Source organism: Capricornis sumatraensis, chromosome 7 (genome assembly GCF_032405125.1).
Source record: "Capricornis sumatraensis isolate serow.1 chromosome 7, serow.2, whole genome shotgun sequence".
In the NCBI taxonomy this organism is placed as follows: Eukaryota; Metazoa; Chordata; class Mammalia; order Artiodactyla; family Bovidae; genus Capricornis; species Capricornis sumatraensis.
Window position 1 is genome coordinate 7,893,171 of NC_091075.1, and position 288,358 is coordinate 8,181,528.

Genomic DNA, 288,358 nt, shown 5'->3' on the forward strand with positions numbered 1-288,358 from the left:
TTCCAATCATGGCAAACAAGTACTTCACTTCACTTGAGTTCAGTCGCTCAGTCATGTTGGACTCTTTCCAACCCCATGGACTGCAGTAAGCCAGGCCTCCCTGTCCATCAACAACTCCCACAGTTTACCCAAACTCATGTCCATTGAGTCAGTGATGCCATCCAATCATCTCATCCTCTGTCGTCCCCTTCTCCTCCCGCCTTCCATCTTTCCCAGCATCAGGGTCTTTTCAAATGAGTCAGCTCTTCGCATCAGGTGGCCAAAGTATTGGAGTATAAGCTTCAACATCAGTCCTTTCAATGAATATTCAGGACTGATTTCCTTTAGGATATACTGGTTGGATCTCCTTGCAGTCCAATGGACTCTCAAGAGTCTTCTCCAGTACCACATTTCAAAAACATCAATTACTGACTACAATGCAAAAATAGTAGAGTAATGGAATAGAGCTGACTGGTACAGGGGTGCTATGAGATGTTCCTGTATATTGTCTAAGCCATAGGTTATGAAAAGCAGTGAACAAAGCAAAAATGTAAGGAAGGAGAGCATTCCATGCAAAGGAGAATCCTAAAAGATGAACTATGAAAATTACAGGATAGAAGTTTGTTATTCTATTTATTGTGGCACAGTGATGTCTGACAAATTCATTAAGAGAAATAGAAGAACAAAGGTAACCTCAGAGGTCTGTGCTTTGAAGGGACCAGCACCTCACACTGTCATTTCATTCCCTGACTTTTCCCTAAAATCAGATTTCTTAAAGCTATTCTCATAGATACAGGGAAGCCTGGCATGCTGCAGTCCAAGGGTCTCAAAGAGTCAGACACAACTTAGCAACTAAACAACAACTAAACATAAATACTTAGGTAAAGTTTTAAGCCTAAAAAATATTCTGGATTATTCTGGGTTAAGTCTCATATGTTGTGATACAATTACATTGCATTACATGACAAAAAGAGTAGATAAGTTAAGGAGTTTTGGCCTGTAGACAATCAGGCAAGCACAGTAGTAGACTGTGGAGGAGGTAGATAAATGATGGAGAGCAGAAGCAGTCAAATCGCTTTCACTCCTCTTCATGTTTTTGTTTTAAACATACTTGACCATTCTATCTCACATGAAAAATATCTTTGGCAACAACAAAAAATACTAACATCATATTCTTCTATTTTATTTATTTATTTTTTTCATATTCTTCTATTTTAGAGGCCATCTATTAATGTAGCTAAAAATATGTATAAAACTATAATTTTATATTTATTTATGCCTATTTTTTTTTTTGCTGAGGCTTACTGTTGATGAGAGATAAGAGATACATTTCCCCTGAATATCGTATCATTTCAGAAAAAATGGAAGTAAGTTCAAAGACATTCCTACATGTAGGTATGTTGTGTACATACGTTGTATACATATATCTATATGAATGAGTCATATAATGTATGACTTCAGGAAATTGTAGCAAATGAGAAATATGACTCAGAGGTGCAGAATCATTGAAAATAATATTAGAAACAAATTCGCATAGCTAGTAGTCAACAGAAACAATGATTTTCCAAAGTCCATCCAACATACAAACGTATTTATTGCCTAACTTGTATAGTATTTTGGGGATATTGTTTGAAGAACCAGTGATCATATACTGAGGCAATGACATGGCTGTGAGTTGAGAAATGTAATACACATACAAATATATATTCCTCTTTTCTTCATAAACAAATAGGCTAAATGTTAAATACATCATATTTTTATTTAGCATAATTCTATACTTCCAGCACAACCTGACACTGCATCTCTCTTTTGTCTGAGATTTAATAATTTCAGTTATTGAATCAACTACAGAAAAAGCAAATATGCCTCTGTCTTCACTATGAAAACTGGCACAAGAAAATACAGAATACAAGTTAGCTTCTATAGACGTTCACATATTGAAACTGAGCAGGGCCCTGTGGGCACCAGGGCACAGAAGTCCTTCTGTGTCCCCCATTTCTTGTTTGTAGGTAATAAATTCCAGCCTCCCTGAGCTCCCTTGAGTCCCCAAAGGCAAGTTCAAACAGTTGCTAATCAGGGAAGGGAGGGGATGCAGAGACAAGGGAGGGGCAGTAAAGAAACAATAGTACAGTCTTGGGTTAGGTACTGGTCCCGCCTCAAGGGATACAGAAAGCAATTTCTTTGAACACTTTACAGAACTAAAATCCCCAACAAATGGAGTTAGCATTCTTCATTCCAGGGAAGACCACCTAAGGCCAGGTTAAAGGAACCAAGAAACTCATCAAGAGCTAACCTGAGACCAGATTACAGGAGTGCTACTGCTCCAAAATCACTGCAGATGGTGACTGCAGCCATGAAATTAAAAGACACTTACTCTTCGGAAGAAAAGTTATGACCAACCTAGATAGCATATTCAAAAGCAGAGACATTACTTTGCCGACTAAGGTCCATCTAGTCAAGGCTATGGCTTTTCCAGTAGTCATGTATGGATGTGAGAGTTGGACTGTGAAGAAGGCTGGCCGCCGAAGAATTGATGCTTTTGAACTGCGGTGCTGGAGAAGACTCTTGAGAGTCCCTTGGACTGCAAGGAGATCCAACCAGTCCATTCTGAAGGAGATCAGTCCTGGGTGTTCTTTGGAAGGAATGATGCTAAAGCTGAAGCTCCAGTACTTTGGCCACCTCATGTGAAGAGGTGACTCATTGGAAAAGACTCTGATGCTGGGAGGGATTGGGGGCAGGAGAAGAAGGGGATGACAGAGGATGAGATGGCTGGATGGCATCACTGACTCGATGGACACGAGTCTGGGTGAAGTCCAGGAGTTGGTGATGGACAGGGAGGCCTGGCATGCTGCAATTCATGGGGTCGCAAACAGTCAGACACGACTGAGCGGCTGAACTGAACTGAACTGAGCCCCACATATGGGCTTCTCGTAGGGTGGCTTAGCGGTAAAGAGTCGGCTTGCTGACACAGGAGATGCACATTTGACCCATGTGTTGGGAAGATTGCCTAAAGAAGGAAATGGCAACCTACTCCAGGATTCTTGCCTGGAAAGTTCCATGGACCGAGGAGCCTGGTTGGCATGCCTGGCCCTGCACATACCTTAATTGTATCAACAACCACTTCCCTTGAAACACTGCTGTGAAACTTACCAAATCCTCTCAGGTGGGGAGACACAGTTTTTCAGGGGCACGAGCCTACAGTGTTCCGCTCTGCCTGGAAAAGCAATGTATGTGTGTGTCTGTGTGTGTGTGTCTGTGTGTGTGTGTACCCTCAGACATGTCTGACTCTTTGCAACCCTATGGACTGTAGCCCACCATGCTCCTCTGTCCTTGGAATTTTCCAGGCAAGAATATTGGACTAGGTTGCCATTTCCTCCTCCAGGGGATCTTCCTCACCCAGGGACCAAAGCTGCGTCTCTTGCATCTCTGACATTGGTGAAGAGCCTAAGCTATTCCATCTTGTAAAAGAACTCCATTTTGTAAAGGTTCTGGGAATACACATTTAGACTTTGGATATTACCCAACCTTGCCCCACTGCCCACGAGCCAATCGGCCCTTAGGTTAACCCTCCTGACTTGACATTCAGGAACTTGTGATTTACCTTGAAAGTAAAAACCAATCAAGAATCCACACACAAACCCTATAGAAGAAAGTAACCAATCAGTTATCCTTCAGCCTGAACACCCCCTAAAGTAACCAATCAGTTGTCCTTCAGCTTGAACACCCCCTTTTTACCCTTTTACCTGAATATTCCCTATAAAAGCAGTGTAACCCAAAACTCGGGGCTCCTCTCCTTAGCCACTGCATCAGTATTGGTGGGAGTCCCAGCTCGAGCTTGGTAATAAAAACTCTCTTGCTTTTGCATCGGATACCGGCTCCCTGGTGGTCATTGGGAGATTTCGCCACTTGGGCGTAACATTGGCAGGTGAATTCTTCTACTTTATCCACAACTGCCTCTGAGGTTCAGCTCTACTGGTGTACAGGGGCTGAATTTGTGACATAAATATCTGGAAAGTCCTGGGGTAAGGCGGCTTTCAACTTTGGTTAATCTAGTGACTCAACAGTAAAATATGGTGCTTTTCATTGGCATCAATTAGAGAATTTGAAATGAACAGTAAGCCATAGTTCAGGTTCAATAGCCATTTCCTCATAATAATTTTTTAATCTACTTAGGCTTCTGACTTGGGAGTTTTCCAGGTAAGAATACTGGAGTGGGTTACCATTTACTTCTCCAGGGGATCTTCCCGACCCAGGGATGGAACCCGCATCTGTGTCTCCTGCACTGGCAGGTGGATTCTTTACCACTAAGCCACCTGAAAAGCCCAAGTGGAATTTAGTAAATATTTATTCCTACTCCTCCTCTTTTTTCCCACATGTAGTTCCTCTTCCTCCTTCATTCCTCTATTTTTTATAAAAAAATTCCTGCAATAGATATGACCTTGCAGCAATGCCCTACACTTAATTCCCTTCAGCAGCAATTTTCAACATGGCATTCACACAAGAATCACTAACAAAAGCCTTTAAAACATTTCAGCCCTGATTTTTCACTGCTATGGAATGAGGGTTACTAACTAATGGTTCTTAAAAATTCCCAGGAGATCCTAATGGTTTCAGAACTAGGAGACAGAAGGAAATCTTTATGGCACAGTGACAGGAGACCTAGAAGAAAGACTGCACAGGTGCCAGGGGGAACACATCCACCCCAGCCTCAGGAAGGAAGTGAGGAGCAAGGATGTCTTTCCAGGAGAAATCTTAACATTCTTGAGAGGGACAGCAGGAAAGGACATACTAACAGCTGAAAGAAGCAAGGAAAAGGAGGAAAAAGAAGAGTTTTTATATAAAGTGGCAAGGATGTATGGAAACATGCCAGGTTTGGAATTGCCTAGTTAGGTAAATATATCAGGAAATACTGGGATAGAGCTAAAAAAAAAATTAAAAAAATCAGAATCTGAACTCGGTGTACCAACCTTAGTAGCTGGATCTTATCCTGAGTGATTCAATAGGAGGTTAATAAGATCACACATTGCACAGGAGACAGGGATCAAGACCATCCCCATGGAAAAGAAATGCAAGAAAGCAAAATGGCTGTCTGAGGAGGCCTTACAAAAAGCTGTGAAAAGAAGAGAAGCAAAAAGCAAAGGAGAAAAGGAAAGATATAAGCATCTGAATGCAGAGTTCCAAAGAATAGCAAGAAGAGATAAGAAAGCCTTCCTCAGCGATCAATGCAAAGAAATGGAGGAAAACAACAGAATGGGAGAAACCAGAGATCTCTTCAAGAAAATTAGAAATACCAAGGGAACATTTCATGCAAAGATGGGCTTGATAAAGGACAGAAATGGTATGGACCTAACAGAAGCAGATGATATTAAGAAGAGGTGGCAAGAATACACAGAAGAACTGTACAAAAAAGATCTTCACAACCCAGATAATCACAATGTGATCACTCATCTAGAGCCAGACATCCTGGAATGTGAAGTCAAGTGGCCCTTAGAAAGCATTACTATGAACAAAGCTAATGGAGGTGATGGAATTCTAGTTGAGCTATTTCAAATCCTGAAAGATGATGCTGTGAAAGTGCTGCACTCAATATGCCAGCAAATTTGGAAAACTCAGCAGTGGCCACAGGACAGGAAAAGGTCAGTTTTCATTTCAATCCTAAAGAAAGGCAATGCCAAAGAATGCACAAACTACTGCACAATTGCACTCATCTCACATGCTAGTAAACAAATGCTCAAAATTCTCCAAGCCGGCTTCAGCAATACGTGAACCATGAACTTCCAGATGTTCAACCTGGTGTTTGAAATGGCAGAGGAACCAGAGACCAAATTGCCAACATCTGCTGGATCATGGAAAAAGCAAGAGAGTTCCAGAAAAACACCTATTTCTGCTTTATTGACTATGCCAAAGCCTTTGACTGTGTGGATCACAATAAACTGTGGAAAATTCGGAAAGAGATGGGAATACCAGACCATCTGACCTACCTCTTGAGAAACCTATATGCAGGTCAGGAAGCAACAGTTAGAACTGGACATGGAACAACAGACTGGTTCCAAACAGGAAAAGGAGTACATCAAGGCTGTATATTGTCACCCTGCTTATTTACATCATGAGAAATGCTGGGCTGGAAGAAGCACAAGCTAGAATCAAGATTACCGGGAGAAATATTAATAACCTCAGATATGCAGATGACACCACCCTTATGGCAGAAAGTGAAGAGGAACTAAAAAGCCTCTGGATGAAAGTGAAAGTGAAAGTGGAGAGTGAAAAAGTTGGCTTAAAGCTCAAGATTCGGAAAATGAAGATCATGGCATCTCGTCCCATCACTTCATGGGAAATAGATGGGGAAACGGTGGAAACAGTGTCAGACTTTATTTTCTGAGGCTCCAAAATCACTGCAGATGGTGATTGCACCCATGAAATTAAAAGATGCTTACTCCTTAGAAGAAAAGTTATGACCAACCTACATAGCATATTGAAAAGCAGAGACATTACTTTGCCAACAAAGGTCTGTCTAGTCAAGGCTATGGTTTCTCCAGTGGCCATGTATGCATGTGAGAGTTGGACTGTGAAGAAAGCTGAGTGCTCAAGAATTGATGCTTTTGAACTGTGGTGTTGGAGAAGACTGTTGAGAGTCCCTTGGACTGCAAGGAGATCCAACCAGTCCATCCTAAATGAGATCAGTCCTGGCTGTTCATTGGAAGAACTGATGCTAAAGCTGAAACTCCAATACTTTGGCCACCTCATGTGAAGAGCTGATGCATTGGAAAAGACTGATTCTGGGAGGGATTCGGGGCAGGAGGAGCAGGAGACAACAGAGGATGTGATGGCTGGATGGCATCACCGACTCGATGGAAGTGAGTTTGAGTGAACTCCAGGAGTTAGTGATGGACAGGGAGGCCTGGCATGCTGCGATTCATGAGGTCACAAAGAGTTGGACAAGACTGAGCGATTGAACTGAACTAAAATGAAAGATAAAACATAGGAGTCATTTAGGAGGGTCAGGAATCTCTGCGGAAGAAATTCCTCAGGGAAGAGCTTTCAGATTGAAATGAAAAGAGAAGCAAAGTCAGAGGCCAACAAATCACCAACATTTAGCTCCTTTTACCTACAGATATGTGCTTCCCCTTCTATGTCACTGGAAAGTGGGTGTCCACTCAGAGATTCCCTTTCCCATGCACTTTGGAGTAGCTGAGTGTCTGGTTCTCTTCCACAGAATATGAGCAGAAATTGTGTGTGTTAAGAACAATCAAGGAGTTCAAGAAGAATATATGCTTTTTTATATATTTTTTGAAGTAAAGTTGACGTACTATATTATATCCTTCAATAATAGCATATAGTTATTCACAATTTTTAAAGTTTATACTCTATTCCACATGGCTGGAGCAGGGGGAGTGGGGGGTGGGAAGGGAGTTAAACCCAGGCACCAGGACTTCTGAGTCCGCACCCTAGGGCCTACAAGCCACAGATTCTGAGGCCTGTGTGTACTCACAACAAGAGAAGCCACCACAACGAGAGGCCCACATCCAGCTCACTGAAACTAGAGAAATTCTGCACGTAGCTATAAAGACCTAGGGCAGCCAAATATAATTAATTAAAAAAAAATACTGGCTATACCCTAGATTTGACCCTGTTGCTGGGAAAGGTTGAGGGCAGGAGGAGATGGGGATGACAGAGAATGAGATGGTTGGATGGCACCACCGACTTGATGGACATGGGTTTGGGTGGACTCCAGGAGTTGGTGATGGACAGGGAGGCCCAGAGTGCTACAGATCATGGGGTCACAAACAGTCAGACATGACTGAGCAACTGAACTGATACCCTATATTGTACAACATATGCTTGTAGCTTATTTTATCCATCATTTGTACCTCTTAATTCCCTATCCCTATATTGACCCTCCCACCTTCCCTCGCCCCACTTGTAATCACTAGTTTAACTCTATGAATCTGTTTCTTTTTTGTTATATTTACAAGTTTGTTGTATTTTTCTATATCCTGCATATAAGTGATATCATACAGAATTTGTTTTCCTCTGACTTACTTCACTTGGCACAATTTTCTTTCGTCTACTTTGTCTCAAATAATGACAGGATCCTAAAAGATGTCACAGCTGGACGATGGAAAGTCCTTTGGTGTCTGAATAACCACAGAATGGAAAGACACCAGCTTTGCACTGTTACATGAGCAAGAAGTAAACATCTGTTGTTTACTAATAGAATGATTCTTTGTACCTTATTGCTGGTCAGATCTAGTCTCTCCTTTTTACTCTGTTTATACAAATCCAGTTCCTTCTTCGAAGCTCAGTTCAATTTCTCCCCTCGTCAGTTCTTTTAACCATGGTAACCATTAGTGATGACTTTCTCTTGTGAAATCCTAGCATGATTTTTTTTTATCATTCATTTGGCAAATAATCATGTTTATTGACATGCACTGTAATTTTAATTGTCTGTCATGTATTTTTGTTTTATCTTTCTCTCTGGGATAGACAATCAGGCTTGCATTTAATATATTTTTCTTTTTGGGGGGAAAAATGAAAGAAATTTCTCTTTCTCCATTAAAGAAAAAAAGACAAATACTAATCTAAACTCCAAAATAAAGAAAATGGGGGAATTTTTGAATTTTAATGTTGACTAAACAATTATATAAAAGTTTAGGAAAGAAGTAAGCCTGTCTGTGTTTGTGCTTTGAATAATAAGGAATATACTCTAGGAGAATAAACTATGGAAATCAACTATATCGCCATGTTCTTTAGCCAGGTGTATTAGTCACTCAGTCGTGTCTGACTCTCTGCAGCCCCATGGACTCTAGCCCAACAGGCTCCTCTGTCCACGGAATTCTCCAAGCAAGAATACTGGAGTGGGTTGCCATTTACTTCTCCATGAAATAAGCATAGAACCTATTGATACGTTACAAACTGTGACACTGTTTTTGATTTTGTAACCGTGAATTGAAATTAGTAGTAAATAATTTACTTTGCTTTGTGTTATGTATATTTTTCCTAGGCTTACTGCCATTATACTTTCAGGCAAGCAATTTCATTCTCTCATAAGAATATGATGAAATTTGATATTATATGCAACATTAGCTTTATCTTTCAAAACCCATCAAAAATATGCTTTGTGGTATAATGCAAAGTGTTAGATTTCTCCAGTTCCAGGTTAATGTTTGGAATTAGGGGTGAAAGACAGAGCATTCTGTCCCCTTTGGACATAGGAGTGGACTTTCTATGCCAAGTCTCACCACAACCTAGAAGCTATCATCTCTGAAAGGCCGCTGGCCTGTAGCCCAACAAGTGTTTTATTCGCAAGTATGCAGCTAAAAATAAATGACTCTACATCTTTATTCCCCATCTATCAACTGCGTGGCAGACTATAGGGCTAATTTGTTACTCTACCCTTTCGGAAAAAGAAAAGGTGATAAATGGATTAATCAGACTTCTTTTTTTTTAGAAGAAATCTTTTCTGCAAATGAGAAACTGTGGAAATCATGCCTAAGGGACAGAATTAGGAAAGGAAAATATTTTTCTAGAAAAACCATCAAAGTGTTATGACCATAGCCCAAGAATGATGAGACAGAAAGAGTATGGGTTGTTTATGACCACCCTGCTGCAAAGGCTCTTATTCCATGACAACCACTTCCGTGAACAAGAATAACGGGTCAGAAGATACTTTTAGAGTCTTTCGCTGGTTTTACTGCAATGTTAAATCTTTATTTGACTTGTTATTTGTCACGTAAAAGTCTGTACTTCAAAAGAAAAATGGCGTAACTTTCCAGTGGGTTTGCCTGCACATATATTCTCCCCAGCAGGGTGTCAGTGTGTTTGTAATCAGGGTGCAGCACTGCTCCTCACCCTGCTTGTGTTGTTACCCCAGTGGGGGAAGGGAGAGCAGGACAAGAAGCAGAGTCACCACAGCATTTACAGAATTTCCATCCACAGCACCTGAAACCTAGTGATCAGGAACAATGACTGGGGCTAAGGATTTTAAAATTGAACAAAAGAAGAAGAAGAAAGCACTGACCAACATATGCTCTTGTTCAGAGTTCCTGAATATATGATCTGAACATGCAAATACCACTGAGCACACAATACTGTTACTATATAAATGTTCATGAATTCTGAACCATAATTGTCCCATTTGGCTTACTAAAAATTAGTTGTTAATCTTCTAAGTGTAACAGATAACAAGGTTTCTATGATCCAAAGCATACAGATTTTTCTTTTTAAGATGAGATCCATGCTTAGGTTTCTATAAAATTCATAAGCGTATAGTAATAAAAACAGAAATTCTAATGTTCACTTTTTTCTAATAGAAGTGAAGAAGTATTGGAAACCACTTATTAAAATGAATTCCAAGAAACCACACATCTGGTAATTGAATATTGCCTACAACCACACTGTGTCGGTTCCATGATTCCAGATCATTTCATTCTAGCCACTGGGAAAAATTAATATTCTTCAATCATCCAGTAGGAAAATATATTCTTAACTTCTATCAGTGCTTTTGAAACTTTAAAAACCTGTAGATAACTCAATGGATGATGATGTACATGAAGACCAAAAACACCTTTATCATAACTTTTTATGTAAAAATTAAATATCTTTCAAAAGTAAAATTAACAATAGCTTTTTAAAATCATGAGGATGACATTGTTTGGAATTTTCCACCAAGATGTCTATTTCAGGTTCAGTAACAGGTATTTTGGACCAAGAATCAAGTTCTACATATTAAGTCAGAGACGAACAAAATGTCTTTGCTACCTTTCTAAAAATTAGAAATATTAGAAAATTCAAAGTCAAGATGATAGGGTAGGAATAGGGATAAGTAATGAAGGAGAGGGTGCTACTCATAACATGTAAGAAACTGGAACCTGATTCTGTCACTTAATGATATGTGTGTTCTTGAGCCAGTTTCTTGACCTCTCTGCTTATTTCTTCAGTTATGTAATGAGGACAATAATAGTGCCTATGTCCTAGGATTTTGGTAGAAATTAAAGCAAATGTTACAGATAAGGGCATCAGAAAAGTACCTAATAACTAACAGGAAATATTAGCTTTTATTATCTGTTGGTCTTGTTAGATTAGAATCAAGGTTGAACCTTTGTACAACAGGGTGGCCATACAAGTGATTTGTAAGCCATGTTTTTCCACTTGCTCAGGCCCAGGGCCATATGGGCATAATATCCGCATTGACAAATGCCTATATTCACACAGGGCATGGATAATAAACATTATGGAAAGATTCCTCATTGAGCATGGCTTGTCAGCACTCCAGTGACACTAAATAAATATATATTCAAAAGTCAGGGGTTTGTAAGCTTCAAACTAGAGAAGTAGACAAACTGATTCCTGATCTATTTGTCTAATAAGTTGTTCTTTATAAAGAATTATTCTTGTTCACTTGATGAATTTGAATGTAGTTTAAAAATATATATCCAAATAACTTTTTTCTCTAAAAAGTGAATAGAGAAAATTTTACTTCAGCCAGTTACTTCATAGTTTATCTTTTAAAGAATGATAGTATATTATTCTGAACACTAAAAGTGAAATTATTTTGTTCCTGAGTGTTGGGTTCCTGTTTTTTTATGATACTATAAGTTTATTTAGCCACATCACTTGAGTAAGCCATCTGAATTAAAGAAAAGAGCTTCCTGAAATTATCAGACACAAAGGAACATTTTAAAATTCATTTATTGGTTGGAAAAATCATGTCTGTAAAGGAAGTATATTTCTGTTAGGAGATCTTTTAAGTAATTCAGCATATTATTAACTTATTAACAAAGGCATTATTATTAGCTCTAGTTTACATGAAGAAGTAGACATGAAGAGAAAAAGCAACTTGTTTACAGCTATTAGCAGAGTCAGTATTAAAATACAAGCAAGTCTGATTTCAGTGACGATGTTTTAAATACCACAATTAAAAAACCTCTTGAAACAGAAAAGAAATAATTGTCTCTAACATCTATTCTCAAAGAAAGCTCTTAACAAAATATGAATGGATAGATACATTTGCATCATTATATTACTATGTGTGTTTGAGTGTATAAATTGTGGTACATAAAGGAGAAATACTTATGGTATTCCCATTAAAGTCAGGGAAAAGATAATAATTTGTTCTGCATGAAGCTAAAAAGTAGTTAATCATCATATCAATGTAAATGCTATCTTTGTTTGCCTAAAAAGAAGACAGACCAACTAAAACACTATTTAAAGGACAATGCAGGCAGACAGGCAGGGATCTATGAGGGTTCCCATCATTATCTGGTGCACACACTCTGTATAAGCCTCTTCCTTTGAATTCAGGAAATGTATGAATAAAATGGGAAAACATTCATGAAATACATCCCTAACCAGTTGACTTTCAGTTCATGAAAGAAAAAAGATTATTCTGGAGAGGTCAGACTTAATCAGAGGTACATTTCAGAGGAGACATAACAGGAAGGACCACTTTTGCTGGCCTGGATAAGACAAACAGCTCCGCTGTGAACTGCTTACAGGGCCGCGGAGCAAGGATGGCACGCGTGTGCTGGCCCTCTCTCCCTGCCGTCCCACACCGCGCCTACGGGGAGGATGCGGAAAGGTCCCATGGCAGAAAAGACTGGCCTCATGCCTGCAAAGAATGATCACGTCTTGTCTGAGACAGTTTGATAGAAACAGAGAGCATACATTATCGTACTGATTGGAGGCAACAGAGACCATGGCTGAAAGGCCCCAGGGGTGTTGCAGAGCAACAGGTAGAAACCCGTGGGATGAGACAGGTCCAGCCTCCTGAAGTACCTGCAGGGGTGACTCAGTGATGGAGACACACTGGGAAAAGAACACCGCGGCCACCCCTACCTCAGCAGGTCCTATAAATCAGCGGTGGTCAGAGCACTTTGGTTAGAACACATTTGGATGAGAGTCAGTGCAAGGGCTACTGCACTCTGCCACAGTGCATCTTGTTAATGAACTACTGCTATTCCAGAGGCCGAACTGAACCTTTCTCTGACCGAACCACTCTGGTGGCCCAATCTCATACAACCCTGTGGCAGAGATATCATGCAGGCCAGCAAAGTTCTCCCGGAATGGGACAGATTGTGAAAGATCATGCCCAATATTTGTTTCTAAAACTGAATAAATAATGGACTTAATAATGATCTCATCGTCTACTAATTTAGGGGACTCTATTATACTGCAATACAGTACTGAACTTTGAACACCTTACCATGGTCATTTCTTGAATGCATAAATAGTTATATTGATAGCTTTTTTTAGATTATTATTATAAGAACAAAATGAGATAAAATATTTAAAATGGACGAGATTAATCAAAACCATCTTTTCAACGATTTTGGAATATTGCCTTGCTTTCTGAGATGGCCAGGAAATTACTAACAAATAGCAAAGATAAGACCGTGGCTGTGGTCAATCATCAAGTTCTTGACCTTTTGAAATCCGAACCCCTAGCTAAAGAAACTGAAAGTATTCATCTTTAGGTAACTGCCTATAGCTTTCAAGGTAATACAAGAGTAATTTTAATAATTAGGCAGGAAAAGGCATACTACATATACACATTGTGTTTCTCTGATTGGCTCAAACAGGGATGGAATGGAGATTGCAAACCCAGCCTCCCAATTTAGAGTAAGTTAACAAAAAGATTCACTCAATTTTCAGTCAAGCAAATCGTTGTTTGAAACTAATTGGTAACAGATGCTATTAGCTGCAAAAAAAAAAAAAAAAAATATATATATATATATATATATATATATATATATATATATATATATAAAACCAGATTCAGTGAGAATCTAACCATGCAAATAACAGTCCAATTAGAATCAGACCCTAATAGATGCATGTGGAAAACATTTTTGTGTATTTGATGCACCTCCACCCAGAGCCTTTTTCTACTTTCTTCTGTTAATACCCCAATCTTGGTGTTCTCAGGCAAAATATTCTCTGGGAAAAGAGAATATTCAGGTCTCAGAGTGATTACTGGGAACACAGTTATCAAATTTCTTTCATTTATCATAAGTTTTATGGAACTTACTCTACTTCAAAAAGGCATTTAGTAAAAGACTGCTCACTTATTGTACCCAATTTGGATGCATGGAAAATTTCAAGAGTTTCCAGGTAGATCAGAGACACATAGATGTCATCTTTCAAATTCCTAACACATATTTGGGTGAGATAAAGTCTTCTTAACTAAGGATTTTATTCCATTAATAAAATTAGGGAAAATAGAAAACCAGTACTCTCAACCTGGGAGGAATAAGCATGTAGTATCACGTTCTAGTTTAAATAAGCAGTAAATGAGTAAATGGAGAAGGAAATGATAACCCACTCCAGTCTTCTTGCCTAGAGAATCCCATAGACAGAGGAGCCTGGTGGGCCGCTGTCCATGGGGTCAAACAGAGTCAGACACGACTGAAGCATCTTAGCACGCATGCATGCATGCATTGGAGAAGAAAATGTCAACCCACTCCAGTATTCTCGCCTGGAGAATCCCAGGGATGGTGGAGCCTGGTGGGTTGCCATCTATGGGGTCTCACTGAGTCGGACATGACTGAAGTGACTTAGCAGCAGCAGCAGCAGCAAATGAGTAAAACCTATTCTCTTAGCTCCCAGTGCCACCTAAAAGGGATATATATACTCCCACCAATTACATAGGAAAATCTTAACTGTTCTATATTCTTGTTAATAGTGGATGGTGTCAGTTTCAAAAATATTAGCCTTTCTGGTAGGTGTGGAGTGGTATCTTATTGAGCTTATAATTTGTTATGTCCTTGATGTGTAATGATATTGATTATTCTTTGCAGGTGATTTTTTTTTTTTTTTGGTGACACATTTATCTTCCCCTCTACTGCATTATGAGCTGTTAGACAGTAGAAACTTAATCATTGTTGATTTATTTTGAGAAAAAATGTTTTCTCTTCATACGTAACCTTCTATCTCATTCTCCTCAAACACTGTATCTTTCTTAGTTTTTCTTCTCTTTCCATGTCACAGTCTTACCCTTCCAGCATTCCTTGGTAGGAGGTGAGAGAACTGTCTAGCTTGGTGTGAAATTACCATCTGTAACCAACTATCTTCTCTCATCCACTTGTACTTCCAGATTTTACCTAGCAAATAAAACAACAGCTAGTTACCAACTAGAGCATTAAAATGCATTTGTCAGCCTTATGATGTATGGGTTATTTATTTAAATAATGTAAAAATATTCAATTTCATGACTGATTTTTATAAACTGTCAAAAATATTTTATCTAAAACTCAGAATTCTTTACACTGTCCTTCTATTTTTTCATGTTCCACTGTTATAGATATTAGCACTGTAATTTATTTCAATACGTTTGGGACAAAGGTACTTCTTTAAAAGCCTCACTATCTTTATGACATAACAGGTAAGACATAGGTGTATTGTAATCTTATTTGCCTAAAAGAAAAGTATTTTCAAATGTTGCTTCTGCATTAGGACATTCAAATGAAAATATTGGGAACACATGTAAGAATTAAAGATTTTAAAATTAAAAAAAAATAAATATAAAAAAAGATTAAAATGATATAATCGTGAATATACTTTGAAAAATCAGTTTTACAAATGTAAAGGATCATGTATACTAATCATTTTAATAAAAACTAATTAAATTGTCATTGGATTGGTCAAAAAAAAAAAAGAAAATATTTTCTAAGTAATCTTATAAAATAATTGGTATTTCTATCCTAAAAATTATCAGAGTCTGTTTCACATCAGGCTTCTGTATACACAAATGAGTTACTGTACTTTTAAAGAGGTGACATTTGTCCTAAGTGTTGCAAGGATTAGAGCGGGTAAAGAGCTTTGATCTCCAAAAACAAACAAAGATCTGCTGAACAGTGCTGGTAAATCAACTCAACCAGAGGAAGCAGAAAAAATCACACCCCAGATGTCCTCTGGAATGCTACTAATGCCACCTCACATTTCACCTACTGCCCTTGAACTCCTTTGTTTTTACTTAAAAATTCAGCATCATTGAAATGTTTCCAAACACAAACCACACTCTAGTATGTTAATAGTCTTATTCTTCAGTCATGCACTTGTTAATTCTTTCTTTTATTTCACAATGTTGTAAAAAAAAAAAGTCTATCAAGTTTTATAGTAGGTAAGATTCAGTGAATGGGTGATAATTTACCAGTACTGGTGAATTGGCTAGTGAGGGGAAAAAAAAAAAAAAGCTAACCAAACAGAGAGGAAAGCACCAATCGTTGCCTACGGCTCAGAATTACTATGTTAAGGATTTTACTTTTTACCACATTAATCCTCACAGAAAGCTGGAGGGCATGATTATCCCAATTTTTGCTAAGAAATCACCAAAGTTCAGAAGATTAAGAAGCTTTCTTGAGACCAGAGACCTAAGTAAGTGTTGGAGGAAGGCTTCAAACTCAAGGTATCCCATCCAAGACCACAGGGCTTTCCACTGTCTACAGTTACCTGCTAAAGAGGATTCATTTTTTCCCCTAAGTTACCTCAATAGATTAATTATTATTCAATAATCACTAATTAGTGATACTGAATTCTTTTCTCCCTACAATCCTACCAAAGGGAAGTTAAATTCCAAAATAGTTTACAGTTATTTTTTATGCTATAACACATGCCAAGACGATAGGTTTACCAAGGAATATATTCCATCATAATTAAAAAAGCAATCCCTCCTGTGTCTTTAGTCATGTGGATCAGGTCACAAGTGAATGAATTAGATGAAAAGTTGAGGATGTTCTCTAATCCTGGCAAAATTTATTTTATTTGTTTACTCTTCTTCCCTCTCACAGAAAGTAAGGTTTTTAAACAAGTAGTAGTCATTAAAAAAAACAACTTTGCTTATACACTTTCCTTTCCTCCCACCCTACAAATAACTGCAGATACTCCAAGGTACTGTCGACAAACCATGCTTTGAAAATACATCCTCATCTCAATGTGTGCATGTGTGCCATCTCAATAGACATTTTCAAATGTTTATTTTTTGCAATCTGTGTGCAGGAGATCCGGGTCCTATCCCTGGGTTGCAAAGATCCCCTGGAGGAAGAAATGGCAGCCCACTCCAGTATTTTTGCATGGACCATCCAAGGATAGATGAGCCTCTTGGACTACAGTCCATGGGGGTCACAGTGAGTCCAACACCACTGGATGACTGAGCACACAAAATATTAATATTAATCATAAAAAATCTGATAAAACTTACATTAAAATATATGAGATGATTAAAATATAAGAACAAAAGCAATCTTATATAGATTCTTCAAGGAATCACAGATACATGTGCACAAGTTACAAAGCAATCAGAGATGGTTTAGTTGAACTCCTTTTCATCAATGAAGCGAAAAAAGGACCAGCCAACTTTAACCAATTTTAGAATAACAATTCTGACTTTTTAATAAACTGTTATGGACTGAATGCCTATGCCCTCCCCAAATCCATCAAATCCTAACCCCTAATGTGAAAATATTTGGAGATAAGGCCTTTATGGAAATAATTAAGGTTAAATGAAGTCATAAGGATGGAGCCCTGATTTGATAGGATTGGTCTCCTTTCAAGAAAAGATACCAGAGAGTCTGCTCTCTCGCCGCCTCTGGGTGCATGCACCAAGGGAAGGGCATGTGAGGTCACAGAGAGAAAGTGTCTGGTCTGCTACCCAAAGGAAGGTGTCTCACTAGACACCCTGCTGGCACCTGGAACTTTGACTTCCAGTCTCCAGAACTGTGGTGGTAGTTTAGTCACTAAGTCCTGTCTGACTCTTGCAACCCCATGGACTGTAGCCCGCCAGGCTCCTCTCTCCATGGGATTCTCCAGGCAAAAATACTGGAGTGGGTGGAATCAAACTCAGGTCTCCTGCATTGCAGGGAGATTCTTTATTGACTGAGTTACAAACTATGAGAAAATAAATTTCTGTTTAAGCCACCCAGTCTACACTAGGAGTCTATAATAGGAGTTTGTACAGCAGACTAACACAAACTCCTTATAAAAGGTTTTTACAAGCATTTTTCAGTCGTAATTATTTTAAAATATACACAATTTGCAGACAGCTGGTAGAAACGTCATTGCTGAAGTTCATGAAGATTAATAATACAGCCTAAAGGCAGACAGCAAAAAGTTTCCCTCTGTACTGACTTCCCCTTCCTCTTTTATAACAGAACTCAGGTTTTTAGTGACTTCAAGCCTATCCTGAAAAGAAGTCTGTATCTTTAAATTTTCCTTGCAGCTAAGTGAAACCATTCTAAGGAAAGAATGGTATGGACCTAACAGAAGCAGAAGATATTAAGAAGTGGTGGCAAGAATACACAGAAGAACTGTACAAAAAAGATCTTCATGACCCAGATAATCCCGATTGTGTGATCACTCACCTAGAGCCAGACATCCAGGAATGAGAGGTCAAGTGGGCCTTAGGAAGCATCACAACAAACAAAAATAGTGGAGGTGGTGGAATTTCAGTTGAGCTATTTCAAATCCTGAAAAATGATGCTGTGAAAGTGCTGCACTCAATATGCCAGCAAATCTGGAAAACTCAGCAGTGGCCATAGAATGGAAAAGGTCTGTTTTCATTCCAATCCCAAAGAAAGGCAATGCCAAACAATGCTCAGATTACCGCACAATTGCACTCATCTCACATGCTAGTAAGGTAATGCTCAAAATTCTCCAAGCCAGGCTTCAGCAATAGGTGAACTGTGAACTTCCAGATGTTCAAACTGGACTGAGAAAAGGCAGAGGAACCAGAGATAAAATTGCCAATATCCGGTGGAACATTGAAAAAGCAATTGAGTTCCAGAGAAACATCTCTTTCTGCTTTATTGACCATACCAAAGCCTTGTTGTATGAGTCACAACAAATTGTGGAAAATTCTTAAGGAGATGGGAATACCAGACCACCTAACCTGCCTCCTGAGGTATCTGTATGCAGGTCAAGAAGCAACAGTTAGTACTGGACATGGAACAACAGACTGGTTACAAATCAGGAAAGGAGTACTTCAAGGCTGTATATTGTCACCCTGCTTATTTAACTTATATACAGAGTACATCATGAGAAACACTGGGCTGGATGAAGCACAAGCTGGAATCAAGATTTCCAGGAGAAATATCAATAGCCTCACATATGCAGATGACACCACACTTACAGCAGAAAGTGAAGAAGAACTAATGAGCCTCTTGATGAAAGTGAAAGAGGAGAGTGAAAAAGTTGGCTTATAGCTCAAGATTCAGAAAACTGAGATCATAGCATCTGGTCCCATGACTTTATGGCACTAGATGGGGAAACAGTGACAGACTTTATTTTTTGGGTCTCCAAAATCACTGCAGATGGTGATTGCAACCATGAAATTAAAAGAGGCTTGCTCCTTGGAAGAAAAGTTATGACCAACCTAGACAGCATATTAAAAAGCAGAGACATTACTTTGCCAACAAAGGTCCCCCAGTCAAAGCTTTTGTTTTTCTGGTGGTCATGTATGGATGTGAGAGTTGGACTATAAAGAAAGTTGAGTGCCGAAGAATTGATTCTTTTGAACTGTGGTGTTGGAGAAGACTTTTGACAGTCCCTTGGACAGCAAGGAAATCCTACCAGTCCATCCTAAAGGAAACAGGTCCTGAATATTCATTGGAAGGACTGATGCTGAAGCTGACGCTCCATTACTGTGGCCACCTGATGCAGAGAGCTGACTCATTTGAAAAGACCCTGATACTCAGAATGATTGAAGGCAGGAGGAGAAGGGGACGACAGATGATAAGATGGTTGGATGGCATCACCGACTCAATGCAGATAAGTCTGAATTAGCTCCGGCAGTGTGTGATGGACAGGGAGGCCTGGCGTGCTGCAGTCCATGGGGTCGCAAGGAGTTGGACACAAGTGAGCGACTGAACTGAACTGAAGTGAAGCCCTAAAGTTCTAACAATGGCTTCATGTACAGGTGAAATGTCCAATTTCTGGATCCTGTCTGTAAAGGAAGGAGACACAGCTTTTACTGCTCCCTCTCCTTATGTGCTGAAGGGATGCAGAACTGATGGAAGGATACCTAGAAGCCACATTGTACGTGAAACAAAGAGTGTATTGAGGAAGGTGAAAGGACCAGCAAGGTAGAGGTCCTGGGAGATGACTGCGGGGAGGGGTATCACACCTGCCGTGGACCATGCGTCCAGACCTTTGGAAGAGAGAGACGTGTGTGCACACCTCGTTGAAGTCGCTATTTTGCTTATGTCTCTATCTTGACTACTAAAACACACACAATCCTTTTCTTTTGCAGCAGTTTTTTCTTCACACACCATAATGACACCCATAAACACTTACTAAAAACTGGTCATTGGTCTGAAAAAGATTGACAAACTGTAGCCCCCCAAATAACTAGCAGATTATTTAATTTTGCTGACATTTAAGAACAAATATTCATAAACATATGTTAGAGCTTAGGGAAAACAACCACCACCAACAATCAATCAGGTCTTTTAGTCTCATCATTTTTGGTCCCATTGAGCTTTCAGTTTGAAAAAATAAAAGGATGATTATTAAAATATTTCAGTATATTTCTAATGATAATTTTTTTACTTAATCAAACTGTAAGCTAATGAAATATATTTTTATTCACAATTCTGAAATCTAAGCAATATAACCAAATGTAAAAAAGAAAAGAAAGGGCAGGTTTTCTTTGTTCTTTATTAAAAGAACTGGCGTGCATTTCATTTTTTATAAAACTGCAGGCCTTTCAGAATCAGTGCCTATTGGGAATATATTTTAAACTCATGCCAGATTTGCCCTTTTGCTTACAAGAAAGACTACAGCAGTAGTGACATCACTTTTCTAATGCTGAAAACTCCGTCAAATTCAGTAGTAAACGCTACACCCTCATTTGCTATACTTGGTTCACAGAAGCAGAAGTGACAGAACTACCCTTGCAAATTGCTTTGATAAATGTTATTCCTTTGGGATGAAACATTCCTGAACTCTTTTCTGCTTTACTGATCTCTTTCATGCAATCCCTTGACAAAGACTAGATTCACAATTGTGCACTAGGTTTGTTTCCATTCTTAGGAGATTCTGGTTAAACTTTTCTGGTTTCTTTCCAAATATGCTCCACTGCTTAGGGAGCAGTCTCTCATTCTCTAAAGAATAATAGCCATTAATGTAGATGAAGAACACAGCATTACTGTAACACGATGTGGAGAGTATACAATGAATGTGTCTGAGCAGTTTTTAGTTTTGTAATTCCATCACTCATATAAACGATCTTTAATTTTTCAGATGGATTTCCTTAAAAAAAAAAAGAAAAAAAATTCTTCATTGGTATATTTTAAAAGGAGCTTAAGAGTTTTAATGTTTATAACCCTGGGTTTTGGTTGAATTATTAATACATAATAAATCTTTCTTCTAGTTTCTAGTGAGGAGGGTAAGACATGAGCCAGTATATTGAGATGATTCTGCATATAATTCTGCAATGCCCAGCATAATGTTTTGAATGTATACTCCTCTATCTCTTAGTCTTGCCTTTACTCAACTAAGTCATAACTTACTTTTTAAAATAAAGTTTTTTTTTTTGCTTCACTTTACTCTATTAGATAAAACACTCAAATATATTTAAATTTGAATTTAAAAATCCTCCATTTGGATTTCTGAGGTTCCTTGGAGATACTTCACTGTTCATAATAATCTTTAGTATTTTAATAATTTCAACTTACTGAAACTTTATTGATCAGGAATAATATATATTTCATTGTATAGCCAAACAAATTGGATGATTTCAGCAAAGCTTCCAATGAATAAATATATCCAGAGTCCACTGGTTTAGCAGGCAAGCCACAGTGAGATGATGTTCTTTCAATTAAGTCTATTGTCCCTAGTTCTCTGATTTAGGAAACAAAATTTGCAGAGAAATACACCAGAACCAAAAGGGAGAGGGGATAAACACTATTGTTAAAAACTGTGTTATGCTTAAAGATCAATAGAACTGGATCTCACTTGGACAAGGATTAAAATAGTCCAAGAATATTTCAGAATAAAGAGAAACACTTTGATTAGATATCCAGGCTCAAGAGGAAAGCTTAAAGCAAATTAAAGACACAGATACGACAACCCAGGAAGAATGCAACAAACACTTATTTTCCTGAATGCTCATAATTCAGGGTTTTTCAGCCTATTATGTTCTCACAACTTGAACTGTGTAAAGTCAATGTTTATAGTGTACATTCGCTTCTAATACTCATGCTCAAATCTCCCAATTTCATCTATAATAAAAAAACCACACCTAATTATGCTTAACTATTTTCTGAGGGCATTTGTAAACGTGTTTTGATATGGCAGCAACTGCGTCACATGAGTGATGATGGGAAAGATTCATTGCTATCTTTTTTAATGTTATAAAGTCTGGATGAATTTACTCTTTGTCTCCATGTATTATCCTTTGAAGGTCATCTTAAGGACTTTTACTGGCATCTTAAAAATGTAATTGCTTGCGTGCAGTATGTTTTTATTTATTGGACTCTTGGAGGATAGGTAGAAGAGTGTATAAACTCAGACTTTCCCAAATAACAGATAAATGTATTAGAAGAGGGAAAAGTATGTATTTTTTATTCAATTTAGTTCTTTATTCAAGTTTTAAAATATGAAAAAATAAAACTCATAATTGTGTGTCTATATCACTAATAAAGTCAAATATTGGAGAAGAATTTCTATTTTTGCTGCGTGCATGTACTAAAATACTATTAATTGATTGTATAACCTCTCTCTCTCTCTCCCTCCCTCTCTTCTTTCCTTCCTTCCTTGTGATTTATTATTCTTGAATATCCACTATATGCAAGGCATTGCTCTAGTTTCTAGATTAAATAACATGCTTAACTAAAATATATGATTTATTAAAGAAATGTTTAAATCTAGAATTCTTTCATCTTCTAATTGCCACAGCAGAATTTTCTCAGAGCTTCTCACATCAAACATCTTGGCCCCAGGGCCATGTGGTTTCATGTGGAACATGGAGCTTTTGTGTTGTGAAAATGGTATATTAGAAAAATTGTTTATTAATGTCAGGGAAATGACTAGTTAACAGTGTAATTTTCTTTCCCTCAACCCATCCCTATTAGCGCTTTCCTTCCTTCCAGTTAAGTATGGTTTCTGTTCTCTCACTTCTTCCCAAAGACTATGATGAGTTTTCATCCTTGCAGTGGGAAACAAAGATATATTTAGTCTGCTCTTAACTTAGCCTCGCCTTTTCTACATTTGCAAATGTCTTTAATTCCTCTAAACCATGTCACCTTCCCTATCATTCTCCACACCACTAACCTTAAAATTATGTGTGACAATTCTGAAGCAGAGACTGGACTTATCCTAACTGGTAGAGCCCTTCAATTTTAATGTGTCAAATTGGAAAAGACTCTTACATGGGGAGAGGTTGAAGGCAAGAGGAGAAGGGAATGCCAGAGGATGAGATGATTGGTGGCATCACCCACTCAATGGACGTGAGTTTGAGCCAGCTCCGGGAGACAGTGAAGGACAGGGAAGCCTGCTGCGCTGCAGTCCATGGGGCTGCAAAGAGTTGGACGTGACTTAGTGAGTGAACAACAAATACACTATAAGGAAACTTTTCCCTTTTCTAAATGTTGGTCAGTGCTGTCATCATCGCTCTAGTATCCAAGGCGCAATCTCTTGGCATTTTCCTTGATTCCCTTTAAGCTTATGTCTCCACCTCTCCAAATATTCAGCTTTGATCAGTGATTATTTGGTTTCAGGTCTTCGGCATTCAGATTAGATTCCTACTTTTGTAACTTGTGTTTAGAGCTATATTGTCAGTAATGTTACCTAACCATGTGTGGTTACTGATCTCTTGAAATGAGGTCAGATAAGCAATAAAATCTGGTCCCATCACTTCATGGGAAATAGATGGGGAAATAGTGGAAACAGTGTCAGACTTTATTATTTTGGGCTCCAAAATCACTGCAGATGGTGCCTGCAGCCATGAAATTAAAAGACGCTTACTGCTTGGAAGGAAAGTCATGACCAGCCTAGATAGCATATTAAAAAGCAGAAACATTACTTTGCCGACTAAGGTCTGTCTAGTCAAGGCTATGGTTTTTCCAGTGGTCATGTATGGATGTGAGAGTTGGACTGTGAAGAAAGCTGAGTGCTGAAGAATTGATGCTTTTGAACTGTGGTGTTGGAGAAGAATCTTGAGAGTCCCTTGGACTGCAAGGAGATCCAACCAGTCCATTCGAAAGGAAATAGGTCCTAGGTGTTCTTTGGAAGGACTGATGCTAAAGCTGAAACTCCAGTACTTTGGCCACCTCATGCGAAGAGTTGACTCATTGGAAAAGACTCTGATGCTGGGAGGGATTGGGGGCGGGAGGAGAAGGAGACGACAGAGGATGAGATGGCTGGATGGCATCATTGACTCGATGGATGTGAGTCTGAGTGAACTCTGGGAGTTGGTGATGGACAGGGAGGCCTGGAGTGCTGCGATTCATAGGGTCGCAAAGAGTTGGACACAACTGAGCGACTGAACTGAACTGAAGCAATAAAATAATCAACAATTATTATTATTATTATAAGATGACTATAATTATTATAAAATAGTTAATAATTTAGTTTAAATAGCCATTGTAGTGAGTAGCTATTTTATTGGTCAGTGCACACTTTTAGAGAAAAAAATCCTAGGTTTAAAAAATAAGATTACTAAAATAACAGGACTATTTTCTAAAGACAAGCAACCCTTTTAAAACATGGGATGATAAAGACTTGAAAATCATGGAGAGTTTGTCCTGGAATACGTTCAGGAAGAAACTTAACAACTCTCAGTCTTGAACGAATAGAGTTGAACTGTACAACAAAGTAGCCGCTGACCATGTGGTATTTAATGAAAGCTGGGGAGGAGATAAAAGGTTGGGGTAGGACACGGAGCTCGTCTCTCCGCATAAATGCATCAAGAATACGTCTACAAATAAAACAGTTCTCACTGAGCACTGCTGAACTCTAGCAGAGGACATCAGACTCCTGGAAGGACAGGAAGGATCCCTGCCTAACTGGGTAGGATGAAAGAAGGGGAAAGGAAGAGGAGAAGCAGCAGGATGGGACATGTGCCCGCGGGCGAGAGCTGAAGGTAAGGGGATGTTCCCGTGCCTGGGAAGTACCGTCAACAGTCAGGAGGGTCAGTGGAGACGGAAGGGGCCCTTCAGGCGCGATAGGACAAGAGCGCAGCAACCGTCCACGCAGGAGGACAAAGGGAGACGTGCGCAGGCGGTCCGCGAGCCGCAGTCCGTGTGACCCAGCCTGGGGTGTGTTCCCCCATGCAGACTGGGGCTGGGCCTGGGATACGGGGTTTGGAGAGCAGACCTGGGGACCGGGCTACTGCTGGCAGCGCGGAGACCGCCCGCGGGGGTGGGAGTGAGGAAGCCTGAAACTGGGAGTGCTTGCGAGGAGACCCAGACCATCTCAGAAGGGAGGCACCAAAGCTGTGACGCTCAAGGGGCGCAGCCCCCATCGCAGCCTCTCTGCCCATGTGCGGAACCTATTTACAGAACAGAAACTGAGTCACAGATCAGAAAACAAACGCAGGCATCAGGGAGGAAAAGCGGGAGAGGGATAAACTGGGAGGTTGGGATTGACGTATATACACTGCTATATATAAAACTGGTAACTAGCAAGGACCTACTGTATAGCACAGGGATCTATACTCAGTACCCTGTAATGGCCTATAAGGGAAAAGAACCAAAAATTTTAAGAGTGGATATATGTATAGATACAACTGATTCACTTTGCTGTACAGCAGAAACTAACGAACACAGTAAATCAACTGTACACCAAAAAATTTATTTTAAAAAGTAAAGTTGCTTATGCCTTAAATCATCTCATAAAAATGAATTTATAATTTTCTGCTGTTGCTTGGCTCAACTCCACCTACATTTGCTTTAACTCTGTGAGGAAGAATGGGCCCTTGTTCACCAGCAGCAGCTAGAAGAGGAAAATGTTATTTTTCTTTGTTTCTTGATGGTTTAAAATTGTATTTGCAGGCATATTCTACTGTAAAAACATTTGTAGTTTGGCTTTTGATTATTTTGATGCATATACCTGGTATATGCAAAAGCCCAAGGAAACCACTACCCAATTTCCTGTATTATTCTTATTGAATATTAAAGCGAAATAATTGAGTAAAATAAAAAATAAGCCCGGAAAGTCCTATGGACAGAGAAACCTGCTGGGCTACAATCCATGTAGTTACAAAGAATCAGACATGACTGAGCAATCTAACAACAACAATAAAATTAAGGTTAAAGTTATAAATGCTATACCTCAAGCACACTAGCTACACTTGAAGCTCAAAAGCTACAAGTGGCTAGTGGCAAGATACTGGAACATACAGAATTTTCCATCGTTGTGGAAAGTTTCTTGGGTCATCACTTGTCTAGTGTCTATCAGACTATATTTGTGTCAGATATAGATTATCACCACAGCCTTCTTATTTATTGTCTTGCTTGCAGGATCTCTCCTTTAAATAAATTATAAAGTCAGACTAATTTTACCTATGTATTGCTTTGTATATACACTAATTAATTTTTAGAAATTCTACTGTCTAGTAATAAATGTCATAACTATAAATATCCAGTTATTAAAGCTCTTTTCAATAGACCACTGTACGCATCTCTAAATTTACCACTTTTTGTCTCCAAAGTGTTGTAATCAACAAAACACTGATGCATGCATGTGTGGTTCTCTTGAAACACCAGATTCATTCTGAACTCCAATTTTTTCTTATAGAAAGAATTTCCTCTTCGCCTTCCTCACATGTTTACCTAAATCCTGGGCACCTTTTTACCCCCACCTTTCCATGAATTCTCTGCAAGTCTCCTGGCCTTCCGTGAACTCTATCTATCTCCTGTTGCATGTCTGAGACTGAAGGAGGCTTCCCAGTACTAGTGTTTGCCGTGTCCAGTGGTTGGTGGTGTGTACATGAAGCTCAGTGCTGAGCGTTTGAGAGGGCTGGGGGAGGGTGATCAGGTCAAATGGCAATCAACACCAGGAGTCAGGGGAGTATGGCAAACAAGTCACAGGTCTGTCAAGGCTTCTCTGAGTGGAGTGTGAATCCCTAAGGATTCATTTTGTGTACTTCTCTTATCATGCTCTCCCTTCTCATCCTTGCCTATTTGAATGTGACTTTTTTTCCCCAAGGTTCAGTTCATACTCAGTTCATCTTGGCGAAACCCCAGAAAGGTCTTGAGCATCCTGTTTTTTATGAGTTCCCTTTAAAAAGATCATACATTGTCCAAAAGCAATGATTTCATCTTTTCACTGAGCCTAGACCCTTGCAATATTAAGATAAAATTCTCATCAAACATTTTGTTAAAGGAAAAAACACAGTTGTTACAGTTGCCATGATGTATTATTTTCTTTGAAATGGTATCAGTGAAAGTGAAAGTCACTCAGTCATGTCCATTTTTTGTGACCACATTGATTATACAGTCCATGGAATTTTCCAGGCCAGAAATTGGAGGGGGTAGCTTTTCCCTTCTCCAGGGGATCTTCCCAACCCAGGGATCAAACCCAGGTCTCCTGCATTGCAGGCGAATTCTTTACCAGCTGAGCCACCAGGGAAGGCAATACAGGATATCACTGTAAGCAGATAAAAATTTTGATTTGAAGTAACTTGAATTTTCCTTATCTTGAACTTTTATTCAAAATTAACCCTATCATTTTATTTCATGAATATATGCTTTGAAAAATTTCCAGATCTGGCTGGAAATTTTCCTTTGATAACTTAAATGAGAAATTTTAGACTTAGCGCTTGATATCAAAATATTTTATCATGAAAATCCAGATATCATTTTGACAAACATTTGGATTTCTGAAGATTTTAAAGTAAAAGAACTTATATTCAACATCAAGCTCAGTTTATCCACTAATAACTTGATAGAAATTACATTTGGCTGCACTAAAAACAAACCAGTTGCTTCTATTTGTGATTAATTCCTAGATTTTAAGTGAAAACTAAAAGATTCCCAGTTGCTCACATCCAAATGTAAGAACAGCTCAGCATCAGTGTGAACATTCATTATGCGACTGTATTGGTCGCTCATCTTATCCACCTTTTAGTTTTCTGGAAATGCCCAGCCCAGTTTTCCCAAAAGTGCTCAATAACTGTTGAAGGAATTAGCTGCAGATCTGCTGCTTTATTTTCCTCACCTCCAAAAATGACAAATAGTAGCTCCAAACACGAGGATGCCCATTGCTCACAAAATGCTGCTTGGCTACTTTATCCAGAATGCATCTCTATTCGTTACGGAGAGTGGCAGTGTGTAGAGAGCAAACACAAAACACAACACACATTTAATAAATAGCACTGACATAGATGCTGTGTATATTGAATTTTATAAGGGTGGGTCCTCTGTAGTGTACCTAAATAAACAAATATATAGACAGATATATAGGTGTATGAGGCTTTCCTGGTGGCGCAGTTGGTGAAGAATCTGCCTGCAATGCAAGAATCTGCCTGTAATGCAGGAGACACGAGTTCAATCCCTGGGTCAAGAAGGTCCCCCGAAGAAGGAAATGGCAACCCACTCCAGTATTCTTGCCAGGAAAATCACATGGACAGAGGAGCCTGACAGGCTACCCTCAATGGGGTTGCAAATTAGTGACTAAACCACCACATAGATACACAGAGTATATAGTGGGAGAGTATAATTGTAAAATAGTGGTTTTTTGTGAAAGTAGTTTAAAATTTGTTTTCAGTTCAGTTCAGTCACTCAGTTGTGTCCGGCTCTTTGTGATCCCATGAATTGTAGCACGCCAGGCCTCCCTGTCCATCACCAACTCCCAGAGTTCACTCAGACTCACGTCCATCGAGTCGGTGATGCCATCCAGCCATCTCATCCTGGGTCGTCCCCTTCTCCTCCTGCCCCCAATCCCTCCCAGCATCAGAGTCTTTTCCAATGAGTCAACTCTTCACATGAGGTGGCCAAAGTACTGGAGTTTCAGCTTTAGCATCACTCCTTCCAAAGAACACCCAGGGCTGATCTCCTTTCGAATGGACTGGTTGGATCTCCCTGCAGTCCAAGGGACTTTCAAGAGTCTTCTCTAGGGACATGTTATTACACAACATGCTTCTATAGGCAACACTGAGGCTTTCAAAATTAATTATTCTCTTTTCTTCTCAAGCAACTGAAATAACTGAAGTCTTGTTTCTTGTTGTTTAGTTGCTAAGTCATGTCTTACTCTTTTGCAACCCTATGGACTGTAGCCCTCCAGGCTCCTCTGACCATGGGATTTCACAAGGAAGAATACTGGAGTGGGTTGCCATTTCCTTTTCCAGGGGATCTTCCTGAATATTCTGTTCTTGTCTATTCTTCTAACTGTGGAAGAACCAGCAAATAAATGATATAATTTTAGGTGGTAATGAGAGCCACAGTGGACAACAAAGAACAAAGGAACAAAGGTTATTTGTCTTTGGACAGTTTGGAGAAAGTATTTATTTCAGACAGGCTGTGTTGAAGGAGACGACATCTCAGCAGAAACCTGGTTGGGGTAGGTAAGTAGGACAGGAGAGGGTTTGGAAAGAAGAGCATCCAAGCAGAGACATGGGAAAACCAAAACTTTGCATTGAGAAGTCCTTTGTGTTTGTTAACCAGTGAGGGGACCAGTGTGAGCAAAGGAGAGAAGGAAAGAACACAAGGTATGGATGGAAACAGAGTCAGATTGTACAAAACATTGTGGGAGGGGTATGTGAGTCTGTATTTTATTCTAAATCTGAGGACAATTATTTGTGGGTTCTGAAACCTAATTTACAATTTTAAAAGTTCACTGTGGCTGATATTATGCACTGTAGGGGAACAAACAATAAGGAAGACTAGGAAACTAGTTATGACTCTTTCAAAATAGTCCAGAAGAGAGAGGATGTCTCAGAAGGCAAGGGTGGGTGACATGGAGGTAATAAGAAGTACTTGGATTTAAATCATATTTAAAAGTCAAAAGGAGCAGATCTTAAGGGGTAAATTATGGGGCTTGCAGCTGAGGAGGCAAAAACAACTTTACATGCAAAATCCTGTATCCAAATAAATCTTCCTAGATTGGAGGTTGTAAAAATTATTCAGGCCTGAGAGGTAATGATCAAAGAGAGATCTCAGATATGTTTTAAGCAGCAGCTGCAGATGAGTTCTTTGAAAGTCTTCCAGCATTCACTTGAATGTACAGGTTCAGTAACTTGACAAAAATAAACACACACACAATTTTAAGTTCAGAAATATTATGTCACCTTCAAAGATAAATATTGCCAAATGGATTCACATAAGCCTATGTGACCCATGGGCTCCTCCCAAACCAGATAATGAATGAGTAAATATAGCAGTTTTGCTGCTAATCCTTGAATCCAGGTCTCCAGAAACAATTAGTATTTTATCCACAGACCACATAAAGAACAGACAGATATTTTTATGTTTAGAGCAGAAGTAGACTGTAAATCCTTGGGGTAACATTTTTTTAAAGGGAACTATTAATCTATATATGCACCAAGTTTTATATGTAGAGTGAACAAATTAATAGCTACTGTACAAATGTATCCTATTTAAACATATCTGGAAATCAATCAGTTAAATATATTTTAAAATATTATTTAATAATTTGTGTCATATATTACTTGAAGATGAAACACACAAATTATAGGAATTCTGTGGTGTTGGTCAAAAAAGAATATTGACTCTACTATTCAACCTGGAAAAAAAAAAAGGCACTGGTAGAGAGGAGCCTGAGATGTGTAAATTCTCAGCAGAAGGGAAATATAGTGGGGACAGGCAGGGAGATGAAAGAAAATACGGTCAGCTAGCTGGAGTGGCAGCTGATAGTCCCCACAGTCCATGTGGCCCACCAAGTGGGCCTTCTCGGTGGAGCGAATCAGTCTTAGAAACCCGTTTGATACCAGTTCTGTGCCAACACTGGGCTCCTCACTTCCTATTTTGTACCAAGCTCCAGAATCCTACACAGGACCGGAGGCCTAAAGGCTTATGCGTTCTATGATTTAAGACAGAAACAACTGTCTAATTCTAGCAACATTTTCCAAACAGCAGTTAAACTAATTTAATAGTAACTTATGCGTCCTTAGAGTTCCATAGCACCTTAGGTTTCATCTCAATCACAGAGTTATGTCTTGAATTCATAATCTTGCCTAATAGTTCCTTAAATGTCATCAGGGCACATTCTCTTGTGAACTACGGTGCAGTTCATGGCTGTATCCTTAAGGCTAAACACAGTACTGAGAATTATGTAATGCTGTAATGTACGCACAGGAAAGGTTTCACTCATGGAGCACATATTTTAAAGTGCCGACTTAAATACGGGGATAAAGAGACAAACATACCATCCTTACAGAGTTCATATTGCAGTGACTATTTGATGAATGATGAATGGAAAACTTTTGCATGATTCTTACTCTCATACCTACTTCCCAGATGTGGTTTAGGATATTTAAGAGTCCCTCGGTTGTTTATTGAGATTACACCTGAATAACCACACTAGAAGACTCCTCCCTCTCTGTTTTCAATAGGCCGCATAAGCTACTGACCCACCCAATGGCCATTTTCCCCTTGTCGCGTAGTAACCAAACCCTGGACAATGTGTCCTGAGAAATTTCGCGTGCTTCACACTAACAGCTGGGCATGGTCATGTAACTAAGTTCTGGCCAATGAAGTTAAACTAGAAGTTGTTAGTGGGACATCTGGAAAAAGTCTTCAGAAGGGTGTGGTCTTTTGCAAGTTCCCCTTGCTCTACATTCTTCTGCTTAATGTTTATCATGTTATGACAAATAGGAAAAAAGCTTTCAAAAATATAGAAATGGATATGATAGCATGATAGAAAAAGCATTTCATATATTCAAGTTAAAAGGCAAGCTTTTAAAATTTGGGAAAACTAACAAATTTAAGCCAAAAATAAAGGAATAAGGAGGTAAATCACAAACATAAAATTAACTAAGAGGAAGCATATACATTGTCACTCATGGACATAACAATCACAGGTTTTAAATGTAGTCAGACCCATGAATGAATAGCAATCACTAATTGTGTGAACCCTGGCAAATTCCTTAAGCTCTCTGTGCCTTCATTTCTTTATCTTAAAATAGTGATAATACTAGATTTATTGTAACAATTCAAAGACTAAGTTATGTGATAAGTACATGAAGTTGTTAAAATGGAGATCAAAGATGATAAAGTGGAATTTTAAATGAAAAGGATAGTGATGAAAGGCAATATATTAATAATAAGACAAAACTAGATGTTCAGAAATAATAAAAATTAAAGGATAGAGTGAGAAATCATACTATATATATATACATGTGTGTACATTGGTAATACAAACGTAGCCTACAGCCCTACCATAGAGCCTCCAGGTGACCCAGCAACTGGAGAATAATCTTACAAAGAAGTTCTCACACTGCTGCAAAGGTTCTAGGCCCCACATTAGACTTCCCAACCTAGGGATCTGGCAAAGGGACTGGAATCCCTAAGGAATCTGACTTTGAATGTCAGTGGGATTTGGTGACAGAACTTCCACAGTACCAGGGAAAAGAGGCACTTGGGGAGCCAAACAAAACCTCAGGTGTGCCAGGACCCAGGGGAAAGGGGCACTGACCTCACAGCAGACTGAGCTGGACCTGCCTGTGTGTGGAGGCGCGGGTCAACAGTGGCCCACCATGCGGTCAAGGGCACTGGCAGCCACAGTCGTGGGAGGCAGGGGCGTGTTGCCATAGATCCTCTTGGAGGAGGTCGCCGCTAGCCCCACCAGAGAGGCTGTAGCTCTACCACAGAGACTGCGGGCTCCAGGATTGGGCTGCCTCAGGCCAGACAGCTAACAGGGAGGGAGTGCAATCTGACCCCGTGAGCAGAAAGTTGGGTTAAGATTTATTGAGCATTGTCCCCCCAACCACAGCAAGTCCCAGTTTTTTCCACAGCCAGGGCCTCCCATCAGGAAGCTTGCACAAGCTTCTTATCCTCCTCCATCAGAGGGAAGACAGAAGAAGTCAGAGCTACAATCCCATGGCCTCCAGAATGGATACCACAGTCACAGAAAACTAACCAAAATGATCACATGGATCACAGCCTTGTGCAAATTCAATGAAGCTATAAGTCATGCTGTTCAGGACCACCCAAGATGGATGGGTCATAGTGGAGAGTTCTGACAAAACATGGCTCACTGGAGAAGGAATGCAAACCACTTCAATATTTTTGCCTTGAGAACCCCATGAACAGTGTGAAAAGGCAAAAAGATGGAAGATGAGCCCCCAGACCAGAAGGTGTCCAATATGCTACTGGGGGAGAGCAGAGAAACACCTCCAGAAAGAATGAGGAGGCTGAGCCAAAGCAGAAAGAACACACACTTGTGAATGTGTCTGGTGGTGAAAGTAAAGTCTGATGCTATAAAGAACAACATTGCATAGGAACCTGGAATGCGATGTCCATGAATCAAGGTAAATTGCAAGTGGTCAAACAGGAGATGGCAAGAGTGAACACTGACATCTTAGGAATCAGTGAACTAAAATGGACTGGAATGGATGAATTTAATTCAGATGACCATTATATCTACTACTGTGGGCAAGACTCCCTTAGAAGAAATGGAATAACCCTCATAGTCAACAAAAGAGTTAGAAATGCAGTACTTGGGTGCAATCTCAAAAATGACAGAATGATCTTGATTCATTTCCAGAGCAAACCATTCAGCATCACAGTAATCCAAGTATATGCCCCAATCACTAATGCTAAAGAAGCTGAAGTTGAATGCTTCAATGAAGACCTACAAGACCTCCTAGAACTAACACCAAAAAAGAGATGTTATTTTCATCATAGGGGACTGGAATGCAAAAGAAGGCAATCAAGAGATACCTCAGGCAACTTTGGCCTTGGAATACAAAATGAAGCAGGGCAAAGGCTGACAGTTTTGCCAAGAGAACACACTGGTCATAGCAAATACCCTCTTCCAACAATACAAGGCATGAATCCACACATGAACATCATCAGATGGTCAATACTATAATCAGATTGATTATATTCTTTGTAGCTGAAGATGGAAAAGCTCCATACAGTTAGCAAAAACAGGACCTGGAGCTGACTGTGGCTCAAATCATGAGCTTCTTATTGCAAAATTCAGGCATAAACTGAAGAAAGTAGGGGAAACCACCAGGACATTCTGTTATGACCTAAACCAAATCACTTATACAGTGGAAGTGACATACAGACTCAAGGGATTAGATCTGATACAGTGCTTGAAGAACTATGGACTGAGGTTCGTGATACCTTACAGGAGGTGGTGACCAAAACCATACCAAAAAAAGAAATGCAAGAAGGTAAAATGGTTGTCTGAGGAGGCCTTACAAATAGCTGAGAATAGAAGTGAAAGGCAAAGGAGAAAAGGAAAGATACACCTGACTGGATGAAGAATTCCAAGAAAAGCAAGGAAAGACAAGAAAGCCTTCTCAAGCAAACAATGCAAAGAAATAGAGGAAAACAATAGAATGAGAAAGACTAGAAATATCATCAAGAAAATTGGAGACAAAAGGGAACATTTCACACAAAGGTGGATACAATAAAGGACAGAAAAGGCAAGGACCCAAGAGAAGCAGAAGATATTAAGAATAAGTGGCAAGAATACACAGAAGAACTGTACTAAAAGAGTCTTAATGATCCAGATCACCATGATGGTGTGGAGCCTCATCTACAGCCAGACATCCTGGAGTGTGAAGTCAGGTGGCCTTAGGAAGCATTACAACAAACAAAGCTAGTAGAGGTGATGGAATTCCAGCTGAGCTATTTCAAATCACAAAAGATGATGCTGTTAAAGTGCTGCACTCAGTATTCCAGCAGGAAAATTCAGCAGTGGCCACAGGACTGGAAAAGATCAATTTTGATTCCAATTCCAAAGAAGGGCAATGCCAAAGAATGTTCAAACTACCACACAGTTGCGCTCATTTCACATGCTAGCAAGGTAATACTCAAAATCCTGCAAGCTAGTCTTCAGCAGTAAGTGAACCAAGAGCTTCCAGATGTACCAGCTAGATTTAGAAAAGGCAGAGGAACCGGAAATAAAATTGCTAACACAGAGAAAGCAAGAGAAACCAGAAAAACATCTACTTCTGCTTCACTGACTACACAGATTTTGACTGTGTGGATCATAACAAACTGTGGCAAATTCTTAAGGAGATGGGAGTATTAGACTACCTTAACTGCCTCCTGAGAATCTATGCAGGTCAAGAAGCAACAGTTAAAATCAGACATGAAACAATGAGCTTGTTCTACATTGGAAAGGGAGGACATCAAGGCTGTATATTGTCAGCCTGTTATTTATTTTCTATGCAGAGTACATCTTGCCAAATGCTGGGCTGGATGAAGCTCAAGCTGGGATCAAGATTGCCGAGAGAAATATCAACAATCACAGATATGCAGATAATACCACCCTTATGCTTCCTCTTCAGACAGTGGTTACACATAAACACACAGTCAATAAGCTTCCTCCTTAGCTGCCTGAGAATAAGTGGAGAATAATACAGTATTACTGAAAATCATAAAATTTCAGAAAATTATAGAGATACCGAGGGAATATTTTATGCAAAGATGAGAACATTTCAAGCAAAGCTGGGAACAGTAAAGGACAGAAATGGTATGGACCTAACAGAAGCAGAATATATTAAGAGAAGGCAAGAATACACAGGAGTATACAAAAAAGATCTTCATGACCCAGATAACCACAATGATATGATCACTCACTTAGAGCCAGACATCCTGGAATATGAATTTAAGTGGGCCTAGGCAATGGCACCCCACTCCAGTACTCTTGCCTGGAAAATCCCATGGATGGAGGAGCCTGGTAGGCTGCAGTCCATGGGGTCGCTGAGAGTTGGACACGACTCACTGACTTCACTTTCACTTTACATTTTCATGCATTGGAAAAGGAAATGGCAACCCACTCCAGTGTTCTTGCCTGGAGAATCCCAGGGAAGGCGGAGCCTCGTGGGCTGCCATCTGTGGTGTCACACAGAGTCAGACACGACTGAAGCGACTTAGCAGCAGCTTAGCAGTAGGAAGCATCCCTATGAACAAAACTCATGGAGGTGATGGAATTCCAGTTGAGCTGTTTCAAATCCTAAAAGATGATGCTGTGAAAGTGCTGTACTCAATATGCCAGCAAATTTGGAAAACTCAGCAGTGGCCATGGGACTGGCAAAGGTCAGTTTTCATTCCAATCCCTAAGAAAGACAATGCCAAAGAATGCTCTAACTACCACACAATTGCACTCATCTCACACACTGACAGAGTAATGCTCAAAACTCTCCAAGCCAGGCTTCAACAGTAAATGAACCACAAACTTCCAGACATTCAAGCTGGATTAGAAAAGACAGAGGAACCAGAGATCAAATTGCCAACATCCAGTGGAACACTGAAAAAGCAAGAGAGTTCCAGAAAGATATCTACTTCTGCTTTATTGACCATGCCAAAATGTTTGACTGTGTGGATCACAACACACTGTGGAAAATTCTTAAAGAGACGGGAATACCAGACCACCTGACCTGCCTCCTGAGAAATCTGTATGCAGAACAAGAAGCAACAGTTAGAACTGGACATGGAACACACAGACAGGTTCCAAATAGGAAACAGAGTATGTCAAGGCTGTATATTGTCATCTTGCTTATTTAACTTATATGCAGAGTACATCATGTGAAATGTCAGGCTGGATGAAGCACACACTGGAGTCAAGAATGCCTGGGGAAATATCAATAACCTCAGATGACATCACCCTTATGGCTGAAAGTGAAGGGGAACTAAAGAACATCTTGATGAAAGTGAAAAAGGAGAGTGAAAAAGTTGGATTAAAAGTCAACATTCAGAAAACTAAGATCATGGCATCTGGTCCCACCACTTCATGGGAAATAGATGGGGAAACAGTGGAAACAGTGAGAAACTATATTTTTGGGCTCCAAAATCACTGCAGATGGTGACTGCAGCCATGAAATTAAAAGACACTTGCTCCTTGGAAGAAAAGTTAATACCAACATAGACAGCATGTTAAAAAGCAGAGACATTACTTTGCCAACAAAGGTCTGTCTAGTCAAAGCTATGGATTTTCCAGTAGTCATGTATGGATGTGAGAGTTGGACTATAAAGAAAGCTGAGTGCCAAATAATTGATGCTTTTGAACTGTGGTATTGGAGAGGACTCTTGAGAGTCCCTTGGACTGCAAGGAAATACTACCAGTCAATCCTAAAGGAAATCAGTCCTGAATATTCATCAAAAGGACTGATGATGAAGCTGAAACTCCAATACTTTGGCCACCTGATGTGAAGATCTGACTCTCTGGGAAAGACCTTGATGCTGGGAAAGACTGAAGGTGGGAGGAGAAGGGGGCAACAGAAGATGAGATAGTTGGATGGCATCACCAATTCAATGGAATGAGTTTCAGTAAGCTCTGAGAGTTGGTGATGGACAGGGATGCCTGGAGTACTACAGTCCATGAGGTTGCAAAGAGTTGGACAGGACTGAGTGACCGCACTGAACTGAACTGAACCATCCTTATGGCAGAAAGCAAAGAAGAACTAAAGAGCCTCTTGATGAAAGTGAAAAAGGAGAGTGAAATAGTTGGCTTAAAACTCAACATTCCAAAAAGTAATATCATGGCATCTAGTCCTGTCACTTCGTGTGAAATCGATGGCGGAAAAATGGGAACGGTGGCAGATTTTATTTTCTTGGGCTACAAAATCACTGTAGATGGCGACTGCACCATAATTAAGAAATGCTTGCTCCTTTGAAGGAAATCTATGACAAACCTAAACTGTGTATTAAAAAGCAGAGACATCATTTTGCCAACAAAGGTCCATCTAGTCAAAGTTATGGTTTTTCCAGTAGTGATATATGGATTTGAGAGTTGGACCATAAAGAAGGCTGAGCAGTGAAGAATTGATGCTTTCCAATTGTGGTGCTGGAAAAGACTCTTGAAGAGTCACTTGGACAGCAAGGAGATCAAACCAGGCAATCTTAAAGGAAATGAACCCTGAATATTCATTGGAAGTATTGATTTTGAAGCTGAAGCTCCAATACTTTGGCCACCTGATACAAAGAGCTGACTCACTGGGAAAAATACTGATGCTGAGAAACATTAAGGGCAGAAGGAGATGGGGCAACAGAGGATGAGATGGTTTGATGGCATCACAGACTCAATGTACATGAGTGTGAGCAATCTCTGGGAGATAGTGAAGGATGGGTAGCTTGGCATGCTGAAGACCATAGGGTTGTTAGAGAGTTGTACATGACTTAGCAACTGAACAACAATGGCAAGAACAAAATAGATAATAATTTAAAAATCAAAAGATCAAAAGAAAGAAAACTAAGAAGGTGTATACATTTCAAGACTTCATCAAATTTTCCTAAGAACAAACATGATCATTTGAGCAGCATTTATCGAAAAAGTTCCTTGGTGTGTAGGGAAACTGAGATGTCAGTCAATGGATAGAATCTTCCAGTTATAAGATGAATAAGTTCTGGGGATATGATTTATGCATGGTGAGTATTGTTAATACTCAATTATAGTCTTGAAAGTAATTAAGAGGATAAATCATAAATGTTCTCATCACACATAGAAAAAAATTGCAGATATGTGGCAATAGCTTTGTTAATCTTATGGTGGTTAGTTTTTTAAAATATATAGGTGTGTATCAAATCACCAAGTTGTACACATTAAATTTATAGAATGTTATATGTCAACTTTATCTCAAGAATGGCTGGAGAAAAAAACCTATAGATCTCCCATTCAGTAGGCTTCCCAGTACTCCAGGATCTCTGGCCAGATGTCTCCCAGAAGAGCTAAGGGTAGAGAGCAAACCCCTAGGCCTCTTGCTTTATGTCTCACACTCTTGGTTTCTTTTCAGTTTAAATAATTCAGGGCAAGGCTTAAGTCCAACATCCGTCATGTGGTGTTTATTTTCCACCAGAGCAATGCCACACCCTCTACCGACTAACAACCTGCAATCCCTTTATAAAGGCACCTTTCTTGTCATGTCAGACACAACAGTGTGCTTGCTGCCGAGTCTCATTATTTTTCTGGTTTGATCTTCCTTGCCTTTTTTCCTATGTCTATATGCAAATCATTTTGCCAGAGTTAGAGCATTTAGTACTCCATAGGTTGGATTCTACCATTTCTAAAACCTTGGAAACACATTTAAGAGAAACTTCATATCCAACTTCAACATTTAAAATGTTGAGTATTTATAAACTTCAGAATTTTTTTAACTCCAGAGACTACTAACCCTTGCACTTGTATCCTCTTATATTTTAATCTAAGTATGGGGGATAATAATGGATTAGACACTACCCAAACTTTGGTCTGAATTTAACAAGGATGCGAGGTTGGACATAAGGTAAGTCATAGTTTAAATACACACACACACACACACACACACACACACACACACAGAGGTACACAAAAACACATCGTACTGAATTTCCCAGCACCAAGGATAATCTTTTTTTTTAAATTTTGATTTCAGTTTGTCTTCTAATATCCCAGATCTGCAGATACTTGAAACTCTACTATGAAAGGGGTCAAGCTTTCAATGAAGCAGAGATTAGCGTGTGTGTGTGTGTGTGTGTGTGTGTGTGTTTCCAAAATGAAAGTGTCCCTAGATCTTCAAGAAAAATACCATGTGTTGACTGTGGAAAGATAGAATGTCAAGTCTCTTGTCGAGAACAGATTGATGTGATATGAACCAGAAGAGAGAGAAACATTAGCTAAACTGTAAACCTCCTGAGACAAAAGAATAAAACTCAAGTAGGCTTTGAAGTTTATACATTATTTAAGGGTTTGGGGTTTTTTGCACAAACTTGTCTCCCTTTATATGTTATCCCAAATACCAATATATTTTCCCAAAGAGATAAGAAAAATGCATACATGATGACTTTTTGAAAGTATTGGTTTCTAAGTCTCACTGATATAGACAAGGCACCTCTATGAAATTTTGTGTTTTACAAACTCCTGGTCACAGGCTGGGACTGGAAGCAGTGGGAATTGACAGAGGCCCCTAAAATTACTTTCAAATGTGAATCACCCTCAGAAGTTAAAAGAATCTAACTCCAGAAACTTTCTCCAAAGGAGCATTTCCCACATATGTTACTTAAATGCCTATTGTCATTGGATGTTTGTGGGAAAATTGGTCACATTCAAACAGGTTTCTTGCAAAAATTTTTCCCCAGAAAATTCATTAAGCTAATGCGCATGTGATACAGAGAAAGGCATATAATATGTAAAATGATGATTTTCTGAGGCTGATTTCCCATAAAAGATGTTTCCTGAGCCAACTGTCTCTCAGAACACTGACAACAACAAGCATCACACTTCAGTTGGGTCAGGGAAGTGTCAATCTGTGTGAAGAAAAGGCATGATTACAGAGAAGGAGAGGATAAGAACTTCCTGAAAGGAAGGTAGGCTGGAAGAGAAAAAACTTTTTACAAGGAGCCCTAGGAAATCAGGCCCATTTCTGTATTAGAATTATTAAGCTTACAGTGTGAAGCAAACGTCCCTTTACTCAGAGAATATTCTTGTCACAGTTGGCCATACCCTCCAGTCATCATTTGTAGCAGGACGCTATTTTGATGTGCTCACTGATCACACTTTTCGTGCCTGCCATGTCCTTTTTTGACTCTGTGGACCTTCCTCATTCAAATTGGAGTAAAAAATCTCCATCAGCTGAGGATTGTTATGCCATAATTAGTAGCAAAAAAGATGAACAAACTTGATTTTCTAGCTTTAAGAAAATATTTGGAAGGATTCTGACCAATCTGAGAGACAGTGTTTCTGACACTGGACCATTGAGTGAATCAGAGATAGAGATTTAAAAGCTTGAGAGGCTTTCAAAAGGACTCAGGATTCCAAGAACATCTCAGAAGTTTAAGTATGGGAGAGCACAAAAGATCTGGGTGCCTTCCCTTTCCTGGAATGGATTTAGAAAACCCGCAAGTTCCCTAAAGTCTCCCCAGTCTCGGAGGCTACAAGGGCAGTTGTGTGAAATAGCTGCAGAAGCCTTTAGGATGAAGTCCCTGAGGCAGTCTCACCACATTTTCTGGAGCCAAGAGTGATGGATGGAGACACAGCTGAGTCAGAGAAAGTCTGAAGTGACGGGGAGAAGGAAGCACTTGCTTTCCTCAAAATGGAGGGGGAGTAGACGTGGCTGGATAACCATGGCTGGAGTCCCCCAGGGAGGGTCCTCGCCCCTCCCACACTCTTGGGATTAGTGTTAGTTTGCCTATTTGCAGGAGACAGAACCAAGCAATACAGAGATTATGTGTTCTGGGAAGTTCACAAAGCTAATCAGTGGCCCAACTGGAACTTGAACCTGAGTCTTCTAAACTCAGCTATGAGGATCCTTTCACTACACAGTTGCCTGAGGGGGGAAAAATGATGCACTGAATTTAAAAGCTGATTTGTTTGCAATCTCATTGAGAAATTTAGCAACTGGAAATTGAAGACTGGATTATCATCGAAGATGAAGGTTTGGAGAGAGAAGTCGCAGTGTCGTCCATGGGAGCAGGAGAAGGTGGTGAAGAAGATGTGATGATGAGGAGAGAACTTGTGGGAAAGGCCGCAGGGAGGCAGCTACAGGGAAAGAGCCAAGCTAGGTAAGGAGGCAAGAGGACAGACATAGATAATCACCTTGACTCGACAGGAAAGGAATTTTCTGAATGACTGTCTACTCCTCTCAGCTATAAAGCTAATTAAAAGTGAATCACAACAGTTCTGAGACCTGGTGTCAGCTGAGCATTACATTTTAAACAGTTAACCCGCAAGAAAACAAATCACGTTCTCACAAAGTTTGTTTACTTTTTATATTCAATTCCTGCAAGCCTGGATATTAGACTTCCCTAATAATCCACAGATGATTTAAAGTAGTAAATCAGGAAGAGAGTAAATGTTCTAGAATTAAAATAAAACATAGGAATAAGTAATGTATGAAACCATGTTTACAGTGAAGAATGCAGAAAACTATCTGGAGGAGATAAACACCAGAAAAAAAATTTTTAAACAAGAAGCAGTGTTTAGTAAGGGTACATAAACAGCCTCAGATATTCCCATAGTTCTGAACCCATTACCTAGAGAACAAACTTTAAAAATCTAAGATATTTCTAGTGTTGTTTCAGAATCTGCATTTTAAAAAGTCTGATTAACTCTGGCAAAGAAGTCAGGAAAGCATGCAGTTCTTTTTAGAATAAATATTCATCAAAAGTATTGGCTACTTAAAGGAATATGTGAAAGTAATGAGAAATTTTATTTATTTGGAGCAGTTTGATGCCAAAGTAACTCTTAATTTGCCCAGCACTTCAGGCAATTAGGATTCTTCTTAAGGTGATAGTAATGCAGAATATACATGTCTGCTAATATATCAGCACGGATTAGTGTCTCAGAGCTTGGCCTCTGGAGTCAGATTGTTGGCCTGGAACCTCGTATCTGATGCTCACTGATATGACTTTGTATAAGTTTACTAACACCTCTCTGCCTTGGTTTCCTCATCCAAAAAGAGAATAATAAATATAATATTTTGTGGAGATTCATTTGAAGTACTTAAGGCCCCAGATACAGTAAATCAACATCCTATACATACCTGTGGTATTATTTAACATACCACGTGGTTTTATTAATTATAGTTTTCTTGAGGTTATCAGGAAATGTAAAGAGGAGAATTGTCTTGATTACATTTAATGAAAATATCCAGAAACCGTTTCCATTTATTGTGGTTTGTCTCATAGATTATTTTGCCTTATGTTTTTTTCTTTATTATTATTATTATTATTATTTTTACTTTACAATATTGTATTGGTTTTGCCACACATCAACATGAATCCGCCACGGGTGTACACATGTTCCCAATCCCGAACCCCCCTCCCCCCACCCCCCCCCACACCATCCCTCCGGGTCATCCCAGTGCACCAGCCCCAAGCATCCTTACGTTTTAAGTAAAACAACCTTAAGAAAAATAATCCTCAATATTACAACTATTAAAGCAAAAATGAAAGACTATTCTAAATAGCATATATAGTGATTTCTGATAAATCTCTCTTAAACTTCCCTTTTTAATCTGAATCGGTCCCCTAAGAAAACCAAATGAACATAGACGTTTAAACATTTTTACACATTTCCCTTGTTACCATGTGAGCTCCTGGACACAGGTACAACACATCACGGCATAAATTTGAGCTGTACTACACTAGGCTAGAATAACCCTGTCGGACTGAAGTGGAGACAGATGGAAGCACAGCTAACGCAGGGACGTATGAATGAGTACACTCCCATCTGGACGGACTGCCAGGCTTTCAGAAAATGAACCCAATAGTCATTTTTAACATCATCCATCTTTCCTTCTGGAAGCAATACACCAATCTGCAGATAATCTTATATTCTTTTCAGGTTTTGGAATTTAAATGGCTTTAGTTTTCTGACTCAGACAAGGACTGCTTTCCTATGGAGCTGGTAACTGGAAGTTTTTTACTTGGTTTCCTGCTGGTGCTGCTTCCTGAAAATTCACGCCTGTTTTATAGAGAGATAGAGATAGCTATCAACATAAACAAGTTGATTCTTTCAGATTTTTGCTAGTGTTACCTTTTAGTTTCATTCTAGCTTAAATACTATTCTTAAAAATATCCCCTTCATAGTTTCAAAATGCAAATGGTCCTATAGATAACCAGATGAAACAGTACCAATTAATAGTTTAGTCCCGAAGATACCTTCTGAAATTTAGTGTACAGTTCTTCTTTTAACATTTCTAAAAGAAAGCATCATAGTTTTTCCCCCTGAGTTTCAATTATATTTGCTTTTATGATGTAAAAACTTTTAATTGAAATGATAACTAATGATCTTCTACTCTTATCTTTTTTATTGCGCTTCTGAGCCAATACAACTTCCAAGTAATCAGATATCCACTATTTTTCAGGGGCATCTTATCAGATAGCCAGTATTTTTTTTTCTTTTTTTAAAATTTTTTAATTTTTATTGAAGGATAATTGCTTTACAGAATTTTACTGTTTTCCGTCAAACCTCAACATGCAGCCATTGGTATACATATGTCCCCTTCCTTTAGAAGCTCCCTCTCATCTTCCTCCCCATCCCCTCTAGATTGATACAGAGCCCCTGTTTGAATTTCCTGAGCCATACAGCAAATTCCTGTTGGCTCTCTATTTTACATATGGTAGGCAATGGCAACCCACTCCAGTACTCTTGCCTGGAAAATCCCATGGACGGAGGAACCTGGTGGGCTGTAGTCCATGGGGTCGCTAAGAGTGGGGCACGACTGAGCGACTCCACTTTCACTTTTCACTTTCATGCACTGGAGAAGGAAATGGCAACCCACTCCAGTGTTCTTGCCTGGAGAATCCCAGGGACGGGGGAGCCTGGTGGGCTGCCGTCTCTGGGGTCGCACAGAGTCGGACACGACTGAAGCGACTTAGCAGCAGCGGCAGCAGCAGTGTAAGTTTCCACGTTACCCTTTCCCCAAGAAAGGGTGCATCTCACAGTCTTCCTCCCCTCTCCCCATGTCTGTAAGTCTATTCTCTATGTCTGTTGCTCCATTGCTGCCCTGTAAATAAATTCTTCAGTACCATTTTTCTAGATTCCTCCTAGATATCCACTATTTTTTAAGGGCATTCCTGAAGCAGACACCTTAGTTACACAGTCTAGTGATTCTTGGAACTGTCACTTCTCTCCAGGCAGTGTAGCTTCTGAATAAGAGCATGGGTTTCAGAGTGACGCTAACCTGTGTCTGAATTCCAGTTTTGCTGCATATTAACTCAGCAGTCATTGGAAAGATATGTCACCTTTGCAAATTTCAATTAGATTAAAATTTTTAATAAAATTAAGGATAACCATGCCTTTTAAAAATATATGTTATATAAGTTAAATGAGATTTACCAGTCAAATATCTGTTGAGTACATATTTATGTGTTGTTAAGCCCTTTTTCAGGGAATAAGGCTTATATCTCTGGTGAAGGGGATGGGAAGAGATAACCATATTTACAAATAAAAGTAAGAAAATATCCATTAGTGACAAATGTTATGAAGAAATAAAACTGCTTAATGTGATAATAACTGGGCTACTTTAATGGGCTGGTTAGGAAAACCTCCTGAGGAGAGGCTCTCTGCATTGAGATCAAGAAGCAACAGGAGCAAGTCATATGAAGAAATTTCTAGAGAGAAATCTTCTGGACAGGAAGAACAGTAAATGAAAAGATATTGAAGTGGGAACAAGTTCTGTATTGCCAAGCTGGATCTCTAATTCCATCTCAACCACTTGCCAGGCCTGAGATTACAAGCAAAGTATTTAAACTATATGACCCTTGATTTCCTCACCTATAATCTTATGCATTATTGAGCCATTATTACAATTTTTCTTAAAGTAGAGTTACAAATTCCCAATAAAAGGCAGCATCCATTATCATCATTATCATTATTATTTTATTACCTTAAGGTGATCCAGTGAATTTCACCCAAAAGCATACATGCATAATCCAAGTACATTTCTATGTGAAGAAACTATTCCAGTATGTAGTTGGGTAGTACTATTGTTCAAATCCATTTAGGATGAAAGGTTTTCTTAAAAATCCTTTTTCCACTCTTTTCAAGTTCTAAGAGCTTTGTGCATTATGTTTTACCACACAAGCATAGCAAGGTTAGATGCTGATTGGTGAAGGGCAAAGTGATTTATAAAGTAACTTTCATTTTTCAATGTTCTTTTCCCCCAATAAGTGAGGAAATGTCATTGGGAATGTCAGCTGGGAATAAACTAAAATATTTCAGTTGCTTGTGGGTTCCCTTACTTATTGTCTATATCCTGTATTTTGACATTTGATCAAAAGTCACATAAATCTTGGTTTGCTTCCTCTAAGCCAAGTTTATTTCTTCTCTATCCTGAATTTGATCCTTCTCTCCCATACTGTATTTCTTTATCACTTCTGTCACTGCTGGCTCTTCTAGTGGTCTACATTCCTCCACAGCTGTATTTCAACTGTAATCATTCTCACTTTCAAACATCTTCTGCACCCCCTGGGTAGTCTCTCAACATTTGGTCTCCCGATATATATACACAGAGAAGAAATTTTATTGAAAGCTGATGGTGGCTATGTTTTTGAAAGGTTATAAGTTATCATTACTATTATAATGAACCATCAAAAATGTATGAGATGAAGCAACAGAGCTGATATTCAAATCACAGCTGTTTTAAAAAGTCAAATATATGGATATTTCTAAATATATGGAACAATATCAGTTAGATAAAGCATATGATACTACATTTAACTTCCTATTTTTTATTCTGACATTTTATAATATACATTGTTTAATTACACTTTATGATTTGTTAAACAAATGCACTATGCATAACATAAGAGCTAAATTTAAACTTTTCAAATTTATGGGTTACTTTTTGTTTGTTTTAAAGATACCTTTTAAAAGAATATAATTGAAATATATCTGAATTATAGAAACATGTGTCCACAATGAAGAAAACAGAAAGAATAAAATGCAATGCAAATTATTCCTGACCTCAGGTATATTCCCAAGCATATATTATGTTGCCACCAACAACACACACACACACACACACACACACACACACACACACACACACACGAACTGAAGGGCTTAAGCAACAGGAGTCTTTTCATAATTCTGGAGGCTAGACATCCAGGGTCAAGGTGGCGCAGGTTGAGTCCTCCCTGAGGCCTCTCTCCTTGCCTTGCAGACAGCCGCCTCCTTCCTGTCCTCACAAGGCCCTTCCCTATGTAAGCACAGCCCTGGCATCTCCATGTGTCCAAATGCCTCTCCTTATAAGGCTGCCAGATTAGATCAGGGTCACTCTTCATTACAACTTATCCACCTATTTAAAGGCCCTGACTAAATACAGTCACGTTCTGAGGCAGTGGGGGCTGAAACTTTGACACAGGAGTTCAGGAGGGAGGGGACATAATTCAGCCCATAAAGTGGTTCACTGCTAAGCCCCAGACAGTCTTTTTTTCTCTGTGCCTAGGCCAATCAGGGCCTTGAGGACAGGCTACTAGAAAAAAAAAAAGTGAAAGTGAATCTCACTCAGTCGTGTCTCTTTGTGACCCCATAGACTGTACAGTCCCTGGAATTTTCCAGGCCAGAATACTGGAATGGTTAGCCTTTCCCTTCTCCAGGGGTTCTTCCCAACCCAGGGATTGAACCCAGGTCTCCCACATTGCAGGCAGATTCTTTACCAGCTGAGCCACAGAGAAGCCCACTAGAAAAACAAGAAAACAAACACGAAACTCTGAGGATGACATCACGTTGCCCACTGTTCATTGATGATAACAACCAGAAATGTCATTCAGACCAGAAATTCCACTATCAGCCTGACAGCTGTGGTCCCTGTGCTCCATCCAACCTGAGATTTAGAAGGCTGCTTGGTCTGCTACGTGTTTGCCAACACCACCAAGCAATTAACTCAGTTCTGACACTATCTACACAGAGACTGCATCAGATCTCACAGGGAAGGGCTCAGTCTCATGACACCAGCACTCACTTCAGATGTCAATCAGAAGTCTAGGTTGTTACCTGAGCTTCTGACCTATGGCTATATACTGAAGGTTCCCACATCTCTCTCCTCAGGTCCAGTTAGTTTGCTAGACTGGCTCACAGGACTCAGAGAAATATTTACTTAAATGTTCACCAGTTTACTATGAAGGATATTGTAAACAATACGGATGAGCAGCCAGATGAAAAAGTAGAAAGGGAGAGGTCAAGGTCCTCAAGGGCAGGGGCTTCTGTCCCCGTGGAGCTGGGGTGTGCTACCCTGCAGGCACGTGGGTGTGCTCACCATGTAGGGAACAACGCAAATCTGTCCTTTGAAGTTCTTATGGAAGCTCCATTACATACACACAGTCGATTAAAGCATTTGCCATTGGTGACTGAACTAAAATTTTTCCGATGGAGGTGACACTGAAATTCTGACCATTTAGTCAAGTGGTAGGTCCCTTGACAACCCCATCCTCTGGCTTTCTGAAAGTCTCATTAGCATAAACTCATGTGTGGGCTAATAAAGCTACTAGATATGGATAGCAAATGCCAATTTTATCCCTCTTATCATTTTGGAAACGCCCAGGCTTTCAGGAGCTTTGTACCAGAAATAGGATGAAGATCAAACATAAATCCCAATTCCATCTGGTTACTTTCGATTCAGAAACATGCTTAGCTGAACTAGCCAATCCCACCTTTTGGTTAATACGTTTTCCTTTATATTTGCTAATAGTAATGTGTGTATGTATGTATGTAGGTATGTATGCATGCATGTATGTGTGTGTATATATAAATCCTAAGTCACTTTAGTCATCTTCGACTCTTTGCGACCCTATGGACTGTGGCCCGCTCGTCTTTTCTGTCCATGAGATTCTCCAGGCAAGAATACTGGAGTGGGTTGCCATGCCCTCCTCCAGGGGATCTTCCTGATCCAGGAATTGAACCCATGCCTCTTACGTCTCCTGCGTTGGCAGGCAGCTTCTTTACCACTAGCGCCACCTGGGAAGCCCGTGTATGTATATAAAAATATACAAAATTATGAAGTCTTATCGCCATATACTCAGCTTGTCTCCTAGGCTGACCTTACAAGCTGACTCTCCAATGCAATAGATTGTGCTCTTTATTGTTTTTGTTGGTTACTGAGAGTTACCACAGTGGCCCAAAGAAGAGGGTTTGTTACATGAAGACCACTAGTGGAGAGTTTGGAATCTTCATTCATGGAAATAAATGACAAACATTTCCTAACACATTAAAAGTGCTTATATATCCCATGGTCATAGAAAAGTTATTTTCATGTTTACAAATGTCCTTTAGTTGAACGTCCATATTGTTTGCATCTTTAACACAATATAGAAAAATTAATGGATGACCAATATTCCATTATTTGTTTAGAGGTAGATGTTGAATTTAGTCAATTTTTCTTCATGGTAAATAACACTGTGAAGAGCATTCTTTTCATATAAGTTTATGTAATCTTTAATCATTGATTAAATTATTAATAAAACTCACTCTTCAGAATTGACTCTATTAAAGGGAGTGATATATTTTTAAGGCTGTTGATACTCACTATAAAAACCACCCTATATAAGGTGGTACTGATTTACACTTGCCTTAACGTGTTGGAAAGTGTTAGAAAGCTGCATCTCCAGAATTACTATTAAAGAGTAATCTGGTGAAATGCATTATTTAAAAAAATATTTTCCATTTAGGTATGTAAAAGACCACCATCTCATTATTTTAATATACATTTCTAGTAATTAATTAGGTAACTTGGTTTTACATATGTTTAATGTACTTCTTCTTGAATTGCCTATTCATGCCTTCTGGTCATTTTACTATTGAATTATTTACCTTTTCACTGATTTACATGAACTCTTTGTATATTCAGTTCAGTCGCTCAGTCGTGTCCGATTCTTTGTGACCCCATGAATTGCAGCATGCCAGGACTCCCTGTCCATCACCAACTCCCAGAGTTCACTCAAACTCATGCCCATCGAGTCACTGATGCCATCCAGCCATCTCATCCTGTTATCCCCTTCTCCTCCTGCCCCCAATCCCTCCAAGTATCAGGGTCTTTACCAATGAGTTAACTCTTTGCATGAGGTGGCCAAAGTATTGGAGTTTCAGCTTCAGCATCAATCCTTCCAATGAACACCCAGGACTGATCTCCTTTAGGATGGACTGGTTGGATCTCCTTGCAGTCCAAGGGACTCTCAAGAGTCTTCTCCAACACCACAGTTCAAAAGAATCAATTATTCAGCACTCAGCTTTCTTCACAGTCCAACTCTCACATCCGTACATGACCACAGAAATAATCATAGCCTTTGACAGACCTTTGTTGGCAAAGTAATGTCTCTGCTTTTGAATATGCTATCTAGGTTGGTTGTAACTTTCCTTCCAAGGAAGAAGCGTCTTTTAATTTCATGGCTGAAGTCAGCAGCTGCAGTGATTTTGGGGCTCCCCAAAATAAAGTCTGACACTGTTTCCACTGTTTCCCCATCTATTTCCCATGAAGTGATGGGACCAGATGCCATGATCTTCGTTTTCTGAATGTTGAGCTTTAAACCAACTTTTTCACTCTCCTCTTTCACTTTCATCAAGAGGCTTTTTAGCTCCTCTTCACTTTCTGCCATAAGGGTGGTATCCTCTGCATATCTGAGGTTATTGATATTTCCCCCACCAATCTTGATTCCAGCTTGTGTTTCTTCCAGCCCAGCGTTTCTCATGATGTACTCTGCATAGAAGTTAAATAAGTAGGGTGGTAATATAAAACCTTGATGTACTCCTTTTCCTATTTGGAACCAGTCTGTTGTTCCATGTCCAGTTCTATCTGTTGCTTCCTGACCTGCATATAGGTTTCTCAAGAGGCAAGTCAGGTGGCCTGGTATTCCCATCTCTTTCAGAATTTATCAATTTTTTTGCACCTGATATTTTGATCACTTGAAATTTTTATTTTTGTTTCTTCTGAAATTAATGTTTTTCCTTTAAAAAAAATTCAGGTTTTTCTCTTCTTCCCTAAAAGTCAGATTAATCTTTACATATGATATACTGCCGGGAGCCAGCGTGAGGAATCCCACCTGTGACGAGGTCATGCGGCGGAGGCCTTGATAGGCAAGGCGAATCAGGCCTCAGGGTTTCCCCCTGGTATTTCCTGAGCATGTACACCCAAAAATAAGAATCTGCCTGCCTTACTGTACTTTTCTACTTTTCTGACACTCTCTGGAAAAAGTTAATTCAAGGCTTTGGTCTCCTGCAAAAGAATGTCTCGGCTTAAAACCCGCTCTGATAACTCTCTAGCTTGCCTAACAGGTTCCCCGGACTTTTTACAGCTTGTGAATTGTTTACAGTCTCCCAACCTCGAAAGGCACAGGAAGCTTAAAACATCCTAGAAATGCAGGGGCTTCCGAGGTGTCAAGATCATTAGAATAAAACTGATTAAGCGTTTCATTGTTGAGCCAATACTTGCTGCCAAATTTTCATATCTTTTATTTGTTGATATAGTTGGTATATAGAAAAAACAAGTAGCAACATTAGATCTTTGAGTTAAGTACCTTCTTTGTTATAACCCACTGTTCCTTTGTTCTATAGAGATGTAACTTTAGTGCTTTAAGGAGATGCAGATCAAAGAAAAACACTTCAGGGGAAACGAGATTAACATTCATTAAGAAAGAGAGCCAAAAAGTGTTAGCAAGCCTCTTGGTCAGAAGATAATATAAATCACCTGAGACCTTTTGTATGCAAAAAGATATACAGAAAGGGTCAGGACTGCTGCCCCTGCATGACTCTGTATCTTCCATTATGTAAAATTTAGGGTATATAAACACCTTTTGAATAATAAAGTTGGAGGGGTTTTTGGGCAAGCCTGGCCTCCCCCGTGTCGATTCTTTCTCTTGCTCCCTCTCCCTCCCTCTCCTTTTCAGGTTGATCCCTTGGAACTCGGAGGCTCACCGAGTCTACTTACTTGCCCGGGCTTCTGAGACCCACACGAGAGGGATCCCAAGGCGGGGCACCCTCCGCTATTCAAGTGGGCGCCTGTGGCCCAATGTAGACGGTACAAGCTCCTTGTCTGGAACTTTATTGGTTTTCCAAGTAAACCAAGTTATTCAGCATCTTTCCTCCACTCATTTTCCTACTACACTATTTTTTCCTAATCTAATCTTATATTTCTAATTAAATAAATAAGTTTTCCTCGCCTATCCGTCTCCCCTTCGAATCACCCTGGATCCACCAGGGCTGGACCCCGGCAATATACACTGTCTTTTCAAACACAATTACCTATATTTTTCCAAATAATTGTATATGTTCCACAATCTTTATCATTTCTCCAAATTAAATACCAGCAAATACAGCAATTTGATAGTCTTTTGTTATCAGAGGTTCTGTGGCATGATTTAAGAACCGCTAAACTATATGACCTTGGATAAATCACCTTTCCTTACAGAAACTTATTTCCTACAAAGTGAGGATATTAATATTTACTTCACAGGGCTAAATATTACATATGTGAAAACACTTCAGAGAAATTCATAAATGATAATGACTTCCAGTTTTACAGATGTGTATTTGCTGAATGTCAACATTGCTTTCCTTTCATTAGTGAATTTACTACTTAGCTTCCTTTTATCTTCAGCATAATGCAGCTCACTCTCTGAAGTATTTTGAAAATTTTACATACTACCATTCAGTTCAGTTCAGTTCAGTCACTCAGTCGTGTCCGACCCTTTGCAACCCCATGAATCGCAGCACGCCAGGCCTCCCTGTCCATCACCATCTCCTGGAGTTCAATCAGACTCACATCCATCGAGTCCATGATGCCATCCAGCCATCTCATCCTGGGTTGTCCCCTTCTCCTCCTGCCCCCAATCCCTCCCAGCATCAAAGACTTTTCCAATGAGTCAACTCTTCTCATGAGGTGGCCAAAGTATTGGAGTTTCAGCTCTAGCATCATTCCTTCCAAAGAAATCCCAGGGCTGATCTCCTTCAGAATGGACTGGTTGGATCTCCTTGCAGTCCAAGGGACTCTCAAGAGTCTTCTCCAACACCACAGTTCAAAAATACCAATTCTTCGGTGGCCAGCCTTCTTCACAGTCCAACTCTCACATCCATACATGACCACAGGAAAATCCACAGCCTTGACTAGATGGACCTTAGTCAGCAAAGTAATGTCTCTGCTTTTGAATATACTATCTAGGTTGGTCATAACTTTTCTTCCAAGGAGTAAGAGTCTTTTAATTTCATGGATGCAGTCACCAGCTGCAGTGATTTTGGAGCCCAAAAAAATGAAGTCTGACACTGTTTCCACTGTTTCCCCATCTATTTCCCATGAAGTGATGGGACCAGATGCCATGATCTTCGTTTTCTGAATGTTGAGCTTTAAGCCAACTTTTTCACTCTCCTCTTTCACTTTCATCAAGAGGCTTTTTAGCTCCTCTTCATTTCTGCCATAAGGGTGGTGTCATCTGCATATCTGAGGTTATTGATATTTCTCCTGGCAATCTTGATTCCAGCTTGTGTTTCTTCCAACCCTGCGTTTCTCGTGATGTACTCTGCATATAAGTTAAGTAAGCAGGGTGACAATATACAGCCTTGACGTACTCCTTTTCCTATTTGGAACCAGTCTGTTGTTCCATGTCCAGTTCTAACTGTTGCTTCCTAACCTGCATACAGATTTCTCAAGAGGCAAGTCAGGTGGTCTGGTATTCCCATCTCTTTCAGAATTTTCCACAGTTTATTGTGATCCACACAATCAAAGGCTTTGGCATAGTCAATAAAGCAGAAATAGATGTTTTTCTGGAACTCTCTTGCTTTTTCCATGATCCAGCGGATATTGGCAATTTGATCTCTGGTTCCTCTGCCTTTTCTAAAACCAGCTTGAACATCAGGGAGTTCACAGTTCACGTATTGCTGAAGCCTGGCTTGGAGAATTTTGAGCATTTGTTTACTAGCATGTGAAATGAGTGCAATTGTGTGGTAGTTTGAGCATTCTTTGGTATCGCCTTTCTTTGGAATTGGAATGAAAACTGACCTTTTCCAGTCCTGTGGTACTGCTGAGTTTCCCAAATGTGCTGGCATATTGAGTGCAGCACTTTCACAGCATCATCTTTCAGGATTTGAAACAGCTCAACTGGAACTCCATCACCTCCACTAGCTTTGTTTGTAATGATGCTTTCTAAGGCCCACTTGACTTCACTTTCCAAGATGTGACCATTATGATACATAATATTACCATAAGTAAACCTACACATTATAACATGGGAAATCTTATCAGCTACCAAAACAAATGTTCTATTTCTAGCAAATCATATTTTTATTAGAACAGACTGCTTTAATCAGTGACATTTTTCAGTTAATTGTAGTATTAATACAATTCAGAAGAGCTTAAATAATAAAAAGAATATATTGGTTTTTGCATTTAGGATGTCTAAGGATGTGGACCCCAGGGGCTCAATTATTTAGTCAGTTAAAAATTACCTTATTCTCCTCTCCACATTCCTCCCCAACCCCTCCCATCCTTACTTGTTTTCATCCATGTTACAGGGAATATGACTCCAGTAACTTTAGGCCACCTTTCTTCATTATTAATTCAGCTAGCAAGAACACTGTTTCACCAGCTCTAACTCAGAAATGTCCTGGGGAGGAACAGAACTGCTCTCAATCAGTGTGAGTCATACACTTAGTCTGGCTTCAATCACTTTGTCCACAGTGATTCAACAGCATGACTGGACCAGCCGGGGGGTGGGGTGAGGGACACATGATCAATCTCTTGACCAACAGGAAGGGGACTGTGATTGGGAGTTCTACCAGAATGACAAAAACAAGGGAGAAACAGTTTCCCAAAGAAAATATTAAAAGAGTAAGCTATCACAGAGAATGTGAAAGGAAAAATCTGCTTAGTAGGATCAAAACAACCATTACCCCTAAAGAGTGTGTATTTTATGAAACCACTTTTGTCAGAAGATAACAGAAGTTGTTACAAGGAAGATTTCTTCTGTCCAACAAAATTTATGTAAGTATGCAGAAAAGCTGACTTCATACTATCTTTCATTCATATAACAGGGGGCTGAATCTCTAGGATTATTATTCAAAGTGTTCTTATAAACATGTTTGATGATCATCCACAAAGGCATAAGAAAGGGCAATTATCTTATTTGAAATATGTTTGGCACAAAAATTAACGTCAGGAGCATACACCTTAACTCTCTCAAGTCAAGTTTACTTCAGCTCCTACAGGGTTTTGTTGTTGTTGTTGTTGTTTTAAATGTTTATAAGTTCCTTGCAAATTTTCTGAGCAAATTATCCTTTTGTATGCTATGTTAATGGCATAAATGACTGATAATTGCATTCATAATTATCTTTACTTTACCATGGCACTCTGTGTCTCATGAATTCAAAAACATTCAACCATGAAAAGAGACCTTTAGTGGCATATGATAGAATCTAATTTCTTCCTACCCAAAGGGCAGTTTAGCAATATTGACCATTTAAAGGGCCAAATCAAACAAGATAATGAGGGATAATTCACTTTTCTCTTTGTGGCTTACCAATCCAGATTTGGACAATATGGACAACAGAACAAAGAAACCATAATTATTATTTGGCTTTCAGAGCTATATAAATGCATAATCTTCTTCAATACTGCTTCTAAAAAAAGTTCTAACATTGTTATATAATTACATTTTTCCCCTTCTCTTGGCTATTTTGGTCTTGTTAAAATGTTGTTTTTTTATCAAATAGCCCATACACAATTAGCTGCAATATTATCAAATAAATGAATCACAGCTGCACTGACAAATACATAAGCAGGAATAGAGAATGATAAATGCAGAAACAATTCCACCTCTAGCTGGAAGAATCCTGACAGCAATATTTATAGAATGCAACAGAGCCAATTTACCCATCAATTAAGTTGACTACATTCAAAAATGCTGACAGAAATTTTAGGATTAACTTAAATATATCCTCAGTTATATTGATCTTATGTGTCTGCCTCTGGAAAACCGAAACACAAAGAAATGTCTAATAGAAACAGGATGTGATATTTGGCCATGGTTAAGGATGGTCAATCTCTAAAGTAAATTTTGTGTTGTATATGCTTTCTTGATCTTATATTATGCACCCCCCACATACATACTTATTTAAAGGCCATACTATTTTCAGACATTCAAAGAGAGATTCCTAGTTTTTTCTGGAAGTTATATACTTAATGGGATTACTTCATAGCTCAGTTGGTAAAGAATCTGCCTGCAATGCAGAAGAAACTGGTTTGATTTCTAGATTGGGAGGATCCCCTGGAGAAGGAAAGGCTACCCACTCCAGTGTTCTGGCTTAGAGAATTCCATGGATTGCATAGTCCATGGGGTCTCAGGGAGTCAGACACTACTGAGCGACTTTCACTTCACTATATACTTAAAATCCTCTGATATACCATGTATAGCTAAGTACAACTTGCTACACGCCAGGCTTCCCTGTCCATCACCAACTCCCAGAGCTTGCTCAAACTCATGTCCATCGAGTCGGTGATGCCATCCAACCATCTCATCCTCTGTCGTCCCCTTCTCCTCACACCTTCAATCTTTGCCAGCATCAGGGTCTTTTCCAAAGAGTCAACTCTTCGCATGAGGTGGACAAAGTATTGGAGTTTCAGCTTCAACATCAGTCCTTCCAATGAATACCCAGGACTGATTTCCTTTAGGATGGACTGGTTGGATCTCCTTGCAGTCCAAGGGACTCTCAAGAGTCTTCTCCATCACCACAGTTCAAAAATATCAATTCTTCAGTGCTCAGCTTTCTTCACAGTCCAACTCTCACATCCATACATGACCACTGGAAAAACCATAGCCTTGACAAGATGGACCTTTGTTGGCAAAGTAATGTCTCTGCTTTTGAATATGCTATCTAGGTTGGTCATAACTTTTCTTCCAAGGAGCAAATGTCTTTCAATTTCATGGCTGCAATCACCATGTGCAGTGATTTTGGAGCCCCCCAAAAATAAAGTCTGACACTGTTTCCACTGTTTCCCCATCTATTTCCCATGAAGTGATGGGACCAGATGCCATGATCTTCGTTTTCTGAATGTTGAGCTTTAAGCCACTTTTTCACTCTCCTCTTTCACTTTCATCAAGAGGCTCTTTATTTATTCTTCAATTTCTGCCATAAAGGTGGTGTCATCTGCATATCTGAGGTTATTGACATTTCTTCTGGCAGTCTTGATTCCAGCTTGTGCTTCATCCAGCCTGGCATTCACATGATGTAGTCTGCATATAAGTTAAATAAGCAGGGTGACAGTAAACTGCCTTGATGTACTCCTTTCCTGATTTTGAATTAGTCTGTTGTTGCATGTCCAGTTCTAACTCTTGCTTCTTGACCTGCATATAGATTTCTCAGAAGGCAGGTCAGGCAGTGTGGTATTTCCATCTCTTGAAGAATGTTCCACAGTTTGTTGTGATCCACACAGTCAAAGGCTTTGGCATAGTCAATAAGCAGAAATAGATGTTTTTCTGGAACTCTCTTGCTTTTCTGAAATGATCCAAAGGATGTGGGCAATATGATCTTTGTTTCCTCTGCCTTTTCTAAATCCAGCTTCAACATCTGGAAGTTCATGTTGCATGTACTATTGAAGCCTGGCTTGGAGAATTTTGAGCATTACTTTGCTAGTGTGTGAGATGAGTGCAATTATGTGGTCGTTTGAATATTTTTTGGCATTGCCTTTCTTAGGGATTCAATGAAAACTGACCTTTTTCCAGTCCTGTGGCCACTGCTGAGTTTTCCAAATTTGCTGGCATACTGAGTGCAGTGCTTTCATGCATTGTCTTTTAGGATTTGAAATAGCTCCACCTGAATTCCATCAAATCCACTATCTTTGTTCGTAGTGATACTGCCTAAAGCCCACTTGACTTCACATTCCAGGATGTCTGGCTCTAGGCGAATGATCACACCATCCTGGTTATCTGGGTCATGAAGATCTTTTTTGTATAGTTCTGTGTATTCTTGCCACCTCTTTTTACTATCTTCTGCTTCTGTTAGGTCCATACCATTTCTGTCCTTTATTTTTCCCTTCTTTGCAAGAAACGTTCCCTTGGTATCTCTAATTTTCTTGAAGAGATCTTTAGTCTTTCCCATTCTATTGTTTTCCTCTATTTCTTTGCATTGATCACTGAGGAAGGCTTTCTTATCTCTCATTGCTATTTTTTGGAACTCTGGCTTCAAACAAGTATATCTTTCCTTTTCTCCTTTGCCTTTTGCTTCTCTTCTTTTCTCAGCTATTTTGTAATGCCTCCTCAGAAAACCGTTTTGCCTCTTTGTATTTCTTTTTCTTGGGGATGGTTTTGATCACTGCCTCCTGTACAATGTCACGAACCTGCGTCCACAGTTCTTCAAGCCCTCTATCATATCTAATCCCTTGAATCTATTTGTCACTTCCACCATATAACCCAAAGGGGTTTGATTTAGGCCATACATGAATGGTCTAGTGGTTTTCCCTACTTTCTTCAATTTAAGTCTGAAAATTGCAACAAGGAGTTCATGATCTGAACCACAGTCAGCTCCCAGTCTTGTTTTTTAACTGTGTAGAGCTTCTCCATCTTTGGCTGCAAAGAATATAATCAGCCTGATTTTGGTATTGACTGTCTGGTGATGCCCATGTGTAGAGTTTTCTCTTGTTTGTTGGAAGAGGGTGTTTTGCTATAACCAGTGCATTCTCTTGGCAAAACTCTGTTAGCCTTCTGAAGGAGGTTCACCATTATATTTTGAAGGAAGTTCTGCTATAATTTAATGGAATCTAAATCTAAGATTAAAAGACAATAAAATGAAATTATATGTGAAAGAGGTAAGGCAAGGCAAATCTTTAGTAAGAACAAAAATAACAGATTTTAAATCTACTCTGGGCTTCCCAGGTGGCTCAGTGATAAAGAATCTGGCTGCCAATGCAGGAGATGTTGGTCCAATCCCTGGGAGGTGAAAATTCCCTGGAGAAGGAAATGACAACCCACCCCAGCATTCTTGCTTGGGAAATCCCATGGACAGAGGAGCCTGGTGCATTACAGTCCATGGGGTCACAAAGAGTCAGACATGACTCAGTGACTAAACAACAATTACAAATTTACTCTGGAGGCAATGACAAGCAGAACTGACAGTATGAAAAGCTGAATCAATAGTATGAATGATAAAAGGAAAACATGAATGCTAAATTAATCTATTCACTCTGAACTTGAAGAGAAAAGGATATCCTCCACTCTCTTCTTAAAAAAAAAGAAATAAAAAATGTGGAGGATAGAAAACAGAGGCCCCACAAATAGAATTCCTAAGAGAGATACAATACCACATGTGGTAGCTACAAGCAAGTGTTTGAGTAAATGCTTAATTGTGCTGTGTACTACATTCAAATCCTGGCTCTGCCTCCTCCAAGCAGGGGTACCTGGAGCAAGTTCCTGAACTACTGTGCCTCAACTTTCAGATCTGTAAAATGTGAATCCTTAAAATACCTGCTTCAAATGTTCCACTTGAGGACATAACAATTCTCATACAATAAGCTGGCAATGTAGAGAATCTTCAGTAAGTGGTAGCAATGATTACAGTTAAACTCTGAGCCAGATGTGTATTATTCATTTCCTACTGTCTCACTGCCCACCACACTCTGCAGAATAAATGACAAGACAAAGATAGAAGAAAACATTCCTAAGCTGCAAAAGACCTGCATCTGCAGAATGAAAAAGTGAGTTATTAACTAGGTAAAAATTAAGAAAAGTCACTCAAAAAAAAAAATATATATATATATACACACACACATACATATACACACACACACATATATATGAATCACTTTGCTACATACCTCTTACTAACATAATATTGCATATTTCAATAAAAAGAGATTCAAAATTAGATACAATTTTTTTTGCTTTATTTTAGATTAATTTAATTGGAGACTAATTACTTTACAATATTGAAATGGTTTTTGCGATACATTGACATGGATCAGCCATGGGTGTACATGTGTTTCTCATCCTGAACCTCCTTCATGCCTGCCTCCCCTTCCCATCCCTCAGCGTTGTCCCAGTGCACCGACTTTGAGTGCCCTATTTCATGCACCAAACTTGGACTGGTCATCTATTCCACATATGGTAATATACACATTTCAATGCTATTCTATCAAATCATCCCACCCTTGCCTTCTCCCACAGAGTCCAAAAGTCTGTTCTTTATATCTGTGTCTCTTTTGCTGTCTCACATATAGGGTCATTGTTACCATCTTTCTAAATTCCATATATATGCATTAATATATTGTACTGGTGTTTTTATTTCTGACTTACTTTACTCCATATGATAGGCTCCAGTTTCATTCACCTCATTAGAACTGATTCAAATGCATTCTTTTTAATAGCTGAGTAATATTCCATTGTGTATATGTACCACAGCTTTCTTATCCATTCATCTGCTGATGGACATCTAGATTGCTTCCATGTCCTGGCTATTGTAAACAGTGCTGTGACGAACATTGGGGTACACATGTCTCTTTCAATTCTGGTTTCCTCGGTATGTATGCCCAGCAGTGGGATTGTTGGGTCATATGGCAGTTCTATTTCCAGTTTTTAAGGAATCTCCACACTGTTCTCCATAGTGGCTGTACTAGTTTGCATTCCCACCAGCCATGTAAGAGGGTTCCTTTTTCTCCACACCCTCTCCAGCATTTATTGTTTGTAGACTTTCTGACAGCAGCCATTCTGACCTGTGCGAGATTGTACCTCATTGTGGTTTTGATTTGCATTTCTCTGATAATGAATGATGTTGAGCATCTTTTCATGTGTTTGTTAGCTATCTATATGTCTTCTTTGGAGAAATGTCTGTTTAGTTCTTTGGCCCATTTTTTTATTCTGTTGTTTATTTTTCTGGTATTGAGCTGCATGAACTGCTTGTATATCATTGAGATTAATTCTTTGTCAGTTGCTTTGTTTGCTATTATTTTCTTCCATTCTGAAGGCTGTCTTTTCACCTTGCTTATAGTTTCCTTCGTTGTGCAAAAGCTTTTAAGTTTAATTTGGTCCCATTTGTTTATTTTTGCTTTTATTTCCATTACTCTGGGAAGTGGGTCATAGAGGATCCTGCTGTGATTTACGTCAGAGAGTGTTTTTCTCTAGAAGTTTTAGCGTTTGTGATCTTACTTTTAGATCTTTAATACATTTTTTAGTTTATTTTTGTCTATGGTGTTAGAAAGTGTTTTAGTTTCATTCTTTTACAGGTGGTTGACCAGTTTTCCCAGCACCACTTGTTAAAGAGATTGTCTTTTCTCCACTGTATATTCTTGCCTTGTTTGTCAAAGATAAGCTGTCCATAGGTGTGTGGATTTATCTCTGGGCTTTCTGTTTTGTTCCATTGATCTATATTTCTGTCTTTGTGCCAGTACCATACTGTCTTGATGACTGTAGCTTTCAGGTAGGTTGATTCCTCCAGTTCCATTCTTCTTTATCAAGATTGCTTTGGCTATTCAAGGTGGTATTTTTTGTTTTGTTTTGTTTTTGTTTGTATTTCCATACAAATTGTGAAATTATTTGTTCTAGTTCTGTGAAAAATACCGTTGGTAGCTTGATAGGGATTGCATTGAATTTATAGATTGCTTTGTGTAGTATACTTATTTGCACTATATTGATTCTTCCAATCCATGAACATGGTACATTTCTCCAATTATTTGTGTCTTCTTTGATTTCTTTCATCAACGTTTTATAGTTTTCTATATGTAGGTCATTTGTTTCTTTAGGTAGTTTATTCCTAAGTATTTTATTCTTTTCATTGCAATGGTGAATGGAACTGTTTCCTTAATTTCTCTTTGTTTTCTCATTGTTAGTGTATAGGAATGCAAGGGATTTCTGTGTGTTTGTTTTATATCCTGTGACTTTACTATATTCATTGATTAGCTCTAGCAATTTTCTGGTGGTGACTTTTGGATTCTCTATGTAGAGGATCATGCCATCTGCAAAAAGTCAGAGTTCTACTACTTCTTTTCCAATCGGGATTCCTTTTATTTCTTTTCCTTCTATGATTGCTGTGGCTAAAACTTCAAAAATTATCTTGAATAGTAGTGGTGAGAGTGGGCACCCTGTCTTGTTCCTGACTTTAGGGGAAATGCTTTCAATTTTTCACCATTGAAGTGAATGTTTGCTGTGGGTTTATCATACATGGCTTTTATTATGTTGAGCTATGTTCCTTCTATGCCTGCTTTCTGGAGGATTTAAATGGATGTTGAATTTTGTCAAAGACTTTCTCTGCATCTATTGAGATAATCATATGGTTTTTATCTTTCAATTTGTCAATGTGGTGTTCACATTGTTTGATTTGCAAATATTGAAGAATCCTTGCATCCCTGGGATAAAGCCCACTCAAAATTAGATACATTTTGATGATTTCAGAACTGCACTGTAGCCTACCAGGCTGCTGTGTCCATGGGATTCTCCAGACAAGAATACTGGAGTGGGTTGCCATTTCCTTCAACAGGGGATCTTCCTGACCCAGCAATTGAATGGAAGTCTCCTGCATTGTAGGCAGATTCTTTACCATATGAGCTACAAGGGAAGCCCATGCAAAGAAATATATAAAGTTTAAAAAGCATAAAAGACAGAACATCTAAAACCCATACATTTTGACCTTCTTTTCACATTAGACAATTTATATAATTATTTTCTGATTTCTCTTTTTAACCTACTATATCCTGGAAAACTCCATGTCATTGTATGTTTAGTGATCTCATTTTTAAAAATATCTATAACAGAGTTTGCCATTGTGATTCAAATATTCCCATTCATTGCATCTATAAGGTGGGGGAAACATTTCATTATTTTTAATTAGGACTTGATTTAAATCTATGTTGTTAGGCCACAATATAAAATTGTACTTCTTACCTTCTTCCTTATTTTTAACTGTATGTATTTGCTATGGATCAGTTTTGGAGACATGGTATGGAATTTGAACATAGCATTCTTAGTCATTAAAAGAAGATTAGTTTAATTGCTCCAAGATGTAGGCCATTTTGTTGTGAATTGCATTGCACTTCTCAATGTCATCCAAAAACTGGAAGGCCATATGGCCCTCACTGAACTATTACAAAAACTTCTTAGGAAAAGGGCATCTCCTACACACACACACACATACACACACAAATGCATGGAAAGACTAAGGTTCTACCAAATTTTAGAGAAGGATCTGTCTCTTGAGTGAGCAAGAATGGGGACCAGAAATGTGCACACACGAAGACAAAAGGAGAACTTAGAAACAGAGTTCCATCTCAGAATCTGCTGTCAAGCTATTTTTTCAACATTTTCCTTCAGGTGCCTTTTTTCTGTTAAAATTGAGGATGCTAGAATTTGTTCCAAGAAAAACATTCATCTCTCCTAGGACCATCTACAAATTGTCAAAATTTATAATAAGAGACCATTTCATCATCCTGCCCTTTAAAAAAAATGTATCTGGCATATGCACAATGGTTTGAAATGCCAGAAAATTTAATTTTAATTAATTTAAAAATAACTAGATTAGCAATACCATATGTTTATTAAAGGCACATTTATGTGCCAGGAGCCATGCTAAGTCTTTCACTTGAGCTAATTTTTAAAATTCTTACTGCAAACAGATAAGGAAGGTATTGTTACATGTTCATTTTATAGATGAGGAAACAAACTCACTAAGCATAGATAACTTGCTCTAGGGCACACAGGCAGCAAGAACAATAGCCACGTGGGTTTGATTTGAAAGTGGAGCTCTCATTATTGTAAGTTACTTTTTGAAGTACTTTTAAAAATTAAAAAAAAAAAAAAACCTTATATGACATTTAAGAATTAAATGCTGTAGAATTATAATAAGTGAAATTTCTCCTCTTCTGCAATAATCTGCCACTCATACCCCATTCTCACATCCCATTCTCCAGGAGTAAGCAATGCAAAGAGTATGATGTGTTTCCAGCCAGATTTTTTTCAATGCTTGTATAAAATACTTGATACATATATATAATACTATGTCATTTTTCTCAGAAATAGAAATACACAGTATAAAATAAACTTTAAATTTCATACTTTACTTAGCCTTATATTCTTATCTTCTATGTTAGTAAATAATAATCTATGCTTTTTAATGGCTGCATATTATTCCACTGAATAGATGAATCAACGTTTTTATTATCAGACAACTATCAATGGTCATTTAGGTTATTTCCAGCTCTTCTACTTAAAATCACATTCCTGTCAAGAACTGTGAAGAGTCTCTAACAGCTGAGGCACTCCAAGCTTGCTGCTGCTGCTGCTAAGTCGCTCTAGTTGTGTCTGACTCTGTGCAACCCCATCGACAGCAGGTCACCAGGCTCCTCTGTCCCTGGGATTCTCCAGGCAAGAATACTGGAGTGGGTTGCCATTTCCTTCTCCAATGCATGAAACTGAAAAGTGAAAGTGAAGTCGCTCAGTCATGTTCGACTTTTAGTGACCCCATGGACTGGAGCCTACCAGGCTCCTCCATCCATGGGATTTTCCAGACAAGAGTACTGGAGTGGGGTGCCATTGCCTTCTCTGACTCCAAGCTTAGGAGGTTTCAATTTTTTATAGTTGCTGCACTATCAAAACTTTGCCCTAGAGGAATGCTATCTTTACTATGCTGTTCACAACCAGTAAACCAACCCTTTGCTACTGAAGGAAATACTGTATCTTTCCATGTAGTTCACACTTCAACAAATAGTCCAGAACAAAAAGCTGTGTTTAACAAATCAGTTCAGTTCAGTTCAATCGCTCAGTCATCTCTGACTCTTTGCGACCCCATGGACTGCAGCACCCCCAGCTTCCCTGTCCATCACCAACTCCCAGAGCTTACTCAAACTCATGTCCGTTGAGTTGGTGATGCCATCCAACCATCTCTCCTCTGTCATCCCCATCTCCTCCCGCCTTCAATCTTTCCCAACATCAGGGCCTTTTCAAATGAGTCAGTTCTTTACATCAGGTGGCCAAAGTATTGGTGTTTCAGCTTCAGTTTCAGGCCTTCCAATGAATATTTGTGTTTAACAAATAGTCCAGAACAAAAAGCTGTTAGTGCCTCTCCTCTGGAATGTGCCAAAACACAAGAAACTCATAGAATTGCTTCCCAATAGTACAAAGAACGTTATCCCAGTTCTTAATCACTACAGCCCAGTTCATAGTGATTTTTGCACTCCCCAAACATTACTACCTACACACGTCCACATACTTCTCTTTCAACCTTATGTTTTAAGGCATCGTGGTATATTGGAAGGAGCATGGGAAGTGTTGTAAGACATATGTAAATTCTAATCTCAATCTATTATTATATTTAGAGAGGTGTAAACTTATATTTATAGATCGTTAATAATGGCTATTTTCAATTGTGGAATTTGAGGTGAATTTTAATTTATCTTAATTTTATGTATCATTTTCATGTTTAAAAATTAAGCCAGAATTATACTAAAAAAGCAGTAAGTCATTATCTTATAACAAATGAGTACAATTTTTAGATGGTAATTTATCTACTCTTCTAAAAATCTCTTTCATTTATATAGGAATTTATCCAGCAGTTTGATAATCATTATTTTGGTCAGGTCATGAAATGTAACTCAGCATGGCTTCAAATGAACAAAATTTTTTCTGAATAATACCAAATAATTCCACTGAAAATATTGTGACAAAATTCTGTCACTGTTTCTTGTAAAAAACAAAAACAAAAACAAAAAACAAGTTATGTGATTGGTTACAAAATGCTTATTATTTTTTAAAATGAGAATCAACAGCTGTGTGAAACTACTTTCTTGTCCTAAATAATATTTGATTTCCTAATTTCAAAAGTTGACTTTTAAATAAAAATTTACTGTCTTCTCCATGCCTCTGTACTGCTTTGAGTTCTTTTTTGAAGTTATTTAAAATGGGTTTCCAGTTATATCCCCAACCATCATCATCATCATTTTCTTGAAATTCCAAAATGGATTGTACTTATATCATGCTGCATGTGAGTGAAATTGCTGAACACATAAATTTTAAAGACCTATAAAAACTCTGACCTCTTAGACATAAAATGGTACTAGAACATACTGGCTTTATAGTTGCACTATTGCACAAGAAGTCAACAGAATACTATAGCAAAAATGACAGTACACACTGACAAATGAGACCAAAATTGCCAGGATACTTTGCAGTCATGTTTTGATTTGATAGACGAAACTAGGTAAGTTCAGTGACCACAGCATTCCTCACAGAGCACTACATTCACCTCAAGAAAAATGTGCTCTACCACATAGAAGCCTGCTATTCACAATATCTTCTGGCAAATATGTTTAGTTTGGTACAGTACATGAGAATATAAATCAACGAGCACACACAATTTGCAGCAGAAGCAGAATGAATATGAAACACCAAGAATTTAAATTGTTTTATAAAATGTGGCCATCTATATAATTAATTAACTCAACAAACAATTCTCAAGGGCCAAAAATGGATCAGGAATTTGACAGACACTAGAAATTCAAGAAAATAATGGAAAATAATGAACAGAGTCTCAGCTATTATGCAGTGCATGATATGTATTTTATAGTTGGATAAACATATAAAAGCAAGATATGTAATTTCTGTTTTACTACAGCACTGAAAATGATTGTGCAATATTATTTGGTGCTTTATTGGAAAAGTAACTTCATTTGCAATGTGCTCCATTATTGAGGAAAAAACTAAGCAGAAGACAAGGGAATTCTTATTTTCAGTTTTACAACCTGCAAAGATTTCTCTATAATGCCTTCAAAATTAAAATTCAGATGACTATGATGAAAATGCCATAAAGAAATACAGTCTTCATCTTTCACAAAACTGAAAAGCCTAATTATATTATTTTATCCCTCCTTTCTAACATTATGACTTACTAATGTACACAATGCTTAAATAAAATAGAATCATCTTACTATGTTGCTTTGAAGATAGGAAGAAAGTACAGAGCTACATAACTTTCAAATCCTTCTAATGTTTTGAGAACAGAACATATTTAGTAATAAACATCAACATGGGTAAGTAAAATTTTGGCTTTTGGAAACTTCTAGACTGATATGAAATGCTGATCATCACTAACACTCTGAACTTCTTTTCTCCAAGGCTAAGGAGAATTTTCATGTAAACTAGACAAATTATATCATATTGTGCCTAATTTAAGAATGGTTCACTCAAAGTAAAATCATAAAATGACTATTACAATAATTCACGGTGCTCAGTTCTTTATAGTTTGGCTTCTCTGAAAACCTGGCCGTAAAAAAACATACTCCAGCCAAGTCTGTATGTTATGCTGAGGTTTTCATGAACTAAGATTCCTGTTTTCCTTCCATTTCCATGGCAGGATCCTTTTGAGGCAAAGAATGTTTATGGGGAAAGATTACCTCACTGAGTACACTTTCTCTCCACTCTCTCCACACATATCTTCTTTCCCAGAATACTTTTAAAAATTATATTTTTGGTTCAGATGAGGAACAGATATATTACTGAAGAATGTGGATTTTATACATCTAGATACTACTCCCAAGATTTCTTTATTTTCTGGATTCCATTATACTCTCATCTCTTAAAGGATTCTGAAATTTTCTAGGATCACTTTTTAAATTTCTTCCATGTTAAGGTATAATCTATGATGACAAGGACCTTATTTTCTTACATACTAGTGCATACACATACTAACTTTCCCTCTGTAAACCATTTAAGACATGAGCAGAGAGAGTATTAACTAAACCAAAATGAGAGCTGAGAGAATTCAGTAAGCGAGAGTATCTTTAAAGTGGAGATGGTTTTCAAGGCAAGTAGTCTAGGTTTCAGAAAGGCTGGGCTGGTTGCTGACACTGTGATCAATAGTACAGAACTGTAGCTATTACTTCACATATCACAATTATATCCAACTAGGGGAGTAATGATGTTGAATAAGGCATACTAAGGCTCTGCATCTGAGTTTCAATATCCACTAAATGTAGGAACATGAGCAAGTTTTTCAAATTTCTTTAAATGAGTTTCATCATCTGAAAAATGATATAATAATATTTCTGATTTACCAGTATTTATTGCATATTAGCTAATACATGTAAAAATGCTTGCCATAGTACCTGTGGCTATTCAGTAAATATTAATTATTATCAACAATTATATATTTACATTGCTCTCAATAACTACAGTTAATACAATCACTTTGTTTTATATATTTACTTCTTTGTATGTCCAAAAAGACTGGGAAAAGGGAGGAAAGCTAAAAATAGTCTTTATTCAGAGATGTTATTATTTTATAATTTGTTTGCTCTCCATTCTACAGACTTCTATCAGTGAAATTACACACTCCTATGCCTTCAACCATCACTCCAATTCTTGTGCAAAGGACTTTATCACCAGTGAAGACCTTGTTGATTAAGTTCATAATCCATAAATAACTACCCATTAGACATTTACTCTTGAATGTCTCACTGCAATCCCAGACGCAGATTTTCATAATGTTTTTCTGAAAATCTGTTCTTCCTCTTGAACTCATTCAGTTCAGTTCAGTCGCTCAGTCATGCCCGACTCTTTGTGACCCCTAAACTCTCATCGCCCTACTCTTCCTCTCTTGATCCTCACACACCATCAGACCTCAGTTCCTACCAAGTCCACCTCTTTAATCTTTGTCAACCATACTCCCCCCTGGTCTCCAGCACTTTGTCTTCAGTCCAGGTACTGACCATCTGCCATTCCTACGACTGCAAGAGCCTCCTAGAACATTTCCCTGCCTCCAATCTTACCTCTATCCATTATTACAAGAATTTTCTTGAAAATTCAAAATGATCATCAAATGTTCCCTATCACCTTCAGGATAAAGTCTAAAGTCCTTAGCATGACATACAACATCTGTCATCATTTAGGTTCCCTTATATCTGGAGCTTTTGCTTCTTCCCACACCATACGATACACTGAATTATTTGAATTACTTGAAGTTCATCACGTGTTCCATGATTCCTTCACACGTCCTTGAATTTTCCCAAGTTGCTTCCACTGCCTGGAATGCCGCCTACCTCCATTTCTTTATCTAGCTAATTTCTAACTAATAAAACTTGGCTTAGAAGCCTTCACCTCTAGACAACCTCCCCTGAAACTTCTCCCTACATGTGCATACAGCATTCAGGGTTTGCATTCACTTTTTCACTTACAATTGTGAACATGGTGACAAGTTTATTTATCTTCATTCCAATTTGAGCACAAGTTTCTTGATGGCATGCAAAGTAGCTTAAACATCTGCATCTGAATCACTAATTCCCACCACAGCAACATGTAGAAATGGGCATATAGTAGGTCCAGTAAGTTGATTTCAATAGATGATATCCTAACCTTATGGAATCACATACCATAATTTGCATCCTCCTTTATACCTGCCGACATGACCCCCATCTTCTCCTAAAACATAGCCTAGTTTTGTATGTGGTAAAGAGAAGATAAGACACCAAGCAGACCATGTTTCCTAAAACTCCACTGTCATTAACAGTTGCTAACTTGAACATGGCATGAAAGGAAACAACTTACTTTTCACTGTCCTAATATTGGTCCTATCCACTAGCAAACATAATCACTTGTACTCAGATTCAAGATATCAGATATTTACATTTATAGATATCTATATTTATAGATATTTTATGTCTGACTCTTTACAAGCCCATGAATTGCAGCACGCCAGGCCTCCCTGTCCATCACCAACTCCCAGAGTTTACTCAATTTCATGTCCATTGAGTCAGTGATGCCATCCAACCATCTCATCCTCTGTCATCCCCTTCTCCTCCTACCTTCAATCTTTCCCAGAATCAGGGTCTTTTCAAATGAGTCAGCTCTTCCTATGAGGTGGCTAAAGTATTGGAGTTGCAGCTTCAGCATCACTCCTTCCAATGAATATTCTGAATTGATTTCCTTTAGGATTGTGCCGGGGTCCAGCCCCGGTGGATCCAGGGAATTCGAAGGTGGGGACGGCCTCGGCGTCTTTGGAAATAACTTATTTAATTACAGATAGAGAGGGATTAGAAAATTAGCAGAGAAAAGAGGCTGAATAACTTGGTTCACATGGAATACCAATCACCACCTACATAGGCCACAGGCGTCTTCCTGCTCTCCCAAAGGAGAGGAGGCACTGAGCGCCCCCCCCCCCCAGTCCAATCTTAGAAGCCCAGGCAAAATTAATAGGCTTGGTGGGTACCCATGCACCGGATGGGAATTCGGCCAGAAAATAGTAGGAGAGAAAAAGGGGCTGAATAACTTGGTTTACGTGGGATACCAATAAAATTCCAAGACAAGGAATTTGCACCATCTACATTGGGCCACCGGTGCCACTTGAATATCGGAAGGTGCCCCTCCTTGGGCTCCTTCTCGCATGGGCTTGAAAACTGGGGCAAATAAGTAGACTTGGAGGGCATCCATACTTCAGATGGGAATTCAGCCAGAAAAACAGGGAGCAGAAAAGAACGACATGAGGGAATCAGTCTTTCCGGAAACTGATCCGATTTCTTTATTTTGGGGTTTGCTTATATACCTTTTGTTACATATAGGGATGAATACAGAGTCACGCAGGGGTCAGCACTCCTGACCTTTATCAAAATCAGGTGCTTCACATAAATGTATAAAAAAAGGTCTCAGGGATATTACATCATCTTCTGGCCATGAGACCCACTAACATTTTATGATCCTTTCTTTCTGATAACCAAAAAACTTATTTTTTCCAAGTGTGTTTTTTCTTAAACCAGGCACCACCCTCCAAATAAAGTTATATTCCTATAGGATGAGGGTGTAGTGAGTTACAATCAAGAAAGGAATTTATTTAACCCAAGGTTAACATGATTAACCTTATAGGTTAATACTTATTTCTCCTATATGCTTTAAAGGTTAATGCTTATTTCTCCTATATGCTAGTTATATTCATTATAAGGGCAGGGAATATGGAGATTTAGCAGCAAACATCAGCCCAACAAATGAAAATCCTTTTACCAATGTTCCCCTTAAGATCTATTTAGTCTTAAGACAGTGATAAAGTTACATTTTACATAGCAAGGACACAGTGATTTATAACAAAATACAGTGATCTATTACAAAAGAGAAAATCCATTAACTCAAAAAGTCTAGTATTGCTAACCTTAAAAACTACTATATTTCGTTTTCTATAGTCCAAATACATTGATTAATATATTATCAGGTGCCTAAGGATATGGAGGCCTGGTGGCAATCATTGACTCAACAAGAAGAAAAAGTCCTATGCTAATTAAAACTCTCAAAATACTCCAAAACTCTCTGTGCTGTTTATGGTTAAGAGGTAGCAAACAATCATGTGGCAGGAGTATGGATAATCCTGTCACATAAGCTAGTCTGTCAGCAGAGAGGTTTGACCTGAGACATCCTTGTCCCACCCATACAGGGAATTAGCAGCAATTATTGACACAACAAATGAAAAACCCTTCACCAATATAATTCCTAACCAACTCACTATACTAATAATTTCCAACTCCCCAAAAGAATTTGCCTAGAGTAAGTCTAAAACATCTCGTGCCTCTCAGATTGGGAGGCTGTAAACAATCACGTGACTGGATGAACCTATACAGGTGGGCTAGATAACCTTCAGAGGAGTCCCTAAGCTGAAACACTCTTGTCACGCCCAGGAGTTTTTATTGCCTTGGAGCTGCACGTTTACTCCTTCTCCGAGAGAAAGGGTTATGGGGGAGAGCCCCCCGTAAAGTCAGAGGTGTAGGTGAGAGCATAAAACAGACTCTGGTTTTGGGGTTAGATGCTCGGGAACAGGGGGTTTCCTGAGGCTTGATCACACCTTAGCGTATGCCAAGCCTCCTTCCTCATGACCTTTGCCATGGGTGGAGTTCCTCACGCTGGCCCCTGGCAGGAATGACTGGTTTGATCTCATTGATGTTCAAGGGACTCTCAAGAGTCTTCTCCAACACCACAGTTCAAAACCATCAATTCTTCCACACTCAGCTTTCTTTATAGTCCAACTCTTATATCCATACATGACTACTGGAAAAGCCATAGCCTTGACTAGATGGACCTTTGTTGGCAGAGTAATGTCTCTGCTTTTAATATGCTGTCTAGGTTTGTCAGAGCTTTTCTTCCAAGGTGCAAGTGTCTTTTAATTTCATGGCTCCAGTCACCATATGCAGTGACTTTGGAGCCCCCCGAAATAAAGTCTCACTGTTTCCATTGTTTCCCCATCTATTTGCCATGAAGTGATGGGACTGAATGCCATGATCTTCGTTTTTGGAATGTTGAGTTTAAGCCAGATTTTTCACTCTCCTTTTTCACTTTCATCAAGAGGCTTTGTAATTCTTCTTCACTTTCTACCATAAGGGAAGTGTCATCTGTTTATCTGAGGTTATTGATATTTCTCCCAGGAATCTTGATTCCAGCTTGTGCTTTATCCAGCCTAGCATTTCTCATGATGTACTCTGTATATAAGTTAAATAAGCAGGGTGACAATATACAGCCTTGACGTACTACTTTCCTGATTTGGAACCAGTCTGTTGTTCCATGTCCAGTTCTAACTCTTGCTTCTTGACCTGCATACAGATTTCTCAGGAGGCAGGTCAGGTGGTCTGGTATTCCCATCTTTTGAGGAACTTTCCAGTTTGTTGTGATCCACACAGTCAAAGGCTTTGGCACAGTCAATAAAGCAGATATTTTTCTGGAACTCTCTTGCTTCTTCTATGATCCAACAGATGTTGGCAATTTGATCTCTGGTTCCTCCGTCTTTTCTAAAACCAGCTTGAACATCTGGAAGTTCATGGTTCATGTACTGTTGAAGCCTGGCTTGGAGAATTTTGAGCATTATTTTGCTATTGTGTGAGATGAATGCAATTGTGCAGTAGTTTGAACATTCTTTGGCATTACCTTTCTTAGGGATTGGAATGAAAGCTGACCTTTTCCAGTCCTGTGGCCACTGCTGAGTTTTCCAAATTTGCTGGCATATTGAGTGCAGCACTTACAGCATCATCATTCAGGATTTGAAATAGCTCAACTGGAATTCCATCACCTCACTAGCTTTGTTCGTAGTGATGCTTTCTGGGGCCCACTTGACTTCACATTCCAGGATGTCTGGCTCTAGCTGAGTGATCACACCATCATGGTTATCTGGGTCATGAAGATATTTTTTGTATAGTTCTTCTGTGTATTCTTGCCACCCCTTCTTCATATCTTCTGCTTCTGTTAAGTCCATTTCTGTCCTTTATTGTGCCCATCTTTGCATGAAATTTGTCCTCAGTATCTCTAATTTTCTGAAGAGATCTTTATTCTTTCCCATTCTATTGTTTCCTTCTATTTGTTTGCATTGATCACTGAGGAAATCTTTAATATTTTATGTATATTAATTAGAAAAAAACTACAGGTTATTGGAATTAGATTCAGTTGCCTCAATTTATAAATTCAGTTGTCAAACTATTACTTTCCTTCTTAGGCTTATATACAGCTTCAGAGTGATACTGAAAGTGAAAGTGTTAGTCATTCAGTCGTGTCTGACTCTTTGTGACCCCATGGACTCTAGCCACCAGGCTCCTCAGTCCATGGGATTTCCCAGGCAAGAGTACTGGAGTGGGCTGTCATATACTAGCCAACGCTAGAGACAAAGTGACCTAAATCCTGAGAATCCCGTGAAATACTGTGGAAGTGGAACTGTTGTTACCTTGACTGACACATGGATGTCAGGCCCTGGATGCATCAGCAACTCATACTGAGGATCATGATTGTAGGAAACCAAGTTAGTTTCTTTCATTTTTTTTTTTTACCAAGTCATATGTTTATAAAATTTAGGATCACAATAAAATGGAAGTGGTTAGAAGGTACATTGGGAAACTATTTACTTCATTCCTAAGTACAAGGTGTGCATCAGTTTAGGTGTGCACCCTAAGCACAACTGTGTGCACAATGAGCTTAACTGGAACATGTGTTGGAAAGCAAAATATGTCTTACAAGTAAATGGAGGTAAATTTCCCGAGAGCCCAATCTCCCTAAATATGCACAATTCCTGAGCAGTGAGATGAAATCATATTCTTTGGTGGATCTGTAGTGTTTTTGTGAGTATTTGATACTGTTGATTTTATCAGTTTTATCAACATGGAATTATTTGTCAGTGAGCCATCATCCCAGCAGGCTCAGCTCTGAGGGCAACCATTAACTTTGCCAACGCTGTGAGGATTCTGAGCATTAGTATTCTAATGAGACACTCATGTGTCTCCTTCTATATTAAGAGTATCTTTATGCTAAACCTGCTGCTTCTATGTCTAAACTGAAGTAACAGATTAAAGGAAAAAATTGACCTGAAAACAGAAGCTAATTTTTTTTTGCAATGTTTTTTACAACTTGTCATTTATAATACCCAAAGTTACTTATAAAGTAGTTTATCCAATCCATCATCAATGAGGGACCACAAAATGGTCTGACTCTGTTTACAAACAGAAGTAATTTTTGATGAAATATGTTCCTATTTCCTTTGCTTGTTTGAAGAGCAAGAAAATATATAGCTCTATTTTATTCCAGGACTTTTCAACCAGGAGTGTTTCAATGGCAAAATGATGAAACATTCCTGACTTTTTCCCAGCTCAGTAAAAGGTAAGACAAGCTGTGCTGTGAATACCAAAGCCTTAGGCAGACTTCCACCAAGAGGGCAAATTTGTTTTTCTTTCTTTGAAGGAGTACATGTGGCTCACGAAGAACTATGAAACTAGGGGGAAATGAGGAGGAAACATTAAATCTATGGGGGAAAAGAAGACATGTGGTATAATATATACATTACAAATCACTTCAAAAATTTGCTCCTAGGATCTAACACAATTAAAGCCTTTGAAAAAATAGGCATAATTTTCTTGCCCCCAAATTACTTAACATGTTCTCTTTATTTCATGTACCACTTTTTCTCCCTTATAGATGTCATTTGTAGAAACTGATTTAGCACTTATAAGTAGAAATATTCATTGTATGTACCATGCACATATTTAAATTTTCAGTTCCCCTTATTATCACAAAACTTTTACAAAATCAACCTATAACTACCCACAAAACAATGCTAAACAATCTATGTAGTTTAAAATATAATATCTGTAGTAACCCTGAAATAACTATGATATTTTGAAATAAAATAATAAGAATCTTTGGGATGGCAAAAGAGTATCTCTTGTCAGCTTGGAGTTATAAACATCATAGTAGGGATTTCAGAATCCTTACATATAAGAAATAGAGCAAGAATCCATCTGCCATGGCTCTTTAGTTCTCATTCTGAACTTCCAGACTATACTTAAAAACTCTCGTTTTAACTAACATTTTGGGGTTCCCCGTAGAGATCTTCAGTTGATTAGGAATGTTATATGGATAAGCATCCTTTGACTGAAATGCAATGTTTCCTTCTAGTATCTTAATGGTTGACATACTGGGAAAGTTTTAACTGCAAAGTGTACACTGCTTTCTAAGGCTGCTGCTTCTCCATTTTTGAGTACTCTAGAATAAACTGTTACATAAATTTTAATAACTTCAAATTTGACAAAAGGACAAACATCCAATTAACATTCATGTTTAGGCATTTCAGAACAATCCACATTCAAAAAACAGAAGCCTTGTACACTGTTATTAGAAATGTAAACTGGTGCAGCCACTATAGAAAACACTATGGAGGTTCCTTAAAAAACTAAAAATAGAATTACCATATAATTTATTCATTCCTCTTCTAGGTATATATTCAAAAAAGAAACCCACTAATTTAAAAAGATACATACATGCAACACAATGCTTGCAGCAATACTATTTACAATAGCCAAGATGTGGAAGCAACCCAAATAAGGTGTGGCATATACACATGTGCACACTCAGAGTGGAATATTATGCAGCCATAAGAATGAAATTTGAAGCAACATGGATGAAACTGGAGATTATCATAGTTTCAAGTGAAGTAAGTTAGGCAGAGAAAAACAAGTATTATGTGACATGAAGTCACATACATGTGGAATCTAAAAATATCAATGAACCTATGTACAAAACAGAAACAGGCGCACAGGTATTGAATATAAACTTGTGACTCTCAAAGGAAAGAGGGAACCAGGAAGGGACAAATAAGGAGTATGGGATTGACAGATACTAATTACTATATATAAAATAGATAAGAAACATGAATTTACAGGGAATGACAGCTATTATTTTGTATTTGTATTTTGTATTGATCTATTAAAAGAATATGGGCTTCCATAGTGGCTCAGTGGTAAAGAACCCACCTGCCAATGCAGGAGACACAGGTTTGATTCCTGATTGGGACGATCTCCTGGAGAAGGAAATGGCAATCCGCTCCAGTACTCTTGCCTAGGAAATCTCACTGACAGAGGAGCCTGGCTGGCTACAATGCACGGGATCACAAGAGTCGGGCCTGCTAAAGTAATTGAACAATAACATAAAAGAATATGCAATAACACTGAATTACCATGCTCTACGCCCGAAACTAACACAGTATTGTAAATCAGCATCCATCAGAAAACTCACATCCATATACATACGTATGCATGCATTCATCACCCCGTGGTTGAGCTCCTGCCACATCCACGTGCAGTTCCTTTAGGAACTGGGAGTAAAAAGCACATTGCCTGGCCTTTAAATTATATAGTGTCATATCAGGAGATAGCCATGTACAAACAAACCCAAAAGTGTGGTACAGGAAGAATTCTGACACTGCTATGTGAACCTTAATGCCATCGAAGAATCCCACAAAGAAAAGTTCAGAAAATGAGTAATTTCTTTGACAAATTTACAAAATCAAAGTTCCCCATTTCAATTAAGTGTTGTATAGTAACTATGCCATACAAGTGATATCTGTGACTGTTCAATCTTATCCAACAATGCTCAACTTTTAAATTAAAAAGAAAAATTATTCAAAATGTGCATTATTTATTTTTCAGTCTTTCTTTCTAAACAAATAATCTTAAATGCCTCAATATTAAACTCAAAATGTAATAAGTCACAAGTATATTTTGAAAAAAGAATTTTAGTTCAATATGAAAATGGAGAAGAAAGAAGATAATAATATGGAATATATATAATGCAACAGACATAGCATACCATCATATTATTTCAGTAATATCTTAATATTTATGTATAATAGTGACAATTTTAAATTAAAAAGCTAGCAATATTTTAAAGTTGTTAATACATGGCTTTTAAAATGAAGTAGTAAAATGATTAAAATAGATTTCTCCTATCTCATGCAGCAACTGTGATTATATGTAAATTTCTCTCTAATTAGAGAAAACAAGGGAAAAGCTATAAAGATTGCTCTACTCTGGTTTATCAAATGAGTCCAGATTCTATCCAGTGCATACCATTTAATTATGTATGCAGACACTTATCTTTTCATGTTTGAATAATGCATAGGAATGGTGAGATGTTTATTTTGAGATATAAAAATGAACAGTGACTGTGCTCTGAAAACAAAGCATTCTGTTTGTTTATTTATTTATTTAAAATGTTTCTATCTCCTGAGCCCTCAGTGGGAGAGTTCTGGACCTCCAAAGAGTCTTCTGATCTATAGCTGCTATCATATTTCAACTCATTTGACTTTAAATGACCACTTCAAAGTAAGCTGCTTAACAAACAGTTCTTCATTTAGGTCAATAAAAGACTTTTAGATACATAAGACTTTAAAACTTTTAAAATTTAAAACTAAAGCAAAGAAAAAATAAGCAAAAGGCAAGCTGTATAAATAAAGTTATAAAAGTTGAAAAAGTTGAAAAACATGATAAAAATGTGACACATAATATATAAAGAGAACATGCTAACAAATATAATGTGCCATTCTTTTACTAACAGGTGTGTAGAGAATGTAGGAAATGGAGCACATTTAAGAAAAAGAATAATAAAGATGGCTATAAATGTACAGAAAATGTTTCAACTTCACTAGAAATAGAGAATTTTAAATATACTTACATATATGTGTATTGGTATATACAAATTCCTATACATTATACATACATAAATGACAAATACAGCCATATATGAAGAATATTTCTATATATGATGAGTGAGGGAATGAGTGAGAGTCTCTCAGTTGTGTCTGACTCTTTGCAACCCTGTGGACCTTAGCCCATTAGGTTCCTCTAGCCCATGGAATTCTCTAGGAAAGAATACTGAAGTGGGCTGCCATTCCCTACTCCAGGGGATCTTCTCAACCCAGGGATCAAACCTGGGTCTCCTGTGTTACAGGCAGAGTCTTGATGATCTGAGCCACTAGGGTACGCCATCAGCATCCATATACGTATACCCCCTTTACATATGTATACAAGAAATGTGAGCATACCAAGTTTACAGGTGAGTTTTCATATCTACTATATATATTAAGAACAATAGAAATTAGATGAACACTCATTCTGTCCTACGGTTCTCAGTACTTATCTCTTGGCATGACAAAACATTTGAACATAATTTTGGATGAGCTTAACAAAGTGTCATTTTTGATACCAAAAAAATAATCTTTCTACTATTTGCAGCACTAGGCAAATATTCACATTTAGTAATAGAGTCCTATGCTTTTCAAGATATCTAATACATTTTTGTATGAGACAGTTATTTGGGGGATCCAATACTCAGAGGATGGGGGAACAAAGAGTCTGTTAACAGACAAGACAGGCAGGAAAGGTCAAAGTCCTCACAGAAAGGCAAGATTAAATGTAGGTTTGAGCTCACCTCCCCTGACTGCTCCTGTGCACATGAGGCATGGGGAACAGGGAGACCTGGGTTGAGGGTTTGTTCCAAAATTTCTGAGCACATTTTCTTTATTTAAACTAATTTTCATGTGAAAATGCACTGAAATAACTATTTCTTCTGAAATATTTATCTTAAGCATCTTGGTGCCAAAGCTGGCAAGTAACAATCACTCAGAAATGGCAGTATTCATTTCCCATCTGAGATTATTTTAAATTGTTTCTTTTAATGAAAAAAAGGATAGATCTTAAAGAATCACTTATGTAGAGCAAAATCATAATGTGCATGCTTCAACATCCTTCATTGTTGAAATGTAAAAATAAAAGTTTCTTTCAAACATTTTAAAATAGTTCATTACAATTTTTTAAAATTAGATTTAGTCAAAGCTGTCATTGAGACATTGAAAACAAATGTTTTCAATTTGTCTTTTTATGGAGTTATCTTAAAGCTTCACTCTGGTACAGAACCAAAGTTTAATAAAGAAAACACTTCAGATATTTCATTTTGAAAGAATTTTCTGAAAATTGATGTTTTGTTTAACTCTTCAGGAATTCAAGCTGGGATTGCAAGTGACATTTTTTTCAGGAAAGAGTTGCCAAGGGAATCAAATGTGTTATATGAACAATTCACATACATTAAGTAGGTAGGTTTGTTGGGACTGACCCTGAGTAAACTTTGCTTCCAAGCTGTCTTTTCTAACTTTCTTGTTTGGAACCTCCTGCATATCAATTTCCCAGGGCTCTTCTGTGACTCCCGTGGGCATGGTCCTTGCAGTCATGCTTCCTGGTTCAGATCTATCCCTTCCCCAGATGCAAACTTTTGATTCCAATTTTGTTGGGCCCTGCTTCATAATTATTTAAACACATAGACACACACACACACCCACACACACACACACAGACACATGAACTAGTACAAGCCTTTCCTCTTTTGTCAATAGGATAATGTAATACTTATTTTAGTAACATTAGTATTTTAACCTCTGTGCTGTGCTTAGTCACTCAGTCCTATCTGATTCTCTGTGACCCCATGGACTGTAGCCCACCAAACTCCTCTGTCCATGGAAATTCTCCAGGCAAGAATACTGGAGTGCATAGCCTATCCCTTCTCCAGGGGATCTTTCCGAACCAGGAATTGAACCAGGGTCTCCTGCATTGCAGGTGTATTCTTTACCAGCTGAGCTACCAGAGAAGCTCATTTTAACCTCTACTCTCACTTAATACAAAAATGTTCTTCTGAAAATTAGAACTGAGGCCTTGGATGGAGTCACTGGTGAATATGGAAGGCCTTTGATGTGTGTAATTCTATGTAAATAAAGTTGAACCTGAAGTAATATAGAAAGTAAAAACTTATAGTCACCATAGTGTCCTGAAATAAGTTGATCAGTGTTTCCCTCCTCATTTCCACAGTTTCGCCACTTTCAGACACAGGATTTGTGTTTCTCCAACATCAGTGTACCTGGGGTCTTGGTACAATAAGATACTGATTCAGCAGGTCTGGTGTGCAGTCTAAGGCTCTGCATTTCTAAGTAACTCTCAGTAATTCAGCAGCTGCTAGCCCATGGACTGTATTTTGAGTGTTACTATGAGACATAGAATGTTTTGTGTCTAGAGAATAAGGCTTACCTAAATATAGCAGGCTGTAAAGAATGCTTTATCTCTCAAATATTATGAAAAAAATATGTCATACGAAGAAAGGAAATGGCAACCCATTCCAGTATTCTTACCTGGAGAATCCCATGGACAGAAGAGCCTGGCGGGCTACAGTCCATGGGGTCACAAAGATTCAGATACACTGAGCAACTGAGCACACATATATCATATGAAAGATTTAAATATCATCTACATTATGTTAATATATATAGTTTTCTCTATTTTACCCCCTTCTTCCTCAAAATATCACGACAAAGTAAAAATCTCATTTGAAATAGGTTCTTCGTGGCTTAGCCAAACAAGACTCTCCCAACATCATTCGAACCATGTAAACTGTGCCCATTTGCTCTACACTTAGTATTTTTTTTATACAGATCAGTACATTTGTAGGAGTCCCTCTGTCTGGGGTTTACTATCTTGACTTGTCTTTTCTGCTCCCTCTGGAAACTGCCTTCATGAATCAAATCATATTCAGCCACCTTATGCCTCATGATCTAGCACCATATAAATTAATAACTGAACATTAAAGGAAAAAAAATCAGCAGAAATTTTTAGAGAAAAAAAATATCACTGCAAAAAGTAAAACCTATAATTATCTTGCTCATTAACATGTTCAGAGCAGCTAGAATTCTGATTGTCAATCAGACTTGTTTTTGTACATTGAAAAATATCTCTTCAAGCTAATGTAGAAAATTGAAGATTCAGTAACTGACTCAGTAATGACTTCCCACATCCATTGTCAATTTCCCCTGAGATTCTTATGCAAAAACAGATATAAATCTGCAACAGTGATGGAAACTAGGACTATCGATAAAAGATAGGCCAGATCTTAGAGGGAATTCTCAGGGACGAAGACCAGATGAAGCCCTGAGTCACAGCAACAGGATGAGGGATCTTGGAAAATGACAGTCCGTCCTGAACACTGACCCACACATGCAGACACTGCCCCAAGCTGAGGGAGACGACCATGAAAGAAAGCAAATTTTTTCCATAGCCAGAGACATTTTTTCCCACTTGAGACCTAACTTCCAACAGCCTTCTGGGAATACAGCAGGCCTATTCCAACAGCAGTTCCTTTCCTTTCCCTTCCCTTTCTCTTCTTATGTAGTGCAGAATCTGCCTGCCTCCATGATAAATGTTAAAATTGTGAGCCATCCGCGTCATCACCATAGGCTCCCTTGCACTTGAGGGTGGTCATGTAAACCTGTTCTGAACAACGAGATAGAAGGGGGCTTCCAGGGAAATTTTTTTATCTGAGAAGAAATGAATTACTATCTCCCACCACTCTTTTCTTCTGGTTTTTAAACAGCTCATTTGTAAAACTGAAGATAACCTGCTAAGGATGCTGAGCAGAAGAGAAAGAAGGAAAAGCGGTTGAGTTGCTTATTAACCTTGTGCTTCTCTCCCTCCGAGGGCTTCCCTAAGGCACTGTGTTCATTACAGCTGGAAGAGCTGATATGGTACATAACACAGGCTGAAAAAAAGAAGGAGGTGTGTATTCTGTGATTTATGCATATCTGATCTTTTCTTGCTTAGAGACAAAAGGATTTCAGCAATACAGTTCATGGAAAATTATACCTCCCCCCCCTTTTTTTTTTAAATTTTCTGTCAGTCTAACCTGAGTCATAAGAGTCTTGGAGGCCTCTATGCATGAGATCCAACTGTGAAGCTGGACTATATGGAACTCCAGACAGCAGCAGAGAGAACTTTTTTTTTTTTCTCTTTCTAAAAGTGGAGCAACCTAAGGCTGGCATCTGAGGCCCCCAGTTAAAGACAGAAGGTGCCATATCTGAAAGGAGATGTACGGATACTCAGAGATGGCAGCTCTCAGTTCTGTATGAGTGTGCCTCTTGGATGCTGGCCTGACAGAGTCCAGTGGACCTATGTCTCAGTGAGCAATCAAGAGAATGCTTAAAGGGAGCCAAGGGCATCCAGCAACCAGAAAAATGAAGAAGGTAAGGAAATAAAAATGAGCAGCTAGTAAAACAGCCACTGAAGGAGAAAAACATTTTTATTACAAAAATAATAATAGACACTTAGCAATATTCTAATGAGACACTAAAGAGTAAACCTAGGAAAAATAATAATTTCCTAAGTAAATAATCCAGTAGGTAAAGCAAAGAAAAATCATCTGTGTAAGAGCTGAATTAGCTGATTTAGAGATCAACTGCCTTTATATCCTTTATATTTTAGAGCAGTTTTAGGCTCACAGCAAAATTGAGCAGAAGGTACAGAAATTTCACAAATAATTCCTGACCCTTCTCATTCATATCCTCCTCAGTTATCAAAATCCCCATCAGGGTGGTACATTTTGTTATAACTGATTAACCTACATTGACCCATATAATAGTGCAAAGCCCATAGTTTACATTAGGGTTCATTTTTGGTTGTACATTCTATGGATTTATACATTTATCTGCTATTATAATGATATACACAGTACAGTAGACCCTTGAGCAAGGCAGAAGGCAGTCAAAAATCCACATAAGGCTATCTCTGCCTCAAAACCAAAGGAACTGATAAATGGTTCACCCAAAGGCAGGAAGCTGAAACAGTGTGGATAGAATCAGGACTCAAAAACAATTCTTTTGATTCTAGAGAACAAATTGTGCTCTCCAATTGAACACAAACTTTTCCATTTTCCATAAAATGAAAATGCAGTTATATATTTATTGAAATAAATCCATGGTAAAGTGACTCAGGCAGTTCAAATCCATGTTCTTCAAGGATCAACTTATTTTCATTGCCCTAAAAATCTTCTGTGTTTCACCTAACTCCCCTTCTCCTTCAACTGGCAATCACTGATCTTCTTTTTAAATTAATTTATTGATTTTAATTGGAGGATAATTACTTTACAATATTGTGGTTTTTGCCATACACTGACATGAATCAGCCATGGGTGTACATATGTTCCCCATCATGAACCCCCCTCCCAACTCTCTCCCCATCCCATCCCTCTGGGTTGTCCCAGAACCACTGATCTTTTTCTTGTCTCCATAGTTTTGCCTTTTCTAGAGTCATATAATAGAATCATACAGCTTAAAGACTGGCTCCTCTCACCTAGCAATATGCAATTAAAGTTCCTTTCTTTTCATAGCCAGATAGTTAGCTTTTTTTTTTACTTGTATTTTCCTTTAGATGTTAGGTGTAGCTGTTCTGTAGATATGCTTTGCAAGTTGATGAAGATCCCTTCCCCATCAGACCTGGTGTTTTTGTTTTGAAACATATTTAATTATTGATTTAATATGTTTAACTGATCTGCCTGTTCAGATTGTCTGTTTTTTCTTGTGTGAGTTTTGGCAGATTATGTCTTTCAAGGAACTGGTAAAGATAAATTCTTGGTTATCAAATTTCTGGGCCTAGAGTTGTACTTGACATTTCTTTATTAGCCTTTTATTATCCATGGGACCTATTGTGATATCCTATTTTTCAAATTAGTAATTTCTGTCCTCTCTCATCTTCTTAGCCTAGATAGAGGCTTAGTGGTTTTACTGATCTTTTCCAAGAACCAATTCTTGGTTTCACTGAATTTACCTACTGGCTTCAATTTATTTGTGCTCTAATTTTTCTTATTTGTTGTATTTTGGTTACTTTGGATATAATTTTTCTTTTTATAATTTCCTAACATGAAAGCTTAGATTATTGATTATAGATCTTATTTTCCTAATACATGCATTAAATGCTATAAATTTCCCCTCTATGCAAAATGTTTTCATTGCATCCCCCAAATTTTGATGTTATCTTTGCATATATTCCAATTTTTTTTAAATTTCACTTAGGATTTCTTCATTGACCTATGTGTTATTGAGAAGTGTATTCCTTAAAGTCTAAGTATTTTGGTATTTTCCAGCTATCTTTCTGTTACTGATTTCTAGTTTAATTCCACTGTGGTCTGAGAGCTAGTAGAGTGTGATTTCTATTATTTCAAATTTGGTAAAATATGCTTAATGACTCAAATGTGGTCTCTCTTGGTTAGCATCAGAAGATTGTATATTCTCCTATTATTGGCTCAACTAGTGTAGATGTCCATTCTATACAGTTGACTGATTATGTTACTGAATTCAAATATGTCTTTATGGTTTTCCGCCTGCTGGATCTGTCCATTTCTGATAGAGGGATGTTGAAGTCTCCAGCTATGATATTGAATTCATCTGTTAGTATTTCTCCCTGCAGTCCTATAATTTTTGCCCCATGCATTTTGATACTCTTTTGTTAGATGCATATGTGTTAAAGATTATTATGGCTTTCTGGAGAATGACTCCCCATCATTATGAAGGGTCCTTCTTTATTCCTGATAACTTTCCTTGTTCTGAAATCTGCTCTGTCTGAAATTAGCAGTTACTCCTGCTTTCTTTTGATTGATGTTATTAGAGTGGTGTATTTTTCTCCATCCCTTTACTTTTAATCTACATGTGTCACTGTATTTAAAGTGGGTTTCTTATGGACAATATATAGTTAGGTGTAGTTTTTTGATCCACTCTGACAGCCTCTTCTTTCAACAGGTATATTTCGACCATTGATGTTTTAAAGTTTTTGTTAATACTGTTGGATTAACATCTACCATATTTGTTAATGTTCTCAGTTTGTTGCCCTTGTTTTTTTGTCCCTATTTTTGTCTTCCATTGGTTTTTCTTCCATGTGTGGTTTTAAGCGACTATTTGATTTTCTCTCCTTTTTTTTATATCAGTTATACTTCATTTCTTATTTTTTTTAGAGGCTTGCAATTTACATTTACAACTAATCCAAGTCCACTTCCAAATAACACTATTCTACTTCACATCACAGATAGTATGAATAACTTATAATAACAAAATAATCTTGATACATCTCTCCTTATAATATTGCTATCATTTACTTTACCACCATATAAGAATACATAAATATCTATAAATGTAAATAATATATACAAACACACTATCCTGTGACAAACACTGATGTGGAGAGAAAAGCAAACCAAAAATTTTAAATATCATAAAAGATTTACCATTGGAAAAAAAAAAATCCCGGGGCTACTGGGGTGTAAGGGAATGATGCTGGCAATATTCAAATTAGTACAGGCTGTAAAAAAAAAATGATCCCCATTTTATTTTAAAAAGTAAACAGTTTTGTTTCGGTGGGGATGTAAACTGGTACACCCATTATGAAGAACCTATGGAAGGTTCCTTAAAAACTAAAAATAAAGCTACTATATGACCCAGCAGTCCCACTCTTGGGCATAAGGGAGGGGACATATGTATCCCTATGGCTGATTCATGTTGATGTTTGACAGAAAACAACAAAATTCTATAAAGTAATTATCCTTCAATTAAAGATAAATTAATTTTTAAAAAAGTTATATGCAACCAAATAGTCATTGTAGCACTATTTACAACAGCCAGGACATGGAAGCAACATAAATGTTCATCAAGAGAGAAATGAATAAAGATGACATATGTATAGTGGAATATTACCCAGCCATAAAAAGGACAAAATAATGCTATTTGCAGCAACATGGATGGATCTAGAGACTGTCATAATGAGTGAAGTAAGTCAGATAGAGAAAGACAAATATCACATGATACTGCTTACATGTGGACTCTAAAAAATGGTATGTGAATTTATTTTAAAAATAGAAATTAAAAAATAAAACAAAGAAACAGAGTCACAAATGTAGAAAATAGTCTTATAGTTACCAGAGGGGAAGGGGACAAGCAATAAATTGAGAGATTATATTGGCGTATATACACTAGGGAACTCTACTAAATTCTTTATAATGACTTCTGCCATTAAATATAGGGAAAAGAATATAAAAAAGAGTCAATATATGTATATGTACAACTGATTCACTTTGCTGTACACCTGAAACTAACACAACATTGTGAATCAACTATATTAAAATAAATTTTTTAGAAAGAAAAATTGTTTTAAATATATATAATCTATACACCAACCTCATTTTTAAAAGGACCAGTATGAAATGTACAAAAGAAAAGTAAAGATGTTCTGATATTTAGAGAATTTAAGTTCACTTACAATATTAAACATTCTGAAATAATCACTCATAAAATTAAAAGGAGACTACATATTTCTACATTACAAAATAGAAAACAAGAAAATACAGCAATTTTCTCTGCTAGTGATTGAACTTTTGGTCTGGGGTTTGGTCTGTGAAGAAGTAAAGACTTAAGTCAACTTGTGACTTAGGAACAGGAGTGAATACTGCCAAACCTGAATGCTCCACCCCCGTTTTAAGAACATAGGAAAAGAAAGTTTTTAAAAATAGAATAAAAATCAGAAAATTTAAAACATGTAAAATAGAATTGACAATATAATAGCTAGCCTATGAAAGAAAAAGGGAATAATATATGCTTGGTAATTAAATAAACCATAAATATAACACTTGAAATGAGAAAAGAGACTCTTTAGAGTCAAAAATTATAAGATAATTCATATTTCTCTGTGAAAATACATTTAAAAATCTAGAAAAGTTATTTTATTAAAAAGTGTAATTTGCCAATATTGATTTTATTGATTTTATTAATAATACTATTTTTGAAAGTTTATGTAGCAGACACTTCACATATTTAATTTCAATTAGTACTTTTCACAGCTCCATGAGTTAGATATTATTATTATCCTCACTTTATAGATAAGAATGTTGAGACTTAGTGAGATAAGTCTTAGTGAGATAAGTCTTAAAGAGAAAATAGCAGAGAAAGTTGCTAAACTTGTCTAAGGTCATACAACCAACCGCTCAATATCAGAGCCTGGAATCAATGTTGGCGGGATGGTTACAGAGATGTATTTTAAGAAAACTTTGACAATTTTTCTCAGTGTTGTGGAGAAAAAAAATGTTTTATGAAATGCCATAAAAACTGGGAGGGGCTACCAGAATTAATTAATTTGAGGAATGTCACACTCTATTTGAGAGTTGGACTGTGAAGAAGGCAGAGCCCTGAAGAATTGATGCTTTTGAACTGCGGTGTTGGAGAAGACTCTTGAGAGTTCCTTGGACTGCAAGGAGATCCAACCAGTCCATTCCGAAGGAGATCAGCCCTGGGATTTCTTTGGAAGGAATGATGCCAAAGCTGAAACTCCAGTACTTTGGCCACCTCATGCGAAGAGTTGACTCAGTGGAAAAGACTCTGATGCTGGGAGAGATTGGGGGCAGGAGGAGAAGGGGACAACAGAGGATGAGATGGCTGGATGGCATCACGGACTCGATGGACGTGAGTCTGAGTGAACTCCGGGAGTTGGTGATGGACAGGGAGGCCTGGCGTGCTGCGATTCATGAAGGTGAAGGTGAAGGTGAAGTCGCTCAGTCGTGTCCGACTCTGTGTGACCCCATGGACTGTAGCCTACCAGGCTCCTCCGTCCATGGGATTCTCCAGGCAAGAATACTGGAGTTTCATGGGGTCGCAGAGGCAGACACGACTGATCGACTGAACTGAACTGACACTCTATTCTCCTTAATACTCAGTGTCCTGAAATCTAAAAAAAAAGAAGAAGAAAGAAAAAGAAAAAATCTGTGCAATTTTGCAGAACTCTATGTTAAGGGAATGGCAAAATGCTATACTATATAAGATTACCACCATAATAAAATGATTCCTAGGGAATAAAGGAAATATATTTTCAAATGTTCATCTATTTTAAAGATCTTTTGGACTCTGTGGGAGAGGGAGAGGGTGGGATGATTTGGGAGAATGACGCTGAAACATGTATAATATCATGTAAGAAACAAATCACCAGTCTAGGTTTGATGCAGGATACAGGATGCTTGGGGCTAGTGCACTGGGATGACCCAGAGAGATGGTATGGGGAAGGAAGTGGGAGGGGGGTTCAGGATTGGGAACTCATATACACCCATGGCTGATTCATGTTGATGTATGGCAAAACCAAAACCAATATAGTATTGTAAAGTAAAATAAAGTAAATTTTAAAAAAAAATTACCCTAAAAAAAAAACAAACTACAATGAGATACCAAAACAAATAAATAAATAAATAAAGATCTCAAGACTGTTATTGTTGATTTCTTTCAAAATTTCAGAAACATAATATTCTTGCAAATTAACCATTCAAGAGCATAGGAAGGATTTAGGTAAATCTTCTCAGTGAAATTAGCCAACTTCCCTTAATCAAAAACTGCCTGTGTTTGTTCTATAAAAGGAAATTAGAGACAGATTTTGTTTATAAACAAAACAAAATTCAAATCAAAATGCCAGCTAGGTTAATCCAAAAGTATATAAAAGATAACATCATGACTAAAATTAGTATCCTCTATAAGTTAAAAATTATTTGATATTGGGAAAATTTGATAATCATCATGTTAATAGAACAAATGACAAAGAATTTTTATAATATTTCACTTATCACTATTTTTTAAATGCTTTTTAAAAATAGTAAAATATAAATAGAAGTATATTTCTTCAAAACCATAAGAATATCTAACTGAAGCCAAAAGCTAACACTGAATTTAAATACAAAACTTCAGAGATATTCCATTTAATTCAGGATTAACATAAGCATTCCTATTGCAATCATTGTAGTTCAGTATTACCCTTGAAGTTCTGGTTTATCCAGTGAAAGTAGAGGAAAATAAACTATTAGGATATGAAAAAATATTTTTTCAAATATGTAAAAATTTAGAACTTTAGGGTTCTTCAATTGAAGATTGGTTAAAAGTAAACCAGTACAATTTCACTAGCATTAATAACATGATTTTACAAGATAATAAAACTAGAATATGTCTACAACATATTATAACAAAAATGTCAACTATCATTAACTCAGGCATTATTGTAGGCAATGGGAACTAAAGAGTTAAAAAAAGTAAAATAAAACACCACAAAACCCTGCTCCCATGGAGCTTACCTTCTAGTAGGGGAATGAAGAGAGACAAATAAACAAGAAAATGTATTTCTATTCATATTCATGTTTATAATGTTTAAAACATTATTGTCACTTTAATTCCTAATTTTTTCATACAGAAATACATATGTAAAAGATTGTAAGCTTAAATATCAAAATCTAACTTGTGGTTATTTCCAAACATTGTAACTGTGAATGATTTCATAGCTTGAATGGTTTTCTTGCTTTTCAAAAATTATTTCTACAATAAACACAAAGCTACAAAAATTTAGAAATGTAAAGTCCAACATAAAGCATCACAATTTTTCATTCCTTTTCAATTTATTTATAACCCAGAATGTTAATGATCAAATGTCCTATCACAGACCAAACTATAGCCATAAAGATCAATTGTAGTGTGATTTCTCTCCATTATGTTGTGTTGAAAGCCATAGCAGAGTTAAATTTGAAATCTATGCTTCTCTGCAATTAAAATAAATTATATATAATCAAAAACAGTAAAGATTAAGATCAACTGCCAGTTACATCGACATCCAAACCATACTCTGCCCTCAAATTCCAAGTTGTAATTTGCTAAGCTGAAAGAACAAACATACATTATTTGTAGAGCCAGACATATGATTATATGGATAAAAGTATGTGTGCCATCCCCATAAGGCATAATCCAATACATTACTACCTAGCTGAAAAGCCAAATTCGATTCATTCTTATCCTACTGATTCATGCTTATGAATAAATTTCAGTACCCAGTGCACCTATAACCTTGGAAAATATATATTATGCATTTATTACCCATTTACAAAATACAGGGTTTTACCCAAGTACAGCTGTTCTCTCATTTTGGTATGTATTCTAATATTATGGAACGTTACAGAGAATGACAAATATTGTTCCAGAAGAAAGATGGAAATATATATACCCTGCACCATAATAAAAACAGTGATTAAATGGCAAAATGAAGCAAGAAGATTGGGCTTGGTATCTATATGAGAGCAAATATTCAAGAAAGTTTTCCAGTGCTTACTTCTACCAGTAAAATAAAGTCCGTTACCTAAATAAATCATATGACTTGTTATATTCCCTGATAGAAGACACTACAGAAGCAGACCATCTCATTTCTGAACATTCATATTTAGTAGATTGTGCTTTAAATGGAATTCCTAGGGGTGAACATAAACTACTCCTCTAAATTGACTTTTTCTCACCCAACTCCTGACATTTCCCTCTCTCCAGGGTTGATTTATTGTGCATTTACTATGAAAAACAACCATTTTATAGAGCTTTGACAATGGTAGACAGGTTCTGGCATACAAAGATCAAAAGATAGGATCTTTGCTGTCAAAGAAGTCACATTTTAGCTGGGGAACTAGAATTGTAAAAAAAAAATTCAATAATTACATATTCCTAGCTGGTTTCTTGTACTTAATATCTATTGATAATCCCATAGTGTTATGGTCAGAAAAAATGCTGGTATGATTTCAATTTTCTTACATTAACCAAGGTTCACTTTGTGGCCCAGCATGTGGTCAATCCTGGAGAATATTCCATGTGCACTTGACAAGAATATGTACTCTGCTGTTTGGGGATGGAATGCTGTATAAATATTAAATCCAGCTGATCTAAAGTATCATTTAAGTCCTGTGTTTCCCTATTGACTTTCTGTCTGGATGATCTGTCTATTGATGAAAGCGTGGTGTTAAATCCCCCCATTGTTATTGGGTTACTGTTGATTTCTCCCCTTATGACTGTTATGATTTGCCTGATGTATTGTGCTCCTACGTTAGGTGCATATATATATTTACAGTTGTTATATCTTCTTCTTGGATTGATCCCTTAATCATTATGTAGTATCTTTCTTTGTCTTTTGTAATGATATCCTCATTAGTATATTTTGTCTGGTATGAGCATTGTTACTCTAACTTTCTTTCTATTTCCATTTGCATGGAATATCTTTTTCTATTCCCTTATTTTCAGTATGTATGTATCCCTAGATCTGAAGTGGGTCCTTTGCAGAGAGTGTGTATATACATATGGGTCTTGTTTTTATATCCAGTCAGTCATTCTATGTCTTTTGGTTGGAAAATTTAATCCATTTATGGTTAAAGTAATTATTGATATATATGTTCTTGCTGCTACTTTGTTAAGTGTTTTGAATTTGTTTCCAAATTACCAATGGCATTTCTCACAGAAATAGAATAAAGAAATCTTAAAATCTGTGTGGAGACACAAAAGACCCCAAATAGCCTAAACAATCTTGAGAAAGAAAAACAGAGCTGAAGGAATCAGGCTCCCTGACTATCAATGACACTACAAAGCTACAATCATCAAAGCAGCATGGTACTGGCACAAAAGCAGAAATATAGATCAATGGGACAGGACAGAAAACCCATAAATAAACCCATGCACCTATGATAAATTAATCCATGTCAAAAGAGAAAAGTCTACACAATGGAGAAAAGGCAGTCTCTTCAACAAAGGGTGCTGGGAAAACTGGACAGCTACAGGTAAAAGAATGAAATTAGAACATTCCTTAACATCATATACAAAATAAACTCAAAAGGGATTAAGGACCTAATTATAAGAACAGATACTGCTTAATTCTTGGAGGAAAACATAGGAGAACACTCTCTTACATAAATCACAGCAATATATTTCAATCCATCTCCCAGAGTAAAGGAAATAAGACCAAAAATAAACGAATGGGACCTAATTAAACTCAAAAACTTTTGCACAGCAAAGCAAACTATAAACAAAATGAAAACACAGTGCTCAGGATGGGAGAAAACATTTGCAAACAATGAGACCAATAAGAGATTAATCTCCAAAATTTGTAACAGCTCATGAAGACTCAATATTTAAAAAACCAACAACCCAAACCAAAAAAATAGGCAAAAAACCTACATAGAAATTTCTCTAAAGACACAGATGGCCAAAAGGCACATGAAAAAATGCTCAACACTGAATATTAGAGAAATGTAAATCAAAACTACAAGGAGATATTACCTCACACCAGTCAAATGGCCATTATCAAAAAATCTACAAACAATAAATGCTAGAGAAGGTGTAGAGAAAAGGGAATATTCCTACACTGTTGGTGGGAATGTAAACTGGTATAGCCACTATGGAGACCAGTATTGGAGGTTACTTATAAATTAAAAATAGGACTATCATATGATTCAGCAATCACATTCCTGGACATATATCCAGAGAAAAATATGGTTTGAAAGGATATATGCACCCCAATGTTCACTGCAACAGTATTCACAATAGCCAGGACATGAAAGCAACCTAAATGTCCATCAAATAGTAATAGAGAAAGAAGATGTCATACATATATACAGTGGAATAATTATTCAGCCATTAAAAAAGAATGAAATAATGCCATTTGCAGCAATGTGGATGGACCTGGGGATTATCAGACTAAGTAAGTCAGACAAAGAAAGACAAATATCATATGATATCACTTCCATGCAAAATCAAATGAGCTTATTTACAAAACAGAAATAAACAGAGAATAAACATGGTAACCAAGGGGGGATGGTAGGAGAAGGAATAGATTGCAAACCAAGGATTGACACGTACACACTGTTATATTTAAAATAGTTAGTCAAACAAGGATCTGCTGTATAGCACAGGGAACTCATATCAATACTCTGTAACAACCTAGGTGAGAAAGAAGACTATGAAAAACAATAGATAGATGTGTATGTATAACTGAATCACTTTGCTGTACACCTGAATTTAACACAACATTTTGTTAATCAACTATACTCCATTATAAAATAATAATTTTTACAAAAAAGAAAAAAAAATAGCTATTTGCCTTGTATGTACCAAGCAGAAAAATAGCAAAAAAATGAGGAAAAATGGAAAATATTTTCGGGGGTTGGGGGAAGGGTTGGGGAAAGTTTTATACAGAGGTTGTTTTAGAAGGTTGTTGATTTTTTATAGTTCTACCCTTTGAACAAACAGATCAAACAATACCCTTTTTAATAGGATGGGACAAACATTACATATTTGATTGTATCATGGTGTACCTTAGTCTTCTCTTTTCTGTATATCTTTAATTGATGACATGGTTCCTGGATATGTCATCATTTGAAAAGTCCACCTCAACTTCACTAAACCAACCTTTGGCCCCATTCAATATTTATAGCTTAGCATGGGCTTCCCAGATGGTTCAGAAGATAAAGAATCTGCCTGCAATTCTGGAGACACAGGAGACATGGGTTAGATCTATCCCTGGGTTGGGAAGATCCCCTGGAGGACGAATAGCAACCCGCTCCAGTGTTCTTGCCTAGAAAATCCCATGGACAGAGGAACATGACAGGATAGTTAGTGTCCAAAGGGTCACAGAGTCAGACAGGACTGAGCAGCTAAACAAGAAAGCAAGCAATGCAGGTCACTGTTGTGGGCCATTGAGCACAGAGGCAGCTTCCATTCTAATGAGAAGGATAATTTTAAAAATAAATTAAAATGATAGTGACTTTAGTGTGGGAGAAATGATATAGATGAAGGGATGGAATGGTCTCTTAAAGTGGGAGTGGGCAAACCATGGCCTGCCATCTGATTCTGTAAAGAGAATTTGCTTGGAACAACAGCCACAGTCATTCATTTACACATTGTCTTTGGCTAATTTCCTGCTCTAATGACAGATTTTGGTATCTGTGACAAAGACCATATGATTACAAAGGCTAAAAATTACTATCTGGATCTTTACAGAAAAAGTCCATTTCTCCCATCTTAGAGGAACAGATACTAGATCTGAGGCCCAAGTGAAAAGAACAAAAATATTAGTTGTCTATGGGCACATAAGAAATTACCTTAAGACTCTGTGACTTAAAACAATGGATATTTATTATCTCACAACTTGTGTGGGTAAGGAACTGAGGTGTGGCTCTACTGGGTCCACTGACTTGGGGCTTCTGCTAAGGATGCAATCAAGGAGCCAGCGTGGGCTGCAGTCACCTCAGGCTCAGCTGCAGGGGATCTACCTTCAGGTCCCCTCACAGGCTGTTGGCAAGCCTTCAGTCTTCATGCATTGTTTGGAGATATCAGTTCCTTGCCAAGTGGGCTCCTCACAACGTAATAGCTGGTTTTCCTTAGAACAAGGGATTAGAGGGCATGAATGAAAAGTACAGAGAGCCCAAAGAGAGGCCACTATCTAAATTCTACTCTCAAAAGTGACTTCTCATTAATGTTCCCACATTCTATTCACTAAAAGTGAGTCTGAAGGTTCAGTGTATGCACAAGGGGAGAGGATGACACAGGATATAGATATTGGAGATAGGGATTTTAGGGAATCATGTTATAAGCTGCTCACCACAAGAAGTCTTAGGAAGAGCATCGTAAACTAAGATTACAGATATTGTAAAGCCCCCAGGTTAAAAATGAGCTTGGTTGAAATGGCAGAAGTAAGTCTCTCAGGAACAACAAGCTTACATGTGGAAGGAAAATCAGATATCAAGGAAATAGGATCTGAGAGGTCAGATCTAGATTACAGAGATTTTATAAATATGCAAAAGTCATTAGATTTTATTTCAAGTATAATTGAAGTCCACTGGAAAACTTTAAGTTGGGGAGATGACATATTTAGATTTAAGATTTAAAAAGATTTATTCTAGAGACTGTAAACTTCACTAGCGAAGACCATATAGCTAATTTCAGTGGCCATGGAAATCTCTGGTAATGTGGATACTGAGATATCGACTTCTAGGAGAGTCTTTGAATTCAGTGACAATAGTGGATTGAGGATACGTAAGTAGCTAGACAACATCCGCTGGATCATGGAAAAAGCAAGAGAGTTCCAGAAAAACATCTATTGCTGCTTTATTGACTATGCCAAAGCCTTTGACTGTGTGGATCACAATAAACTGTGGAAAATTCTGAGAAAGATGGGACTACCAGACCACCTAACCTGCCTCTTGAGAAATCTGTATGCAGGTCAGGAAGCAACAGTTAGAACTGGACATGGAACAACAGACTGGTTCCAAATAGGAAAAGGAGTACGTCAAGGCTGTATATTCTCACCCTGCTTATTTAACTTCTATGCAGAGTACATCATGAGAAACGTTGGGTTGGAAGAAACACAAGCTGGAAACAAGATTGCTGGGAGAAATATCAATCACCCCAGATATACAGATGACACCACCCTTATGGCAGAAAGTGAAGAGGAGCTAAAAAGCCTCTTGATGAAAGTCAAAGAGGAGAGTGAAAAAGTTGGCTTAAAGCTCAACATTCAGAAAATGAAAATTATGGCATCTGGTCCCATCACTTCATGGGAAATAGATGGGGAAACAGTGGAAACAGTGTCAGACTTTACTTTTTTGGCTCCAAAATCACTGCAGATGGTGAGTGCAGCCATGAAATTAAAAGATGCTTACTCCTTGGAAGGAAAGTTATGACCAACCTAGATAGTATATTCAAAAGCAGAGACATTACTTTGCCGACTAAGGTCCGTCTAGTCAAGGCTATGGTTTTTCCTGTGGTCATGTATGGATGTGAGAGTTGGACTGTGAAGAAGGCTCAGCGCCGAAGAACTGATGCTTTTGAACTGTGGTGTTGGAGAAGACTCTTGAGAGTCCCTTGGACTGCAAGGAGATCCAAACAGTCCATTCTGAAGGAGATCAATCCTGGGATTTCTTTGGAAGGAATGATGCTAAAGCTGAAACTCCAGTACTTTGGCCACCTCATGCGAAGAGTTGACTCATTGGAAAAGACTCTGATGCTGGGAGGGATTGGGGGCAGGAGGAGAAGGGGACGACCAAGGATGAGATGGCTGGATGGCATCATGGACTCGATGGACGTGAGTCTGAGTGAACTCTGGGAGATGGTGATAGACAGGGAGGCCTGGAGTGCTGCGATTCATGGGGTCGCAAAGAGTCGGACACGACTGAGCGACTGAACTGACTGACTGAGTGACTGAAGTAGCTAGAAGATAGCTTGATAAATACAGATGTGACAATTCAAGTATATCAAATTAACCAAATTCTAGTAGGAATAACTAGTTTTTGAAAAGTTGTATCTTAACAATTATTTGAAATATATTTTACTAAAATTCCAGATGGCTATTATGGCAGACACTGTCCATTACTATAAATATATAATGATATGTAGTCATCCTCTTTCTGATAAATTGTTTCTTAACAAAATCATATCCTTTTTTGCATAAACAGTCATTTGCCCTGTCCAGACTCAGCACAAATCTAAAAGCAGTGGGAATACACAGTCAGTTTAATGTTCATTCAGATATGTCACTCACATCTATGACTTGAATATTAATACATGATTATTCCAAGGCCATCATCTCTTCCTTTTTCACCACAGACTCTTATAAACTGTTTTTAACTATTTTTAGATCCCTTGGTGGATTAAACTATGACTTTTCACTGTCATATTCCCCTTCCTGTCCTCAGCTTTCTTAAATTTTCCTTACATAAATTCCTCACCCCTTATTATGTTAACTCCCCACCTTTCTTGCCTTTCTCTTCAACCTCTTACAAACTCAGCTGGTTGAATCAACATTCAATCTTTTCACTGTCTACACTAAAAGAGATGGATATGGCTGCAGAAAAATACACAATCTTGATAGTTTATCTCTTTATCATGACCACAAATCTCATTGTAGCCCTAGAGCCCGACCACTTTTAATTGTCCTATTCTTCCTCCCACTCTCTGGAATTAGTTTACCCATTCCCTTCTCCCCTCAAACAGGCAAATGCCCTTTCTGATCATCACTTTCAGCAGATCACCTTGCATTTCTGTTTTAGTGACTATGACAACCCACTCCAGTGTTCTTGCCTGGAGAATCCCAGAGACAGTGGGTCCCCGTATATGGGGTCACACAGAGTCGGACATGACTGAAGCGACTTAGCAGCAGCAGCAGCAGCAGCAGCAGGTACAAATAAAAGAGAGCATCCATAATCTCCCACTCGTAAATGTGATTATAACGCACAAATAATCTCTGTTCTTCAGGTCAATTCTTCCATTGTGCACTGGACACCATACCCTCTTTCCTACTCATGGTCTTTGCTTTTGCAGTTACTGTACCACTCATTTACATCGGCAATGCCATTCACTTACCGGACCATTCCCAACAACAACCTCCCTTGACTTAGCATCCTCCTCCAGTGTCTTTCTCTTCTTTAGTGCAAAACTCTCATAAGAGTCACCTGCACTCGGTTTTACCCAACATTGTCCTCCTACTATCTTTCAACCTATTCTAACCCTCTACTAAAAATGCTCTTGTCAAGTGAGACTCATGAACTCTACATTTGCAAATCCAATAAGAACTTCTCAGTCCTTATCTCTTGCAGTCCCTCAGAAGCATTTTTATCTGTTGATCGATCCTTCCTTCTGAGTCTCTGTGTTCTCATAATTTGACTGCTGGTTCTCTTACTGACTTCATTTTCTGAATATCCCAATTTTTATATGTTCCAATAATACAGGGTTCAGTAGTCAAATTTCTTCTCTATCTCTACATGTCCTACCTGAATTTATTCACCTCAGTGGCTTTATATACCAAATATATGTTTATATTTCTAAAAATCGGTATCTTGTTCCTAACCTATTTTATCATAAATTCCAGAATTCAACAACATCCTATTCTTCTGTGATATTTTCACTGGACTGCTTAGTAGACATCTAAAATGCAAAACATTCAAATTGAAATCTCAATTTATTCCCCCCAAACTTAACCTTGCAATGCTCACTACCTCAGTGAATGCAACCTCATTTAACTGTTATAGTTAAAATATTCCAGTCCTTCTTGACCTCACATCCTTCTTTTCCATGAATCTGTCAGCAAATACTGACAGCTCTACCTTCAAAAGATTTCTACATTCAGCAATTTCTTAACAACTCTACCATTACAACACTTGTCTGAATTACCAACCCCACTTATATGGACTACTGCAAACTAATAGCCCTGAGTACATTCTGTCACCCCTATAACAGAGTTTCAGGCTAAAGCTCAGACTCTGAAACTTTATTGGAAGGACTTATATCCTGGATGAGCTAGTTACCTGTTATATGCCTTGGGCAAATTACTTAATGACTGTGTTCCTCTGTTTTCCTACTAGTAAAACTAGGAAGATAATAGTATCTAACTCATGGGATTGTTGTTGGGACTTAACAACATAATGTATGTAAAGCAATTTGAACTGTGTGGCAAGCAATAAGAAATACACAATTGTCAACCACTATTATTATCTATTTTCAGTAAGATACTTTCTACATAACTATAAGAAAGATTCCTTAAAAACAAATTAAATCATGCCAATCCCTTGTTCAAACTACACAAATGACTTCTTATATGTGGAATGAAATCCAAAATTCCTCCAGGCCTACAAGAGTATTCTGTCTGCCTACCTCTCTCAGATCTTAGCTGCTTCCAACCTTCCCCTCACCTATCCCCTATGCTCAAGCTTCTTGCCTTTACTTGAACATAACAAATATTCATCTCCCATGGGATCTAAAATATTCAACAAATATTCAAATGACTTCTTATCCCACTTTCTTCAGCACCTTGTCTATAGGGTCTTCCCTAGATAGATAGATAGATAGCCACCCTATCGCCAATGTCAATTCCCCTTCCCCACAAGTTCATGTTCCCCTCCCTAGCTTGTTTTCCTTGTAAGAACTTACTATTACCTAACATATTATATGTTTTAGTATTTACCTCACTGATTGGCTATCTCCCCTTCTGGAATGTGAATTCCAGGAACTCGGAATTATTTATTTGCTTTGGTCTCTGCTATTTTCCCAGTACCTAAAATAGTGCTTAGCCCTTAGGTGCTTAAAAATATTGTTTGAATGACTTAATATATGTGTGTGTACACACACACACACACACACACACACACAACAGATATTATTAAAATGGACAGAACAAATAACAGTTCCTGAATACTATAAAGGAGATACTAAGGTTAGAAGACACAGTTAATCATAAATCTTCTTAAACTGAGAGACTGAGTGAGAAGCTAAGAAACTTAGACAAAATATCTTAAACTAAATTTATGAGTGATAAGACTTTCTCAAAGAGAGAATAAAAAAAGTGCAGAGGAAATTCTTAAGAAAAAAATTAAGAAAGCAAACAATATATGTTTCCAGTTTTAAAGGGGCCACAAAAGGTTCGGGAAAAAAAAAAAAAACACTGGGAAAAGATCATAGCAAAGCCCATCAGTTTGAAATGATACAATACTTAAAAAGAGCATTCTAAAAGTTTCCAGGGCTCCAGTCTATGGGGTCCAAAGAATCAGACACAACTGAGTCATGATGACTACTATTAACATCAGGGAAAGTAAAACCTTTGTGCAAAAACATAATGTAAGCATCAGTAGAGAACAATATTACAGCTTCATAATAACATAAAAACTATTTATTCAATCAAAATTCATGTTGAAACTATATTAGGTTGATGTGTGAGAGGAGACTGTGTGTGTAAACTAGTCAGTAGGCGTGTTAAAGATAGGTGTGCCTAAGCGTGTGTAGGCATATGAGTCTACACGTATATGTGTAAGTATATAGGTGAAAGGTGTGAAAGAAAACCAAAGTCTTATCTTCCAACATAGAAAGTCAATATGAAATATCAAGAAACAGTATGACATGTTATCTAGAAAGACAGAGTTAAATACCAAACAAGTAATCAGCTAAGTATCTAAGAGTTGAAAATGGCTAATGTTAAGGACTAGGTAAGCATCCTGTTTATTTAAGTGCAGAATGGACACTTAGTTACTGCAGATGGTGACTGCAGCCATAAAATTAAAGATTCCTGCTCCTTGGAAGAAAAGCTATGACAAACCTGCTGCTGCTGCTGCTAAGTCGCTTCAGTCGTGTCTGACTGTGTGACCCCATAGATGACAGCCCACCAGGCTCCCCCGTCCCTGGGATTCTCCAGGCAAGAACACTGGAGTGGGTTGCCATTTCCTTCTCCAATGCATGAAAGTGAAAAGTGAAAGGGAAGTCGCTCAGTCGTGTCTGACTCTTAGCGACCCCATGGACTGCAGCCTACCAGGCTCCTCCGTCCATGGGATTTTCCAGGCAAGAACCATCTTCAGTTCAGTTTAGTTCAGTTCAGTAGTTCAGTCATGTCCGACTCTTTGTTAGACAGCATATTAAAAAGCAGAGACACTACTTTGCCAACAAAGGTCCACATAGTCAAAGCTATGTTTTTTTCCCAGTTTTTCACATCATGTATGGATGTGAGAGTTGGACCACAAAGAAAGCTGAGCACAAAGAAAGCTGATGCTTTTGAACTGTGGTGTTCGAGAAGACTACTGAGAGTCCCTTGGACAGCAAGGAGACCAAACCAGCCCATCCTAAAGCAAATCATTCCTGAATATTCACTGGAAAGACTGATGCTGAAGCTGAAGCTCCAAAACCTTGGCCACCTGATGTAAAGAGCCCACTCATTAGAAAAGACCCTGATGCTGGGAAAGAAGATTGAGGGCAGGAGGAGAAAGGGAAGACAGAGGATGAGATGGTTGGATGGCATCACCGATTCAATGGACATGAGTTTGGGCAAGCTCTGGGAGGATGGTGAAGAACATGGAAGCCTGATGTGCTGCAGTCCATGGACTTGCAAAGAGTCGAACATGACTGAGTGATTGAAAAAGAGTGGACAGGAAATAGCTCTGTTTTAAATACATCTTGTTGAATTATTTGACTTTTTAAAATTATTTGGATGTGTCACTTGGAAAATAATATTTCAAAAGATGTATGAATTGTGTGATGTAGTTTCTCACCAAACACATTATAATAACTTTCTAAACCATTTTCCAATATCCAATCATATTATCTTTAACATACACAAACATTCATTTAAGCATTATCCAAAATGCTGTCATAAACATAACTTCGTCTCTTGACTCCTCCAAATAATATCTCAGTTATGTGGAGTGTGGACTAGATAAGAAAGCACTCTCACTTATACCATCTCATTTTACCCTTTTATTAACTTAGTAAAATAAGCCAAGCAATTATCACCACTTTATAGAGAAAGAAACTGATGTTCAGAAAGACTAGAGACAAGGCCAGGCTCATAATCTATCCACTGATGCTTTGCCTAATGTTCATTTAGCAGTAATGTACTCATTAAGTCCAGTTCTTTTTTTCCTTACAGTATATGATACACATGAAGAACCACTGAGTCCAATGGTAGAGTTTCACTGGTTTGAGGATGCCAAGTTTATGAGCTATCTAATATTCCATTTGGACTATGCAGTGGGGTAATCTGACTTCAGGCCTAGATAATAATATGCATACATGTGTATTCATGTACACATGTACATGTATGTGTGTATTTACTTATTTTGTATTTAGACTTTCTTAAAAAAAGAAGCAGTAGGTGAAGATATGATGACTCTTATAATGTTTCCCTTGTTTTTTTTTAATGTTCCAGGAGTTCTTTTACAAAAAATTCATACAATTATAATTCACACTGCATAAGATGTTTTAGAATTAACATGCAAAAACAGATGTCCTTTTCATCATAGGGAACTTGAATGCAAAAGTAGGAAGTAAAAATGGCAAAAACCATCACAACGTTTTTTTGTAAGGTAATAATCCTCCAATTTAAATAAATAAATAAATATTTTTTAACAAGAGAGATACCTGGCGTAATAGGCAACTTTGGCTGTGGAGGGAAAAATGAAGCATGACAAAGGCTGACAAAGTTTTGTCAAGAAAACACAATGGTTATAGGAAACACCCTCTTCCAACAAGACAAGACACGACTCTACACGTGAACATCACTAGATGGTCAATACGAAAATCAGACTGATTTTATGCTTGGCAGCCGAAAGTGGAGAAGCTCTACACAGTCAGCAAAAAGACTTGGAGCTGACTGGCTCAGATCATGAACTCTTTATGCAAAGTTCAGACTTAAATTGAAGAAAGTAGGGAAAATCAATAGGCCATTCAGGTATGACCTAAATCAAACCCCTTATGATTATTCAGTGGAAGTGAGAAATAGTTTCAAGAGGTTAGATCTGGTAGACAGACTGTGTGAAGAACTATGGACAGAGGTTCATACCACTGTATAGGAGGAGGTGACCAAAATAATCTAAAAAAAAAAAAGACATGCAAGAATTCAAAGTGGTTGTCTGCGAAGACTTTACAAATAGCTGTGGAAAGAAGATAAACAAAAGGCAAAGAAAGAATGTACCAACTGAATGTAGAGCTCCAGAGAATAGCAAAGAGAGATAAGAAAGACTTCTTAAGTGAACAGTGCAAAGAAACAGAGGAGAGCAATAGAACGGGAAAGACTAGAGATCACTTCAAGAAAACTGGAGATACCAAGGGAATGTTCCATGCAAAAATGGGCAAAATAATGGACAGAAATGCCAAGGACCTAACAGAAGCAGAACAGATTAATAAGAGATGCAAGAATACACAGAAGATACAGATAATCCTGATGGTGTGGTCACTCACCTAGATCCAGACATTCTGAAGTGTGAAAACAAGTGGGCCTTAAGAAACATTACTATGAACAAAGCTAGTGGAGGTGATGGAATTCCAACAGAGCTATTTCAAACCCTAAAAAATGATACTGTGAAAGTGCTGCACACAATATGCCAGCAAATTTGGAAAACTCAGCAGTGGCCACAGGACTGGAAAATGTCAGTTTTCATTCCAATTCAAGAGAAAGGAAATGCCAAAGAATATTCCAACTAGCATACAATTGTGCTCATTTCACTTGCTAGCAAAGTAATGCTCAAAATCCTTCAAGCTAGGCTCCAGCAGTATGAGAACTAAGAACTTCCAGATGTATAAGCCAGATTTAGAAAAGGCAGAGGACACAGAGATAAAATTGCTGACGTCCCTTGGATCATAGAAAAAGCAAGGTAATTCCAGAAAAACATCCACTTCTGCTTCATTGACTACACTAAAGCCTTTGACTGTGTGGATCACCACGAACTGTAGAAAATTTAAAAGAGATGGGAATACCAGACCACCTGACCTGTCTCCTGAGAAACCTGTATGCAGGTTAAGAAGCAACAATTAGAACTAGACATGGAACAATGGACTGGTTCCAAATTGGAAAAGGAGTATGTCAAGGCTGTATATTGTCAACCTGCTTATTTAACTTATATGCAGAGTACATCATGCAAAACGCCAGGCTGGATGAATCACAAAATGTAATCAATATTGCCAGGAGAAATATCAACAGCTTTAGATATCACTAGCAGATGATACCACTCTAATGGCAGAAAGTGAGGAAAAACTAAAGAACTTTTGATCAGGGCAGAAGAGAAGAGTAAAAAAAGCTGGTTTAAAACTTAGCATTAAAAAAACTAAGATCTGGTATCTGGTCCCATCATTTCATGGCAAATCAGTTCTGTTCAGTCACTCAGTCATGTCCAACTCTCTACGACCCCCATGAACCACAGCATGCCAGGCCTCCCTGTCCATTACCAACTCCCAGAGTCCACCCAAACCCATATCCATTGAGATGGTGATGCTATCCAGACATCTCATCCTCTGTCATCCCCTTCTCCTCCTGCCCTCAATCTTTCCCAGCACCAGGGTCTTTTCAAATGAGTTAGCTCTTCACATCAGGTGACCAAAGTATTGGAGTTTCAGCTTCAACATCAGTCCTTTCAATGAACACCCAGGACTGATCTCCTTTAGGATGGACTGGTTGGATCTCCTTGCAGTCCAAGAGACTCTCAAGAGTCTTCTCCAACACCACAGTTCAAAAGCATCAATTCTTCGGCGCTCAGCCTTCTTAACAGTCCAACTCTCACATCCATACATGACCACTGGAAAAACCATAGCCTTGACAAATAGATGGTTGGGGGGAATGGAAATAGTGACAATCTTTATTTTCTTGGGCTCCAAAATCGCTGTGGATGGTTACTGCAGCCATGAAACTTAAAGACACTTGCTCCTTGGAAGAAATGCTATGACAAAACTAGACAGTGTATTAAAAAGCAGAGACATCACTTTGCCAACGAAGGTCTGTATAGTCAAAGCTGTTTTTTCCAGTAGTCAAGTATGGATGTGAAATTTGCACCATAAAGAAGGCTGAACATTGAAGAACTGATGCTTTTGAACTGTGCTTTGAACTGTTGGAGAAGACTCTTGAGAGTCCCTTGGACAGCAAGGAGATCAAACCAGTCAATTCTAAAGGAAATCAACCCTGCGTATTATTGGAATAACTTATTCTGAAGCCGAATCTCCAGTACTTTGGCCACCTGATGCAGAGAGCCAGCTCATTCGAAAAGATCCTCATTCTGGGAAAGCTTGAGGGCAGGAGAAGGGGGCAACAGAGGATGAGATAGTTGGATGGCATCACTGACTCAATGGACATGAGTTTGAGCAAACTCTGGGAGACAGTGAAGGACAGGGAAGCCTGGTATGCTGCAGTTCAGGGGGTGGCAAAGAGTTGGACATGACTTAGTGACTGTACAACAACTACACAAAGATCAAATATTTAATTTCAGTCTACCGTAAAGTGACTTACTGGCTTTAGAATAAGAAACAGTTGATTGACAAGAAATCTATCTGAACTATGCACCATAAAATCTGGGATGATCTAACCGGTTGCTTGACATATGATGAGGCAGTTTGGAGATAAATATTTTGACAATGTCTCAAAATCTTTCAGAATCAAAGATAAAATACCTTTGTATGGTCATAAATACAAGGCACAAGTTTGTCTTTATTTTATAGATAGTATATTACTGAAAAGGGTCAACAGGAAAATGAAACTATTTTGGATTGTTTTATAATTGAATCTATAGAAATTCACTGTAGTAGCAGCATAATCATGCAATGCTGCTGCTGCTGCTAAGTCGCTTCAGTCGTGTCTGACTCTGCAACCCCATAGACGGCAGCCCACCAGGCTCCCCCATCCCTGGGATTCTCCAGGCAAGAACACTGGAGTGGGTTGCCATTTCCTTCTCCAAATCATGCAATAGCTACATGTAATTTTCATTTAAACTATTCAATAAGATTAGTGAACAAATGATGCAAAGACAACAGTTTAAAGTACCTTCCAATTGTAGCTAGTCTTTTTCTGGGGAAATATTATGACTCTGGAACAAAATATATACTATCCATGACACAAGCCTATGTTTCTCATGGGACTAGTTTTAGTTCTTCAGAACTTACTAACATTAATGCTTTGGCATTCTTTAGAATGAAGAGTTATCAATACAAACCTTGAAAACAAATTAAATATCCTGCTACAGTATGGTGAGAGAAGGTTAACAAACTTCATAATGTTTAAAATTTCATTAGGAATATATCTAAGTATAGACTAATATTTTGAATTGCTTCTTTATTATGTAAGAACATCACTAGGCTTTTCAATTAAATTCCTTTGTATTATCATGAATTATTTTTTTCTTTTAATTCAGCCAACTGAAAAAGAAAGCAATTAATAATGCCTAATGTTAATGGAAACAAAAACAACCTATGGAGAACTTTCCTTCTCTATGGACATGTTTACCATTTTCTAAGCAAAAGAAAATTGTACTAATATGCGCTCACATTGCCTCTAAAACATTACTGTTAGAGCACCCTCGGAAAAGGCAATGGCACCCCACTCCAGTACTCTTGCCTGGAAAATCCCATGGACCGAGGAGCCTGGTAGGCTGCAGTCCATGGGGTCGCTGAGGGTCGGACACAACTGAGCGACTTCACTTTCACACACATTGGAGAATGAAATGGCAACCCACTCCAGTGTTCTTGCCTGGAGAATCCCAGGGACGGGGGAGCCTGGTGGGCTGCCGTCTACGGGATCGCACAGAGTCAGACACAACTGAATTGACTTGGCAGCAGCAGCAGCAGAGCACCCTAGTGACCAGCAATAGAGAATACAACCTCCATTTCCTTCCCCTTAGAGAAAAGGCCCATAAAAAGTTTTTTAAATTCTTTAAATGTGTCCATTTAGAATCCAGAAACTCAAAATATTTTAGCAACCAACCACTAAGTGTAGAGTATCCACCAAATCATCATTCGTACAATGGTTTCTGTGTGAACTTTCAAAATTTAACAAATTCGTCATGCTGCTCATAGTAATGGAAAAGGACAAATTAAATGGTCTTCTTTGGTGGCTCAGAAGGTAAAGAATCTACCTGCAATGCAGCAGACCTGGGTTTGATCCCTGGTTTGGGAAGATCCCCTGGAGATAGGAATAGCAATTCACTCCAGTATTCTTGCCTGAAGAATTCCATGGACAGAGGAGCCTGGTGGGTTCCAGTTCATGGGGTTGCAAATAGTCAGACACGACTGAACAACTAACACTTGAGCTTTCACAAATAAAACTCCTGAGTCCCAGGACAACAGATGTTCTGGGTTGTAGTAGATATACCTGAATATATATCTGAGTTCCTCCCAGTAAACAGAGAGGTTGTGTGATCCTTCCTGCCACTGGATTTGATCGGACCAGCAATGAGATTGAAAGCCTGGCCCTGAGATCTGGAACTGTGTGTCCTGGCTCCCAAATATAAACTGGGTCCCTCAGAGGCTTGCAGAGACTTTCTAATAGGTAGCAATGAGGAGGCTGGCCTCAGTCCCATGCATGAAGACTGGAGGAGTATGAATGGGAGCTGCTAACAGTATGGAAAGCTAACACTATGAAAAGAATTTATGAGGAAAGGAAATGGAGGTGAGAGAGAGAGTCTTCTCTGGAGCTCTTCCACAGGGCTACAGATTCAACCTGTCCTGAATTCTTATGGAGATCTTACATGCATTTAAGATAACATCCTCCTCAACTGATTCTTTTCTTAAAACCCTGAGTACACTTTCTATGAGAACCTTGACTTGGGCCTGATTATTGTGAGTAAGTGTTGGCATTAGTCATCAACATAAAGAAGGCAGTCTGAAACACAAGAGTTGCAGTTGTTACGCACCCTAGCAAGGCAGGGCGTGGGTATGGGGCAGGCGAGAAGGGCGTTTAATCTCTGGGAGCTTAAGTTTCCTCATCCACATAATGAGAAAAAACAACCCACTCTTTTTAAGATTATTATCAAGATTTTTTAAAGTGAATATAAATCTATCATTTTTCTAACACTGAATAAGAGCAAAATAAATGATGTTTATAACTATGCAATCAAGTTGTATATCCTTCATTCGGCCTGTGAAAACTATTCATTTTTTTACATTTAATCAAATGTAAGATAGTTAAAAGATGAAGTTTTCTTATCTGAGGAAATAAGCTGTAATTCCCTTACAGAAATTTTTATAGGCTACATATTTATGGACATAAAACACATAAGCTATGAAAACTTTATTTTTTATGCTGATTTTTTTTTAGAAAAAAAATGAATTGGTGAAGAAAATGAGTCTATTCACTCCTATTTCCCTATACTGTTCAGGCTAGTGCAGGCATAAGGGTATCTAGCTTATTGGTGGTATCTGGCTATCATTTAGGATCATCAAAGCTTGTTCATAAAGATCCACTCTTCTTTTCAGATGATTAAACAAGTGGACAGCACACAAATTAACCATGATATGCCTTGCCTTAAACACTTACACAGTACCAGATCCACCCATAATGTATACCATAATTCAAAAACTCTTTTATCACTGAAGTGTCAGAAAGAGTTTCTTATAAACACCATAACTGAATACATTCTGCACATTTCCTTAGGCAAAAATATAGCCATTTCATATTAAAGTTCCATGTGGATATACAAAATGCCTGGCCTTTGCAAAACAGACCTTTAACAGAAGAGAACAGATTGATTCTTTGTTTTTCACTTCACAATGAGAAAAACAGCTGAGGACCCTTAATTGAAACAATGAGAGGATTCACATAGTCCATATAACTCTTTCAAGAAAATAACCCTTAAATGCTTTCCAGTAGGAGAGACTTGGAGGAAATAAAGTGGATAAATAAACTGTGGTGGACAAATTTCCAAATAGTCTTTTCTAAATTGAAACCATCTACACATAAAGTCAACAGATCGCTTTTCTTTAAAAAAAAATTCAATGTCATTATTAAAGAAATAGTAAACTTTCTTTGTTCATCTTACCAAGTAATATTTTAGTTATTGGACAAGGACACCATGCAAACTCCTGTTCTATACTAGAATTTCAAACATTTTTGTTTATACCTTAGTGATAGCTTATAATAATCACGGCTTGAAGCAAAATTAAATGCATCCTCACTCAATGCTTATTCTAATATTCTAAAATAAATGACATGTTCAGCAATAACTTTCAAAGCTTTGTTTGTGAATTTATTAACCCTACGAAATATACCTTTTTTCCTCAGTAACTCTGATTCTATTTTTCATTTACCAGACCTGACAAACAACAGTTCAAGTTATCTGATGTTTACATAAAAAAGAATAAATGCAATCTGGAAACAAGATCAGAACCTCAAAAGTCCATAATTATTTGCATTCCCATCACCTGTTCGAGACCATCAAATCACAGGAATTTATTGATCCTAGGATTTTTGTGGAATGATTTATTTTCAATAATGCATATTTTATAAGAGAAATCTTTTTACCAGGAAAAACTAAACAAAGTTGTTTCAACACTAGTAATTATTTGTAACTCTTTAGCATGTAAAATTTCTAAAAATTAAACATTTTCTCCCAGGATCAATAATAAATGTGAAATAATTGTCATTATTTAATGCTGTGAAAATAATTTTAAAGGATAGTATAGTAAATGCATTGTCTTTAGTCTCTCAATCCTCTAGGTTATCATGATACTTGTCACATTTTATCCAATGTTTTAAGCTAAAACAAGGCTCTGGATTTGCTTTTGTGCCACCATATGCAATTTCAAACAGCTATCGGAACAAAAACAATGTAGATATAGGAATCAACTAAGCAGGATTTCTCCAGATTTTCCCTTGTTTTACTAAGAAAAAGTTTAATGATCTATTTCACTGATGTGAGTGTAAATGCTAAGAACATTATTAGTTTATAGTTCTAAAGAAGAGTTTATCATATTCAAAATGCCCCCAAAGATATTATAATAGCAAGTATGAGAGAAGTGAGAAATTCAGTATATTAAAACCCTTTAATTAAAATGATAAATTATTTAGTACTATTTTGTAGTGTTTATCTTATAAAGCAGCTACAATACAATTTTTTAAGGGACTTCTAAGGTAAGTTTTCCATCTCATTTGTAACATGAAACATTGGCTGTAAAGGACAACTCATTTTTGGCAAATCCATTAAAAACAGAATTATGGCTTTGGTATGTGGTATAATTTATATATTTGCAAATACACACTGATAACATATAATGGCTTTTCAGTATGAGTTCTTAGTAAATACCATTCAAATCTGTTTGAGCAGAGGGCATGAGAGATATTTAGCTAACTGAATTAGAAGAGATTAAAAGAAAGCTTTGTTTGAATATGCCCCCAAACTTAATCTCTATGAGGAGTGTGGCAAAGATATAATTGGTTATTTGGGGAAACAAAATGGAAATAAGAATTGAAGAGAAGTGGAACAATAGAAATACTTTCCACTTTAAGATTTATTTCTTAAATTTCTTACCGAAATTGTTGCTAAGAAAACACTTGTCCTGATGTCTGTTTACGTATGTGTTCAACATTTAACCACTTAACCGTTATATGGCTCTTAAGCAACAAAGTTTAGCAGTGCCTTTGATTTGCTTCAGTATAATGGACACCCTTATTTGGGCTTTAAATTTTGTTTGGATAAAAGTTAAGCATGTTAGGACTGGGAGCCTTTAACTTCCCAAATCCTTTAGTATATCAAATGTGGAGTGAAAACAGGACTGAGAAAAGGCAATCTGGAGGCTTTTCCTTTGGAACCTAGCTTGAAAGGGGCCTTTTCCATGGGACAGTTTTAAGAAACAAACATAAATGTCCTGTAGTATATTAATTTTAAATGAATGTCCCTTTTAAGCAAAACAAATCACTTATAAAAATAAACATTTTTTCAGTCCCCCAAATTACAGGTTAAAGTGACACGACCAGTGTCTTAAGGAAATCTGCAGTATTTTGGATGGTTCCAAGAAAAGGCCATTGAGGCTACGAAACGTGACCCCTTGCTATCCATCGAAGGTCATGTTGTTCTGTCCTCTGCTGTGTAAATAAACTCCATCAGCTACTTGTGTTCATCTGTGAGTCAAGGAGAAGCAGCCCATTGTGACTGCTTAACTTCACACAGAAACAAAGATAAAAACTAGGAGCACAAGGTCTCTCTTATCTGTCTAGTAGAAAACAAGGTCTTCTTTGGTTTCCTTTTTTCCTGCCATCCTAGCTATTTTAAGTGACTTTCAGGAGAATCTATAAAAAACATGGGTCAGAAGATTTCTAAATTCAACCAAGCACTCTTCTTTCGAACATTAAGTAAAACGAGGTGTAAACTGTATACAGTTAGGAATCATCTCCAAGGTTTTGAAATTAATTACCACAACCTGACTCCAGGTTTATTTCATGGGTACTACTTCCCACTCTTTCAGCCTGATTTAGGTATTAGCAGGAACAGCTAATCAGTGTGTTTACAGATATAGAAAGGAGGCTGTGAGCACCAGTTACAGAAACCAACAATAAAAGATGTCTTCTTCCCTGATCAAAGAGACCAGGAGACATAGCAGAAGTCCTTTCCCAGGAATCCCCAGAATTTACAATACATGGCAGACTCCACCAGACTCTCAGCAGCTCTGCTGAATGTGACAAGCCTAATGAGAAGTTACACAGACCAGACACATATGGGCAATTAGCACTTTCCACAGGTCTCTAACCTGTGACCCTTCTTTCTCTCTAGATTAACACCCAGGACTCTGATCCATTGACATTAGTAAACAATTCAAATCCAAGAATGTTACCTTAAAGGATAGAAAGAGATTCAGAAAGTTGCTAATCACACTCAAGTTTGCCAAAAACTGAAGGATTTGCTAAACTCTGTGGAAAAACTCTATAGCATAAACTCATTATGCATCAGTATGCTACATGTTAGAAATTCCAACTCCAGCCAGATATGTTACATTAGCACATTTAAAACGGAATACTCGATTAACAATGTTTGACATCTCCACTGTGTACATTTTCAGTTCTATTATTACTCCAAACAGTTCCTAAAAAAACATTCACTGGCTAACGGTAGAACTGTGAACAATTTTGGGGAAAAAAAGGAGGGGAAAAAAACAAAAAACAACGAAACGACTGTTTAAAAGCTATTTATATTTTCATTGAGAAGTTTTTTGGAGAATGATCCTGAATTAATTTTAGCATTATAAGACATGCTATAATTTTAAACAATTTCTCCTGTATTCAATCACATATAGAACCAAATTCACAAGACTTCTACAAACTGAGCTCTACAAAGTTCAGTTTCAAACTGAACACAATGAAAATGTTCTAATATAAGCTAGTGAGGAAATGCTTGGATAATTTCACATACTTCACTGAGTAAACAGAAGAAGGTCTGGATTTGATTCATCTAGTACTGCTTCCAAATGTGATCTTCTTCTTTCTAAATATCTCCAAAGGATGTTGTAGAGGTCCCATATTTGAAGAATAGGGCCATATGATTTAAAGGAAAAACTTCAGCTTTGGCGAAAGGCCAGCCAGAACTTGAATACTTACTGGTTGTGAGTGACCTTGGGCAGGCTGCTCACTCTTTTCTGGCCTTCTCTTTTCCCATCTACAAAGACAAGGAAGATAACATTTTTCAGGGATCATTTAGGATTCAAAAAGTAACAGTAAGAAACAAAAGCAGATTACCACCCCTCCCCAACTCATAAAAGTAACTGTCCCTAGTTTTGGATCTATTTCTAATATAAAACCTATTTTGAAAATATATTCTCAAAGTTTCCATATAAGTTACTACAGAATGACCCATTTAGCATAAATCTGTTCAGAAACATTTCCTAATGTGGCCATCTTGTGTAGCTAGGCACAAGGTGGTAGTGAACACAGGTCTGGGTCAATAAGACAGCTTTTCAGGTAACTCCACAATTCAGTGCCGGGGCTTAGAGGGTCACATCCTTTAAGAGTCCTTGGAGGACTGCTGCCAGTAACCATAGGCCACTGCTTCCCAACACTCAGCAATAAAAGGAAGGCGAGCCACCCATGAACTTAACCACAGTTGTATTTCTTATGAAGAAATTTGAAATTTTGTTCCAGAGCAGTATTTTCTGCCTGACAATGCCATTTCTGCTTTACCATTTTGTTAAAAAAATAAATGTTCCCAAATAGTAAAGCTTCTTTCACAAGAATGCCTTATGGAAAGTTTTCCTTTAAAAGTCAAATACTCTTTTCATTTTTAAACATATACAAAAAAATTTAATTGATATAATTGTACTAAAGGAAAATAAATGATACATACGACACTCACATCTGGACTGGAATTATTTTCCCTAAACTTTCTAAATACAAACTTGTTTTCTGACTAAGATCAATTTAAGAAACTTCAGTTCTAAAGAATATTAAAGAGTTCTAAGTGACTGCACACATGGAACTGGTGAATATACTCTTACATTACGTGAGTTTTTAATTTACAGTTGGCTTAATGGAAATTAAAATTATAACATGTTGCAAATGAGTGTCAGAATATTCACATATGTATCTGTATTATATAGCCCCAAGAAGATAGTAGAAATTCTTAGAGTAATTTAAATCTAGAATGATACAGAACAAATTTCCTTAAAATACAGATTAAAACAATGCCAAATTTAATGAGATTCTGACAAATATTGACAAATTTAAACTCAGTATTCTCATGCAAACATATCTCACAACTCTGCCATCCGTACTTATCATGCACTCATCAACTCTCCCCACCCTGTACACACTCTTGAATCTCAAGTCCTGGCCAGTCTTCTCATGCCCGGGAGCCATGATTAACTACTGAGGATTTGTTGAGAGCTTAGTACCAACATGGCATCTGTTTTTCAGAGACTACAAATAAAATATATATAAATGCCATTGGAAGTCATGACCATATTTCTCAAGTGAAATTCTATGTGTTTATTTTGTTTTTGTTTATTATGGGGAGGGTGGTGTGGTTTGGCCCTGCAGTGTGGCTTGCAGGATCTTAGTTTCCTGATTAGGTACCAAACCTGGACTCAAGGCAGTGAAATGCAGACTCCTAACCCTGGACCTCGAAGGAAATCCCATGTGAAACCCTTTTATATCCTGAAAATTCAAAATTCATCTAATTACAACTGATGGATAAGACATATCTAAATTAATTGTTGCTCTAAAGATACTTGAAAATACAGAAACGATAACATATTTAAGCACTGATTTGAAGTAAACTGTATCTAAATTTTCAGAAATTTTATTAAGTGTATATTTTGTTTTGAATAATTTAACTCTCTCAACTACAAGAAAAAACAACCAAATTAAAAACCTCAAAATTTAATAGAGTATTATTTTATAAAGATTAAAAAACATTGGGCCACTATTTCTTCTCCTGGCTCTCATTTGAAGGTCACTTTTCATTCCATTTAGAGGGAAGAAAAGTTACATGAATATTTCATTAGAGAGGAGATAAGTGAAATTAATATATGAAGACAAGACAGAAGTAATGAAATGGGAAGCCAGTTAGATGAACACTGTTAACAAAGGAATGAAACTGTGGGACTGTATGGAATATTGCCCTCTTTTCTCAAAAAATATAAAATGAAAAGAGACATAAAGAAACATAGGCATTTTGCACCACCTACCAGCCAGTTTCAATTGGTTAAAGCAAGTTAGAAAGAAATGATTTTGCCTGAAATTGGACAAGTTAACTGTTTTTCATTTTTTAAGTTAGAAATTTTAACATTAGAAATAGTTTCTCTTTTAGAACCATTTCTTCTCTATTAAGGAATGCACTCACAGAATGACTTACCAATTGTCTTATGCTGTGAATAAAGCTACTACTTTTCTCTTGTTATATATTGAATAAATGAAGAAATAATGAAAATAATGAATTATTACAACATATAAGTTGGACAGAGTTCCATTTTCTAAGCTCCCACCACCCAAGGGTCAAAAATAAAGACAATTTGGGGGAAATAAAACTTTCCCCTAATTTGATTGTTGAATCTTCATAAGGTAAAAGTTACGTTGAAAAACTTTTAAAGAAAGGTTGCTTTAATTAGTTTGTTTTTAAACAGCCCCTGGTTCTTTTTGCTTTCCTAAAATGAAAACACAATTAGAAAAGAATGTGAAATCAGTCAATAAAATTTTTCAGTATGTTTCTGGCTTAAATCCAGAGAAAGTTTCCAATGGATGCACTAGACATCATTACACCATTAGAAACCACAAAAACTGGAAGGAAAATATTAGTCACTTTTCACATTTAGTGTGTTCACTCATGTAGTACATTCAGAGGGGCACCATTTCCCAAGCTTTAAAAAATTCATATTTATCTTCTAGAAAGCCCCAAACTACCATAATTGCAAACTGAAGTAAACTAAATCTTCAGTTTCCTTCATTGGTTTCAAAATGAATAGACTTTCCAAAATTTATTCAAATTACAAGCCCTGATTTCCCCCCCTTCCAGTCCTTAGCTGTACTAGCAAAAGGTACAAAAAGCTTTTGTTCCTAGAATTCACCAACAACACGATCACATATCTTTTCTTACTTCAAGATTATACTTAGTTTGATCATATATAGGTTTATGTCCTTGTTAATTTTGTCCCTGAATTATCTTTTTTCTTATTTTGAATTACCATGTGTACAGACATGTTAACTGGAGATTTAATTTCTGGTTCTCAGAAATGCGCTGTTTATGTATGGGTATGAATATTCTTGAATGTTGGGGGAAGGGAAAGACCTTAATCCAGAGTGATGTCCATGACAGACATTGAAATATGGTAGGTTCATTAGGGGTCAACTTGCATAAAAGACTGAAGTGCTTGCTGAAGAGAACTTTTCCTATGAGAAAACAAAGGCAGGCAAATAGAAATCAGAGAGAAAGATGGACTTCACTGAAAGATGATTACATGAAATCTGTTCATAGCTAACTTCCACAGGAACTCATGTCTGAGTTGTTTGGTGATGATATTAATTGTAGACTAAGGTATAAGCAAAGTTTCATTTTTTTAAAGAAAGGCACTAGGGAAGGCAGCCCTGTTTTGGTACCTTTGATATTTGTGTAACATGAAAGAAGAAACAGGGAAGCACTTATAAATGGGCTTGGTTCCAAGGTGTAAAGAATATCACAAAACACAGAAGAGAAGTAATAGTCTGAGAGAGAAACACATGCTATTTACTGGAGGCAGTAGTGCTCTGGGGCACAGGAGGGCCTAGAGGAGCTATCCCACGTTGAAGGTCAGGAAGGGTGGCGGTGAGGAGATACCCCTCATCCAAGGTAAGGAGCAGTGGCTGCGCTTTGCTGGAGCAGACGTGAAGAGATACCCCACATCCAAGGTAAGGGAAACCCAAGATGGTAGGTGATGCAAGAGGGCATCAGAGGGCAGACACACTGAAACCATACTCACAGAAAACTAGTCAGTCTAATCACACTAGGACCACACCTTTGTCTAACTCAGTGAAACTAAGCCATGCCCGTGGGGCAACCCAAGATGGGCAGATCATGGTGGAGAGGTCTGACAGAATGTGGTCCATGGAGAAGGGAATGGCAAACCACTTCAGTATTATTGCCTTCAGAACCCCATGAACAGTATGAAAAGGAAAAATGATAGGATACTGAAAGAGGAAGTCCCCAGGTCAGTAGGTGCCCAGTATGCTACTGGAGATCAGTGGAGAAATAACTCCAGAAAGAATGAAGGGATGGAGCCAAAGCAAAAACAGTACCCAGCTGTGGATGTGACTGGTGACAGAAGCAAGGTCTGATGCTGTAAAGAGCAATATTGCATAGGAACCTGGAATGTCAGGTCCATGAATCAAGGCAAATTGGAAGTGGTCAAACAAGAGATGGCAGGAGTGAATGTCAACATTCTAGGAATCAGCAAACTAAAATGGACTGGAATGGGTGAATTTAACTCAGGTGACCATTATATCTACTACTGTGGGCAGGAATCCCTCAGAAGAAATGGAGGACCCATCATGGTCAAAAAAAGAGTCCAAAATGCAGTACGTGGATGCAATCTCAAAAATGACAGAATGATCTCTGTTTGTTTCCAAGGCAAACCATTCAATATCACAGTGATCCAAGTCTATGCCCCAACCAGTAACGCTGAAGAAACTGAAGTTGAACGGTTTTATGAAGACCTACAAGACCTTTTAGAACTAACACCCAAAACAGGTGTCCTTTTCATTCTAGGGGACTGGAATGGAAAAGTAGGAAGTCAAGAAACCTGGAGTAACAGGCAAATTTGGCCTTGGAATACGGAATGAAGCAGGGCAAAGACTAATAGAGTTTTGCCAAGAAAATGCACTGGTCATAGCAAACACCCTCTTCCAACAACACAAGAGAAGACTCTACACATGGACATTACCAGATGGTCAACATCGAAATCAGACTGATTCTATTCTTTGCAGCCAAAGATGGAGAAGCTCTATACAGTCAACAAAAACAAGACCAGGAGCTGACTGTGGCTCAGATCATGAACTCCTTATTGCCAAATTCAGACTCAAATTGAAGAAAGTAGGGGAAACCGTTAGACCATCCGGGTATGACCTAAATCAAATCCCTTATGATTATACAGTGGAAGTGAGAAATAGATTTAAGGGCCTAGATCTGATAGATAGAGGGCCTGATGAACTATGGAATGAGGTTTGTGACACTATATAGGAGACAGGGATGAAGACCATCCCCATGGAAAAGAAATGCACAAAAGCAAAATGGGTGTCTGAGGAGGCCTTACAAATAGCTGTGAAAAGAAGAGAGGCCAAAAGCAAAGGAGAAAAGGAAACATATAAGCATCTGAATGCAGAGTTCCAAAGAATAGCAAGAAGAGATAAGAAAGCCTTCTTCAGCGATCAATGCAAAGAAATAGAGGAAAACAACAGAATGGGAAAGACTAGAGATCTCTTCAAGAAAATTAGAGATACCAAGGGAACATTTAATGCAAAGATGGGCTCAATAAAGGACAGAAATGGTATGGACCTAACAGAAGCAGAAGATATTAAGAAGAGGTGGCAAGAATACATGGAAGAACTGTACAAAAAAGATGTTCACGACCTGGATAATCACGATGGTGTGATCACTCATCTAGAGCCAGACATCCTGGAATGTGAAGTCAAGTGGGCCTTAGAAAGCATCACTATGAACAAAGCTAGTGGAGGTGATGGCATTCCAGTTGAGCTGTTTCAAATCCTGAAAGATGATGCTGTGAAAGTGCTGCACTCATATGCCAGCAAATCTGGAAAACTCAGCAGTGGCCACAGGACTGGAAAAGGTCAGTTTTCATTTCAATCCCAAAGAAAGGAAATGCCAAAGAATGCTCAAACTACTGCACAATTGCACTCATCTCACATGCTAGTAAAGTAATGCTCAAAAATCTCCAAGTCAGGCTTCAGCAATATGTGAACCATGAACTCCCTGATGTTCAAGCTGGTTTTAGAAAAGGCAGAGGAACCAGAGATCAAATTGCCAAAATCCACTGGATCATGGAAAAATCAAGAGAGTTCCAGAAAAACATCTATTTCTGCTTTATTAACTATGCCAAAGCCTTTGATTGTGTGGATCACAATAAACTGTGGAAAATTCTGAAAGAGATGGGAATACCAAACCACCTCACCAGCCTCTTGAGAAATCTGTATGCAGGTCAGGAAGCAACAGTTAGAACTGGACATGGAACAACAGACTGGTTCCAAATAGGAAAAGGAGTACGTCAAGGCTGTATATTGTCACCCTGCTTATTTAACTTATATGCAGAGTACATCAGGAGAAACACTGGACTGGAAGAAACACAAGCTGGAATCAAGATTGCCGGGAGAAATATCAATAACCTCAGATATGCAGATGACACCACCCTTATGGCAGAAAGTGAAGAGGAACTAAAGAGCCTCTTGATGAAAGTGAAAGAGAAGAGTGAAAAAGTTGGCTTAAAGCTCAATATTCAAAAGATGAAGATCATGGCATCCGGTCCCATCACTTCATGGGAAATAGATGGGGAAACAGTGGAAACAGTGTCAGACTTTATTTTTTGGGCTCCAAAATCACTGCAGATGGTGAGTGCAGCCATGAAATTAAAAGACGCTTACTCCTTGGGAAAAAGTTATGACCAACCTAGACAGCATATTCAAAAGCAGAGACATTACTTTGCCGACTAAGGTCTGTCTAGTCAAGCCTATGGTTTTTCCCGTGGTCATGTATGGATGTGAGAGTTGGACTGTGAAGAAGGCTGAGCGCCGAAGAATTGATGCTTTTGAAGTGTGGTGTTGGAGAAGACTCTTGAGAGTCCCTTGGACTGCAAGGAGATCCAACCAGTCCATTCTGAAGGAGATCAGTCCTTGGTGTTCTTTGGAAGGAATGATGCTAAAGCTGAAGCTCCAGTACTTTGGCCACCTCACGTGAAGAGTTGACTCATTGGAAAAGGCTCTGATGCTGGGAAGGATTGGGGGCAGGAGGAGAAAGGGACAACAGAGGATGAGATGGCTGGATGGCATCACTGACTCAATGGGTGTGAGTCTGAGTGAACTCCAGGAGTTGGTGGACAGGGAGGCCTGGCGTGCTGTGATTCATGGGGTCGCAAAGAGTCGGACACGACTGAGTGACTGAACTGACAGAGTTCTTGGTGCCTGATGGGAAGGTTAGGTAACTGTGGGCATACTTGGGGCTGTGGGAAGTTTTCAGGTCATGTCTTTATATATATAGTATATTTCTTCATGGAAGGCTATGGTAACCAACAAACTTACCCATATGCACACTTGAGACATGTCCAGGGCCTCTCAGAAATAAGGGAGGAGGTGGGAGACCTTTGAGTGGACTATAAAGCCTACCACAACTTATTAATAGGACCTCATTCTAAACCTGAGGCTGGTATAAACTTAGGAAACATAGTGTCATTCTATATTATATGTAACTGAAGAGCCTCTTCATGAGAGTGAGAGAAGAGTGAAAAGCTGGCTTAAAACTCAATATTCAAAAAACTATATTATGACATCCAGTCCCATCCCTTCATGGCAAATAGATGGGGAAACAGTGCAAAGAGTGACATATTTTATTTTGGGGGCTCCGAAATCATTGTCAGTGGTGAGTGCAGCCATGAAATTAAAGATGATGTTTCTTGGAAGGAAACCTATGACAAACCCAGACAGCATATTAAGAAGCAGAGACATCATTTTGCCAACAAAAGTTCCTATAGTCAAAGCTTTGGTTTTACATTAGTCATGTAAGGATGTGAGAGTTGGACCATAAAGCAGGCTGAGTTCTAAAGAATCGCTGTTTTTGAATTGTGGTACTAAAGAAGACTTATTAGAGTCTCTTGGACAGCAAGGAAATCAAACCAGCCAATCTTAAAGGAAATCAACCCTGAACATTCACTCATGTTGGAGCTGAAGTTCCAAAACTGTGACCACCAGATGCAAAGAGCCAACTCACTGGAAAAGACCCTGATGCTGGGAAAGCTTGAGGGCAGGAAGAGAAGGGGGTCACAGAGGATGAAATGGTTGGATGGCATCACCGACTCAGTGGACATGAGTTTGAGCAAACTCTGGGAGATAGTGAAGGATGGGGAAGCCTTGCATGCTGCAGTCCATGGTGTCACAGAGTTGGACACGACTCAGTGACTGAACGACAACCCCTCCTCAAGTGAACGTACCAAAACATTAACAACTCATGAATCTAAGTGAAGGATGTGAAGATGAATATGATACTCTTCACTGAATGTTTCTATAGATTATAAAATTCCCAAAATAAAATATTCAAAGAACAAAGAGATGTATTTTCAAATAATTGTTCACTTGGATGACCACAGGGATCTAATGACCAAGATATTTGCCTTGGTACACCTCTGCTCTGACCCATTAAGAGCTACGTGCAGGTATGGCATGCTCCTTATTTCTAAGATCCTAAACAGATGCTTATAACAGTACAGGGGTACCTTGTTCTATTTTGCTTAATAGGCATTGCATTTTTTAGAAATTGAAGGTTTGCGGCAACCCCATGAGGAACAGGTCTACTGGTACCAACAATGCTTTTTCCAACAGCATTGCTCCCACCACACATCAACCTAACAACATCTTAAGGTACTACCATGAGAAGTGGCCAATATCAGAAGATTGAAGACCTGCTTGTTTTGTAAATGGATGGCTAGGGAAGCTGAAGTACATAAAGTTTTCATCACTGAGAGATCCGAGCAGCTCCCCAAGGACAGAACCAGGAATAGCTGAGTCACAAAAACGTCACATCTTTGTGAAGGAAAAAGAGATGGTAGCCTTTCCTTTTTTTCTAAGGAAAGAGATGGCAGCCACCTAAAGAACAGTGAAAAGACAAAGGGAATCATGCGGAGTAGGAAGAAAAAGAGCTGACAGCAAGAAAAGAGATTCCCAGATGGCCACAGGCCTGAAATTTGAATTGATGTGGAATGTGGAGAGAGAGTATGGGAGAAATATATCTATTCACATTAGCATTTAAATTTTATACAATAAATATATAAACATATGTATATATATGTTTCTAAATGTTTTTATTGTCTTCTCTATTTCACAATATACAAATAATCATCTAATTATTTTTCTTCCTGGTAATAGATGTTACTACCTACATACCTTCCCAGATATTACAGGCATAAATTCACGAACACATCAATACCAATATTATTGATTTGACATTCTTATTGTTTTTAAAAGAAACATCTTTTTTCTTATGGAAAATAAAGTCCTATTAATTTGACTTAAAAGTGTTACAATACCAAAGTTACAGCTCTTAAAAATTCATATAGAATGGTTTCAAAGATATTGAAAACTTACCAATTAGTGTGTTTGTAATATGCTATGCATTTATAAAAACATAGAAAACTTATTTAAATACTAATTGTTCATTTGGGATTTTCTATAAATATATTTTCAAAACTCATTACTAAAGAGGATTTTCACATAAGTCAGACATTTGTTAGAATTTGAATCAACGTACTTTGTGAAATCTTTGAATCAGAATGGTCAAAAACATGATCTTTTTGTTTAGACACAAAGAAAATTTCAATTTTTAGTAAGTAGAAATTGCCACATTTCAACCCTATTCATCCAGATTCTTTTAGTTGATTTCCTTTCCCTAGTTCCCATCTCAAGGTTCAGTTCATGGATATTCTGGACATAGCCAGCCATCTTTCTAATATTTTAGGCACAAATGAAAAAATAAGATTGAGAATCATAATAATAGAGTAAGTGCCCTACACACGAACCTTCAGGATGTGAACTGGCATAGATGCCACTGTAAGTTCTCATGTCCGGTCACATAAGTGAGTTCACGTGTCTGACAGGCACTGAAAATGTGTGCATACTCTACAAGTGGCTGTGCTTTGCTGTACTTTACTGTACAGTACTGTTTAGAGTTCACAGTACAGTATTTTTATTTCAAGCCCAGGATATCTGGAAGCAGGTGTAAAAGCAGTGGTGATGTAGCTGGTGCTTCTAAGAAGTACCAGTTGTACTGTACTGCTGTACTACTCAAGGTACTTACTGTAAGATTAAAAATGTTTTGTTTTTGTGTCTATTTTTTATGTGTTATTTGCGTGAAAAGCATTGCAAACCTATTACAGTACAGTACTATATAGTCAATTGCGTAGTTGGGTGCCTAGGCTAACTTCGATGGACTTAAATTGGACTTACGGACATGCTCTTGGAATGAAACTCGTTTGCTTGAGGGTACTGACTTACTGTAGCTATTCTTACTGAATTCCTTCTACAGTCCAGGTGCAATGCTGAGCAGTGTGTATATATTATCTCGTCTAGTCCTCACAGCTCTATGAACTCACTGCCCTCCCTATGCCCATTTTGCAGCTGAAGAATGAGGCGTGGAGAGGTTAAGTAACTTTCCTAAGGCTCCAGTTAATAAATAATACAGCTGAAATGTGAGCCTCAACCACCTGAATCCAGAGCTTGCACTCTGAATCACTCTGCTGTTCTAGAAAAGAAAATAATTTAAATTGGTTTTAGGAAATTAATTAAAATATTTAATGATTCATTAATGTTACTTTACTAGCAGATCAATAAACCAGTGAAAACATTCATAAAAATTTCATAGTCCAAGATATATTTTCCAGCTTTTCACGTGATACTACAAACTGCACTCATTTCAAGCAAAAATGTTACTGTAAGTTAGAAAACACTGCACTATTTTAGTCAACCTCTGTTCAGCTGAGTTGCCAGTGATAACTGAGTGGTGGAGGTTCTCTGTTTCCCAGTGAGTAGTATTATTGCTGCTGCTGCTGCTGCTCAGTCACTTCACTTGTGTCTGGCTCTGTGTGACCCTATGGACTGCAGCCTGCCAGGCTCCTCTGTCCATGGGATTCTCCAGACAAGAGTACTTAGCGTGGGTTGCCGTGCCCTCCTCCGGGGGATCTTCTTGACACAGGGATCAAACCCAGGCCTCCTGTGCTGCAGGCAGACTCTCTACTGCGGAGCCACCAGGGAAGCTCATACTGTTGCTACTCACAGACACTGGACTTCCCAGGTGGTGCAGCGGTAAGAATCTGTCTGGCAACGCAGAAGATGCACGTTCAATTCCTGGATTGGGAAGATCCCCTGAAGAAGGAAATGACAACCCACTCCAGTATTCATGCCTGGGAAATCCTATGGACAGGGGACCAACCCTGGCAGGCTACACAGTCCAAGGGGTTGCAAAGAGCTGGACACTACTGAGCATGCATGCACACAGGATAGTAACTGCTTATAATTAATAATCAACTTAGCAGTATATTTGTGACCATTAGCAAGTACCAGTTGAGTTGTATGCCCACTAATAATTGTTGTCAATTCTGTTTGAGTATTTTTTATTATAATTGTTAAAGTTAATCAAGAATAATACAAGTTATGAGTGAATTAAAATATGCAGCTGTTTCTATGAAAATTAAGTTGAAATCTTTGGAAAGATTCAATAAACTCCAATTTATTTTAAAAAAGGAAAAATGTAGTTGAATTTAATATGATTAATATTTCTATAAAATAATGAAAAAATAATAAATCAGCAAAAGAACTCTGAATTAAATTGCCGCACAACCTGTTCCACCTGGTCCTACATCATTCAACTAATGAACAAATAACATACATATAAATTTTAAATATGTGTGTACCACTTTCCAAAGCAGTTGTTCATTTATACCCCTTTTCAGTTTCCTACAAACTACTGGGGTGTAGTTTCAGCTTCTATGGTACTTTTGAATTAAAATTAATTTGGAACAACAGTGTCGTTCTATCTCTTACAACTGAGATAGAAAAAAAGTAAGAGTTACTAAAATGCTATTTATTTTTGATTGGCTATAGAGAAATAAAAGTTAGTGGAAACATTTAACCAGTATCAATCAAAAGAAAAAAACAAGACCACTGAAAAAGCTTCCATGACCTGAATTTATTCCCCTAACATAGAGAAGAAGATTGAGCATGCCCCCTAACGTGGTAAAACACATTCTCACATCAAACACTGATACAAACAAAAGAAATCCTCTTAAGCTGCTCCAAACTGTGCTAATATACATATCGTCACTAGTATGGAAGGAGGAAGAATCTGGGTGAGGACACGTGTGCCAGACTGTCATTACTGAGGCTGACCTGTACAGAGGCCTACACAGTCATGGAAACTATGAGCTAAGGGGTGTTTCCAGGACTGATGGAAACTTTGCTCTGCAGATTCATTTTTCACTAGCCATTGTTTGTTAATGAAATTACATGTTTATAAAAACAAAGGCTAAAAATATTTTCATAATCATAACTCTGCTAACCATTGACAGCTTTTTATGCAACAGTTAGTCTACTCCCCAAACACAGTTTTATTGCCACACCTGGTCCTTGCTGACTTTCAGAGAGCTTTAGAAAGCACACCACACCGCTTACTAGTCTGCACTTTTATTTCACTCACTCCACTTACAAGTATTTTTATGGGTCCATTCTTCTGCTTTCACACTATCTAGACCACTGTATTATTGCTTCCTGTAATTAAAATGAATGATATCTTCCTTCAAAGGAAGGTCACTAAGTCCTGATAAAGAAAAGTGTTTGGAGTGAAGGACTAGGATAAATAAATGTCTGCACACACTTAGGGGGTCATGAGTTCTTCAGTGTGCCTAAAGTGCTGGGTTGATAAGGTTAGGATGTGGAAGGCTAAGGGAATTTCGGGCCAAGTTATGGGGCAGTGTTAAAACAAATCCAACTCTAATGAGAAGTTTGCTAACTGTATACACTTTTAAAATGCCAAAACTGTAATTGCATCAAAAATTATGCTCCTTGATATATACAAATGTGTGTTTTTTTTTTTAAGCCAAGAGCTAAAAATTAACAATGGGAGTAAAAAAAAAAAAAAAACATATCTGGTTTTAGGTAAATATAACTTAGGTCAAGCACCAATAAAAGTAAAATCAACTTATCTGACTTGTAAATTATAATATTCTCTCTTTCTTCTCAGCATTTTTTGTTGCCTCTTACATTTTAAAGGAGCCCTGGCTCTGTACATGGATATCTTCTTTTCTGTTTGTTTCCATCTGCACAACGTGGGGTCTGGGCATTTTTCTTCATGATTTAAGACAGAAACTCTACGAAAATGAATGATTAGTAGATCTAAAAAAATAATGATTTTATATTTTTTTATTCAGTATCATTTAGCTCCAATCTAAACAGGATCAGCTAGAACCATATTCAATATCTTGTATGAGGAAAAAGGATCTGATTGAATCACTTTGCTGTACACCTGAAGCTCATATAAGATTGCAAACTAACTATATTTCAATTTAAAAATAAATTAATTAAATTAAAACAATCAGCTATTAATTTCCACAAAATCTTAAAACCAGTGATGCCTGTGCTTAGTCGTGTCTGAAACTTTGTGACCCTTTGGACAGTTGCCTGCCAGGCTCCTCTGTCCATGGGATTTTCAGGCAAAAATATTGGAGTGGGTTGCCATTTTTCTCCTCCAAGGCATCTTCCCAACCCAGGGACTGAACCCACGTGTCCTGTATGTCCTGCATTGCAGGCGGATTCTTTACCCGCTGAGCCATCAGGGAAGCTCCCAGACCAGTGTACATATATTCTCAGAAAGAATAATTCAGAGCATCTCTTGGACTTTGTAAGGAACATGACTTCATGGAGACAGAACTCAGAAACCAATCAGCTAAGGTGATCTACATATATATCATGTAGGTCAGAGACCCCAGGTAAATGGCCTGAGATTCTTTCTTTGGTGTATGTACATAACAGACTATCATTTTAAAACCTTGACTATTGTTTTTATTGTGAAAAAAAGAAGAAGAGAGTTGGCTTGAGTTTTAAATTTTGGTTTCTCAGCCTATCCTTGTTTGATTCCATTTCATCATTCTTTCTCATCCAACAATCCCAGAAATCCAGAAAAAGGCCTCAAGAGACGGATAAATAGGGCACAAGACTGCTGATCACGCACATGTTCGAGGCTCTTCTGGCTTTCAGTCTTCAATTTGAGGTAACAATCAACTTCTTTGTGGAGCTCAGGTCAAATGTCACTTTCTCAGAGAACCTTTCCCCGACCTGACTAGCCACACCACCTACCCCAATTTTATTCACTCTCTAACTCCTTATTACTTCGATTTTCTTCACAGCATTGTGCCCATACAAAATAATATCTTACATTTACTCACTTATTTATAATAAGACCCAACTTACTGTGCTCCCAATAGAAGTCAAGTACTCTTTTCAATGCTTTACAAATACCGTACTAAATCATTTGACCTGTACATACCCCTATGAAGTTGAAACTAATGTTCTCTTCTTTACACAGAAACAAGCGCTGGATGTTAAACAGCTTGCCCAAGGTTACACAGGCAGAGCCCGGGTACCTCCAGGAAGTCTGACTTTAGAGCCTGGCTCCCCATGAAAGGATTATCCAACCTCCAAAAGGGTGGGGATTTTATTAATTCTCTCCACGGATATGTTCCTGCGGCCAAAACTGTGCCTAGGACGGAGAGGTTACTCCATCAATTCTGTATTTATAAATGAATATATGAGTGAATACGTGAACAAATAAGGGGGTGAAAGTTTAAGTATGGAAGAATTAGGAAACAAGTTAATTTCATAAAGCGTGTCCAACCTGGATCAGCAGTATTCCAGAAAATTCAAATTAGCGAGGACAGCTAGGGTCAGGATATGGGTAATTAGTTAACCTTAACAGGGGCACTGACTGTTCTGAACTTTTAAAATCATTTCACTCATTCTGATCTATAAAGACTTTTGTGGTAAATACCTTCTTCCTTAGGTAGTGAATATGTCGAATCTTTTTCGAGTCTTTTTGATAAAATCAGTGTTCTAAGCTCATAACGAGTTTGTATTTTCCAGTATTGTCTTTTTTTTTTTAAACCTCAGAGGAGAAAGTCTGCATCAGAATGCTGTTTCTCACATAAAGTAGTATGATTACTGTGTCAGAAAGATCTAAGTAAATGTTTGATTAAAATACTAGGAGAGATGCTGTCAGTGAAAACCGCTAAACCATAGCATGCTGTGTTGAGACACTATTCTTAGGAGGTGGTACAATTTCCATTTTAAAATTATTGGAGGTAGTTGATGTGCATAATTTAGAGGACAAGATAAAGGACAAAGCAAGCAAGTTTGGGGAGAAAATGAACCTGCATAAATTGAAGTTACACAACTGGTTTAAAGGGAAATGGGAAGCTAAAAATGAAACTTTATGCTATAATTTTGTTATGAAGAACAGCTTGTTGATTGATGTTTAAATGAATTTGAGTTATATGACATTATTTTTTAAACTACAATCTTTAGTGGCTTTCAAATTTTCAAATAAGCTTATAATATTTCAGGGAATGATCACTGGTTGGAAGACTAGTAGAATTTCAGGATTCACACTGATTTCAGGGTTTATAAACATTACTTTTATTAGGAAAAAACTTTGTAAAACATACCCAAGTAAAACTTCAGTTAGTCCACTTAAGAAAATCAGAGCTAATCAGACTGAAGTCAGAAGGGGAACCAAACACTCCATCTGCTCTCTCCCTATCCCCTTTGTGGCTGCCACAGGACATTAAGACACCATAAACCTAGGCATCTCTGCCCTGGCTGGATAAAACTAGCCACCATTTTTAATATGGAGAAGTTTATGAAGCATAAACTCACTACAACTTATATAATAGAAAAAAATTCATTTAATTTCTAACTGTCTTTTAAACACAAAAGCTGGCTTGTATGAAGTATATGTAATATAAAATTAGTTTTCTTATCATTGACCACCAAAAGCTTTATAAAAACACACCAAAATTTTCTATATTGTAAAAAAAAAAAAAAGATATGCTTTAGAGTCAGCACAATCTACCACAGGTTTCTACCTCTAGCACAGGATCTGGCATGTATTAGATACCCCATAAACTGAATTTTATTATTAGCTTCTGAAATCACTTCATCTGCCCATATCTGCTCTCCCCTTTGTCCCTTCCCCCTTGCATCTGTTCCTTAGGAATCACTCTCACAGTCTTGCCTTCACCAACTCAGAGTTCCAAATTCTTTTCCTTGGTTTTACTTAGCTTCTAACTTACATGAGCTTCTACCTAAGGGTCAGTGACCATGTTCTCAGGGAGTACAGGTCACCAGAGTGTCCACGTCTCACACACGTGCCCACTCACTTTTGGAGCAGTACCAAATAGAAAGGGCAGATGCTCTCATCGCTGATCTTCTACTTCAATATCATCTTTGATTCTTTTCCTTTCTTTGTGTATTAATTTATAGGCTTTCTTAACTCTCTGGTACAGACATCATGCTCTTATAGAACCTTCCACTGCTACAATTAACATCAGACCTCTCCTCTCTTTCCCAGGATATATTTTCACCATATTTCTAGTTCAGTTCAGTTCAATCGCTCAGTCATATCTGACTCTTGGTGGCCCCATGAACTGCAGCACGCCAGGCTACCTTGTCCATCACCAACTCCCAGAATACACCCAAACCCATGTCCATTGAGTCGGTGATGCCATCCAGCCATCTCATCCTCTGTCATCCCCTTCTCCTGCCCCCAATCCCTCCCAGCATCAGGGTCTTTTCCAATGAGTCAACTCGCATGAGGTGGCCAAAGTATTAGAGTTTCAGCTTCAAAATCAGTCCCTCCAGTGAACACCCAGGACTGATCTCCTTTAAAATGGACTGGTTGGATCTCCTTGCAGTCCAAGGGACTCTCAAGAGTCTTCTCCAACACCACAGTTCAAAAGCATCAATTCTTCGGCACTCAGCTTTCTTCACAGTCCAACTCTCACATCCATACATGACCACTGGAAAAACCATAGCCTTGACTAGGTGGACCTTTGTTGACTAAATAATGTCTCTGCTTTTTAATATGCTGTCTAGATTGGTCATTACTTTCCTTCCAAGGAGTAAGTGTCTTTTAATTTCATGGCTGCAATCACCATCTGCAGTGATTTTAGAGCCCAGAAAAATAAAGTAAGCCACTGTTTCCCCATCTATTTGCCATGAAGTGATGGGATCAGATACCATGACTTAGTTTTCTGAATGTTGAGTTTTAATCCAACTTTTTACTCTCCTCTTCACTTTCATCAAGAGGCTCTTTAATTCTTCTTCACTTTCTTCCAGAAGGGTGGTGTCATCTGCATATCTGAGGTGATTGAGATTCCTCAATCTGAGGAATCACGATCTGAGGTGATCTTGATTCCAGCTTGTGCGTCTTCCAGCCCAGCATTTCACATGATGTACTCATAGAAGTTAAATAAGCAGGGTGACAATATATAGCCTTGACATACTCCGTTTCCTATTTGGAACCAGTCTGTTGTTCCATGTCCAGTTCTAACTGTTGCTTCCTGACCTGCATACAGATTTCTCAAGAGGCAGGTCAGATGGTCTGGTATTCCCATCTCTTTCAGAATTTTCCACAGTTTATTGAGATCCACACAGTCAAAGGCTTTGGCACGGTCAATAAAGCAGAAATAGATGTTTTTCTGGAACTCTCTTGCTTTTTTAATGATCCAGTGCATGTTGGCCATTTAGTCTCTGGTTCCTCTGCCTTTTCTAAAACCAGCTTGGACATCAGGGAGTTCACGTGTATTGCTGAAGCCTGGCTTGGAGAATTTTGAGCATTACTTTACTAGCATGTGAGATGAGTGCAATTGTGCGGTAGTTTGAGTGTTCGGGTAATATTTAATTAGTGTCTCTCTCCCCAGCTAAACTGTTTGGTCTATGAGGGCAAAGGTTCTATGGCAATTTGGTTCCTCCTGGAGTTGGGCAAAAATAGTAGTTAGTATCTGTCTCATCTATTGTTTTGTTATGCACAAAGTAGGCACACAGTTTATATTTGTTGAATATGGGAGTGGATAAATGAAAGAATATCTTCCTTTCTCTGAAAATGTGTTAGTACTCCAAAGTACTTCTCTCTGAAATCTCCAAATAAATATCCTCCTGGAGTGAAGACTTCCAGTAATTCCTAGTTGTCCCAGAATACACTGAAACTCATCAAGAACATTACACGGCTTCTGAAAGACCATGCAGGGATAATAACAACCACACACAACGACTGCAAGGACACAGAGATACTCTTAATTCTTTCTCAACATTGTGTCTTTTGGATGTCTTGAACAATACAGTAGTTAGGGGCATTGACCCTACACACAGTTGAAAATCTACATGTAACTTGTAGTTAGCATATAACTTACAATCAGATGTAACTTACAGTATCCACAGTTCCAGATCTTCAGGTTCACCCAGCCACCAATGGTGCAGTACTCTCTTATGTAATATTGAAAAACATCTGCATATAAATGGGCCTGAGCCATTCAAACCTGCACTGTTCAAGGTTCAGCTGTGTTGTTTTCCTAATTTCCTAGTTAGTAAACTTCAAAAGAAAAAGAACCAGCTTAGAAATATATTTGTACGGCCAGTATTTAATAAAAAGTAAATTATTGTCATCCACTGGCTCTTTATTCTGAAGTTCAATAGTGTGTTGCTTCAGCTGAAATAAATCTAAAAGGAAACTGCCTGTTTTTTCCAACCTCCATCCCAATCCCAGTCCTTCATTTACAAACAAAAAGCATTATTTTTTCTGCCCTCCTTTCTTCTTTTATGCCCCAAAAATAGAAGGGGAAAAAAGTACTTATACCCAAATCACATACTACTGCTGGACCTACTAATTTACACAATGGCTGAGTCTGGGGTTAAATAAATGTTTAAAAGCCAAAATAAAATCTATCATTTGGCATCAAACTAATGCCTGACAGATAGTCCACTAAAACTTTGAGTTCCATTGTTCCACAAAGTTAGGGTAGGATTCTGAAACCATCATTTGTGGTAAGAACGGTTTCTACATCAGGCCATCAGTTTTTCATTTCTGATATTCAGCCTTTTTACTGTATGATCTGTTGCCTCAGAAATCTGGGAGACTAAATAAGAGTGGCATGAGTGAGACCAACAGAGAAGAGCTAATTTAGGAGAAGACACCATGGAAACCAGATAAGGCTAAGGAAACACACATATCAGATGGACTTCTCAGCATCATCATCTTCACTCTTAAGATAATAATAGCAAATGACTAAATGAGATTGCATCAAGTTCACAAATTTTTAACATCAAATGTTTTAATAGTCCTTTCCTTTGTTGGTAAAAAACCTTCTAAAGGTATTCCTGTATATATAAGTTCAAATAAAATTAAAGTTGATAATAAAAATTTTAACATACCATCTGACTTGAGAGCATTAGTTCTCAAAGCACTAGCTATGAGAAAAATGAACAAAAAGCCAGTCTATTTTGGATTTAACCTACAGATTGATTGTCAGAGAATTAACAAAGATAAGAAATAAATTTTATTAGGAGAGATATGAAAGAAAGGAGCTAATCATTTAAGGATATATGCTTTTTTTTTTTTTTTTTTTTTTTTTTTTGTGCAAACGGTGGCCTTTAATACTGAGAAAGACCATGCAGAGTGACAGCATAGGACCAAACCTTCAGAGGGTGGTACTGAGCCAGCCTCTCTCAGGACCCTAAAGCCCAATCCAGTAACAATAAATCAACTTTTATTTACATTTATATTTGCCCTGGAAACCCAGAGAAGGTCTGAGGCCTAGGACCATCTATCTTCCTTTCCTCCTCCCTCTCTTCCTACTTCCTTCTCACCTTCCCAATTCTTTTTCTTGCCTCTCCTTCCCACTCTATCCTGCTTCCTTTCTTTTCCTCTTTCCTTCTCTCTCCTTCCTTTGTTTCTTCTCCATATTCTCCCCATTCTTCTACCATCTACCCATCTCTACCCCTCCAAGCCCCATTTGCTATTTCTCCCCTGCCCAGTCCCTCAGCCCCGCCTTCCTCAGATTCAGTCTCCAGGCTTAGGGTGGAGAGGCAGAAAGGAGTCGTCAGGCCAAGGAGCACTTGTTGGTATTCTTCTTGTCACAAGTTTTCAGGTCAGTGCTGGGGGGCTTACTGTTGTTTTTCAATCTCCGGCCTCCTGACTTGAGTAAGATGTCCCGTGCCAGGGAACTGAAAGCCTCATCTACATTCATACTGGATTTAGCACTTGTCTCGAAAAATCGGATTCCATGCTCCCGAGCCAACTTATCAGCCTGCTCCTTCTGCACCTTCCTCTTGGCCTCCATGTCACACTTGTTCCCCAGTAAGAGGCGCTCTACCCCAGCCGAGGCGTTCTCTTTGATGCTCTTCATCCAGTTCTGAATATTCTCGAAGGATTTCTCATCTGTGATGTCATATACTAGAATAATGCCCATTGCTCCACGATAATAGGCAGTAGTTATTGTCTTGAATCGCTCTTGGCCAGCTGTGTCCCAGACTTGCAGTTTGATCTTTTTCCCCTCTATATCCACCGTGCGGATCTTGAAATCAATTCCGATGGTGGAGATATAAGTGTTGTTGAAGTTGTCCTCTGCAAAGCGAATGATCAGACAAGTCTTGCCCACCCCTGAGTCCCCGATCAGCAGCAACTTGAAGAGGTGGTCGTAGGCTTTGGCCATGGTGGACACTGGGGGTGCCGGGAGAGGGGTGGGGAAGCGAAGGGCACCGGTAGGCGGGACTGGAGGGTTGGCAAAGGGAGCGGGCCCGGAGCCCCAGCCAGGAAGTTTTCCTCCCTCTCCGCCCAGGCTCTCGGATATATGCTTATTTTTAAGACTGCCCATATTCTGAGGACTATAGATAAAAACACTTCATGTGGCCCTGTATGAATTCAGTGTACTACAATCTGACTGGTTAAATAACATCAGGAGTTACCATATCTGCATTCTAAATAGGCTCCTCCGAGAAAATCTTCTGTAGGTATAACTGGAAGATTTCCAGAAGCACTTTGGAAGAGGAAGAATCTGTTTCTCTGATTCTGAGAAGAGTTTGAGCCTCAGAGAAGCCTCAGTCTTGATCATAGTCCCTTTTGTTCTGTATCTAAATTCAGGTATCTGAATCATCACAAACTACTTCAAAGTTACTCTCCTTATGGAGACAAAGGCAAATGGGGCCGTTCTGGTGTCATTACTGTTTACCGGGCGCCCAGCAAACAGGCGTGCTGTCTGTGGCTCTGCAGGCAGAGTGGGTAGAGAGCGTAACAAGCATGGTGTGTGCCTTCCTGGGCACTCAGGTCCACTGGGGGAGATACTGAATTAGAAAGTTAAGAGATGCCATATAAGTTATTATAAATACTGGAAAAGGGCCTGAAGGAACAATGTGATGGAAATACTGAAGAAGGGTAGGGGGAATGGAGGAAATCTTGGGGATTCACTATTCTCAAATTCTAAACTGCCAAAATGGATATGTCAGTTCAGTTCAGTCGCTCAGTCCTGTCCGACTCTTTGCGACCCCATGAATCGCAGCATGCCAGGTCTCCCTGTCCATCACCAACTCCCGGAGTTCACTCAGATTTATGTTCATCGAGTCTGTGATGCCATCCAGCCATTTCATCCTCTGTCGTCCCCTTCTCCTCCTGCCCTCAATCCCTCCCAGCATCAGAGTCTTTTCCAATGAGTCAACTCTTCCCATGAGGTGGCCAGAGTACTGGAGTTTCAGCTTTAGCATCATTCCTTCCAAAGAAATCCCAGGGCTGATCTCCTCAGAATGGACTGGTTGGATCTCCTTGCAGTCCAAGGGATTCTCAAGAGTCTTCTCCAACACCACAGTTCAAAAGCATCAATTCTTCGGCACTCAGTGTTCTTCACAGTCCAACTCTCACATCCATACATGACTACTGGAAAAACCATAGGCTTGACTAGACAGACCTTAGTCGGCAAAGTAATGATACCATTTATAGTGAGATTTTTCATGAATTTTAAATAATTATGTGATCTTTTTACTGTTTCCTCTGAAATCTGATGGTTTCTTTATCTGCATATAAGGCTAAAGACAGTATTACCAAGACTTTTAGCTTTGGGGTAACTAAATTTACACCTTTTACATTGTTGATGCAAAAGCCTTTAGATGCCATCCAGGCCAAAACTGGTTTCAATCATTTTAGCAGAATATTCATACTTTTGGTAACTGACCAAAAGCATGTTTATTATTTGTAATAGTTTATGCACAAAAACATGCTAACTTCATCCCAGGACATTAATAACTTAAGCTCCAACTTTTAAAAATGTAATCCATTGTTTCTAAAACAAAAGAAGCATTTTCCTGGATCATAGTGTTGGTGAGCACTAACTTTATTTTCTCATGTCTTTTGAAGCTCTCATGACTGAGGACAATGTTTTGAAATGTTATCTGGTGACTGTTATTCCTGGTCATTCTTGCTGCCCTGATGTTCTCCACCCACGCTATGAGGCATCCTCAGATTCAAGAGGGCAGAAACCAACCAAAAGCAAAGGTGACGAAGCTCAGACTTCAACTTCTAAAGCTAACACTTAATGCTGTCTTCAGAGACAACAATTTTAAGAATCCAAGCTTTGTAGAAAAGCAAAAGAATCTTCTAAATCGTAGCAATGATAAAGATGTTTTAAATAGCAATAAGCAGAAACTGGTAACCAAACTATAGGATTTTCACCTTAAGCCACAGAGTAAGAAAGAAGCATTTATGACCCCACAGTACTTCCCAAGCAAAAGAAAGGAGAATGCTTCAGAGCTGGACAGCAAATGCCTAAAGAAAGTGGTAAGAATGTGTAGACTTCTGTGCGTGTGTGCAGACACATACACACACACACACACCCCCCTCTGTCTCTGAGCTGAAATCCCAAGACACAAGAAGATTCCTTCTCAGAGGACCAGCACAGAGCAGGGGCAGGTAGAAAAGGCAGCAGAGTCTAAGAAGGTCACAAGAAACGGGCTGGGACCCAGAGGGGATCACCACCAGCTGGTGCTAGGAGACACTCGCCAAGGGCAATCCCTGTGAGCTGTATTTAGCCTGGGGAAAAGAGCTGAGTTAACCTGGCATGAACTCTTCAACACTGTGAAAACAGCTGACGCCCCGAGAGCAGAGCACACTAAATTCCCGGTAGACAGATGGGGACAAAAACTCTTTTCCAGCCAGAAAATGTGTAAGTCCAGTCCAGACTGAGATCAGGCCTTGAGAAAAGGCAGGCGAAGGGGGAAAGGGAAAATGCTGAACTTGATTTAATGTTTATTTATAAGAGACTAATTTTATAAGCCAGATGGCATTGAGATGCCTTGAAGTGGTAAGGTCCTCTCAACATCATCTGAGGAAGACTGTATTCTCTTATTTAAAATAACTGGGATTTCTGTGTATATGATTGATGTTGTACACTCTTAAATCTATTATATTTAAGGCAGTTATTTTATATAGTTGCACCTCAGTTCAAGAATGCCAAGATCTACTTATAGGTTGTACTGACTCACTTGTAATGTTCTCCAAAATATACATTTCACCAAGACAGGAGTTTTCGTATGTATTGTTCTGGATACACCTCTATCTGGAACAACACCCCACATATAGTGGTTACTTGATTCTTTTTTAATAAATAATGAAATATGAAATTGGTCTTTAATTATCTGATGAAAAGTCCCTAAAGAATTTAAAGATCTCTAATGTCAAAGCTTTTTGTGCTGGTACCCTTGGTTTATTCCTGAATTTAATATGAATAACCAGTTTGATCAATGAGTAAATCAGGAGTTGGTATGGATTGAGCTGTCCCCTTTCCAACATTCACATTTTGAATTCCTAACCCCCTATGTGACTGAAATGGAGATAAGGTTTCAAGGAGGTGGTTAGGTTAAATAAGGTCATAAGGGTGAATCCCTAATCCAGCAGAGCTGGTGCCCTTATAGGAAGAGAAAGTGGCACCATAGATCTGTCTCCATCAGGTGAGGACACAGCAAAAATGAAGGCACCTACAAGCCACGAAGAGGACCCTCACCAGAACCCAACCATGCTGGCAATGCGATCTCAGGTTTCCAGCCTCCAAAACTGTGAGAAAATAAACTTGTGCTATTTAAGCCATTCAGTCTGCAGTATTTTGTAACAGCAGTTCAGCCAATTAATACATGAAATAATAGTTTTTCAATACTAAAAATTATCATTGTGACCTATCTGAAATAAAATATGAAACAGCAATCTTCCTTGCCAGGACAGGGAGGCCTGGCATGCTGAGGTTCATGGGGTCGCAAGGAGGCAGACACGGCTGAGCGGCTGAACTGAACTGAACTGAACTGAATTTTCCTTGATACATTTAAAATATGATCACTTTTCATGTATATTATGAAGATCATGCCTACAACTCTCTACACCCTGAACCAAGAGAACCTAACTTTAGGCTCTATTGCATATTCAGCCTCTAAACTAAAAACTTTAAGAGACTCACCATTAAAAGTTAGTAGCTGACATCCTTGAAATTAACATTTGGAACTCAAACAGACATTTAATGGTCAAACACATACAATACTATAAGTAAATAAGTCTAATTTTCAAAGGTATAAAATTTCTAATTAAAAAGCCCTGACCTTGCCTCTTCTTTGCCTTAAGATTATGTAAAATTTCATTTTCATTATCTTGCCAATTTCCTACCTTCTCTTCTTACTCCCACTGAGATTTTCTTAAGCCTTTTCTTTTTATGTATTATGAATAAATTCAATGCAGTTGTCCGGGATTCATTCCAAGCAAAGAACAATGAAACTTTGGCTTTTGATTTTTATATTCATAAGTTGTTTTTAGAAAGGGACCATTTGAGAAATACTAGTAGTAATTGCCTGCTATGTAGAGTTGTGAAGCATCAGTACCCACAATTGCAATTTACCAGAAAACAAAGCACCAGGAGACCCCAAAATGCTTTCAGTCTAGTGCCAAACCTAAAATTCATTTGCTGGAAGGAAATGTTTCTTCCACTGGAAAAGACACACACCAAATGAAGAAACCTTCTCTGTGTTTATTTTGGGAATGGCTTAGTCATGGGGCCCAAAGTAAAATATTCCTGTGGGCGGGGGTTGGGGAGACTTGGGGGGTGCGGTTATACTGCAGTAACAAAGGATCTCAGAATCTTAGTTGCTTACAAAAATGGTTTATTTCCTACTGGTGGAATTCATTACAGATAGACTGCATTTTCACACTTTGGTGTAATACGAGAATCAAGGATGGTGATGCAGGCTCCATCCACATTTGTCTGATTTTCATGGCACAGGGGAAAAAGAAATGGTGAACCACACAGTGGCTCTTAAAGTTTATGCTCAGAAGTGACAAGTATCACTTCTGTTCAGTTTCACTGGCCAAGGTAAGTCATATGGCCAAGTGTGATGTCTGTGGGTCAGGGAATTGTAATTCTTCCCTTGGGAGGAGCTTCAAACATCTGGGAACAATAATATAACTTACCAGAACACTTTCCTACATAACTGGATACTAAATTATGATACATTCATTAATAGATAACTGTAAGTTTTAATTTAATATACTTCTTTTTAATAATATTTAATATCTATTGTATTTTTATCTCCATCTTAAATAATTATCCCATTTTAAAGATGAATCTAGTGATGCTTAGTGAAGTTTACTTGTTCTCTGTTTCATAGATAGTAACGAAGTAATTTACAAAGCTCTTGTAAATTGCCATTATGCACACACTATCAGTAATCATTTGTTGGTTTTGTGCTTGAACTTATGCTCAAAACTACCTTATTGTTTTTTCTTTCTACACTGGGTTATTTAAGGTACAGCACCAGAGGTCCCTTGAATGAAACACCAGTCCAGCACTCACAAGAGAGCAGCAAACCGGAGAATAGGGTGAAGAGAATGCAGCAGTTGCCTCAAATGAGCTCATCTCAGCAGACTGTCTAACATAGACCCACTCACATAAACCATGAAGGGGTCTAGGACAACAAGCTAAATTATTCCTGACAGGTGAGCTCTGAACACTCAAAATTGAGCAGAATTCATTTTATGATTGCTAGCACTTTTAATTTGTTCGTTTGACTTTTCAGAAGAGTAAACAGATGCAAGAGAGGAGAGATGACAAACCTTGAGAGTTCTGAATTAATAATTTGATTCGATCCATCAGAAGCCTCCTGTCAGTTATAAGACCGCCACAACAACCCAAGTTTTCTCTGTCAGTTAGAAGAGGCCCCACACGGCACATGGCTGGTGCTGCTGTGCCCTCACAGTGATAGCAGAGGTAGCATCCTGTGCACGCATGTAGACCCAATGCCCAGGACTCAACATGCCAAGCCAAAGAGCCACTCAGAAACCTGGGTACGTGGTTACTGAAATGCTTCCCATGGATAAGCCCAAAGGGAAATCCTTGGGTTTTTTGTTTTGTTGGGTTTGGTTTTGCTTAGAACAGGTTAAAGTGCCCTATCTTTTTTCCTTTTGACTTTATTTTATAAGACTTGTTCCGACTGTGGAAAACAAGTCCTGGAGATTCTCTCAATGACAATCTTGAGAAAGAAAAACAGAGCTGGATGAATCAGTCTCCCTGACTTCAACCTGTACAACACTGCTACAGAAATACAGATCAATGAAGCAGGATAGAAAACCCAGAAATAAACCCATGTACCTGTGATAAATTAATCTACAACAAAGGAGGCAAGATTATACAATGGAGGAAAGACAGTCTTTTCAATTAATGGTGCTGGGAAAACTGGACACCTACATAAAAAAAAAAGATCTTAGAATATTGTTTAATGCCATACACAAAAGTAAACACAAAATGGATTAAAGACCTAAATTAAAGACCATATATTATAAATCTCTTAGAGGAAAAAACAGGCAGAACACTCCCTGACAAAAATGGCAGCAGTATCTTTTTCGATCTCCCACAGTAATAGAAATAATAACAAAAATAAACATATGGAACCTAATTAAACTCAAAAGCTTTTGCACAGCAAAGGAAGCTGTAAACAAAAAGACAACCAATAGAATGGGAGAAAATATTTGCAAATGATGCAACCAACAAAGGATTAGACTCCAAAATTTACAAACAGCTCATGCAACTCAATACCAAAAATCAAGGAACCCAATCAAAAATGGGCAGAAGACCTACAAACACATTTCTCCAAAGAAGGTATACAGATGGTCAAGAGGCACATGAAAAGATTTTCAACATCAGTAATTATTAGAGAAATGCAAATCAAAACTACAATGAGCTATCAACCACATCAATAAGAATGGCTATCATCAAAAACTCTACAAACAATAAATGCTGGAGAGGGTGTGAAGAAACTAATTTACATTCCCACCTACACTGTTGGTGGGAATGTAAACTGGTACAGTCACTAAGAACAGTAAGGAGGTTCCTTAAACATCTAAAAACAGAGCTACCATATGACCCAGCAATTCCATTCTTGGTCATATGTCTGGAGAAAAACTTGATTTGAAAATATACATGCACCCCAGTATTCATTGCAGCATTGTTTACAATAGCCAGGACATGGAATCAACCTAAACACCCATTGACAGAGGAACGGATAAACAAGATGTGGTGCACATATACAGTGGAATATCACTCTCATAAAGAAGAGTAAAGTCACGCCATTCCCAGCAACATGGAGGGTCTCAGACGTTATGACATCAAGTGAAGCAAATTAGACAAAGACAAATAGCACATGATATCACTTATATGTGGAATCTAAAAATGAAAAATGACACAAATGAACTTATCTACAACATAGAAACAGACAATGAACTTAATGGCTATGGGGGGAAGGGAAAGGGGAGGGATGGATTGGGAGTCTGGGATTGACAAGTTCACAGTGCTATATTTAAAACAGATGGACAAAGACCCACTGTGTAGCGCAGGGAACTCTGCTCAGTATTCTATAATGAGCTAAGTGGAAAAAGAATTTGAAAAAGAATCAAAAAGAAAATACATTTACTGTAATTCCTGAGGTTTCTTTTATTCTAACACCTATTGCTGGCAAATCTAAGATTACTTTTCCAAGGCTAATCTTACCTGTAGATGCAAGTAAAGTTTTTTAAAAAAATATTTAAGCTATTTTGAATATTTTCTTTCTAAGGAAAGATGTGATCAACAATAGAAATGGCTCATTATAAATAGAATGATTAAAATATCTCCTTTGGGTTTTTAGAAGTTTTTATGACAATATTTTCATAGAATGTGAATTGTTGCCTTCTTGACATTACATCACACTTACTACTATGAACAAACATTTTACTTATATAAAAAGTAGAATATAGTGGAAGAAACAACAATGAGAATGCTCAGAGACAATATTCATTTTGAATTTGTTGGTATATTATATCCATTCAAACATATGAAACACTTGTTTTAATTAACAGTAGACCTGTATTTGTGTGGCTGGATATCACTGACTGAAATAGATACAAAATCTTTTCAATTGAGTTCTTTATATAAAGATCCAAAAACATTACAGTGTCTTTAGGGGAATTCAGTAACTTTAAAAAATGTTTTATATGTAAATATCCCTGTGAATTTTCCATACTTATTTCAACAATTCTATGTAGCAGTAGCACAACATTGGGTTTCCAAGGGGTGCTAGTGGTAAAGAACCCACCCGCCAATGCAGAAGGTGTAAGAGACCGGGTTCAGTCCGTGAGTTGGGAAGATCCCCTGGAGGAGGGCACGGCAGCCCTCCCCAGTATTCTTACTTGGAGAATTCCATGGACAGAGGAGCCTGGTGGGCTACAGTCCATGGGGTCACAAAGAGTTGGACATGACTGAAATGACTTAGCACATATGCACACAGTACAAGATTAAAGTAATATGTAAAGCAAAAATTTTAATACCTCCAGAATTCAAATATTCTGTTCCATTTTTGGCTGTGCCTCAGAAACCATGATCACTACTATTAAAAAGGAAATAAGCACAATATTTTTAAAGGAGAAAAAAAAAGATTGATTATAGACGATAGTGGTGGCTACAATTTATGACCAAAGAGTTAATTGATATGCAAAATTCTTTGATAGATTTTTACAGACTTTGGGTCCCTAAGCAGGTCAAAGGAAAAGTCTTCATGTTCCTTCTTTATTCAAAACACAAAAGCAAGTCCACTTTATAATTGTTTTCTTTAAGTAAAACTTAGGATTCAGAATTATCTCAGGATTGACAGTAAATTTATTTCAGAAATTATTTGACAGTTCTGACTAACTTTTAGTAGGTCTAGCTTGGTTCTTATTGAAAATGGGCTTCTGTTGTGGCTCAGCTGGTAAAAAATCCGCCTGCAATGCAGGAGACCTGGGTTTGATCCCTGGGCTAGGAAGATTCCCTGGAGAAGGGAAAGGCTACCCACTCCAGTATTCTGGCCTGGAGAATTCTATGGACTGTATGGTTCATGGGGTCGCAAAGAGTCAGACATGACTGAGTGACTGTCACTTCATTTCACTTCACTTCACTTACCCCTAAAATAAGTGAACTCTTAAAAGAAATCCAATACTTTTTAATTTTTGAAAAATGTTCAAGTCACCACTTTTGCAAATAAATGTTCTCGATATGCTTGAACTTCAATCTCTTCTGAAATGAAATAAGCATTTCCTACATAGCTGATCACAAGAAACACAACAGTAACTAATCCCAGGGACGGGGGGAGCCTGGTGGGCTGTGGTCTATGGGATTGCACAGAGTCGGACACGACTGAAGCAACTTAGCAGCAGCAGCAGCAGCATAGAAACAGTTAAATCAGAAAAGTCCAAATGGCCTGCAGCAACCTCAGAGAGCAGAGGACTGCTATGTATACATAGAGGGCACATTCACTGATAGCACGATGACAGATGACTTTTCTATAACATTTTGTGACATCTAGAGTTACGCATCAAGACTTTGATTTTCATCTCCAGCTGTTCCACTACCCAAACAGGCACACACATACACATCCTCACACTCTTGCTCTCACCAAATCCAGCAATTTCAGGTTCACCTTCTACTTAAATACAGAGTAAATGTTTCCTAGGTGTTGCCCTGATATTTTTATTAACAGCTTTCTGATAAGTCAGTAGTGAGAAAGATTCTGAAATAGGTTCTTTTTTATAGATTCATATTTTATGACTATGAAACTCATCCCTGCTGTAAAAATACTGAAGAAATTAATGCATTTTGCAAGTGAAGCTGTAAACTTGCAAAAATTAATGAATCAAATAAGCAAATAGTTTAACTATCTGGAATTACTGAAATTAGATTCTAAAAACTTAAGGTATGTAGGTTCATACACCACTCAAGGTGAAATAATTTATACTACTTGCTAATATCTTGATTTCTAGAGCTTCTTAATTGCTAAAACCATTTCACCGAAGTGAGCTACGCACTTTCTAAGCAAATAAGATAAAAACATAATGATTTTGGAAGAGGTGAACAAGATAGAATCAGAGAGCAAGGTCCTCTTCAGTACACGACAGGACATGCCTGTGAGTCTAGCGCCCTTGACTTCCAGGGGAACACCGTTACTGACAGTTCACATCCTGCTTCCCCAGAGCTCCACCTTCCCTTTTGCATCAGGCAGTACTTGGACACATCCTGAAGAGGTTTATGGAAGCATCGACCCCACTAGAAGCTTCTTGTATTTGTTGCACAGGTTTGTGATTGGGCAAAGATACGGTCTTAGGAAGGTGGCAGAGATGTTGGTATGCCTGCTGACATTGAAAGGCACGATATTGTCAGCCGGGAATTCAAGAAAGAGGTAGAATGAATGAGGATGTGTAAAACAGCTCTGGACTAAAAGGCTCCCTCTGGGTCTCAGTGCAGTTACTACTTTGGCCTCGCTAAGGCCTCCTTCATTACTTAGCTGCTGTGAAACACAGTACATAGAGAGGGAGTCAGGGAATGGAGGGTGCCGCCCGGTTCACCTAAATCCTCTAATCCTCGTGCGCTAATATTTAGTTCTCAGTGTAACTTTGTCATAACAATAAGTAACTGTTATGTACAGTACATGATGTTTGATATTTGGGGGATTTTAAAATGAATTAGCCACAATCCTGCCCTTGAAATTTTTTTGATGTGGGAGTCCGAGAGGAGATGAAAAAGAAACATTTCCACAGCATTCTACAATTTACAAAGCAGAAAAGTTCAAGTGCATCCTTTTATTTAAGCCTCACAACAACCTTGTAAAATACCTCATGTATTATTCATCCCATTTTATTGCTGATTCAAAGAGGTTCAAAGAGGCTAACAGAATTGCCCAGCATTTTAAAAGTAAAGGAAGAACCGGAAGTACAGTCCAAGTTACCTAAAATTAGAATTAAAACTTGAACATTGCTTTTTTTTTAAACAATATGTAACACATGTATATGTGTATAGTTAAGATACAAGTTTTCTATCTTTCCATGGAAACATTCCAGAAAACATAGCGATTCCAAAGTTCTATACTATATAAGAAAAACCAGACTTAATCTAAAATATTCCATACCGTAAAAGGGGTTTTGTCTTACAGTGGCGGGAAGAGGGGTGTGTGGGGGGGGGGGGGGGGTTGGTTAGAAACAGAACTTGTCATTCATTCCTCATAGAGTGCCCTTAGATAAGATAACTAGGTCTCAGTGATTAATACTCTTCTAATATTCTGAGTATCCCTTTTCTCAGCATATAAAGACTACATAAATGGCCACCGATTCCTTTGGGAAAGGGAGGCAGAGGGATCTGAGGAAGAACATTTATAACACAATATTGTGACAATATTGCAGTGTCTTTCTTTTTAGGGAATCCATATCTCTCTACTCTCTCATTTTTCTTTTTTTTACTTAAATCAGGTCTCTCTCTGTCATCCAAATGTAGAGTTCTATTTTTTGACACACATGTCAAGAAAGAGTCAATATGTTGTTCTTGTAGATGTTTCTGAGTCCTAGGGACAGGGTGATTCTTATGGATCAAACCATTTCAATCCATACCTTGGTCCTGTTACCTATTATAGCATTTATATGTACTTTATGCCTGATGATGAAGAGCTCTGCATTTCTGAGATTTCATCATCCCACTGAAATCAGGCATCCATTTCAATCACGGCATCTTCCACTGTCATCTCCAGCTTTAAGAAGGAAGTTACAGCAGATCTTCCCAAGGAAACAGATGCTTCTCTTGCCAATGTGTGGTTGTTGTGGTGATGGTTCAGTCACTAAGTCGTGCCTGATAGTTTGTGAACCCATGGACTGCAGTGAACCAGGCTTCCCTGTCTTTCACTATCTCCTGGAGTTTGCTCAGATTCATGTTCATTCAGTCAGTGATGCCATCCAACCATCTCATCCTCTGTCATCCCGTTCTCCTCTTGCCCTCAATCTTTCCCAGCATCAGGGTCTTTTCCAATGAGTTGGCTCTTTGCATCAGAGTGTTGGAACTTCAGCTTCAACATCAGTCCTTCCAATGAATATTCAGGACTGATTTCCTTTAGGATTGACTGGTAGGATCCTCTTGCAGTCCAAAGAACTCTCAAGAGTCTTCTCTAACAGCACAGTTCACGAGTGTCAATTCTTCAGCACTCAGCCTTCTTTATGGTCCAACTCTCACATCCATACACGACTACTGGAAAAACCATAGCTTTGACTAGATGGACCTTTGTCAGTAATGTCTCTGTTTTTTAACATGCTGTCTAGGTTTGTAATAGCTTTTTTCCAAGGAGCAAGTGTCTTTTAATTTCATGGCTGAAGTCACCATCTGCAGTGATTTTGGAGCCCAGGAAAATAAAATCTGTCATTGTTTTCAATTTTTCCTCACCCTATTTTCCATGAAATGATGGGACCAGATACCATGATCTTAGTTTTTTGAATGCTGAGTTTTAAGTCAGCCTTTTCACTCTCTTCTTTCACACTCATTAAAAGGCTCTTTAGTTTCTCTTAACTTGCTGCCATTAGAGTGGTATTATCTGCATATCTGAGGTTACTGATATTTCCCATCTCTTGATCTCAGCTTGTGAGTCATCCAGTCTGGCATTTAGCATGATGTAGTCTGCATATAAGTCAAATAAGCAGGGTGACAATATACAGCCTTGACATACTCCTTTCTGGATTTGGAACCAGTCCATTGTTCCATGTCTGGTTCTGTCACTTCTTGACCTGCATACAGGTTTCTCAGGAGACAGGTAAGGTGGTCTGGTATTCCCATTTCTTCAAGAATTTTCCAGTATTTTTGGAAATTTCCTGGAGTACATAGCGATATAGTGGAGTTTTAACACATGATCCATTCTCAATGTTTCAGTTCCTTTAGTTGTAAATCAAGATAAATTAGATTATGCCATACTAACTATTGTCAAATCTTAGTGCTTGTACATAATAAATGCTCATGTTTTACCTATACTACTTGTTCATTGCAGGTCAGCAAACGGGTTCTATTACTGGATATACTCGGTGAATCGAACTGATGAAACAGCCACCATCTCAAACACTGTCTGCCAACGTAGCAGAGGGAAGAGATGCTCTGGAAGTGTGGCATTATGAACAATTAAATGTTCTGGCTTGTAAATGATACGTGCCATGTTCTCTCACAATTTACTGAACAGACCTACACACCCTCAACTAACTAACAAGGTGATCTGGAACACAATTGTGTGATATTCTCAATAGAAAACTTGAAATATTTGCTGACAAGCATTAGTGTCTACCACATTATTATTCTAGGGAAGCCTGGTATCCCACTTCAACTTAATGAAGAGAACCACTGAGATTTCTGTTCAACGCTAGGTGAAGAAGATTTTCAATGCTGTTCTCAGACACTGAAGCTAACACACTGAATCCACATCCCCGGCAATTATACCAGCATACATCAATCCAACCCACACTAACAAATTTCTTCCTTAGTCATCAGCACTCTTGGAATTCATTCCCACATATATTACTAAGGGTCTACCACATTAAATTATCAAGAATTTAAAATTCTTTTTGATGTGTAGCTATTTTCTTCCGCTTCCAACTTTTTAATTATTTCTTCTAACACAGGATAGAATCTGACTCTGATATGGATCTGATGGCAATGAGAGGTGGACATGAAGAGAAACAGTATCCTTTGTAGGTTAACTGCTTCGGGTAAAGTCCTTGAAGGATCTTTCCAGCAAGACAGCACTACCTTTATCTGTGAAGGGACTACTAATGGCAAGGAAGCTCATTGAGACTTGGTGATTCACAGAACCCAGATTCATACAAACTACCAATTGTCCCTAACTCTTGCTTAAAGCCACTCTCTCCTAATCACTGTGCTAAATTTCACACAGAGACCTAGTGAAGCTATGAGTTCAAACTGTGCTGGAATTAAGCAAACTGCAAGATCAGATTTGGTTTTGTTTTTAACTACATCAACTCTGAACTGTAAGAAATTCTTACAATAGTCAGAAAAGAAAGTCTCATACCCTCAGACCATGCCATAAGACCAAAATTAAAAATTTAGAACATTTTATTATCTTTCTTTAAGCTGTTCATTACTTCTGGAATTAGTCATTGATCCACAGACATAGGAGTATCCCTTAGTCCCATCAAAATGGCTTATGAAAGCTGCTAAATAACGTGTCAAAGTTTGTCTTAAGCAGCCGCTTGTCTCCAGACAACCTCAAGTAATTATTTAAAAGATAGTTTTTCTACTTATGTAATTGACCACCGGTATCTCATTTTCCACTAGCTTATTGTTGCCGTCAAGTCCAATCTTGTGAGATAATAACACAGATTCCGAACTTTGTAAATCTGTTTATGGGGATAGGTTTCAATGCAGGAAAGATAAATTCATCTAGGTATTTCACACACACACCAAAAGGAATCGGGTATTTAAGATTTTACTGGAATTAACAGAAGAGTGGAAGTCATAAGACTATCACCAGACTGCAAGGCCATGCCATGCAACTGTTATCCAAATATCAGGAAACTGTTCCTGCTTCTCTGAAGTCAGGAAACATCTGAAAACTGGTGTTGCTATCACAGCTGCCTATTGCACAAGAGAGGGATATGTGAAGTCTGGCCTCAGAAAAACCTGTGTCTGCCAGAACCTGTTCATGAATCACTCAGTTCAGTTCAGTTCAGTTCAGTTACACAATCGTGTCCAACTCTTTACGACCCCATGAATTGCAGCATACCAGGCCTCCCTGTCCATCACCAACTCCCGGAGTTCACTCAGACTCACACCCATCGAGTCAGTGATGCCATCCAGCCATCTCATCCTCTGTCATCCAGTTCTCCTCCTGCCCCCAATCCCTCCCAGCATCAGAGACTTTTCCAATGAGTCAATTCTTCTCATTAGGTGGCCAAAGTACTGGAGTTTCAGCTTTAGCATCATTCCTTCTAAAGAAATCCCAGGGTTGATCTCCTTCAGAATGGACTGGTTGGACCTCCTTGCAGTCCAAGGGACTCTCAAGAGTCTTCTCCAACACCACAGCTCAAAACCATCAATTCTGTGGTGCTCAGCCTTCTTCACAGTCCAACACTCACATCCATACATGACCACAGGTAAAACCATAGCCTTGACTAGACGGACCTTAGTCGGCAAAGTAATGTCTCTGCTTTTGAATATACTATCTAGGTTGCTCATAACTTTTCTTCCAAGGAGTAAGCATCTTTTAATTTCATGGCTGCAGTCACCATCTGCAGTGATTTTGGAGCCCAAAAAAATAAAGTCTGACACTGTTTCCACTGTTTCCCCATCTATTTCCCGTGAAGTGATGGGACCATATGCCATGATCTTCGTTTTCTGAATGTTGAGCTTTAAGCCAACTTTTTCGCTCTCCTCTTTCACTTTCATCAAGAGGCTTTTTAGCTCCTCTTTGCTTTCTGCCCTAAGGGTGGTGCCATCTGCATATCTGAGGTTATTGAGATTACTCCCCACAATCTTGATTCCAGCTTGTGTTTCTTCCAGTCCAGCGTTACTCATGATATACTCTGCATATAAGGTAAATAAGCAGGGTGACAATATACAGCCTTGACATACTCCTTTTCCTATTTGGAACCAGTCACTTGTTCCATGTCCAGTTCCAACTGTTACTTCCTGACCTGCATACATTTTTCTCAAGAGGCAGGTCAGGTGGTTTGGTATTCCCATCTCTTTCAAAATTTTCCACAGTTTATTGTGATCCACACAGTCAAAGGCTTTGGCATAGTCAATAAAGCAGAAATAGATGGTTTTCTGGAACTCTCTTGCTATTTCCATGATCCAGAGAATGTTGGCAATTTGATCTCTGGTTCCTCTGCCTTTTCTAAAACCAGCTTGAACATCAGGGAGTTCATGGTTCACGTATTGCTGAAGCCTGGCTTGGAGAATGCTAAGCATTACGTTACTAGCATGGGAGATGAGTGCAATAGTGCGGTAGTTTGAGCATTCTTTGGCATTGCCTTTCTTTGGGATTGAAATGAAAACTGACCTTTTCCAGTCCTGTGGCCACTGCTGAGTTGTCCAAACTTGCTGGCATATTGAGTGCAGCACTTTCACAACGTCATCTTTCAGGATTTGAAAGAGCTCAACTGGAATTCCATCACCTCCACTAGCTTTGTTCATAGTGATGATTTCTAAGACCCACTTGACTTCACATTCCAAGATGTCTGGCTCTAGATGAGTGATCACATCATCATGATTATCTGGGTCATGAAGATCTTTTTTGTACAGTTCTTCCGTGTATTCTTGCCACCTCTTCTTAATATCTTCTGCTTCTGTTAGGTCCATACCATTTCTGTCCTTTATCGAGCCCATCTTTGCATGAAATGTTCCCTTGGTATCTCTAATTTTCTTGAAGTGATCTCTAGTCTTTCCCATTCTGTTCTTTTCCTCTATTTTTTTGCATTGATCACTGAAGAAGGGTTTCTTATCTCTTCTTGCTATTCTTTGGAACTCTGCATTCAGACGCTTATATCTTTCCTTTTCTCCTTTGTTTTTGGCCTCTCTTCTTTTCACAGCTATTTGTAAGGCCTCCCCAGACAGCCATTTTGCTTTTTTGCATTTCTTTTCCATGGGGATGGTCTTGATCCCTGTCTCCTATACAATGTCACAAATCTCATTCCATAGTTCATCAGGCACTCTATCTATCAGATCTAGGCCCTTAAATCTATTTCTCACTTCCACTGTATAATCATAAGGGATTTGATTTAGGTCATACCTGAATGGTCTCGGGGTTTTCCCTACTTTCTTCAATTTAAGTCTGAATTTGGCAATAAGGAGTTCATGGTCTGAGCCACAGTCAGCTCCTGGTCTTGTTTTTGTTGACTGTATAGAGTTTCTCCATCTTTGGCTGCAAAGAATAGAATCAATCTGATTTCGGTGTTGACCATCTGGTGATGTCCATGTGTAGAGTCTTCTCTTGTGTTGTTGGAAGAGGGTGTTTGCTATGACCAGCGCATTTTCTTGGCAAAACTCTATTAGCCTTTGCCCTGCTTCATTCCATATTCCAAGGCCAAATTTGCCTGTTACTCCAGGTGTTTCTTGACTTCCTACTTTTGCATTCCAGTCCCCTAAAATGAAAAGGACATCTGTTTTGGGTGTTAGTTCTAAAAGGTCTTGTAGGTCTTCATAAAACCGTTCAACTTCAGCTTCTTCAGCGTTACTGGTTGGGGCATAGACTTGGATTACTGTGATATTGAATGGTTTGCCTTGGAATTCCTGCAAGGTAAAATGGTATTAAAATACAGATCTAATTTGCTTTTCTTTCTAAGTTAATCTCTCCCTCTCTTTTTTTTTTTTAACTGGTACTTGAGAAATTGATTCCAAAGTAAACAAATGAGTTGAGAAAAATCTATGAAAAACAATAATAATAATAAAAGAAACATATGCTCAGAAATGAAAATGCATTGTGAATCTTTATCAGCACATACCGTGGTAATGATGTAAGACTCATGAGAAAGATCAGTAGGAAAGAACAATCATCCGCAAAAAACAACGGTGTATATATAATAATATATAGTAGGAGATGACCCTGGCTTCACAAAACAGTGATAAAAGGAACATTTGTTAAAGCTACTAAAACAAACTTCAGCTATTACAGAAAAAATAAAAAGCAAAATGTGAGCTGTTACTTCAGACCCAATATTCACTAAATATGTAAAGGTACAAGCCAATAAAAATAAAAATTGAACAGGTAAACACAATCTTCAGGAATGAACTTCCTGTGAATAAACAATCTTCTATTGCTTAGTCATCAGCCAAGATCTGTTGTATTAGACTTCATCCATCATCCATGGGAAGCCTCATATTTTCTGGGGCAAGGGGTGAGAAAAGGAATAGGTATTAAATACTTGAACACAAGACCATTGCCATTTCTAAGAATCATCCTCTACTAGCATTGAGGAAAATTTTGCTGCTATTGAAAAAAAAAAGTTAAGTATTCTTATTAAGGGCTCTGAAATTCAAACCCAAGTCTATTTCTTTAAGATTATAATAAATAAACTGATTAGAGGGAAAAAAGCTTCCTATAGAGAGAAGAGCAGTGGAAATATCTTACATGAAAGTGGGTTTAAAAGTGGCACCTCACTCCAGTACTCTTGTTTGGAAAATCCCATGGACAGAGGAGCCTGGTAGGCTGCAGTCCATGGGGTCACTAAGAGTCAGGCACAACTGAGTGACTTCACTTTCACTTTTCACTTTCATGCATTGGAGAAGGCAATGGCAACCCACTCCAATGTTCTTGCCTGGAGAATCCCAGGGATGGAGGAGCCTGGTGGTCTGCCATCTATGGGGTCACACAGAGTCAGACACAACTGAGGCGACTTAGCAGCAGCAGCAGCAAGGAACTATAGTAAGTAGATAATGCATATTGTTGAATGAATGAATATAGTCACCTGAAACAATGAGGTTGTCCTAGAGTAACATTAAGCCAAGGGTAGTTTGAGTTCCTGAGTTCTTGATACATTTTCTTTGGTACAGTTGATATTTTTTTAAAGTAAAAAACAAAGTCATCTTTTTCTATTTTTCTTTGCTTCAACTTTTGGTCTATAAATTATTTTGAAAGTAAGATCAAACCCTAGTTTGCTCTGCCTTATACTGATGTGCCATCATACTCTGCATTCCTTCCACAGTTTCAGTCCATTTCCCACTGTTTGTCAACACTCAGTCCTCCTGTAAGAGCCAAAATTCCTAGCCACGTGTGTCTGCCACTTTCTCAGCTCTACATTTCCTTGACCTCGCTGCTACTTCCCCAGTCTTGCCACCAACCAGGGAGTTGGTGAGATCACTGCCTCCAAAGAAAGTCAAAGGAAGAGGAGGAAAGGAAAAAACCAAAGAAGAGGAGTAATTATTTTAAACTGTAAAATATAGAATGCTATACTGAAAGAAGCCTGAAAGTCATCTAAAATATGCTCTTCAGATAAACTGAGATTCAGAGAAGCAGAATGATCTGCTCTCAGTCACTCATGGAGAGCTCAGAGTATAAATGCCGTCTCTTGGACTTTTAGAGCTTTGCCCTCAGCAGATGATGTGTATACCCTGTTCTCACTTCATCTCATAGTCATTAAAATAAAAATGCTTAATTATTTTATATTAAATTGTTGAGAGGAATGACAAATAGTGTTCTCACTAGAGCCATAAAACATTTCTTCATTATTGCATTAATACTCATAAATAATTATATACTATATACGTATTTCTCAAATACAAAAAATCAAAAATTTTAAACAAATTGCTAATTTTTAAAAACTAATTTCTTCTCATTGTCACCCTTTAATTTCAACCATGGGTCTGTAGTCAGAGTGGTAAAACAGTAGAATGTTAGAACTTGATTAAGATTATGTAAGAACTGATAAAGTAATATGTACTTTATGACTCAAACATGTCGTTTGCTCTAAAGCTGCGCTATCCGAAAATAAGTGCAAAAGCCACATGTGTCACTGTGACCACATTTTAAAAATGCGAAGGAAGCAGATGGAATTAATTATACATAAACTACTACAAGTTGAATGTGTTCTTTCAAATTTCATATGTTGAAACTTCATCCTCGATGTGATGGTATGTATGAGTTGGAGCCATTGGAAGGTGATTAGGTCATGAGGGCAGAATCCTCATGAATGAGATTAGTGCTCTTATAGAAGATTTTTTTTTTCCTTGTGGATCTTAGTTCCCCAACTAGGGATCAAACCTGTGTCTCCTTCATTACAAACATGGAGTCATTTGGACCATCAGGGAAGCCCCTCGTACCCTTATAAGGAAGACTCCAGAGAGCTCCCGTGCCCCTCCACCTTTTGAGGACACAGGGTACAGGAACCTAGCCCTCACTGAATACCAGATCTACCCGCACCTTGGTCGTGAACTTCCCAACCTTCATCACCAACAGAAATAAGTATCTGCTGTTTAAACCACCCAGTTTATGGTATTTTATAGTCTTAACACACTAAGATATATATATATATGTATGTATATATATGTATATATACACACACACATATACACATATATATGTACTCAAATATATGTGAAATATCATATCAATATGGAATCAGTATAAAAAAGTTCTTAATGAGCAATTTTATAATTTCATGCTAATAATTCTTCAAAAGTCTTGTGTGATTTCACACTTAAAACTTCAACTAGGTCTAGCCACCTTTCAAGTATTTAATAGTCACATGTGGCTAGTGTACCATATTTGCAATACATCTCTAAGGGAAAAATGAATATTCAAGAAGTTCCAACCGTTGCTGCTGCTGCTGCTGCTAAGTCACTTCAGTCGTGTCCGACTCTGTGTGACCCCATAGACGGCAGCCCACCAGGCTCCCCCATCCCTGGGATTCTCCAGGCAAGAACACTGGAGTGGGTTGCCATTTCCTTCTCCAATGAGTACTTGGCAAATAAAGTTTATAAAACTTTCCAGTATCCATAAAAAGACATGCATTTTTAGGTAAAAAGTAGGATTTATTAATTTATTCAATAAACCACAGGATCAAATATGACCAGAAATAAGTAATGCTCTTGACAAAAATGAAGGAGGTTTTTTTCCGGCCAAGGGAAGATTTAGCAATGACTGTCTAAAGTGTCCATTATATTTCATTAATATTCTCATAATTATGATCACATCTTCTTATCAACTCCATCTTTACTTTAAGAAACCAGAAGAGACTCAAAGTACTATAAAACATTATTTTAATGTTTTGGTCTTACATCAAAATGTATGTAATATCAACAAAGTAGTTTAGTACTTCTCAGGAGTATTTTTCCTGTGTGACCATTTCCTCACTGTATTCATGACCCCATTTACATTATTTTTGCATTTTTATGCTAGCTTTTTCTTTCACCCTAAAATTTTCTTTCCTAAGGATATTTAAGGACAGGATCCAAAAATGGTATATTTCTACAGCATGCGTCCATGATCACGCGTATCCAATTTTCAATGACCCCATGGACTGTAGCCTGCCAGGCTCCTCTTTCCATAGTATTTCCGAGGCAAGAATACTGGAGATTTGCCATTTCCTTTTCCAGGGCATATACCTACCCCAGGGATGGAACCCACTTTCCTGCATTGTAGTAGGATTCTTTATCACTCAGCCACGAGGGAAATCCATATTTCTGCAGATGACACTTCCAATCAGTACCCTAATACACAGAAATTACTATCATAGGAATAATCCACAAAAATGTCGAGTATGTGTCTCACTGTACAAACATCAAAAAGTAGAATAAAAGACAGTTGACTTTCTAGTCACTTCCCATGCAAACAATTGCTTATAAAAACTACAGGGAATGGTAGGTATGTACGCAGTGGCCATGTTTTATGGATTTTTCAGGGGCAATATTCTAGAGCCCATCTTTCTTGAGAAATCTTTTCCTAGACCAAGTCCTAGAAGTGGGCATGATACCCAGCTGTGGCCAAGGACTCATCTACCCTTTGGCCATAAGGATTGATTTTATTAGAGATAGGCATGGGATCAAAGTGCTTTTCTTCTGGAATCATCAGGAAAGATACTTCCTTATTCTCCCACTGCATGTGAGAACAGTGTACAGTGGGCTGTTTGTACCAGTGTATTCTGGATGCATAGAGATGAGAAAGTCATTGTAAGTGAGTAAGTGTTAGTCACTCAGTCGTGCCTGACTCGTTGTGACCCCATGGACTACAACCCACCAGGCTCCTCTGTCCATGAGATTTTCCAGGCAAGGATATTGGAGTGGGCTGCCATTTCCTTCCCCAGAGGATCTTCCCAAACCAGGGATCAAACCCAGGTCTCCTGCACTGCAGGCAGATTCTTTACTGACTGAGATACGAGGGAAGCCCAAAAGTCATTTTAAGAAGGAGAAAATGAGGCTAAAACATAAGAAAAAGTGTCATGAGAAAGAGGGGGAAATCTTAGTAATTTTGAGTTAATCAAAGATTTCTTAAACACCAAAAGTACAATATTTAGAAAAAAAAAAACACATAAATTGGACCTCATTAAAATTAAGAATTTCTGCTATTTAAAAGGTACTATAAAAAATGAAAAGTAGGGAGAAAATATTAGCAAATCACCTATCTAATAAGAGATCTGTATCCAGAAATATTTTTAAACTACTAAAATTTAACAATGAGGAAATAAAATAAAAAATAGGGCACAAGATTTAAAATATACTCTACCAAAAGAAGAAGATATGCAGATGGCACATAAGCACATAAAAAAAGATGCTGAACATCATTAGGCATTATAGAAATGCAAAGTGAAGCCACAATGAGATACTACTACACACATATTAAAATATTTAAAATTTAAAGATGGTTCATGCAAAGTTTCAGAGAAGGCAACGGCACCCACTCTTGCCTGGAGAATCCCAGAGATGGGGAAGCCTGGTGGGCTGCCGTCTATGGGGTCACACAGAGTCGGACACGACTGAAGCGACTTAGCTGCTAAGTCGCTTCAGTCGTGTCCGACGACTGAGCGACTTCACTTTCACTTTTCACTTTCATGCATTGGAGAAGGAAATGGCAACCCACTCCAGTGTTCTTGCCTGGAGACTCTCAGGGACAGGGGAGCCTGGTGGCAAGAACACTGGAGTGGGTTGCCATTTCCTTCTCCAATGCATGAAAGTGAAAAGTGAAAGTGAAGTCGCTCAGTCGTGTCTGACCCTCAGCAACCCCATGGACTGCAGCCTTCCAGGCTCCTCCGTCCAGGGGTTTTCCAGGCAAGAGTACTGGAGTGGGGTGCCAGCAGCAGCATACAAAGTGTTAGCAAAGATGTGGAATTCTCAAATATTGCTGGTGAGAAAGTAAAATGACACATCTTGTGGCAAATACTCTGATAGTCTCTTGAAAATTAAACATACAACCTACAAACCATTCTACTCCTAGGTGTTTAGTCAAAGTAACAAAAGAATACAGTTGGCCCTTCTTAACCATGAGTTCCTCATCCTTCAGTTCAGTTCAGTTCAGTCGCTCAATCGTGTCCAACTCTTTGCGACCCCATGGACTGCAGCACACCAGGCTTCCTTGTGCATCACCAACTTCCAGAGTTTACTCAAACTCATATCCGTTGAGTCGGTGATGCCATCCAACCATCTCATACTCTGCCGTCCCCTTCTCCTCCCACCTTCAATCTTTCCCAGCATCAGGGTCTTTTCAAATGAGTCAGTTCTTCACATCAGGTGGCCAAAGTATTGGAGTATAAGCTTCAACATCAGTCCTTCCAATGAATATTCAGGACTGATTTCCTTTAGGATGGACTGGTTGGATCTCCTTGCAGTCCAACGGACTCTCAAGAGCCTTTTCCAACACCACAGTTCAAAAGCATCAATTCTTTGGCATTCAGCTTTCTTTATAGTCCAATTCTTACATCCATACATGACTACTGGAGAAACCATAGCCTTGACTAGATGGACCCTTGTTGGCAAAGTAATATGCTGTCTAGGTTGGTTATAACTTTCCTTCCAAGGAGTCAGTGTCTTTTAATTTCATGGCTGCAGTCACCATCTGCAGTGATTTTGGAGGCCCTCAAAAATATATAATCATCCTTGGATACAACCAATTGCAGGTCAAAAATATTCAAACAAACAACAACAACAAAAAAAACAGATAATCTCCAGAAAATTTGAAAAAGCAAAACTTGAATTTGTTGCATGCAGGCAACTATTTACATAGTATCAGCTTTGTACTATGTATAGGTAATCTAGAGAAGATTTAAAGCATATGGTAAGATATGCATAGATTCTATGCAAATACTAAACCATTTTATATAAAGGACTTGAACATCCAAGGATTTTAGTATCTGAGGGGTGTCCATGCTCCATGGATAACAGGGCATGACTATATGTACACTTATTGTTCATTGTAAATTCAGTTGCATAAGTCTCAAGCTAAACTCAATCCATTAACAGGTAAATGGATAAACAATGTACAATCACATATCTATTTGCATCTATTTGTACAATGTATCTATTTGTATAATGAAGTACTTAGTAATAAAAAATGACAGATTGTTGCATGCAATATGAATGAATCTCAAAATAATTTGCTGAATAAAAATGCCAGATAAAAATGGAAAGAGGCACATACTATATGATTCCTTTTATATAAACATCTAGACAATGAAAGCTACTGACAGAAAGCAGATCAGTGATTGCCACGGAGAGTGGTAAGACTGGGAGGACAGGAGGGCGGAATTACAAAAGGCATGAGAAGCTTTGAGGAGTCCTATATATCCTCATCATCTTGATCTTGATGATGGGTTTCTGAGTGTATACAAAAAGTAGTATAAAATGGAAGAAAGAACAATACTTTTATTACACTCTTAAATAACTGCAATTACTAATCAGATGAGTGTGCTTGTCAGAAACTTCAAATCTTGACATCAGATTGGACTTCATCACTTTCATTTCCTGTTCCACAATGATCTTCATGTAACACTTGCTTTTATCACAACTAACAAAAAGCCAGCTTTGTGAAGAAATAAGGTCATCTAAAGAAATGTTCAAGTACTTCAAACAGTTGCTGAAACAACATACTGCCTCACGCGGGTAGTTGGCGTGGGTTTCAACAACTGTTAATGAATTGAATTGAGATCTCCAAATCTAAAATTTCTCATTTTTCTGAATGCAATTTCAAAGTTTCCTAATGTTATAAGAACTCAAAATGAGACTACTGATTTAATCAGGTATGGTGTGACCTTAGGTAAATTTTTGCAGTTTTCCAATTTTCAGTGGAACCATCTGAATATCCATTTTTTGCAATTTATTTTTTGTTCCCACCTTTGCTATATAATTGAAAAGTCACTCACAAACTATCGTTGTACTCTTTAAAGAATCTTTGGGAAGAGAATATGGAGACTCTGACATTTTGAGTGAAAACATCTTTGAAAATTTCAAATTAAAAAAATACAGAAATAGTCTAATAGGATACATGGTATTATATTTATAATAATCACCTTTGTCTCTGTTGTTATTGTAATTTATATATAAAACATTTCAGGCTATATCTCCTACATTTTATAACTTAATTAAGGAATTTTGTTTACTTGTTTTGGATTACGGTAAAGCAGCCTAATTTGGAGCTATAATATGAGCTCTGTTAGGACGTCAGTTTCTGGAAGAAGACATGGATGCATTCACAAGTTTTAATATCACAGAGAGTATTTATTAGCAGGTTTTTGCCTAACCTTGTCTGGCCTTCAACAGGGTTCAAATCCAGTTAAATTTTCATTTCATCTAAACAGCTGCTATCTCTTTTTTTTTGCACTTCTTTGCCTCAACTATAATAAGGCAGTGGTCTAAATTTGCATAACAATTGGACCCTATCCCAAGAACTTGAAGTGTGTTCTAGCCAAATGCAGATTAAATTGGCTAAGTAAAAATGCACTTCAAATTGCTGTACTCTGCTTTAATAATGAAGTAGAACTCTTAGAAACAACTAAAAAGCAAGTTCTTCAATTTATAAGCTCTTCCTATTATACTGAAACATAGTATGAAGCTTTGAAAACATCTGCAGAGAGAAAACAGGATCAACAATGCTCCAGCTGTGGCCTCACTACTTAATAATTGTGCTTTTAGCTGACTCCACCGCTTGTCTCCTAATTATGCACATTATTAGGGGGTTTGGAGAAGGGGAGCTGTCTCTAATCCATTGATCCATCAAGTCTACCTTTTAAAAAGTGAGGAGGGGAACGCTTTACCACCAGCAATTTCAATCAAGTTTCCTGAAGTGCAACTCTGTAGTCTGGCTGGAACTTCTGTTTTAGAATTCAAGTGCTCACATTACAGATCATAAAATGACTGAATTCAAAAGAAACCCAGAAATAGCTTATCTAGTCAGGATAAAGAAGGCACTCTCAACATCTCCCATTCACATTTTGCTTTATTTTATTAACTGCTTACTTTAATATTCACAGAATATAAGAAGATTGCCTTTTTCTCATTTTCAATGCTGTGCTAAACTGGTAAGGCTCTTGTAGGGTGAAATAGCCAGGCTCACCCTGGTTCTTCAGCTGAAGGTCGAAGGGTGTGCTAAAGTCACCTCCCAAGGTAAATACACAAACACTTGTAGGCTGAACAAGTTTGGGCTTAATTCTTGCCATTCACAAATCCATTGTTCTCTTGGGGTATATTTCATAGGACTACAAAGGATGAGAAATTCTACCACAGAGAATTCTGTTTATAAGGAGTTATTCACATCTAATAGTCTCAAAAGATATGAGCACAGCTGCATTGAAAACTACCTATTAATTGTTAATCCTATGAGAAAAAATTAGACAATTATTTTTGAAACAGGCCTCATATAATAAAAAATTAGACTCCCACAAGTAATTCAACTTCTACTTATTAATTATGAAATCAGTAATTACTAAATTTCCACCAGTAAAAAATAAATCAGTCATCACTGGAGAAGTGCTGAGTTTTACAAGAGATGATCAGGAATATTCTACTGGCTTTAGAGCTTTTCCCAATATATATACACAGCTCGTTAACGTCCTCAACATTTTCAGTGCAACTTTTTCTTTCCTCATATGGTAGTTAAGGTTGTATTTCATATTTAAAAAATCACTGATTATGAGTTTAGTATACTGCTTTTTCTAATAAGTCCATTTCGCTTTTTGAAATAAGTCTCTCTCAGGACATAAGTTTGGTTCCAAATTTTCACCATTGAGTAATTTTGAAAGCATGCCAACTTAAAAAAAAAAAAATCTTATGACTAAACTCTAATAAGCCATAGATTTTAGCCAAAAGTATAGAGCTCAAAAATAAAAAAGGGAGAGAGTGTTTATCTTTACAAATGATTACATATGCCTTATAACAATATTTCTTTTAAAAATTAAGTATTTTAACAAGATAGTTATTTACATGTTGCTTAGAAACACAAGTCCCCTTAGTGAGCCAAAGCACATAAATTACAGAACATTTTGGTTACTCCATCAGTTAAAGATATCTTGAAAATCTTACAAAAGTAAAACAAACTTAAATGAGCCACAGGAACATTTAGGCCCTTATCACCTCATAATAACAGTATTAAAGCTGGGAGCCCTCTATAGTTATACTTTTCAAGTCCTCCTGGTTATCTAAGTCACTGTTTGCAGTGCTTTCTAGAGGGCAACTTTCACCCTGTCTCTTTCCCATTCAAAATGCTACAGCTGTTCCTCGATTTTTTCTAAATAAAATACTAATTTCAAAGTCTGACACTTTTCTGGCCCTGAGTAATCTGTTCCAACATGAACTCTAGCTCTACAAGGCTCAGGTGCTGACATCATTTCCAGCTTAGTTTAGAAGCAAAACAACCTTTCCCTCCCACCTCCTCTGTCCTGGGGGCATATTAAGAAAGAAGGTTTGAGAATTACTTCTCTTCTTTCCACACCCTCATTTACTCCCTTCTGAGGAGGCACAGTGATATATCTAATTGACAGTTTAGAATCTCCATGCAGGAGAATCTGCAAGTTCTCCTGTCCTTTCCTACTATTAGGCAAGAAGTTAGCTGAGAGCAACAAGAGTCAGCTCCTTCAGCTAAACACCCAGCCTGGCCCCTAATATGCCCCATCAGCACTCCAAAAGAGTCAGGGAGCCAGAGATAACCTCACCAGGCAACTGGCGACTTGCCCTATGCTAGCACATGCCCACACATCACACTAAAGTAATCTTTGGCAGCTATTGGACTCATTAACTGCTCATAAATATTCTACCAATACATACATCTAATTATAATAGACTGAATCATGGGAAGGACCTCTGCAGTAGATTATCTTGTTATATAACCTGCAGCTGTCAATCAAGACTGTCAATTAACAACCCCCTGGATTATGCAAATAACCTTGCCTTAAAATCTCTGTACCCCAGCCCTCTAGAGGCATTGCCTCTCTCAGCGTGGCCCACCTCTCTCTTCAAGTGTTCCCTCTGTTCTTTCTTTGTGTGTGCTTGGTAGCTCAGTTGTATCCAACTCTTTGCAACCTCTCCTTTCTTTCTTTATCATTAGTAAACTTTCTTGCAACAGGTAAGACCTCAGTTTCTTTTCTGCATCCTTACCAAGAACTGAGCCTATGTGAGGAGGGGTCCCCAGACTCTCTTCTGCTACTACTACCAATAGTACATGAACCAAGCAGTCTCTGCTTTATCAGACCATCAAGGTAGCAATTGGAAAAAGGTAAATTCAAATCCTGGGATAATTATTAGAGGCCCCAGTAATAAAGTAAATCCCACCTAAACAGAAAGTTCTTAAGGGTTTAATCTAAAGCATCTTTGAATCCCAGCATGTAACCTCTTGGCTTATGCATAATGCAAACTTAGGGTTCTAATAAATAATCAATCTATTGGAAAATGTTTAAGACAAAAGCATCCTCTCTGTAGAACATGGTAGAGCACTATGAAAAACTGAACATTTAATAAATGTTTATTGAGGATAATCTGCATAATGATGGTTTCTAATATCATGTACTTTTAAATGCTTAGCACCATGCTAGATAAATATTGTTATAAAAAACAAACTTTCTCAAAATTCATCCAGGACTCCAAAGAGATACATATGATCTAAATTCTGCTTATATCCCCAGCATCAGGAAACAGCATACTGGATTGTCTTGGGTTTCAGCATAGGTAATAAAGGAAAAGAAAAGGAAAAAAAAAAGGAGGAAAAAGATCCTACAAAGTTGTGACCACACACTGCTCTTAAATGAATCTGTCCACTACGTATATAAGAATATTCATTCTGGATGGAGCATACAGCCTGGAGTTGTACAAATGATTTGAGTTTGTCTCAACTCTTGGCATCCCTAGGAAACTGGGATAAGTGAAATAATACTGTTTATGGAAAGACTTATCTCTAACTTTGATGAATGAAGGTACTTTTCTGTGATCAATGACTAGCAAGCAGCCAAGATAATAAAGTTCAAAAAGAAAAATGACAATATGAAAGATACCAGAGAAAAAATAATAGAACTAGATCTGCAAGTACATCAAATATTAAAATTATTAAATAAATTAATATTAAAACAAATACGCTTCTCCTATTTAAAGAAACAACAAATGAAAATATCTGAAGAAGCAAAAACTATAAAATATCTAATAAATAACTAATTTAAATGTCATATAATTATTAAAATTGAAAATTCATTGGCCACATTTGAACATATGTGCACAAGACAATTAGTGAACTGAAATGTAGATCAAACGAAATTACCACACATGAAACAAATGTAAGTTTCAGATGACTCCATTTATGAAGTCTCCCAGACATTCAAAATTAAGAAATTAAAAACACAGTGTCAGTCTCAGATAACCTCTTCCAGGATATATAATGGGTGAAAACGCTGAACTACTGAGTTTCTGGAGGTCAAGATCAAACCTTGACAAGGACAAAAGGAAGAAACAACAGCAGGACAATTTCATTCATGAACAAAGATACAAAAATTCTAAACACACTACTAGCAAACTGAATCCCACTATTTATAAAAAGACTAAATCCATGAATAAGTTTAACTCAAAACTACAAAATAGGTTGAATATTGTGACCTCTATAAGTCTATATAAAGAAGGCATAGAAAGGGAGTTTATTTAAACACAACACACACATAGAAATAAAAGAGAACTTTCTAAATATATGAGTGGTCTAAAATACACAGTAGAAGTGCATGATGAACTATTGGAAATGCTCTTTTTGATTTTTTTGAGCATTACAATATTGCTGCTTTCAACACTTTGCTTTATCACTTTACTGGTGCTTCTATCCAACAGGGTAAAAGTAGAATTCAAATATAAGATGGTACTGGTACTAAAGGTCAACAGAGAATGAAATGCACTATTAAATACACTAGTAACATGCTTCAACAATTGGGTCTACACAGGTAAATTGGATCTCTGCAAAGCAACCCACACAAAAATTCTTTCTAGTACACAGGGATTTAAAATATTTAAAAGAAAATATGGGAGAATGTTGCGATAATAGAATAAAGAAAATTTCTTAAACATAGCACAACACAAAAATTTTACCAAAAAAAATTGATCAATTAGATTACATTAATTTTAAGAACTTTTGATTATCAAGAACATGTGGGAACTTATGCTTCAATAAAGAAAGTGGAAAAGCGACCAAGGAGGAGACAAGATGGCATGTTAGAAGGGCTCAAGTTCACCTCCTCTCATGAAAAACACCAGAATCACAACTAACTGCTTAACAACCACTGACAAAAAAAAAAAGGCTACCCACCAAAACCGATATCTGACATCCCAAAACAAAGAAGCCACAACAAGATGGTAGGAGGGGTGGCTCACCAACTTAATCAGATCCCATTCCCTCTGGGTGAGTGATCCACAAAAGTGAATATAATTATACCTCAGGGGTTTTTCCATGAAAGTGAGAGTTCTGAGCCCTACACCAGGCTCCCCAACCTGGGGGTCTGGAAACAGAAAGAGGAGACCCAGTAAATTAGGCTTTGAAGGCTGGCAGAGTATGACCACAGAATTCCACAGAACTAGAGGAAATAGAAACTGCATTCCTGGAGGGCACACACAAGATCTTGTGTGCACCAGGTCATAGGAGAAAAAGCACTGACGTCATAAAGAGACTGGGCAAGACCCACCTGCTAGTATTGAAAGGTCTGCTGCCAAGGTTGGGGGCGCAGGTGGTTCTGGCTAACACAAAAGACCCTCAACAGCCAAAGAAATACTGAGGAAGAAAAAGGGAGCTGGGGGTAATCAGGCACTCTCATTTCAAACTACACTACAAAGCTACAGAAATCCAAACACTATGATACTGGCATAAGAACAGGAATACAGATCAATGAAATAGGATAGAAAGCTCAGAAATAAACACACACCTAGAATCCATTAATCTGCAACAAAGGAGGCAAGAATATACAATGGAAATGGATGATGTCTTCAATAAGTTATGCTGGGAAAGCTGAGCAGGTACATGTAAAACAATAAAATTAGAATATTCTCTAGCACCACACACAAAAATAAACTCAAAACAAAGACGTGGGATACTATAAAACTCTTAGAGGTAAACATAGGCAGAACACTCCTACATAAATCGCAGTATTTTTTTTTAATCTACCTTATGAAACACTGAAAGTAAAAACAAAAATAAGTGGGATCTAATTAACTTAAAAGCTTTTGCATAGGAAAAGAAACCATAAACAAAATGAAACGACCATTCACCTAATGGGAGAAAATATTTGAAAATGATGTGACTGACAAGGGATTAAAATTCATATGCAGCTTAATATGTTAAAAAAAATCAAAAAATGGACAAAAGACCTAAATAAAAATTTCCCCAAAGAAAACATACAGATGGCCAAAAAACACAAGAAAAGATGATCCACAAATTATTAGAGAAATGCAAGTCAAAACTACAATGAAGTATCACCTCACCCCAGGCAGAATGTGCTGTATGCATAGTTGCTTGGTCATGTCCGACTCTTTGCAACTCCATGGACTGTAGCCTGCCAGGCTCCTCTGTCCACAGCGACTCTCCAATTCTCCAGGCAGGAATACTGGAGCGGGTTGCCATGCCCTCCTCCAGGGGATCTTCCCAAACAGGGATCAAACCCAGGTCTCCCACCTCGCAGGCAGATTCTTTACGATCTGAGCCACGAGGAAAGAGCACCAGTCAGAATAGCCATCATCAAAAACTCTACAAACAATAAATGCTGGAGAGGGTGCAGAGAAACAAGAATCCTCCTACACTGTTGGTGGGAATGTACATTGGTACAGCCACTATGAGAACAGTATGAGGGTCCTTAAAAAACTAAAGATAGAGTTATTTTTATGGTCCAGCAATATGGACCCACAATCCCACTTCTAGGGTCCAGCAATCCAAATTCTGAGCATATACCCAGAAAAAACTGTAAGTTGAAAAGATACACTCACCCCAGCATTCATTGCAGCAGTATTTAGCGCAGCCAAGACATAGAAACAGTCTGAGTGTCCACTGACAGGTGAATGGATAAAGATGTAATACATATATACAATGACAATTACTTAGCCATAAAAACCAGCAAAATAATCCCATTTGCAGCAACACGAATGAATTAGAGAGTCTCATACTAAATGAAATGTTAGACAAAGACAAATATCATGGTTCATTTGTATGTGGAATCAAAAAGATGATACAAATGAACTTATTTACAAAACAGAAACAGACTTTGAAACAAACTTACAATTACCAAAGAGGAAAGGTGAGTGGTGGGCAGAGATAAATCAGGAGGTTGAGATTAACATATATACACTACTACAGACAAAGTGAATTATCAACAAGGACCTATACTATACCACAGGGAATGCTACTCAATATTCTGTAATAAACTACATGGGAAAAGAATCTGTAAAAGAATGGATTAGCTATACATCTGAGATTAAAACTAAAAACAATATTATAAATCAACTATATCCCCAAATAAAATAAAACAATATGATGCTTCTAACTGCTAGGTATTTTATCAAATTTTAAAAACTTCTATAGACCTTCTTTCACTGTTTAAGGCCTTTCAAAAATCATTTAATGATTTACTAATTGGTATCCTTTTTATGCTGGTTTCTATAGCATACTAGGCTACCCCTGTGGCTCAGTGGAAAAGAATTCACGTGCAGTGAAGAAGATGCAGCTTTGATTTCTGGGTTGGGAAGATCCCCTGGAGGATGAGATGGCAACCCACTCCAGTATTCTTGCCTGGAAAACCACAAGGACAGAGGAGCCTGGCAGGACTATAGTCCATGGGGTCACAAAACAGTCAAACATGACTCAGTGACTTAGTACATATCTAAGGTGGCTGAGTGGTACTGGAGTGGCGAGTGGGGCAGCTGCACGCAGAGAGGAGCTACCCCACGTACAAGGTTAGGAGTGCCGGCTGCGCTTTGCTGGAGCAGCCACAAAGAGATACTACACGTCCAAGGTAAGAGAAACCCCAGTAAGATGGCAGGCACTGAGAGAGGGCATCAGAGGGCAGGCAGACTGAAACCACAATCACAGAAAACTAGCCAATCTAATCACATGGACCAGAGCCTTGTCTAACTCAATGAAACTATGAGCCATGCCATGTAGGGCCACCCAAGACAGATGGGTCATAGTGGAGAGTTTTGACAAAACGTGCTCCACTGGAGAAGGGAATGGCAAACCACTTCAGTATTCTTGCCTTGAGAACCCCATGAACAGTATGAAAAGGCAAAAACATAGAATACTGAAAGATGAACTCTCCTGGTCAGTAGGTGACCATATGCTACTGGAGATCAGTGGAGAAATAACTCCAGAAAGAATGAAGAGATGGAACCAAAGCAAAAACAACACACAATTGTTAACGTGACTGGTGACAGAAGCAAGGTCCGATGCTGTAAAGAGCAATATCGCATAGGAACCTGGAATGTAGGTCCATGAATTAAGGCAAATTGGAAGTGGTCAAACAGGAGATGGCAAGTGTGAACATCGACTTTTTAGGAATTAGCGAACTAAAATGGACTGAAATGGGTGAACTTAATTCAGATGACCATTATATCTACTACTGTGAGCAGGAATCCCTTAAAAGAAATGGAGTACCCATCATGGTCAACAAGAGTCCAAAAAGCAGTACTTGGATGCAATCTTAAAAACAACAGAATGATATCCGTTCGTTTCCAAGGCAAACCATTCAATACCACGGTAATCCAAGTTTATGCCCTACCAGTAATGCTCAAGAAACTGAACTTGAATGGTTCAATGAAGACCTACAAGACCTTTTAGAACTAACACCCCCTCAAAATGTCCTTTTCATTATAGGGGACTGGAATGCAAAAGTAGGAATTCAAGAAACACCTGGAGTAACAGGCAAATTTGGCCTTGGAATATGGAATGAAGCAGGGCAAAGGCTAAGAGTTTTGCCAAGAGAATGCACTGGTCATAGCAAACACCCTCTTCCAACAACACAACAGAAGACTAGAAGACTCTACACATGGACATCACCAGATGGCCAACACCAAAATCAGATTCATCATACACTTTGTAGCCAAAGATGGAGAAGCTCTATACAGTCAGCAAAAACAAGACCGGGAGCTGACTGTGGCTCAGACCATGAACTCCTTATTGCCAAATTCAGACTGAAATTGAAGAAAGTAGGGAAAACCTCTAGACCATTCAGGTATGACCTGAATCAAATCCCTTATGATTATACAGTGGAAGTGAGAAATAGATTTAAGGGACTAGATCTGATAGAGTGCCTGATGAACTATGCACGGAGGCTCCATTGTACAGGAGACAGGGATCAAGACCATCCCCAAGAAAAATAAATGCAAAAAATCAAAATGGCTGTCTGAGGAGGCCTTACAGATAGCTGTGAAAAGAAGAGAAGCCAAAGGCAGAGGAGAAAAGGAAAGATATAAGCATCTGAATGCAGAGTTCCAAAGAATAGCAAGGAGAGATAAGAAAGCGTTCCTCAGTAATCAGTGCAAAGAAAAAGAGGAAAATAATAGAATGGGAAAGACTAGAGATCTCTTCTAGAAAATTAGAGATACCAAGGGAAGGTTTCATGCAAAGACTGGCTCAAAAAAGGACCAAAATGGTATGGACCTAGCAGAAGCAGAAGATATTAAGAAGAGGTGGCAAGAATACATGAAGAACTGTACAAAAAAGATCTTCATGACCCAGTTAAACACGATGGTGTGATCACTCACCTAGAGCCAGACATCCTGGAATGTGAAGTCAAGTGGGCCTTAGGAAGCATCACTACAAAAAAAGCTAGTGGAGGTGATGGAATTTTAGTTGAGCTATTTCAAATCCTGAAAGATGATGCTGTGAAAGTGCTGCACTAAATATGCCAGCAAATTTAGAAAACTCAGCAGTGGCCACAGGACTGGAAAAGGTCAGTTTTCATTCTCATCACAAAGAAGGGCGATGCCAAAGAATGCTCAAACTACTGCACAATTGCACTCATCTTGCACGCTAGTAAAGTGATATTCAAAATTCTCCAAGCCAGGCTTCAGCAATATGTGAACTGTGAACTTCCAGATGTTCAAGCTGGTTTTAGAAAAGGCAGAGCAACCAGAGATCAAATGACCAACATCTGACGGATCATCAAAAAAGTAAGAGAGTTCCAGAAAAACATCTATTTCTGCTTTATTGACTATGCTAAAGCCTTTGACTGTGTGAATCACAATAAACTGTGGACAATTCTGAAAGAAATGGGAATACCAGACCACCTGACCTGCCTCTTGAGAAATCTGTATGCAGGTCAGGAAGCAACAGTTAGAACTGGACATGGAACAACAGACTGGTTCCAAATAGGAAATGGAGTATGTCAAGGCTGTATATTGTCACCCTGCTTATTTAACTTCTATGCAGAGTACATCCATGAGAAGCGCTTGGCTGGATGAAGCACTGCTGGAATCAAGATTGCTGGGAGAAATATCAATAACCTCAGTTATGGAGAGGACATCACTCTTTTGGTAAAAAGTGAAGAAGAACTAAAAAGCCTCTTGATGAAAGTGAAAGAGGAGAGTGAAAATGTTGGCTTAAAGCTCAACATTCAGAAAACTAAGATCATGGCATCCGGTCCCATCACTTCATGGGAAATAGATGTGGAAACAGTGGAAACAGTGGCTGACTTGTTTTTTGGGGGGCTCCAAAATCACTGCAGATGGTGATTGCAGCCATGAAATTAATAGTAGCTTACTCCTTGGAAGGAAAATTATGATCAACTTAGACAGCATATTAAAAAGCAGAGACATTACTTTGTCAACAAAGGTCCGTCTAGTCAAGGCTATGGTTTTTCCAGTAGTCACGTGTGGATGTGAGAGTTGGACTATAAAGAAAGCTGAGCCCAGAAGAACTGATGCTTTTGAACTGTGGTGTTGTAGAAGACTCTTGAGAGTCCCTTGGACTGCAAGGAGATCCAACCAGTCCATCCTAAAGGAGATCAGTCCTGGGTGTTCATTGGAAGGACTGATGTTAAAGCTGAGACTCCAGTAGTTTGGCCACCTGATGTAAAGACCTGACTCATTTGAAAAGACCTTGATGCTGGGAAAGATTGAAGGCAGGAGGAAAAGGGGACGATAGAGGATGAGATGCTTGGATGACATCACCAACTCAAAGGACATGAGTTTGGGTAAACTCCAAGAGTTGGTGATGGTAGGGAGGCCTGTCATGCTGCAGTCCATGGGGGTTGCAAAGAGTCAGACATGACTGAGTGACTGAACTGAACTGAAGTAAACTGAAGGCTTTGATATAAATCCCTTAGTATTTAAAATGCTATCACTAGCTTAATAAAAATCAGAAATGTTTATCAGTGGGACAAAAAGGAATTTGAAAGACAATTCATAACTTAGAGGAAATATTTACAAACATATTACTTACAAAGGATTAGTAAGTCATTCAGTCGTGTCCAACTCTTTGCCATACCATGGACTGCAGCACACCAGGCTTCCCTGCCCATCACTAACTCCCAGGGCTTACTCAAACTCATGTCCATCGGGTCAGTGATGCCATCCATCCATGTCATCCTCTGTTGTCCCCTTCTCTTCCTGAATTGTCTTTCCCAGTATCACGGTCTTTTCCAAGGAGTCAGTTCTTTGCATCAGGTGGCCAAAAGATTGGAGTTTCAGCTTCAGCATCAGTCCTTCCAATGAATATTCAGGACTAATTTCCTTTATGATGGACTGGTTGGATCTCTTTGCTGTCCAACAACTGACTCCTTGGAAAAGACCTTGAAGCTTGTGCTTCATCAAAAATCATTAAAATAAGACACATGGCAAGTCTTAAAATAAAAATGATTAAAAACTTGTAAAAAATGCTAACTTTATTAGTAATTAAGGAAATCCTAAATAAAAACACAGTGAGCTATCTTTCTAATCTACCATTTTGGCAAAAATTATAAGCTTAATAATTCCATGATTGGTGAAGATCTGGGGTAATTGGAACTCATAAATATCCCCCCAGCATCAGACTTACCAGCTCATGAATAGTTGTATGTTCATCCTATGCCACGGTGAAAACACACAACTATAAGTATGTGGAGACCCAAATATTAAAAGAAAAAAAATTCATGGATGGAAAAAGCAAGCCACAGAATATGGACAGTATGGTTCCATTTCACTGCGCTGTGCTGTGCTAAGTCACTTCAGTTGTGCCCAACTCTTTGCGACGCTGTGGACTGCAGCCTGCCAGGTCCCTCTGTCCATGCGGTTTTCCAGGCAAGAATACTGGATTGGATTGCCATCTTCTCCTCCAGGGGATCCTCCTGACCCAGTGTTAGAATGCACGTCTCTATGTCTCCTCCAGGCAGGTTCTTTACCACTAGTGCCATCTGGGATTCCATTTATATGATGGCATAAAAACCAGGTATAACTTAAAAGCATATTGTTTAGTGATACAATTACACTGGGTAAAGCACAACACAAAGTTCTGGGTAACAGCTTCTCGGAGACAGGAGGTTGATGTGCTTCAGGGGCATCCACGTCACTGGAATGTGTAAGGATTTCAGGAGGCTAGACTGGAAGCAGCATGAGAGCAGGGGCCAATCCTTCCTCATCTCCAGTTTATTTCCTGAGTCCAAGAAAACATACGTCATGCAGCATGCTGTATGTGCTCAGACTTTCATCAGCTAAATGAATGAACATGTGGCCTTTGTAAACTGTAAAGCTGTGCAAATCAAAATATTCTCATTATTTACTATAGTTTAGCTTGTAGAATCACATAGGAGGTAATAAACTATAACATTCAGGAACACTAATGAAAGTTTTAGGTTAACTTGAAACTCTTTGGCAACATTAATTAAAAATTTTAGTTACTAAAAATGTGATACTTAAAATTTCATTTAAATGGCCACATGAGGACTGCAGAAAAAGACAAAAAATGAATGAAAACTCGAGAAACTTGAGTTGGTCAAAGTCCGCAAGTTCTACCACATAAGTTTTTTTTTTTTTTCTTAGAAAACAGTTCACAAGTTGGAAGTTTGTGAAATGTGGTTAACATGGAAGTAATTGAGAGTGCTTGTGAACTGAAATGCCCCTCTATCAATATGTCTCCAATTTAAAAATAAGACATCAGATGAATTTAATGTTTATTTTATTTGAAGTGTGGAATCAAGACATAGTAATCCATTGTATATTTGCCAGTTTCCTGATTTTTTGGCTCCATTATCCAACTGTCCTGCTGAGATGTTTGTATATTATATGTGAAAAATATGTATTTGCATGTCCATTACAGCAAAGTCATATAATCCACACTATATATTGCTCCCGGCTGTGTATAATGGAATCTATCCAACGAGTGAGCAAAGTCTTCAAGTTACAAACAATATTCAAAGAGGACTTTCATCCCAACCAGATACTATGCTTTGTTCATGTTATTTACACAGCATATTTCCATTTACATATAATTTGAGACAGATTGCCAAAAAGGAAGAATTGTTTAGAGGAAAAATTGCATGTTTTGAAGGCTGAGATCATTATTTTATTTATTTTTTGCTTATTTGCTTGTCACATCTCTGGAATTATGTCCAAATAATAGTCTGAAGATAAAATTCCATGAAAGAAATCTGTTATAAAAACGTGTTTTATTTTGAGAATGGGTAGCAAACACATATTAACAAACTCCCCTTGTATTTACCTTACCAACTAACTGTGAATCAATCTCCTGGATATATTTGGGAGACAAGATGATGAGAGACTAGAGAACTGCTTTGTTTTGCATAAGACAGGCTTGTCTAAGAAAAAGCCTATATCTGAATTAGGGTATCTCTTCAAAGTTTGGTTTTCCCTCTGCACATACACAGAAAAGTTTATTGTGCTATAATTTTTGGTTTTTTAAGTGGCAGCCATAGTTACCAGCCACCAGGATTTATTCTAGGGCTTTGTATGTTCTCTATAACATTTAAAAATCCCTATTATGTTTTAGGTAACCAACAAAGGTCCATCTAGTCAAGGCTATGATTGTTCCAGTGGTCATGTATGGATGTGAGAGTTGGACTGTGAAGAAAGCTGAGCGCCAAAGAATTAATGCTTTTGAACTGTGGTGTTGGAGAAGACTCTTGAGACTCCCTTGGACTGCAAGGAGATTCAACCAGTCCATTCTGAAGATCAGCCCTGCGATTTCTTTGGAGGGAATGATGCTAAAGCTGAAACTCCAGTACTTTGGCCACCTCATGCGAAGAGTTGACTCATTAGAAAAGACTCTGATGCTGGGAGAGATTGGAGGGAAGAGGAGAAGAAGAGGACGACAGAGGATGAGATGGCTGGATGGCATCACTGACTCGATGGACATGAGTTTGAGTGAACTCTGGGAGTTGGTGATGGACAGGGAGGCCTGGCGTGCTATGATTCATGGGGTCACAAAGAGTCGGACATGACTGAGTGACTGAACTGAATATAAAATTGGTATAACATAAAATTCACAAATTACTACAAGTTTCAGCAAACTACTTTATATAACATGTTATATTAAAATCTCTACACTTTTTATATTCAAGTGGTTTCTTCAAAAACACTGTCATCTTTTGAAAAGTAATCATAAATTCAGGTTTATCTTCACAATGCAAAAGTGACTAGTTCAGTGGATCTTAGTAGATCACATTATATTCAATATTTTAATCAAAATTATTTAGACAGATTTAAATGTTTTATTTTTGACTGCAAAGAAATGAACATTTTTGTCTTTGTAGTCAAAAAATATTTTATAAATATTTCATAAATCAAACTTATTAATATTTTTACTTTGCTTACTAGTAATAGTAATCTGAGACATCAAATACCCATTAAAAATTGATACTTTGCAAGAATAATTTGGTATTTCAAATACTCTGTCTCAGTCGGATGAACTCTTGGGATAGTTGACCAATTTTGTGTCCTCTTTTGTATGGTGTGTTCAAAATCTTCCAGCCCATCTCAGTATTGACTGATAATATGTAAACAAATCATTTTTTTCAGATCTCATGGATCGGTTAGGTTGCTGAAGCTGTTTTCAATAAAAATATTTTTTTCAATTTTATTTAAACAGATTTAGATCTAATCTGTTCAACCTGTTAATCATCGTCAGGTGCCAGATTCCAGCTGGTTCTGAATGTGGCTGTATGGCTTTTCTTTCCATATTCTTTGAGTTAAAATTCTACTACTTATTTGAATGTTATTTAATGTAACTCATACATTTAAAATAAAAGCACCAGGTAAAATGAGTCTGGCTTATTATAAAGAGGCTGTTAACAAATTAGCATTACATATACTGATGGTTGTGGCTCAGCAGCTCTGATTTAGACAAGAGAAACAGTGACCTGAACTGACACGTATCACCATGTCTCAGCCTCTAATGTGTCTGTGAATAAATCCGTGTTTCATCACATTATCCAATTGCTTTCAGTACTTCTGGAAGGTGTTCTATCAAGAATCTCCATGCTTAACTAGGTAATCAATTAGAAGGCATTTTAGTACATCAGAAAACACTGAAACGTCATACTAATAAATGCAAATTCTATCACTTTGAAAAGGGATACTCTGCGATCACTTTCAACATTTGAGTTTTTGGTGACATACCTTCAGCTTACCCTCATCATGAAGGAGGGGAAAAAATGTTTACACACACACAAATTCTAACATAAACCAATGTGCATACTGACCTCTCTGTGTTGGGGGAATCTGAAGCAGAGCATTTTGGTAAACTTAGGGTAGTTCTTTTGACCACATGAACATGCTGAAGAAACTTTTTAGATTTAATTCGTGTGAAATACATTCACATAATAAAAGTCCTGTTTTGTACTATCAGTGACACACGTAAAGAGCAGCCCTGATCGTCAGCCAAACATAGACGGTCACCCATCCCTCAGGCTCTCCCAGCTCGAGCTCACTAAGGCTGACCAACAGGTTCAGAGGAACCTCACCCTGAACCCAGAGCAAGAGGGACAAGGCTAGATCGTCAGCTCCGAGACCCAGAGACTGCCTGGGAGGCCAGGATACGATGACGCTGGGGGCAGATGGAAGCTGTCAACTGTGAGTATTAGGACACAGGAATAAACACAGAGGCTGAAAACATCCTGGTTGAATTTAGAGAGGGGAAGGAGTCTCTGGGGTCAAAACAGTCATGCCAAAAGGACTAAGTTAGAATGACATGTATCTAAGAATTATTAAAAGGAATGTTTACAAGCATATTAGTATATGTTTCCAATTTTAGTAACAACAGCCTTTTTTGTACTGTCACCTTCTTCAAGTTACTGTGGCTATAGAGTACCTGCTGCTGCTGCTGCTAAGTCGCTTCAGTCGTGTCCAACTCTGTACGACCCCACAGACGGCAGCCCACTAGGCTCCTCTGTTCCTGGGATTCTCCAGGCAAAAATACTGGAGTGGGTTGCCATTTCCTTCTCCAATGCATGAAAGTGAAAAGTGAAAGGGAAGTCACTTAATTGTGTCCGACTCTTAGCGACCCATGGACTGCAGCCTACCAGGCTCCTCCGTCCATGGCATTTTCCAGGCGAAAGTACTGGAGTGGGGTGCCATTGCCTTCTCCAAAGAGTACCTAAGACACTGCATAATACCTAGTAGACAGTTAGTCTTTAAATTAAAATAAAAAAACTTGCAAAGATTGCATGTATTTCATTGGAATCCATTTCCTGGATAAATCTCATCTAAAGGCCTACCTAGTGTCTCTTTTCCCTCAGTCTTTCCTGGTCTCCTCTGCTGAGTGATCCTAATCCTTATGTAATTCCACCCATTTTGAAAGCCCCAGATATAACAATAAAATTATTGTCATGCCCTCCTCCAGGGGATCTTCCCAACCCAGGGATCGAACGAACCCAGGGAATAGAAATGAAGCCAAATTACCCACCAACAACTGATGACTGATATATTGGACAAATGCACCCTAAACTTCACAAGTCAAGAAAGAGTAGCTTCAAAACTCAACCTAAATTCAGCTGTACCAGGCAAAACTGAAAATTTTATTAAATAATTTTATAATTTCTAAAATCAATAGTCATAGTATAGAAACCCTAAATCTGTTGTGCAGACAAAAATAATGAAGTGCTTACTTTGTCATTTTCAGGAAAGGTTATGTATAAAAAATATTATGAAATATATCTAATTTATCATAATAAAACATCCTTAAAATATGGAAAACTATTTTTAGATACTTACCATCACATATTTAGAAAAATACATGTATTTCACTTTTGGTGAAAAAGGTCCACATGCTTCATGCTTGGGCTCAGTTGTGTTTGACACTGTGATTCTTTGGACTGTTGCCTGCCAGGCTCTTCTGTCCATGGGATTCTGCAGGCAAGAATAGGGGAGTGGGTTGCCATGCCCTCCTCCAGGGGATCTTCCTGACCCAGGGATATTCACAGCTACTATATACAAATCAAAAGAGCCCTTGGCTGGGGTGGTGGGATGGGGGTGAGGATTTATTTTTATTAATAATAATCACTGAAATTTCAAAAATGTAAGATAATTTCTTCTAATCACATAGCTAATGACCTAAAGCCAGCTCAAATGTATTTGTCTGACTCTAAAATTGTTTTTCCATTGTGTATAATGATGAACGACAGCCTCTTTTTGGTCTTGGGGTCAGTGGTTAGGAATACATTGAGATACGTGCTGTTTAGTATTTTTTCATCAACAATATCTTCTTAATATGTCAATATTCACATTTTGACCATAGTCAACTTGTATTTAAGTCTAAAATAAAACACTCTCAAACTGAGAATTGAAATTGTCAAAACATTGTCTCATGTGAAAGCACGTATGTTTCTCAAGTTTCAGCCCCATGTTATACCTCCCAAAAATTCAAATTCTGAAATTCCAAAAAAGAATATATATACATGTAAATGGACTTCCCAGGTGGTGCCTGGCAGGCTACAGTCCTTAGGGTTGCAAAGAGTCAGACATGACTGAAGTTACTTAGTAGCAGTAACATACAGATATATAATTGATCACTTTTCTATACACCTGACACACTGTTAATCAACTATATGTGGTGCTGTGCTTAGTTGCTCAGTCATGTCTGACCCTTTGCAATCCCATGGACAGGCTCCTCGGTCCATGGGTGTCCTCCAGGCAAGAATACTGGAGTGGCTTGCCATGCCCTCCTCCAGGGGATCTTCCCAACCCGGCGATCGAACCCAGGTCTCCCACACTGCAGATGGATTCTTTACCATCTGAGCCACCAGGGAAGCCCAAGAATACTGGAGTGGGTAGTCTATCCCTTCTCCAGGGGATCTTCCCATCCCAGGAATCAAACTAGGGTCTCCTGCATTACAGGTGGATTCTTTATCAGCTTAGCCAACAGAGAAGCCCCCCCAAAATTCTGACATTAAAAAAATTTTTTTGGACATAGTCAAATGAAATTCTCAAGTTGAATGTTTTGTTCATATTCAAAATGATCTGCACTTAACTTTCTTGGTCTATTTCCTTTGGCAACCCTGACTTCCCAAAGTAAAAATTAAAGCATTATTTCAAAGGTTCAAGGGACTTAAGCCTACTAGCACCCAAAAGTCTGCAGTAAAAAATAAAAACTCATCATTTTATCAATGATATTCAGTAGTTTTTATGCCTAAGCCCCTAGAATTCTGGATAACACTGAGTATACATGTAAATTGGCAAGGTGGAGATGATCATTAGAAGTGATGGACAGGGCAGCATACTTCTCTATAAAACTATTCAGGCTGTGTTTGCCAAACAAGAAGGGCTCATACACTGCTACTGTAAATTATTTTCTTTCCTTAATTTTAGTATTTATCCTCCACCTTACAACCGCAACACACTCAAATACACAGAATAAGAAAAATCAACTTCCTTTTCTTTATTTTTAGGACATCTGCTCAGCATAGCTATGATGGTGCTGTTGAAGCACCCTTCTTCACTAGAAGACTGCATGTGTGGGTCTGCATAGATGAACACTGGAGGGGACCAGCCCAGTGCACTCACTTGAATTGTCCTTTAGCTTTTCAGGCAGTTCAAGTGCCTTTGAAAAGAGCAGGAATAAAGTGACTGCTGATTAAGCAGAGGGGTTGACATGGGAATAGGTTTGTCGATTGTTTGAAAGTCACACTGCATAGACCACAACTTTTAAAATGTAAATGCATGACACAAATACCGCACAAAAGGATGAAAATGACTGACAGAACCACGAAGGACAGCTAAAGCTTTATTCTAGCAAGAGAGAAAGATATTTATCTGGTGTTAGGTGAAGAGAACTTGAAATGTTTGGTAGGTAGTATCTTCAATTAAAGAACCTAAAACTAATTATAGCTTTAGTTCCTATGAAAATTATTTCTTAGGTATTTTTAATTTCTGGATAAGATTTCAAAATATGACTTCTCATCTTTAAAAACCACTTGTACAATATAACTGTAAAGATTATGACCAGACACTCTTTAAATGGGTATTTGATTTGACTAAAACTCAGATAAATGGATAAATGTAAGTCAAAGGGGACACAGACATCTCTCCCCTATATCTCTTATACATTCTCTCAAATATGTTCCTCTCAGTTTCAGTCCTCAGGAAACTGCAACATGTTCTAAGCAACGAAGAACATGTTCTAGAAACAAAGGAGAATAATATATTCATTAAAGCAATACTGAGACTATAATACACACACTCTTCTCTCTCTCTAACGAAGTCAGTTCTTTCTTTAAAACAAGCCTTTTCCTCTGAGGACTCCATCTGCACTGGATCAAATGCAAACAGTGGCTACAAGTATTTTCATACCCATAGTACCTGTCCTTTTACCTGTCTTTTAAAATAAATCCTACTCCATTATTTCAAATTAATTCTTAATAATAAACTGATATATGAAAAAAAATAAAAAACTGTTGCCATTATAGTTTTACACTAAGAAAAGAAGCAAGTGTGGTAGAGGAGGAAGTGATGTTCTGAAAAATATAAGGAAGATATTTATTTACTGAAAATGGGAATGAGATGGGAAAGTCTTTCCAGACATCTCCGCTAGCAACCTCTAGTTATTTTTTCTCTTAGAAATTTTATAAAGTACAATTTTTAAAAGTTAGTTTTCAATACCTACTATGGCATAATTTTTCTTAACACAGAAATAGAAAGGAGACTCCTCCATCTGATAGAGTATCTACAAAATCTTAAACAACACTTAACAGTGAAGACTGAGATCATTCTCAAAATGGAGCAGAATAGAAAACCCAGGAAAAAAGCACATGTACTTATCAAAAATTAATCTATGATAAAGGAGGCAAGTCTACACAATGTTGGAAAGACAGTCTCTTCAACAAAATGTTGCTGGAAATACTGGACAGCAATATGTAAAAAAAAATGAAATCAGATCATTCTTCAACTCCATATACAAAAATTAGCTCAAAATGTATTAAAGACCTAAATGTGAGACCTGGACACTATAAAACTCCTAGAGGAAAACATAGGCAGAACACTCTCTGACATAAATCACAGTAATACCTTTTTCAATCCATCTCCCATAATAATGGAAATAAAAACAAAAATAAAAAAGGTAGACCTACGTAAATTCAAAAGTCTTGCACAGCAAAGGAAACAATAAACAAAACGAAAAGACAACCCACAGATTGGGAGAAAACATTTGCAAAGGATGTGGCCAATGTGAGATTAGTCTCATGCAATCAGCTCGTGAGGCTTAACAGCATCTAAGCAAACGATCCACTCAAAGAATGGGCAGAAACCGAAACAGACATTTCTCCAAAGACAACATAGAGATGGCCAATCGGCACCTGAAAAGATGTTCAACATCGCTAATTATTAGAGAGATGCAAATCAAAACTACAATGAGATACCACCTCACACCAGTCGGAATGGCTATCATCAAAAAACCCACAAACAGTAAATGCTAGAGAGAGTGTGAAGAGAAGGGAGCCCTACCACACTGTCAGTGGGAATGTAAATCGGTACAGCCACTATGGAGAACAGTGTGGAGGTTCCTTAAAAAACTATAAATGGAGCTACCGTATGACCCTACAAGCCATTCCTGGGCATAATATCTGGAGGAAAACACGATCCAAAAAGACACCTGCGCCCCAGTGTCCACTGCAGCACTGTTTACAATAGCCAAGAAGTGGAAATGCGGTAAATGTCCATCAGCGGGGGACTGGGTAAAGACGGCGTGGTACATACACAGTGGATTATTACTCAGCCATAAAGAAGAATGAAATCAGGCCATTTGCAGCAATGTGGACGGGCCTAGACAGTGTCACACTGAGTGAAGTCAGACAGTGGAGAAATACAGGACATTCCTTGTTAGTCGCTCAGTCGTGTCTGACTCTTTGCGACCCCACGGGACTGTAGCCCACCAGGCTTCTCTGTCCATGGGATTATCCAGGCAACAATACTGGAGAGGGTTGCTATTCCCTTCTCCAGGGGATCTTCCCAACCCAGGGACGGAACCTGGGTCTCACTGCATTGCAGGCAGATTGTTGACTGTCTGAGCCACCAGGGAAGCCCACATCCCCTATATGTGGAATCTAAAAAGAAATGATGGAAATGAACTTACAAAACAGAAACAGACTCACAGACCTTGAGAATGAGCTTATGGTTGCTGGTGAGTGGGAGATGGGGGTAAGGGATTTAGGGAGTTTGGATGGACGGTACACACTACTATACTTCAAGTGGATGACCAACAAGGACCTACTGTGCAGCACATGGAACTCTGCTCAATGTTATGTGGCAGCCTGGGTGGGATGGAGGCGTGGCAGAGGATGGATACATGCATATGTATGACTGAGTCCCTTCTCCTTTCACCTGAAACTATCACTACATTGTTAATCAGCTATACCCCAATACAAAACAAAATGCTTAAAAAAATATTGAAATCCCATAGATTACAACCATTTCTGTTCAACTGAGGTCCTAACTAGTACAAAATGGCAAGAAAAAGAAAAAAGAAATAAGAAAAAGTCATATGGATAACAGGGGAGAAATAATCTATAATTATTATCTATTTTTACTTGCTTTTCTGAATAGAAACTTCAAGGCTTCAGAAAAAGATAATAATTTTTTCAGAAAAGTGATAATTAAAAAGTTTAGCAGTATTTCTGAATATGACAAGCAAAAATGAACTGTATTTATACACAGCTAAAATATTAAAAAGAATGAAATATTTTAAAAGATATATTTTAGGATGACATCAAGGAAACACACATTTAGGAAGTTCCCTGGCAGTCCAGGGTTAGGTGTTCACACTTCCACTGCAGAGGGCACAAGTTCCACCCTTGGTTAAGAACTAAAAATCTCTGCATGCCACATAGCACAGCCAGAAAAAAAAAAGGAGCCCATTATAGTTGACATCAGTTAATAAAGTGTGGTTTGTTGCAAGAATAGATAGCCACTGCAGCAAGCCTACACATAGCAGTGGTGAATTTGCATTGCGCCAGCACAGCTAAACTGAAACTGTTTACCAGAACTTCCTTGCCTGCGTATCACCAAGTTGAGTGGGTCACAGAGCATTTTGCATGAGACCTGGAACCTGGTAGTGAGCAGCGGGCACAGTAGTTTTTCCTAAGGTCAGCCAAATACGGAGAAGGCAATGGCGACCCACTCTGGTGTTCTTGCCTGGAGAATCCCATGGATGGAGGAGCCTGGTGGGCTACAGTCCATGGGGGTCTCGAAGAGTCGGACACGACTGAGTGACTTCACTTTCACTTTTCACTTTCATGCACTGGAGAAGGAAATGGCAACCCACTTCAGTGTTCTTGCCTGGAGAATCCCAGGGACAGCGGAGCCTGGTGGGCTGCCGTCTATGGAGTTGCACAGAGTCGGACACGACTGAAGCGACTTAGCAGCAGCAGCACAAATACAGGTGTTGTGGCAACTCACAAACTGCACCTATCTGGCAGCATGTGGGCCAGTGCTGGGCCTGCACTTCCTCAAGTCCCTCTTTCAGCCTCTCTGTCCCCTGGGCCAAGGGCTTGTTAACTCCATATGAAAGGCATTCACTTCTGCAGATCATCCATCACTGTAGTTGAGGACTTGGAGGTGGAGGGAGACTGGGTTTTACCAAATCCTCATGGGATTCAAGCTCATGTGACTTCCCCACTTCCTGTCCTTATTTCCCAAGTGATAGCTCAGGACCAGATACAGAGGCAAAAGCCTCAAAAGACTGTTTCACCAGCCTTCAGAACACCATAAGGTCCGATCTAGATAACAGATCTTTAGGTATACATCTATCTTCTAGCGGTTCTGCTTCTCTGATTGAATCTGAATTGATGCTTCCTTTATTTGTGACAATAGCAATAACATAGTGAGGCGAGAAAAAACTATTTTTTCAATAAGCTGAGCTAAATCAGGTGGATATCCTTAAGTGGGGGAGATATAAATTTTGACTGTCACAAATCAATTCCAGAGGGATTCTAGATAAAAATTAATATATATATATGCATATATATATATGACAACTGATTAATCTGACCTGCTTTAAAACTGAGTACTTCAGTTCCAACATTATAAAGACATAAAGAGACACATTATAAAGACAGTCTAAATGCAAACAACTCAGTACAAAAAGATAACCACAATGTATATATCAAAGGACTTATATCAAGAACTTTTAATGTAGCCCTACACGGCAATAAGAAAAAGGCAACAATGGAGCAGAAATATGGGCCAAAAAAATCAACGCACATATCAAAAAGAAAATATTCAAATGTCCAAGAAGCATATGAAAGGGTACTCAACTTTTTTAGCTATCTGAAAATTGGAAACAACCCAACAGTTCATCGAAATAGAATAAATAGTAATTTCTAATGTATGCATACATGGAATTATACACAATAATAAAATTAAACTACAACTACACATAAGAGAATGGATACGCAAACTTCTCATTGATTAAAAGGCTTCTGCTAAAACACAGTACCTATTTAGTGATTCCATTTATATGAATTTCACAAACAGCAAATGAAGGGGCTAATCTGAAACAGGATACAAGTGAGCTTCTGAAGGGTTGTTAATGTTATATTTCTTTGCCTGATTAGTGGTTGTGTGTGTGCATGCTAAGTCACTTTAGTAGTGTCTGACTCTTTGCAACCCTATGGACGGTAGCCCAACAGCTTCCTCTGTCCGTGGAATTCTCCAGGCAAGAATACTAGAGTGGGTTGCTGTGCCCTCCTCCAAGGGGTCTTCCTGACCCAGGGATCAAACCCAGGTCTCTTATGTTTCCTGCATGGGCAGAAATGTTCTTTAGCACCACTTGGGAAGCCTTATTATTGGTTGCTGCTACTGCTGCTAAGTCGCTTCAGTTGTGTCCGACTCTGTGCAACCCCATAGATGGCAGCCCACCAGGTTCCCCTGTCCCTGGGATTCTCCAGGCAAGAACACTGGAGTGGGTTGCCACTGCCTTCTCATCAAGGTATGCACTTAGGATTTATGTAATTTGGTGTATGCATGTGGTACTTAAGTGTATGTTAAAAATAATACCATTTATCAAGCAAAATTACAGATCATTCATTCGTCTAAGGTCAAACATCTAGTGCTTACAGAGCCAGGACAACATCAGTAGTCCGAGCCCACTGTCCACACTCTCAAACTCTACGACATCCATCAAGTCCTATCTAATTAACAACCAGAAGATTTTTTTTTTTTGAGTAAAGACTCAATATCCATTACAAATCATAATTTCTTTGGAAATATCTGCTCCAGTTTCTAGGAAATCAACATAAAATGAAACTTATTAGAATAAAATCTGATCCTAAGTTGGGAATCACTTGCTTTAAAATTTAATAGAGTTAAATATAGAATTACTGTTTAGGGCAATAAGACACTGATAACAGCAAATACTAGGAAGAAACAAAATACATATTTTTGACCACAAAAATTTGGAGTAGCCTAGTATGACATTTTCACAAGTTTCCAATCCTTTAAGAGTCATCCAAGTAACAGATGTATTTCATGCCATCTCACAATAGAAAAATACAGGGATTTGACTCAAAACACTGGGTAAATTTGAAAACTAAACTATCATGACCCTATCAGCATTCCAAGAAATTTCTGAAATTAACACATTTAAGAATGCAAAGAGTGTTTTGGATTAAAGGAGATCACAGTTACCGATAGCCTGAGAGGTTTACTTGAGGTTTTTGGGTGATTTTGAGCCAAGTTTATTTTTTGAAAAATTTCCATTCCTCTGAAACTCTGTGCATCTTTTAAAAGCATAGCCATCACCCAAATGAACAATAAATGTCTCAGTATAAAAACAACTTTTATTTCCTGATTCATCCAGTCATTCATTCAGCCATCCATCAGTCCCATTTTAAGTATCAGGACTGTGTAAGAGCTAGACACAAATGGATAAATAAAGCAGGGTCCCTGTCATGAAGCACTTCCCAATCTAAGATGAGCACTATGACGTAGTGAAGACTTATAGCTGAAAACCAAAAGTGTTGACTACCATGATCTAAAATATAATTTCTTGAGAGTCATATTATCATAGGAACCAACATTTATCGAGTGCTTGCTATGTGTGAAGCAAAGAAGCTGAGATTCCGATAGATGGAGCCAAGGATCCAGTATCAACAAGCCAGTAAATCCAGCTCCGGCTGTGAGTGTCTGTAGTCCTTCATCTGTCCTGTTACACTAAATTAACCTCGACAGCCTCTAAAATGTGGAATATCATAAATAAAAAACAACTTCCAAGTAACTGTCACAGATGGTAACACAGGGATATATCTCAGTATAACAATTTCAGTATAGTTTTGACTATAAAGGGGCTTCACTAATGCTTCACGTGGTAAAGAATTTACCTGCAACGCAGGAGACCTGGGTTTGATCCCCCAGTTGGAAAGATTCCCTGGAGAAGGGAATGGCAACCCACTGCAGTATTCTTGTCTAGAGAATTCCATGGATAGAGAAGCCTGGCAGCTACACTCCATGGGGTCAAAAAGTTGAACACAACTGAGCAACTAACACTTTGACTATAAAGAACTCTCCTTTTTCTGTGGCATTGCTATTAATCCTTCATATTCTCATTAAGTTCTCAGACAACTATTTTACCTGGATTCATACTGTCCAGATATATACATCAAGCCTAAGTGTTAAATGATCAACTTAATTCATTGAAAGTGAAAGTCACTCAGTCATGTATGACTCTTTGTGACCCCACGGTCTATACAGTCCATTGAAATCTCCAGGCCAGAATATTGGAGTGGGTGGCCTTTCCGTTCTCCAGGGGATCTTCCCAACCCAGGGATCAAACCCAGGTCTCCTGTACTGCAGGCAGATTCTTGACCCGCTGAGCCACAAGGGAAGCCCTAATCCAAGCGTTAGCTTCAAAAGGAAACAGCTTTCACACTGAGCCCTGGGCTGCGCCGTCTCACTGCCTCCTGTTCCAGCATGCGGCTCTGTGTGCGCTTAGTAGTGTGCTGGCAGCCCGAGGTCATGGAGATGGGAAGGGAAGATTGTTCCCCTTCCACTGTGGTCCACCCACCCCCATCCTGGGTCCATTTACAAGGCTGAATACCCAACAACAGAACCTCATTACCGCAGACGGAGCCCTTCAAGAAGGGGCAAGGGTCACAGTAGCTCCTTTGTTCTGAAACTTTTCTAAAATATTCGGTCTCTTTCAGTTTCCCCCACCTTTCTCCTTGCCTTGCCTTCCCTCTTCCTTCTCTAACTCCACCCTTCTCTGCCTTGATGCGCCTCTCTTATTATGCTGTTTTCCCTGCAAAGCAGAACTTAGCAAGTATGCGCTTAGTAAAAATTCGAATGGCTGTTTGAGTTAGATGAGACACTGTGCAAAGCAGATGGGAAATTAGCAACCGCCTCCTGCTAAGAGGACCACAGACATCTCTGCTAGTGTCCTAACACAACAGACCTTGCTAAGATCTCCAGGTGTTGGAAAGACTACCCCAGAGGAACACTAGCAATAATTCTCACTAGTGAGAGGCCTGTTCTCATGTAGAATTGGGGTATACACCATGGCACAATGCAGGCAAGTTAATACAGCAGCATCTGCCTTCTCTGCATTCTTCACACTGCTTCTCTTGATGCGTGCCTAAGATTAACAGGGAGTTAAGCCGGGACAGGGGAGCCTGGTGGGCTGCTGTCTATGGGGTCACACAGACTCGGACACGACTGAAGCGACTTAGCAGCAGCAGCAGCAGCAAGCTAATTTGATGATGGCCCTATCAGAAGCCATCATAAAATCTAATGTGGCCTGTTTCTCTGAGGCTTTCTTGACCTCACTTTTATGCCACAGTCTTTTCTGGTAGAAACTATAACATTTCTGCTTGTGAATATGGCTATTCATGCTCCCCACGCTGCGATGTTATGTCACAAGCACCATCACCAGTCCACGACAGGGAAATCACCAAATCACACTTTGGGGAAAATCTCCAGAAGATGGGAAGGTGTTAAATGTGCCCTACAAAAGATGAGAAAGGCAGAACTATATCCAAATATAGTTATGATATCTGTGTGTTTGCCTACACCAGCAATCCCTGCCAGTCTAAAGTCATGAGGAGCAGGATATTATGTAAATAAGGAAATGTATCACAGCAGCTAAAAAATGGCTTGTGTCCAAGATACAGAAAAGAGAAGTGAATATCTTAAGTATGTAATGAAACAGCATAATTACTTCTGTTACTCAGCCAGTATCTATTCTTATTGATAATTATTCTATCTCTAGTTACTGCATGCTGTGCACATGCAGTCACTCAGTTATGTTCAACTCTTTGTGAACCCATGGACTGTAGCCCACCAGGCTCCTCTGTCCATGAAATAGTCCAGGCAAGAATTCTGGAGTGGGTTGCCATTTCCTCCTCCAGGGGATCGTCCTAACCTAGGGATTGAACCCATGTCTCTTGCATCTCCTGCATTGGCAGGCGAATTCTCTACCACTGCACCACCCAGGAAGCAGCACCCTCCCTAACTCACATCTCCCTAGTGATAGAGAGAAATGAAGTTAATTATCGGATGGCAAGAATGAAAGATTTTATTACTGTTTCTTTGCATTGTTAATTAATTGCTTAGTATTCACTGACTTCCCTACTTTAAAAAATTGTTAGCAAAAATCTCTCAAATCTTGTGCTTTTCTTTTCTCAAGAAAGATACAAAGTGATTCATTTTAAATTTTCTTTAAAAGAAAAAAAAAAATGAGATCCCAATAAAAGGCTTCCTGTGCTATTTTCTCCCATTCACCAATTTATGTTCCAAAAGTTCTTTATAACTTGGTGCATTTACATTTAAATAAAATGTTTGAAACTATTTTTAAAAGTCATTTTCATAGGCATCAGTAAGTGGTCTTGTGGAGAGAAAATTGGAAAGAAAAGTTTCCATGTCCCTCTTCATATAATACTTTCAGAGTTATACTAAACAACTGAACGCAGAAGATACTGAAGCTGAGAAAATCTATGTAGTTACAATGAATAGGGAAGACGTAGCATCTAAAATAGGGTTTGAACCATTTAGGGAGAATCTTTGTTGTTGTTTGATCAGTTTCTTTCAAATGGCGAACTTCATTTGTAAGTAACTTTTTGTTTTTCACTTACAACAAATAATAATTTTCCATACTTCTGAGCTGATCCTGAATATATCTGCAAAGTTTATATTCTGTGATGAAGCAAATTTCCTGCTAAATCAGGATTTCTCTTTCCACTTTTTGATGTTGGGTTGCCTTGATTGGATCAAAAAAAAAAAAAAATTAGGAGCTGTCAATCCTTTTTCTTTTCAGGTCTTCTCTGTTCCTTTTGAAATTAGTTACAGCCTGCTTTTTGTAGTGTTGTAACCAGCCTGACCTAATTTAATTACCATGACTTGTGTGGTTTAAAGATAAATACTTTTATTCAGTCTGTCTACTTTGTGGATGTTTCCCTCCCTTTCATACAACCCTCTATATTTTAGCATTCAAAACCCTTGTTACTTCTTTCTTTTTGGGGGCTAACATAGAGTTAGTTTTTATAGTAGTGTCTATATTCACAAGTTTTCTTTGATGCCGTGTTTGCTTTCTCCCTGCTTTGCTGTATCTGTGTCTGTGCTGGGAATCGTGGGCTTTTGTGGGATCCAGACTAAACATTCGTTGACTTGAATCACAGAGCATCACTACTGTATGTGTCTCTGGGCAAACCCAACTGCTCTAATTTAGAAATAGAAGGGGCAAAAAAAAAAAAAAAAAGATTGAAAGGAACATGGCAGGGACTTGGGGTTTAGAGACACTGAACTGAAAAATCTCCATCCACGGAATGTACTACCGGGCCCAGGAGAAGCTTAGACATTCACTCAGGCTATTTAGAGTGAAAACCTATTTCTGTTATTTCAGATTCACTGCATTGTAAAGGGAATGCCTACCATTTTACTGGTGTTTCCTTCCTGAGAGAAGAAGCCATCCAGAAAGACTTTCAAGTAAAAAGATGGCAAGCAGCGGCTGCGGAGCTATGTGCTCTAATAAAATGAACATCATCATAACTTGAGTAGTGACTAACCCGCACCAGGGTCTCATGGGGGAGTGCCGAGCGTGATCAGAGTTCCTCTATTAGCCTCCGTGGGCTCACGTGATAATGTACCATCTGAGAGAACCCTTTAGTTTTCACAGAAAGGAACATGTGCTGAATACTTATGGGAAATAAAACCAAGTGTAAAATCATATCTGAGTCCTGAACAGAGTGTGTCTCGCTACAGGCGTTGTGCAGCCCTTTGCCCGCCCCTATAGACCCCCGTCTTAAAAAAGGTTCCCACAGCACACTGCTTTTACAAACCGCCGCACAGAAAATGTGAATGGGGCTATTCTGCCACATGCAACACTATCTGAAATGGCACAAAAACTTGCTGTTCCACAAAATAGACCACTCTCTTTAAAAAAAAAAAAAAAAAACACTCAAAGAAAAAGAAATTCAGGAATGCTGTTGCCCTTCACAAACTCTGGTTTGCTTGGGAACATGAAAAGAGATCTTTATCTTGCAAATTAAGTTTAAATAAATGATTAGGAAGACATCATTAAGAAAAAAGTTCTATTTGAACTGTACAAATAATATTGTACCTTAAACAAACAGAAGGAAGCTTTTTAGTAAATGCCAAAAGCCAAAACCCTGTAGATTAGCAATGAAACAGATTCATTGCTTTTCACAATGCACTGAAATTGCCAAAAAAAATAGTTTCTTGCCATAGTGGTATTTAGATAGTGACAAATCCTTTAAAATAATCATTAGCAAGAGAATACTGAGCATAAATATCATAAAACAATGACAAAAATCCCACCACAAGAGGTCACAGTTTATATCAAATTAATTAGTATGCTCAAGTTACATTTAATTTGGGGAAGCAGGTTAAGTAGTTTATGGTTAATACTGAATTTTCCTCAACCCTCTATGAGTTATAGCTCCTTTGTTCAGACATATAGAAAACCTGCTTCTAAGTTAATAAGAGTGATGTTAATCAGAGAAAGTCCAGCAGGAACCTGGTGCCAACCTAAGATAGCACATACTACTACTATAGGAGGAGGGCAATTTCTGATGCTATAATATCTTAGATATAAGGGGAACAGGCACTAACTAGATGGACTTCACAAAACTACGGAAAGAAGCTAATATTTAGATAGCAGACACCAAGCTACATAAATTATGAACTGCACACATTTTGAGATAAAAGTACATGATTTTTGATGGTGCTTACTAATCAATTTCAATTTAACCATGTGGTTTAGCAAAACTTAAATATTAATATAGCTATTATTTAATTCATTAATTTCTCCAATTGTGACAAGCTTCAGAAAGTCTATCTACAGGATTAAAATAACATATAGATAAATTAGCACTACAAAGAAAGAAGTAAATTCAGAAAGATTAGGATAAAGACATCTTAATTACTGCTGGGGTATATAGAAAGAGACTCTTTCTCAACAAAATTCTTTTCCTGAAATTTATGTGAAATACCATACAATAGGAGAATTCTAAAATAAAGATATTAATGGGCAAATTTGAATTATTGAATATTAAAATGTAAGAAAGCTACAGCAATTAAGTGTTCAGTACTATTTAGAAATAAATGAGCTAAACAGTAAAAACTAATTAGTTCAAAAATAGAATCAACTATATATAAAACTTGGTTTACAAAAAACTGGTAAAATTTCAACCAGCAGGAAAAATACATTATTCAATAAATGATGGAATAACTGGCTAATCTGGAGGAAAAAATAAATTGAAACCCTACATCACTCTCCTCAGCAAAATTAATTCCAGGTGGATAAAATACTTAAAATCTAAAGAAAAGAAAAAGAGAAAATAATCCTTGAGGCACAGGAAGAAAATGTACACCTTAAAATACTCTTGGTAGAGAGAAATCCTATTTAACCAAGACCAGAGATAATAATAATAATAAAAATATTGATCATGGTGACCCCATAAATGTGAAATATCAAAGTTAAAACATATTTTAAAGTTTAGGAGAAAATATTATTAAATTAATGGGAGAAAAGGAGATCTTAATACCTGATGCATACAAGAGCATTTGCAATAAGAAAAAGTGAATATTCCAAGTGAAAATTAAAGGAAGCAGATAGTCAATTTAATCGACAGAGCTAATAATAACTGATGAGCTTCAAGCTCTCTGCTAAAGAAATTAGATGCATGTTACTGAAGCATCACAGAAAATGTATAAAATTTCCATGCACTATTATCCTACTATACTAGTTTTGTAGATAAGAAAACTGAAGCTCAGAAAGTCTCATATCCAAATTTACATAATTAAGGAGTAGCAGAGCAGGAATTTGATTTGTCAGGCTCTTAATCTGTGCTCTGATTTTTCAATGACACCTCCCACAAATAAAGAAATACTAAACTCGGATTCCCTGATTCTCTATGGGAGTTCCAAGGGCCAGCAGCACTGGCATCAGATGGGAATTTATTAGAAACACAGAGCTTAAGCCCCCATCCCAGGTCCACTAAGTCAAGAATTTGCCTTTGAACAAGATTCCTATTGATTTTTAATGCATTTTAAACTTTGAGAAGCACTGATGCTTACCACACGTTGATTATCATGGCATCACTGACTCAATGGACATGAGTTTAAGCAAACTCTGAGAGATGGTGAAGGACAAGGAAGCCTGGTGTGCTGCAGTCCATGGGGTCACAGAGTCAGACACGACTTAGCAACTGAACAACAACTGACAAAAATTAATCAAAAATACTGTAAAAGTTATTTTTCACTGTTGTAGATGAAAAAGATCATGGGTAGGGTTGAGAGAAGTTGGGAGAGGGAAGGGGAGGGAGGTGGGAAGAGAAAAGCCACACAGTCAGTGTGTAGTTTGAAACCTTTGGAAAGATTGAGTAATTTTGTCAATATGCAACAAATTTTAAATGTATTTGACTTTGCAACCTCACTCTGAGAATTTACCCTGAATGGATAGAGTCCAAAGAGACACACTGTATTAGTTTCCTATAGCTGCGATGACAAATCACTACAAACTTCATGGCTTAAGCACAAATATATTAACAATGCAAGTTTATTATCTTACAGTTCTGAAGGTCAGAAGTCCTAAAATGGGTTTAGAGAACTAAAATTAAGGTGTTAGCAGTGCTGTAATTTTTTTCTGGGGACTCTAGGGTAAATCAATTTATTTGTTTACCTTTTCCAGATTTTAGAGGTTACTTATGTTCCTTTGTTCATGGTAACTTACCACCAAAGTCACAGCCAATGAGCATCTTCAAATCTCTTTCTCTCTCCCCCTCTGACATTAATGCCCCTATCTTCCTCATATAAGCTTTGAGATTTCATTGCTTAATCCGGGAAAATCTCTCATCATAAAAATCCTTAAATTAATCACATCTACAAAGTCCTGTTCCAGCACTGGGAAGTGAAAGTGTTTGGAGGTCCATTATGCTGTCTACTGCAGACACAAAGAGATTCTTTTTATCACAGTGTCATTTTAATAGTAAACAATTCGTTAATAGTAATCCCTTATGGCATAATGTGAAGAAGAACTAAAGAGCCTCTTGATGAAAGTGAAAGAGGAGAGTGAAAAAGTCGGCTTAAAGCTCAACATTCAGAAAACTAAGATCATCGCATCTGGTCCCATCACTTCATGGCAAATAGATGGGGAAACAGTGAAAACAGTGATAGACCTTATTTTGGGGGGCTCCAAAATCACTGCAGATGGTGACTGCAGCCATGAAATTAAAAGACATTTACTCCTTGGAAGAAAAGCTATGACCAACCTAAAGAGCATATTAAAAAGCAGAGACACTACTTTGCCAACAAAAGTCCATCTAGTCAAGGCTATGGTTTTTCCAGTGGTCATATATGGATGAGAGAGTTGGACTATAAAGAAAGCTGAGCAGCAAAGAATTGATGCTTTTGAACTGTGGTGTTGGAGAAAACTCTTGAGAGTCCCTTGGACAGCAAGCAGATTCAACCAGTCCATCCTAAAGGAGATCAGTCCTGAATATTCATCAGAAGGACTGATGCTAAAGCTGAAACTCAAATCCTTTGTCCACCTGATGCAAAGAGCTGACTCATTTGAAAAGACCCTGATGCTGGGAAAGATGGAAGGTGGGAGGAGAAGGGGACGACAGAGGATGAGATGGTTGGGTGGCATCACTGACTCAATGGACATGAGTTTGAGTAAACTCCAGGAATTGGTGGTGGACAGGGAGGCCTGGCATGCTGCAGTCCATGGGGTCGCAAAGAGTCAGACACGACTGAGCGACTGAACTGAACTGAAGTGAAACAATTAAGAACATAGAGGTCCATTCATACAGCAGACTCTCATGTTTTCCTGTAATGCAATACTACATGACCATTAAACATGATATTATCTCTACTGATTGAGGGAAATATTTCACATTTTGATGTTAGAAGGAAAATTTTGTAGTAAGACTGTTCACAGTCACACACAGAATCAGATAGACAGATCTAAAGAGAGATAAAGAAACAAAGGAAAAATGAATATATGAAAAGATGTGATGGCTTTAGCTTGAATGTACAAAGTAAAGTGAAAGGGAAATTCTCTCAGTCGTGTCCAACTCTTTGCAACCCCATGGACCATACAGTTCATGGAATTCTCCAGGCCAGAATACTGGAGGGGGTAGCCTTTTCCTTCTCCAGGGGATCTTCCCGACCCAGGGATCAAATCCAGGTCTCCCGCATTGCAGGCGGATTCTTTACCAGCTGAGCCACCAGGGAAGGCCAAGAATACTGGAGTGGGTAGCCTATCCCTTCTCCAGGGGATCTTCCTGACCCAGGAATCCAACCAGAGTCTCCTGCATTGCAGGTGGATTCTTTACCAGTGAGCTAGCTACCAGGGAAGTCTAACATAATAACACTTAACTTTTGGCAACAAAGTCATAACCAGGATAAATATTCTCATCTTCTTAGAGCACAATTACACATAGGTCTAACTCACTTTTCTGCATAATATGCAAGACTCAATAAATACTCTCTACTCAGATGTAGGATCTTTAACAGACCAGTAATATGATTTCTGTAGTAAGAAACCTATAACTAGTAAAATATTAGGCCCCAAAAGGCCTAGATATATTAGAAAACAAATTTATCCTGGCAGAAAAGCCTTGAGTAAACCTAACCTATGTAAAACATCTAACATGTGAAATATTTTAGAATGAATTTGAAATATATCCAGAATTGTTTAGAACAAACCCAATTTTCTAATGGCCATCGGACATCTCAAATTAGGCTTCAACATTATGGCAAGTGGCCAATGGGTCTTAATGAATTAGAACAGTATACTGTCATCTGGAAAACTGGTTTAACATTAAATATCAAATAGGTTTCTCTGCAGATTAAATGAAATACAACATAAAAAGCACCTAATATGGAGGGTAGGCCTCTGAACTACAGACATATAAATACTGAATATCTGGAATAAAGATTTCAAACAGGATTAGAGGACACAAAACATTTGTACCAAAGGGTTATTAGAAGTCAGTTGCTTAGCTAGTAAATTATATTGCTATTGTTGCAAGCCAAATGCTTGCTATTCCTAGCCTGGCACTGGCACTATAAGCAGTCTGCAAACTGATATGGTTGAGGGGGGTGGGGCAACATTCTCATTGGTCTTCGAGCAAAACAGTCTTACCTCTTCTTCATGAATACGAATTATCTCCCACCAGAGGGTTTTGATATAGCAGGAGAATATCAATTTTAGGTGGAGACCTTAGCATATAAAAAGGACTTGGGGATATTAATGAATCAAGAGGCTCTGTTCAATTAGATATTTTAGTAATGCCAGGGGATAGCATTACTGCTTTCAAGATGTGGTGGAGTCGTCACATGTGATAAATAGAAAAGGGCCTCCCACAAGTCCTTAATAATGACATTAGCCAACCTGAATTGATTATTTTCCATGGGCCAGACTCCTGGCTCAGCACTTGAACCCCGTGAGATATAGACTATTATTAACTGAACTTTACAAATGAGGAAACTGAGAACGATAGTGGTTATGGGACTTGCTGAAATTCACAGAGCTATTAACTATCACAGGCAGGATTCAAATCTAGAAACCTAGACTCCAGAGCTTTATGGTGAACCATGATTCCTTTCTGCTCCCTTGCTGTTCACATTTCTGGGGCAACACCCGAAAGAGCTCTTCTAACAAAGCTCAGTAAAACATTCAGTGATGAGGTCAACCTACTGGACTTGGGAACTACTTTTTTTAATCCCAAAGACTGATAACATTAGGGAAACTGAGGCAATTTAGTAAAATTGGTATTGAGAGTAGTTATATCTCACTCTGAATCTCTTACATACTCATCTAATTCTGTCAGTATCTTTTATACCACCTAAAATTATTGGTACTATTCATGACAAACTTCTAAGCAGGAAACAGATATAAGCTAATTTTAGAGTAAAAATTGAAATAGGGTTTTTCCCCAGTTACCCTTTGAACCACCCAGATGCTCATACTGAGCATTTTGAGAAGCATGCAGTGGCAAGTCATAATCTTCTGGGAAAACATCAGAATTGGACCTAACTCGGTGATAAGGTACCTTTTATATGTCTTCATTTTCTTTAACCCTGCTAGACCCATGGTTCCCTGAATCTTCTCTTTACTGCTTCTTACCCAGTTATGGTTTCTTCTCTTGCTCGATTGTGATCCTCAGAATCTCAATTGCCACAATAAGGTTGAAGGCAGAGGGAAGTCCTTGATTTTGCCCTCTTACCATCTCTGCTACACAGTTGGTCACAAACTCCAAGCTGGTTCCCCACAGCATTCTTGGTCCCAAGTTCTCTTACTTACTTGTCCTGGCAAAGGCATCCTACTCCTGATATCAAAGCCACATCCCACCTAGTAAAGCCAAGCGTAGTCTACATGGAGTCTGGTTCTCTGTGAATGTGGGTGAGCTTATTTCAAACTTTACCTCTGAAGGCGCCGAACACTGAACAGGAATGGTGAACACATCGGGATGCTGGGCGGACATGCCTCTAGACAAACCATGGGAGCCCCACACCAACCCCACCCTCCCACACCTTTTCCATTAGGCAGTCCTTGAGTTGTATCTTTTATAATAAGCCAGTAAACTTCAATGAGGACAATCAATGGTTTTTAAATATTCACCATTTCAAGGCATAACAACAAACTCTATTTGTCTTAAGTCTAGGATTGATGCTGTACTAGCCCCTTTAACATGCTATTGTTTAGTCGCTAAGTTGTGTCCAACTCTCTTGCTTCCCCATGGACTGTAACTCACCAAGCTTCTCTGTCCATGGAATTTCCCAGGCAAGAGTACTGGAATCAGTTGCCATTTTTTTATCTGGGAGATCCTTCCTGATCCAGGGATCAAGCCCAGGTCACAGGTATTGCAGGTGGATTCTTTACCCCTGAGCCACCTGGGAAGCCCTTAAACATAGAAGATGGTAAAGACATAACAAGTTAAAAATAAAAAGAGAGCAAAGAAACACCCATTACGGTTCATATAAATGGATTTCTGTGTGGTCCAATTTTGGATGTATGACAAGAACATGAGATCATTGAAAGAGGACATCTTTAATCACACAGAATTAGTATATTTATGACTCTATCCTTTGTATTTCAACAAACTCATCTACAAAGCAATAATTCACTTACTAAATAAACATATATTTAGTATTTATTATGTTCTGTGTTATGGGCTAGGAACTTCAGGCATAGTGGTATATATAAGAAAAATTTGATGCAAGGTCAAGTCATGGGTGCTCATTACTTAACTCCAGCAAATGTAGTCATTGTTTGAGATACCAGAGCAAGTGAAAAAAATTTGTAAAGAAAAAAAGCAGAAGGCATACTAACCGGAAAAAATTTTAAAGATTTTTTTTTTGAGGTTGCCACAAAATGTTATTTAAGCAATTTAAACTTAGGAAAATAAAATCTCCATCTCTTTTCATGCTTACTGTATTCATGACATGAATTTAAATACATTAATTCCATTTTTTATCTCTTTACATGTAAAAATTTTGGTAAAGCAATGGACATAACAATAAATGATGCAAAAGTAATTATGTTTATCTTTATCTGATTTATATAAATAATATATTCAAAGTAATAAAAATGTTTAAATATATTCCTTTTAAAGTAATACCAAATTATCCGAGTTTGAGCATGCTCCAGGAATTGGTGATGGACAGAGAAGCCTGGCATGCTGCAGTCTATGGGGTCGCAAAGAGTTGGACATGACTGAGAAACTGAATCATAACTAAAAATCATCCAAAAATAACATTAACGCTTAATAAGGATGAGCTTCTTCTTCAAATTATGATAATTACAATACGAAGAAAAATCTCAAATTTTCCAAAAAATGTTAAGTGCCATGAAATTAAAAGACGCTTACTCCTTGGAAGAAAAGTTATGACCAACCTAGATAGCATATTGAAAAGGAGAGATATTACTTTGCCGACAAAGGTCTGCCTAGTCAAGGCTATGGTTTTTCCAGTGGTCAGGTATGGATGTGAGAGTTGGACTGTGAAGAAGGCTGAGTGCTGAAGAATTGATGCTTTTGAACTGTGGTGTTGGAGAAGACTCTTGAGAGTCTCTTGGACTGCAAGGAGATCCAGTCAGTCCATCCTAAAGGAAATCAGTTCTGGGTGTTCATTGGAAGGACTGATGCTAAAGCTGAAACTCCAATACTTTGGCCACCTCATGCGAAGAGTTGACTCATTGGAGGGATTGAGGTCAGGAGGAGAAGGGGATGACAGAGGATGAGATGGCTGGATGGCATCACCGACTCGATGGACGTGAGTCTGAGTGAACTGCGGGAGTTGGTGATGGATAGGGAGGCCTGGTGTGCTGCGATTCATGGGGTCGCAAAGAGCTGGACACGACTGAGCAACAGAACTGAACTGAACTGAACTCATTGGAAGGAAATTTACGACCAACCTAGACAGCATGTTAAAAAGCAGAGACATTACTTTGCCGACAAAGGTCTGCCTAGTCAAGGCTATGGTTTTTCCAATGGTCGTGTATGGATGTGAGAGTTGGACGGTGAATAAAGCTGAGCACCAAAGAATTGCTGCTTTTGAACTGTGGTGTTGGAGAAGACTCTTGAGAGTCCCTTGGACTGCAAGGAGATCCAATCAGTCCATCCTAAAGGAGATCAGTCCTGGGTGTTCATTGGAAGGACTGATGTTGAAGCAGAAACTCCAATACTTTGGCCACCTCATGTGAAGAGCTGACTGACTCATTTGAAAAGACCCTGATGCTGGGAAAGATAGAAGGCGGGAAGAGAAGGGGACGATAGAGGATGAGATGGTTGGATGGCATCACTGACTCAATGGACATGAGTCTGGGTGAACTCCAGGAGTTGCTGTTGGACAGGGAGCCCTGGCATGCTGCGGTTCATGGGGTCGCAAAGAGTTGGACGTGACTGAGCGACTGAACTGAACTGAAACCATTTTAAATTAAGTTACTTGAAATTTGTAGCATTTAAATTTTATTTATGTTTGTGCTTTCTCTGAAAAGTCTCAACACTAATAAGACTGAATTGATTAAAAAAAGAATATGGTAAAATAAGTGTAAAGTAATATATTTTGAAATGATTAACAAAGGAAATTATTCCTATTAACTTCTGACATGACATATTTTAAAAACATAAAAGACAACTGTGAAATTCTAAAAGAAAATTTTTTTAATGTTTTGTGACTCTACATGAAGTATTTTGACCACAATGAAATAGAATAAAGGCTGAAATAATAGTTGAAGCTAGTCTCTGGTGACTAATATTTCCAGAAAATTTGTAAAGTAATATTCCTGAATTCAGCCTCCCTGTTCTTTCTCCATCATTTTCTTCTTCTATGAATGCTTATTCTTTATCCCACACCTACCCTTCTTGATCTATTAAAGAAGCAAAATGCCTTCACCGACCTATACCCAGGACCAGTACAAAACAGATTTTGCATGGGCTGCCCTGATAGCTCAGTTGGTAAAGAATCTGCCCCAATGCAGGAGACCCCAGTTCAATTCCTGGGTTGGAAAGACCCACTGGAGACGGGATAGGCTACCCACTCCAGTATTCTTGGGCTTTCTTATGGCTCAGCTGCTAAAGAATCCACCTCCAATGTAGATTCTCTGTATGTGTGATGTACTTCTGTATATAGATATAAATCATTTTTATGCTTAAATTTTTCCATTTTAACTCTACTGTCATAAACATGTATTATTTTAGTAATAATTTGAAATCAGCTAAGTTTGCTTTAATTAACAATCTAGCATTAGACAAACCACATTATTTTAAAACAAAGTGAAAGTCACTCAGCTGTATCTGATTCTTTGCGACCCCATGGACTATACAGTCCATGGCATTCTCCAGGCCAGAATATTGGAGTATTTCCCTTCTCCAGGGGATCTTCCCAACTGAGGGATCGAGCCCACGTCTCCCGCATTGCATGCAGAATGTGTTTTATACTGGTCCTGATGGATGGACAGAAAGCAGATCCATGGTTACCAGGGGATGGTAAAGGAGGAGTATGGGAGGGAGGGATAACAGAAAGAGAATTCTGGGCTCATGGACATGTGCACTGTCCTGACTGTATCTGCACTGTCTTGACTGTGGCAATAATTTCACAGGTGTATGTATGTGCTTCGCCGCTCAGATGTGTCCGACTCTTTGCAACCCCATGGACTATAGCCCTCCAGGCTCCTCTGTGAGTTTGAGTGAACTCCAGGAGTTGGTGATGGATAGGGAAGCCTGCCGTGCTGCAATTCATGGGGTCGCAAAGAGTCAGATACGACTGAGCAACAGAACTGAACTGAACTCCTTGGAAAGAAATTTACGACCAACCTAGACAGCATGTTAAAAAGCAGGCAAGAATTGAAGAGAGTCATGATGAGATCTGTCTTCCAGAGACAGCTTATTTGTGAGTAATTATTACCGATAGATGAAATGTACCCCTATGGAGACAAAGATGAATACTGGAGTGGGTAGCCTATCCCTTCTCCAGGGGATTTTCCCAACCCAGGGATTGAATCCAGGTCTCCCGCATTGCGGGTGGATTCTTTACTGTCTGAGCCATAAGAGAAGCCCGGTGTATGTATACCTGTGTCAATTGTATCAAACTGAGATACAATTAATTAAAATATGTATATATGATTTGAACATAATTTAAATATGTGTATATATATATACACACATACCTTAAATATGATACGATTTAAAATGTATGTACTTATGGTTTGTCAACTTTGCTTTGCCCTAATAAAGTTGCTTAAAAAAAAAAGATCTTATGCCCACAAACCTAATACTTACAGTATCTCAGCAAATGGCATTGTCACCCATCTGATTCCTTAAAAGCTAAGCTGGAGTCACGGATATGTAACTCTATCACCTCCCATATCAAAGAAATTACCAAGTTCAGGCAACTCATATATTGTTTCTAAATTCATTTAATGTCTCTCCATCTCCACTGCCTCTCTTCTAGTCAAATTTATCTTCATCTTTCACCTGGATTGCTACAATAACTGGCCTCCAAGAATTTATTCTAGTTCCTATCCAACCTGTACTCTATGGTATAGAAAATTAACATTTTCAAAATATAAATGTGATCTTATTGCATCCCTAATCTTTCTTCTCCCCTTACTTAGCCCAATTTATAATCTATTTTTCCTGTGGTCTTAGAATGATGACCAAAATTCTTAACACAGCCCACAGAGCACTATTATATGGTCTGAGTCTTATCAACCTCCCCAGTTTTTTTTGCCTACCCCTTCTTCAGTCACTCTGGCTTTCTTTCCAGGCTTTCTCCCTCCACGGGGATTTTACATATACTTTGTCCCTCAATATAGGATTCTCTTCTTCCTCTCCACTTTAACCTGTTTAACCCCTACTCAATCCTCTGATCTCAAGGGAAAGATCATTTCCTTTACTTTTCCAAATTAGGTTAAGCTTGTATCATATACTTTTCCAAAACTGACTCATTTTCTTTGAACCTATCACTTTTGAAATTATGCTTTATTAATTTGATTAGTTGCATCATATCAACGTCTCCTCTAATGTGTAAGTTCCAGGAACAACATTTTAGTTCATCTTTGTCCCCATAGGGGTATATTTCATCTATTGGTAATAATTACTCACAAATAAGCTGTCTCTGGAAGACAGATCTCATCATGACTCTCGTCAAATAGTGATTTTTGTATTGTCTAACATGTCCTGAAGGTTAACTGATTATTTTGAATGTACAAGTATGTTTGTAAGCTTTTTTTATATATAAAATTTGGATCACAAATTCACAGAAGGCTTTCATTGAAGTAGATTTCACTATGAAAGCACTTGAACACTTGGCTCCAGTTTGTTATTTTCCTGTTTTTTTTTTTTTTTTAAGACAGCCTGTTGTCCTTTGATCTTGCTCCGACACCTGCACCAACCTACTTCTTTCATCTTAAGAGGTCCCTGTAGGATCCAAGGTCATGTGGATAAAATTAAAATAGAGGTCATGTGATTGAAACTATTCTTCACAACTTCTCCCAAAACACACAGACACGTATTCAGACAAACACTTGGATCTGATTTTCAAAGGGCCCAATTTGTCTTGTAAATTTTATATTTCCATTTCATGGACTTTCTCACAAAGACAGTAAAACACAAGTTGCCTACATTTTTGTGTTACAAAATTAATCTTTTGTGACACTGCATGACCATTTCCCTTTCACTGACATTCTAATATTTCCCTATTTCTTCAATATATTAAAAAAAAACTATTTAAAAATTTTTTCCCAGTTGGCTTTTCTGAAAGGCTGTTGCATCCATCATTATGAAATGATCAGATGAATATTACCATGGTTTAGTGTTCCCTCTGCAAAACGTAAACAAGTGGGGGTGGGAAATAGGAGATTCTTTGAGGAACCAGCTAAGGATCACGGAATTATTTTACATCTGTTTCTTAGTAATACGCTTTCTGTTTCCAGTAAAGGGAAAAATGTGGTCTTAGAAGTCAACAAATTCCTTGCAAAACAGGGAGAATTAGAATTTCTAACAGCCTTTAAAAAGAATATTAATTTATATAATTTATAAAACAACAGATATTAATAAAAACATAGTAATATTTATTGTAAAATGTGAATTTTAATCGTTAATTCTATTAAAGAATCAATGAAAGTTTTTTAAAAGATATTATATGACTTAAATTTATGATAAATTTCCCCAATTATGTATCTCTAGTTCCATGATAAGAGACTTAATTTTACGTATGCCTGGTGACTATATACCCTGAATCAACATTTCATGTTAACACACTTCAGCAGTAATGCAGTAATAGTCACTTAAAACAGGAAACGAAATAGTAAAAGTTAATTTTGGGTCCTTCTCGCTCTTCCTTCCTAGCTCCCCAATCAAGTTAACATTTTTCTGAGCAGTTTCCAAAAGGACTCTGAATTAAACAATCCCCAGATATCTACCTTTTGCTTATTCTTTATCAGGCCATTATCTCTGATATAGCCCAGCCAAACTAGAAATTCAAGGCTAATTTGGAATACTCTTGTTTTCTTACAGCTTGAAGAAAAGATAAAGGTCAGAAGCAGGCTTAAGGGGATGGACAGAAGTCACGACTTAGAAATAAACAAAGGAAGCTCCCTTGCAGTAGAACTATTTAAAACATACGCCAATAAAATGTTCAAAGGATTCCTACAGAGCTTCAAAGATAAACACGTGCAATTTTTTTTTAATTGAAAAGCTCCTCTTACCTGAAGGTTTAAACTCAAATATATAACATGGTTCAATGGAAAAATACAAATGACAGCCTCTTGGTATTTTACGCATTTACTAGGAGTTAAAAATTTTACTGTAGGTCACCATGAATTCCAGTTCTACTTGCTCTTAGTTGTGAGACTTGGGGAAGTCATTTACTGTCAGCTTGCCCCAGTTGCAATAATTACAATTCTCAGTTCATGAAGTGCTAAGGGAATAATACAAGCAAAATTCTTAAAACCATGTTAGTCACACAGAAATGCTCACTAAATGCCAGTTATTATTAACAACTTTATTTTTATCGTCAGCATTATTCCAATAAGGCTGGGGTATCGAAGGGGCTGGGCATGAAAAATTCTAATCTATAAGAAATCAACAGCAATAAATCTGTGGAAGGTGCTGAGCTTCACTTTAAAACACACTGAAAAAGCTCTCTTGGTCCTCACATGATGAAAGAATTGAAACTTTAAATACAGGGCTATTTTTCCTTATGTTTACTGGTGGCTCAGAGCTCAGAAGTTTGGGGAAAAAATAAACAGAAATATGAGAAAAAAATGTGAGATATTTTTAAAAATCCAGAAGAAAAAAAAAAAACAAAGCATAAAAATTGGAGGTGGGAGATTATTAAGATAGAATAAAGTTCCCAGAATTGAGAAACACTATATATCTTCAGATTACAAGAGAAGAAACTAAATGCTTCCAGATATTTTTTAAAAAGTTCTTGCCACCTTACCAGGAACTAAAGAACAAAAATCAGTCTGTTATTGGTTTCTTCACTGATTTTATTAGAAACTAGAAAACAATGGAGTAATTCTTTCAAAATTCCCCAAATCCAAAACTCAGTAAAAATTGATTGTGGAATGTTTTATGCACAGAAACCCTGAATGAATGTTTGCTTATTTTTAAGTTTTTGTCCCATATTCTTTGGTCTTATTAGGTAAGTCTATAGTTCTATAACAAAACAATCCCCAAGAAAAGCTTCAACATAAGACAGACCTTGTGTACTGTTTCAGAGGACAGCTCAGAGGACTGCAATACCAGACCAGTAGGACAACTGCCGTTTTCTATGCACAACTTGCATCTCTACATCCCTGGTAGTTTCTCCAGATCTTCCAGAACATTCACATCACAGCAGGAAAGAGTAAAAAATAAGTTTAGTGTCTGTCTACTCCTTTAAGGGTATGACCTGGAATTGACATGTATTCTTTTGTCTCACACTATTTAAATATAAATTAGTCACATGGCCAAAATTTGGAAACATAATCACAAAAAAAAGGACAGGTAAATTAATCCTTGTAGAAAAGTAGTCATCTGTCTCACTAGTCTGTAAACATACCGAAAGTCTTGTCATACTCTCTAGCCTTACACAGCATCATTTTAGGACACGTTCTCTTCTTATTATGTAACTAATAGTGACTACACTTACATATCAAGCATATTATTGACTATTATGCTTTATTTATTGCAACTCAATCCAAATAAAAGTTTATTGTACAATAGATAAATAGAAAGCACTATAGTTTGTGTAATACTATTAAAGCTACTTTAAACGATTATTCAAAAGTTCTTGAAATTTTTAATAATAATTTCAAGTGGTATTTTTTCCTTTACTAGTTTCCTTTAATAATTACCATTACTATATATATAGAAGGATATTAGCTTTTTTTTCTTCTTAGATCAACTATATTTTAAAACTTTTTAAGGAATAAGAATAGAGTACAAATAAATTTAAAAGTTTCTGTTTTTTGAGGAAAATAGATCTTCTGTGTGCTTAGTCACTTAGTCGTGTCCAACTCTAAGCATGGCCTGTAGCCCACCAGGCTCCTCTGTCCATGGGATTCTCCAGGCAAGAATACTGGAGTGGGTTGCCATGCCCTCCTCGAGGCGAATCTTCCCAAGCCAAGGATGGAACACAGGTTTCCCACATTACAGGCACCAGGGAAGTCCTTCTAAACTACATGAAATAAAAATATCAAGGAATGAAAGGAAAAATATCAAGGAATGAAAGGATACAAACGTATATTAAAGATATACTCATTTAGTAAGGAGAAGTGAGAAAAAATTTAAAGGAGCTGCTACAATTAATTACTAAAAGATTACATTACAAAATATATGCTGATGTTGATTTGAAAGTTGAGATTTATCTCCTAACACAGAATGACAGAAATAGCTAATCTCTTCAATCTTATATTTTGCCTTTGAAAAAATTTTTCAGATCAGCAACTGGATTCAGTAAACAGAGAATATATTCAACTACTTCCTGAAGACAGAAGATTTATAAACTATTATGAGAATATTTTATGCCTTATTAGTCTTAATTTTGAAATGACTTCTCTAAATCTAAAAAATCCTTTGACAGACTCTTATGCACTTAAATCTCATTCATTCATTCACTTAAACACTTAATACAGGGCTACTGTATGCCAGGCATTGTTCTACACAATGGGACACAAAAATGAGCAACAAAAAAGACTCCAGTAAATCCTGGTTCTAAAGAGTTCCTGGCCAAAGGGAAGACAAATAATAAAGATTATTTTTTAAAAAAGTAAATTATATGGTATTTCAGAAGCTGATATGTGCTATACAGGAAAGTAGAAAGTGACAGAGAAGATCCAGAGTGCAGGGACTGGGGACAATAAACAAATTAAATAGGACGCCAGATGGGCCTCAGGGGAAGTTCTGTGAAGCATCCAGGTATCTGGAGGAAGAGACTCCAAGAACAGGAAGAGCCGCACAGAGGCCTTAACTTGGAAGACTTCCTGGTCTGTTCCAGGAAGCAAAGAAAGCCGAGAATGAAATAAAGTGAGCAGCATCGAGAGACCTGCAGGATGAGGAGTGCTGCAGGGAGAAAACCCTGGGCTGAAAACAACGAGCCCGAGTGGCTGCGGCAGTGGATGAATTCTAAGAGGAAAGCAAAGGCCTGGTCACAGAGGCCTGCGGGTCGCAGGCAAGGCTGGGGATTGTTTTCCATGTAACGTGTGAACAGGAGAAAGTCCTGATCTGCTTTTACTTTACAGGCTGGTTCTGACTGCTCAGTGGAGAAGAGAATGTCGGGGTGACAGTGTAGGAGGCTGCTGGGGGAACCAGGGCTGCCCAAAGTTGCTGGTACAGAGCTGCTGTAGAGAAGTGTCTGGGGTTCTAATTTTTAAGACAGTGGGGAAGACTTGATGGTGGACTGCATCTCAGATACAAAGAGAAGAATCAAGGATGGCTCTCAGGTTTTCACCTAAGCAACTAAGTAAACTAAGGTAATAGTGATTGACCAGTTGCTATTTGTTTTGTAAAAGAATTCACCACATCATTTTTTGTCCATTATATGCTTCACATTTCTGTTTAAAACATGGTTGAAGTAAAGGGTAACCTTTGCCCATCAGAAATAAAACTCCACCTTGAATCAAAAATCTGTTGGTATTTCATATTTCTTTTCTTACTGTGTTATATATGTGCTAATTAAAAATTTAATGGATTATCTATAAATCTTCCAATGAAGAGGGCAGAAAAATCTGGAGACTAGTTTTCCAGCATTCTAACATCACTGTACTTTCTGCTTAATGAGAGTGAAAATGAGGTAACCAACACTACACACCTGCTATTAAGCTGAAGAAAAGGCCATTTTATAGGCATTAAACTCCTGTGGTCTGCCAAATGTTCCTACTCATTCACCTATTGGGAGGGTAATTACCATTCTAAGATTGCTAAAGCAATAGAATATGCCTTTATCTATTTTCCTTCAGGCTGAGAATTTTAAAATGTTTTTAGAAGTTCACTTTCCAGGCACCTTATTTGATTTATGAGAATAAAGGTGACATTACTGCATCACCTCAATCAAAGCTGATAATACATTTCTTAACCTAATAAAAAATTCCCCCCATAATAATAATAACAGGTTTATTTTGCTGTGAGGCATTTTTAATTGCACAATGTATGGTTGTAATTGAAATGTACCCATTTTTAGTTGACATTTTAATTATCCCATTAGCCAGAAAACAGACACTGTGAAAGATTGAAAAATACTCTTTGGTAGTTTAGAACCAATTTTTTTCAGCCATTCTTACAAGCATTCGATTAGTCTTCTCCTGAAATCCTTGACACATCGAGCATTTTCCTCAAATTCAACTTTTCCTTGAATATATCTAATATTTTCCACTAAACTATTAATTTCCTTCTTGAATGTCTCAAGGAAAATCAAATCTTATTACATCTAACCCTCACCTTTAATCTGATCATTATTTTGTTTTCTTTTCCCTCATTTTTGCACAAAATTCTCTACTTTGCATGGTTCAGAGAGCCCCAAACTTTTTAAAGCTCTTGGCTTTTCTGATCTTGACTCTGTGGCCATGAAAAATGCATGAGAAATTTTATTATTAATTTGCAAAGAGGCCCAAAAGTAACAGAAAAGGACAACTAAGCCTGGGACCTAAATAAACTTAGCATTTTTACCTGGGAGAGAATGTAGTCCAGTAATATAATTCTCAGAGGGTGAGCTTTAAATAAAGTTTAAAATGTTTCATACACCGCAAGAGTTAATCAGACATGGAAAGGCAAAATGACCAAGGTAGAAATCTTACTCATGGAGAACTGTGTGTTTTGGGGGTTGATGGGGTGTAATTCCCCAAAGGAATGATACACAGCCCCTCTGTGTTACTTCAGGTCTAAGAGCAAGGAATGTTCTGGGGTATCAAGAATAGGGGAAAGAGCACGGTGGCTATTTCACAAAATTTTGCATTATAACTTACTTTAAACTTTTACTGATGGAAAGAAATGGACATAAGCAAGTTTACAAGTGGTTTTAGTCCCTCTCAACTGACTAAGTGTGTCCGGGCTGAAAGGAAATCCATCAGTTCAGTAAGGTGACACCAGAGAAGGCTGGGATCTTACTCTCCTCATGGTTTCCTGTTATTTTTGTCTTGTTCTTTTAAACTCTCAATTTAAAGATTCAATCCTTAACTTTTTTCTTCTTTTCTCAACATTGTCCATCTCATAAAACATAGTCCCAAAGATCTTCAATTGTAAGACACAACGTCAGATAAAAGATAACATATAGCCTCAATATTAAAATGTACCCCAAATTCAAAATTATGAAAATTGTGAATTATACCACTTATAATAAGCAAACATAATGTATGCTTGGTCTCCTAGTTGTGTCTCACTCTTGGCAACCTCCTGGACACTAACCCGCCAAGTACCTCTGTCCATGGGATTTTCCAGGCAAGAATACTGGAGTGGGTTGCCATTTCCTTCTCCAAGGAAACAGTACTGACTGTGTATTAATAATCCCCAAATCTATGATTTTATTCCCATCAAACTGCTTGTCATTTACATGTGTATATCCTCCCTCCAAAATCTGTTTGCTCTCTACTTTTCACTACTGACTGAAATAAGAGTAAGGAAAGAGTGCTATCGTTGACTTGATATTGGTATCAAGTCAAAGATACCCTTTAACCTCCACTTCCTACACTGCATGTCCAGGCCGTCATCAGCACCTCGTTGTGTGCCTCATACGTGTTTTTCTCTAAGTTCTAGCCTTATCACCAAACGCCTAGAGTACTCAAACCACACCTCAGATGATGACTTTGCTTTTAGGTAGAAGCAGGGACAATATCATGCTGGTAAGAGCTCTAAAGTCAAATTTCCTGATTTCACCACATGGGTCCACCACTTAAAACACATGTGTGACTTTGGACAAATTGTTTTCTCCTTATGGCTCTTTTCCTCATCTTTAGACCAAGTGTAAGAACAGTACTTCCCTCATGGAATTGTTATGAATGTTATAGGAATACATGGAAAGCATTAGAACAACATCTGGAATTCTAGCAAGCACTCATAAGATATTAGCTACTATAAGACACCACATTTCAATTCCTTGGACACAAATGTGTTCGTGTCAGCCTTACTAAAATACCAATTAATTCAGCCATTAAATATAAATGTGTTTAGCAAATGAATGTATATTGTATACCACACATTGTTCAAAGTACTGAATATTAAGAATGCGGTGATAAATAGGACAAATTCACCACTGACAGGCAGGTGGGAAAGAGGACATAAAGAAGACAAATAAAAAATTTATGAATACTTAATATTGTGCTAATGATTATTATTAAGGTAAAACTAGATGATATGATAGACATGGAGGTTGTGACTACTTTAGAAGGAAACAAAGGATGTGACGCCTGTTTAATAATATCAAATAAACTATCACACAGTAGGTAAGCGGTGGAGACAAGCTATCACTCAGCACAATGCCTTTGAGATTCATCCAAGTTGTTAGAATTTCTTATTTTAACTGTAAAATATTTTTAAAGAACTCAAGAAAAGACATAATATTTACACAGGTATTTAATAACCATTTCTGTTCTTCCTTCATTCTGTACGATTCAACTTTGCTTCTGGCATCATGTTCCTGCTGTCTAAAGAATTTGTTTTAGCAATTATTTTTTAAGCATTTTACTAATAACAACTTCTCTTAGTTTTCCTTCATCTGAAAATGTTTTTATTTCCCTTTCATTCCTGAGGGCTATTTTTATTGAATATAGACCCTGGGGTTAACAGTTCTCTTCCTGAGGCACTTTAAAATTTTTGTTTTACTTCCTTTTGGGCTTTGCAGTTTCTGAAGAGAAACACAAAATCACTTGGGTCATGGTTCCGTAAAAGTAATGAGTCATTTTTCCAGGTTACCATCAATATTTTTTCTTTGAACTTAGTTTTCAGCAGTCTGATTACAATGTGTCCACTCTTAGATCTCCTTAGGTTTATCATTGTTTAGAGATTATTCAACTTCTGAAACCTGCAGATTCATGTCTTGAGTCAATTTTTTTCAGCCATCATTTCTTCAAATACTTCAACACTGTACTTTTTCTGTTCTTTGACTCTGTTGACAGGATGTTCTGTTCAACATTAGCTCCATTTCAAACCTTTGCAGAGTTACTCACGTCTGCCGCAGATATGAGCCACTTAGTGGGCAGTTTGGTACCTGAGTGGTCACTGATGGTCTGTTAGTTCTTGGGATCTTTCAGTATCTGTTTAGGATCAGATACACAAACTTAGAGCTCAGGAGTGAGCCCAAGAGCTTATAAATGATTCTAAGGTCTCCCTTTTCTCAGCTCTCTTCTCCTTCTGGTTCTTGAGCAGAAAGCTGGGGTTCTAATTACTCCACTCTTCTGCATACTTTGTCTGCATGTGAGGTTAAGGAACAGTACACCAGGGAGGAGAAAAGTACCTTCTTCCATCCATACCTCCTCTAATTAAAGAAGAGGTTCCTCTGGGTTCCTGCTGCCACCACTGATGCTATTGTTTCCATAGCTACTATGGGTTTGTCTGGAAGCCAGAATGTAAGAGAATGAAGAAAAGAAAGAAAAAACTTTAAATGGGGGATATCCCACACTCTCTCTGAATATGTGGAGGCTCCAGTCCTACTCCACATGAGAGAACTAGAGAGTTTCTCCCGAAACTCGGCACCTTCATGCCCTCTTCTGGCATTTGGACTGCTTTGCATCCAGGCCAGGGTATACGTGATGAAAATGGGAAACTCACTGCCAATCTGGTATACTCTGAATTCCAGGCTTCCTCCCTAGTCGGCCAGCTGCTACTACTTATTTCTCAAAGACTCCAAAACGAGTCCTTCTCCATGAACTGTGGCCAGGTTTTACAGCTATATTTGGGATATCTAGAGTAGAATACACATATTCCATCTTATCCAAAATCAGAACTCCCTTCAATCCTTTTAACAGTCAAAATAATTCATCTGTTTGATGTTAACTTGGGTAAGTATTTAGCTTCTTAATATAGGAATATAAGATGTAGCCGCAGAAAAAGAATGAAGAGGGATACGGTGGCATTAAGTGGATCCTAGCTCCAAGAGTCAAAGCTAGCCTGTGAACCACATGTTTCCTGTAACAGAACTAAGGCACATTCATTCTGTGTATTCAGCATCCGATGTAAAGGAAAAGATATGGGGCTCATTAAGCATTTTTTTCTCATAGGGTTTATTCAAGAGATGCTAAGAAACATCAAGGCAAAATGTACTGTCAGGATTTCTGGGGTTTTGTTCAACCATCAAATAATTATATTACCATCTATGAAATATTTCTACTTCTCACCCTTGGTGGGCAAGATTTGTCATAAAAGACTTTGTCAAGTAACTTGTTGAAACATATATATGTAGTTTGCATGTTGTTCTCCTGATCTAGAAGTCTAGAGCTTATTTCTAAAGGATATGGGATTAATTTTGGAAGAGCTGCATTTATTGAATATGTTTTGGCTTCTAGAGATGATGTATATTTTGAATGACTGCCCACTAGATTTTAAAATAACCCTTCAAATCTTTTGCAAAAGTATGGTTATCTGAATTTTCAGAAGATTTTCATTGTTTAAAATATGAACAATTTGTATTGATCTATGTATTAAGGCATCCTAACTGAAGCAATTTTATAAGAAAGACTTGTATTACAATATTTTATATATACCTGAATGCCCTTGCTTTAGAAATGAAGACATTAAGACTCATAACAATTAAGCTACTTGCCCAAGATGACACAGAATGCTAGTAAAAGGAGCAAGATTGTGCTGCTAATCAAGACTCAGAAAGCCTCTTGATCCTGCTCTTTTCTATTATTAATATAGTCTCTTATAGTTGCTTTAATGGCTCCTATAATTGCTGAGAGATTCTGATTACTTACCAATTTTTACCCTAAGAGGGTAAAACTATATCTATTTTACAATTTGGGGAAATGTCAGTACTTTAGAAAAGTGGGTCTTTATTGTCTCAAGAAAACTGCAGCCCCAAACATCATGTCTTCACACTGTATTTGAAGACACAAATGTGTTGGAAAAATTAGGACTCCCAACAATTCTTCTAAATCACTATGCTATTATCACTTTCTTATACCCCTCAACACTCCTAACTTCCTTTCTAAGTCAATTCACTGGAAAACAGCATGCCTCTAAGATGAAACAAATCTCTGTTTTTGCTACCACTGTGCATTGAGCCCTCAATTGTATATGGAAAGAAACACATCATCATGCTGACTCTGAAATTTTTCTCTCCTGACTGGACTTCTCTCCTGACCTCCACAGTCATAGGATTACGGACAACTGACTTCAGGACCTCGATGTATAACAGACATCTTAATGCTAACATGCCCAAAATTCTGCTCTGGCTGTATCCTCAAAACTTTATACTACCCTTAGCTTCCCTTTAAATCCGGGTTATTAAATTGTTCTATCTTTTAGATCTGTATTTTTTTCAGAACTTGAGCAAACGTTTCCTATTCTCTGGCTTTCCAATATCTCTAAATATATTAGCATAGTTGTCCTATCGTATGACTTTATCATTTCAGTATCTGAAGTCTCAGCAGGTCTCTTTCTCATATCTGTGCTTCTGCTGAGTCGTGCCGCCTCCTGGCATGCTGGAACATATTTGTATACCACTCGTTACACTATTTCAAAGTTGCTCACCAAGGCATACCAGCTGGGTGTAATGGAGCACTAGCTGATCTTGTCTCTTTAGTGGTTTCTAATCTTTAATCTTTACAAAATTAGAGCAAGTCCCATGCATATGTCTGTCCTCCTTTATTACAGTGTTTGCAAACAGACTGATCATTTACTCATCAACTATTTGGTAGAGTAACTGCATTTCTTATTGTTCCATTGGGGTTTTGCCACATAATATTTTAAGAATTGTCTATAAAAGCTTTCTCTGTAACAGATTTTTTTCTAAAAAACACACAGATGAAAACAGCAAAGTATATTTACATTCCCATTTACTTTGAGTCAAAATAAAAGACATGGTTTTTGTCTACCTACATGGTTAGGTAGCTTTTTATGCTAAATATGCTTAAATACTTAGGCATGTTTCCAGAATTTACTTATTACAAAATACCTAGTGTCAAGACATATGAGAAATGAATAAATAAAAATGCTAACAATGTTTCTGTTTAGGATAACTCAACATTGTAAATCTGCAAATTCTCAAAATTTGCACTTAAAAGTGTAACGGATTGCCAATAAATACCCCATAATATCTCAGAGTTTGACAATATGACTCTAAAATTCATTTTAAAGAATGACTAACAAAAGAGAAGAAATGTTGAAACAGAATAAAAATAAGAGATCTTGTCCAACCAGATGATAATACACAGTTCTGACTCAGGAAAGACAATGGAAAAAACAAAAAGTCCAGAAACAAAGTATATGATGTTGATCATATCAATAGTGAAAATAATTATTTAGTTATTGGTATTTGGACAACATGCTTAATCACTTGGAAAAAAAATTACATGATCCAAATATTCACTATATAATAATATAAATTCCAGTGAGAATAATAATTGAAAGCAGTAAATATGGTATGAGATAAAAATGGTGCCCTACAAACTTTTGAAATGTGGCAGCCTGGGAATAGAGATGACAAAAGTATGTGAAAAATACACAGGCGAATGGTCATTATAATTTTAGAGAATCTACAACAAAAGCAAAGATTACTAAGGAGGATAAATGACTTTGCTATCTAAAATTTTGACACTAGGTGATGAAAAATACAAAAAAATTTAAAGCATTTAAAATTTTCAACATATTTATCAGACAAAATATCGTATATCACATTAAAAGTTTTTGCAAAACCTCAAGTACATAACATACATTCCTTCCTAATAGTAAAGGAAGAAAAGATATAAATTTATGAAGAGATAATATAAATAATACTATGCAAAAAAATTTATTTACTCTCATAATAAAGAAAAAATGAAATGAAAGTTGCTCAGTCATGTCCAGCTCTGTGACCCCATGGACTGTAGCCCATCAGGCTCCTCTGTCCACGGAATTCTCCAAGCAAGAATACTGGAGTGTGTTGCCATTCCCTTCTACAGGGCATCTTCCTGACCCAGGAATTGAACCTGGATCTCCTGCATTGCAGGCAGATTCTTTACCATCTGTGCTACCAAAGAACCCAGTCACTAATAAAGAAATGCTTATTAAGATACTATTTTCATCATAAAACTGGCAACTATAAAATATTTATGTTCAATGCTAAAACTGGTGACTTTATCAGGAAAGATGGATAATTTTATAAATTCAGTTCAATTCAGTCAGTCCAACTCTTTGTGACACCCTGGATACAACACATCAGGCTTCCCTGTCCTTCACCAACTCCCAGAGCTTGCTCAAACTCATGTCCATCAAGTCGGTGATGCCATCCAACCATCTCACCCTCTGTGGACCCCTCCTCTTGCCTTCAATCTTCTTTCCCAGCATCAGGGTCTTTTCCAGAGTCCATTCTTCACATCAGATGGCCAAAGTATTGGAGTTTCAGCTTCAGCATCAGTCCTTCCAATAAATGTTCAGGATTGATTTCCTTTAGGATGGACTGGTTTGCTCTGCTTGATGTCCAAGGGATTCTCAAAAGTCTTCTCCAACACCACAGTTCAAAACCATCAGTTCTTCTGCGCTCAGCTTTCTTTATACACCAACTCTCACATCCATACATGACTATTGGAAAAACCAAAGCTTTGAATAGATGGACCTTTGTTGGCAAGGTAATGCCTCTACTTTTTAATATGCTGTCTAGGTTGCTCATAACTTTTCTTCCAAGGAGCAAGCGGCTTTTAATTTCATGGCTGCACTCACCATCTGCAGTGATGTTGGAGCCCCAAAAGATAAAGTCTCTCGGTGTTTCCACTGTTTCCCCATCTGTTTTCCATGAAGTGATAGGACCAGATGCCATGATTTTAGTTTTCTGAATGTTGAGTTTTAAGCCAACTTTTTCCCTCTCCTCTTTCACTTTCATCAATAGGCTCTTTAGTTCCTCTTCACTTTCGGCCATAAGGGTGGTGTCATCTATGTATCTGAGGTTATTGATATTTCTCCTGGCAATCTTGATTCCAGCTTGTGCTTCATCCAGCCCAGCATTTCACATGATGTACTCTACATCTAAGTTAAATAAGCAAGGAGACAATATACATCCTTGACGTACTCCTTTCCCAATTTGGAAACAGTCTGTTGTTCCATGTTCAGTTCTAACTGTTTCTTCCTGACCTGCACACAGATTTCTCAGGAGGCAGGTCAGGTGGTCTGGTATTCCCATCTCTTTCAGAATTTTCCACAGTTTGTTGCGATCCATACAGTCAAAGGCTTTGGCATAGTCAATAAAGCAGAAATAGATGTTTTTCTGGAACTCTCTTGCATATTCAAAAGTAGAGACATTACTTTGTCAACAAAGGTCCATCTAGTCAAGGTTATGGTTTTTCCAGTGGTCATGTATGGATGTGAGAGTTGGACTGTGAAGAAGGCTGAGCGCTGAAGAATTGATGCTTTTGAACTGTGGTGTTGGAGAAGACTCTTGAGAGTCCCTTGGACTGAAAGGAGATCCAACCAGTCCATTCTAAAGGAGATAAGTCTTGGGTGTTCTTTGGAAGGACTGATGCTAAAGTTGAAGCTCCAATACTTTGGCCACCTCATGCAAAGAGCTGACTCATTGGAAAAGACTGTGATGCTGGGAGGGATTGGGGGCAGGAGGAGAAGGGGACAACAGAGGATGAGATGGTTGGATGGCATCACCGACTCAATGGACATGAGTTTGGGTGAACTCCAGGAGTTGGTGATGGACAGGGAGGCCTGGTGTGCTGCAATTCATGGGGTCTCAACGAGTCGGACACTACTGAGAGACTGAACTGACTGACTGACTGACTTGCTCTTTCAATGTTCCAGCAGATTTTGGAAATTAGCTCTTTTAAGGAAAAATGGACAATTTTATAAATTATGGTTAAATAATTGTGCTAAATTTCCTGAAAACTTTAACACTCTTGTTTTATCTTTAACCAGTCAATTTTACATCTAGGGTTTTGTTCAAACAAAATAGAGAAAAATTTGACTTTATTTTGACTTTATTGACTTTAAAGAAAAAGTTTATGAATACTATTGTCTATATATTTAACTATTTGTGACAGCAAATTAGGAAAAAAAAAAAAAACCCTAACTACACAGTAGATAATTTGCCAAATAAAATTATTAGATTCAGGCAGGGATATATGTTGTATATTAATTTTTATCACTAAGAAGTATGTTTAACTAATATCAAGAAAGACATACATAGTTCCAGGACTATATTCATATTTGCTTTTACTCATGTAAAATTAGTTATAAGGATAGAGTAGAACCAGATAGTAGAGGAATCTAGTAAACCTGGTAGGAAACCTGAATGGGCCATTCACTACCTATCTGAATGTTTTCACTTCAGTTCAGTTCAGTCACTCAGTCGTAACTGACTCTTTGCGACCCCATGAACCACAGCACGCCAGGCCTCCCTGTCCATCACCAACTCCCGGAGTCCACCCAAACCCATGTCCATTGAGTCAGTGATGCCATCCAACCATCTCATCCTCTGTTGTCCCCTTCTCCTCCTGCCCTCAATTTTTCCCAGCATCAGAGTCTTTTCAAATAAGTTAGCTCTTCACATCAGGTGGCCAAAGTATTGGAGTTTCAGCTTCAGCATCAGTCCTTCCAGTGAACACCCAGGACTGATTTCCTTTAGGATGAATGTTTTCATGACCCTAAAATTCCACTCCTTTATAGTCTAATGTACATCTATTTGAGGAAACATGTATAGGGAAGTTCATAGCAGTGTTATTCCTAATAATTCAATTTATAATAGAATGGGTAAAAAAAAAAAAGCATCTTCACATAACAAAAGTAAACAGAACACAGATACAGAATTAGTATGACTCTCAAAATACAAGGCAGAAGAGACATACAGTAAATGTCTATTTATACAAAGCTTAAAAACATAGCAAAACACAGAGCTTAAAAGTCTAGTAAAACAAAGCCATATTATTTAGGTAAACAAGCATATGTGGCAAAACTATGAAGAAAAATAGCAAAAGGAAATCACCACCACATAAGGATACTAGCCACCTCTATAGTAGAGGTCAGAGGTTACTACAACCTCAAACCCCATGGTTTCTGGAGTGCTTACAGTATTTTCTTGACTTTGGTGGAAAGGAAGGGAATTGCATTGGAGATCACATTATAGTTACGTATGAATTCACAATTCACACATTTATATTTTTACTTTTTTTATGTGCTTTATTTCACAATAAAATAAGGATGTCTGAAAAGTGAAGTGAACATGTTAGTCTCTCAGTGTCCAACTCATTACGACCCCATGGACTGCAGCCCACCAGGCTCCTCTGTCCATGGAATTTTCCAAGACAGAATACTGGAATGGGTTGCAATTCCCTTCTCCAGGGTATCTTCCTGACCCAGGGACCAAACCAGGGTCTCCCACACTGTGGGCAGATTCTTTACCATCTGAGCCACCAAGGAGGTGGTGATAAGGATGTCTAGAAGTTGGCATTTGCTTCTCTAAAACAGAAGTATTTAGGTCTTTGATCATCTGATCAATGGGCTGTAACGAATAAGAAGAAATTCCATTCTGAAGGCCTATTCATCTAATCCATTTGTCTTCTTTTGTAGGGAATATAATTGAGTTTTCCTAGTAGTGGAATGCATTTTGCTATAGTGTCCCAACTCCTTGGCATTACCATTGGGACTAACATGAAACATTCACAAAGCAGATGGCTAGCTTTCCAGGCCCAGATGTGGCCTGAACCAATGACCTTAATAGTACCCCCAGTAAATAGCTGATGTAACTAATTCAAGCTAGTCCTAAAAAAAATGGTGAGTGGATAAGAAAACATAAGGAAAGTGTGAATAAAATAATTTTATTTTAAAATAATTAACTAAAATGTCTATTAGTTCTATACTGAAAAATAAAGAAATGGATTAAGAGTCAAGGCAGACAAATTTTACATGGAGTTAAGACTATAATATTGGGTTTTATCTTTCATTTGTGCTAAAGAAAAAAATAAAAATGAAAAAAAAAGTTAAGCACCATAGTTATATGTAAGTACATTTTTACTATTTCTCTCTGTAAAATATATAGATGAATATAGGTAGCAGCACTTAAAATTATTTAACATCCAGAGAAAAAGGAGAAGAAATAGGAGTATTAGTAACTACAAGATATTCCTTAGAAGAATAACTGTTGGGAAAAAAATCTATATTCTGTACTTGCATTTTTTAAGTTAGTAGTTAAAATATTACAAAAGTAAAAAACACATGCAAAAGCATATAAATAACTTTAAATATTTTATATTAACTGTCATTTAAATTTTTTAAAACATTCTGTGTTCAAGTGAAGAGAATAAGCACTATAAATGTCTCAGTAACTCGAGATTTTAAATGAGCTATCTCTGCAAAGTGCTTGTTTATATTAAATAGTAAATCAATTTTACCTTTTGGCTTTATTAAATAAAATTAGGACTAAGCATCTTGAAGACATTTTCTTAAATGGAAAATTTCAAAATTTAAAACAAATTACTGTTGCTAACACACATTACACTGATAATTTCAGAAAAGAATTTTTTGATCATTGGCTAAATTTCTTTCTTGTTTTTACATCTTATCTGCCTTGTTCCTTTTTTTGTTTTTTAAAATGTATTTATTTTATTTGGAGGATAATTACTTTACAATACTGTGATGGTTTTTGTCATACCTCAACATCAGTTGGCCATGGGCTATACTTTTATCACTTTGCATACTCTCCCAGTTCCAAAATGCTGAGTCTTTTTTTTTTTTTTTTTTGCTATCAAAATAGAACATTTTTTCTCATTTGAAATTCTTTAAACATGTTTGTTGTCATTTTCAGCCCCTGTTTAGCTTTCAGCTCCCCCCTCCCACCACCTTTGATACAAAAATAGTGAAAGGTAGAATGAACCCTGAGAATGAATCCCACTTCTGTAAGTTTAAATATTCAGGAATGGACAATGTTCCTTTTCAAGGCAATGACCCTTCTTGATTTATTAGCTTCTCCTTCTGGATTTATCCATGTGGGAAAACTGCCAAAGCTCATTTGTCTTTTCCTGCCTGTATCCTTATGTCATGACATTGAAGCACTTTGTTCTGCAAAAGTATTTTTAAAAGGTGACATGTCTTTCCCTGTGGAACATTTAAATAATAATAAAAACCACTTTTAATTAGGATCTGGAATAACTGCTAAGAAAAGAGTGGGAATGGAGCATAGCCCTCCACAGCACTCACAGTAGATCGATTTCACGTTGTTTAAGTTATCCCTGGCCACAGTTGAACATAGCTCTGGTATACTGAATCTGTTTTTCTTTGAGATATCCAGCTCTCTCTTTCTCTGCAAGGCTAAGCCTTCTTTGTATTAAGAACTGTGAAGATCACATTTTACTGTTACCAGTACTATTTACCAAAACATTTGTTTTAGCTCTTATTGTTCCTCTTCATATTCACATTAGAACATCAGGAAAACTGAATAGTCAGATATTTTTTATCATCCTAATATCTGAAGCAATGTCTTACTACATGTATAATTGAACAAGATTATATAAGCCATCTTATCCATTTTATGGAATAGGAAACCAAGGCCAAGAAACACAAAATATTTAGTACAGACAGTGCTAAATCTCTGGTTTTCCATTACAGTATTTATTTTTTCATGAGTAATAATCTAAAGCTATATAACAATTTTGTTTCAAGATAATCATAAAGAAAAAAACTTAAAACTAATTCAGACTGAGGAAATTAAGAAAAATATCATAATCATATTTGGACATACTTTCTATAAAATAGGAACATTTTATTAGAAATAGAAAATAGAAACATTTAAACGACATTACTCAGACATTTGCTTTATCTTTTTAAATGAGATTTCTTTGCAAAAAGTTCCCTATCTTTTCTTATTCTCTCCACTTGTACATATCTTATGTTCCAAGCACAGGAGAAAATGCAAATGATGCCTTATCCATGAAGTCTTCCCAAACACTGCAATGTGTTCTTGCATTACACTCCATACTTTCATCTACTCATACTGTACTATAATTATTTGTTCATATTTCATTCTTCTCTATCAAAACGTGAGTTTCCCTAGGGAAGGAAACACATCATTCATTTTTGTATCTCTGGTGCCAGCACTATGGTAGACACTCACTGGTATTTGCTAAGTCACTCAATATATGTATGACTGACCCAGAAATTCCACTCCTGGCCATATATCTGGAGAAAACCATAATTCAAAAAGATACAGGTGCCCAAATGTTCACTGCAGCACTACTTACAATGGCCAGGACATGGAAACAATCTAAATGTCCATCAGCAGAGGAATGGATAAAGAAGATGCGACGTGGTACATATATACATGGAATATTCAGTTCAGTTCAGTCGCTCAGTCGTGTCCAACTCTTTGCGACCCCATGAATCGCAGCACGCCAGGCCTCCCTGTCCATCACCAACTCCCGGAGTTCACTCGGACTCACGTCCATCGAGTCAGTGATGCCATCCAGCCATCTCATCCCGGGACATCGCCTTCTCCTCCTGCCCCCAGTCCCTCCCAGCATCAGAGTCTTTTCCAATGAGTCAACTCTTCGCATGAGGTGGCCAAAGTACTGGAGTTTCAGCTTTAGCATCAATCCTTCCAAAGAAATCCCAGGGCTGATCTCCTTCAGAATGGACTGGTTGGATCTCCTTGCAGTCCAAGGGACTCTCAAGAGTCTTCTCCAACACCACATTTCAAAAGCATCAATTCTTCAGCGCTCAGCCTTCTTCACAGTCCAACTCTCACAAAAAAGGAACAAAACTGTGCAATTAGCAGAGACATAGGTGGACCTGGGACTATCATACAGAGTGAAATTAAGTCAGAAAGAGAAAACAAACATCATATATCAATGCATACATGTGGAATTTAGGAAAATGGTATAGATGATCTTAGTTGCAAAGGAGAAAGAGAGACACAGACAGAGAGAACAAACATATGGATACCAAGGGGGAAAGGAGGAGTAGGGTGCCTCAGGGAACAAGGGACTGACATATACACACTACTATCTATAAATAGGTAACAAATGAGATGCAATTGTATAGCACTGGGAAGTCAAGGCTCTGTGGTGACCCAATGGAAAGGAAAACCAAAAAACGAGGGGGTATATATATGTATAGCTGATGTACATGGGTGGATGTGAGAGTTGGACTGTGAAGAAAGCTGAGCACCGAAGAATTGATGCGTTTGAACTGCAGTGTTGGAGAAGACTCTTGAGAGTCCTTGAACTGCAAGGAGATCCAACCAGTCCACCTTAAAGGAGACCACTCCTGGGTGTTCACTGGAAGGAATGATGCTAAAGCTGAAACTCCAGTACTTTGGCCACCTCATGCGAAGAGCTGACTCATTGGAAAAGACCCTGATGCTGAGAGGGATTGGGGGCAGGAGGAGAAGGGGACGACAGAGGATGAGATGGCTGGATGGCCTCACGGACTCGATGGACGTGAGTCTGAGTGAACTCCGGGAGTTGGTGATGGACAGGGAGGCCTGGCGTGCTGTGATTCATGGGGTCACAAAGAGTCAGACACGACCAAGCGACTGAACTGAACTGAACAGCAGAAACTAACAACACTGTAGAGAAACTACACTCAAATAATGTGTGTATGTGTGTGTGTGAATGGTTGCTTCATAGTAATTTTCCAAAGTATTCTTGAGCTTTTTACATATAGTTTTTTCAAAGTATTCTCAATGTGAATGAATATACTTACTGAAGGTTGTAGAATAATAAACCATCTATTTTCCCTCCCTTGTTCCCTGAGTATAACCCTAATTTCAGCTTCCAAAGAGGATTATTATAAGGCATTCACTTAGTAATTACACTTGAGCAAGCTATGGAATTTCAAATAGAGATATATTTAGGGCCACCACCCCCTTTATTATGCTGTCAAATTATTTCCAGTATGTTTCAAAGCCTAATAAAATGCATTAATTGATATTCTGATGGTTTAAGAGAATGAATGTAGCCCTCACATTTTTAATGAAATACCAGGAGATAATAAAAGTCCAAAGGAATAAAATACAGAATATTAATGATAAGAGCCAACAAAATATTTTATCCAACTGGGGTCTGACAACATAATAGAGATATAAAGAAGTTAGAGTACAAACCCAGGTCATAATACCAGAAGACAAGACATTAAAAACTGGGATGAAGGAGGAAATTATAAAAATGATAATGATAAAATGGAGAAATATGCCTAGATATTTCCTTTTCCATCCACATATATAAAACTAAAGAATATAATATCAAGAAAAATCATTAAACGATATAGAATTTACCAGTAGGATTATGGGAGTAGGGTGTTCACTTTTTATTAATTTTTGGAGCTTTCAAAATATCATATGAACATTTATTACTTTTGATTATATGAAAATAAAACACATAACTGACAAATTGTTTAGTACTTATAGGTCTTAAGTATTGAAACATTTTCCTGAAAGGGGGTTCTGAAATATCTATCCCTGGAGATTATTAGAAATAAGATAGAGACAGATTAGTTTGGAACAGGTCAAGTAGAACTTGCTTAAATGGTGACCTCTACATCTGCCTTCCATTCATAACGTCTATGATTGATTCTAAGCATTGTTTAAAACAGAAAAATTGCTGTTTTTAAGGAAACATAATCTAGCATGCAATAGAGATAGATTTTTATTTGAGAAACTAGTAAGGTCCATAAATTCATACCTTACTGCATTATCAAATAAAACTGTTTCCTCTTGCTTTCTGAGATTTCTCTAAATTCCAAATCATCTTTCCTTTTCTCCTTTTCAAAAAATATCTATTTTGAAGAAACTCTGAAAAAATTATAATAAAAAAACAAAAATTGATTATGTAATGCAAACCCCTGTGAGGTACAAGTGTAACCAGACAAAGGATAAATGCTCTTAGCCACACATAAACCTACATTTATAGAACACTCAGGATAAGAAACAATATCACGAACCAAAGAAATAGATATTTCCCTCACACCCCCAAACCACTACCTAATGGAAATACAAGAACAAAAAAATGAATCTCTGGTACATACACAGGTGGAATATTTTGGTGGTGTTGATATTTGACTATTTTGACCTAAACAAAAGTCAATTACATGTGACTCAATGCACAGCACGTTTATTTCCAAAAAGCAACAGCAAAATAATTATCATTGTACAATATCACATTTCATTAAATAAATGGCATTAGTGTAAAAAAAAACTTTGTGACCCCAAGGACTGTAGCCCGCCAGACTCCTATGTCTGTGGAATTCTCTAAGCAACAATAGTAGAGTGGGCTGCCATTTCCTTCTCCAGGTGATCTTTCCAATCAAGGAATCAAACCCAGGTCTCCTGCATTATAGGCCGATTTTTACCATCTGAGCCACCAGGGAAGCCCTTAACATAAGAAAACTATTCAGATATGAAATGAAAAATGATTTTGGAAAACCTGTGTCTTAGAAATTGTGACTTTTTATAAGCATGTTAACTTAAGCCTGCTCTCAGATAAATCTTTTAAAAAGAAGCAACAAAGAGAGAAGAGAAACAATTTTATGACAGATGGATTTGAAAAAAAATTGTTATCAAAAAATTAAATAAGCCAGGCAAAATGTAGTTTTCATTGATACATAACTTACATTTCATATTACACAATTTTAGATTCAAATTCCAAATGAGACTTGCTTAGTTAAGAGCTACTTTTCTAATTATTCCCAGGTGCCTGGTATTAGTGCAAATATATATAACATGTATATGGTCAAAAACACAGTAATATATGTGTGCAATTGTGTAATGATATCATTCAACTATTTTTGCTGCATTTTTTTATTTCATAAGGTTGTATTGAAGTTTATAGCTTTAGTTGATAAAAATCCCTAAACCAGAGCACCATAGATATTTCACTCAGGATGAAAAGAACCAACCCTAAAATTATTCAGTTCAGTTCAATTCAGTCACTCAGTTGTGTCCGACTCTTTGCGACCCCATGAATCACAGCATGTCAGGCCTCCCTGTCTATCACCAACTCCCGGGGTTCACTCCAACTCATGTACATTGAGTCGCTGATGCCATCTAGCCATCTCATCCTCTGTCGTCCCCTTCCTGCTCCCAATCCCTCCCAGAATCAGGGTCTTTTCCAATGAGTCAACTCTTCGCATGAGGTGGCCAAAGTATTGGAGTTTCAGCTTTAGCATCAGTCCTTCTAATGAACACCCAGGACTGATCTCCTTTAGAATGGACTGGTTGGATCTCCTTGCAGTCCAAGGGACTCTCAAGAGTCTTCTCCAGCACCACAGTTCAAAAGCATCCATTCTTCAGCACTCAGCTTTCTTATAGTCCAACTCTCACATCCATACATGACCACTGGAAAAACCATAGCCTTGACTAGAGGGACCTTTGTTGGCAAAGTAATGTCTCTGCTTTTTAATATGCTGTCTAGGTTGGTCATAACTTTCCTTCCAAGGAGTAAGTGTCTTTTAATTTAATGGCTGCAATCACCATCTGCAGTGATTTGGGGTAGGAATCTCTTAGAAGAAATGGAGTACCCATCATGGTCAACAAAAGAGTCTGAAATGCAGTACTTGGATGCAATCTCAAAAATGACAGAATGATCTCTGTTCGTTTCCAAGGCAAACCATTCAATATCACGGTAATCCAAGCCTATGCCCCAACCAGTAATGCTGAAGAAGCTGAAGTTGAACAGTTCTATGAAGACCTACAAGACCTTTTAGAACTAACACCCAAAAAAGATGTCCTTTTCATTATAGGCGACTGGAATGCAAAAGTAGGAAGTCAAGAAACACCTGGAATAACAGGCAAATTTGGCCTTGGAGTACAGAATGAAGCAGGGCAAAGGCTAATAGAGTTTCGCCAAGAGAACGCACTGGTCATAGCAAACACCCTCTTCCAACGACACAAGAGAAGACTCTACACATGGACATCACCAGATGGCCAACACCGAAATCAGATAGATTCTATTCTTTCTAGCCAAAGATGGAGAAGCTCTATACAGTCAGCAAAAACAAGACTGGGAGCTGACTGTGGCTCAGATCATGAACTCCTTCTTGCCAAACTCAGACTTAAATTGAAGAAGGTAGGGAAAATCACTAGACCATTCAGGTATGACCTAAAATTATTCGGTAATAAAAAAAATTAAGAATTTTTAAAGAAAATTTCTTAAAATTTCAAAATTTAGAAAAGACTTTTTTAAAGGAAAACTCTGGAAATGTGATGAGAAAATGTAGTTTTAATTGAGTGAATATTTAATATATTTAAAGTATGCAATAGAATCCTTCCTATATGGGGAGCTAGTTTACCTTTGTGTGTACGGCAGAACATACTATATACTCTGCTTTGTAGGAAACTAAAAACCTTCAGAGAGAGTTAAGAGGCTAGAGACAGGCAGTGCTTGTAAATTCACATATTGAGGGGAGCGCGCTTTATTTAAAGAGTACTACTTCGTCTATCACAGTGAAGTCTGATTTCAGTTACGCTTTATCAGGTTCCTGTGCAATTGTTCTTTCTGCCAAAAAAGAGTATATCTCAGAACTTTCTGGCAAGATTCAGGCCCTGCCAGCAATTCTCAAACTGAAGTAATAAAGCCACTTGTTGATGTTTAAATCTCCAAACACTGAGGGCAGACAGGACACTAAATAAAAACAGAGAAAGAGGATATTGAACACAACACTCTATTTTTTAAGCAACTCACCATTATGACAAAGTTTGAACACTATTCAATATTCATTTTGATTTCTGACCTCTGCTGTTTTATTTTTTCACATATCTAAAAGCAAAACAGAATTTCTCTCCTGCCTGTTCTAAAACCACTTATTCTCATTCCGTTCCTTCTTTTGTAATATTTTTATTCCTGAAAACTTGATACATCCAAAATCTTTTCCCATATGTCCAGAAAGGCTGAAATCAGTCTCCCAACAATTACAACAAAACAGTCCCCACCTGTAAGCCAGCAACGATCAACCTACCTAATCAAACCTGCCTGAAAGCAGAAAGCAGGAGAGAGAAAAGAGGATGAGGAGGAAAACAAGAAGGAAGAGAGGAAAGAAAAATCACTGACAAAGCCCATTAAAACTTTCGCGGGAAACAGAAACAATCTGAGTAATCAAGTCTGACCTTTCTCGGTTCTTTTCATCCACGGTTCTCATGTAGTTTCACTTGTTCATAGGATGCCACTCGCAGATGCCTGGTCCTGGGGTTACAGACCAGGCTCCCCGGGGCCAAATGCCTGCCCCAGACCCGCAGCTCTGGGAGCCGTGTGCAGAAGCACCGCACCTGTGCTTAACGATGGCGACCCGCCTGCGCAGAGGCTGTGGGAACCGCAGTCTTGAGCGGGAGCAACGCAGCTGTGCTGGCCCCGCAGCAACTTCTGCAAAGCAGCCCAGTAGCCCACGGCCTGTGCTCTAGCCTGCCGGCTCACACTTCTCCACTGTGTTATTGAAGAACGATGTTTTCCTTTGCTTTTCAACCAGACTTCGTCTCTTTCTACTGACTGTGACAAGACTAGGCAGAAGGACCGTTGTTGGGGCCCAAATCGAAACGGTCAGTAACAAAAGGAAATGTTGATAAAGCTGTAGGCAGATTCTTGTTTACTTGTATACCGCCGATCTAAAGTGGTCTAAGATAATTGTGTGGGCCTGCTAAGTCGATTCGATTGTGTCAGACTCTTTGTGACCCTATGGACTGTAATCCGCCAGGCTCCTCTGTTCATGGAATTCTCCAGGCAAGAATACTGGAGTGGGTTGCCATGCCCTCCTCCAGGGGATCTTCCCCACCCAGGGATCGAACCTGCATCTCTGGGGACTCCTCCACCGGCAGGCAGATTCTTTACCCTTGAGCTACCTGGGAATTAGAAGCTGCCTGCTAACACAGGAGACACAAGTTCAGTTCAGTTCAGTTCAGTCACACAGTCGTGTCTTGACTCTTTGCGACCCCATGAATCACAGCACACCAGGCCTAACTGTCCATCACCAACTCCCAGTTTACCCAAACTCATCTGCATTGAGTCGGTGATGCCATCCAGCCATCTCATCCTCTGTCATCCCCTTCTCCTCCTGACCCCAATCCCTCCCAGCATCAGAGTCTTTTCCAATGAGTCAGCTCTTCACATGAGGTGGCCAAAGCACTGGAGTTTCAGCTTCAGCATCATTCCTTCCAGTGAACACCCAGGACTGGTCTCCTTTAGGATGGACTGGATAGATCTCCTTGCAGTCCAAAGGACTCTCAAGAGTCTTCTCCAACACCACAGTTCAAAAGCATCAATTCTTCAGTGCTCAGCTTTCTTCACAGTACAACTCTCACATCCATACATGACCACTGGAAAAACCATAGGCTTGACTAGATGGACCTGTGTTGGCAAAGTAATGTCTCCTCTTTTGAATACACTATCTAGTTTGGTCATAACTTTCCTTTCAAGGAGTAAGCATCTTTTAATTTCATGGCTGCAGTCACCATCTGCAGTGATTTTGGAGCCTGAAAAAGTAGTCTGACACTGTTTCCACTGTTTCCCCATCTATTTCCCATGAAGTGATAGAACGAAATGCCATGACCTTAGTATTCTTAGCTTTAAGCCAACTTTTCCACTCTCCTCTTTCACTTTCATCAAGAGGCTTTTTAGTTCCTCTTCACTTTCTGCCATAAAGATGGTGTCATCTGCATATCTGAGGTTATTGATATTTCTCCTGACAGTCTTGATTCCAGCTTGTGCTTCTTCCAGCCCAGTGTTTCTCATGATGTACTCTGCATATAAGTTAAATTATCAGGGTGACAATATACAGCCTTGACATACTCCTTTTCCTATTTGGAACCAGTCTGTTGTTCCATATCCAGTTCTAACTGTTGCTTCCTGACCTGCATATACGTTTCTCAAGAGGCAGGTCAGGTGGTCTGGTATTCCCATCTCTTTCAGAATTGTCCACAGTTTATTGTGATCCACACAGTCTAAGGCTTTGTCATAGTCAATAAAGCAGAAATAGATGTTTTTCTGGAACTTTCTTGCTTTTTCCATGATCCAGCGGATGTTGGCAATTTGATCTCTGGTTCCTCTGCCTTTTCTAAAACCAGCTTGAACATTTGGAAGTTCACAGTTCACGTATTGCTGAAGCCTGGCTTGGAGAATTTTGAGCATTACTTTACCAGCGTGTGAGATGAGTGCAATTGTGCGGTAGTTTGAGCATTCTTTGGCATTGCCTTTCTTTGGAATTGGAATGAAAATTGACCTTTTCCAGTGCTGTGGCCACTGCTGAGTTTTCCAAATTTTCTGGCAAATTTGCTGGTCATAACAAATACCCTCTTCCAACAACACAAGAGAAGACTCTACACATGGACATCACCAGATGGTCAACACCAAAATCAGATTGATTATATTTCTTGCAGCCAAAGATGGAGAAGCTCTATACAGTCAGAAAAAACAAGATCAGGAGCTGACTGTGGCTCAATCATGAACTTATTGCCAAATTCAGACTTAAATTGAAGAAAGTAGGGAAAAGCACTAGAACATTCAGGTATGACCTAAGTCAAATCCTGAGGCTGTCTGGGGAGGCCTTACAAATAGCTGAAAAGAAGAGAAGACAAACGCAAAGGAGAAAAGGACAGATATGAGCATCTGAAAGCAGAGTTCCAAAGAAGAGCAAGGAGAGATAAGAAAGCCTTCCTCAGCAATCAATGCAAAGAAGTAGAGGAAAGCAACAGAATGGGAAAGACTAGAGAGCTCTTCAAGAAAATTAGAAATATCAAGGGAACATTTCATGCAAAGATGGGCTCGATAAAGGACAGAAATGGTATCGACCTAACAGAAGCAGAAGATATTAAGAAGACGTGTCAACAGTACACAGAACTGTACAAAAAAAATATTCACGACCCAGATAATCACAGTGGTGTGATCACTCACCTAGAGCCAGACATCCTGGAATGTGAAGTCAAGTGGGCCTTAGAAAGCATCACTACAAACAAAACTAGTGGAGGTGATTGAATTCCAGTTCAGCTATTTCAAATTCTGAAAGATGATGCTGTGAAAGTGCTGCACTCAATATGCCAGCAAATTTGGAGACACAAGGGAAGCCCCTAAATTAATTACTTGGAACCAAAACACATTTATACAAAACACAAGGACTTCCTGTGAAGTCATATAAAGTTATAACTTCCCTCATAACTCTGTCAGTAAAGAATCTGCCTGCAATGCAGGAGACTCTGGTTTGATTCCTAGATCAGGAAGATCCCCTGGAGAAGGAAATGGCAACCCACTCCAGTATTCTTGCCAGGAGAACTCCATGGATAGAGGAGCCTGGTGGGCTACATACAGTCAATGTGGTTGTGAAAATCAGACACAACTTAGCAACTGAACAACTGACCATGTAAAACTATACAATAACAACCACAACAAGCAAACACATCATAAAACTTGAAAACTCTTGTTTGTGGCAGCTACAAGATCAGAAATATTTTAGGCAGACTTTTTATTTATCTCTTGCCAAAGTGAATATTAATACACAATTCACGCAGTTATAGAGCCTGTGAAAGTTTCCTTAGCTTCCAGGCTTGTCTTTCTGTGTCGTTCTTTCTCCTTTCCCAGTATTGCAGCCCTCAAGGACCCCAATGGCCTCTCGCTTTTTCACTCTCTCCTGCCCTTCCAGTATCAATTTATAACTGAGGGCATGGCATATTTATGAAGTGAGCTGCATTCATGGTAGGATGTTTCATGAGTTAGGCACTTAACATTTGAGCCTTTAACCTCACAGAGACAAAGGACTATCTGCTTGTTTGTTTGTCTCTGCTGATCACCTTTATTTGGGAAAAAAAAAAAAAATGAAACAGAACTCTGGTCAGCCTCAGTCTAGGAAGGTAATCATAATCACACTCAGCTGGGCTGAACAGAAAAAAAAATTTATAATTAGGACTGTTTCTCAAACCACAAATCACCTGGAAGCTTTGTAAAAATGAAGATCCATGAGCCACATCCCATACCCATTACATCCTAATCTCTGCTGGAGAAGCTCCTCATTGCCCCAAAGTACAGATGATTCTCAACAGCTGAGCCCTGAGAACTACTACTTGAAGATGATGATTCTACATCTATTCATATGAAAAAGCAGTGCCACAACTGAACACATTTTTTTCTGAAATAAACTTTTCCTATGATGTGTGCTTAATTTTTTTTCAGTATGCTATTTCTGTTTTACTTTCTGCAATGTATTATTTAGCTTAGAGAGATTGTTATAACAATCCTCTTTAACAAAAAGCCCCCACTGGGCTGGTTTTACAAGTAAAAGATGATGTCACTGACATCTCTTTTAACATCTCTGATCTTAACATGTATTGGAAATTAAATTAATGAAAACAAAAGCCATCAAAGGGATTATAAATTAATTTTCTCTTCACTCAAATGAACAGCAGGAGAAAATAATTTTTGCCATGATTGAAAATGACATCATGCTGTCTTCTACAAAATAGCATCCTCTGAGTAATTCTATTTAATTTTTTTAAATTTAGTTCATTTTAAAACTACAGTAGATTATTTCAAAGAGGTTCCCCCCCCAAAAAAAATAAAAACGTTAAATACTGTTGGCTACATCATCTTGTGTTTTAAGTTAGAGGAATTAATTGATTATGTGGTTTTTTCTTATACCATTTTTCAGTTTTAGGGTATATCCTCCTGTGTTCGGTCACTCAGTCATGTCTAACTCTTTGCAACCCCATGGGCTGTAGCCCACCAGTTTCTTCTGTCCATGGGATTTTCCAGGGAAGAATGGTGGGTTGCCATTTCCTTCTCCAGGCAATATTCCCAACCCTTCCCAGGGATCGAACCTGTGTCTCCTGTATCTCCTACATTGGCAGGTGGATTCTTTACCACTGAGCCATCTGGGAAGCCCACTTAGGGTAGATCATTTAACTGCAATTAATGCCATAACTAGGCAAAATCTGGGTTTTGGGAGAGGGTAGGTATTTAGCAAATGTTTACCTACATCAGATGATATTTGGGCTTCTACTTCTGGTTGACTACAAGAGAATCACATACACACACACACACAAACCCCCCCTGCTTTTACAAGAACTGGAAGAGAGTTAAAATTGCTCTCACTTTATTCTCCAATCATTTGCAAAGTATAAAGTGTTTGGTTATGACTCTGGGGCAGGGAGTTGGGAGGAGAGAGTTGAAGAGGAGAAATAAATGCATCTCTTTTTTTTTTCTCAAAGAAAGAAAATATATTAAAATTTATACACTGAAATGGTTTTCATCTGCTCATTCTATTTATGGTAGAGAAAAAAAAAAAACACAAGCCCATCATTTCTTTCTTGAATTAAGTGTGGACAACAGTGGTATCTTAGAGCCATCCAATGTACTTGGAAATTTAGGAAGATGACCTGAACACAAACTTCCCATATCTCATTAGGGGAGCCATTCTATGCACCCTATAAAGGTTTCCTAGCTGAGACATACATTTCACACACAGACACTACACAGAGTAAAGTTTGTTTTAACCACTACATTCAACTGCATCATAATGCCACACTCTCCTGTTTTTACAGCTGTCTGATGTTATAATGAGTCCTTTCTTTACCTGCTGATCTGGCACAAAGAACCCAAATTCAGAGGGCATCTGCTGCTGCTAAGTCACTTCAGTCGTGTCCAGCTCTGTGCGACCCCATAGACAGCAGCCCGCCAGGCTCCCCCGTCCATTTTCCAGGCAAGAGTACTGGAGTGGGTTGCCATTGCCTTCGCCGCAGAGGGCATCACCCATGGCTTTAAGTTTACTGGGAGTTTTGCTTCCAGGCAAAGTATGCCCTCTTAGGGAACAAGAACTTCTAGACCTAGAATCTAAAGTAGTAGAGATGGAAGCATAAACTTTCCCAAGTGAGCCGCTGGGAGAGACCTTTCTTCCTTCCACCTCTTGGTCTCGTCCTGAGAACAGCTCTTCTTCCTCCTGAAGTGTCAGCTCCCAACTGGCCCCTCAGCAATGCCTTCAACAGGCTGTTCTGCAACTTCTAGTCTACTGGATGGTACAGAAGGTGGTAGGAATACTGGAAGCCTGGCCTAGGTCTTTCTCAGTCTACTTTTTCCCCTTCCTCCGCAACCTCTTTATAATAAAATATCCTTGAAACTCAGTCTTTGATTTATTTAGCTATTGTGTTGCCCAGTTATGTCTAACTCTCTGGACTGCAGCACACCAGTCTTCCCTGTCCTTTGCCATCTCCTGGAGTTTGCTCAAACTCATTGTCATTGAGTCGGTGATGCCATGCAGCCATCTCATGTTTTGTTTTCCCCTTCTCCTGCCTTCAATCTTTCCCAGAATCAGGGTCATTTCAGGGTTAGCTTTTCCCATCAAGTGGCCAAAGTATTGGAGATTCAGCATCAATCCTTCTAATGAATAATAGTCAGGACTGATTTCCATTACGGTTGACTGGTTTGATCTCCTTGCAGTCCAAGGCAATCTCAAGAGTCTTCTCTAACACCATAGTTCAAAACCATCAATTCTTTGTCATTCAGCCTTCCTTATGGTCCAGCTCTCACATCCATACATGACTACTGGAAAAACCATAGCTTTGACTAAATGGACCTTTGTTGGCAAAGTAATGTCTCTGCTTTTAAATACACTGTCTAGGTTTGTCATAACTTTTCTTCCAAGTAGCAAGCATCTTTTAATTTCGTGACTGCAGTCACCATCTGCAGTGAGTTTGGAGCCCAAGAAAATAAAATCTGTCACTGTTTCCATTGTTTCCCCATCTATTTGCCAGAAGTGATGGGACCAGATGCCATGATCTTCGTTTTTTGAATGCTGAGTTTTAAGCCAGCCTTTTCCCTCTCCTCTTTCACTTTTATCAAGAGGCTCTTTAGTTCCTCTTCTCTTTCTGCCATAAGGGTGGTGTCATCTGCATATCTGAGATTATTAATATTTCTCCCAGGACATCCAGTCTCATGGTTTAATATACCATGTGCTGGGCTTAGTCGCTCAGTCATGTCTTTGTGACCCCATGGACTGTAGCCCGCCAGGCCCTTCTGTCCATGGGATTTCTCCAGGCAAAAACACTGGAGTGGGTTGCTTTGCCCTCCTTCAGGGGATCTTCCCAACCCAGGACCGAACCCAAGTCTCCCGTATTGCATGCAAATTCTTTACTCTCTGAGCCACCAGAGAAGCCCTAATATATCATATTCTCTTCCAAAATCCTGTCTCTAGCTCAGACCTTTGCCCTGAATTATATACACATATCTAGGCTTATATATTCAGTCGTGTCCTACTCTTTGCAGCCCTATGGACTGTAGCCCACCAGGCTCCTCTGTCCATGGGGATTCTCCAGGCAAGAATACTGGTATGGGTTGCTGTGCCATCCTCCAGGGGATCTTTCCACCACCATCAACTGAATATCAGAAAGGACCCGATTCTCCCATCTCAGTTAACAATAATATTCTTCCAAGTTCCTCAGTGAAAAGATCTTGAGTCCTTTTATTTCTCTTCCTATTACTATCGCATCTAATTTATCAGCAAACTCAAATGTACCTTCAAAACATACCTAGAGTCTGACCAGCTCCTTTCAAGCCCACTGCTACCACTCAGATCCTAGTCACCATGATCTCTCTGGTGGATTATTTGTGTAGGTTTCCAATTAATCCTTCAGTGTTAACCCTTGCTCTTTTTCAGGCTGTTCTCAACACAGACACCAGAGTGGATCTGTAAACCAGATCATTTTCTGTTCAGAATGAAATCTAAAGTCCTTTCAATGGTCTATGAGGTTTTACAAAACATGTAACTCAACAATCTTGGATTTTTCATGCTACCACCTACCTTCCACGCATTGCTCAAAAGCCATGCTGGCCTCTGACTATTCCATAACCATGCCTGCCCATGCTCCCAACTTAGAGTTTATGTATTTAGTATTCTTGCTTGGAGAATCCCATGGACAGAGGAGCCTGGCAGGCTACAGTGCACTGATTGCAAGAGTCGGACATGACTTAGTGACTAAACCACCACCACCACCCCCATTTGTCTTTCTCTTAGCCTGGAATGCTCTTCCCACAGATATTCCCACCACTAGCTCCCTTGGTTCCCTTAGATCTTTACTAAAACATCTTCTTAGTGAAGTTTTCCCTAACTACCACATTTAAAGTAGGAATCACATTTACCTGAATTCCCTCTATCCCTGCTTTATTCTTCCCCAAAGCACTTACTACTACTAACATTTTATATATTTGACTATATACTTACATCTGTGTATTTGTTTCCGGTCTTATTAGAGTATAAATTTCATAAGGGCAGGCTATTTGTTTTGTTCCTTTCTATATTCCTTATTCTGAGAAGAGAGCTGTCTAGTAGCTAGCTGTTCAATGTTCGTTTGTTGAGTGAAGGAAAAAAAACAGTATCCCCTAGAAATATGATGGTATCAACTTCTCTCTGATGAAAAGATACTTCACTGCTTTCTACATGTTTGTGCTTCAAAACCCAATGACAGAAATGGTTTCAGAAGGAGAAAAGTGAAAGTGAAAGTTGCTCAGTCATGTTGGACCCTTTGCAACCCCTTGGACTACCAGGCTCCTCTGTCCATGGGATTCTCCAGGAAGGAACACTGGAGTGGGTAGCCATTCTCTTCTCCAGGGGATCTTTCCAACCCAGGGATCAAACCCAGGTCTCCCACTTTGCAGGCAGATTCTTCACTGACTGAGACACCAGGAAAAGTAGCATAATAAGTCATTAGCATTCTGCTCATACTTCTTTTTAAAAGACAGTGATATGTTAACAAGACCTCACATGTTTACTAAAAGCTGCATCATTTGAAAACATTATTTTGATTATCTTCTAAGATGTGTGAAAGTCAAACATACCTATCAATTACATTCTTAAAATGAACACTGATAATTTTAACAAAAGCTAACTAATCTCACTTTTGCAGGTGGATTCTAATTTAATGCTTCCATTAAATTAGAAGGGCTTCCCTGGTTGCTCAGGGGTGAAGAGTCCACCTGGAATACAGAAGACACGGGTCAGCGGGTTCAATCCCTGGGTGGGGAAGATCCCCTGGAGAAGGAAATGACAACCCATTCCAGTGTTCTTGCCTGGAAAATCCCATGTACAGAGGAGCCTGGCAGCTACAGTCCATGGGGTCACTAACAGTTTGACATAACTTATCAACTAAACAACAACACAACTAAATTAGATGAGAGCTCAGTTCTCTTATACTGTCCACAACTACTTCTCTGCTGTCCTCCACCTATAAGTGACACCAATTTTTCATTAGCTCAATGACCACTGCTAATATTATTGTGACTATCTTAATATTGTTATCTGACATTATTTGTAAAAACTCTGGCACTCATATTTTTAATTTTTCAAAGGTTTTTCTTAGGATAGTTCATTTGCATAGATTTGGATTTTAATTTGAGGATAAAATACCTTCTCTTGTGTGTCTGGGATTTTTCTTTTTTTTACCATTATAATTATTATTATTTTTTTAAAATTTTTTATTTTATTTATTTATTTTTTGCTTTATTTTTTTATGAAAAATTTTTTATTTAATTTTAAAATTTTTAATTCTTACATGTGTTCCCAAACATGAAACCCCCTCCCACCTCCCTCCCCATAACATCTCTGTGGGTCATCCCCATGCACCAACCCCAAGCATGCTGTATCCTGCGTCAGACATAGACTGGCGATTCAATTCTTACATGATAGTATACATGATAGAATGCCATTCTCCCAAATCATCCCACCCTCTCCCTCTCCCTCTCCCTCTGAGTCCAAAAGTCCGTTATACACCGCTGTGTCTTTTTTCCTGTCTTGCATACAGGGTCGTCATTGCCATCTTTCTAAATTCCATATATATGTGTTAGTATACTGTACTGATGTTTTTCTTTCTGGCTTACTTCACTCTGTATAATCGGCTCCAGTTTCATCCATCTCATCAGAACTGATTCGAATGAATTCTTTTTAATGGCTGAGTAATACTCCGTTGTGTACATGTACCACAGCTTTCTTATCCGTTCGTCTGCTGATGGACATCTAGGTTGTTTCCATGTCCTGGCTATTATAAACAGTGCTGCGATGAACATTGGGGTACATGTGTCTCTTTCAATTCTGGATTCCTCAGTGTGTATGCCCAGCAGTGGGATTGCTGGGTCATATGGTAGTTCTATTTGCAATTTTTTAAGGAATCTCCACACTGTTCTCCAAAGTGGCTGTACTAGTTTGCATTCCCACCAACAGTGTAGGAGGGTTCCCTTTTCTCCACACCCTCTCCAGCATTTATTGCTTGCACATTTTTGGATCACAGCCATTCTGACTGGTGTGAAGTGGTACCTCATTGTGGTTTTGATTTGCATTTCTCTGATAATGAGTGATGTTGAGCATCTTTTCATGTGTTTGTTAGCCATCCGTATGTCTTCTTTGGAGAAATGTCTATTTAGTTCTTTGGCCCATTTTTTGATTGGGTCCTTTATTTTTCTGGAATTGAGCTGCATAAGTTGCTTGTATATTTTTGAGATTAGTTGTCAGTTGCTTCATTTGCTATTTTCTCCCATTCAGAAGGCTGTCTTTTCACCTTGCGTATATTTTCCTTTGTTGTGCAGAAGCTTTTAATTTTAATTAGATCCCATTTGTTTATTTTTGCTTTTATTTCCAGAATTCTGGGAGGTGGGTCATAGAGGATCCTGCTGTGATTTATGTCGGAGAGTGTTTTGCCTATGTTCTCCTCTAGGAGTTTTATAGTTTCTGGTCTTACATTTAGATCTTTAATCCATTTTGAGTTTATTTTTGTGTGCAGTGTTAGAAAGTGATCTAGTTTCATTCTCTTACAAGTGGTTGACCAGTTTTCCCAGCACCACTTGTTAAAGAGATTGTCTTTACTCCATTGTATATTCTTGCCTCCTTTGTCAAAGATAAGGTGTCCATATGTGTGTGGATTTATCTCTGGGCTTTCTATTTTGTTCCATTGATCTATATGTCTGTATTTGTGCCAGTACCATACTGTCTTGATGACTGTGGCTTTGTAGTAGAGCCTGAAGTCAGGCAAGTTGATTCCTCCAGTTCCATTCTTCTTTCTCAAGATTGCTTTGGCAATTCGAGGTTTTTTGTATTTCCATACAAATCTTGAAATGATTTGTTCTAGTTCTGTGAAAAATATGGCTGGTAGCTTGATAGGGATTGCATTGAATTTGTAAATTGCTTTGGGTAGTATACTCATTTTCACTATATTGATTCTTCCGATCCATGAACATGGTATAATTCTTCATCTATTAGTGTCCTCTTTGATTTCTTTCATCAGTGTTTTATAGTTTTCTATATATAGGTCTTTAGTTTCTTTGGGTAGATATATTCCTAAGTATTTTATTCTTTTCATTGCAATGGTGAATGGAAGTGTTTCCTTAATTTCTTTTTCTACTTTCTCATTATTAGTGTATAGGAATGCAAGGGATTTCTGTGTATTGATTTTATATCCTGCAACTTTACTATATTCATTGATGAGCTCTAGTAATTTTCTGGTGGAGTCTTTAGGGTTTTCCATGTAGAGGATCATGTCATCTGCAAACAGTGAGAGTTTTACTTCTTCTTTTCCAATTTGGATTCCTTTTATTTCTTTTTCTGCTCTGATTGCTGTAGCCAAAACTTCCAGAACTATGTTGAATAGTAGCGGTGAAAGTGGACACCCTTGTCTTGTTCCTGACTTTAGGGGAAATGCTTTCAATTTTTCACCATTGAGGATAATGTTTGCTGTGGGTTTGTCATATATAGCTTTTATTATGTTGAGGTATGTTCCTTCTATTCCTGCTTTCTGGAGAGTTTTTATCATAAATGGATGTTGAATTTTGCCAAAGGCCTTCTCTGCATCTATTGAGATAATCATATGGTTTTTATTTTTCAACTTGTTAATGTGGTGAATTACATCGATTGATTTGAGGATATTGAAAAATCCTTGCATCCCTGGGATAAAGCCCACTTGGTCATGGTGTATGATCTTTTTAATGTGTTGTTGGATTCTGATTGCTAGAATTTTGTTAAGGATTTTTGCATCTATGTTCATCAGTGATATTGGCCTGTAGTTTTCTTTTTTTGTGACATCTTTGTCAGGTTTTGGTATTAGGGTGATGGTGGCCTCATAGAATGAGTTTGGAAGTTTACCTTCCTCTGTAATTTTCTGGAAGAGTTTGAGTAGGATAGGTGTTAGCTCTTCTCGAAATTTTTGGTAGAATTCAGCTGTGAAGCCGTCTGGACCTGGGCTTTTGTTTGCTGGAAGATTTCTGATTACAGTTTCAATTTCCGTGCTTGTGATGGGTCTGTTAAGATTTTCTATTTCTTCCTGGTTCAGTTTTGGAAAATTGTACTTTTCTAAGAATTTGTCCATTTCTTCCACGTTGTCCATTTTATTGGCATACAACTGCTGATAGTAGTCTCTTATGATCCTTTGTATTTCTGTGTTGTCTGTTGTGATCTCTCCATTTTCATTTCTAATTTTATTGATTTGATTTTTCTCTCTTTGCTTCTTGATGAGTCTGGCTAGTGGTTTGTCAATTTTATTTATCCTTTCAAAGAACCAGCTTTTGGCTTTGTTGATTTTTGCTATGGTCTCTTTTGTTTCTTTAGCATTTATTTCTGCCCTAATTTTTAAGATTTCTTTCCTTCTACTAACCCTGGGGTTCTCCAATTCTTCCTTTTCTAGTTGCTTTAGTTGTAGAGTTAGGTTATTTATTTGACTTTTTTCTTGTGTCTGGGATATTAATTCAAGAAGGTTTTTTAAGATTTTTCTCCTACCATCTGCCTTTTCCTTTTTTTATATCAGATCTTTCTGTTTTGATCTCTTTGTCTTGACTGAAGCACCCTTAGACTATATGGTTAACTTTGGCTGACCAGTCATATTTAAAATCAAAGCTTTACAAAGCTGATTCGATGTTCTGTGTCTAGAGGTGGTGACTGTTAATTTAAGGCTTCACTATAAGGTCCTCATGTGACAAGCCATTTTTCTTTCCCCACTTTTTTTTTAACTTTAAAAAATCCTTCTCTGTCAGTATCTAAAGGTGGTTTTTCTGTGACCATTTACATAAGAAGAATACTTTCTTTCACCCTTGGGGACATAGACTTCATTGCCTGCTCACATTCTAGAATTGGAATAGCAAAAAGAGCTGATGCTTCACCTTGCAGATTGGCTCTTTTTTTCCCTCCATTTATTTATTTACTTTACTTTACAATATTGTATTGGTTTTGCCATACATTGACATGAATCCGCTCCATGGCGGTGTACATGTGTTCCCCATCCTGAACCCCCCTCCCACCTCCCTACCCATCCCCATCCCATCCGTCTGGGTCATCCCAGTGCACCAGCCCCGAGCACCCTATATCATGCATTGAAACTGGACTGGCGATTCGTTTCACATGTGATAATTTACATGTTTCAATGCCATTCTCCCATATCATCCCACCCTCACCCTCTCCCACAGAGTCCAAAAGACTGTTCTATACATCTGTGTATCACAATTTTTAAAGATGTCACACATATCCATGGCTAATGTTTCCTGACTAGCCAATCTGAAAACAGTCACTCTCAAATTAAGTTATCTTTAATCTTCTGCAGAAGATATTAAGAAGATAAAAGAGGTGGCAAGAATACACGGAAGAACTGTACAAAAAAGATCTTCACGACCCAGATAATCATGATGATGTGGTCACTAATCTAGAGCCAGACATCTTGGAATGTGAAGTCAAGTAGGCCTTAGAAAGCATCACTACGAACAAAGCTAGTGGAGGTGATGGAATTCCTGTTGAGCTGTTTCAAATCCTGAAAGATGATGCTGTGAAAGTGCTGCACTCATATGCCAGCAAATTTGGAAAACTCAGCAGTGGCCACAGCACTGGAAAAGGTCAATTTTCATTCCAATTCCAAAGAAAGGAAATGCAAAAGAATGTTCAAACTATCGCACAATTGCACTCATCTCACATGCTAGTAAAATAATGCTCAAAATTCTCCAAGCCAGGCTTCAGCAATACGTGAACTGTGAACTCCCTGATGTTCAAAGAAAAGGCAGAGGAACCAGAGATCAAATTGCCAACATCCACTGGATCATGGAAAAAGCAAGAAAGTTGCAGAAGAACATCTATTTCTGTTTTATTGACTATGCCAAAACCTTTGACTGTGTGGATCACAATAAACTGTGGAAAATTCTGAAAGAGATGGGAATACCAGACCACCTGACCTGCCTCTTGAGAAATCTGTATGCAGGTCAGGAAGCAACAGTTAGAACTGGACATGGAACAACAGACTGGTTCCAAATAGGAAAAGGAGTATGTCAAGGCTGTATATTGTCACCCTGCTTATTTAACTTATATGCCCTCTTAAAATACTTCAATGACTTTGCATTGCTTTTGAGATAAGGGCCTAACAGCCCTGTTCCTTGTAGAAGAGCCCTGTGCTGCCCAGCCTGCCTCTCTGGTCTCAGCTCTCACAGTTTTGGACAGCTAAGCAGGGCTCTGTATTTTAGGATCTCTCACATGACTTAGCTCTCCCTTGCCATAGACATTCTGCATAAGCTTTTAGCTCTCCTTCAAAGTTACTTCTTCAGGACATCTTTCTTTGACCTCCCAGACTAAGTAAATTCCTTCTAGTCTCCCACTAAACTGTTGTTTTACGTGTAATAGCACCTAACGTAGCTGTGCAGGAGTGCTAAGTCACTTCAGTCGTGTCCGACTCTTTGTGGCTCCATGGACTGTAGCCTGCAAGGCTCCTCTGTCCATGGGATACTCCAGGCAAGAATACTGGGGTGGGTTGCTATGCCCTCCTGCAAGGGATCTTCTCGACCCAGGGGTTGAACCCATGTCTCTTATGTCTCCTGCATTGGCAGGCAGGTTCTTTACCACTAGCATCACCTGGGAAGCCCTAACATGGCTGTAGTTAATTTTAAACTTGGCATTATGTTATCAAAACTAGTGAGAGGGAGACAACTGTTAACCTCCCTGAGGTCATTAACATATGTTCACAGCCTAGTCTGGTACTTGGCATGATACAGGTTCTCAAAAAATATTTTCTGAATGAATAAATAAATAAGTGCAATCAAGCACACAGTTCTAAGAAAAGACAAGAAGAAAGTCCCTACAGAGCACAGAGATCTTTGTCTTTTTGATCCTTACATTGTTTATTGGCGTCTCGTGTGATTATACATCTTGCTCTAGCCTTGGCTAATAGGAGAATTTGGTAGCTTTATATGCAGTATTACCACTGACTGTTATTTTTTTTCTTGACATTCGGTCTTTGAATGTAAATTTAATTCAAAATAGGCACAGGTTTTAAAACTCCAGTACTATATTTGTTCTTTTGTGGGAAGCAACCACCAAATTAGCCCTAAATCTTCTGAGTTGCTCAATTCTATCATTCCTACTACTATGTCCCGTTGCACCATTGGTCTCTCAATGAAAGACTTGTTTTAATAATTTGTAAGAATTCAAAACATGGGCCTAGGGTAGTGATTTCAGGTATTCCATAATGGTGAATTAACTCTCATCTTAAAAACAATACAAAATCTACTATTTTATTCCACAATTGGAAGCAGAAATCAAGTTTGCCCCACTGTATCATCATAAGAATTCATATCAACAAACAAACAAAATAGAATTCATATCATCAAATCAGGCTGTCAACAATCTCACACTTTGTCTACCAGAATTTGTGAAAAACACTGATGACTAGAATCCTTATTAAGGTGTGAGCTAATGATCCCATTAAAAATTGAACCATGAAAAGCTGAACTTATTTGGGAAAACATAGAAAGAAAGCATATGTAATTGTGGCACTGACTTTATGATTTTGTACCTTTGCTACTGTCAGCCATGTAAGGAAAATAAGCAAAAGGCACTTGCTTGACCCTCTTATGAACAGTGTCTCTCCTTTATCTCATCCTTTAGTGATCCATCCATGACTTAAATAGGTGAACTCTAAGGAAAAGCCATCGGATGCTCTTCAGGCCATAATTTTGTGGGAAATGCTTCTTTCTTGACAAAGACAGAAATACAGACAAGAAAGAAAATCAGTCCTCAGGCCTGAAATTTCCTCACTGAAGACAGTAATTTTCTTTCAGTGAAGACTTTAGATGGTCAAGTTGTTTATCGCTATATGAAATGGAGCCAATAATGGGGGGAAAAGGCTTTAATTAGGAAAGTTGTGACAAGGACCCTTGTTTTCTTGGTTTCTACTTTATATCTGCTATTTTCTAAGGAAGAAATGTAATGAATGAGGCATTGAGCTTGCTGAAGAAAACATTTATTTTTAGCTACTTACCTGGTATCTTTAATTGCTAATTACTTTTTCTTTAATTAGCAGGGACATTCTTGAGGTGATTATCTCTAGAATTTTTTTCTGAATTAAAGGGCAATCTTTCTTATACCTTGACTTGAGGATATCAATGTGTAACTTGTCTTAAGTATAACTCTGAGGTTTATACTTTGCCAATTTCATTAGTCCATAAGGATGCTATTCTTTTGTGAGACAGAATTCTTTCCATTACAAGACCTGTGCTTACTAAATTAATAATAGGGTCACCTGAAATAATATCAATGCTTAAACTTTATATTTTAAACATGTAAATCATATACTTGGCATGTTTGCATGTAATCAGCCTGTAATCAGATAAGAAAAGAACAGACACTTAATTTGAGAGCTCATTTATGTGCCATAGATAGGTGTATTTGTGTAATGCTCTTAGTCTAATCTGAATACCCATCTATGAAATGACAAAAGATCACTGAGGCAGATTTCTTTGTTTAGCCTTGAAATTCTGCAGAACTTATAACTTGGACAATCACAAGAGAAAAATAAACTGATTTCTGAGTTTTATGTTGCAGTTAAATAGGAACATGGTTCTCAGGTTCTCTAGGGACCTGCAGGGCACTCCATCATTTTCTCTTGCCGTCTGACACCTTAAAGGAAAGATAAAGTGGAGATGAAAGGACTTATTCCAAGGAAAACTCCAAGGTGAGTATCAAATGCTGTCAACTCTCAAGTAGGCTGAAATATTATTTCTACATAGATTTTTTTCTGATAGAATACTGCCTTTCGAGAAGCACACCACTTAATCAAGGAATCTGAATGCTGGTGTTCCCCTGCAGTGATATTTTACCCAAATGCAGTGCACTGTGAGAAAACTAATTAACTTTGACTTCACTGCACCTATCCCCAGAAGACTCAGCTCTCTTGTCATTTGGGTAGAATAATTAAAGAAAAATAAACTTTCCCCAAGAGAACAACTTTTGGTTCAATATTGCAAAACAGAAATGAAATAAAGTGTTACCTTGGAAAGAAATGAACTGCAAATTCTTTCTATCTGTTTACTTAGGGAGGAAGTCAAGTGACCTCATCTTCACTGCCACAGACAATTATTAGCTCTTGTGTTCTGACTTCTGCAGCATCGGGCCTTGTTTATCTGTCAACGGCTTCACACACTAGGCCTGGCTGTGCCTATCTTTGCCAAAGGATGGGTAAGTGAAGTAGAATGCCCCAGAATGTGGATGATCTATGTCAGCCTCCCAGGCAGCTTTGTTACATTTTTAGCTGCTGCTCAGAAAAGGACAGGAGAATTTAAACCTCCAGGGCAAGACCCAATCACTGAATCTCCAGCTCAAAGCCTGAAACGTCATCCCTAATCAATCAGTTGTTAGAGATCACAGAATATTCTTTTAACTTTTATTCTGAAATTGGCTAGAGATTGAATATAATGTGAAGAAACCAGAGATTATCACACATTCCATCAAATTCACTTTTGTGAGATAACCAGTGGATAAACTATGTCATTGGTGGCAAAAGTCTTGTTAATTGGATGGAGCATTTAGATGTTGAGTAGAAGATAAATAATTTTCTAAATTAGAAGCAGTTTTGTAAAAATAAAGTCAACTTTGTAAAAACCTTTGAAAAGCTCAAATCTCTTTTCACCAAGTCCCAAGAACTGCAAGACTTTCTGGAGTTGTTAATTTATTTATTTATTTATTTTTAATAATTTATATAATTATATATATATATGGAGTTGTTAATTTAAGATAATAGGAAAAGTTTGTGAACCTTCTGTCTTTGATTTACTTTTTAGGCTATAAATAAAATTTATACAAAACAAACTCACCACTCACATTTACAGTGATTGACAAAAGTGAATACAGGAACCAAAGGGATTTCTGAAGGATAAAAAATTACCCTGCTTATTTCAAAAACATTTTTTAAAAACTGTTTTAATTGTTAAGCATTCTTATTTGAAGGTGGCAATAACTTGTGTTGCTCGGTTTTGAGTTGACAACTGAAAGCAGGTCGGCAAATTTCTGTCTCCACAAACATTCTGAAGCTCATGTGAGATCTCTACATGGTAACCTAAAGTTACACAATTTTGGTAAATTCATAATACTTGAGAATAAGAATAGTGCTTTTGATACTGGTCCTTAAGGTCAGATTACAAGGGAGGCTGACATTAAAATTCTGTTTGAACCGTCTGTCAGCTCTTCCTTCATGGCTTAAAACATGAAACAAGTTTTTGACCTTCAAAGACTCGAAGAAAAACACCATATGTCTTTGACATTTCATGCTCAGTAGACAATGTTTTCTGTTTTTCTGTTCTTAATTTTGGCAACATTATTTGAGGCATGCTGCTCATGGGACAACATTCTTTTGCTTTTGCTCTCAAAACCAAGGACCCAGCTAATTAACATAGAAGATAAAATACAAATTGATGTTGGAAATATATAAATTAAACTCAGTTACAGGAAATGTTAACTTCCAAAGACAAAACCTGAAGAAACGCCATAGAAAGTTTGGCTATCTGCCTCCTTGGAAGATGTGGCAGGGAACCTAACATATATATTACATATGTTAAATATATATAATATATATATTATATATATATGTTAAATATATATAATATATTCCAAATATATTCTTCCATTCAAGGATTTAAATTTAAATTCTGGGCTCTCAAGTAAAACCATTTCAAAGGAATGTTCCTGTGGACTCTGGGGTGGACTTTGTCTCACTGTATGTTGGGTGTACAACCAGTTCAACAGGGCTCAGGGCAGACACAGCAGCGTTATGTCAGCAATGCCGTACACTAGCCAAGAAACTATTTACGGGCCTCGTGTATTTCCTCCATTCACCTAGAAGGGAGGGTTCAGCCTGGCCTCTGTGCCCTCAGGAAAGGACCATTGAAGTGATGTACATACAGGTGCAAGGGTGTGGGGGACGGGGAGTGGGCAAGAGTGGGTGGGAGTCAATTTTCAACTTCTGAGTTTCAAAATTAACTCTGGAAATACATTGGAGGGAAGAGTTTCAAAGAAAAGGTTTTTGACTCTCCAAAGGCCAGAGGCTTAAAAAAAAGTGGGTGGGGGACAGAGGCTAAGGAATCAAAGTATAAAGTTAATGCCAAAAAGAACATATTTGGAAGACTAGAGAATATAGAAGACCAAATTTCTGTTACTCCAGTGATTTTAAAATATCCCTCTGAAGCAGAGGTGAAGCTGAATTTACAAATTAACAGTTTGAGAGAGTGATGTGGGCTCTGAGAAGAGACAAACATGGGGCAGCAGAAGCCTTGATAGGTTTGAGGCCCAAAAGTAGAAGGGCCTTGTGTTCTGCCTCCCATGATGAGCCCTGGAAGTGGCAGCCTTGCAGGATTCTCACCCACTACCTAGTGTGCAAGTGTTAGCATAGAGATGGCTAGATGGACGGCAGTGCTGGAGACAGAAACGTTTGGCCTGTCAGTCCTAGGATAGTGTGGCAGAGGAGGGCAACATCTTATAAGCCCCTGAAAGCGAAAAGGGAAAGTTGCTCAGTCGTATCTCACTCTTTGTGACCCCATGGACTATATAGTCCTTGGAACTCTCCAGGCCAGAATACTGGAGTGGGTAGCCTTTCCCTTCTCCAGGAGATCTTCCCAACCCAGGGATCAAATTCAGCTCTCCCACATTGCAGGTGGATTCTTTACCAGCTGAGACACAAGGGAAGCCCAAGAATACTGGAGTGAGGACTCTATTCCTTCTCCAGCAGATCTTCCCAACCCAGGAATAGAACTGGGATCTCCCGCATCCTACCAACTGAGCTATCTGAGAAGCCCAAGCCCCCCAAAGGGGGCAGGATTTAGATGAGAAGGGTGGGATGGGGTGAGAGGTGGAAGGGAGGTTCAAGAGGGAGGGGACATATGTACACCTATGACTGATTCATGTTGCTGTATGACAGAAACCAACGCAATATTGTAAAGCAATCACCCTTCAGTAAAAATAAATAAATTTTTTAAAAAGTTTTGGTGAACTCGAAGAGGCCTCAAATGACAAGCGACAAGTTTGTAGAAATAAACACAGCCATGACTACAGACAAGATTGGAAACTGAATGCCCAGCGTGTCAGCATGGAGGGCTGGTAGTGACCAAGAATGGACACTGGACCACAGACCACAGATGCGATTACAGACACGTGACACGTGAGGACCAGCCTTCACCCATGGGGCTCGGCCTTAGTGCTATGGAGTCACCCAGAAGTGAGATACAACCCGGGAGAGAGGGGAGAGGGAAAATCCCGAATTGCTCAGTGGCCACAGGGTGGATCTTGAAGTGTCAGGAAGATCTGTTACAGAGAATATATTTGTCCTAAAATGGCCGTTTTTGCACATGCTTGTGGCCCAATCTCATACTCACTTCACGTATGAAAGACTAATTCGAGTAGATCAGCTGCTCTCTAACTAGATACAGGAAGCAGTCAGTAAGTTTCAGGATTACAGAGGTAAAGAGAAAGACCTGAGAAAAGAAGTAACGCTATTTTCCATCATGTACTGTAGTCTTCTTCATGGCTACTTAACATGTCAATATTTGCATCTCTGACACAGGATTTGGCAATCCATGCCTCCTGAACCAAATCCAAACTGCTGCCTGCCTGTTTTGTTACAGCTTGCCAATTTAAATTGTTTCAATATTTCCAAATGGTTGTAAACAAATCAAAAGAAAATCATATAAAATTGTCAATATCTGGAAATAAAATTTTACTGGAACAGAGTCATACCTACTTGTTTATAAAAGTAGCTTACTACAGCAAAGTAGTTACAACAGACCATACGACCCTGACGGCCCAATATTTTTGCCATCTATTCATTTACAGAATAAATTTGACAATCCTAGATCTAGTAGGAAACTTCCAGGTTGAACATACACAGAACTCAAACTCATCAAACATGTTTACTAGGGTTCTTAATATTAAGCAATATTAAACTATTACTTAATTTGAGTGGGTGGCTGTATATAGAGGGCTTCCCTGGTGCTCAGATGGTAAAGCATCAGCTTGCAATGAAGGAGACTCAGGTTCAGTCCCTGGGTTGGGAAGATCCCCTGGAGAAGGGAATGGCAAACCAATGCAGATTCCTTGCCTGGAGGATTCCATGGACAGAGGAACCTGGTGGGCCATAGCCCATGGAGTTGCAAAGAGTTGGACACAACTGAGCAACTAAAACACACACACAATGTATGTAAAGGTCAGGAACAGAGTCTGACATACAGTAAGCACCATCTAAGTGATAGCTAATCTCCTCATTTGTAACCTTGTATAATTTGAAATTGTACTTTTAGCTGCTGCTAGGATTTACTTCTACGATTTCAATATTATTATTTTTTAAACTCAACAAGCCAAGTTTCCATTCAATTTACCAGGTAAAGTAAAAAGTCATCTAAATGTTGCAAGTCAAACCAGTAGAAGTCAATCACCATGCCTTGTTTACTCTGAAATATGTACCTGGATTATGAAAAGATGTCACTATCGCTCCAATATTGTTTCCAATAGAATAATCACGGTAACAGCAGGTAGCTGTTCCTTCCAAATGTCAAGCATTTTAAATGCATATTTTCACTCACCTCTAATGACATCCCCACAAGGTAGGGCTATTCCCAATCTATAGATGAGAAAAATGGGGCTCAGAAAGACCAAGGAACTTGCTCACAGTTGTGGTTCGTAAGTGGCAGATCCAAGACCCAAATACTCAGGTCTCCCCTGTAAACTGTATCACTTTTTCTTTACGGTTTCTGGCTTCAAGTATCATTCACTCCTCTACTCAGTCTTCTTTCGATAAAAACTGCCATTAACAAGCTGGTTAAGGAGATCCAGTGGTCCAACTGATGACTGGAAGCAAATTTAATTCTGTCAGACAAGGCCCTTGTGTTAAATTCACAGCCTTGCCCTCTTCAGCGCCCCCTAGTGGCCTCTGTGGGCCCAGCAGCCGGGTTGTCCGTTGGCCTCCTGCGGTGACAGCCTGCACTACGGCAAACGTGCACGCACTTACCGGCTTCTCTTGTGAATAACTGTCATTCAGACATTGCTGTCCTGACCTTTGCTTGTCAGGAAAGTGTCCTGACTGCTGTTCTCTCTAAGAAAGGAGCTTGACTGAAAAGATCAGTGAGCCTCACAGCACTTGACTTTAACAAGGAAACTGTCTGTTCTTTCCTGGACATTTTGGTTTTCATAACCCCGTTTTTTTGATCCTCAATAAGCATACTCTGGACATGAGAGGCTTCGGTGTTCTCTTCAAAAGTCCACTCCCTAAAGCCAGAAAGAGAAAAACAAATATCATACAACGTCACTTATATGTAGAATCTAGAAAAATGATACAGATGAATTATTGACAAAGCAGAAATAGAAACAAAGATGTAGAGAATAAACGTATGGATACCAAGCGGGGAGGAAAAGTGCGGGATGAATTGGGAGACTGGGGTTGACCTATGCACTATATATAGTAGATATATATATATACATATATCGTGCGTGTGCTAAGTCATTTCAGTCCTGGCTGACTCTTTGCGACCCTACGGACTGTAGCCCTCCAGGCTCTCTGTCCATAGGATTCCCCAGGTAAGAATATGGCAGTGCATTGCCATTTCCTCTTTCAGGGGATCTTCTTGACCCAGGGATAGAACCCGCATCTCCTGCATTGGCAGGTGAGTTCTTTACCCCTAGTGCCACCTGGGAGGCCCCATACATGTACGTATGACCATGTGTAAACCAGATAACTAATGAGAACCTGTTGTACAGCTCAGGGAACACTACTCAATGATTTGTGGTGACCTAAATGGGAAGGAAATCTAAAGAAAGGGTGGATATATGCATGCATATAACTGACTCAGTTTGCTGTACAACCAAAATTGACACAACATTGTGAAGCAACTCTATTTCCATTTTTTTTTAAGTTCACTACTTAAAAACAGAAGATAACACAATAGTTTCAACCTAATTTTCGAAATTAGCTAATTTATTAGCTCATCTGAGAGTATATCCAACTGATAATTGTTTTTTCCCTCACACGTACTGCCTCAAATTGAATTTGCCAGTCTCCGGTGGTGTGTTTGGGACTTTTCTCTCTGCCAAACTAAGATATTTTTTAATGTGTTGATTAATAAACACCACCATGTTTGAGGCTTTATAAGACCCCATACAATTGTTGCTTAATAGATCTTTCTTGGCAGCCTCAGAACTTTTTTATGATCTTTCCAAATATGTTTAAATAATTTGATTCATTTCAGCATAAGGTTGAACAATAAAGCTATATGCTAAGCAGATACAAAATGAAGACTATATCATCCCTGTCCTGGGGGTGCTTTGCTAGTTAGAATGGTACTAAGCTAAAGACTCAGTGCTTAAACTCAAATACACTCAGCGTAAGAGTTCATTGTGCCCCCTCCCTGAAAAAGGTATGTAAATATCCAAGCTCCTGCTACCTAAACGTGATCCTATTTGCAAATAGTGGTTTTGCAGATGTAATCAATACAAGAAGAAGTCATTAGTGTGAACACTAATTCAGTATGACTGGTGTCCTTAAGAGAAGATGGAAGTTTAGACACACACAAACAGGGAGAATGCCATGTAAAGACAGGGGCAGGGATTGAAGTTCTGTTGCCATGAACCAGGGAGTAACTGGAGCTGCAAAGCACTGGAAAAGGCAAGGAAGGTCCCGGTCCTGGAGGCTTCGCAGGGAGCATGGCCCTGCTGACCTCTTGATTTTACACTTCTAGGCTCCAGATCTGTGAAAGAAAAAGTTTCTGTGGTTTTAAGGCACCCAGTTACGGGCACTTTGTTATGGCAGCCCTAAGAAACCAGTGCTGTGGATACACAAGTCCTATACATAAATGACTATGGCAAAAAGTGAGGGCTCAGAATCCTGAGAGCGATATAAATCGTGAGGAAGGCTCAGAATTGGGGATCCAGAAAAGTTTCCTGGGACAAAGACACAAGATACAGATATGTAGGGTTAGCAAAGTTCAGACATCTGGAAACAGGGAGCAGGGCTTTCTAGATGCAGGGACAGTCAATTGCATGGAGATTGACTAGCAGAAAGGAGAAGCACAGGATGACAAGGTGGAAGGAGAACTGAGTGGGGAAGCTAGAAGGACGCTGGGACTAGATGGCGTGAAAGGTCTGAATGCTGTGGTATTTGCTCTTAGGGAAATAAGGAAACCATTGAAGGCCTTTGAGGAGGTGAGTGATAACACTAGGACTTTGTTTAAAAAAAAAATCACTTTTTGTACGATAGGTTGAAGAGGAGAAAGATTTGGAGACAAGGAGACCAGTTAATAGGCTATTACAGTAACCCAGGATACAGGCAATAAGGAATTGATCTAGGATAGTTGTGTGATAATTGAAAGAGAAAGAAATAGGAATATAAGGCATTATACTTGCCTGTCTGTGTCTGCCTTCTTATACGGAGCTGTCTCTCCTTGAGGTCACACACCATACTGCTCTGCAGTCTGAAGGTCTGGGTCCAAATGCCAGCCCCATCCCATACTAGCAAGTTCCTCTCTGGGTGTCTCTGTCTGTGGAAGGGGGATACAAGCAATGTCAGCCACATGGTTTGGTGTGAGAATGATATAATGATATAATGCGTGAAAAACCCAAGAAATGTTAATAATGGTTATGATTATGCCACTCTTAATTTTCACTGATACATGTTCTGTGTAGTGCTTACCACATAAAAGATATTAAGTCTTCTGAATAAATTAATACACTAACAGATGAAATGTAGGGAATGAAGTGGGTGCTACTGAAAAGCGATAACAAGGGATTAGTTGATGGAACAGGCACTAAAGAGGCAGAAGGGAATTAAGGGAATCAAAGGGAAAATTGCCCTTGGAAAGATACAGGACTTTTTGCCTAAGTATGTATACACATTTTGAAAGTCTTTGAAAATCAAGCGTTTTAACTACTCACACTTGGTAGTTTTGGCTCTTGATCTTATTTTTTGCTGTTTCAATATGACTAAAGGTACACAGAGCACATCAGATGGGACTTTCTCCAGATCAATGAAGATCAAGGAAAACCTACTTGTTACATCCTGAGGGCATGTTGTTTTACTTTCTAAATGTAATGGGGCATAGACAGTATTTATAAAGGTCACAGGATGTTTCTTAATAAACATGCATCATTTGCAATATAAAGAGAATTAAATCTTTACAGATATTAAAATATTTCCATCTTCTAAAGCTTCTACAGTAGATTTCACAAAACACAGCGTATAGTAGCTTTACTTGACATTTAAATTGTCGCTTTCTTGACTTGACAGTTGGGGCACCAGTATATTTATGCCACTATGTAATTGGTCCACATTGCTTACAACTAGATGAGGAGTTAACAGCAATATACTTAATAATGACCCTGCCAGGAATAATTTAATATAGTATATCAACTATTAAGGTATCAGTACCATGTGTTAAGAAGTAGTATCTAAGATAAATAAATCTAGTTAGCAGCATCCAGGAAAAGAGCTCTGGGAGAATGGAAAGCTATAGTGTATTTTCATAGTCTTCATATTTTAGAATAGGATTCCTATCAGAGTTAAATGTGGGCCATTTCAGAATCAAAAACAATCAAAAGTTAGAGTTGGAAAGGAAATTAAAGACTCCTTTCTATTCTCTAATGTGTAGCATTAGAGAGGCCAGGAAATTTGCCCAAGAACATGAAAAGGAGGCCGGTAGGGTTGTGCTGGTTCACTGTTTGAAGGCTGGCATTGTGAAGGATCTGGTGTTCAGTAAGTTCCTGTGTGTGTGTGTGTGTGTGTGTGTGTATGTGTGTGTGTGTGCTCAGTCGTGTACGACTCTTTGTGACCACATGGACTATAGCCTGCCAGGCTCCTCTATCCATGGAATTTTCCAGGCAAGAACACTGGAGTGTGTTGCTATTTTCTATACCAGAGAATCTTCCTGACCCAGGGATCAAACTGACGTCTCTTGCCTCTCCTGCACTGGCAGGCAGATTCTTCAGCACTTCGTCACCTGGGAAGCCCCTTCAGTAAGGAGTTGCCCTGAGAAAACCAACTAAATACATGCTTGATGGAAACTCTTGTAGTCTTACAGCTCAAACATTAAATATAATTATACTTTCCATTTTGAATGAGGAATTACAAAGAATATGTAATGTGCCATCTTTTTAAACAAAAAATTATTTCCCTTTAATAATGCCCTTTAATATTTATCTTAATGTCTAAGAAAAAAAACTAAAACAAAAAGTGCAAAAGTGAACTCAAGGATAATTTGAGCTACCAAAAACGATTATTTTAAGTGAGTCCACCTATATTGAGAATGAATAATTTTATATTACATTATGTAAAAAGATCAATTATCTTTAACCTTGAAAACTGTAACTATGAATTATGAAAATAAGGTGATTTAATTTGTATCTTTAAATTTCTTGTTATAATTGTAATTTTGCACTAATTTTTCATATAATGACTCAACTGTTCATTGGTTTGTATAAGAAATATTTATTCCAAAAAAATTGTGGAATGATATATTCTACCCTTCAAATCTGAATTTCATATCACAGAAGCAAAGAGGCTCATTTCTGTTTTCAAGATTCACCTTTTAGCCTTTTGGCTTTCATATCACTCCCTAGGCAAAGCCCATCACATACAAACCATGTTGCTTCTTCCCTCCGACTTGAGTCTCACATTTTATGGGCTGTGTATGAGAGCCAAGTGGTTTTCCCAGGTCACTTTGTAAACCTTGACTCTTGCACTTTCACTCTTCAATCAAACTGAATTGTATTGTTGGATAACATAGCAACTGATACTCTTCAAAGCACTGACATTCTATGACAAGATGCTGACTGACATCAATACTGGTGTTAAAAAAGGAAGGATATTCCACTGGGCATTAATTTTCTTAGTGCTTAGTTACTAATTCGTATTTTTAATTTTAAAAGTATTTTATATTGAAACATAGTTAATTTACAATGCTGTGTTCATTTCAGGTAATCACAGCCATGTGATTTGGTTATATATTTGTCCTCCTTAACACAACATGATTGTCTATTTTCAGGTAACAAATAATGGATGATACTTTTGAACACTTACAGAAATCATATGATGTTTTATATAAAGTTCCAGGGGATGCACTGTTTGTGTTCAAAGTATCACAGACATCACATTCAAATGGAATTTTCTGAAAAGCATTAATTACATTTGAATCATCTTAGAACGATAATCCTGCCTCACTTCAATATCCATCAGCAAAACTGTCTAAAGATTATTATCTCTGCTACACCTGACTTCTCCAGATTCACCCATCAAATTAGTTTTTACAGAAAGTTTCCACTTTTCCAATTGAATCAAGTTCAGATTCCATAAAAGGAATTTAAACTTAAAGAATATGACATTTCTTCCATTAGCCTCTAAGAATAAAGTTCTCCCAACCTATATTCAGTTTTAATTTCACTTTCTAAAGGCTTAAGAGTGATTTCATGAACAGATATGTACTCATTGAGATAGCCTTTTGGGGCAAGATGAAAGTTATGCTATGTGGTTTAATATACTAGTATTTATATAATTTATATAAAATTATTTATATTTGCTTTCTTCCCTAAACTGCACTTTAAAAATGACAGGCTGACTTCTTAATGGTAGGAATTATAAGCCTTCAAATATCCTAAATGACTACATACTACTTGCATATATCTTGCCTTAATTTATTATAGCCAAAACAAACAGAGACTGTAAGTTGAATAAAAGTAATTTTGCCACCTTTCTTATATAACTTACCTGGTTGTGTAACTTACAGAGAAAGATTACTTTAGAAGAGTCCTAGTTTATGATTTATTCAAATACTAAGAACCACAATCCCACAGCAAGAAATGCAAACCCCTGTGATTATTCTCCATTCAGTACAGAGAAAAAAATGTTTTCTGACTGGTCTAGTTTATATAAATTCTGAAAATACAGTTTCATTTATCTTTCCACATAAATTTCAAGATAAGTATTCTGAAAGTCTTTTAAAAATTTGTATACAAATTAGTATATAAAAATGACTTGACACACAACATTGGCAATAATATTTGATGAGCTTTCCTGTAATTAAGAAGAACCACTCTTTTATTTCAACTTAATTTAGCTGCAATCTAGCAAGTATTTATTAAGCAGCTGCCTCAAAGTAGCAACTGTGGAGATGTGAAAGAGTATAAAAGTTACTTCCTCCCTCAGATTATAATCTGTGGAGGAAATAATGCTTACATATCTGAAACTATCACAGACTTAAGAGATGAATTACAGTTGCCTTAAAATTGAGGGAGCGCCCCCAGACAGCTACCTAGGTGCCCCCAATTCTTTGGTGCCCCCAACTCTTTGGTGCCCCCTTCCTTTTAATATGTAAATACTGTAACTTTACTTTTTCTCATGTGCTATGAAAAACCCAATCACCACTCCACTAGATGGGAATCATTGGTGAAGCATTTCCCCTAGTGTCCTTTGGCTTCAGTTTTCTGATTTTTACATTCAACATCTCACTTCTGCAGCTGCTACCCTTGGTCTGCACAGCTTTGCTCCCCGCTGGCCACCGCCTGGATTCCCTCACTCCTTCAGGATACCGCTGACACAGGACAGAGGTTTCCTTAAGATCTGGCACGGCGGAAGGTGGGGCTTTCGGCATAGGACAGACATTAACTTAAAGCTGATAGTTGTATATATTCTTCAGCCTGTCCCAGGCATGGGTAACATCTCACTGTCCACGCTCCCTTAGCGATATTAGCTACATTTTTTCAGACTCCATGTCATCTCTTCTCCAGTATTTCCAACTTCCTACCCTCTCTCATTGGAGAAGGCAATGGCACCCCACTCCAGTGCTCTTGCCTGGAAAATCCCATGGACAGAGGAGCCTGGTGGGCTGCAGTCCATGGGGTCGCTAAGAGTCAGACACGACTGAGCGACTTCACTTTCACTTTTCACTTTCATGCATGGAGAAGGAAATGGCAACCCACTCCAGTGTTCTTGCCTGGAGAATCCCAGGGACGGGGGAGCCTGGTGGGCTGCTGTCTATGGGGTCGCACAGAGTTGGACACGACTGAAGTGACTTAGCAGCAGCAGCAGCACCCTCTCTCATACACAACCTCAGGTAATCCATATTTCTGCTCTTTAATTTGAAGAATTTGGCAATCTTTCAGTAATCTATGCTATAAGGAAGCTTCACTATTCCCAAAGAGTCAATTAGAGTTTTTCCCCTAAAAAAAGAATCCTCTCCCCTTACATGAAAAAGTAACTTGTCTAGTATATGAAAAGTGGTTGTAGTCAATTCCTGCTTTGCATATAAATCTTCATCTTCAGATTTCAAGAGCAAGTGAGGATCAGTAAAAGAGTTCTCTGCAAGCTGACTTGTCCACCAGGCTTTGCACAGACCATGGGACCTGGGCCAAATGCAAGGGTCATTAGTATCTGAGTCAATTGAAAAGAGAAAGATACACAGCGGAACAAACAAATATGAAACTGTGCGTGATTCACACGGGAGAGTGAGAGAATTACCTAATGAGAATCGAGAGGCGGTGAATGGCGGAAAATGAACTCAGGGACATAGTTTGGTAGCCAATTATAGCATAACTAGAGAGCATGAAAAGAATTTAAACTTGGAATAATAGAAAACAAGAAATAGAGACTTTGTGGGATTCCTTAACACAGTGTGGGTGAAGAAATCTTTGATGTAACAGAGATGGGTTGATGGAATAAAGGCCTCCAGCTGAGACAGTCTATATGATATAGCGGTAACTGTGAAAGGAGACAGGAAACGCGCCAGCCTGGTGATCCTGGAAGGGAGGACACCTGTGAGAACTGAGAAATAATGCAAAGGATCCACCTGCCTGGGCTTCAGGCCTCACACAGCTACACCATCCTGATGCATTTAGCAATGAGCTGGGACAGAGAGGTGGGTAAGAGAGAAGGAGCTATTTACCCTCCAAACGGCAGGGGTTGTTATCAAAGCTACAATTTAATGGTACTTTTCTACTCAGTTTGCCTCTCAAGATTTTTCCTTTGTTCCTCTCTAAATGTATATAACACTGTTAGCATAATTTTAAAATATGTATATATCTTAATCTTTTACAAACTATTTTTGTTGTTTTTTATTATAACAAAGACAATAAATGTGGAATGTAGAAAATGTATAAAAGAAACATAAAAGCATCAACGACCCATCATCTAGAGATAAACCTGCTAATATTCCTTCGGTAAATATACTGTATTTTTAACAGGTTAATGTGTTTAATTCTGTCTTCTGCATAGTTCACTTGTATTGTTTTTTAAACTATGGCTTCTACAAAAGCTTTCTTAAAAAGACAAATTCATTAAGCTTTCTGTCCTTCGGTTTCCCCATTTAAACCAATAAAGAAAAGAACACTTGATATTTTCTGGGTATTGGCAGGGCAGAATGGTTAAAGAAGGGAAAGTGGGAAGACAAGTTTCTGAGAGAGACTTTCAGTGACAGAAATGTGTCTCGGGTTTTGTGATTCCATTCTTTTGGCCCATGACATTAACCTACTCAAAAACTTGATGTTTTTAAATGATTCATGTTTAATAAAGAGAAGCATTGGGAAAGTATATGAAGGCGAGAAAAGTTATTTTGTACCTTGAATTTTCACTGACTTCAAGATCTGCAAACGTTTGTTTTTTAGTTACTAGATTCAAAAGAGAGGTTTTCTTCCTGCCTCCTATGGTAGCCAGGAATGAAAAACCATAGTAAAATACACTATTTGAAATCAAAGGCAACAGAATATTCTGGGACATCATTTATTTTATTTAGTAACTCTCTCTATAGAAAACTCAGTTATTCCTAAAGGGACCTATTCTTTAGAATGGAGAACTATTTTCTGTCCATAAATGATGACATTATTTCTAAAGAAGAATGACTTGCCATTATCTTCTCAGGGTTCTAAACATAGACCAGTTTAAACTCTGCTATAAGTTGTAATTTTTTAAAACAGTATAACCATTGCTTTTCTACTCTCAGTTCTGACAATAAAATATATTTCTTATTTTCAAAAGTTTTATAGACCTTAACTACTTCCTGGAAATAAAGTGTCTAGGAAGAAAGAAGGAGCTACCTTGGTTAAGTATCTTGGAGATTTGAGATGAGATGGTAAAAATTTGTCAATAACTAGTATATTGACCTTAGGTCATTTAATCTATGTTAAGACTTGATTCTAATATGCTTTCAACTATTCTTCTCATTTAGCTAAGCCATCACTTACACAGAATATTAGGAGAAACAAAAGAAACAATGGTTTTTAAGCACAGAGCCTATAAAAAGTGGCTACATGCTAAGCAGAGTTACCCACCCCTTATACAGAAAAGTCAAGTTGTCCAAATGACCCACGGAATGACTTCACTTCACACATTTGGCAATAAGATGCCTAGTGATCTCAGAGCAAAACAAAATAGCCACACTTTTGACCTTTTCAGCATTCCAAAATGCTTAGGAGAAAACAATTTGTTTATTGCTTACAGTAAACATATTACCTCAAAGACATACAATTTCACTTCTTAGAAAGAGGAGACATAGGTCAAAGGCACGCACGTGCAGTTCTGCGTGAATATCCACTGATGCTTTCAGATTAGAAAGAACTTTCAAGTCATAGTCCTCAGCCTCCTGTTCACCTTCCCTTCCCTTGAGAGGCTATCACTCTAGAACTTCATGCCATGCAGTGCTTTGATTTCCGTGAGCTGAAAAGGGCACCCATCCCAGAATACACCTAGAACATACCAAGACAAGGAGGGCAGAGGATACGCAAAAAAAGAACCAGCTACAAATTTGTCATCTGGTCCTGTGACTTCCAGCATAGCCTTAAAATTTTAACTTTATATTCTCAGCAATACCACTTTTCAGAGCTGTGCGCTATCAACTTACAGTTTGAGAAGAGGGCTATTGTTCACGCATTGTGAAAGGAAACAAAAGTTAGGTCACCAGAGGGCAACAGGTTTATTCTTGCTTATTTTCTGATAAGTAACAAACATTTATTCAGTACCCACTATATGCACAGTGCTGTGCTTGGTCCTCCTGGGAAAACATGAAGATACAATAGGTTTCAAGAGCTTTCATTTAATTAAGAGAAGAGATGAAAATACATCACATAGGGGATGCCTGGCAGACAAAATGAGGTCCAGTGGGCCAGCAGCCGCTGGGTCACCTGAAGTTAGTTAGAAATATGGACTGTCAGACTTCCCTGGTGGTCTGCTGGTTGAGAATCCGCCTGCCAATGCAGGGGTCATGAGTTCCATCCCTGGTCCGGGAGGATTCCACATGGCACAGGACAACGAAGCCTAAGCACCACAACTACTGAGCCCGCACGCTTTAACTACTGAGCCCGCTCGCCCTGGAGCCTAGGCTCCGCAACAGGAAAAGCCACGACGATGAGAAGCCTGCGCACCGCAGCTAGAGGGAGGCTGTGTGCAGCAGTGAAGACCCAGCACAGTCCAGAAAAGTTTAACGGCATCTCAATGTTGCAGTTACCTCCGGCCTAACTCCCAGCTACTCTCTTGTGTAACTATAATAAAATATGTATTTTTAAAAAAGAAAAAAATAGGGGCTCGCAGGCCCCACCCCAGCCCACCTGCATCAGAAGTTGTAGCTGAACAAGATTCCCAGGTGATGCATAAGAGGTGTAAGAAGTGGGGATAAACAGAACAATGCTTTCTCCCCTCACAAATCTATGCCACAACATTAGAGACGGCCCCTGGTCCAACCCACATGCCAAGACTGTGAACATGCATGTTCACAGAGGACAAGGAACCATTTAAATGGAATATGCCGAGAAAGCAGGGCTTCCCTTGTTGCAGCTCAGTAAAGAGTCTACCTGCAATGCAGGAGCCCCAGAGTCGATCCCTGGGTTGGGAAGAGCCCCTGGAGAAGAAAATGGCAGCCCACTCCAGTGGCCTGGAGAATCCCATGGACAGAGGAGCCTGGCAGGCTACATTCCATGGGGTCACAAGGGTCGGACACGACTTAAGAATCTAAACCACCACCGTGCCTAGAAAGCAGAAGAGACACACACAGCCTTAGCAAAGAGGCTGTTGTTCATTTATTAGTGCCACTGGAGTACAAAAAAACCCTGATTATCTAGCTTGCTATTTGTAAACCTCTGAAAGGTAAAAATTACTTCTTTAAAGTGGGAGAAAAAAAAAATCTATTGTCTGAAATTTGTCTACATTACAAAGATAGATAGTATCTGGAGGTTACTCAATACTGTTCATAAAAAAATGTTTCTGATTTAGTGATTACGATTCTTGTTTCATTTTTTCTGGAATTAGCATATCTCTGTATTAACAAAAATATATCAGCTAAGGAATATTTTACTCAAAGAGCATTTCAGTTTGTATATAAGGGGGAAAACAGTATAGGCTGAAAGGCTGAAGCATGTAGTTTAAGTACACCCTAAGCAATATAATGTCAAAGTACTTTCATATTTATTGGAAATCAACAATAGATAATTTTTTTTACTCAAAAGGGATAAACTTAAAAACCAGTTCAAAAGTGATGACTGACTTTGGCATAAAACATACATTTGTTTTATGTCACTGGACCATGAAGGAAACACCTAAGAATTTTCAGTGATTACTAAATTGCTCTTCACAGTACTGATTACACTTTGTACTATATTGTGCAATTAGGTCAATGTATAATTATTATACATTACCATTCTATTACTATTCTTATACATTTGTTCTTTATTCTTTCAGATTCGTTAAAGAATCAGCAACACTCCTTGAAGCTAAAATAGATTTCATTTACATTAATGATGATTTTGATTAGTTAATAGAAAATAATTCCATGTAACTTTCTGTACTGAATTACCTCTTACAGTTTTTTCACATGACTCTCTACTCTTTGTTTGATATTAGCATTTGTGATACGAAATACAGTTCAAAGAAGTAAGATGTTCTTATTCTTTTCTGACTCTATTTAAATGCAGAATTAATCACATTAATCACCAAGTGTGATTTCTGAAAGTCACATTTGGTCATTGAAGGACTATTTTTTCTCCTTCTTTGTGAACCTCAATTCCCAATAGTGATTAAATCTTAATATTAACTAAGAGATGGAAAATATAGCTGTGATACTAAAATTTAAAATATACTCTCTTCCCAGTATTTTTGTATTAATGAGAACATAAATTTGTAAGAGCCTGGCAAAGGCATTTGCTTCCACTCAAAGTATTTGTCCTGCTTAGCCTGATGCTGTGGGATACAGGTTAAGAGAGGCTGAAATACTCTGTGTAAATGGCCAGTCCTTTTTCAGTCTGGAGAATATTTTGTGCTGTTCTTCTATTTGTTTGTTTTTGTCTTTTAATAATAATAAAATGCAAATACTTTGGGAAATAAATATGTAAGTACATATTGGAAAAATATAAAATATATACAATATACATATATCAGTGTAACATATGAAATGTATAAATTTATATAAAATGTCAAATATTGAAACTTTTAGTTCCAGATTATAAAGTTTTGGTTTGTCATATACCTTAATTAACACATAAATATTTCTTCTTAATGTATCATCTAATGTATTCTACAATACATTTATTGTAAAAATACAACTTGGATTTCATGGTCATTATGGTTCACATTTGAGGTACAAAAATTATTTTAAATAGGGTGAGTAGTTTCTATTTTCTCAGACTCTCCAGCACCTATTTCATAATCATATCCCCATAGTTGCAGTTCCCTTCAATTACAAACAAAACTATTTTAACATGTTAAAATATGGAAAAGAACCAATATCTCATTTTTTCAGTATGAGGTAGCCACTTTTGGGGTCTCATACAGACTCATGGAGATGTTGGTGACCAAAATAAGCGTAAGTCAACAGTTCACTGATTTTTCAAGTCACATAATAAGAATGAATAAATTAGATAATGTCAATTATGAAAACAGAATAAAATAAAAATCATAAAAGAAAAATCTTACATAATGAAGCCAGGATCAAGTAAGGAAGAAAGTTCTTAGAATTATAGACTCCATGCTAAAGTTATTCTGTTCATTTTCTTAATGTTTATTGAGGAATCATAGCCAGAGTTTTCCTATACATACTCTATTTGTGAGTGAAAATCTAAATCTTTATGGAAGGTTTACATATTCTTTAAAATAGTACCCTGCCATTAGAAACTTATATGATGATGGATAAGTATAATGTCATTCTGAAGACATAATGAATACCCATATGGAACCACAAGATGGCCTCATCTGCTTTACAAAACTCAGGGTACATTCTCTGAAAAACTCTACTTGTAACCAAGAGAATATCACCAACACTCCTGCTCTTTGGTTAAGTGTTTGTGTGAGAATTTACTCAGATACATGAGAAGAGTGATGTGACTCCACGTTGTCCTATGCTGCGGTGTATAGAAGGTTCTTTCCCAGAATACAAACTAAATGGCATTTTATATACAATTCAGTTAATTTCACAAGATGTTATATACAAAGTACCTACTGTGTGAGAAGTACAAAGCATTGTGTCAGGTCCTGCTGGAGAGAAGGATGTAACAAAACAAGTATGACACTAGATGAGAAGATTGCCACTCATAAGATGGAAGGAGCACAGTGACCCTCAGTATTCTTAGCCCCCACCAAAAAAATAGTGCCATGAGAAAGATTTAAACAAGGAGTAGGCCCTGGTGGCTCAGATGGTAAAGAGTCTGCCTGCAATGCTGGAGACCCACGTGTGATCCCTGAGTCAGGAAGATCCCCTGGAGAAGGGCATGGCAACCCACTCCACTATTCTTGCCTGGAGAATCCCAATGGACAGAGAGGCCTGGTGGGCTACAGTCCATGGGGTCGCAAAGAGTCGGACATGACTGAGTGACTTTCCCTTCAGGCAGACATAAAAAAGGACAGATAATTTCTTAATAGAGAATTCTGAGGGAGGAGACATTTGATCTATATACCAGTTATGTTTTCAACTCCCATATTCAATCACACGTTAAAAAATAACCACCTCCCCTAAATTGTGACCAGCTTAATGTCATGGCTTTTGGTCATCACACTGGCATTTGCTGGAATGTCAAAAATTCCTTCATTCCTCTCTCTCATCAGTCCAGCACTCACTGTCTACATTACGTCCATTGTTGGGCCTCCTTCATATCTCCTCCATGTGTGAAGGGAACTCTGGACCTCTGCTCTACTTAGACCTGATAAGCTGCCCCTAAGATTCCCAATGAGAAGTGAAAAAAATCATCTTTAAACTTCTCCCTCTATTTTTTGGAGTCTCCTCCAAAACGTTCTGCAGTTATTATATATCTCTCCCATGGAGGATACTACTTTGGGGTGGAAAGATTTGATGGCAAAGATCCTTGCAGTGAGCGCAAATGGACAGCTCACTGAGACATGGCTGTGATTTTGCCACACTGAGATGACAGCATGAAGCAGCCCCTTCAGGCTGCAGATAGGTAATTTACAGAGGTCAGGATGATGTCCGGTTTGTCCAGGTGTGAGGAGAAGGAAGAGGTAGCTCTGTCAATCACTCCACCCAGAATGAAGTTATGATACAGCAATATGATAGAACAGCCATTTTCTCAGTCATTCCTCCATGAACACAGTACGTCTAACCTATGTTTTATCCAGGTACTTCTCTCTTTGAGACCAAGCCTGAATCATCTCTAAATTCTTAGCACCTAGCTGAGTCCCTGACTTAATCTAGGTTTTTCATCCATTAACTAATCAGCTAATTACTAAAGAAGTTCAAGAATGTATATTGAATAATGTTACTAAGGAATAAATCACTGAATATTTGGAAGGAATGATTAAAGAAGGTTACTATGCAGTTCTGATAATGTTGCTTATATACTATTTCATTTTGATAATGTCACCAAAAAATTATTCTAAGTTTTCACACTGAATAAGTTCAAATCACAAAATGGACACTGACACCACCAATCTTGTGCTTTAAAAAGTATGAAAGCCAGATTATAATATTAAGTCTATGTGAATTAGTAACCAGTAATATTTAAATATATGACAATTTTTCTGGAATTAACAGTGAAAGGGCTGTTTAAAGTTTCACTTATAAATGGCAACCCACTCCAGTAGTCTTGCCTGGAGAATCCCATGGAGGGATAAGCCTGGTAGCCTACTAGTCCATGGGGTCGCAAAGAGTCGGACACGACTGAGCGACTTCACTTTCACTTTCACTATGCACACATAGGTGCACCCAACAGTTATTTTTTAAAAAGAAAACTGAACCACTGATGAGTTCATGTGCTTACCTACTCAAAAAGCAACCAGAATTCTCACTGTTTATGAGGCAATTACCAGTGAAGCACTTAGGGACCACTGCTACAGAATATGACCTAGACTCTTCCACGGCTCCTATACAACATCAGTTCAGTTCAGTCGCTCAGTCATGTCTGACTCTTTGCGACACCATGAACCGCAGCACACCAGGCCTCCCTGTCCATCACCAACTCCTGGAGTTCACTCACACTCATGTCCATTGAGTCGGTGATGCCATCTAACCATTTCATCCTGTCATCCCCTTCTCCTCCTGCCCTAATCCCTCCCAGCATCAGGGTCTTTTCAAATGAGTCAGCTCTTCACATCAGGTGGCCAAAGTATCGGAGTTTCAGCTTTAGCATCAGTCTTTCCAATGAACACCCAGGACTGATCTCCTTTAGGATGGACTGGTTGGATCTCCTTGCAATCCAAGGGACTCTCAAGAGTCTTCTCCAACACCACAGTTCAAAAGCATCAATTCTTCAGCACTCAGCTTTCTTCACAGTCCAACTCTCACATCCATACATGACCACTGGAAAAACCGTAGCCTTGACTAGATGGAACTTTGTTGACAAGTAATGTCTCTGCTTTTTAATATGCTGTCTATATTGGTCATAACTTTCCTTCCAAGGAGTAAGCATCTTTTAATTTTATGGCTGCAGTCACCATCTGCAGTGATTTCAGAGGCCCCCCCCCAAATTCTGTCACTGTTTCCACTGTTTCCCCATCTATTTCCCATGGAGTGATGGGACCGGATGCCATGATCTTCGTTTTCTGAATGTTGAGCTTTAAGCCAACTCTTTCACTCTCCTCTTTCACTTTCATCAAGGCTCTTTAGTTCTTCTTCACTTTCTGCCATAAGGGTGGTGTCATCTGCATATCTGACACACTTTTTGATAAATTGAACACACCTTACACGTTGCATTTTTCCACCTGAGCGTGCTTATACATGGCTCTTCCCTGCTCACATTTCCCTTCATGAAATTAAAAAAACACGCTTGCTCCATGGAAGAATAGCTATGATGAATCTAGACAGTGTATTAAAAACAGAGACATTACTTTGTCAACAAAGGTCCATATAGTCAAATCTATGGTTTTTCCAGTAGTACTCTTAATGGATGTGAGAGTTGGACCATAAAGAAGGCTGAGTGCCAAAGAATTGATGCTTTTGAACTGTGGTGCTGGAGAAGACTCCTGAGAGTCCCCTGGATAGCAAGGAGATTAAACCAGTCAATCTTAAAGGAACTAAATCCTAAATATTATTTGGAAGGACTGGTGATGAAGCTGAAGTTCCAATATTTTGGCCACTTGATGCGAAGAGCCAACTCATTGGAAAAGACCCTGAGGCTGGGGAAGATTGAAGGTAGGAGGAGAAGGGAGTGACAGAGGATGAGACAGTGGCATTATATCACTGACTCAATGGACATGAGTTTGAGCAAACTCCGGAAGATAGTGAAAGACAGGGAAGCCTGGCATGCTGCAGTTCATGGGGTCACAAAGAGTTGGACACAACTGAACAACAACAAAGTACATAAATCACTCTGAAGTTTATCTCTTCTCAGGTTCCCTGTCTCTTCCCTTTGACTTTCTCAATTTACTTTTCTTATTATTTTTTCTTCCAGTTTTATTGAGACATAATTGACATATTATATTGTGTAAGTTTAAGGTGTACAGTGCAGCAGACACAAGAGATGCGAGTTTGATCCCTGGGCTGGGAAGATCCCCTGGAGAAGGAAACAGCAACCCACTCTGGTATTCTTGCCTGGAAAATTCCATGGACAAAGGAGCCTGGCAAACTCTAGTCTATGGAGCCTCAGAGAGTTGGACACAAGTGAGTAATTAAGCAACAAGCATTAATCACAATAAAGTTAGTTAATACACCCTTCCCCTCACATCACTGCCATGTTATTGTTGTTACAGTGAGAACACTGAAGTTCTCCTCTCACAGCAGCTTTCAAGTATGGAGCGTTGTTAACTACAGTCACCACGCTTCATAGTTGCTGCTGTTCAGTTGCTTAGTCATGTGCCATTCTTTGCTGTATATTAGGTTCCCAGAACTTATTCATCTCATAACTGAAATTTGTATCCTTTAACCAACACCTCAGGATTTCCATCATCCTTCTGCCCTGCCAACCACCATTCCACTCTGTGTTTCTATGAGTTTGTTTTTTTAAGATCACATATACAATGAGATCATATGGTATTTGCTTTTCTCTGACGTATTTCACTTAGAACAATGCCCTCAAGGTCTATTCATGTTGTCTCAAACAGCAAGATTTCCTTCTTTTTTGTGCCTGAATAATATTCCCAGATGATGTGTTTGTGTGTGTGCATGTGTGTTTCTTTATTTATTCATCCATCAATGGACAGGTAGGTTGTTTCCTTGTCTTGGCTGTTGTGAGTAACGCTACAATAATGACCCAGTTAATTTTGAATTTCTGCCTTGGTTTGATAAATTTTTAAGGAAACATTGTAAATACATCTGTGCAGAATTCCAAAAGTGCAGACCTTGAAGGGTTATTTGTATAAGTCTTTGTAAAGTTGTACATGCTAGCCCCTTTGTCTAAAAGCCCATCCTTGCATTCTTGTTTTTCAAGATTCAATTCAAATGTCATCTTTCTTAGAAACCAACTCTTATATCCACACCATTTTACTGAAAAGGAGTCATTAATTTTGCCTCTATTTTTCATGCAACAGTTTATACACATCTCAGGTCTTGTATGTATATAGTACCTTCTTACAATCATCTCTTTACAGATTGAATTCCCCTTACTACATTTTAAGATCTGTGAGGTCGAGGCTTATCTCTTTTTAATCTTTACTTCTTTAACTCTTAGCACATTATCTTAGCACATTGTCTCTTTGCTTAGCGAGTGAATGGATCATTGCCTAAATCTTAAATAAGGCAAGAACAAAAATACCAGTGCTCTTATTTTGTGTACAAAGAAATCAAGGCTATGATAGAAGGTGTACAGTTTAACAACTCAGTGATGAAATGCAGTTCAATTTCTGGGCCCTTAGTCTAGTGAGCTACTACCATCCCCTACATCAGGCTATCTTCACAGCAAACTAGGAACAGTCACAGGATTATAAAGGCAATTTCATAAAACTACCAGGAAATGACAATTCAGTTACAAGTGGTTTCCCAGGGTTAGAACCCATCCTGTGAGTGCGTGTGGGCTCAGTTGCTTAGTTGTGTCTGACTCTTTGCGACCCCATGGATTGTAGCTCTCCAGGCTTCTCTGTCCATGGAATTCTCCAGGTAAGAATACTGGAGTGGGTTGCCATTTTGTACTGCAGGGGATCCTTCCAACCCAGGGATCAAACCCGCATTTCCTATATCTCCTGCATTGGCAGGGAAATTCTTTATCACTGAGCCATCTTAGAAGCCCTGAAATCCATCCCATACAAGTGTAACTTTTCTTTATCCAATTTTGATGATAATAATGATTATGTTTATTGAATCCTTGCCATATGCTAAGTAAGTTTTAAGCATTTACATGATTTAATTATCACAATATCTCATTTATTCTGTATTTTTTATCCCCATCTTATGGATGTGGAAAACAAAACATATAAATTCTATAATCTACCCATACCAAAACTGGGGTAAGTGACAAAATAAATTGTATTACACAGTTTTGAATTAAGCCCAATGTTATAATTGATTGTTGTTAACAGATTATTTTCACCATAGGAGCTGCCGTGGCCAGGTGTTTGCCCCTCACATACATGGTACTCATTTGCACTTTCCACCAGAGAACCCTACTGGATGACAGTGACAAGGACCTCTGCTCTCAGTTCCTTGCCTTGAGCACACCTAAGTCTCCAAGCCTCTCTGTGACTGAAATGGGAAAAATAGAGCATTGCCTCTCTTAATTAGTCCCATTTTTATGAGAAAAAAAAAAAAGAGGAAGGATTTTGTGAACTATAAAAGATCATACAAATGTAAATGGTATTATTAAACGCGATTTTCACAACACTGTCTGCAGTTAAGCAAGCACTTTATTGTGAACCTGGTACAGAGAACAGCTTCCCTGAGGCCCCGCGTTGCTTTACGGGCCTCTGATTGCTCTAAGGGATGAATCTCGGCTGGACCTGAGATCTGCCCCCCTGCCAGCGCCTGTTCCACCACGCCATACTGCCTTTTTGCATGTGGAGTTTTGCTGGTTTCACGTCCATGTGATTCAAGCCTTCACTTTTGAAACAGAAAAAGAGCCTGAAATGTTGTGGTCTAACTTATTGGTCTATGTTTTGGATGCATAACTAAATAAAAATGAGAAACTGCACCATCAACTTGTAAGTGTTATTTATCCATTAAACAAAAGCCCCACCAACCACAGCTGCGCAAGTCTTCACATGTTACCGTCATGATCAATTTCAGACCTCTCTATGAAGTGGAAATAGATTTGAAGCTTCATGTTAATTTAAACATTTCCTTCTCTACCGAGACTATCAACAAGGCCACCAGTTGGCATTCTTTTGATTTAGCATTTAAAATAGCTCCTGATAATAGTAAAAGACCCTGCCATTTTCTTTACAGGGGTAGTTTCAATGGTTTCCATTCCAACTCCAGTCATTTACACGTTGTGTACCTACCACAGAGCAGCAAATCACCTCCACAGCCTGATCTGATAGATGGACAAACAGATGTATGGGTCTTGGATATGTCCTTGGGACTCCTGAGTTTCTGGAAAATAAAGACAAACACAGTATGTACAATTAGATTAATCATAAATATGTTCACATTTTTCATTCTCACACACACAAATATAACATTTAAACATTTTTCACTTAATCAATAAGAAACAAAACAATGTTAAATGCGTTTTGTCACACTGAGAATCCTAGATTTCTATTCCCTTTTTGGTATATCATTTTTGTGGTAACCATTTTTCTTTCTATAGTTAGAATCTTGCTCTAGTTGCAGTCGTTGCCTTTCTGTGGCATTTGGGTTCCATTCTAAAACATTATTTAAAAGATGACAACCTAGGGGTGGTGGGATGGGGTGGGAGAGGACAGGGGGCTCAGGAGAGAGGGGACATATGGATACCTGTGACTGATTCGTGTTGATGTGTGTGTGGTACAAGTCAACATGGTCCTCCAATAAAAAAAAGAATTTTAAGGTGTTTTTTTTTTTTTTTAAGAGGATTCCCTAGTGGCTCAGATTGTAAAGAATCTGCCCACAATGCAGACCTGAGTTCGATCCTTAGGTCGGGAAGATCCCCTGTAGGAGGGCATGGCAGCCCATTCCAGTATTCTTGCCTGGAGAATTCCATGGACAGAGGAGCCTAGTGGGCTACAGTCCATGGGATTGCAAAGAGTCACACATGATTACGCAATTAATACTTTAAAGAATATACTGTTTGACCTGAATTGAAGGCAAATTCAGGCATTAATAAACCTCTCAATAAAATGTTATTTCAGTTAACTTAATAGCTCTATGACCATATAAGTGAACCTTGAAAATTCAATGAAATGTACCATAGATACCTAATAAGATAATATCTGTGGTACAGCTTAATAACTTAAAAAAATAAGATATAGTAACAGCCGTGAGGGTGATACATTCAATTTCCACATTCACCACTAAAGTGATGGAAACACTGTAGCTGAGAGGCTGGTGGTAGGTCCTGAATTCCAGACCCTGCTCTTCACTAACTGCAGAGCCATGTTTGCTGTCTTTGGACCCCTCTGGATCTGAGCAGTTCCACTTTAAAGTTGACATCGTGGCCTCTTCCACTTGTAAACCTGTTGTGAGCCTATTAAACATCGGAGGATCTACTATACAAATAAGATATGCCAGGGAATACGAAGGTATCATTCCTATCCTCAGAGTTACTGACAAACGTAGGTGCTTAGGGTAAGGACCTACCGAACGCCCTGAAGACAATATGAGGGAGCTAGCATGAGACGGCCACCCAAACTTGGATGCCAGAGAGAGAAAAAAGAAAGAACTTTCCCAAGAAAGGCTCTAACGGGCAGCCTGGCCTGCTCACAGAACAAAGGATTGAGCGAATACCAAAGGAGAGCTAGCTGGCTGCATGTAGGCCCCTCCCCAACCCCCTCCAAAGGCAGAGAGGCAGGCATGTGACAGCCAGGGCCAGAAGGCAAGGGGCTGCTGCACTCTCAGCCCCAGAGAGTGGCATCTTCCACCAAACTGCGAGCAGGCTCCCAGTTGCTAACCACGTATTCCTGGGATCCTGGATGGTTGACATCTGCCAGAAGGGTCACAGCCTGAGATCATCTCCCCAGAGGAGACACACAGCACACCACAGATGTTGCTTTCATGGTGCACCCGGGGAACTGAGCAGCCGGGACCAGGAGGTCATTAAGAAACACAGCTCACCTGGGACAGTGCACTCGCCAAGCACCTGGCCACCTGAGCTGCTCAGACCTGGGAAGGGCACAAAACACATGAGTCTGTGTGCTTGTGAAGTACCCAAGAACCTGAGCAGCTTAGAACTGGGAAGTGCGCAAAACACACACCCAACCGGGCCTGTGCCCTTGCTGAGTACCCGAGAACCTGAGCAGCTTATGCCTGGGAAGTGCACGAAACGCAGGGCCCACTTTGGACAGGGCCCCTGCAAAGCACCCGGGAGCCTGAGCACTGAAGACCCGGGAAAAACACACCACCTTGAGCTGGGGAAAACTCAGTGTGGTCCATACACTGTGAGTACTCCCCACACACGCCAGCAATACTTGTTTGCAGTGTCCCTCCCCACAACACAACTGAACAATTGAGCCTCAATAAGCCTGACACCTTCGCTGCCTTGTGTCAGGGCAGAAATTAGACACTGAAGAGACTTGCAAAAAGAGGAAGCCAAAATAAACCAAGAGGGAACCGCTCTGGAAGTGACAGGTGCAACAGGTTAAAACCCTGTAGTTAACAGTGACTAAGAATTGGAGGGGGCCTACAGACCTTGAGAACAAGTACAAGCTGGAGCAAGGAACCATCTGAAACTGAACTGACACCACACTGCCCACAGCAGCTCCAGAGAAATTCCTAGATATAGTTTTACTGTTATCACTTTTTAATTTTTTTTAACTTAAGTTCTTTATGACTCCTTCAATTTTCATTTTTATAACCTACTATTACCTTGCAAAAAAGACCCCATTTTTAAAGCAAACTTCAATATATATATTTTATAATTTTTATGATTGATTTTGTTTTGTATTTTTAATATTTTTTGAGAGTCTAACCTCTACTCTAGATTTTTAATCTTTCTTTTTGATATTTGTTGTCAGTTTTGTACCTTTAAGAATCTAACCTTTAGTATCCATTTTCACTTGGGGTGTGAATACTAGCTTGATTGCTCTCCCCCTTTTTGACTGTCCTTTTTCTCCCCCAAGTCACCCTTATCTACTCCCTCCCCTTTCTCTTCTCTACTTAATTCTGTGAATCTCTCTGGGTGTTCCAGGCTGTGGAGAGCACGTAGGGAACTGATTACTGGGTAGCCTGCTCTCTCCCCTTTTGACTCCCCCTCTTCTCCTCCTGGTCACCTCTATCTCCCTCCTCCCTCTTCTCTTCTCCATGTAACTCTATGAACCTCTCTGCATGTCCCTCACTGTGGAGAATTTTTTCACCATTAACCTAGATGTTTTATCATCTGTGCTGTATGGATGGAGAAGTCTTGAGGCTACCATAAGTATAAGACTGAAAGCCAGAGGCAGGAGGCCTAACTCCAGAACTTGAGAACATCAGAGAACTCCTGCTTCCAGGGAACATTAATAGACAAGAGCTCACCCAAAAGTCTCCATACCTACACTGAAACCAAGCTCCACCCAAGAGCCAACAAGTTCTAGAGCAAGATGTACCACACTAATTCTCCAGCAAAGCAGGAACACAGCCCCAGGCATTAAAAGATAGGCTGCCCAAAGCGATGCCAAACCCATAGACACCCCAAAACTCAATACTGGACACTTCATTGTACTTCAGAGAGAAGACATCCAGCTTCACCTGCCAGAACACAGATGCAAGCTCCCCTTACCAGGAAATCTTTACAAGCCACTAGTCCAACCCCATCAACAGGAAGCAGGCTCCACAATAAAGAGAAACCACAAACTGCCAGCCTACAGAAAAGGCACTCCAAACACAGCAATCTAAACAAAATGAAAAGGCAGAGAAATATTCAGCAGGTAAAGGAACATGATAAATGCCCACCAAACCAAACAAAAGAGGAGGAGATGGGGAGTCTACCTGAAATAAAATTCAGAATAATGATAGTTCAGTTCAGTTCAGTCAGTCGTGTCCGACTCTTTGCGACCCCATGAATCACAGCATGCCAGGCCTCCCTGTCCATCACCATCTCCCGGAGTTCACTCAAACTCACATCCATCGAGTCGGTGATGCCATCCAGCCATCTCATCCTCTGTCATCCCCTTCTGCTCCTGCCCCCAATCCCTCCCAGCATCAGAGTCTTTTCCAATGAGTCAACTCTTCACATGAAGTGGCCAAAGTATTGGAGTTTCAGCTTTAGCATCATTCCTTCCAAAGAACACCCAGGGCTGATCTCCTTCAGAATGGACTGGCTGGATCTCCTTGCAGTCCAAGGGACTCTCAAGAGTCTTCTCCAACACCACAGTTCAAAAGCATCAATTCTTTGGCGCTCAGCTTTCTTCACAGTCCAACTCTCACATCCATACATGACCACAGGAAAAATCATAGCCTTGACTAGACGGATCTTTGTTGGCAAAGTAATGATAGTCAAGATGATCCAAAATCTTGAAAACAAAATGGAGTTACAGACAAATAGAGACAAAGATTGAGAAGATGCAAGAAAAGTTTAACAAGGACCTAGAAGAAATAAAGAAGAGCAAATCAATAATGAATAATGCAATAAATGAGATCAAAAGCACTCTGGAGGGAACCAATAGAATAACTGAGGCAGAGATAGGGTAATTGAGGTGGAAGATAGAATGGTGCAAATAAATGAAGCAGAGAGGAAAAAAGAAAAAAAGAATTAAAAGAAATGAGGACAACCTCAGGGACCTTTGGAACAATGTTAAATGCCCCAACATTCGAATCATAGAGTCCCAGAAGAAGATGACAAAAAGAAAGGGCATGAGAAAATATTTGAGGATATAATAGTTGAAAACTTCCCTAAAATGGGAAAGGAAATAGCCACCCAAGTCCAAGAAACCCAGAGAGTCTCAAACAGAATAAACACAAGGCAAAACACCCCAAGACACATATTAATGAAACTAATGAAGATCAAACATAAAGAGCAAATATTGAAAACAGCAAGGGAAAAGAAACAACACATGAGGGGATTCCCATAAGGATAACAGCTGATCTTTCAATAGACACTCTTCAGGCCAGAAGGGAATGGCAGCACATACTTAAAGTGATGAAAGAGAAAAACCTACAACCCAGATTACTGTAGCCAGCAAGGATCTCATTCAAATATGAAGGAGAAATCAAAAGATTACAGACAAGCAAAAGCTGAGAGAATTCAGCACCATCAAACCAGCTCTTCAACAAATGCTAAAGGATCTTCTCTAGATAGGAAACCCAGAAAAGGTTATAAACTTGAACCCAAAACAATAAAGTAAATGGCAATGGGATCATACTTATCAATAATTACCTTAAATGGAAATGGGCTGAATGCACCAACCAAAAGACAAAGACTGGCTGAATGGATGGAAAAACAAGACTCCTTTATATGCTGTCTACAAGTGACCCAGGTCACATACAAGGGACCATACAGACTGAAAGTGAAAGGCTGGAAAAAGATATGTCATGCAAATGGAGACCAAAAGAAAGCAGGAGTAGCAATACTCATATCAGATAGAATAGACTTTGAAATAAAGACCTTGAAAAAAGACAAAGAAGGACACTACATAATGATCAAAGGATCAATCCAAGAAGAAGATATAACAATTATAAATATATATGTACCCAACATAGGAGCACTGCAATACATAAGGCAAACACTAACAAGTATGAAAGGGGAAATTAACAGTAATACAATAATAGTGGGAGACTTTAACACCTCACTCATACCTATGGATAGATCAACCAAACAGTAAATTAGCAAGGAAACACAAACTTCAAAGGATACAATGGACCAGTTAGACCACCCCAAAACAATGAATTTCACCTTTTTCTCAAGTGCACACTGAACATTCTCCAGGATAGATCACATCCTGGGCCATAAGTCTAGCCTTGGTAAATTCAAAACCACTGAAATTATTTCAAGCATCTTTTCTGATCACAATGCAGCAAGATTAGATGTCAACTACAGGGGAAAAAAAAACTATTAAAAATACAAACTTATGGAGGCTAAACAACACACTTCTGAATAACCAACAAATCACAGAAGAAATAAAAAAGAAATCAAAATATGAATAGAAAAAAATGAAAATGAAAACACAACAACCCCAAACCTATGGGATTCAGTAAAAGCAGTGCTAAGGGGATGGCTCATAGCCATACAAGCTCACCTCAAGAAACAAGAGAAAAATCAAATAAATAACCTAACTTTACACCTAAAGCAACTAGAAAAAGAAATGAAGACCCCTGGGTTAGTAGAAGGAAAGAAATCTTTAAAATAAGAGCAGAAATAAATGAAGGGGTGGGGGTGGGAAGAGACTACAGCAAAAATCAACAAAATTAAAAGCTGCTTCTTTGAGAAGATAAATAAAATAGACAAGCCATTTGCCAGACTCATCAAGGAAAAAGAGAAGAATCAAATTAACAAAATTAGAAATGAAATTGGAGAAACTTTGATTAACAGATAACACAGAAATACAAAGGATCATAAGAAATTACTATCAGCAACTATATGCCAATAAAATGGACAACTGGAACAAATGGACAAATTCTTAGAAAAGTATAACCTTCCAAAACTGAATCAGGAAGAAAGAGAAAATCTTAACAGACTCATCACAAGCATGGAAAGTGAAACTAATCAGAAATCTTCCAACAAACAAAAAGCCCAGGACCAGATGGCTTCACAGGTGAAATTCTGCCAAAAATTTACAGAAGAGCTAACTCATATCCTATGCAAACTCTTCCAGAAAATTTTGAGGAAGGTAAACTCCCAAATTCATTCTATGAGGCCACCATCACCCTAACACCAAAACCACACAAAGATGCCACAAAAAAAGAAAACTACAAGCCAATATCACTGATGAACATAGATGGAAAAATACTCAACAAAATTCTAGCAAACAGAATCCAACAACATATTAAAAAGATAATATCAAGTGGGCTTTATCCCAGGGATGCAAAGATTCTTCATTATTAACAAATCATCAATGTGATACACCACAGTAACAAATTGAAAGATAAAAACCATATGATTATCTCAATAGATGCAGAGAAAGACTTTGACAAATTCCAATACCCATTTATGATAAAAAATACTCCAGAAAAGATGCATAGGAGGAACATACCTAAACATAATAAAAGCCATATATGATAAACCCACAGCAAACATTATCCTCAATAGCAAAAAAATTGAAAGCATTTCCTATAAAATCAGGAACAAGACAAGGGTGCCCACTCTCACCACTACTATTCAACATAGTTTTGGAAGTTTTAGCCACAGCAATCAGAGAAGAAAAAGAAATAAAATATTTCCAGATTGGAAAAGAAGTAAAACTCTCACTGTTTGCAGATGACATGATCTTCTACGCAGAAAACCGTAAACACACCACCAGAAAATTGCTAGAGCTAATCAATGAATACAGTAAAGTTTCAGGATATAAAATTAATACACAGAAATCCCTTGCATTCCTGTACACTAACAATGAGAAAACAGAAGAGAAATTAAGAAAACAATTCCATTCACCATTGAGAGAAAAAGAATAGAATACTTAGGAATAAATCTATCTAAAGAAACAAAAGACCTATATATATAAAACTGTAAAACATGATGAAAGAAATCAAAGATGACACAAATAAATGGAGAAATATACCATGTTCATGGATGAGAAGAATCAATATAGTGAAAATAAGCATATACCCAAACCAATCCATAAATTCAGCACAGTCCCTATCAAGCTTTTTCATATTCACCGAGAGCCAGACATCCTAGAATGCAAAGTCAAGTGGTCCTTAGGAAGCATCACTACGAACAAAGCTAATGAAGGTGATGGAATTCCAGTTGAGCTATTTCAAATCCTAAATGATGAAGCTATGAAAGTGCTGCACTCAATATGCCAGCAAATTTGGAAAACTCAGCAGTGGCCACAGGACTGGAAAAGGTCAGTTTTCATTCCAATACCAAAGAAAGGCAATGTCAAAGAATGCTCAAACTACCACACAATTGCACTCATCTCACACGCTGGTAAAGTAATGCTCAAAATTCTCCAACCCAGGCTTCAGCCATATGTGAACCGTGAACTACCAGATGTTCAACCTGGTGTTAGAAAAGGCAGAGGAACCAGAGATCAAATTGCCAACATCTGCTGGATCATCAAAAAAGCAAGAGAGTTCCAGAAAAACATCTATTTCTGCTTTACTGACTATGCCAAAGCCTTTGACTATGTGGATCACAATAAACTGTGGAAAATTCTTCAAGAGATGGGAATACCAGAGCACCTGACCTGCCTCTTGAGAAATCTGTATGCAGGTCAGGAAGCAACAGTTAGAAATGGACGTGGAAAAACATATTGGTTCCAAATAGGAAAAGGAGTATGTCAAGGCTGTATATTGTCACCCTGCTTATTTAACTTCTATGCAGAGTACATCATGAGAAACGCTGGACTGGAAGAAGCACAAACTGGAATCAAGATTGCCGGGAGAAATATCAATAACCTCAGATATGCAGATGACACCACCCTTATGGCAAAAAGTGAGAACTAAAGAACCTCTTGATGAAAGTGAAAGAGGAGAGTGAAAAAGTTGGCTTAAAGCTCAACATTCAGAAAACGAAGATCATGGCATCTGGTCCCATCACTTCATGGCAAATAGTTGGGGAAACAGTGGAAACAGTGGCTGACTTTATGTTTAGGGGCTCCAAAAATCACTGCAGATGGTGACTTCAGCCATGAAATTAAAAGACACTTACTCCTTGGAAGGAAAGTTATGACTAACCTAGACAGCATATTAAAAAACAGAGATATTACTTTGTCAACAAAAGTCCATCTAGTCAAGGCTATGGTTTTTCCAGTAGTCATGTATGGATGTGAGAGTTGGACTATAAAGAAAGCTGAGTGCCAAAGAATTGATGCTTTTGAACTGTGGTGTTGGAGAAGACTCTTGAGAGTCCCTTGGACTGCAAGGAGATCCAACCAGTCCATCCTAAAGGAGATCAGTCCTGAATATTCATTGGAAGTAATGATGTTGAAGGTGAAACTCCAATACTTTGGCCACCTGTTGTGAAGAGCTGACTCATCTGAAAAGACCCTGATGCTGGGAAAGATTGAGTGCAGGAGCAGAAGGGGATGACAGAGGATGAGATGGTTGGATGACATCACCGACTCAATGGACATGAGTTTGGGTGAACTCCGGGAGTTGGTGATGGACAGGGAGGCCTGGCGTGCTGCAGTACATGGGGTTACAGAGTCAGACACAACTGAGCGACTGAACTGAACTGAACTATCAAGATACCAATGGTATTTTTCACAGAACTAGAACAAATAATTTCATAATTTGTCTGGAAACACAAAAAAACCTGGACTAGACAAAGCGATCTTGAGAAAAAAGAAGAGAACTGGAGGAATCAACCTGCCTGACTTCAAACTATACTTCAAAGCCACAGTCATCAAGATACCATGGCACTGGCACAAAGACAGAAATACGGAACAAAATAGAAAGCCTAGAGATAGATCCACGCACCAATGGACACCTGATCTTTGACAAAGGAGGCAAGAATATACAATGGAGAAAAGACAATCTCTTTAACAACTGGTGCTGGGAAAACTGGTCAACCACCTGCAAAAGAATGAAACTAGAACATGATCTAACACCATACACAGAAATAAACTCAAAATGGATTAAAGATCTAAATGTAAGACCAGAAACTATAAAACTCCTAGAGGAAAACATAGGCAAAACACTCTCTGACATAAACCACAGCAAGATCCTCTATGACCTACCTCCTAGAGTAATGGAAATAAAAGCAAAAATAAACAAATGGGACCTAATTAAACTTAAAAGCTTTTGCACAATGAAAGAAACTATAAGCAAGGTGAAAAGACAACCTTCCGATTGGGAGAAAATAATAGCAAACAAAGCAACTGACAAAGAATCAATCTCCAAAATATACAAGCATCTCATGTAGCTCAATACCAGAAAAATAAACAACCCAATCAAAAAGTGAGCCAAAGAACTAAACAGACCTTTCTCAAAGGAAGACATACAGATGGCTAACAAACACATGAAAAGATGCTCAACATCACTCATTATCAGAGAAATGCAAATCAAAACCACAGTGAGGTACCATCTCACACTGTTTAGAATGGCTGCTATCAGAAAGTCTACAAGCAATAAATGCTGGAGAGGGTGTGGAGAAAGGGGATACCCTCTTACATTGTTGGTGGTAATGCAAACTGATACAGCCACTATGGAGAACAGCATGGAGAGTCCTTAAAAAATGGAAAAAAAAAAAAAACCCTGCCTGACGACCCAGCAGTTCTACTGCTGGGCATACACACCAAGGAAACCTGCACTGAAAGAGACACGTGTACCCCGATGTTCATTACAGCACTGTTTACAATAGCCAGGACATGGAAGCAACCCAGATGTCCATTGGCAGACAAAGGGATAAGAAAGTTGTAAGAGACATGGATTTGATACCTGGGTTGGGAAGATCCCCTGGAGGAGGGCATGGCAATGCACTCCAGTATTCTTGCCTGGAGAATCCCATGGACAGAGGAGCCTGGTGGGCTATAGTCTATGGGGTTGCAAAGAGTCAGACAGGACTGAAGCAACTTAGCACAGCATGAATAGATAATTGGAAGTGAATCAGGAAAATTGTTCAGAGCTCTGGGCAAAGCAATTGAAATATTGTTAGCAGCATTTTCTATATTCAAGATAATTTTAGATGGTGTAAGTCATTCTTGAGATCGCTATAAAAGAATATTCAGGAGAAACATGTCTGAACTACACAGAAAAAGCAAACTAATGATAAAATCCAAAAGCAAAACAATATGTTTGGTAAAGTGAAGTGGGTTCAAAAAAAAATGTCTGAGAACACAATACAGTGTAGTTGTGTGGGAAAATTTATCCATGAAGAAATCCTGCTAAACTTGACATTTCCAATCATAGCACTCTCACAAAGTGTTTTTAACTATGCAGTAGTGGGTAAAGGCAGTAATACGAAAACATGCATTTTTCTTTAATCTTTGTTTCTATAGAGTTTAACCAACTAAAGAAATCAACTGCATTCTAAAATATAAGGTAAAATATACTAAAATTCCCATCAGGAAGTCCAAAGTGTTGTCAGAAAAAAAAAAAATAATAATCTTTCTCCAAGTAAAACCTCAGCAAAACTATGAACAGGCTCTGTGATCCCGTTTAAAATACAGTAAAGTAAAAAAATTAAAAAATTTTTAAAAATTAAAAAAAAAAGACTGACAACAGACTTCCGTTTGCCAACCAGGTAGAAAATGACATCACCTTACAAAATAACCTCAGTACCCATGGCCAGATTTCCAAATAGCTTTTACATTCTTAGGTTGACTTCTTTGTGGCTAAAAGAATCCTTAATTTTATACTTTTTTTCTGCAGGCAAAAGGGTTCTACATATTTTGTTTAAAGGTTTGGTTCCCTTTGGTTCTTTAAACAGTATATAGGCCCCAAACCCATGAAACTCACAAATCGAGCTTCAGCATTCACGTTCTAAAGAAGCTGCCTTTCTACAAAGTGGCCTTGTGATGTCCGTCTGTCTGGGTTCCGTGCAGGTTCAATTGCTTCATTGAAAGCATAATAAAACTATGGAGAATGGAACTTGGTGACCTTGTTTCACAGTTTTCCAAAGCACAAGGAAAGAATCGAGGGCATTGAAAAGTGAGTCCCAACTTTTATGGTTTTTCTTTGCCCCAGACCTCAGACAACAGCATTGTCACGAAGCAGTAGTATTCCTAAAGGGGAGTCTGGGTATTGATATGCAAATACAGGCTACAAACATCCCATTTGGCTCCAGCATTCCTTCGTCTAGCACTGTCACACAAATAGTTTTGGAATCTGAGCAGTTTATTCAGGACCATAGACGTGTTTCACCCTGTGAGCAAATTCTGTTTGCTCAGAGCTTGGAAGCAGTGAAATACGAGGTAGGCTATAAACAGCCCCGTTGGATAAGATGTGCCTTGAAGCAAAGACACCTTTAAAATGAATCCAGTTTTTACTTACTGCCCAAGACTTCTATGAAAATGTAGCATACCCTAGATAGTAAGTTTTTAAAATTATTATTTTAAGGTAGGTGTCCTCTGTATTGAAAAATCTTAGTTGCTTTTAAAAAAAGAGAGACATGTAAAACAATTTCAGTTCACGTGACAAAACATTGTTAGTAAAGTCATAGAAGCCTTACTACTGCTTCACAGATCAAGTAGTGAAATGGAGAAAAATAATTTTTAAGCCATCTAAGAGGGAGATGGAATGCGGATGGAGCCTATTCTGGGAAACAATGTAAATAAACTTCTGCAATAGCTTGAAAAAACATCCCAACCACCAGAATTCTACTTACCTCACAAAATTTGTACCAGCTCTACCCACATTTCCCAGTGCTATTTCCAGCTGCTCCCAACCACCCTTCTTCCTTCTGTAACTGCCCCCTCCAAAGTAGCTGCTTGCATGCAGCAGACACATGGGATTCTCCCCATTTCACACGTTACTACAGAACACACATAGGGCAGTGTGAGGCAGAGTACGGGAAAGTCCTCTTTTTTCATGAGCGCCATCTTGATTCTTTAAAGCACTGAACCCGTGATTATGTGTCTGTTTTCATGACAAATCGAAGCTGAAAAAAGAAAAACTCAAGATTCCAAAGAAAAGCATAAGGCATACATGTCTATGTGGATGAGTCCCACAGGGCACATAACCACGCTGCACTGTTCCAGGTAAATTCTTCTTCAGATGACTGCAAGACAATGAGCCAATGTAGAGCCTGTAACTGCACGCCACGTAGATGCCTGCATCGACTCACAGGCTATGTGGCTTTCATTTTCAGTATCAGATTATGCGGTTCTTAGGCAGAGAATCTCATTCTTGGCTTTCCTTCCCTTGATTCTCTCCATACTTAGGATGAGGACACCAGACATGGATGTGGAAATGGATGAGTACTGAGTCACAGTGGGTGAGGAGAAGGAGTGCTTTCTCAGAGACTCAGGGGAGTCACAACAGGCTACCCTGTTCCTTTGTTTGAAATCCGTTATTAAATTATGCAATTTAAAAATTAAAATTCTGTCATTTTCACACATTGCTTTAGATGTTAATCCTTAACAATTACATATTTCATCAAAAGCATTCTAGAACCATAAAATTTCTCTAAACAAATAGCTTTTCTGAGTATTTCTTAAGTCTCTTAAGTAGGATGATATATTAAAGACCTATGTAATGACAAATTAATAATGTTATGTGTTTCAAATCATTAATTTGATCAAATTAAAGTGAGAAAAATTACTATAACATGTTAAAACAAAGAGCTATCATACCTCACAAAAATATTAAGAAATGCTACTTTTTAATATGATTTGTGACTTTTAATCAGTTAATAAAATCCATTAAGTTTGGATAAAGCATAAGTTTTCAAATAAAGGAAATGGTGAATCTAAATTAGTTAAGCTGTAAATAGTTAACATCTAAGATAGTCTAGTTTCTTATATTAAAAAAGGAAGGCAGTAAGGGGTTTTAAAAAAAAAAAAGAAAACCAAAAGATATTCAAGAACTTGTGAGTAAACATTTGTTCATTTTTAATTTTAAAAGGAAAGAAAAATTGTTAATCGGTCCATTGGGAAAAAGAACAGAACAATATTCAGGAAGGAGGGTGTTATGATTATGAATCGAAGCTTTCAATGCCAAGAAAGCTCTGAACAACGTTGACCTTCTCGAGTTGAGTTTTGTCAGTGCTGGCTGCCCCGGCTCTCCTCTCCGTTTCCTCTCTGCCTAATGCACGTCTCTTCATTAGCTGCGAACAGTCAGTAAGCTGCCAGCTGCAATGGAGGCAGAGGACAGCTTAGGAAAAGGAGAAACGCAATAGTCTTTATTCCTTTTTTGATTGTTTTTATAATCTTTTCAGGGAAAACACATCTAAAAAAGGCATCTTGGAACTCATCCTGACCTTAGAGGAAGCCTTTTTGCTGAAATAATCTCCCAGTTTGTGTTACTTTTTTTCTATGTAGTCTTTACTTTCCTAGAATAACTGCAAAGAATTACAAACTGAAAATTTGAAGACATTTTTAGAAAGATAAACATGTCGTTTTATTTTGCATTTAACTGAAGATCTGAATGATTGTGTAATATTCTCTTGGATTTTAATAACATCTGCTTACTTTTAAATGTGGGCTTTTTCTAAATTTAGCCACATGAGTTTTATTTGAGGCACTGGTGGCATCTGCTGGACACAAATACAATTACAGACTCATAACTGCTGTTCTGCCTAAAGTCTTAACAACTATAGACTTTGTTCCTAAAAATGTAATCTTTGTAAAAACACTCATTATTCTTTTTAATGTACCTGAAAAATATTTATCTTCAGACCTATGTTTCAATTTGTCATTCTGGGACAGATTACAATGAAAAGTCATCTTGGAATATTTGCCATTCTCCCAAATCATCCCACCCTCTCCCTCTCCCTCTCCCTCTCCCACGGAGTCCAAAAGACTGTTTGGACTGTGTCTAACTTGTGTCTCTTTTGCTGTCTCACATACAGGGTTATCGTTACCATCTTTCTAAATTCCATATAATGCATTAGTATGCTGTATTGGTGTTTTTCTTTCTGGCTTATTTCACTCTGTATAATAGGCTCCAGTTTCATCCACCTCATTAGAACTGATTCAAATGTATTCTCTTTGTCATTGAAACATGTATAATATCATATATGAAACGAATCACCAGCCCAGGTTCGATGCAGGATACGGGATGCTTGGGGCTGGTGCACTGGGATGACCCAGAGGGATGGTATGGGGAGGGAGGTGGGAGGGGGGTTCAGGATGGGGAACACGTGTATACCTGTGGCAGATTCATGTTGATGTATGGCAAAACCAATACAATATTGTAAAGTAATTAACCTCCAATTAAAATAAATAAATTTATATTAAAAATTTAAAAAAATAAAGTATATTCAACATTCAACAAAGCATGCATTGAGTTTTCTAGGAACACAAGATGTAAAGGACTCAGGGACTGGCCTTCAAGATACCTATACTCTCATGGGTTGATAGGTTTCAATAAATAAATATAATACAATTAAAATGATGTCACAGAATAATTCCATCATTCTTGTGAAAAACCAATGCAAAGATTACCTACTCAAAAACAGCACAGAACAAACTAGTTATGGGACTTTAGACAACTGACCAATTTTGCAACTGCGAAATTTAAGACTAAAACTGTAATACCTTATTAAAATAATATTGCTAGTTGGTGCCAAACCTGAAACCAGAACCCAGATCAACTAGTGATGTTTTCATGATTTCCTCTTTCTACACAATCATTTCTTATTGGTTATTTTACAGATAACAAAGTGAAGGTAAAAATACTAGTAAAAGTGAACGCATGTAACAGGCAATAAAGAAAATATCCAAAAGAAAACGTGATACACAAAATAGAAAATTATGCAACCATAACAAGTAGAAATCTTGCCATTTTTAACAACACTGATGGATCCTGAAGCCATTAACTAAGTCAGACCTAGAATGATAAATACTCATTTACATGTGGAATCTTAAAAAGAAGAAGAACAAAGATACAAAGAACAGGCTGACTGGGAGGTGAGCAGATGAATGAAGGTGGTTAAAAGGTGCGAACTTCTAGTTGTAAAATAAAGTCCTGTGGATGTAATGTAGAGCATTATGAATGTAGTTAATAATACTGCATTTTGAAACTTGTTAGAGAGTAAATGGTAAAATTTCTTATCACAAGAAAAAAATGTGCAACTATGTGTTGTGATGGATGCTAACTAGATTAATTGTGGTGATCATTTCATAATATACAGGTATACTAAATCATTAAGTTGTACACCTGAAGCTAATATAATGCTATATGCCTATTATATCTTAATTTAAGTAATAACATCCAAAGAATAAAAAGCAATGAGAAAAAGTATTTCAAAATCTTCTCACATTTTTTAGTCATACATTTATGTTTGTTGCAACTGATTTAATGTATGCCCTTTTCCATTAGATTATAAGCTTACATAGTAGACTAGTATGAATGTCTGGCGAATGCACAGTAGGTCTGTGATGAATGCAGACTGGTGCATATAAAAAGAATGAATAAAAAATTGATACGATAATAAAGAAGGTTGGCATTTGATCTTATTTTATTCACATATACACTAGAATCCCTAAAGAAAGAAAAAGAAATTAAAGTTGCTCAGTCGTGTCCGACTCTTAGCAACCCCATGGACTGTAGCCTACCTGGCTTCTCAGTCAATGGAATTTTCCAGGCAAGAATATTGGAGTGAGTTGCCATTTCCTGCTCCAGGGGATCTTCCCAACCCAGGGATGGAATCTGCATCTCCTGCATTGGCAGGTGGATTCTTTACCACTGAGCCACCTGGGAAACCCACACTTGGGTATAGCAGATACAAAACTGCACTGTCTGGGTGCTCTTTTCATATTCCCACTAGCTAATATTTCTTGCAGGACAAATATATGTTGCAACAAAATTACAAATGACTAGATGCCATGGACCTTGGGAACATTTAATCACACTGAATTAGATCATTTAAGGTTTTGAACACCATGATAAGTATGCTTCTCTGCATGTTGTACAAAGTCAGTTAAGACTTTGAATATTAAAAAGTACAGATATCTGTTGAGACGCAGTCTAAGGAATAGTGTAGTGAATCCCAGCTCAGAAGTACTGGCCTGATTATGCCATCAGTTAACTGGCATCACCATCAGTAAAACAGACACATTCTGGGTGTTGTTTTTGTCATGCCTCATATGTTTTTAATAAGGACTACTTTGTACTAAAGGCATATGGTGAGTATAAAGTGCTGTTCAATAATAGATGCTTATGTTGATGCTGACAATGGCAGTGATGACTCAAAAACCCAAGTTACTATCATCTTATGAAGACATAGTATTTCTTCTTCTTCTATTCATATATGTTCTTCTAGAGTCTGAGAAAATGGTAAATGGACAAGAACTCACACTAACGGAAACATGTTTTAATAAACAATATTTTGGCATACGTTGGGAATCTATTTATTCCCAGATATATTTGCGTTAAGAAATATAAGCACATATAAGTTATATGGAGACCATATTAGATGATATTTTCTTGATTTTTTGGTGATTTTTGTAAAGAGTTTAACAAAAGAAGATAATCCCAAAATGGTGGAAGTTACAGAAGTTTGCAATTTGTTGATGGGTATGTTCCAAAAGATACAGTATATAGTCTGAATTTTATCTAGACAGAAATCACTAAAGAATTCATTAAAAATAAACAAAACCAAATAAAGTTGGTAATTTAATCAGGTTTGTGGTTTATTTTCCTAAAATTGACTCAAATATGTTAAAAGACAATCCCCTTCAGAGGATTTCCTAGATTTGCATTCTATCCTATAATGAAAAGAGGTAAGGATATTGTGTACACAAACATAAACAAAAATTCTGTGTATACATAAATACATATGCTGTATATACATGTCTTTGAATAGAGGGGCTTATTTAGGTGAAATATATCATAGACTTTTGAAAATGTCTTAAAATTTTTTCTTTCCCATAATGAAACACACTAGAAAAATGGCTCATTTTACAAGAGTGTTTAATTGTTGCCATATTTCATCATATTTGAAGAGAAGCAAAAAGTTACTCTTATGGCGATGCCAGACTCTGATAAGCAATGCTACTTGGTTTTCCCAGCAAATGTAGCCACAGATTATGAGACTGCCACTATTCAACTGAATAAAGCAGGTCTACTGACGGTGAGATTGATAACAAAGATATTAAAGCCTTTTGCCAAATATACAGACTCACACACAGAGCTAGTTCACAGAGGCATATAAACTTAAGTCGTTCGAGAATGATTTACTAACGACTGACTACTTTGCAAAATACGAAGGAAAAGCTTACACACAGGCTTCGGGAAAATTATCCAAGTCCTGTTTACATTTGAGCAAGTATCTTCAGCTATATTTATATCAAAAAAATTAAGCTGATTTAGAAAGACTCTATGAATTCCAAAGTTTCTCTTTGAAAACTCAGCATTTATTGAAAGTATTTTCTTCCATGGTTTTCAGCTCTTCAAATATAAGAAATTACATATGAGGAATTAACGGATCAAAATTAAATTCTTCAAGGTGAGAACTGACTTCATTGAAGATAGAGAATACATAGTTTGAAAGCAGTATTTGAAAATTTCAAAAACTTAGTCATTTCTGACCTTCATTGGGAAAATGAAGTTAAATATACTGGATTGTCCATTTAATAGAGAATTCACCCCTTAACCACAGAGGAGAAACTGTCCAAAGCAGATGAAACAATCAGTCGTAATTGTGAACAGCTGCACACCTACAGAAACTAAGGAAAAATCCTTATAGAAAAAGGAGAAAGAAGCATTTGTTCTTTTTAAAGCCAAATGATTTCCCACGAGGAACAAAACTTACAATAATTGGTCAAAAATTCTATTTGCCAAGAGAAAACTCAAGAATAACAAAAAATACATATGACGGGAAAAATTCAGTTAGGCAGAGCTTAAATTTAATCTGTCAAATGAAAAGGAGTTTCTTACACCCCAATGTTTAAAGAAGAGCATGTGTCAAAGGTCTGAGAGGACCACCAAGTCCTCTACTGGATTACCAGATCATCGATAATCTGATAAAAAGAGCATTAAGTTGCAATGGCTGAGGGATCGAGTATCTAAGTGTATCCTCTGGGGACCAAATGTCACTTCCATGGGATCAAATTCATAGAATGTTCCCTCCATCAATTTGTTGTACTTTTTCAATAATTTTACTACAAATGCCATATGCAATGTATCCTCATGTGTCTAATTTGGCAGACTCACTGTGGAACAGAACGTAAAGATTTACTATGCCTTTTGTTAATGCCATGGAGAAGGAAATGGTAACCCACTCCATTATTCTTGCCTAGAGAATTCCAATGGCAAAGGAGCCTGGCAGACTACAGACCATGAGGTCACAAAGAGTTGGACACGATTGAAGCACGACTTAGCACTTTCGTTAATGCCATTGGATTATACATGTTCAAAAATGGAATCCAGTACAAACGACACTGAAAACGAGTTTGGCCATTTATGCAACCTGATTCAGCTTCAGCCTTTCTCTCCTGCATCCTCTAGTCAGATGCTGAATATGAGTTCCAGGGGCCAAGGGAAGTATGGGCATCGCGAAGAAGAGTGATCATGAAGAGACAGCCCTAGCCCAGCACATTCTCCATCAGCAATGAGAAGTGTCTACACCAAGCACTAAATATTTCCCACCCCACATTCTGAAAGCTGAATAATCCACCCCCCAACTGGGCCACCTTCTGAAGATCCTGTACCACAGCAAAATTACTTTTGTTTCTTTTCTAAGGAAGTTTGCTTTCTCTTACCTTCATTGCTGTTGAGTGAATATTTGTTGTTGTTCAGTCACTCAGTCGTGTCTGTTTGCAGCCTCGTGGACTGCGTGCAGCACACCAGGCTTCCCTGTCCTTCACTGTCTCTCAGAGTTTGCTCTGATTCATGCCCATTGAGTCACTGATGCCATCTAACCATTTCACCCTCTGCCACCCTGCTCTCCTTTGCTTTCAATCTGTCCCAGCATTAGGGTCTAATACCATTGTTCAAACGGTAGCTTAACAGAATTACAACTCAGGTAATATTTTACAAATGTAGAATTTTTAAGCTTGAGTCTTTTTTTAAAATTTATTTATTTATTTATTTTTTTACTTTATTTTACTTTACAATACTGTATTGGTTTTGCCATACATCAACATGAATCCGCCACGGGTGTACACGTGTTCCCAGTCCTGAACCTCCCTCCCACCTCCCTCCCCATACCATCTCTCTGGGTCATCCCAGTGCACCAGCCCCAAGCATTCTGTATCCTGCATCGAACCTAGACTGGTGATTCGTTTTAAGAGTAAATTGCTCTGTTTTAAATTTCTTTTGTCTATCTTTTAAAATAATATTTTAAATTTTTTGTTTCACTGATGTTAAGTGAATATGCAGTTGCTTCCATTGAAACTTGGTAGAATTACAATTCTTGATATTATTTTATAAATATAGATTATTTAAATGTGACTCATGCACAAACTGTTAACACTTTATTCTAGTTCTAGACAGCATACATATAGCATTTTGGTTATCATTTTTAACAAGTCCCCTATAACTTGAACTATAAGTGAAGTCACTCAGTCATGTCTGACTCTTTGTGACCCCGTGGACTGTAACCTACCAGGCTCTTCCATCCATGGGATTTTCCAGGCAACAATACTGGAGTGGGTTGCCATTTCCTTCTCCAGGGGATCTTCCCAACCCAGGGATCAAACCCAGGTCTCCTGCATTGCAGGCAGATGCTTTACTCTCTGAACTATAGAACAACCGAATATGTGAGAATTAAGGGTCATGTCTGCATTCCAGGGACTGTATTTACTCTGTTTATAAAACAAAATAAGAGAGCTTGATATCTGTATGACCAAAGTTTAATTTTTAAAAGTAATTGTTAATTGCTCCTTACTATCATATGTGGGCTTCCCAGTGGCTCAGTGGTAAAGAATCTGTCTGCCAATGCAGGAGACGTGTTCAATCCCAGGGTTGGGAAGATCTCCTGGAGAAAGAAATGGCAACCCACTCCAGTATTCTTGCCTGGGAAATCCTATGGACAGAGAAGCCTGCCAGGCTTCAGTCTACGGGGTCACAAAGAGTCAGACAGGACTTAGCGACTAAAAAAAAAAACAAGAACAATTATATGTAATCCTCTGTTCTGCCCTCTAGAGTATATATATATATAATGAGTAGTCTATGCCCTTAGGGAGTTTACAACAAAAAGTAACCATTTAAAATTTTCTAGTTAAAATTAAAGTTTAAATTTTATATCCTTATCTCCAAGAGTGCACATGCAGCTTCCACCTTACTGTAAGAAATGGCATCCATTTGTCCTGATGAAACACTCCTTCTCAGCAGGGACCACCAGTGCAGATCAGAATCTGTGAATACAGTAGGCCTACAAACATTGCACATTGATTGATGATATGATATGAACCTATGACACATTCACACAGCACCTGTGTTGTGTAAAACTTAGTCATAAGTACTTTATGATAACTAAGCATTCTCCTGAGGTAAATACTATTACTACCTCTTATTTAAATATGGGTAAACTGAGTTACAGGGAGAAAAAGTAACTTATCCAAGGACACACAGTTCTCGGTGACACAGCTAGGGTTCGAATCCAGGTGATGTGAAATCATGAGTCCACCTATTTAAACACCGTACCATTCTGCCTTGGATGAGCAGCAGCAGCATCCAGTGATTAAATTTTACCTTCTCCCAATCTAAATTCTTTTTGGTCTAGGTAATTTCTTTGACTCTCTGAGACTCTAACATTTCACTAATTGTTTATACATTGACATAGAGATTTGCCAACAATTAGTAGTTTAATAATTGAAAAGTAGCTATATGAAATGTTTTACCTAATGTGGATGGAGTCATTTATACAATGTCCTTTTCCCTGGAAGAAAAGTCCGTTTTCTGCCACATCTTTAGAGGTATGATCAAATGGTTTGCTTTTCTAATAAAATTATTCCTCAGAGGTAGTTTCTGACTTCCCAAAAATGAACTAAATACTCAAGGAAAATAAGGTCTCTGAGAAAGAAAGAATTTACCTTAAAAGAAAAAGAATGTATAACAAACATTCTAGGACAACAATATGTAATAAATCTAAGGAAATTTTGCACTGTCCTCACCATAAAATGCTAAGGTTATCACTGAGAAATTATCAAAAGCTTTTATCCCTCAAAGAGACAATGCGGCCTACTTGGAACTGAGCAGAGGGCCCTGGACCGCTGCAAAAACTGTTCAATATTCATAATTGTAAGTAGTTCAACCCTGTCTGGGACAAATATTCAGATGACAAAGGGCTCCTGTCTTTCCCCTTGTTACTGAGGTTCTCACTTAATTTCCTTTTTATGACAAATGACTTGTTAGTCCATAAAATCACATAATTTTGGCAACTATTGTATAATTCTGTCAGCACTTGAAGTTAGACTTGAAGGTGGTCAGGAAGGAAGGCTCTAGCCAGCCTCAAGGTCAGAGGTATTGTTCTTGGGGGGAACTGGAAAGAGAACAGAAGAAGCTCTGTTAAGCATCCCATGGGGCCAGAAGCTGAATCAGTCACCAGTTTCTTTTGGAAATGTAGTTGAATTAGCCCCTATTCTCAGAAAGATTTTTTTTAAAAAGGTGCAATAAGATAGCCAGATTACATGCTGCTGCTGCTAAGTTGCTTCTGTCATGTCCAACTCTGTGCGACCCCACAGACGGCAGCCCACCAGGCTCCCACCGTCCCTGGGATTCTCCAGGCAAGAACACTGGAGTGGGTTGCCATTTCCTTCTCCAATGCAGGAAAGTAAAAAGTGAAAGTGAAGTCGCTCAGTCATGTCCGACTCTTAGTGACGCTATGGACTGCAGCCCACTAGGCTCCTCTGTCCATGGGATTTTCCAGGCAAGAGTACTGGAGTGGGGGGCCACTGCCTCTCCAGCCAGATTACATAGCGATGCACTAAAGATTAAAAATGGTGTCAATAATAACCACATGCGACAAAAGGTAACACGTATGTTGATTTTAGTTTGAAAAGAAAGCCAATTAAAATAATAAAGTCAGAAGTCAATGAATACAAGTTTCACTACTAAAATATTTAATAATACAGCTATTCCAGAAGGTAGAATAAATGTATTTAGTTAAAAAAAAACTGAAAATAAAGTGTAGATTCCAAAGATATTTTTCATTGAAATAATTTAGAAAGTAGAAAACAAAACTTATTTTTTTAATTCCTGTTCACTAAGATAAATATCTAACATCACAAAAAAAGCTGGTCATAACCTTGTAAAATCATCTACAAGCCTTTAGACTAAAGGCAGATCTTGAGAGATAAATAGATATAGATAGATAGACAGATGATAGATGGGGATAGTCTATTCTAAGAGGAAAAGTGAAAGTGAAAGTCACTCAGTCGTGTCCGCTCTTTGTGACCCCGTGGACAATACAGCCCGTGACATTCACCAGGCCAGAATACCAGAGTGGACATAGTTCTCTATGCTTTCCCTCTCCAGGGGATCTTCCCAACACTGGTCTCCTGCTGAGCTGTCAGGGAAGCCCATTCTAAGAGGAAAACTGCTAATAAATAATGAAATTCATAACTTTATTAAATATAGTTGATTCACAACGTTGTTTCATTCCTGGTATACAACAAAGTGGTTCAGTGATGCACACACATATTCTTTTTATATTCTTTTAGGTTATGAATTATTACAGGATTTTGAACATACTTCTCTGTGCTATACAGTAGGACCTTGCTGTTTTCCTATTCCCAATTGAATAGTTTCCATCTACTAATTCCAAACTTCCAATCCAATACTCCCTCACTGCCCCCTCCCTCTTGGCAACCATAAATCTGTTCTCTATAGCTGAGCTGATTTCTGTTTCATAGTTAAGTTCATTTGTGTCATATTCTATATTCCACACATGAGTGATATCATATGGTACTTGTTTTTCTCTTTCTGACTTACTTTGCTTAAGTATTCTGATCTCTAGGTCCATGCATATTGCTGCAAATGGCTTTTTTTTCTCGGTCTGAGTAATGTTCCATTGTATATATGCAGCACAGTATTGTTACCCATTCATCTGCTGGTACTCTTGCCTGGAAAATCCCATGGATGGAGGAGCCTGGAAGGCTGCAGTCCACGGGGCCGCTGAGGGTCAGACACAACTGAGCGACTTCACTTTCACTTTCCACTTTCATGCATTGGAGAAGGAAATGGCAACCCACTTCAGTGTTCTTGCCTGGACAATCCCAGGGACGGGGGAGCCTGGTGGGCTGCCATCTATGGGGTCACACACAGTCAGACACGACTGAAGTGACTTAGAAGCAGCAGCAGCAGCATCTGCTGGGGGGCATTTCGGTTGTTTCCATTTCTTTGCTATTACAAATAGTGCTGCTGTGAACATTAGGGTGCATGTATCTCTTTGAATTATAGTTTTGTCTGGATGTATGCCCAGGGGTGGGATTGCTGGGTTATAAGGTAACTTCAATTTTAGTCTTCTGAGGAACCTCCATGCCTTTCTCTATAGTGGCTGCACTAATTTACATTCCCACCAACACTTTGGGAGGGTTTCCTTTTCTCTACAACCTCTCCAGCATTTGAAATTTATTGCTTTTGTCTTATAAATACTTACTGTAGATGTTCAATCACAAAACTTATAGATTATGAGCTAGTCATGTCAATGCAATTAAAAATATATATATAAACACACACACATATCTGAAGTTGGAGGCAGCATAGAATAGAAGAAAGCACATAGGTTTGGAGAAAGAAGGACCTTTTTCTAAACTGATTTTCTGCTAC

General features: G+C 38.3%; 1 protein-coding gene across 1 annotated transcript; it reads right to left on the reverse strand.

The window, feature by feature from the left end:
• Positions 1–130,584: 130,584 nt before the first annotated feature.
• Positions 130,585–131,743, reverse strand: LOC138082091 (ras-related protein Rab-13). Its single transcript, XM_068975336.1, has one exon. The coding sequence runs from the start codon at positions 131,632–131,634 to the stop codon at positions 131,023–131,025; it is 612 nt and encodes a 203-aa protein (XP_068831437.1). The 5' UTR covers positions 131,635–131,743; the 3' UTR covers positions 130,585–131,022.
• Between the last annotated feature and the right edge of the window lie 156,615 nt (positions 131,744–288,358).

What these genes read in the sequence shown, in the direction of transcription:
- LOC138082091 (XM_068975336.1), bottom strand. Translation starts at nt 131,634, where the DNA reads ATGGCCAAAGCCTACGACCACCTCTTCAAGTTGCTGCTGATCGGGGAC.